At 39.0% G+C, this 238,574-nt stretch overlaps 1 protein-coding gene across 4 annotated transcripts; it reads left to right on the top strand.

The window, feature by feature from the left end:
• The first annotated feature begins 2,853 nt into the window (after positions 1-2,853).
• On the top strand, positions 2,854-212,573 carry VAV3 (vav guanine nucleotide exchange factor 3). 4 transcript variants are annotated; one of them, XM_075760092.1, is made up of 27 exons: positions 2,854-3,037; positions 70,054-70,170; positions 102,949-103,007; positions 103,873-103,938; positions 106,862-106,970; positions 111,088-111,180; positions 111,280-111,348; positions 116,283-116,386; positions 118,316-118,415; positions 118,972-119,067; positions 120,736-120,804; positions 123,318-123,404; positions 123,859-123,944; positions 124,323-124,455; positions 124,786-124,895; positions 141,771-141,872; positions 144,479-144,579; positions 152,892-152,914; positions 155,980-156,025; positions 178,284-178,420; positions 185,130-185,195; positions 189,917-189,951; positions 191,719-191,835; positions 192,541-192,628; positions 196,829-196,958; positions 208,075-208,226; positions 210,020-212,573. In XM_075760092.1, the coding sequence occupies exons 1-27, from the start codon at positions 2,951-2,953 to the stop codon at positions 210,059-210,061; spliced, it is 2,424 nt and encodes an 807-aa protein (XP_075616207.1). In that variant the 5' UTR covers positions 2,854-2,950; the 3' UTR covers positions 210,062-212,573. The 4 variants fall into 4 exon arrangements, with proteins under 4 accessions (XP_075616207.1, XP_075616205.1, XP_075616204.1 ...); XM_075760090.1 differs by lacking the exon at positions 2,854-3,037 and adding an exon at positions 37,612-37,890 and having other exon boundaries at positions 144,479-144,576; XM_075760089.1 differs by lacking the exon at positions 2,854-3,037 and adding an exon at positions 37,612-37,890.
• The last annotated feature ends 26,001 nt before the right edge of the window (positions 212,574-238,574 follow it).

Here is a 238,574-nt window from a genome sequence, read left to right as displayed (position 1 = left end):
ATTAAACCCGTAGCTCATGTTGAACCTCAGTTTGCAGTTGTGTATCGGTACCTAAATATAAAGTTTAGGGTCTTAAACTCCTAGTGGAAAAACTTAAAACCTGCAATGGAGACATGAAGCAGAGTTGTAAACATTTGGGGCATTTTGGGTTTATTTTCTATCTGGTTCTATAGGCAATTTCCTTTAACAGGTGCTCTTTTTAAGAGAGAGGAAATGAACATCTTCCAGCAGATATCAAAGCTGAGAGGCTGAAGCAGCCTTTCTCTTTTATACCTGCGTACGTACAGACATTTCAGTATTTGTCTTGAGACTGCTTATCTCCCGTTAATTTCTAACAGCTTATTTCCTAAGAACATGCCAGATGTTTTGCCTTTCTAGTGAAAAAGGCAACTTTGATTTACTGTGTTTTAAAACTTACTAGGGACCTTTGGAAAAGCTTTCAAGCACTAAAGCGGGACGTGTTCAGCACCTTGGTTGTCCTTCAGGAGGCACCGGCCTTAGAAACATCTTGACCTAAGCCAACTAAAACTCCTTTTGCGCAGTGCCTGGGGGTGTGCTCCCTCCGGGGACGAGTTCTTGGGCTGAAACGACTTTCTTTGCAGACTAGCTCTGCTCAGATTGAGTCACGTTGGGATAGTCTGGATGGCTTCTGCATGCAGATTGATTTGTGTATGGAAAATGCATGAATATTCCCTCAGGTGTTAATTAATGCCATTCTTAGTTATTGAGAACTTCAAGCAAAAAATCAGAAGGGTCTCAGTATTCAAATGTAGTCCTTACATCTAATTATTCAGTCACACTCCTCCTAAGTATCTGGCCGAAACCCCCTTTCTTCTTCCTTGCTGCGTGCCCATGACCACACGTAATAGGGGGGACTTCGTGCTTTTAGTTTTGCTCAGCTGAAATTAGGGATTTTTTTGCCCATTTCTGTTCACAATAATTGAGTTTCTTCTGGTTTCTGATTTGTAGGGTTTTACTAGCTGTAGTGGTGAGGTAAAGAAGAGGAGCTTGAACTCCCATTTGATCAGACTTTAAATACTTTCTCTGGTACTGCATTTAATCAGTAAACAGTGGGACTCTCTGACATTTACTGGGAAGCTTCTCAAATTATAAAAATGGAGAATGAAGAATCAGAACAAAGTGTTTCCCTCAGGACAGTACTAACGAGCCCACAGATTGGGTGGGATAGATACATGCAGTAGCTTTGTGTCTTCATGCTCTACATAGAATATGTGATGTTCTGGAATGAGCATCTGAGACAAACAAGTGTCAATGAACAGGAATTTAATGCACACGGGGGAAAAAGTAGATGACTTGCTTCTGGTTCTGATTTTCCGGCTGACCTCCACAAAAGGAAGGCCACTGTGTCATGAAAACAACTCTTCTCCTTCATTAGTAACAATCGCTCATATTACTGCACTGAAATAATTTCTGAAAGCTAATTCTCTCTTTTAGTCTCCACGTTTGTTCTTGGAGCTTTTGGGCATTCAGACAGCGGAGATAACAGGCTGATCCCCTTGACGGCTTGCATCGTTTGTCTGCACAGAGCTGACTCTTTTGACGTAGATGCTGCAGGAAAATGGTTAAATGTTGAACTAAACAGTTTTCTCTGAAGGAGGGACTAGCTTGAAAGCAGTACCGTTAGTACCAGTTTGGGTAAGGAAGAACTTAATTTTTACATAGTCCGTATTTTCAGTCAAACAGCACGACAGTTTGACTTGCCTTTCCTATCTTAGTACGAAAGGAAAATACAAAACTCTGTGCACATCTGCTGTCACTTAGGAAATAATAAATAAGAAAATAATGTTGTAACACAGTTACAACATCAGAGAAGCGGACCCGAGTAGCTTGTTCGTATTTGGAGGTGAGCACCGATGCTAAGGTCCTGCACGTGGGCTGGCTTTCTGTCGAAGTCAGCGCCATCCCTGGGAACGAGGAGCAAGGGTATGTGTAGCAACACAGCTGCTGCTGCGCTGAGCCCGACACCTGCTACACTGCACAGCGCTGGTTGAGATACGGACATTGGAAATTTTCAGTGATTGTTTGATGCGGACTGTTTATCTGATAGCAGTTGTCTGGAGAGGGATTTACAAGAAACGTGCATGAATGACGTTGCTATCTTTCTTCTTGAAAATTACCTTAACTGTGAAGGTAAAGTGGGAGTGAGATGGAGATGCGCTTCTTTTGGTTGTGTTTGCCACAGCCCTCCCTCGGGTGCTGTAAAATAGGTATATTTAAAGAGTTACCTCTCTGTGTCTTGACACTGTAGATGATATTCAGAGATAAAGGCACTACACAGCTGATGAAAATTTTGCTTGGTGAGGACAACTAAAATGCCACTAAATAACACCACCATGAAAATAATACTTTGAATTCTTACACTGCTTCCCATCTATCCCAATCCATTAAATTTTCCAACAGTATTTACGTTAAAGGTCAGCATTGACTAATGTTATTATGTTGTTATGTTGTACAGCAGATGGACATTTTGGTGGATGGAGAAGTTAGGTAACTCTGCCAAAGTCACAAGAGAAGGCGGTGACCACCAGGAATAGAAGCCACACATGCTGACAACCGCGGCTGCGTGAGCCACAAGACCATCCTTCCTCCTGCACAGGGAGAAGCATTGGCACAAAAGGGAAGTACTTTCTGTGGTTTTGGAGAGGCTGTTCTGGTGATGCTGACATTATCAGCAGAAGGACACGAGATACTCTGCTTCTACATGGAGGGCTGGCTGCACGCCTCTTGCTGTAATTATTTTCTAATTCCGGCTGCTCTCAAACCAGACTCCTTTTCTGAGGGTTGGCCAAATATTCCCCGTGCAGGAGGATGAAAGAAGGCCAAAGATGCATCAGGCATCTACCATTTTTGGGGAGAGGGTGATTGTTGAAGGGGCTGGTGAGGAAAAAACCCAAAAAACAAAACAAAAAAATCCATATGATGCCTATTTATGCTGAGATGCGAAGCCCTTTTGGGCTGTGTCTTACCAGGCACTCTTGAGCAGAGTACATGGGCAAAGAGTGAGCTTATAAGACTGGTAAGAAGAAACGTTCTTTAGTGCCAGCTTTTAAATCTAGCTCTAGCATAAATCATGGAAAGTATTGCTATTTTCAGCTATCGCTATCTGTTTTATTAGCAATTCTCAAATACATTCATTTTTTCCATGGTTAACACCACTTCCCAATTTTCAGTAGTCATCTGTCAAGCCGTCTTGTCTCCCCGCACTGTCCCTTCAGTCTGCACTGGTTGTAATTGGAGAAATAGCACTTCAGGCTCAGGAGCAGCAGTTTGCAGGAGGCAGCTGTCCGCTAGCCTGGCTAACTCCGGGCAGACGCAGCTGCACTATTTGGGATGGGGAGCGGCAGGGAACACAGCCCCCCTGCCCCACCGCGGGGAATGGGTGCTGCCCTGGGCGGTGCTGGTCGTGGAGAAACAGCTTTTCCTTCCTCTGGTAGTTTCTCCAGAATGGGAGGTTAGATTGTAGAGCATCAGGGTGACTTCCGCAGAGCCAGGTCACAGGCGTGTGCTAGGTTTTATCAATATTAAAAATCGCCTAGTCGATATTTCTGTAAGTAGTGGAAATACAATAGTAAAGCAGCTTTCCCTAGCAGTCATTGTTTATCCACAGAAATTCTTTGGGAGGTGAAGGAGGTTATTTGACATGGTATAGTATATCAGATAGAGTGCAATTCTGCGATTATTCTATATTGTCATCTTGGAGTAAGATGGGAGTGATAAAAAGAGGTGGCGTTTAGTCATCTGTCAGTTAACATGAACGCTCTTTTCTTGCATATGCAACAAAAGGCAAAACCATTATAAATTTAAAATGACTGTGTAACAATATTGCAGTAGTGACCAAAGGCCTTAGCCAGGTTGGAGGTCCCGTAGCTTTAGGTGTTGTGTAAACAGTAAATAGCTATTTCTGCCTTAAAAAGCTTGCAAACGCTGGCAGTCTTTTTTTAGACAAGACTTTCTGTGAGTGCAGAGAGAGTTCTTGCTCAACTGATTTAGAGTACTCATCTTGAAATTGTGAAGGAAGCACAAGGTAGAGTAAGTGTAAATGAAAGTTGAAGAAACTGAAAGAGAAAATGCATTTGTGGAACAAAAAGCCAATGAGTATGAAAAAGTGCTCAGCACAACTTGTTTCGGTGGAAATTTGGCTTCTGGCAGCAGCCGGTAAGAGCCAGAGACATTTGGGTTCCCAAATGTTCATCATGCTCCGGTTGGCGCTGTGACTTTGGATGTGGGAGTCCAGGAAGTCGTCTCCAAACCAACCTGAGCGCTTAGGTAGGGTGGCTCCTCCTGAGCTCCGCTGCGGCTTTATTGCAGTGAGAGACAAGAGACTCTCGTAAGCACGTAGGCCCTGATTTTTTGAGTGTTAGACCTCTGAGTCTTACTGAGGTGAATTCTTGGGCTGAAGTAATGTCTCAATTCTCTCATTTCTTCAGCCTTTTAATACTGAGTTTTCAGTGTCTTACTACATTAAAAAAAAAAAAAAATCTGTGCTTTCCTGCAGCATCAAATTGGATTCATATTCACGTACATTCCCTTCTGGAGGCTTTTCTTCTGTTAATGTTGCTCTGATTAGCTGTAAAAGATTGAGGAGATATTCTTGAAATAGGTTGTTCCTAAGGACCGCTCTGAAGTTTATCCTCTTATAGTATGGCACAGCTGGGAATGGCAATTTACTCTTGTAACAGGTTGACCAAGGATCAGCTGCAGTATTAAAAGATTAGTACCCAGTTAATTTCCAGTGAGCTGTTCTGTAATAAACTCAGCATGTTGATGTGGATTTTCAACATTTGAATATCTTTCTCATTTCCATAACATTTTGTTTGAAGTCTAGCTTAAAAAAAAAAATTCACTACATTCTATTAATTTATACTATTCCATTAAGAAACATTTTGACTTTAAACTTATAATTTATATAACGATATACATCTATTTGGACATCTGGACAATAGCTCTAACAAAGCAAACAAGCCACTCTTAACTAATAGGTGGCAGTGCTGCCAACCAGAACAAACGAGAGAGATGTGGACTCGGTAATAAAAAAATCAACCAGTTGATTTGTTTTCGAGGATTATTAACGTGATTCAATCTTACTTATTAATGACCTCTGTACCTACAAAATTGAATACAGCTGTTATGACAATGTTTATGTGTATCTAGTACAGCTGTTATGCTAATGTTTGTATTTGTCTAGTGACTCTGCTGTTATCGCTGTAGCATTGCAGATCCACTTCTATCTCATTTTCCAAGTGCTTAGCTGCTACATGATTAAACTGAGTTCTAACAAACCCGGGGCCGTGCTCTGTGCCAGTAGAGAGTTAGCAAAACTCAGAAAATGTTAAGGAAGCCGCACACAGTCTAAGTGCAATGTCTCAAGGAATCTGAGAGAAAATGAACTTGGGTGAGGATTTCCTGACTGAACTTTCAGTACTGTCTCTGTAGCAGTTTTTAATCCTGCATTCTTCACAATATCACATATACTCAATGCAGCGCAGTAACTAGGTTCAAGGTGGGCCACTGTTTATGGGACAGCAAGAGTAGCATTACAGTTCTCAGCCTTTTATTCGGTAGGTGTATCAGCACCCTCCTTCCTCGCCGCCCTCTCTAGTCTTCAGAGTTACGGAGACGAGGACTTGTGTGGGGCTTGTGCACCGTACAACAAACTTTCTGTAGGCAGGAGATTCGGGAGTCTGCGGTGGAAACTCTTTGTCTGGTGTCTCGAATTCTGCCGGGTCTTTTTCGGCTGCCCTGGATACAACAGCGCTTTGACGTTACTTTGGATTGTAGCCATGGTGGATGGCTACAACTGTTTTTCTCCTGAAAAAAGATGGTGTTTTCGCATCAGTGCTAGTCAGGTGTTTAATGTTAAGTTTTATATCTACAATCAACTATGCAAGAAAATTGAAAAGTGCCTTTGCCCTCAGAGTGCAACTATCTTTCTTTAGACTATGAGCAACACGAATAGGAATCGTGGTGTTTGTCTTTTGGCCTTGGGAGCTGTTATAATGTCAGCAAGAGTTATGAGATGCTTGCGTTGACTTTGTACTGTGTCCACAGCGTCTCTGTGCCCAGCACACTGTGGAGTGAACGATTACAGGCCTTCTATGGATGCCGCTGCAGCTTCTTTGGGACTGCAAAAAGTTGTGCCAGATCTGCTTAAAATAATTTAAAGTGTGCTGCATTTGCTCACTTGCGCTCATTTCTCCTGCAAAATCTAGAAGATGCGTTGGTAATTTTGCAGGTTTTGAAGCACTGGGTATTGCGCTCGCGAGAGCCTATGTATTTTTTAATCCTTTAAACAGCATCATCTCTGGTTCACGTATTGATAAGAAGCGATACTATTTGTAACCAAGTGCATTTGCTTTTCTATGGGTTGTTTAAAAAAACCCTGTTCCTGAAGGGTTGTTTTCCTTTTTTGCCTGGCTGGCTTGTGAGGGCTTTAGTCCCTCCGTTCAGGTTTGCTGATGCCCCACTTTGCATCGCAAATGTCTTGGCAAAGAGCATGAAGTGTTTTTCCTCTCCTTCCCCGGAGGCTCTGCAGAAGCTTCTGCACTGGCTAAGCCTGCCTGTCACCGTATGTTTAAAAAATAAGAAGCAATTACCCCTGTTGTCAGGCAGCCTGCGAGTGATGTGCCTCCTCGCCTCAGAGAAGGTGCCCAGCCCCCGCCATGCTCCGTGTGTATGGAAGCTGGGCTCATAATAGCGCAAAATAAAATCCAGGGTGACGCCATCAGCCTGTGATAGGCTTTAGAGGGTGAAAAAGCAGGGAGTTTAATGGACTAAGCTCTAAAGTCAATAAAAGACTGCGTTTTGCCCTTGCTAGTCTTGGCTTGAGATAAAAGTAACTGCGGATGATGTATTCGACTGGTAGGAATCACACGCAGGGGAAAGCACATTAGCATTTCAGATTTATAGTATTTCTAGTCCTACACTATGTGGCAAACGATAGCCACTAATTTCAGCAGCAAAAGTAAAACCCATGTGAAAAATGATTAAGCAACAATATGTCCAGGGGGCAAGAGATTTTGAGTAAGTAGTTGGCCTTTGTCCTTGCTTAAATGTTTTTAACCTTTCCAGTGTCGTAAGTGGATTGTAGATATATTTATAATGTGCACTGGTATTTGCAGTTGAACAGAAATCCTGAGCTAATGTGAGAGCCTATTAAATAGAATGCAGGAAGAGATATATCACAATGGATATATTTTTAATATGAAAAATAGATTTTGTTCATTGCATTTTGTCGATAAATCAGCACGTTGTCGATAAATAGATCAGTCTAAAGTCAGTGTTGAGTTAGATAAATCTTAACTTGAAATCATTACTGTTTAGTCACGTCATAGGTATCTGAAAACAGAGCTTGATAATCAGAAGACCGTTAAAATGTCAAGCGTCCTTAACGGTAGCCACTAGGCTGAGCCTTATGCTGAAGTGTGAAATTCAACCTCTCCTGTTTCCCGTGTTGAGATGCGGTTGTTGAAGGTATTTACTGTATTTAAATTTTACAACAGTAACTTCACGTACCTAATTGTTAATTACAGTTTGCCACCCTGCTGCAACAGCGTACAAGGCTTTGCAACGGAATGTCAGACGTAAGGAGCTTTCACTGGGCTCAGCAGGACCTCTTCTCCCAAACTATTTTAATTGCAGCAGCTGCCTCTCCTCTGACAAAAGGGTTGTTGAGGAGATGGCTTCACAAAGGAGTTTCTCTCACCCTTCCCAGGAGGAGAGTACCTGGGAGACTCTGGGTAGGGATCCCCAAAGGGTTTAGCACATTGTAATGCAGAGAACAATGAGATTTCTTGTGCTGGTGACACACCTGTCCCTCTGAGAATCACGGTGTGCTTCTGAGCTCTGTGATCTGGAAGCGAGAGTAGAGGGATCGCCTCCTTCCTCGCAAGTGGGTCCGGCGAGCGCTGCCGAGGTCGGGCGCGTTGCTTCCCTGATGGTCCACCTGCCTGAGAGCCTGCACCTTCGGTCCGCAGGAGCCTGCGGCACCTTAGGTCACCTCTGCCTCACAGCAAGCCCTGAGGCTGCCAACAGACATTCACAGCATCAGGGCTTAAGGTATTTATGGATCACTCAAAAGGAAAAAAAAGGGGTTTGCAGATTTTTGGAGATAACTGGAATCCTTCTCTCTCTCCTCCGCTTTTCCCACTGCTGTGTTTCTCTGTTCCATAAGGCTTATTTTAATCTGTATTTTGCACAATGATGCTGTGAAATGATAGAAAGAAGTTAAAAATTTTGGCCAGGACCAGAACGGTTGTATGAAGAGTTACTAAGACAGAGGCCTGTAGCGTGTTGTCTTCTTTCCCTCCTAAAATCATTGTGTGTTTACCACACTCTGCCACCACTAAAGTAACTAAAAAAAGAAAGAACCAAAACTAAGCTTGCAGACTCAGGCGTGAAGAAGTGAAAAAAGAGAGCTGAGAAAATGTTGCCTCGTGCACCTGGAGCTACAGCACTGAGAATTGCCCAGATTCTAAGATAGACATACATATTAGATAGACGAATTGCAAATTATTTGCAAGTATCGGCAAGAGACTTGATTGCAATTGAATTTGGGGAATTCCTGGTCTTTTTGTATGAGCAACAGGCGATTTAGGCCCACAGGTGTGAGTTGCTGACGGCTCTCAGGGGCTGCACCTGGCTTCCCCAGCAGAGCTATGTGGCCAGCTGCTCTGAGGAAGCATCTTCCCAAGTTATTTTAGTTGCTGGCTCAGCTTTCCAGGCTGTGTCTTTGCTATCTGTCTTTGCTAGAATGCTAACAGTAGCGTAAGGCAGAGGTGCGTGCTGCTCCCGTGCTGCTGGCCCTCCCAAACCTCAGGCCGGCCGCCTGCACGGAACCTTCCTTTGTGTCAGGAGAGCTGCCTGAACGCAAAGCCAGCCTTCTCCTAGAGATGCGCTGTAGCCGTCCGGATTTCTCGCAGAAGTTAAAGAACGCAAAGCAAGCACGCTGCGAAACTGCAGTACGCGACGCGTGTGTGCTGCGCTTGATTCCTGCTTGCCTTAGCCTGTGTGCCACCGTTCTCAGAGGTGCAGAGCAAGCTGTAGGAGTGGAAATTGCCACCAGCCCAAACCCACTTTGCACATTGGTGGAAATGACTAATCAAGGTGCAAAGCAACAGCTTTCGGCATGTGGTCTGGAGTTATTAATAGAGCTGTGGTTTTGCTAGGTCAGGAATGGCACTGCTGTTTCATTTTTTTTTTTTTTCTTGTGTTCCAGTGGACCAGTGGAAATTTACTTTATTCTTTTAATCTTTCTTATAACCTTGTAAATTTTTCACTAGCTAGCATGCATCTTGGGGCAGAATCCTGGGCTCTGCCTTGGTACATCTAATGAAAATCACCACTCCTGTCTGCATCATTAGCCTAATGTTAGTTAATAATACTTAGTAGTTTGCACAGTCACTTGTATCTTCAAAGCACTTAACAGTTATTAACTAATTAATCCTCACAACATGCCTGTGAGTTGGACGGTAAATAAATATTTACATTCCCCTTTTAGCAAAGGGGGAATGAATTAGGAAGATTAAGTGATTTGCATGGACTTAGCGGCAGAGCTGGCAAGAGAACTCCTGTGCTTTAGTGCTTGTGCTTATCCTTCCAGCCCCACGGGCTCAGTGTGAATTAAAGCCTTCGCAAGCACCCTGGGTAGCCTTCCCGATTGCTTTACTACCTCTTCAGACATAAAGCTTATGTCACATCGGCGGTCGTAACTATCATACAGAGGGATGGCTGCTGCCCAGTGGTGCAGACCCCCCCCGTCCCATCGCACGAGACGTGGGGGCGATACCAGGAGGGAGGCTGCAACTCCCTTGTGCTTCCCCCAGTAAATCCATGCCAGGCTTATATTTAGAATGGGAATGGTGAGAAGACGAATCCTGAGCCTTCTCACCGGGCCTGATTAAAATGTATGTAATAACCCACCGTTGCTTTTACAGAGCAATATTAATTATTGGTTCTGTTATTTCACTCAATGCTGAATCAAAGCTGGAGCACCTGAAAACGTTGAATTTGCTCTGGAGACAATTCTGCCACGTTCACGGTCCTCAAGGAACATTTGTGAAACTATGGGAATTCTATCTGATATGATTAAATAGATTGAATATTTTAAAATGCTGTAAATTATTTTAAGTAGCACAAATGATTTTTCCTTTGCCCAAGGCCTTATGCTTTTCTTGAAGCTTCTGTGTTCTGCAAGATCAAATCTTAAATGACTCCAGAAGGCTCTGGGTAAGTTTTTACATTGACAAATCCTACAAACAAAAATGTGGTCTAAATACTAAAAACTATTTATGTTAGTGAACATGAAGAATGCCATTTTCAATGGATATGTAGTTCAGAGCTCAGCTTCTGCCTTGCCAGCCTTGTTTGCTGGAAGAACCTTTTCCATCCTTTTCCCAGAAGGGGGGGTCATGGTGAGGATGAAATGGAGTCCCACCAGGGCCTTGGCAACAGCTTTGGCCGCACAGTGTCAGGCAGAGCACGAGGATGTGCTCTGGGAGCCACTCCAGCGGCTGCAAAGAGCTCGATGGCTCGGTGGGAGCCCTTCCTACCCCAGGACGTCCTTCTCTGTGTTCCTACACTGTACGCTGAGGAGGTGGTGACGGCTCAGTGGTGGCAGCTCTGTGCCACCCAGGGTCACTGTGCCGGGGTAAAGACAGAGTGCGATCCTCTCTGCTGGCAGCGGATGTAACACGGGTGCAACGAACCTGTCACTGTGACAGCATTTCATCTCTTTCTACTTACCTGAGTCTCGGCCAGATCTTTGGGGCTCCCTCACAGCTGAGAGAACTAATACCTTTTAAACCTGAAGGCAGAGATATTGGTGCCATTCATTTCCCCATGGCCTTGCTGTTCGTGCTGGTCTGTAGTGTACGTGCTGAAGTGTTAATAGCTGCCGTGATGTAGGAAGACACCAAGCCGTGGGACAAGGAGGTGCCAGGTGGAGGATTCTCACGTCCTCCTGTGTGGGCTTACCCTGGTGACCACAGCCTGCCTCTGTCCAAACTGCTCCTGCTTGTCCTTTTGATGTCTGTGAGAGGAATGGGCCAGAACTGAGCTCAACACTTTGTTGAGAGGTTGTTCCTATTTTGCACTTGTTAATTGCCCATTAGAGCCGGGGGATCTGCCAGGAAATAGGGCACAGAGACTGGAAGCAGAAGGGATTTTATCCTGGATGTAGCGAAAGCTTTCAGCCAGAGACACAAGGCAGAGGTAGGGCACTTGGAAAATGTTTTAGTGTTTTCTAAACAGAACGTTCAATTTTAAAACCACTGAAAATTCAGCCACCAACGAAATCTTATTTTTGTTTTGAATGTGACTGCTTTGTTGTAAAAAGCAACATACAAGGTGGTTTTTATGAAATCCAAAACTTAAAGCTTGTTGAACAACATGTTTTCTTTAACTCAAAATGGCACTTTGGATAATTTTTCCTGTTCTTCTGACAGTAAGAATGCTTTGCATCAAATGAGAATGCTTTGCATCTTTGCATTGATCCCAATGTATTGGTAGTTTGGCCACTAGCCCAAGGCCTATGGTTTGTACACCTCAGCTCTTAGTCCAGTTCAGAGTTCATTCATCGTATGTATCGAGGTGGGATTATTCCCATCTTTTTCCCCCTAATGGTTGCCTTGCCAATGAGCTTTTTTGCTCAGAGCAGTAAAATAGCCACCTATCGCTTGTGCCCAGTTGTTTCTACGTGGTGGCTGGCAAGTGAGCTTCAGGCTCCTTCCCCGCTTGTGTTGTAGGAGCTTGGAGATCCCTGCCAGGAGCCGGGTGAGCGGGAGAAGGGCGACGCGGTTCCCTCCCGCCGTCCACAGGAGCACTGGGACGTGCAGCATGGCTGTAGCACGATCTCCCCACCGTCTTCTCCATGGGGATTCACTCACGCTCAGAGCTGGCTATCGGCCGATGTTCCTCAGAGAAACACTCGGAAAGCTAACAAAGCCTGGAACGGTCACGTGGAAGTGGTACCTGTCTTCCTCTGCACAGCCCGGAGGAGTTTAAGAGGATATTCCCCTCTTGCTGTTTAGACCATAGCGTGCATTTTAAAATTGTGCTTCAGACCACCGTTCCCAGGACTGCCGCTGGCATCCTGATAGCAAGTGGAACGGTCTGCGCTGCCAGGGGCAGAAGGATGGGGTGTAGAGAAAACACCCTGGCTTTCTACAAAATGTTCTCCTGATTTCCTACCCACCTACATCCGAAAATGCTTTTCTGATTCAAATGCATACTTAATATTCTATACTTAAAAACTCTCCCTGCTCTGTGAAGCCAGTGTCAAATCTCAATGGAAGCCGGCTTTATGCTGCTTTTTGAGTCCACACAGCCACACTTATACATGACATCATTCTTCGTGAAAGTAGCTGCTGTCAGCAGGATCCTCAGAAACTGTGGGATGAACAGATCACTTTATTTTCAGCTTACTAAAACTCTTGCTGTACGTAACAAATTGTTTTTTGTGGATTTTCAGAGGAGCAAAGTGATCCCAGTTATCTTTCTTAGCAAGCTGTTCCTTCACCCAAGCGAAGCAGGACGAGTATTCAGCAGGGGCAGCTGCAGAGCTGCCGGGGGCTCCGGGTCGGAGCCCGAGCTCTTGAGCTCTGGCCTGTTGCAGCAGTGCCTGAGGCAAGATGAAAAATTTAATTAAAAGGAATTTTCAAACCTGGGCTTTTGTCCTGCAGAAACTTAGGTATGAGAAGGAGGGCGAGGGGGAAGTGAGCCTTATGATAATGGCATGGCTGTGGTGGGCAGGTACCCCCTTGTCTTTTTCTTCTGTGTTTTTCAATCCCACCTGAAGGTAAAGTCCTCCTTTGGCTGCCTTAGCACCAATCACGGGTAATACATAATAACAGCAAATTTAGCAAACGTGCAATCTGTAGTCAGCATGACACAGCAAGTCTTGCATCCTATTTGCCATAGGTGTTGCAAAACTATATTTAAAATGGCAATTGGAAAGTGCAGAGTTTCCAAAATGTTTTTCCACTTTTTCTGCTTTGATCCCTGACTAACTCTGGAAAGGGGAACGTGTAAAGATGCCCTCGACATGTTTTGTATTTGTTTCCCAGCTGCAGCACCTCAAAGTGTGAGCGTGGCGAGCGCTGCCTTATTGTTTTCCTCCCAGGAGCAGTGGCTGGGGCCACGGTAACCTTCCTTTCGCTCTGTCCAAAACCAACTGCAGCCCTTTTGCAGGCACATGCTATTCGGCCGATCACCCGCAGCCAGTCATCCAGCTTTCCCCGGTTACTGGTATGTTTTGAACAAACACAGATGAGGGGAAGTATGAGACACCACGTTAAAACGCTTCCTGCCCAGTCCCTCAAAGAAAGGTCCTTGTACGAATGCTTGACATACAGATCATATTCGACCTTGATCATCTGTCATTTTGTTGTAAGAAGGCATGCCATCATTTGCCACCGTTTAAAATAGACCCAAAGGAAGTCGGGGCTTAATCTTAACCTTAAACACATTGAGCCCTGTATTTCCTATCCAGCCATACACCGTGCTATCTGGTTTCCTACACCTCAGGCCGGCTAAGTTTAGTTCCTCCCAGCCAGCTGCTAAGAAGGAAGGGAAACCGTGTTCGCTGTGGATAAAGCATTCGCTGTCCGCAGCGCGCTCAGCCTTTATATGCTAAGTGGTAGACAGCAATATAGTCTTGAGGTTTCTCAGGTTTTTTTTAAAAATACATGTTTTGAAGTCTCTTCCCTCTTACTTTTCATTTGTCCTGTGGGTTCATCCATATAAATCTTTGATGCCCTGCTTTCCTGGCTTCTCTAGGATGTACGTTATTACTTGCATGCTTAGGCATAACCATTTAGCACTTATGAATATCATGTGGTTAGACCATTGCTAAATTCAACATTAAAGTATTATGCATTAATTAATATTATATCAAATCCAGTGCAGTCACCCAGGTCTTTCATCTTAGGCAGCAAATAAACGAGTAGGAATATGTAATGTACCATACTGGAATTGAGGTTGTCTCACCAGAAATCTTTATTTATCATAGAAAGTAGCTGCATAAAATAGCTGCGAAAAAGCTGACCTATTTTCCCTTTATATGAGCATGATTCCTTGGCCATTTACTTCAGGTAAACAGACTTTTGTCCCAGAAGAACTGGCTGATTTCTCTTTTGGAGGTAGTCTGGGGCCCTGCCATAAAAGCCACAGACCTCTTTCAGTAGCGTGTCTTCTGGGGACCTTAAATGTTTATTAACGCAATTGCTTCCCCCCGCTAATTTTTAGTAGAATTATGATGATTTTTACATAACTCTGCCTGGTGGGTGATCGGGCCACGTCTGGCGGCCACACGCCACAACGTGCAGGTGGTTCAGCACCCGGGAGCTGGAGCTGGCCCGTCAGGGAGGGTTTGGTGAGTCTGCATCCCTGCCAAACAGCGATCTGTTCTCCCAGTGATAGCAGGCAGAATTCTTCCTGGCAGAATTTCAGGTTTGGATGATTTACAAAGCAAAAATCTTAGCAACATTAATAATAACATAAAGGACTGGAAAAACTCACTCTTTGTCCCATCTGATTCTACTAAACATTGGTTAAATTCCTCCTTTCCGTTGTGTGCACACATCTCCAGCGTTTCAAATCATGGAAGGGAAAAATCCTTCTGATGGAAAGGGTTTACAACACCATTACAAGAGGCAGAAGAGCCCGAAATGCCATTAGAAGAGGCAGAAGGGGCTGAAGACCTTCTTTCGGTGTTCATATAGAGGTGCTGTTTTCCTTTCCTAGAGTCGCATACAGTTGTATCTGAGTTGTTCTGATGGTTCCGTAACATCAGAGCCTTCCACCCCCGCTTGGTCCTTGCTTTTGAATGGCAGCACTCGTAAATTCAGTTTTGAATTTGGTACCAAGATCCACTTCTCTTAGCAGCAAGGTGACTAGAAACATCCAGTCGAACCTTAAATACAACAGACCTCTGTAGAATATTTGATGTATGACAAGAAAAGAAAGGTTAACTTCATCAAACTTCAAACAGGGTAGGAAACACTATCCTGCATTTTTATTTTAATATATGGATGTATCTCATTCCTCCCCACCGTCCCCCCACGTAATTACCTAATTCTCCTCCCATGTTTACCCATTTTCAAATGGGATCATTCATAAGCTTCAACATTCCCATTTTCAGTTAGAGGCAAATTGAGCCTGGTGTCTGCATACATTTAAAAAATGTAAGTAATTAAATGTGTGAAGGGAAAAAGCAAAACACGAAGTTAGTACAGAGCATTGTCCCACAGATAAGGACAGAAAACGTGCGGGATGGGGATGTAAAGCAAATGCTGAAGAAAAAATTGTCTGGAGGGTGTAATTGAATTCATATAATCCCTTTGTGAAGCCAGAAGAGCCTGACGGTACTGCTGTGTTAGTCTGCTCAGAGGTGGCTGAAAATATAAGATGAAAATACCTGGGCACTAATGGCTCCAGAAAACTACTATAACACATCTTTGGTCAGTCAGAACTGGTGAACACAAAATTCAAAGCTGAAGGTCCTTCCGAGCCAAAGCAGACTGCTGCGATGAGGCAGCCCCTGACATGCTGAATAACCCTGGCAAGTAATCACCAAACTTACTGCGAGCCCAAACGAGAGCGGGGATATGTTTGTCTGATTATTCTTGCAAGCGTTGGGATTCACGATCTGCAATCTTTCCTTCAGCTGCTGCGTACGTAGCTCGTGGTTTTAATGCAAAGCACAGTAACGCTCAGCCTAGTTAAGAAGGGCTGAGTAGCCCAGATTAAGCAGCTTTAATAAACGTTTGCTCCAGGCCCAGCTGCGTTGGTAGCAGCATCTCAGGGAAGTTTCCCAATTACTGTACGCTCGGAGAACCATTTATTATCCATGTGTAATTCCAAAGGTAACGTGCTGTTGTTTCACAATAACAGCTTTGGTTTTTATTGGTCATCTTAACAGTTCATCTCTATTTTATTTAACAGATTCAAGAAGAGATGCCTCCGTTCTCTGGGAAAAGCAGCAGGAAAGCCCAAATCCATCCGTTTGTCACGTGTTGAGCAACTGGTGCTGACGTGAGGAAACGTGGAGCACTTGACGCGTGCATTTTGTAAGTGCGTGGATGCAGCTAGCAGGCATCGCGTGCAGTCAGCGCTTCGGAGTGCTGACAGCATCCTGACAGATAGTTGTACTGGACTGAAAAGAGGATAAACGACTATAAAAAGCATATAATTGCATTTTTATGTGCATAAATATGTACATTAGTGAAGACTTCAAAAAATTACCATCTGTCATAGACTAATGTATTATTTAAGCAACTTTTTGAGGTGTAAATAAATTTTAAACTATTTTAAGAACACAGTATTTTTTTGGATGATAGTTCAGACTTTGAAGATACCCGTGGCGGGGCAGAGGAGCTGTGCCGGCTGACTGGCAAGTTCCTGCTCCTGCAACTGCTACCCCCTTTGTAACAGGAGACCGGCACGGTGTCCTCTGCCCACAAACAGAGGGACAGTTTGTCAAACTGGAACAGAAGGGGACCCCTGGACGTGGCCAGGAGTTACGTGACTTCCTGGAGAGGTGGGGTGAAGGGGCTGGTTTACAGAGGAGGAGGAGACACACTGAGGAGACAGACTGATGGCAGACGAAGTCTCGGAGGGAGACGCGAGGAATAGCCACGTAACGTGGCGAGCTTAGCCTTATCCAGCTCAAGCGCGGGTGCGTAGTCAGGACGCGCAGGCCCTTTGCTGTCAGAGGCAGGCTGCGTTACACACGTGCCGCGCTGCTCGGGTTCTCCTGCAGCGAGAACAGAGGTGGAGGCAGTAGGTGCCCAGCAGAGCGGGCCCTGCAGCCCCCCGTGAGGCAGAGCAGCCTGGCCGGCCGGCGACCCAGGCGGTGGCAGGGCGCCCAGTCTGGCTCCGAGGGGAGGCGAGCACTCGGCACGCTGGTATAAATATGGTGCGCTCTGGCTAAGAAGATGGATTTCCAAAATAGAGTTTGAGAACAGTCTCTGTGTGTAAAATAGTTCCTTCAGGAGCTTTAGGAGAACACTGAACATTGGGTTTACAGAGACGTCAGCTCCTGCCTCTGCTCTTCTGCTAACGGCTCAACTCTTACTCTTCTTCCCAGGCCCTTCAGCTGTTCTTCACATTGCTCCACTATATGAGGAGAAGAAAATCCCATGCCAGGATGCCTTAACCATCATCCCACCATCTACACCCTCCTTGGAAATTTGCCCTGGTTGTCTAATGCAGCCGCAGGCAGGACAGAGTGAGCCGGGGCCTCTGCCTCGCTGAGCTCTCTTCCAGTTTTGCCTCTTCGTGTGACATTTGTGATTTGACCGGCGTTTGCACCCTGCCTGTGGGCGGGAGCGGGCTGGGGCAGCAGCCAGCTCACCGCCATGGGTGGCGTGGGGATTCACCTCCGGGACTCTGGTGCTCGAGGGGGTCCTCAGAGACATCGCAAAGAGTGACCCTCAGAGCTGAGACGAGCATGGTAAAAGGTTTTTGGGACCTCTGAAGGGAGCGATGAGGAACATTTGTATGTGTACAGCATCTAGCTATCCGTGAGGAAAAAAACGCAAATTAACTTTGATGGCAGGGCAATATTCCTGACATGACACTGATGGGTTACTGTGCACATTGTATGACGTCCGTGCAGAGCCTTGAGCAATGGATGACTAAGTATCATCTGATTCTCTGTTACTAAAAAGTAGGTGAATGTGTGTGTTTCACTAAGGAAGGAAATGATGAAATTGGGGCGACATACTTGGAAAGAACTCCATTTCAACCCCCCTTTTTCCTTTTCAAGGCAAAGGAGTCACTGCTAACAACTTCAGGCAGGGTTGGAAAAAGCTGAAATGATAAGAAAGCAGTCTTTTGGTTTTAAGTCTTTTGGAGTTATGGTAGTGAGATAGTGATAAAAATTTTATTGTGCATGTTTCCAGTGTAAAGCTATGGAGCGGGCAGAAGATATCCTGCTGCCTTTAATAAGAGTAAGGTAACTCTTTGAACTCAGACGTGTGGCCGGTTGTGCTCTGAATTTAGAAATCAAGCATTGCTCCCAGCAATGACTTTTTAAAAAATTGATTTTTCTTAATGTAAATCATCTTCTAAGGTGACCTCGTGTGAGGCAAATCAATACAGCACTGCTGAAAGCAGCATTCGCTCTCAACAGAAACGCTGACGCCAGAGTTGGGCAGCCCCAGCCACCCCCAGCCCCGTGGCAGCCCTGCCTGCACCCGATCCTGGCCCCGGGGAGCCGTCGGCACCCCCACATGCAAGTAGGTGACATGGAGGGTGATTTGAACCCATGGAGGTGCTTCAGTTGTACCAAATCAGCAGGGGCTCAGGGAGACGCTGCAGATCTCCAGCTCGCTGGGTTGTTTTCTGAGGTGGGCTCTCTGGGACCCCCTGAGCAGGAATAATGGTCTTCGATCAGTCTGTAGCAGTGCCGGGATCCAGGGCGTTGCGGGCTGAGCAGTCTGGCTCGGGTGGTGTGTCGAGCACGATGCACGGCCATCTCGCACTAAAGGAAGGTTATTGCTCTCTGTTATTTTAAATATGCGTAGGGAGAAGAGAAGCTTTTACTACTTTAATGCTATTGTGGTCGTATATGCAAGCTTACCTTCTTTATGACTTTAAATATTCCTGTGAAAAGCACAGGAAATAACAGAAATACACAATAAACTCAAGAAACTTGATAGCCCGTGCATCACTGTAATTTCCATTATTTCCTGGGTTTGACTAGCTCAGAAACACTGCAGGAAGTGCTTTTTCTTGTGGTATTTTTGCTTCCTCCCCCAGCAGAGTGGAAGCATTACACAAGGGCATGTGAAAATGAGAGAGGGACCCGTGCCATCGGTGGGCCAGCTCACGGGAGTGCTGGATTTCTGCTTTCCATGGCTGTTCCCGGCTTGGCAGCGGAGGGCCGAGGGCCAGTGTGGTGGCACCCGCCAGCTCCAGCAGCCGGGAATGCCTTGGTCTCCTTTTTGGGGGTGGCAGGGCAGTGGGAGGGTGGGCTGCGAGCAGGCAGGGGCTGGCAGGAGGGCGCTGGCATCACTTCTTCTCTCTCCTCGTTACTCGACGCCTGCCAAGAAGCTGATCAGTCTGGGGTGTTGCTTGGCAGCTTTAGGGCAATTTTTTCTGTATCTGAATGAATCTGCTCAACGCCCGCATACAGCTTAATAAACGCCCAGGAGGTTTAGCCAATTCCTTGTGTGTACTTTATCATTTTGAGACATTTCGGGATCTCGTTTAGAGATGTGAAATGCCTGCGACTTTCCTCCATCTAGGCTGCACGCTGACCAGTCAACATTCAGTCTGGTGAGCCAGAGCATATGCATTAAATCCTGCATTAAAGCTCTGCTGATAACATTATGCTTATTAAATAATACAAACATTTTTCCTGTTTGCCAAACAGTGGGGATCCCTAGTGCACACTGGGGAGGCATGAACTATAAAAGCCTCTATTCTTTTTTAATTAGGCCATATCTAATTAAAATGATTGCTTGCCATTACTAGCATTTATAAAGTATTTTCCAACTCAGCATGACTCATGGGGCTGTATGGAGACAGATTGGGCTGCAATCTATTTTGGATGTGTTCGCCTGTGCTGCGCAATTGTCCTTTATCGTCATAGGCAGGCAGTGTTTGAACTATTATTTAGCGTGCACTGCCAGCCAGCCAGGCCTCACGGTTCCTTTTAGAAATTAACTGACTAGCCTATTTTGCATACCTATGAAATCTGGGTTTGAGATCCAGGTTGGGGCTCTGAGCGGACAAATTAATTTGAAGGTAGAACCAGGACTGTCCCTAGAAGTTGCTGATGGGAAATCTAACAGCTCGAGATGCAAGGCTAGTTGGGTAGCCAGCTATTGCAGGCACCGTGGAAACACCTGCAGTCTTTCTGGGAATCTGGGTGGGAACCGGAGCCATTGCATGTGCTTCAGAGACAGGGAACTACTGGCCAGAGCCCAGCGGAGGGCGACAAAGATGATGAGGGGACTGGAGCATCTCTCAGGTGAGAGAGCTGGGGCTCTTTAGCCTGGAGAAGAGAAGGCTGAGAGGGGATCTCATCAACACTTATAAATATCTAAAGGGTGGATGTCTAGAGGGTGGGGCCAGACTCTTTTCAGTGGTGTCCAGCGACAGGACAAGAGGCAATGGGCACAAACTGGAACACGGGAAGGTCCATCTCAATATGAGGAAAAACTTCTTCACTGTGAGGGTGCAGAGCACTGGGACAGGCTGCCCAGAAAGGCTGTGAGTCTCCTTCTCTGGACATATTCAAAACCCGCCTGGACGTGATCCTGAGCAACCTGCTCTAGGTGATCCTGCTTTAGCAGGGGGGTTGGACTTAGATGATCTCCAGAGGTCCCTTCCTACCCCTACCATTCTGTGATTCTGTGATTCAAGCAGTCCACTCAATCTCAGCCCATGAGGTGTGATTGTTTTGGAGGGAAGCAAAGACCATGGCCACTAAATGCCATAGGATGCCATAGGCAACCCCATTAAAGCCCAGGTTAGCCAGTGAAACCTGCTGGAGAGGAGCCAGGTGTTCCCCCTGAGCAGCGAGCAACGACCAAAAGCCAGCCTGGAGTGATGGGAAGTGGTGATGGGCTGTGGCGGCAGAGGTTCTGCCTGCATTTGGCTGAAGAATAAAAGTGTGCCTGAAGAGAGAGTGGGGTGCGGCAGAGCGTGCCCTTGGGGGGACCGACCCCGAAGGAAACCATCCCGGAGGGGAACCGGCCCGGCTGGTTTGTGCGGGGCAGGGTTGGTTCGCAGGCAGCAGCTCTGTGCCAGCTCAGGGGGTGAGGGACGGGGGCTGTGCTGGAGCGGGGGGGGGGACGCCCTGGAGCGGGGGGGGGACGCCCAGCGCTCGGGCAAGGGAACGAAGCTGCCTGTGGAGCTGAGGGTGGTGGCCCCAAGCCGAGCAGTAGAGCCTGGAGAGATCGTGGTGGTTTGGCGGGATCTTGGCTCAAAAGATGCAAATTAACGCACAAGCGCGTGGAAATCCCAGATTTTCAGGCTGACAGCTGAGTTCCTAGGCATGGAGGACTGTGGTTTTATAGGTTATGCAGTTTAAAGCAGGAGTTCCAGGGGGTCAGACATCCTCCTCCAGTATGTCCACACTGGAAGGACGGTGTGGAGTGGAGCAGAGTAAGCCCCCATGAAAGCCTGCATGCTTGAGGGGAGGCAGGCAACCAAGCAATGCTTCTGCTGAGGGGTGTGCAGGGCTGCTCCCCGTCCCTCCCACGGAGCCCTGCTCCATTCCCTCCCACGTAACCCTCCGGCTTTGGGCTGCCTCGGTGGTGTTACCGCACATTGGCTTCGACAGGTGGTGGTGATGTACAGTTGGACTTGATGATCTTACGGTTGGACTCAATGATCTTTTCTGACCTAAATGATTCCGTGATTCTATGTGAGGGGTGAGAAGCAGCAGGATGCTGAGTGGGGAGATACAGCGGCAGCTGCTGATGGAGCAACTGAAAGGAAAAGGCTCAGCCCTGCAAATTACAGCTCGTACGGGTGAGCTGAAGCTGTTGCTGTGTCAGTGCGAGGTTTACAATCATGTTTCAGCTCTTTCAGCTCTTGCTCTCGTTCACTTTCACAGCTAGTGTTTTTGGTATGTTTTTCTTCCAAGAGTTACTATGGTATGTGAAACATAGGTATGATGCTATTATTGTCTTTCCTTTAAGTCAGTACATCCCAAGTAAGACATGACAAGACATGGAATTAGGTTAAAATTAGAATCTTACCATAGAACTTTAAGATTTTAGTATAGGTTTGCCCAGCTGAGATTATAGCATCTTTATTCTGAATGCTGTACCTAATACACAGTAAGATGTAATACCTGCTCTGTGAGCTGATATTCTAAAAGGCAGTGCCTTTAAAAAAAAAAAAAAAAGTAATATTTTCAGCTTTATTTTATAGGTGAGGAACTGGGACACAGAGAATCAAATTACTCCCATGTCATGCAGACTAGGAATTAACGTGTGTCTTGAATTTCCAGTTTCATCTTAACCACAAACACAAATTTTCTCTGTGTGTAGGGATGGTTTGTCCTGGATTTTTAAACATTTTTTAAATGGAATGCTAAAATAATTTAAAATTCTTGCTGTGTTATGGTTGCTTCCTAGATGCTCGGACAACTAGCTTTATGGCTGCAGCCTTTTCTTCTCCTGCTGTGGATCAAAATAGAAATTTTCTTACCTCGTGCAAGGCAGTTTTTGCTACGAGTACTTCTTTTCTTCATTGTACCTTGAAAAACAGTTGCATGCATCATCCAAATATGAGCTTTGCACTATTTCTGGTGGTAAAACAATAACAAACCCGCCCAGCTCTTTCTCCTGCAGACAAACACCATGGTAATGAATGTGAATGCAATTATTTGTCAACTGCCACTCCATTGGCTTTTATGGGTTATTCTTGTGCTCTTTTTATTTCTCTTTAATTACACGGGAGGGAAAGAAGAAGCTGAGGTTGTGCATGGGACAGGGCTGGCTGCCAGCTAGCAGGGATGAGCTTTGGAGTCATCTTTTCCTGTTGTAGAACACAAAATGAGTCGATGATCTAACACCCAGGTTAGGTCTTGCTGCCATGACTGGCAGCTTGATTTTTTTCCTCTGAGTTGCTGCTGGAGCTGAGGTTTTCTGCCGTGCTGAAGCTGCTGGTGAGCCGTCTGGATTGCCATGCTCACGTCCCACTGGAAGCCTGGTTTGCCTTCACATTTAGGAGTGCACAAATTGCACCTTGAGAGCTGAAGGCAGCATCTCGGGCAGATTTTGGTAGGGGCAGCTGTTTTTACCAGCTATTACAGCAGAAGGTGTCAAGTTATATTGCCTGGATCCCAGTGCCTTCTCAGGGATTTGTTTCTGTTTTCTTAATACAACAGTATTATTCTGGATACCTGAACTTCTCACAGGAAGAGCATTGGGAGGAGGGTGTTAAAATGAAATTAGGGGATAACAAGTTCATACTCGTTTCTTCTGTTCTTTCCCCCGTGTGGCTGTAAGAGACAGGAAATTAAGCGAGACAGACCCTGGGGCTCGGTTAAAAAGGTCACTCGCCTCTTTGCATCTCACAAAACCAAGTTCCCTCGCATCCGAAGCAGGGTAGCACCGCTTAGCCTCCATCGCTCGCCTGCGTGGTGGCTGGGTTTGCTTTCCTTCCTGAGCTGAACACGTGAGTTCGGTGAGAGCTCACACACCAAAGCACAACAGAGACTGGTAAAGCTGCCTGTTTGGTTTCATCTGGTTTCACCGGTTTGCGGCCAGGCTGAAGAAGAGCACCTGAAACAGCACCTTACAGCAGAGGAGTTACTTTTCAGCACCCTTGTACACAAAATGGTTGCAGCTTTTCTGGAGAAAGCAAGCCAGCTCACCTCTCCCCCAGCTCTGGTCCTCCCTGGCAGCACTGGAAATACGGACCTGACTTAGATCGCCTGGGCTTTGACCAAAATGATCTGCATCTGAAAGGGAAATACTGCCAGAGCAGTTAAATTTAGCCTTATTAATTATTCCTGGCAGCCCATGCAGCGTCAAGTAAACAAGGATTTATATTGCCCACAATTTTAGCATAATTTTCACTTTCAATCTGTTTTAAGTCCTAAATATGCAATCTGTCTATTGGAAGATGGTCGCTTCCCCAAATAATTTCAATTCATGTTATTTGATGAATGAAAAGAAAGTGTTTTTTTACTGTAAGAAATCATTAGTATATGTGCTTGTAGCTAGTCTTTTTTATCAGATTTCCACACGCTACCTTTTGTTTGATTGCTTTTGTTTACTTGCTGTCAGAATCCAGAGACCCTTTAACCATAGCTCTCTATTTGTTGGACTTAACGTAAGAAAAAGTGTACTTTTTGTGGGTTTTTTTTTTTTTCCCCACCACAAGGAGTACAGCTAGACCCCAGGCTGTATAACCACTCGTTAGAACTGCACCAGAGGCAGGAGAGCAATTCGAGTGAGCTAACAGGAGCTTCTGCGGAGGTGCGGTGCTGCCCTCGCTATTAACCCTGCTGGGAGGTGGGTGCTGCCTGCGTGGGAAATGGAGTAGCCATGCAAAACTGTTGGGCAGCAGAGCCGCGTTGGCATCTTGTCCTATGGTATTGAAAGCGAAATTGTTGCTATGTTACAGCACCGTGACATTATATCACTGCTGTGGAAAGCAATGTGATGGTCAATGACAATAATTCAGGTGGCTAATTCTCTCTCCTTCCATGCGCTGTCTTGTGTTGAACTGATATTAGTACTATCATCAAGCTCATCAGTGATAGCAGCAAATCTCTGTACGCCAGTTCAGCCATAAAAAGGGTCAACATCTGCATGCAGGAACCGAGCAGATGAGTAAAGGGAGCCCTCAGAGCTGAGCGGCTAATAGTAACGTTTAAGAGTTTTGCTAAAGTCGCTGTGCAGAGCAGGACTGCTGCTGCCCTTGGAGCTGAGCCCTCACTACGCTCTGTGTGTGCCAGCACGGTAGCACAGGGACAGCACCAACTCCTCGTGAAAAGCACCACATCCAATACAGCATTTTGTAAATAATCAGAAGTTGCAGACATAGAAGGACTAATATTTTTTTAATGACAGCAGAATTTCTGAGCAACACTTGTCTTGGCCTCGTGTCCAGCAAGTTTGTTTACCCTGGGATGCGGGGCCTGGCTGGCCGTGCCCGTCCAGGAACGGTGCAGAAGCCTCCAGGCGAGGTGCAGCAGACATCCTGCCAAGGAAAACCTTACACGTAGAAACGCTGTCTTTAAATAACGTGTCTTACTTCTGTAAACTTGTGGCAACATTACATCAGCTGCTTTTCTTTCTTAGAAAGTTGAAGGCAGTCAACTTATGAGAAGTACCCCAGTATTTCCCTGAGACTGTTACAACTGCGCATTTTATGCCAGCATTTTTCAGAATCACCTGTATCAGATGTCTTTTGTTTGCCTGGCTGTGCCTTGCAAGGGAATGCCGATTGTCAGCTTCAGGACTTCTCTGGAAAGAATTCACTGTGATTGTAGGGCATCAGGAAACCTCTTTTTTTTCTGTAGAAAGATGAAGGGATTTGGCGAACACTGAATAGTATGATCAAATCAGTTACAAGTGTGACTTTATTTCCTTTCCCTGAGCTATTTATGCAGCACATGTTTGAAGGCAAGCTGTGAGCGTTATGCAAAGAAATCTGCTGGCATGCAATCTCCAAGAGAAGATTGAAGATTTAATTTCAGGCAGGATCTGGCTCGCAGCAGCTAGTAAGAACTGTTACACTTCTCTGACAGCCATAATAAAAATTTAGTGTGTTTAATGCTTATATTTCCACGTTACATTTCTGCCGTGGTGAAAGGCATTTGCATGCATGGACTGAAAGGAATGCCCACTGATGTGAAATCATTTTTTGTCATTAGTTGCAGAAGCGAAGGTGAATGTAAGAGGGAACGCGGAAGCTTCATCTCACCCACCAGTGCCTAGTGCCTTAAACCAGCGATCTGTGCAGATCTGCTGGTGAGCTCCAGCCAAGCGGCTGCTCTCTCGTGGCTGCGGTGCCCCAGGACATTGGGGTCTCCCCACAGAGCTGAGAGGCAGCAGAGAGAGGAGAGAGAGGTCTGGTTTCCATCTGCCCACCCTGCATGAACACGACCGAATTTAACTTCTATTTCTCTGGTTACAAACCTTTAATGTAGCAAAGGCGTGAGCTTAATGTAGTACTCTGGGCTACACTGCTACGCTCATGCAATCCAGCAAAGTCACAAGAAGCGAACGATAATGGCTGTTGCCTTCTTTTCTGTTTTTGCATTGATCTGACCCTGTAAATGATGCGTTCTCTCCAGTTACCACAGCCATCCCTCACCGGTGATGAAAAGCAATAGTACCTTGTTTAAAAAAACCACAGTAACTTTGCATTCAAACCCCCTTACTTGTGACCTCAGCTGTGGTAAAGAAATGCAAGCAGTCCTCCCCACGCAGTCCTCACCCATCGTCAGTATTATCTTTTCCCCGAAAACAGCTAAATTTCCTGAGATCCCGAGGGCTGTAGCTGACAGGGATGCAAGCCCTGGCAGCGATGGAGGCCGAGCGGCACAGGCTAGAGGTGTTAGAGAGGCTCTGCCGAGCTGGCAGCTCCCCGCTCTGCCTGCAGAGTGTGGCTCTGTGGGTTTGCCTTAATGCCTGCGGAGACGGAGGCCGCTTTTGGGTGCTAAATCTCTGAGTACGCGGAGAATTTGACAACTGCTCCGAGTTTCTGTTAGCACTGGGGTTGGACAAAACGCAATACTTTGTGACAAATACCATAGCTAAATGCATTCGTTAAGAGAAAGCGTGGAGTAGGAGCTTTCCGTCAGAGGGAATGCAGCGATGCTGTCCAACTGCCCTCCGGTACGCGGTCCGTGCTCTGCTCGCCGCCCGCACTGCAGCCAGGCATCGACCTGCTGGTTTCAAATGTCCTTTCGTGACCTGGCCCATCACTTTCTCCACATCAGTGTCTTTCAGCTCGTGATAAGGTAGGGTGTAATCTCTTGTGCCTATCTCTGACCACCTCCTTTTCCATCCCATTTTTTGGAAAGCTCTTTTTTTATCTCACTTTCTTTTTTCCGGCTTCTTAGGCTCTCAGATCCTCCTTCTGTAATGAAATGCGTGCAAGAACATAATGGCAGTAGTTCATGGCAGTTAGTGTGATAAGAAAATCTAAATGTTAGAATAATATCCCTGAAATTAGAGCTGGCTGCATGATTTATTTTTTTAGTTCAGGTGTATTTGAACATTTGCAATTAATGTATTCCAATATCTAAAAATAAAATCCTTTCTGAGAAAACTCCCATTTGTCCTGGTGTAAGCCAGCAGAAGGATACAATCCAATTAAAAGGGAGAATTCAGGATATGTCACGTCTGCACGGCTGAAGTCAATGTCATGACTCCAACCGACTTCAGTGGGGTCTGGATTTCTCTAATAAAGGCTGCGCTGCTAAATCAAACTGCCTTGATTGCTTTCACCGCAGCTCTGCTTGATTAGGCACAACAGAATGTGTCCTGTGGAAAGGGATCAGGAGAGGGAGAGAGCACAACAGAAATCAGCCCTGGGAAAAAAATCTGATCGTAAGAGGTGACTTGAGCCTTATTAAATGGAGACAATTCAGTCACACAGCAACAATGGCTATAATGGGGAAGGAGTTTTTCATTAATTATTCAACAGCAGGGAGATCTGTATTTTGCCTCAGACTGACACTTTTTACCATCTGCTTAAAACCTTACCATCTCATAACAGCTATTATCAACGTGGGGTTTTTTTTTCCCCTTTTAGAGTAATCATTATGCTGAGCTTCCGGATTGTTTAAGGTATCTAAGGTCCAAGTATGAGCATGCTATTAGAAATCGCCAATAATTATAACTGCTGTTCATTTTCATATGTTTGATTGGCAGCTGGTTAGTACATTTGTTTTTCTCAGTTGTAATTGTGATCCAGCAGTGGCCTTGATCTTGCTAACTGTTACATCTGAGCTTAACTGCATTCCTGTAACTAATCCCAATAGGCTCATTTTAAAAGGACATAGCGACTCAAATTCATGCCTAGTATAACTCTGTTGAAATTAGCACTTTTCACCAGGGATGAATTTATCTCAGTATCTGGAAGTGCCCGTAATGCATACAAGAGGGATCGTTAGCAGTGGGCCCTGAACGTAATGCAATTACATGGCTGAGCAGCCAGCCACCTAACTGCCTGGCTTTGAAGGTGTCACTTAAATGAGTTTTTCTGGGTGTTTGCCCCAAAGGCTTCCCACCCCCGTCTCAGGAGAAAAACCAACCCAACAACAAAACAAACCCCTACAAAAACTACACCTGCTGGGTGAGGTTGTTGAGGGGGAGCTGAGATTTATCCTAAACTCCATGAGTATCTTATGCTGAAAATGGGAAGAAAATTCAGATAGTTGCTTTCATGGGCACTGAAATTCCAACAGAAATTTAAACAGACACCTCTTATATGCCATGAAATATTTTAAAAGTCTAGTTAATTTTAAATTAAACAGAAATTTGGGCCTCTTGTATGGTGACTGTTGCAGCAGAGGACTACCAGCCTCTCCAGTCCTGCATTTTTTGAGTGTCCGCTGTTGAGAAATGTGACATCCAAAAGGCCAGTATGGCTCAGCGGTCAGCTAATCCTTCATTACTCTGAATACCATCCCGCAGCGTGCAGACAATCATAGAATCATAGGATATCCTGAGTTGGAAGGGACCCATAAGGATCATTGAGTCCAACTCCTGGCTCCACACAGGACCAGCCGAATTGGAGCGTATGACTGAGAGCGTTCTCCAGATGCTTCTTGAACTCAGTCAAGCTCGGTGCTGTGACCACTTCCCTGGGGAGCCTGTTCCAGTGCCCGACCACCCTCTCGGTGAAGAACCTTTTCCTAATATCCAACCTAAACCTCCCCCGTCGCAGCTTCATTTCGTTCCCTTGGGTTCTATCACTGGTCACCAGAGGGAGGAGATCAGCGCCTGCCCCCTCGCTCCCCCTCGTGTGGAAGCTGTAGGCCGTGATGAGGTCTCACCTCAGTCTCCTTTTCTCGAGGCTGAACAAACCAAGGGACTTGAGCCTCTCCTCATACATCTTCCCCTCTAGACCCTTCACCATCTTTGTTGCCTTCCTTTGGACACTCTCCAATAGTTTTATGTCCTTTTTGTACTGTGGCACCCAAAACTGCATGCAGTACTCGAGGTGAGGCCGAACCAGCACAGTGTCGAGTGGGACAATCCCTTCCCTCGAGTGGCTGGCAATGCCGTGCTTGATGCACCCCAGGATACGGTTGGCCTTCCTGGCAGCCTGGGCACACTGTTGACTCATGTTCAACTTGCTGTCGACCAAGACCCCCAAGTCCCTTTCAGCATGGCTGGTCTCCAGCGTCTCATCGCCCAGTCTGTACACATAACCAGGGACAAGGACAAGACTGTCTTCAGAATATAATCCTGCACAACTGGAGGCTGACATTTGCTAAAGTCTCTCCCTGAAGGCTTGTGCAGGCTGCTGGTGACCCGGAGCTGGCAAAGGGCGGGCGGTGAGGACTGTGCCCCTGCGTGGCCACGGCTCCAGCCGGCTGCGGGCACACAGGCGGGCAGCTGTGGGCTGTGCCGCAGAGCTTCGACCCAGGAGTGGCAAAGGAGATATTTTAAAGAAGGGCCAAAAGGCCATGCCAAACATCTCCTATGTTGTTCCTATCCAGAAAGGGAGCTTGTTCACTCAGATCTATGCAACTCAATGTTTTCCACGCTCTAATTTTGAAGAAAATAGTGGTGGACTGGTCATACTATTGAGAATATTTATTTAATTTTTAATTGCAGAGGAAAATGACACTGTAAGCCTATCATTGTACATGTGCATTTTGTGTTCTTTCCTCTCAGATTAGTGAATTTCTAAGTTCTCCCTCTGACCCTTGCACACCTGGCTGGGTTTCTGAGCTACAGGTTGGGATCTCCTAATTGGAAATTGCCACCCAAGGCAGTGTTTAGCCAGCTTAGCAGCAACTGAACAGCACCTCATCAGCTGTGCTAAAACACAACATGTTTCACCAGCCCAGTGGCTGAAACATGCTTCTGTCTTTTCAGATTCATGGGAGACTCTTTGCATATCCACCACCTGCACACAACAGCTCCTGAGCCATTGCTCCCCTTATTTCTGCTGTCTTCTGCTGCAGGGAATGTCACAGCTGGTAAAGTTAAAGGCACCAATTATCAGTGTAGTACCCATCATTCTGAATACTACTGGATCTCTACAAATCCTTGTATAATTGCATTTATAACACAAAAAGTATTTGAAGAAAAAAGCAAAACCCCTTTATTTCCACATGAAGATGATGTTGACAAACTAGCAGGGCAGAAAAATTTGTAGAAGACTTGCCAATCACTTCGATTAATGCAACTAATAACTTTGTGTGACATCAGTGAAATCTCCCTCTCTATATATATACACATCTTGCTTTTGTTTACAGTATTTTAACATCTTATGCAACCCAAAATTCTCCAAAACCAGCCTTTAAACAAGTTTAACTTAACCTGCATTCACTGAGACACTCAACAGGGACATGCTAAGCCCATGTGAATCCTGTTTGAGGAGGTTTGGTTTAGCACAAGTGGCTCTTGGGGCTTCCTGAGCAGTTAAGCTCTGCCTGGGCCACCTGCCCACCATTAGTCTCCCAAGAGACTAAAGACTGGCTTTTGGGGCTGGCTGGTGGTTTGCTGTGCCTCACCTCAGGACACGTGCTGCATGCCCATGGGGCTAAATCATCATTTCACTCTAGTTTATCTCAAGAGTAATACTTCTCAACCAGGATCGGGGGAGTTTTGATATCAGCATAGCGTGTGGGACTTGATGCCTTGAGGTAGGAAGTGATTTCCTTCTGTTGTTGTCTTGCCTGTCAATGATCTCTGATATGACTGAAGACACTACTAGTTGTTATTTTAATGGGGTCTCTAATTTGGATACACAACTTTATAACCCCAGCTACTGGCAGCCACAGATACCACTGACTTCAACTGAAGTGGGGGTCCTAGGCAGTAAAATTGAAGGTTTGGGCTGAGATCTGGTTTCTTTTGGAATAAAAGAAATGTTGTTGGCACCCAGGGGGGTGGGACTAAGCCTAAAACTGAGCCTGCGGAAATGGAAGTGCACAACATTCAGAGAACGGATCTGAAAATTTGTGTCCTCTCCTTGTTGTGATGGCTTATTCTTCTGAACTGAAGACCAGGGTTCATGGCTGCTGTTACTTTCTGGCCCTAATCTAGCGTTGTGGTCCCTGATGCTGCACATTCAGTCCCACTGGACCGAACAAAGGGCCACCTAACTCTTCAGCCCCCGCTGATCCGCAGTCTGGCGTTGGCCCAGCCTTATTAGACGAGCCGTACCCAAGTACGCTAACCTACGAAAGGTTAAAAAAAAGTCGGTAGCAGAATGTTATGAAATATTTATAGCCTCTGTTCTTGAGGAGAGACAAGTATAGGTAACATTAGAGATGAAGCAGCACTGCCTGCTGAACTGTTTAGAAATATTTTTGTCTGCTGACCTCTCTAAAAATAAATTTGAATGTTTTGTTGTTAAAAATCATTAATATTTTTTACTTGTAAGCATAAAAGGAAACTTTTATTTACCAAAATTATATTAGTATGTAAATACAGAGCTAACATTGTAAGTGGAAAACTGGAACAGTGTCTCAGAGATTATATGTGACTGTCCTATTTATTATAACAGTTAACACAGCATGAGACTAGAGACTGATAGTAAATTTTGCCTTTAGGATATGAAAAATTCAATTGCCTAATACTATTAATTTTGAAATAAATATTCTATTAGTAATAGAGTTATAAACATTACTCCAGATATTCTTTAACTGTTCGAGTAGATATTTCATGCGTGGCACTTCTCAGTTTTTCCGAACTTCAGGTAGAGTGGAGATTTTTTTATTTTAATGTGAAGTTTTTTTGTCCTGAATTTCCAGGACCTCATCCAGCGCTGTGTTTTCTGCAACTGTCACACTTTGAGCAATTGATCCCTTCTTCCAATGATGCAGGAAAATCTTCCTGGCTTCTCAGTTCTGGGTCCCAAATAGACTATGAAAACATAAACCCAGCTTTTCTTTGCTTTAGGGCTTGCTTGTGCCAATTTCTAGCTTTTCCCATTCATATCTCACTTATATGCACTTGAACACTTTGACTTTTCATACAAATATTACTTTCTTGTTAGCTAGGACCATAAAATCTATTTTTTCAGCATCTCCTTCTGTCTTGAGTGAAGAGAGGTGCTTTAGCTGTCCTGTAACCCTGTCATCTGGTTTGGTTTTGCATTAAAAAAGCTAAGAAATGGAGATGAAGTGGGAGGAAGGGGTAAGACAGAGGTATGTTCCTTAGAGATGTCAAAGAAAATTGAACAGGACCTGCTAAGGCACAAGGAAAGTTATGATTTCATTTACCATTCCAAGTTGCTTGGATTCTTAAGAAACCAGCCTTTTTGATACTTTGGTTAAAATAGGTAAAATAGTATAAGACAATTGCCTTTTTTTCCTGACCTTAACTGTTTTCCTTATCATAAATGCCATGGCTGCCTGCTGCAGGAGGTGAGAGGCTGGCTGGCTGAGCCTTGCTTCCCTCTTTGTTCAGCACAAACAGGTGGCACATCATCAGCTTACTCCTTTTGTATGAATGATATTTGGAAAGCTGAAACTTGGGCTTTTTTGGAGCAAATATCCCATTTTAGGAATTCAGCATAAGATTCTGGACCCAGTAAAATAGGACAAGTTTCTATTGACTTCAATGAAAAGGAGATTTCTGGCATGGAAGGTAAGAGTGACAACATTGGCTTAAGACGGTTATTTGGTAGGTGGTTGTTAGAGCTAAGCAGTCCATTTGACTGCTTTAATGTCTTATTTTAACATTGACTGGTTTGGATGGATCTTCATCCAAAGATCTTGCAGCATCACTGAATAGGCTTCTCAAACATGCAAATGCATTTTATATGTTCAGGCAATTTTATACTAAAACCTGTATCATCTTTTTCTTTTGGTGTGGTAGCATTTAGAATTCCTCTCAGTTTATCATTATCTATACATTGATATATCATGTTGTCTGTCTGCATCTTTCAGGTGTCTGTTGAAAAGTAAATTTAATAGAAAGTCCTGTTCCACTCAGGTCCATGTATCCTCCCAGTGTATTATCTTACTTTTTATTGCTTTTCTTTGCAGTGCCTCATCTAGACTTCAGGTCAATTGCTTATGATTCTTTCCACAAAAACTTCAAATAGGTTTTTTTTTTTCTTTTAAAGTAAAATATAATGCTTTGCCGAAATTCAGATAGGACTGTTATTTTAGAATGTTTAACTTTTAAAAGTCTATTTGATTTGCAGTATAAGATTTTTCACAATAACACTACCAAATAATTAATTAACAATCGAGTAAAAGTAGCATGGTTTTTCACTTTCTGCTGCAAAGTTCCCAAAGTAATTCTGAAACTGGAGCCTATAGCTATAGGATATATGCAGATGCATCTGGGAGGTCTTGATCCACGTTGATACTCATTTTCAGTGGCAGACAGAAATTGCTGAAGAATTCTGGTCAACAATCTTACCCTCATTTACTGCAAGAACAGCAGGCTACTTACGAAACGCTGGCCTCTGGACACCTCCCTATGAGTCCCATCCAGCCGAAAAGAGGGCGGCTTGAGGGAGGCTTCTGGCCAGGAGCCACGGTAGCCCAACACATTTCCAAACGGGAGGAAGATACAAATAGCTGAGACACGAGACAGCATGTTCCTTCTTACTTGCAGACTGTGTGTAACTGCATTTTTTTACTGGGTAATTAAGTGGGTCTAATGGAGACACGCTGAGCATGAGCTGAGGGCTGGCTCAGCCAACACGCGGGCCTCTAGTACCCATGAACGAGGGCGGTTCTTCGCTTGGGCTTGTGCCTCTTTCTCCCTGTAGCGTTAAAAAATGCACTCAAGTGCAATTGTCAGAAGACAGGAAAACTTTAAGTGCCAGAACCGATGAACCCATCGGTGAATAAGGGAATAAGTAGGAAAAGGAATTGAGGAGCGATGCTTTTTGGGAAGAGATCTATTATTTTGGTATCCTTGTTCAGCAACTCGTACAGAGGGGGTCTGTGCCTAGGGCTCATGGGCACTATTACAGCTGTAACAGCAGCTGAAAAACAGGCAATGTGTGTACATTTGTGGTAGGGTTTTTATTTTTTTAGTTTATTTTTCCCCAACTTGAGCAATGTAAGTAATCGAAACACAGTAAGTGTGGTGACAGCGGGGAAACAATTATTTCAGAAAGCTTGTAAACGCACTGTATAAAACAAATTGAGTTTCTATTTTGAAATAAAGCAACAAGAAAGGAGTTGAAAAGTTGCCACCGTCATAGGATGCAGCACAGGGTAAGACTAAAGAAAACAAATTTATGATGATGTCTCCAGCAAGGAGACAGTTGTCTCCTGGAAGGAGAGAAAAAAAAAAAACATGCAAAAGCTATTTTTGGGTGCCTTTTGTGTACAATTGTCCTTCAGACTTGCTGCTTTTTTTAATAGAGATTTCTTTTTTCTCTTCCTTTTTTGTATTTATGTTGCTGCTTTGCAGTATGTTGAAAGTGGGGAATATACATCCAAAATTTTACTGGTTCCTTTATAAAAATCTGAAAATCAAACTGCTTTGGCAAATGGTTTAATGATGCATTAAGAAAAAAGTGTGTGACATACTTTGAACCTTTTGAGCGATCTAAACTGAGATCTAGCTGTCGGGTTCATGAATGTCAGTCTGTGCTAGTGAAACAGGAGGAGACGGATGGGCTGAGGTGACTTTTAAACTGGTGTCTCTTTGAATCCAGAGGATCCTCAAACCAGACAGATCTATAAGCAATTTTTGGAGTATGAGGAGGAGAATAGGATGGAAATAGCTCCAACTTCCAGTATGTCTTCAGCAGCTGGTTCATTTAAAGTACTTGATACTTGAGCTATAGGGTTTTGTGGTTTTTGTATCTATTAACAGCAAAAAAAATAAGTCAATGTAAAAGTAGCTCTTGAACATGAACTATTTTAGGATTAAGAGAAAAAATGAACCCGTTCCAACAAATGACTGTGGACAACACAGGAAGCTGAAGAAGGTTGTGAAGAGTACTGCAAGAGAGGAGGGAGGTGGATGTGCAGATAGTCCTGAACCTCCATAGCAGCGAGCGTCTGCTCTAGCAAGGCTGTGCTGGCCAGGAATTCTGGCTATGAATCCATTTGCCCCTTCCTTCCTCTCAACCGTGTAACTCTGTGTAGAGAGCTAATTTTCTGGAATTTTTGTGGATATATGAATTCTTCTCCATTTACGAAGAAGATATATGAATTCTTTTCCATTCCTCCATCAACTGAGGAACGTCACTCAGTTGATTACGTGAGACACAGTAGAGGAACGTTTGTTCCACCCGTATTTTGAATGAAATTTAGTTCTTATATTGCAGTATAACAGCCTATGACTTTTAAACAATTTAAAACTGCAGTGTGGGTTTTTAGGATATTTAGAATTCCAACCACCACCTTTAAAGCATACATACTCTTTGTATATTTTTGGATTAAGGAGTGTTGGATTGCTCCTGTTAAACCATGTAAAAAGATTAGATCCATTTGAGCAACTAACCCGAAGTACATTTTTTGCTGTTTATGAATCAGAACAGTGCTTGTTTTTCTACATCTCTGAGAAGGCATCCCAACAGTTTATGTTGCTTTCAGGGTGCTGTACCACTCATCCTGGCTGGAGGCAGCTGAGGTGGGGATGTGGATAATGTAGTGCCTGTTTCTTTTATCTATTTTTTTTCTGCCTTCTGCATTTTCTTTGGTGTTGCGGCTGTTGTCAGTCTGAGAGCAGATAGCTCGTGGGCGCAACTGAATTCTCACTTATCACTTCACATTTAACTTGTCACAGATAAAAAATATGTTACTACGAGACAGCGTTTTATTATATTCTTGATCAAACTGCTCTGATGTTCATTTTGATGGATGATGATATCCAAATGATTGTAGTGCAGGCTGTTAATTTCAGTCCCTTTTGATTTAAATTAGGAATTAAATTCTCTCTAATTCTGCCCTGTTGTAGGCAGTTGGATTCTTTGATAGGATGTTTATGTTGCAAACTTCCTTCTCCTCCAGCTGCTCAGGCATAAAACAATCGAAGCATTGCCCTGAGTAGGCAGAGGCACCTGTTACCAGTGACCGAGTGTTTGGGCTGAGGCGGTGAAATGGAGAATTCACATCTCCTGAGAAACGGGAGCCGCATGGGCCGCGCCTGGCGGGCAGGAGGGACCTGCTGAGAGCAGGGAAGGAAGCATTGCTGAGGCAACTCAACCTGAAGTCATGCTCTCCCATCTAAGAGTTATTTTGAAGAGTTTAAGTGCAGCTGCACTGCCACCAATCCTTGGAAATTAAGGTTTTTATTCATGCAAACCCACGTACTGCTAACTGGAGTTTGTATTCTGTTAAAATGCATTTCTGCTCTGACAGGCCGGGCCTGCACAGAGCAGCTTCGTGAGCTCCCTGTGCACTCCCTCAGAGCTGGAAGCCTCTTTAATTTGCGAGCCCAGCTAACACAAGCAGAGGTCTGAAAAGCAAGCTGGCTCCTTGTGACTTTGTGCATCTTCAGGAATGGAAACAAATGCTGTTCCCAGCTGTCCTTGAGCAACATTTGTGCCTCTAATTATGTACTGTCACACCTATCTCATCCCATCATCTCCTGGGTAACGGCACAGGTGTCATGGATGGTGGAGCTGGATCCTTCTTTTTCTGAGGGCCAAGTTTTAGTTTGGCTGATTGCAATGCAAAATGTTGAGCTGTCCTGTGGCGTGTTTCAATCTTTTACTGTGAGCGTGGTGAGGCACTGGCACAGGTTGCCCAGAGAAGCTGTGGAGGCCCCATCCCTGGAAGTGTTCAAGGCCAGGTTGGATGAGGCTTTGGGCAACGTGGTCTAGTGGAGGGTGTCCCTGCCCGTGGCAGGAGGGGGGTTGGAACTAGACAACCTTTGAGGTCCCTTCCAACCCAAACCATTCTATGATTCTATGTTCCGCAGCCCTGCACTCATGATCCAAAGTTAATACCACTGTCTGCTTGGGAAAATGCCTGGAATAGCAGACATATCACCTGTTTAGAAAAAAAAATGAAGCGGCATTTTAAGCTTACTGAAACATGCAAATCACTTGCATGTGTTTAAAATAAAATAAATTTCCTGAACTTCTGTATTAATTCTTCCAGAAATTATTAAAAGCATTTGTGGGATTATTCTGAGCTCAGAAAGTAGTGTCAGGCTTTTAACAGAGGAGATGTGAAAACCAGGGATAGTTGTGGGCCATCTTGAATAGTCGTATTATTTTTTTGCTCTTAGAAAGCTTTCTCACCCTGGGCTGTGGGTTTTTCCCCCATAAATTACCCATTAATAGTACTTTAAAAGTGGGGTTTTTTTTTAAATGAACACTTTAATAGAGGAGGAAAACAGTTTTTGTACCCTTTTCAGTGACTTCCTTTTTTTGAGAAAGTAAATTTCCAGCACTGCTTCAGAAATCCAACAGGGATAATAACTTTGGAGATGGAAGGGCGGGGGATATTGTGAACTGTTTGTACTGTCTAGTTTTGGAGTCGGTCACCTTTAGTAACTTAAAATCACTTGTATTTTTTTTTATTTGAAGTTGCCTGAATGCGTGTTGGAAGCTATTGAGTTTTTTTCAACATTATTTAAAGTGCAAATAAAATTCAAGTTAGTGCAAAATACTTCAGGGGAGAACAGAAGCCAAAACAAAGCTATGGCATGGCATGTTCTCTGTCATTTCTAGAAATAGCTGTGAGAGCATCTTTTACAACGCCTGACAGCTTCCTGCTTTGGCCTCGTCTGAACATTCTCAGTGAACGGATCAAGGACTGAGGACACACCAGAATGTAGCATTATGCCATTTCCTATGCCCGCCTGTTACAGCTGCGCCTCGTATACCACAGGTGCTGTGTTTATGACCGCTCAGGTGCGCTGCGAGCGAAAACCGAGAAGAGCACCTTCACGGAGCGGCCCTCCAGGCGGCCCCCGCCCCCGCTCGCCCCTCGGGGAGGCGGCAGGGGGCCGGGCCGACCCGCCTCCCGGGGCGGGCCCGGTGGCTGAGCCGGGCCGAGACGGCCGCGGCGGCGGCAGGGCGCAGCAGGGGCGGCCGCGTCCGCAGCATCGCGGCGCGGTGGCAGGGATGGAGCCCTGGAAGCAGTGCGGGCAGTGGCTGATCAGCTGCAAGGTGCTGCCGCCCAACCACCGGGTGACCTGGGACACGGCCCAGGTCTTCGACCTGGCGCAGACGCTGCGCGACGGCGTGCTGCTCTGCCAGCTCCTCAACAACCTGCGCAGCCACTCCATCAACCTCAAGGAGATCAACCTGCGGCCGCAGATGTCCCAGGTACCAAGCGGGGCCGCCGCGCGCCCCTCCGCGCGCTGCGCGTGTTCGCGCCCCTCCGCGCGCTGCGCGTGAGGGTCTCCGCGCGCTTTGTCTGCGGCCCCGCGGGCGCTGCCCGTCTCCAGCCCGGAGCCTCCGGCCCGGCGCCGGTCCCCGCTGCGGAGGGCGGGCCCCGCTCCTGCGGGCGGTGAGCCTGAGCTCGAGCCGCGCGGGTCCGAGCCGGGCCGGCCCCCGCCGGGCTCCTTCCCTGCGCGGCGCGTCCCGGGCGGCGGGAGGGCGAGAGAGCGCGACCGGAGAAGCTCCCGGCTGGCGGCTCCTAAAATCTCCGGGAGGGCTCGTTGCCTGGAGCGGGGGGCGGTTTGGGCGGAAGCCGCGGAGCCCCCCGCCGGGAGCCGCGCGGGCCCGTCCCATCGGGGCGGCTGTGCCGAGGAGAAGTTCCCCGCAGTAGTGCCGGAGCCAGCAATTTAACATTTCTACGTACGTTAATATTGCGTGTGAGGAGTTTACCGTACAGGTTGACCTCCTGTAACGTTTCTGGGTGTACCTAGGTACGTGAGGGGAGCGGGAGCTTGGGAAGCCAGGACGGAGGGAAGGAGCCGGGACGGCGCTTGTTGGAAGTGGAGGACGGGATGGCGGAGCCTGCCGTGCCGGCGGGGGCAGGGGCTGGAGGGGAACGGGCAGGCCTGCGGGGAAGCGGGCGAGAGAGGCGACGGCAGCGCTTGTCAGCCGGCCTTCCCATCTTTTTGCGACCCGTGAAGTTGAGTGTTAAAGAGTGATTAGCAATGAGAAATCGCGTTCTGGATAGCTGGTTGGCTGTGTTTTACTATCTTTTTTTCTTCAGAACTTTTTATATTTAGCTTTTTAAATTAATAGTTTGGTTAAATCATAATGAGGTGTAATTCCAAATTCATCCCCTTTTTAAATGCGTTATTTAGTTGGGACCGATGTTTTGTTACTGCCCCTCGTAAAGCCGGTTTCAGATACCGAGATAATAATTCAATGAGGAGCGGCTCTATATACACACGACTTCCTGTCACAGTGCCGCGTACACCTATGCCTCTGTGGAGAGGGTGGCAGCCGAGCAGATGTTGTCTGAAAGGAAACTACTTCTGAACATTTCGTATGTTTTAAAACATTGAGAAACCGGTACATTGTAACATTTCAGTGTTATGGTTCTGGTTTAGGTTTAAGGAAATAAAAATTGCTACTTGTGTTTAGGACACTGGCAAAAAGCAGTGGTAGTGAATTACACTTTGGGAGGAACATTCTTTTTCCATCTTTAAAAAAGAAAGAAAATAACTGGCTTTCTGAGTAATTTCCTCTTTTACCAGCTATGTTTTCTGTAAGCCTATAGTGCAAAAGGGGAAGTGTATGTTTCAGCTAGTCAGAATAAAAACTCCCAGAGCCTTGTACTAGATGTGAGTGGTATAAAGGCTATCACCGCGTACTTGAGAGCTCAAGTGCCTGCTTGAATTGTGTATGTGGAGGCAATATTTTATCTAAGCGATGGAGAGATGCAGAGAGTGGGCTTCTCCAAATGGAACAAATCCAGATAAGTTTTCTCCCTGCACCATTCAAACTCTATAAGAGTTTCAGGACTTGCTAAACTGTACCTGAGCCCTGGTTTATATTTTCACTATAGTTTGATTGCTTCCAAACTGACCCTTTTTCAGTTTAGCTTGCAGAACTATAAATACTTTGCATGTGAACTGTTGGAAATGGTTTCTTGCCCTGCTTATAATGGATGAAAAGTATGGAAACAGATTCTCTTTTTTTTTTTTTTTTTTTTTAAGGAACTGGAGATGTGTCCTCATGATACTACACAATATTTTTAGATCACTAACTCATTGAATCAACTTCAATTAGAGATTAGTGTTGCTTTTCTGGACCAATATTACTTAATTTTATTTTTGAGTAATTAAAACCATGGTGGTCGTCTTCTGTCTACTAAAAATAAGTATCAAAATGCTTTGTCTGCTTTCTTAGAGCAGGTTTGGGAATCAAGATTAATATTTTTTTCTCTAAGTGCATTTGAGCTATGGATTATAATTGTAGATCTTGGATTATTTACAATGCATATTTTGAACTTGAGCTTTATATATATGTGTAATGTAGCTACTGGAATTGTTTCACAGCTGTGACAATTGCCTCCTTGTCTGTGTGTCTGCTGTATGTATGCCTGAGGAACCTGCACTCCATGGTGCTGCAGACCGCTCTCTCCAGTGGCGTGTTTCTGCCCTATACTGATTTCACCCTTGAAACAGGTGGGAGCTGTTGCTGGATCAAAACCTGTATTGGATAACTCTATGCAGCCTTAAATTTACTGGGAATGTTACCGTGCTTTCTGTGAGACAAAGATTTGGCCATCTTAGTGGCGTTCTGTGGGGTTTAACGAAAAGCCTCTTGGAGGAGATACTTTCTGCTGGAAAGGATCATTCAGTGAAATTTCAGAAATTGTTACTAAAAATGTAGTAGGTCGAAATTGTGCAAGTTGCTTGTAGCCTTGACCGCTGACTGCTCAGTTGGCCTGAACGTGCTCCTGTGTACCGCTTAGCTGAACCATTTGAACCTCATGTGCCCTTCTCCGTCACTTTCTAGAATCGAGCTGCAACTCCTGTACTTCCTGATCTGATGTTGTTTTCTGCTGCAAAATCTTAGAATGGCTTGGGGGATTCTTACTGCACAGTTTTTGAGCAATAAGAACAGATGGTAAGAAGGATGGATGAAGGCTTCGCTAACGGGCCGTGTGGAAGGCAGACTGTGTGACTTGTCTCTTACTGCTGTTGGTGTTTGTCAGGCATTTCTGTACAAAGCAAGTTTTCATATCTTGGGGGCTAGTTATAAATGAAGCAGCACCAAGGAACAGGCAAGTGAGAGATGGTGCCTCAGGCAGACCTGGAAGTAGATGTCAGGCCTCTGCCATAAGACACTCAAGTCTCTTCCATTTCATTACATATTTATTTTTTCAGAATGAATGTGGCAGACCAGACATCAGTGATGCTCATCAGCTTTGCTCAGTAGACCTTGGTAACCCCTTAAAAGCTGCGTTAAAAGTGTGGAGGGATTGTGACTGATGCTGCTGCTTCAGTTACTGCTTTTTGTTGGAGACGTCAAACAGAAGCACTGTCGCTTTGCTCTGCGAGCACCTGACTGCTGCCAGCTCTTGGGGCAGGAGTAGAAACCGAGACTGGTGATGCTCAGCATTGCAACACAAACACGTGCTTGACCAAATGGTGGCGAGTATGTTCTCTTTTATGGGCTGGCTGGTGTGGGGGACCGCATGCCTTTGTCTCACCACCAGTCATGCACCTTGTGTCACAGCTGTTCTTGTGGGTGGACTGTTTTATGCATTTGAAATCCATTGATTCAACCCCCCTACCTCTTTGGAGATAACAACGCCTGTGTAATAGAAATGTCTTAGTGGTTTTAGATTGCAAAACATTGGGTTTAGAAGCTATTTGAATGCTGGCTGTTTTCATCTGTGTTTCTGTATGTTTATGAAAATATTTATATTTGCTTAGTGGAAGTTGTCCTTTGAAGAACAGAAGCTGATTCAGTCAGTTATGCTTTCCAGAAAGTAAGCCTCAGATGTGAAAGTATAAACCTCGCGTATATAAAGGACAAGCGATGGTGTTGCTTTGCCAATGAATCTTCCACCTCTGGGTTGCCAGCTGAATGCTACCTAGCTCCTGTCTGAGAAGCTGGCATGCCTGAGTGCTAGGTTCCCTGTGAAAAACTGCACGTGGGCTTTGTATGTGATTGGAAACTCTGGGGTTCAGGGACAGTCATGTCTGGGTTTTTTTTTTTTCACTGTGACCGAACAGGACAGGAGAGTGTTGGCTCTATTAAGAGCTCTTGTGTCAAGGCCCAAAACAGCTTTGCTGTTTGAACTCCCATGAGCTAGCAAGATAAGTTGTTATTTTCAACCAGTGCATGTGCCATCAGAAAAGGAAATTTGGAAGATGGATGAAATAATATCCTTTGGCCTTTAACTGTAGGGGAGTCTGCCTGATCCATACTTGAGAGTTGGTGTTGTGAAAGCGGTCTTACTGCAGGCACCATGTGAAGAAGTGCTAAGCCTTGCAGCTGCTGGGAATGGAGCTGGAAGAGAGAGTGTGCTATGTGAATTGCAGAGATGTGAGTGGCGGGCTAGTGCATTGCAGGGTGTCCCCCAAAGTGTAGCTTTGGTGCCTGGTGGCAGTGTGATGGACGATGGAGCACTGCAGCTCACCAGCTGCGTCTTCTGTGGGAGCTGTTCACCCTAGCAATTCACTTTCCTCAGACGCAGCCGCTTGGCTAATGTAGGCTGGTGAAAATAATAAAAACAGAAGTGATCCATAACAGAGAGTACTAATCCTAATGTTTAATCATAATCATACAAGAACTTAAATAATTTATCACCAGAAATATAAAACCTAAACCAACAGATTACGATGGATTTGCAGAAGATGTCATCTGTTTAATGCTTTTATCTTTAATAATTTGCAAACTAGTTTTGAAATGGCTTTTGCAAGGCATTTAGTTAACTTATGAGAGATTGCTAAACAGGAAAACTTAATGCAATACTGGCATGGGAGTTTACTAAAGGGGATGTTGACATACATTAAACATGAAAAAATAACTATTTCCTATTATTCTAATAAAAACAAACAAAATATCCCTTACTTTGTATTAAAAGTTCAAATATTTTCTAATTTTAGGGAGTTACTTTTTTTGGTGTCACTGTGTAGTCCAAAGGAAATTCGTTATCTTTGTCATCCACGTTATATTTTGGTGTGGCAACTGAACTTTTGAGCAGGAGTTTATTTTTCTTGGTTACAGTGGTATCAGGTAGCCTCAGGATGTGGGTGTGCCGAGAGACATACCTCTCCTGTTTCCTCTGATCCTGCCCTTGCCTTGGAGCTTCCCCATCCCCCCAAATGATAACCATGATCTCCTGCCCCTAACTTGCAAGCCTGCAAACTTCCTGCAGGTGGGCATGCTCCCCCGCGCTTTCCCCTGTGTGTCCCTTGCTGCAGCTGTGCCACTTGGCCTGGGAGAGAATGCCAGATGTCAGGGTGTCAAACTTCATGTGGCTCTGCAAAGGAGGAAACGGGAATCGTCTCCTGACTCTGCATGTTACCTAAAAGAGAAAGAGTGCGGTGCGAGTGGTTGTGCTGACCTTTGTGCGTGAGGATGTGATAAAATGTGAGAAAACAGAAGGGGTTTGGAGCGGTGTTTGTGGCCCTTCCCAGGAGTCATGGGATGTATTTTCCTTGGGCAGAGAGATCTTTGAGAGAACTGATGTGCAAAATAACTCTTATTCTCTGTTTGCTTGTTATGTTAGATACTAGGTTATTGAGTTAAGGAAATACAACAAAGATACGTTTAGTTTCATACAGGTTTTCTGAAACTGTAGAAAGAATGGATGTGCTAAAAAAACCCCAAACAACCAAACCCATCTTTTTGAATTATTTAAAAATGACTGTATGTTCAATGTAATTCTTTCAAAAATATTTTTTGAACTTCTCAGATTTTTTTTCAATGGTACTGCAGCCCAGTAACCTTCTTTACCACATTTATTTCCATGATTCATCTAAATGAAGACAGTATTGGCTGTAAGATATATCAATAAGATGTATTATCCATAAAAGATATATTTATCTGTATGTGTGTTATGTACACATATGCATATCTTATACATGTTGGACTTGGTGAAATATTTTGAAGAAATACTTGTTAAAGGCAAAGCCTTAATATGACCTCTATGCTTTGTGCTAAGAAAAGCAACTGACAAAAAAGTAGTGACCCGGTTTTTCTAGGTAATTCTTCTTACCTTAGAAGATGGAGAAAATAGTATTTGAAAACTGATGTAATGATTTTTTTTTTTAACTGATTCACACTGATTCTTTTTGGTTGGAGAGGAAGGGAAAACTGCAGTTGTACTGTATTGTAAAGCTTATTTTACATGCTGTATTTATCATACAGTTATTAAATGCAGCATACGCATCTTGCCAAGAATTGTCTCAAATGTCCCCTTCCGCACAAAACTTGTGTGCTGGAAGCTAATGCATGCACAGAAAAAAGTTGTACTGGTTTCTCATGGAGTCTATAGTGTGTACCAGCAGTGGATAATTTAAATTAAGGTATGTGTATGGCATGCTGCTGTGTCGTGTGGGAGAAGCCAAGTTATTTTTCTGAGCCTTGTCTGACAAAGGTGGGAGACCTGCGAAGGCGGCAATTTGAAGGACTGCTTATGAAAAGAAACTAATAAATCAAAAGGGCTCAAGGGGAGAGAGAAGGATATTTAAGGAGAGTATATAAGAAGTAGGATGGAAGAATCAAAAGAAACTAACATGAACTGTAGAGAATGGTCAGGACAAGTTGGGAAGCTGGATTGAAGGGGCTGTCACCAAGTAAGATGCTTAAAGATTTTGAGAGAGGACAGGAAAAATCATTTAATATTTATCCCAAGATAAGTACAGAAAACCAGGCTTGGATATGCTGTGTTATTCTTTAATGATAATGGCATTATTTAATCCTGGTGTGCTGGTCTCTGTTGCGCTGTACTGCCTTAGCGCTGTGAGGTCCAGGAGGCTATTTACTAGGCTGCGGCACTGCCCATCAGGATGGGTTAGTACCACGTGTTGGTACAATTTGTGTGCCGATGAGATGGGAGATCTTGGATTTCTTGCCTGCATCCCTTTTCCCGTCTCCTTTGAAGTTCAAAAGAGTTGATTAAATTGTAGGTGTCAAGAAGAAAATATAGAGCGTAAGCGGGGAAAGGGCTGCAAGGTGGCTGCTAGTGGGCAAGGGGTGGTGGTGGGGGAGGACCCTGCCGGGAGCGTGGTGGTGTGTCCACTGTGACCATGCCAGCGGGGACCTGGCAGCTCCTGGCCCTGGCATAGCTGAGCCTGGGAATGACTGGTGTGGGTGTTGCGGGGGCGGGTTAACTGGGAGCAGCAGCTAGCAGACTGGTGAGAGGCATGGGCAGGGAGGATGTTGAGAACAGTTTGATATTGGTGAAATAGAGACAGGTAGGGAAAGAGACTGTTTTCTGCTGACGGGACGTTGGCTCCCTGACCAGCAGCTGACCCAGATGGGAATAGACAAGTGCCTGCAGCTGCAAAGGAAACCTGCTGGAGCGTGGTCCCCTCCGTACGTACGTGTGCCAGGGCAGAGGGGAGCCGGTGTCCAGACCTGAGTGCGTCACTGCGTGTCACAGGCAGGGAAAGCCGGGCTCGTGCCCTGCATTGTGTGGGTGTATCTGAGTAGAGGAGTAGGTATTGTTTTATTAGGTCACTGACAGCTTTATCTTCTTAAATTTTACTTGATATAGAGGTGTCAGTTTGTGAACTCGTTCCCCCGATACTAAAACTGTATCTGTAGTTCTTTAAAAAACAAACAAAAACCCCCATCAAAACTTTTTGATTTTTATTCTCCTTTCTGTTGCTCCAGAACAGCTTTGCAGTACTTCTATATTATTCTATAGTACTCCATAGTAATGTTTTGTACTACCTTACACAGTGTTATTTTAGTATTTCAAAAATTCTGTTTCACGGAGAAGTACGAATTGATGTGTACTTTGTCAAATTGGCTATTAATTTTTTCCCTGCATTTCCAGTTTACTCAGCATCATCTGGAGCTACCTTTTCTTTCCTCTTATTTTGGTTTGACAAGGCAAGTTTAAGACTTAAGGGATTGTGAAATACCAGCTGTTTGCTAAGACTTGTGCTATATAAAATGCAATCTGAACTGACATCTTTATAGCAAGGTTTTGAATGTTAATATTTAGGAGGGACATGGTCCCTCAAAGCTCAGTGAATGCTATTGGCTCCAGTTCAATACCTTGTCAAGTGCGAACACATCTTTTGGAAAAATATCAATGACCCTTTTTTTCATCTTGTATTAAATGATAATAGCGAATGTCTTGGTAACATGAAACACTGAAGGATTATTAATAGGATATTTGATTCTTTGTATATTCAGAACATGAAGCCTGAGTTACACATTGTGTAATATAGTTACAAATTGCATATATAGTAATATAGTAGTATCTAGCAATTTGTATAAAAGCCACTCGCGTACTATTTAAAACTCTCTTGCAGACCTACACGTATGAACTAATGTAATTGGAAAAAATAAGTTCAGCTGTCTTGTATTACAATCCAAAATATTTTGGGCCTGTAAATTGCCTTTACTTTCAATCAGAATTTTATTTTATAATTGGTTAGTAGGGATTCAGTTAATCTGTCATTACCTATTTTTCACTAGTTTTATCCTTCTAAAAATCACTTGACAGTTATTTTGAATGGGACAGGCTCCGGGAAGTGGTCACAGCACCAAGTTTGACTGAGCTCAAGAAGTGTCTTGATAACGCTCTCAGTCATACGCTCTGATTTGGCTGGTCCTGTGTGGAGCCAGGAGTTGGACTTGATGATCCTTATGGGTCCCTTCCAACTCAGGATATCCTATGATCCTATACAGAGAATATGGATGGTATGATTGCCTTGCAGAAGCAAACAAAACATGTATTTGATGTTGTTGCAATAATCAAATGTTTTCTGAAAAAAAACCCCAAAACATAAAGTATTTTTAAAGCATATTTTTAACTGATAAAGCTTAGCAGGACAAGATGATTTGTATTTCCAAAATCCTTAGATATGCCCTTTAATCCTTGATACCATCAAATTTACCTATTTGTTTGAGTTACATAAGGGTATGTACTGTATAATCTGTACTTAGGATACCATTGCTTGCTCCTATGTTCATATCATTTCTACATGGAAAGGAACCTTTTAGTCAACTAAAGCAGAATGAGTAGAGATTGGCCCTTGAAAAGCTGCTTCGCTTCACTGTTGTGAAGGAAAGTGGATGCTAAAAAAAAACAAACACATTATTTTTGTCTGCCTACACTCTAAATTAGTTGTACAATAATGACAGCGTCATCATAGCCTGTGTAATTCTTTGTGTTTTGCTTCCATGTGGGCAGTCAAGATTTAAATTATACTTATATTCTCCAGTGATTGACTTCAAATTCCTACCAACTAGTACCCCATGTAGCAGTGATGCCTTATATCAGCTTATAAAAGGCCAGGAGGGCTATGTTATTTTTCCTCCTGAATTCATCAGGATCTATGAGTAAATACGTCTGATTCTAGTGCAGAGATGGAGGAAGATGGAGGACCACACTTTACCTCCATCCAGAGACAGGTACATTAGTGCAGTGATGGTGATGATTCAGTCCTACCACGTGAACTGTAAACTCAGGGTAAACACTCATTAATCCTACTTATCTCTGTAGGATTTAGATCAAGCTTTGAATTTCTTTTTCCTGAAGAATAAGTAGAAAATAGGAAACACCAAAGAGAATGTTCAAACTTGCTATTGTCTGTAGCTCCCTTTACTCTGGAAGTAGAAAGACTGAGAATCTCTGAAGTGCCCTTGCAAGCTGCTGCCTTTGGGCTCATGGTCAGTTGATGGTTGGTTGGTTGAAAAGGGATTTCTGCCAAGCTTTAAAAACCTAACGTGTATTTGGGCAGATGTTTTGAAAACCTCTTCATGCTACTTTGCAGCTCAAGTTTTGCATTTCAGAGCAGTATCAGTTTTGCTAAATTGCACCAAGTAGCCTGAGGAGACATTTTAAGTTTCACTTTCTCTTAATGGTTTACCCTCCATGTGTGTGCACAGAGTGATGCAGGATTTCAGGTTGTATCACATACTTATCTGAATTGGCAATTGCTTATTTTTAAATATTGTTGAAAATACCTGCTAAGTTTTGATTTCCCACCTTCCTTTTCTCTTCTTTGTGGGTCTTGCTTAGGTTTTGGGATGCTTGATATGAATTAATGGGTTTTGGGCCTTGGCCAGAGGGCTTGTTTGGGTTGTGAGTGTGTCCTCTTAGGGCTGATTTGTTCTAGGGAATTCTGAGAGCATTTTTGAAAGTGAAGAATGTGTTAAAACCTGAAGTGGTCTTTAACAGGTGTGTAAATGTACTGAGGTTTTATGGGACCCTTAAATAGGGTTCACCCTAGCCATTTTGTTTTGAGTTCTGCCTGTCTCTGTTATGTTCTGATCATCTTTTTACCCATCACAAAGAGGGCAGTGTGAATTTACCCACTCCTGTGCCTTGATGTGAATCACTACAAGTAGTCATGAGAAAGTTATTCAGGGTCTGTGTTCATTCAGTTTGCAGTTGTGGTTGGCAGCACTGAATATGGTGATGCATCTTCTCTGTGGATTGTGCTGAGGCCGCTGATTACACGGTGCAGTATGCTGAACAAATGGCAGTCTTTGTAAAGGCTGAGGTTTAACTCCACTTTCGTTGTTCTTGGTGATGCCTTTAAGTGATATTGTTGGTTAGAAGGGCTGTGCCTTAGAAAATACTTGTCTCTGTGCTGTTGCAGGTTTTATCAATCATTAAGGAGGTTACTCCAGTAATCCTGCTGGAATGCCTCTATGGTTGTATCAGAATTCTATAGATTTCCCTTCCTGTGGAAGACCCTGGTAAATTGATTAGCTGAGATGAAAGCGTTTGCTGACTGGGACCCGTGCGATTTGCATGCGAATGCAGACATGGTGATGTGAGAGGCTGCAGATGTAGGAATGGCTGAGCCATGCTGGGAACAGCGGGGCTGCTCTTCTGGAGAAGTTCCTGAGCAGCAGACTGGAGCATATTTCGAATTTGTGTGTCTTCCCAGGTCTAATAGCTCAGGCTCGTGGACTCCTGGGGAATCTGCTTAATTTAAACTATCTACATCCTCTTTTCTGAGAATTTAGGTTTTTGTAGCTTGTAAGCCCCATAGCACATAAAGTTACTTCAAGAGCACAAGGCTCTAGCAATAATAAATGTAATGTGAATTATTCTCTACTGTTACAAATACCTATTATGAAATAAAAATCTTGCAGTTCTGTGTGGGATTCCCCGTTACAATGACATAGTATTCCTTGAAGGTTTTTTTTAAGAACTTTAAGTTGTTTGCCATGGCCAATGGGAGAAACATAAGAAAAATGCTAATAAAAAAACTCCTGAAACAAGAGGGAGTGTATTTTGTAATGTCTCGCTAGGAATAGTGCTAAGTAGATCTCTCTTCTATCAGTAGTGTAATGGTGGCTGTGAATTCATGTGGCCTCTGATTAGCAGTGAACAAAGGATGAGATGTTCTCCTTTGGGGCAGAACTGGTGTTTTGGTAGGGTTTCTCTGTGTAGGTCTCCTGATGGTAGTTGTCATATTAATTAAGAACTTGGTCTTTCTGGCTCAGAACTCCGTTACCATTTCCATGCTATGGGAAGGCTGCCTGGGGGAATGGCTCTCTTAAGTCTTAAAAATGGTTTTCAAAATCTGTGGCTTGACATGCAGGACCACAAATATATTTTGCAAAACCATTTATGTTTGGAAATATGACTCTGGAGTGATGTATCCTTTTCATTCCAATGAGGAACAGTGATTTCATCTAATGTTGTTTGTGAAATTTGTGGTAGAGCAGTTCTGTAGGAAAATTAGTTCTCAACGTTTTGCAGAAATGCCATTTTTTGGATATGTTCTTTAAATTATTTGGAAAAGAAATGCAGTAGTATTTAGCTTTTTTCCTGTTTTGTGCTGAGTATCATTAGAGTTTGACCTCAAAATTCAGTGTTTCGATAAAGTCATGTTTAACAGCCTTAAGATGCCTTTCATCTTGATGAGAAAGAGCAGCAGATTTTCAAGTGTTAGGATTTCTGTAGGATATTTCATTTTCCTGTCAGCCCTGCTAGTGACAACCTCTTTTTAATTTTCCTTGTTTCTCACATTTTTCTACCTTGACTCAGGTGGCTTGATCTTATCCATTGTGCCCAGACACCCAGGCTGCTGTGTGAGTAATAAGAGGTATTGCTCTGACAGGTCTAGGCTTTCTTTTAAAAATTTCTCTTCTTTCTTTCCTTCCTTCTTGTCTCTACTTCTCCTTTATTTGACTCATCTCAGTTCTGCAGCTTGTTCTGTGCTTCTACTCTACTCCTCTCGGTCTGGACTATATTACTTTCACCTTCTCCATTTGCCTTCCCCCTCCCAGTGGTATTTTCTTCTCCCTCCAGTGCATCTGTTTCCTCTTTCACTTCTTTCTTCCTTTCAGCTGTTTTCCCTGCGCTGTTGTCCTCACTGTTCCTGTTGGCCTCATCCCTCCACAGATCCTCTGAAATGTGTTTCCTACATGGATGAGAGCGCGTCTCCTCCGGAAGCTGCTTCCCGTGTAGGTGAGAGTGGGCAGCAGGGCTCGAGTGGAAGATTCTTAGGACCAGAAAACACAGGGCTTTCAAGGGACCAGACAGTGCTTGAACAGCAATTGCATGTTGGGCTGTTTTAGGCTCCTTTTCAGTGACTACTTTTTATAAATAGTGATTGTTTGGCTTTTACCCATTACGTAAAAAAAAAAACAACAAAAAATCTGCCTCTTTCCTGTTGCAGTCAGAGGGTTCCAACATATGTGAGCGTGTTGCCAGAGGGTTCCAACATATGTGAGCGTGTTGCCAAAATTGTTTTGCTGCTTGCTGCAGGTGGTGGGGCAGACCACTCTGGGGGGGGCGATGAGGATGGAAGCTAGTGCTGGGAACCTGCACGGTGAATTGGGCATTGATGCTGGAAACGTTCTCTTCAAAGGCAGCATCACTTGATTGCTGCCCTTCCCACCAGTCTCTGGAGGTTTGTGCCAACGCGGCAGTGCTTGAGCAATCTGTTTCTGGGGTTGTGTCCTGAGGGAGCAGGTGGAGATGGGGATGGTAGTTATTTTTAACCACTTTTCAGATTATCTGTGGTGCTCACGAGGCAGAAATAGCCAGCCCTGCTAGCCAGCATGCTCATCCTGCGGCTCCCTCGTGTAGGGCGTCAATCTCCATGGTTTCTTTCTCTATTTTTGCAGTGAGATCTACTCACTCTTCAGGGGCTGATAGACATGATAATTTTGTTTCTGCTTCACAGGCTCAAGGTGAGAGGGTTATTTATACTCAAGGTGAAACAACCACTACAACTACGTAGCTGTATTTTGAGATAAAAGCATTTGCAATGTGATGGTGTTGCTGGGGGGATTACCTTGATAGCTAATGGCAACTATAAATCAGGTTAGATGGAAATTTAAGAATAACTGTATCAGAGATTACTTAGAAACTCTTTTATTCAGACTACAATTTGTTTCTTCAGGTTTCTTGAGTTGTGCTTGCTTCCTTTGTGTGGACTGATACGGCCTTTATAGGCCTGGTTTAATTCATAGGTGACGCAGGCAGAGGAGGCATTGCCCAGCTGGTTGTTGAAAGCTCAGTAGGGTCAAGGCATAAATGGTCAGTAACTGTCCTGTAAACAAGCGCCTCTTGTCTTGATTTCTTCACAGCACTTCTCCCCTTGTTGAGGGTGAAGCAGTTCAATACTACCATTTGAGTTACTTTATTTTTAAAAGTTCTTATGGGACTAAATTAAAATTTTGTCATGCAGTTCCTGGTTTAGTGGAGAACATGTATTGAAGAATAATTATGGTGACATTTATCCTACTATGCTGGCTGATTCTGTGGTTTCATATCATTTGAAGTAGTAGAACAGCTTTAAACTATTTGTTTCATGATGAGATACTGATGAGAACTTAATCCAGGTCAGTGTTTTGTTTTGTGTGTGGTTTTTTTTTTTTAACTTCAGTATTGGATCCTTCATAACTTCACAATCGTCTTCCTCACGTGCCCCTTCAGAAGTGAAATATGCTGCTGGGAAGGAGGTGTCTTTTGCTTAGTTTTTCTAGATGTATTGATGTTTTCCATCATTAAAACTTTCCATTGTAAAGTCTGGCCCGCTCTTTTATGCTTTCTTCAACTTCAGTAACTTTTCGTAGTTGTGAGAGTGATTTTTAACTAGGGAAATTCCTTTAAAAATTTGTTGTACTCTTTTTAATTTAGTCATGTTTTTTTTTTCCAACCATTATCATGTCTCTGTATTCACTTATCGATGTGCTTAGTCTTGTAAGTGTCTGTCTGTGCAGGACAGGAGTGACTGTGCTGTCTTCCTTCTCTTATGGGGATGCTGCCCATCCTGTATCACCTGCACCTTTGGCCTGTTTCACTGAATTCCTTACATTTGCTTCTGTGGAGTTTTCTCATTTGAAGTAGGATTCCCTTTTCCTGTAAACAAACATGTTGGATGTGGGCTATGACATTGTGAAGGTGTTTCTGCATTTTGGGAAGTAATGTTGTACCCTAGTCTGTGCCTGAGATGATTTTTTTTTTTTTTAAATATTATTGACTGGAAGTTTGTTAATGTTCCGAGGGGAAAGTAAGCTAGAGAGCTTGAGTGGCTACAGATTCACTGGAAGGACACATGTTGACCAAATAGTTTGTGGTTTTTTCTGTCAATGTTAGAAAAATTATTTCGGTTATGTCTACTGCCTTAGCATTATTGATAACACACTGTTGGTTGCCTTAGAGTGGTTAAAACCTTCTTTGGCGGTAGAAGTCTTCCAAGAATTAGAAGGAACAAATAAATGAATAGCAGATGTTTCCTTTTTTTTTTTTCTAGCTGGCTTTGAAATGGCTACAATTTTTTTAATCATCAAGCTTCATGTTTTCAAAACAGTAGCAGCTGACAAAAAGAAGTGATTTCCATGTTGGGTTAGGAGTCCTTGGATTTCCTATGCATGTTCTTCAATGTCCTCTATTGCATTCAAGAAATTACTACATTTAGCAGACAGACTGGGCAGTAACTTGACTTGCTTTGACAGAAGTGGAGATAGGACAACTTATTTTTTACTGGTTCTCTGCAGCTGTAAAAAAAAAAAAAAATTATCAGAAATACCCTCCAGTGGCAAGGCATATTGGTCTTAAAAAGGGAATTTCATTTGAACTGGAGGATCTAAGACTCATTTTTCTACTCTAAGTCTCCAATGGCATTAGAGGATTGACCTCAAATCTATTATTTTCAATGTACTTTTCAGTAGCAATCATGCTAATTGATGTTCCTCAAAAATGTGCCTTCAATATATCTCAAAGGTTTTAAAAGTTTAAAATCTGTTTGGTTTGAAACTATTTCCTGCTGGTTAGATCTAGTGATTTACAAAAGTAAAATCATCTATTGTTACATTCGTCATTTATTACTTACATAGACTGATTAAATATTACCCCTGATATCCAATTGACGTTTTTGCTTGTTTTGTACTTCATAAATTCTGTGTAGAGAAGATGCATCTCATAACTGTGATGTTGACGTCATAAGTGGATAGAGTGGGCATAGTAAAAAAATAATATAGAAAGTGGACAGTTGTAGTTCCCCTGCCATCCTTACAGAGTAACTTTGTGAATTACAGAGAACAGATTTCTATGAACTTTAGTTTGCATTGTTTATTGCTGGCAGTGTATGCATTTAACAGGCTTTAGCAGATGTTTGGATAACTTGTGTCTCTGCAAGCTGCCCCTTTCTGCCCTGAGGAGAGTTTTGAAGCAGGTGGGAAGGCTTCAGCAGGGCGTCTGTGGGAGGGTTTGCCAAGAATATGTACGGGGATGCTCGCCTCCCAGTGGGGCGGCCTCTGGCTGGTAGTGGATCTTGACACAGGTTTTGGTAGACCCATGAGTCATGTTCAGAGGATCAGTCAGTTTGGTCAGTTGTGTGTGGCACAGCTGTTCTCAGCCAGGGAACAATGAGTCACAAACTTGTGAGTTTCCAGTCCTTGGTATAGAAAATACCCACATAGCTGCTCTTCTGGTTTCATTTAGAAATAAATGAGCAGTGCAAAAGTTAAATAATTAGGCTGTATACGTGAGATCCCTACTGTATACTGACTACTTTTTTTTTTTTTTTTTTTAAAAAAAGCATATTGAGAAGTAGCATATTATTGTCACAAATGGAGAAATGCTAGTTTCTCAAAAAAGCAATCAGGATCTTAATACAAATATTTCCTGACTAATATAGCTCCACAACTGGTTGCAAGGGTCTATTCTGATTGTCTTACCTATTTATGCTCCTGCCCTTGTTTCATATAACCTCACTCTCATCATTCAAAAGGATGTTGCTGAATAATTTTTCTATCTAGTTGTTCAAACTATAGTGTCTTATTTCAACAAATAGAACAAGTTTGTATCTTGCTACAGAGACTCTGTGCTGCTATTTTGCTTATCTGACCTGAAGGCAAGAATTAGCTTTGCAGTATTGTCACGTCCACTTGTCTGAATATTGCTCTTATTACTTCTATGCTGAGAACCATCTCCATAGAGAGGCAGAGGAGGATCTGTCGTTGTTATAAATTCCTGGTAACAAATTGCATTTACATTGATTTTGTTATTCTTTCTAATCTTTACCTGCTTTATTGTCTCATCAAGATATTATGCCTTTCAGAAGATAGTAACTGGTCCAGGATCATATTGTATTTTATTTAGATTTCATTGTATTTAGCTGAATAGTCTGTAGAACAAAATAATACTAAACAAAATCAGATGTAAAACTAGGCTTCCTACACAAAATCTAGGCTTCCTAGGCATTCTTACAGCTTAGCTCCAATGTTTGCATTCAATGTGTTATCTTAAAAAAAACCACCAAAACCTAAGGAATCATTTGTGCTGAAGTGATGTTCTGTTAGGCAATTTAGTAAGCTGATGCCTGTTCAGAGATCTGAAAGTATGTTATAGCAGTTGTTTGTATTGCTTTTGTATGTGTTTTGTATAATAAGTTTAAAGAAATATTTGCCTGCAGCTTGCAGGCAGATGCTTTCACTGTCCCTACGTTATGTTGCTGTGTTTTCCTTTATGTATGCATCAGTGCCAACACCAGTAATAGGTTACTGCTCATGCAGAAAGCTTTTTAGCCATGGCAGAAGTGACTGTTGATTTTTAAGTAGATTTGTGCAATAGCCAGTATCTTGCTACAATTTCAACATGCCTTTTTAAACTTAATTTTGTTGATGATGTTAAATTTAAGATGATAGGGATGTATTTGTAAACCCAAGTTAAATTCTGTGTCCTGCTAGCATACACAGTTGCTCAAATAGTAAATATTTAATTAATTTGTTCTGTGTGTATGAGCAACATATGATTTTAATAGGCTTAATTCTATAAATAGAATAGGTAGCATCCAGCCTTCTTCACTAATTTTTGAAGACCAGCAGAGCACTGTGTGAGGACTTCCAATGTTAGTGGTTCTCAGGTCCCTTCTATGGTAGAACATTTCCAGTACTGATGTGTATATTATTTGGAAATTTAAGAGGTGAAAATATGAGCATGAAACTGATAGTAACCATTTACACAGCCCTTCTTTCAGGGATGGGGAATACCTTTTACAGGTGTTTGTAACAACGGTTCAGGAAATTTGCTTTTCACAAGGTCACCAATGTTTGTGCAGTGTTCTGAAGTCATTCAGCTGGAAGTCAGTAGCCTAAAGACTGGGATGAGTTCTTTAAACTACTTTAAAATGATCCTTAACATGGTTCGTCATCTATGGACATTTGGAATAATGTAGCAGAACTCAAAAGCATATTGTACTTTTATAATTGGAATTATTATTTTGGTAGAATACTCTGTAGTTCTTTTCCCACGGTGTTTGCATAGCAAGAGTGTGAAAATATCTGGTGGCAAGATAGTTGTATGTGACAAGGTATTGGTGGTAGAGACCCCTGGGTGGTTATTTAAGTGGAGCTCTCTTGTGTGTGACATCATGTTCTGCCCCTTGCTCTGAACAGCTGCTCCTGGGCTTCATCAGCACCCCTTGATTTTGTAATCTGTACTGCAGGAACTGCTAATATACAATAAGAATAAAGCTTTTTGACAGTATGCTGGTTGCCTTTTGCACTGCTGAAGGGTTTAATTATTATGCGATATGAGACGGCACACTAGAGGCTGTATGGAGGTGTTAAGCTTGCTCCACATCTTAGCCTCCATGCTGCTCTCTTTTTGAAAAGGCACCTTTCATGTGCGGTCTTGTATGATCTCCCATACTTACTTGCTGAAGACTGAGGACCAGATCTTTTGACGATTATGTTGGGTTCTTTTCTGAACCTGCCTTCATGTTGATTACAATGAGCTGTTTGAAACAGCCATCTGTATTATGGTAACTTAAGAATAATTTCCTTAATTGGAGAAAAATGTGATATTGGTATCTTAAGACTCAGCACATAGTATGGTTCAGTAATGTAGACTTCTCACTGGCGCCCACATATTCCATTTAAAACCCTGATTGTACTGTAGCAAATTGCTCAGCAGACTGAGAGTCCAGATAATTCTAAATTATACTCTGCTGCAGAGCTTTCATAGTATTTGGTTTATTCACCATTGGATTGTTTTAGGCTATCTATTAATACTGACTTGTGCTCTAGGATTTTAAAGTTTTTTTTCTTCTTTTCATAAATACCATTCTCATGAGACCATGCTCATGGTTATGTTTTACTTTGAGATGCCAAATTGACATCCTCTGTTATAATGTTTTAGACTGTTCATTGGTGTACTTCAAATGTTACTGTGAGGCAAGGCATCCATATGATTCAGCCATGACCTCAAATGGGCCACATATAGAGGTGACAGCTAAATTTCCATGAGCGTTCACTCATTTGCCTCTGCAGAGATGATCACAGCTGTTAATTCATAGCAGTGGAAGTAGGTGTTTATGTGATAGCGACACATCTCCCACACATATTTGGGCTGCTTTCAATGATGTGTTTCATTTTGGCAGACAGCTGGAATGAGTGAATGCAGCCTTTTAGACAGCAAGGACCTGTGATGATGTACAGCTGAAACATTTTACGTCAGGTTTACCTTTCATTGTTTGTCAGCCTTCTTAGGGAAGTAACCCTATTGCAGCTTCATAAGGAGTTGCCTGATTTGAAGTTCATGATGTAAATTAATATTGTTGGTGGTAGAATTTGTTCTACAACTTACTGATTCTTGCATTATATCAGTATTTCACTTTGAATTCCTTAATTAGGAAGGTTACATGTCATTGAAGAAATAAATAGAGTGTAGTTTGAACACTGGCTGGATTTCAGAGTGACTCTGTGTGGAAACAGTTGTGGGTATAAAGACATTAGTCTTTACACTTCTTAGAGTTGTATTTTAGCTGACTTTTCCCTCAGAGAATTTTTGGAAGCTGAGAACTATTAATGTTTTTGTGTCCTGTTTATCACAGGAATTGCAGTCGTGGATCAAACCACACTTTGATCTACTTCAGTATCTCATCATCATCTGGACCAGATTCTTCTGAACCGTAATCCATTGTGGTAGACATCTGTGGAGGATGTAGCACCCAAGGGTTTTTGCAAAGTGCATTTGCAGAGTCTTGTTTATGCCCAAAACATTCATTACGCTATTATCCATTATAGCTCATTATGCCATCACAGTCTACTGCATAAGCCACAGTGCTCCTGTATTATGTAGTTGTGGCCTCCTGTGTATAATAAAATGACAAAGGTGCAGACAAGGGCAGTAGAGGCTTTCAAAGGTATGAACCGGTAAGGAAGAGCTCAATATAAAAAGAAGGATTTTTCAGCTAGCAACCAAGGGGGAGAACATGAGAGGCCTGAGCAAAGAGAAAACTACTTGCTATCCTTTCCAGTGTGGAAACAGGAGTATCCAGTGGAGTGGTAGGTAGCATATTCAAAGCAAGCAAGAGGGGGATATTCTTCACCAAACTGACTTAGAAAGTGTGCTCTGCTAGATTTAAAAAAAATCTAAAACAAAACCCCAAACAAGCAAAACAAACAACAACGCTCCCCCCCCCCCCCCCAAATTGTGTGTGCTCTGTGTAGTAGCTTTTAACTATTTACAAAAAGCTGTCTCATTAATACTGGAAGTCTTTTTAACTGTAATTTGAGGTAATGTAGTAGTATAAATGATTGAACCAAATGAAAATGAGTCTTAGAAATCCGCATATATCTTTCCTCTGAAAGACTTGCTGTGATGTATAAGATAAAGCATCAGAATTTTAGCACATTGTAATTGTTTATGGACTAAATGGTATTAAACATTTTTCCTCACTGCAGGTTGAAATAAATATACCTATTTTACTTGAAATATCTATGTTTCTGTACTTAGCGTGGATCCTGTGGGTCCTGGGGTGACACCATCTGTTTGAGAACATGTTCTCAGAGGTGAGATGTGTGCTGGTTAAAAACATGGTCTATGCGGAGTTGTGTATTTAAATCTTGTTGACAAAACAAATTGTAGTGTAGTACTTGTCTGCTTTTAATACTGCTTTAACTGGTTTGTGTTATCTGGAAACATTAAATGTTTGTGGAGTTGTATCACCTTAGGCTTCCCATTCTCCTGGTGTGATCAACAAAGTCTCCTAAGGTGTAGGTGACCCTAGGAGCAAGGTCTCCTGAACTTGTGTGAGTGTCTGGGCTGAGGCCTCTCATGACGAGGGGGAGCAAACGGCCCTGTGGTTCCCCTCACTGAACCAGGCATTTTGGAAGATGATGGTTTGTGGATGTTTGGGATGGCTTGTCTCATCTTGGCCAACTGTACCAGCTGCTTAAAGTTGGTTCATAAACCTCTGAAGTATGAGATCTGCTGGGGCACTGGAGAATTTTGCATCCAGTATGGTCTTTATTCTAGCTAGTGTTCAGCCTTCTCTGTTGTATGGCTCCTGATGGGCTTGCCAGGAAATAGTCGGAGGGGTTTGGCAGGGTGGGTGGCTGCTGGGAAAGTTGGCAGAGCAACGCAGGCTGTGATGGTCAGTGTGCTGGTGGTAGTTTGCCTCTCAGCATGATAAGTAAAATGGAGCTCAGTGCAAGTGTATGATAAGTTTGAGCAGATAAGAGTTTGATTTCCTTCCTCAACTTTGAGATCCGAACTGTATGGCACTCTGCATGAAAGATGACATTTGGTGCCAGGTCAGTATGTTGAAGCTCCAGAGAATATCACAAAGTGTAAAAATGTAGTCAGTGCACTCTGTGACTACTGAGTTTTCACTTTTAATCCTGCAAATTTATTGTTGGAGTTTGTTTTTCATTCATGGCTATTCCCACTGGTTTGTGGTTTGGGCTTTTGGACTTAGCTGTTCTACTTGACTTGCAATCCTTGAGAAGTGTTCTCTGAATATAGGAGAAAACCCTGTCCTTGCCACAGAGAGCATGGTCTAATAAACTGCAAACCTGAAGTGACACACCAGCAAAAATAGAACAGTGGATTTTTAAAATGGGTAACTAGAGGACAGCCCTATTCTTATTTGGCAATTTGTAGAGTCCTGTACTTACATCCTTAAGGTCTTGCTAGAAATTTATTCCATGATCATAAGAGCTTGGAAAAGACTACTCACATGCAATTCAAGAAAACATTTGAAGTATTTAATGAATCCTGTATGTTAACACTAATGAATGTTAATAAGAATATTGTTCCTTCCTGTTGGAAATCATAGACCTAGTACATGATTTATTTGATCTGCTGGTAAGAAATAGAAGAGCAATTGTTTGGGTTAGGGACACCTTTAATAGATGCTGACTAACCCTGTGAAGTTCCCCCCCCCTCCCTGTTGTGTTAAATTCAGTGTTAACAGCTTTTGAGACTTTTAAAAAAGGTGCTTAGAGGAGAACAAGCCAGTACCTGCTAACTTAAAAAAAAAAATCTTAAAATAACCACACTGTAGGTCTTTGTAAAGGAATTACATAGTTGAGAGCCAGGGCTGGCCTTGTAGGGCCTGTGTCCAGGGCACTAGGGCCACAATTTATTCACAGAGGAGATCCAGTTCAGATGATGAATTCTATGGTGTTTATTTTTAGGAGTGGGGTAGAAATAGCCAAACGGCTTGTGTGTCTGTAATGGAACTGAAGTCAAGTGTGGATCCTTCAGATGGATGCTGTGACTTTAGCCTGTATGAAAGTCTTTTGCCACAGCTTTATAGGGCTCCTTACACCCCAAAATTAATTTCCCTTGCGCAGGTATAGGCAAAGGCAGGCGTCTTCTCATGTTGTTACACTAACATTAGAGACTTGTAAAAACCAAGCAGAGTCATGAATAAAAGATACTAAGATAGAATGGAAGCAGCATCTTAGTGTGCCAGGCTAACAATATGAAACAAATGCGTTGGGTATTCTCTTACCACTGGTGTGAAGATCTGTATTTCATACTGTGGTTTTAAGGTTTTTCATTGTGTGGCTGTGTGTGTTATTTTCCTCTGATCATGAAAACATTGCGTGCTAATTTGTTTGAGGTTTTCTATTCATTTTGCTGTTTAAATGTATCAGCTAGGCTGTAGGCTTTAGGGTTCCCCTCCCCCCCAATAAATTTAAATACATTAGGTAGGTATAAGATTTGAGGTGTCTGTGTCTATAAAAGTTTCATACAACTGCTAATATTTCATCAACTAAGTTGAAATGTGAGTGATTAGAAACCCTGTGTTAGGACAAGTGATAATACATCCAAGTACAAAATCAGTGTCCTTTACAGTTCTGCTTCTTACAGAAGCAATTTTCCATGTCACAATTGTAAATACAATTTACAGCACAGTGACTACTGTCTCACTTTTAAATGGCAGTTTCATAAATAGTTTTGCCGGAAGCATTTAAACACCAAATTTTAACATATAATTTTCTTGTGTTTGGCTTTTGTTTCATGTTTTCCCACAATTTAATCATTAGCATGAGTCAAGTCCGTTTTTACTTCAGTAGTCTTTCCCACTGGATCTTTTTAAACTTTTGTTTCACTGTGTGTCTGACCCGTTTCCTGTTCCTTTTCCTGTGGTCCTCTTTTCATTTCCTTGCCGCTGTCTTCCTCCTGTTTTGTTCTCCTGAGGACTGTTTTCTATGTTCCCTTTGTCTTCCTTCTTTTTGCATTTGTTTGTAAGACACTGAGATTGAAAGACATTTTAGGGATGGAACTTTGGGATGTAAGACAGATAGGGCTAGTTATTTGAAAAGGTAACTGTGCACAGGAACCCCCTAGCTAATCTCTCTGCGCTTTGCGTACTTAATACTGTGTTCCAATTGCTGGTCTTTTTGACAAGATACTGCAGAATAGACTTGTTAAGTCTTGCTAGAGGGGAGCAAAGGGCTACTCAAAAAATAGCCCTTTGCAACAAGATGCTGTCCTGAGCTCCCACCCGTGCCTCTTGCCAATTACACTTGGGGAATTCCTGTAGTTGGGGCTCTAGGGTCTAAAAATTCCCATCTGTTTAGTGACCACGTGCTTTCCCAAAGCTCTCTTTTATTCTTCATCTTGCAATAGGTAAAGGAGAAAAGTTTTCTTGCTTCTTCAGGCAGCCTAGTGACTCCAGTTCTGATGCACGTGGTAGGACATGGAAGATGTTTGTTGAATGTATTTGTGACCATTAACTAGAAGCTGCAAGTTTCATGGCTTGTAGGAGTACTTGACTTAAGGGACACAGAGAATTTAAATGCTGCTTTGCCCTCACTTGCTTAACCAATGCTGTAGTGCCAGCATAGCCAAGGAGAGAGTCAGGAATGCTTGACATGTCCTGAGCTTTTTTCCTCTCTGCCCTCTGTTCACTCTATATCAGTTCTAATAAAAGCTGAGCATCCATTGTGCTTCCTCAGCTTTTTTTTTAAAGTTGCAATTTCCATTTTCTTTCTTTGAAGCACAGAAGAGAGCAAACGTACATACACAAAACCTCATAAGCCAAAATGCAACAGACACAATTGAACAGTAGTCAGGAATTTTAAGAGCTTTTCTATGAATATTTAATTACTACATTAACCGAGCAAATAAAGAACATGCTATTGATATTCATACTGTGTTAGCAATGGTTCAAAGGAATTTAATATGTTTTTATAGTTCATACAACATTCTATGCATTGTGTAGGCCTTCAAAGAATGCCCCCATCTAGTAAGCTAATAACACTATAGATCTCTCTAGCTATTCCTTAATTGTCTGAATTAGGGAAAGCCTGTTGTTCTTTGTGTGGCACATTTCGTAGCAAAATTCTTCACAGGTATGTAATGGTAGCAATCTTGCATGTTTTGCTACCCAAAAATTACTCTAAGCGACTATACGAAGAGCTACGGCATAGGCTGTAAACTGCTGAGATACTGATAATGAGCCTGCCTCTTCAAGAACTCAGTGTGCTGTTGCCTCCATCTTAATTAGTGTATCTGCTTTGTAACCTTTTGGAGAGCACAGTTTAGGTGGTATTTAATATTTGGCTTGTTTGCTTCTGCTTAAGGCTTTAAAAATATTGATCCTCTGAATGATGGAGATGGTTTGCAGAACAAGAGGCTAAATGCAGAACCTAAAACTGAATTCCTTTGTGAGTGATGTGTTCTTCCTGTGTGTGTTAGTTTCTTCTTTAAATGTAATTTGCAAGTTAATATGTTTTATCTAAGAGTGAGAAAAAGCATAATGCTTACTTGTAGTGTTGTGACACTTAAACCCCCCAAAAATCTCTGGAGACAGCCTTGTAGCTTTCACTTACTGAAAATAGGAGCGCTCATCCTCTCACATTGACTTAGTCTTTAAATTCCTTATGGCCCTTTTGCATTGCCTACCCTCAGTAAGACTCTGGATTTAAAGATCTTTACAAGAAAAGTGGCATCTATAGGAACAATAGAAACACTAAAACTTCCGTTCTTGACTCTGATATTGCTCTTTTCTCTCTTGCTGGCTTAGGAAAAGACATGAATAGATGTTGAATTAAGACTTCATCAGTGGGTCCGTACTTCATTCACTTAGAAATCCTTACAGCTATTTTTTACTGCATATAGTGATAATTACTCCTGTTGGCAGAGCAGAACTAATCTAATCTGCTTTGGCTGCCGAAATCTGTGAAGGAGCCAGGAATGATTTCTCTCTTGAATTGTTAACCCTGAATGTACAATTCTGTCAGTACTACAGTGAGCCCCTGCTTTGACTGAGTACCTAGTAATCTGGTGTTAATGAACATACAGATATTAAAAACAAAATAATATAAAAAAAAATAATGTCATCTAATAGAGGTGTAACATGCTTCTATTTTGGTAACCCTGCTTTTGGGATTGGTCTGTCAAAGATGGCATGTGTCAGGGAACTGACTGGCCAGGCTTACAGAAAGGGTAGATGAGCAGCTGTATCTCTACTGAACTTTCTTCCTTTATTGGATGTGGCTGAAAGAATTTCAAGTTAGACATTTCCTATGTTCACACGTTATGTAGGAGCTGATGAAACCCTTGGGTCTGTATCTATAGTTATGATTGTTTTTTTATGTATATAGGTTCAAGGTACAATTTTGGTCTTGCTGCTGTGTAACTTTGCTGTGGTCACAGTATCTTCAGTTTGTGGCTAGAGGAGGCGATGGCGCTGTTTGGTTACAACAGGGAGTTCCTGGATCTCTCTTAGATTTGGACTTAGCAGGATTCAAACAGCGTTAGGAGTAACATAAATTCTATACTGTCAACACAGTTGTTGCAACAAATACTGAAACAAGTGAAAAGAGAAAAATCTGCAACCCTGAGGGCACTAACCAACTTCTTTGAAGGAAACTTTGAGGAGACAAGTTATTCTGTTGCAGTGCTTGCTTTCTCACTGAAACAACTTGCACATATCAATCTTGGCGATGGAATGTAGAAAAGCAATTCTTCCAGTTAAATCCATTATGGCAGTTTTCACATTGCTCCTTGTGCTCAAGAGGTATAACTGCATTATTTTCCTTTTTGCATATATTCTCAGGAACAGAGTGGAAATCAAAATGAGATATTACCAGCTAATCTGTTCTCATCAGCATCCCAGAAACGGACAGGAAAGGTCAGGAACCCATGTTTTACAGTAAATCCTGAGGTGTAGGAAGAGCATGTAAGTGTTACAGCAATGATCTGTTCATCTTCTATTCTCCCTTCTATTCTTGTGCAATTCTGCTTTTCTAAGATAATAAATGACTACTAGAAAAATCTCCCATCTTCACAAGCCTGTATGTGCCTTCTTGCATGTAACATCAGTATTTCACAAATTAAAAAAAGTGATTGTGCCTTCTGAGATGCATGAATTGAAGCCAAATTTGCTCATCTGATCACTTCCCTTTTATACACTTGTTTTGAACGTCTGGCCTTTCCTCAACTATTTTTGTCATAAAATGCTTGGTGTTACATAACCCCCCACCTGTTTATGCCTTTAAGGCTGTTTAAAGACTAGGCAAAGGCGAATAGCTGCAGTTGTGTAGTTTATAAACTGGTGCCATTTAGAGGAGGAATAGCAGGGGAAGATTTCTGGACTTTACCTGAATGACATGCCTTATTGCCTTCACTGCAGGCAAAGTGGATTTAGTGGACAATTGGCGAAGTCTTTCTTTTTCTACATTTTTACTCTTTCATCTTAACTTCTATGTGATGGTGGATAGGAGTGACTGACCTCAGTTCTCACGCAGTTGTCGGGAACCTCGTGCGCGGGGCTGTGAACGCAACGTGCAAAAAAGTGTGAAGTGTAGTGATGAAGGGATGGGTATACAATGTCAGCAGAAGTGCATCACACTGGAAAAAACACACCTTCTTTGACGTAGAGTAACAGTGATCCATTTTGGTTTTGATACCCCTTTATAGCCCAGCATTATTGAGACTGTCTCAGATGCTCAGGCTTCAGTATATTCTCTGGTTTGTCCTAAATGTAGTATGAATGTCTGTTGATCCAAATACAAATAGAAGGAAACTGCAGCTACCCAAGCTTTCTTCCTTGCTTGTGACTAGATCACCATAATAAAAAGGAGGTGGATGCTGAAATAAATACAAACAGCTGTTTTCTCCACTATTGGTAATTTAAAAAAAAAAAAGGTGAAAGTGGATTAGAACTCTGTCTTTCTTAAATACCTGTCACTTCTTGGCCTTTCAGTTTTCACTTGTCTGACTGATGTTGCTACGTTGGAATTTCATTTCAAATGTCTTGCAGCAGAATTTGTGTTGGTCTCTGAACGCCCTTAGGAGTGCTTTTAGTACAAAAGATACATCTAGATACTGAATATTATGGTCTGTACCAAAAGGACCTTTATTCTATTGAAATACTTCAGTGCTAGAATATATTTTCTGAGAAATATGCCTAAGATAATATGAATAGAGGACATATGAAATGGTGGATTTTTTTTTTTTTTAAATTTTGCATTTCATCTTTCACTTCGTTAGAGGCCTGGTTAAAGAAATCCCTCTTCCCTGTGGGCAGCTATAGTCCTGCCTGTGCTTTTTGTGTCTAATTGGTCATTTCTATTCAGTACTCTTTGTAAAATATTTCTGTACATTTCTGTCAGCACATGTAACCATGTACTGTGTTGAAAAAGCCTCAAACAAATGCTTCTTTTGTGTGAAGTGGCAAATGATATGGTAGAAAACAGCATGCATTTTCTGTGGAACTTAGTATAATTTGGTTTGCCCACTCTCTTCTGCTAAGTTCAGACAAATGCAGTCCCAATTATATACACCATACCTGCTTTTTTAGGTGATACTTTTTTTTTGTGAATGTGCTTTTCTTTTCAATAAATTCTGTGTTAATGCCTCTTACAAAAATAAATTCAGTGCAGAATGGACCAGAGGCCACTGAAACTCTAATCTGTTCCATAAAAACACAGTGGTTTATCACAAGAGTTGTACCATTTCAGCAGCCCTGACAATGACAACAGTATTGTTTCGTAGTAGTGTAACTACTTATGCTGTGAAACAGTAGGGTGCTTCAGAAATGTCTTGAAAATCTACAGATTTTAATATTGAAAATTGTTCTCAGGGTTCTGAACCCCAACAGGTTGTGATTTTTGTTGATATGTCTCTGGGTGTGCTCTCCTCTCTTGGTATACCTGGAGATGAGCCAGATACAAGCTGTATTTTTCACTAGTGCAAACTCATTTGGACTCATGGCTTATACTACCCTACTGCAATAGTTTTACTGATCCATGTAATAAGAATTCTGGACTGCTGTCTCCTAGTATAGCCATATAATTAAGAAAAAAAAAGGCAACATTAACTTTTTCAAGAGAATGTTTTTATGTTCTGTCTTAACAAAGAGAAACCAGTTCTTGTACTGAAAGACAACATTTCCTGTGGAGGAGACTTTTGGATATGAAACCAAGTGAGAGATATTTAGCTCTCCTTGCATCTCTGAGAGAACTGGGTACCCAACTGCTCTTTGTCTTTAACAATCTCCCTTGTGGTGTGCCAAAGTATAATGTTTTTCTTTGAAAAAGAAACACAATAATGTAGTAGGTTTCCAAATATCCTGAGGACTGTACTTACTAATGAGAGACTGCAGACTGGTGGTGCCTTTTTCTTATTGCCAGCGAGGAGGGTTGTCTTTTATAGAACTTCTAGATTTTAGGTGTATGCTCTTTTATAACTTGGAGGTTTCTTTTGCTAATTATTACTTCTTCATACAGTAACCATAGTGATAAAAATCTTTGTTTTCATTAAGGAAAATTGTTTCTTTAAATGACTGCAATGTAAAGTTTTAGAAATCTTTCTGGGTAATATAATCAAATAACTTTTATAAAACATGAGTAGCATATAATGAGCTCTTTCTAAAGCTTTTTCTCTCATGTATTTTATTGCAAAATGAGTGCATGTAAATATGAACACACTTTTTAGTAGTCTCACAGTTTTATCCTTGTAGCTACTGTGGTTAGCTCAATCATTTAGTAATAAGCCTTTCATTTTCATTTTACAAGAGAATCGATGGATACAGAATCATTAGATGCCCAACTAAACCCACCAAGTAGTCTTTGAACTAGCAGGGGGGTTAGACTGTTTTGTCAGGAGGCCTATTCTGCTAAAGGCACCGTTTGGCGTACATTCATTGATGATGTGGTCCCATCTCAAGTGCAGGTAGATTTGACAAATGCTTAGTCTGTGGTTTCTAGAGCCTACAAGAAATGTAATATAGCTGCTGTGTTGTCATATGGTTATTGAATATTAGATTATAATTATGTTGTGTCTGTTTAACATATGATATATGTTAAGTGCACTTTAGCACTTAATGAATTAGTATTTAAAAAAAGGGAGGGGGGGAATTAGATTCTTCTTTGGTCTCTATTAGAATATTCTAAAGAACTTAATTTATTACTTACAGTGTAGGTACTTTAACATTTCCTTTAAAGCAGTGGGCTAAGAGAAACTTAATTTCTTGTAATATGCTCTCACACCTATTTGCGTGTAATTCATAGTAATGATAATTTAAACACAAAAGGCTGATGTCCCTAAATTCCCTCCAAATTCAAAGTAACTGATAAATCTTGTTGAAAAAAATGTCATCTTTATCTTTGATTGTAGGAGACCTTTGTTAAGAAGAATTGGAGAAATTTCACAGAATAGGAAGGGCAGTTTGTGTGTGCGTAACTGCTGATACATTAAATGGTTCTTTTAGCTACATGAAAAAGCTAAATGCAACTCACTAAAATGCTCTCTAACAAATCTAGGCTGGATTTTAGGCCCATGACTGCTCCTGTCTTTCCCTTAACTTCTTGCTCTCTTCAGAGGTAAACAACTTAATGCAGCTGTAAGCTTTCTGTGCACTGGCAGACTTCAGCACTAGCTAATCTAAACTCAAAACTTAGGTTTTAAAAAGGCAGCGGAATTTTCCAGTGAGGAAAAAATTCATCAGTGGTTGTGAGAATTTCAATGTAAGAAATAAATCGGTATTCAAGTTCCATCAGTATTCTGCATTGGACAAACCCAGTGGCTGTTGATGGCTTTTAAGAAAAAATAATAAAAAACTTGTGGAAAAAATATATCAGAAAACAATTATCACTTTGTACGTGCCATCTTGTTTTCAAAGCAGTGGAGTCCCAAACCAGCTCATGTTCTTGTTTTTTCTGCAAGTGTCATGGTGGAAGAAGCATGTATGTTTTGCATCTCTAACCTTGTAATTTTGGCTTGAAAATGATGATCTTTGCAAAACAGAGAAGCTTGTGATATTGACTAAGCAAGCTAGACTCATTTTTCAAACTTCACTAGGCATAAAAGCAGTCCAGCATAAATTCACTGTTGTCCTTGAGCAGCCCAGTACATAGACCAGCACTGGCTGCCCCATGTGAGCTGGGAGCATGTACTGACAGAACTGTTTGGACTGGAGGCTACAGCTCCACCTGGGACATCTGTGGCCTCTTACACTTCAAGTGGCGGTTGTCAGTCACAGATGCCTTCCTGGGTGCTTTTGCTTTGTCAGAGATTGCTTTTGTGATGGCTTTTGTGATGCTTTATGGTTAGTTTGTCTGCTGTTGTCTTGATGTCAACAACCATCTACTAGAGTTGTCTACTCTTGAAACTCCTCTTGTTGAATCGATGCTTTCACATGTGTAACCTGGCTGTACATCTGATCTGTCAGGTGCTCTGTTTTTTCATATAAGACATGAAGTAGGGCTCCCTATTGAATTGGTATTTTGTTGTCTCATGCTGAAGGCAAAGTGGGGACATATTTTGTCCGAGTGAGCGGTTTGGGTATTTATTACTCTGCATTCAGGAAAGCTATGACTGTGACACTCTGTATCAGTATAAAACTACTCTTTTATAATCATAGAATCATAGAATGGTTTGGGTTGGAAGGGACCTCAAAGATCATGTAGTTCCAACACCCTGCCATGGGCGGGGACACCCTCCACTAGACCACGTTGCCCAAAGCCTCATCTGACCTGGTCTTAAACACTTCCAGGGATGGGGCATCCACAGCTTCTCTGGACAACCTGTTCCAGTACCTCACCACTCTAACAGTAAAGAATTTCTTTCTAACATCTAATCTAAATCGACCCTCCTTCAGCTTAAACCCATTCCCCCTTGTCCTGTCACTACACTCCCTGATAAACAGTCCCTCTCCATCTTTCCTGTAGGCCCCCTTCAGAAACTGGTAAGCCACAATTAGATCTCCCCGGAGCCTTCTTTTCTCCAGGCTGAACAGTCCCAACTCTTTCAGCCTGTCCTCATAGGAGAGGTGCTCCAGCCCTTTGATCAGCTTCGTGGCCCTCCTCTGGACTCTCTCCAACAGCTCCATGTCTCTCCTGTACTGAGGTCCCCAGAGCTGGATGCAGTACTCCAGGTGGGGTCTCACAAGAGTGGAGTAGAGGGGCAGGATCACCTCCCTCGACCTGCTGGTCACACCTCTTTTGATGCAGCCCAGGACACGGTTGGCTTTCTGGGCTGCAAGTGCACACTGCCGGCTCACGTTGAGCTTCTCATCAGTCAGTACCCCCAAGTCCTTCTCGGGGCTGCAGAACAACAGTAAGTTGGAACATATAGCAATTCTATTAATCCGTCTTAATGTAAACAGTCCTCATTATTATGATTCCACTATAACATGGAGAATTCTAGAAGCTAATTTTTAATCAATTATTGTGTCAGTACGTTTAAAAAGCATATTCGAAGCACAGTGCTGGGTCATTTGAAATGGTGTTGCTTATAAATATTATATTTGCTTTTGAACTGTACAGCATAGTGGATTATAAGTCTCTACAACAACATCTTTATGGAGCTAATGTCCTCATAAGGTACTAGTACCTTATGGTGCTAATCATTATCAATAACGGATATTGTGCGTTTTAGCTATCCCTCTTTAGTTACTGCAGTGCTATCTATAGTTATCGTCTTTTGTATTAGTAAGGTCTTTCAAAAAATAGTCTACAGGAAAATGCATTATAAGCCTTATAAGGAGAACATTGTGTCAGAAGCTTTGTTCTTTTCCAGACACAGATGATCATTGATGCATGTGGATAACTTCAAGGGAAATAGCCTTTGGTTCAGTACAGAAAGCAAGGTGGTTTGAGGATCTTAAATCCACACTAGATACTTTGTGAATGACTTCTCAATTGCAAATTTCATCCATTCCTGTGTTCCATATGGAGAGAATGTATTCATAATGTCTTTAATGTGTTAAAACAGTGCACCTGTGTTCATTAACCATTCAAATTAGACTTTTATCTTAATAGCTGAAGATACTTAATGTATACATGAAGAATGACTTTCTCATTAATATAATTTTATTAAGGTAATTTCATTTGTTTTGTTCTATGTTGTGTGTAGAGAATTGACAAGTCTGTATCTAGACTAATTTGTATCTTTGTAGCATATTGTCGTTTCTCTTTGTTTACGTAGAAAGAAAATAGTTTCTGTTCACAAAGCATCTACTCAGAATTTGGTTAATGCTTTTGAGTCTAAATGGAACTCTTATGGCTGAATTAGAGCCAATGGAAGATCACAGCATAGTGGAAGTGCTGGCTTACAAAGAATTGTATCAGTGAGTTTGTAATGTATTTGTGACCAAAGTGAGTACGCAAGTTGCTAATTGGCATATTTGATGCTTAGTGTTCTCGTTTTCTTTCTCCTAGTTTCTTTGCTTGAAGAATATAAGGACTTTTCTTTCGGCATGTTGTGAAATATTTGGGATGAAGAAAAGTGAACTTTTTGAAGCATTCGATTTGTTTGACGTCAGAGATTTTGGAAAGGTAAGGGTTCTTTTAATTAAATCCTGCTGCTTGAGTGTAGAAGACTTTCATGGTAGATGTGGTAGAGAAATTATGACTAATGGATGAGCATTCATTAGTAAAAAGACAGTGAGGAAGAATTGAGAAAGCAGATGAAATAGATTTACATTTGAGGGGTTAATAAAGGGCAGAGAAAAATCCCTGGTAGGAAAGTTCTGAAGGTGTGAAAAGCATAGATAAATAAAAAAAAAAAAACAAAAAAACCCAAACACACCAAACAAAAACAACAAACAGATTGAAAGACCATAGAATCGTTTAGATTGGAAAAGACCTTTAAGATCACCAAGTCCAACTGTTAACCTAGCACTGCCAAGTCCACCGCTAAACCATGCCCATAAGTGCCACATCTACACGTCTTTTAAATACCTCCAGGGATGGTGACTCCACCACTTCCCTGGGCAGTCTGTTCCAATGATTGACAACCCTTTTGGTGAAGAAACTTTTCTTGATATTCTACCTGGCACAACTTGAGGCTGTTTCCTCTTGTCCTATCACTTGTTAATTGGGAGAAGAGCCTGACCCCTACCTCGCTATAACCTTCTTTCAGATAGTTGTAGAAAGCTGTAAGGTCTCCTCTGAGCCTTCTTTTCCCCAGGCTAAACAACTCCAGGTCCCTCAGCTGCTCCTCATAAGACTTGTTCTCCAGACCCTTCACCAGTGTTGTTACCCTTCTTTGGACACAGTCCAGCACCTCAATGCCCCTCTTGTAGTGAGGGGCCTAAAATTGTATGTAGTATTTGAGGTGCAGCCTTACCAGTGCTGAGTACAGGGGGATGATCACTTCCCTTGTCCTGCTGGTCACACCATTTTTGGTACAAGCCAGGATGCTGTTGGCCTTTGTGGGCACACTGCTGGTTCATATTCGGCTGTCTGTCGACCAATACCCTGGGTCCTTGTCCACCGAGTAGCTTTCCAGCCACTGTTCCCCCAAAACCTGTAGTGTTGCATGGGGTTGTTGTGACCCAAGTGCAGGACCCAGCACTTGGCCTTTTTGGACATCATACAGTTGGCCTCGGCCCATGAATCCAGCCTGTCCAAATTCCTCTGTGGAGCCTTCCTGCCTTCAAGCAGATGAACACTCCTGCCCATCTTTGTTGTTGGCAAACTGGCTGAGGGTGTGCTTGATTTGCTAACCTCCAGTCAATTGGGACCTTCTGGGTTAGCCTGGACCGCTGATAAATGATGGAAAGTGGCTTGGTGAGCACTTCCACCAGCTCCTTCAGTACCCTTGGGTGGATCCCATCCAGCCCCATGGACTTGTGTATATTTAGGTAGTATAGCAGGTCGCTAACTCTTTCCCCTTGGATTATGGGGGCTTCATTCTGCTCCCTGTCTTCCAGCTCAAGGGGCTGGGTACCTGGAGAACCACTGGTCCAAAGACTGAGGCAAAGAAGGTATAAGCGTATCAGTCTTTCTCATCCTTTGTGACTATGTTCCTCCCCCTGCATCCAATAAAGGATGGAGATTCTCCTTGGCCCTTCTTTCGTTGCTAATGTATTTATAGAAACATTTTTATTGTCTTCTACGGCAGTAGCCAAATGAAGTTCTAGCTGGGCTTTGGCCCTTCTAATTTTCTCCCTGCATAACCTCATGACATCTTTGTAGTCCTCCTGAGCTTCATGCCCCTTCTTCCAAAGGTTGTAAACTCTGCCTCTTTTTTTTTTTTTTTTTTTTTTTTGAGTTCCAATCAAAGCTCTCTATTCATCTAGGCTGGTGGTCTTCCCTGCTGGCTCGTCTTTTGGCACACAGGGATGGCCTCCTTCTGCACCTTTTAAGATTTCTTTCTTGAAGAATGTCTAACCTTCCAGGACTCCTCTGCCCTCAGGACTGCCTCCCAAGGGACTGTCAGCCAGTCTCCTAAACAGATCAAAGTCTGCCCTTGAAGTCCAAGGTAGCAGTTCTGCTGACCCTCCTCTTTACTTCTCCAAGAATTGAAAACTCTGTCATTTCATGATCATTATGCCCAAGACGATCTCCTGTCATCACATTGCCCACAAGTCCTTCTCTGTTCATGAACAACAGGTCCAGCGGGGCACCTTCCCTAGTTGGCTCACTTACCAGCTATGTCAGGAAGTTCTCTTGCACACATTCCAGGAACCTCCTGGACTGTTTCCTCTTTGCTGTATTGTATTTCCAGCACGTGTCTGGTAAGTTGAAGTCCTCCTCGAGAAGAAGGGCTAGCAATTGTAAGACTTCTTCCAGCTGCTTATAGAATATTTTATCTGCATCTCCATCTTGGTTGAGTGGTCTATAACAGACTCCCACCACGATATCTGCCTTGTTGCCCTTCCCCCTGATTCTTACCCGTTAACACTCAACCCTATCATCACCATCGTCAAGGTCTAGGCAATCGAAACACTGCTGAGTTAAAGGTAAATGAAATGTGTGAAGATGGGTGTGTGAGTGCTGTCTGTTGAAATCACTTTTGACATAAATAGTGTGGAATCAGAAACCCTAGGCCTATACATGGTAAAACCACATGGCATGTTTCTTTAGTCTCAAGTGCTCAAAATTCACCCATGTAGCTGCCCTTGTAAGTTTCTTCTTGGCAATTAGTTTTTAAATCTGTTGTTTTTTCTAACCTGCTGTAAAGCTCAGATACAGCTGTGGTAGGTTAATGTGACTATTCTAATTTACACAGCCTGAAGTATATTCTGTAAGCCTATGATTAGTTATTCTATATGTAAAAGCTTTTTCCAGTCTATTGTTCACAACCTCCTACGTATCTGTTTGATCTGTCATTGCCAGCATATGTTCAGTTCAACTTCAGTTTCTGCTTTTGAGTCATAGGTTGCATTACCCTAATTTCACAGGGAAGGTTCTAAAAATTATCTGAAGTAGCACTAAAAATAGTTATTTATTCAAATGTAGTATATTTCAAGCATTATTCCTTTTTTAAGAGATCATACTTTTACTAATTTTTATGCGCTGCTTTTTTTATAAGTAGACATAGAGTTAAAGGTGGTGTAGGAGTGCAAGTGTGAATCAGGGCTGCAATATGACTGTTTGAAATGGTTCAGTGATTACTGTTAACCAAAATATCTTATTATTTTTCTGAATCTTTTGTCTGGTTTTAAGTCCTTTGAGTATAAAACTAGATAAATCTGGTAATTCTGCTTGTTCTTTAGTTATACTGAACATCTTTTGTCCTCGTAAATTGTATTTAAGACAAAGCTTTTGTGGTTTTTTTTACAAATGTAATGTATTGCTTATTAAAAATGAGATTTGTTTTTATTTTGTGTAAGTAGCTGAGGAATTAATATGGTTGGTTTTGATTTTTTTGTGCACTAGCAATGCTTTATTTAAGATAATTAATAAGTCAAATATCTTAATGCTTCAAATCTTTGATAATTATGCCTAATACACAGCAATTTTTTTACTATTGTATGTTCTAATTAATTGCTGAGAGTTTCACATTTCATGCCACAAACATAACTAGGCTTTTTTTTTTAAATACAGTATAGTTTTGAAAATGTATTTTGTAGTGTAAATTATTATTACTGCATCATTGAATGAATTGTCAACAAGTTCTGAATTAAGGTTGAATTTAACACAACAGATATTTCTGGCACTCTTTAATTGTCCTTTTGACAGAATTTATCTTAGATTACGATTTTATATTAGTAGAATAATTGGTTTAAAAAATTATTGTCTTTCATGCACGGTATTTAGTATTTTATGTCTCTTCCGAAAGTAAAATTGGATGTAGAGATGTAGATTTCTTTTTTTACTGTTTGTTGCCATAGTATAGCACAAATAGACTAATTATTCCTGGTACTGGTGTTTCAGTTTTAGCAATGGCAACAGTGTTTACAAGCAATGGTTTCTCTAGTCTTGGCCTCTTTAGCAGTTTTTGTCACTTTCTTGGAAAGTTACCAGATAAAAATGCAGTGACAAATTTGAAAGATACTGCTGTGTGGGACTCTTTAATGAGGCTACCAATGTGCACGGCAATAGCTGCTTGTACAGAGGTGGAGATGCTAAATTGAACAAGCCTGTGCAATTCTTGCAATAGCTGTAGTGGGCACGCTTTTAGGTGCATAATGGTTCTGCTGTTCAGCTGTTTCCATTGCGTGCTTGTGTGGAAGCTTGCCACGCACAAGTGGAGCCTGCAGTATACTGTATTTAGATAGGCTGATCTGTATATTTTACTAGCCTCTGTAAATGAGCATATAGTCAGCTTCCTAAAGCAGTTGGTGAACTTGAGGCCATTAAAAAAGCGGAGGGGAAGATTTACAACTGAATTAAAATGTATAGCCAGCCTTATGCTGAGTTATTTCTGTGATTTTAAGTGTGTTTGTACAGTTAGCTGAGAATATCTGTAAAATGGCATGGGGTTTCAATTGCATATCAGATAATGTACCTATTACTTTAAAAATTCTGATTGCTAGTAGCAGTGGTGAGAATAAGAAAGCTTATCTTTTTGAAGTTGTTTTTTTGCTTCTCAACTTTCCACTTCATTATTTTGTCCTATGAATAACAACTCCCATATAGTCCTAAATCTGCAGCTTTCTTGAACTTGTATATATGCAAAAGGCCAAAAAGGCTGCTGCAGATTTTCCTGCTACTGTAATCAACTCATTTTGCCATTTCTAAAAGAATTCATTGAGCTACTCTCCCTAAATGTATACAAAATATGAATGATCTTAAAATGATTGAGCACAAACAAAAAAGGATAATATGGTTTAGAAACACTCTGTTTTCCAGACTGTTGACCAGACAAGTGATGCAATGAGTGTGTGCAGTACCTACAGCCTCTAACACATTTAAATCCACTAGACTCTGTCTTGAGATGTCAGAAGTTGGCAAGTACTAATTAGTGGTGAGGTGTAAATGAACTGTAGCTGACCTGACTCCATATCTGGTATTTTAAATGCTTCAATTGATAAAAAAATGATTATTGAATTTGTCATCTTACGATGGAATCTTCTGCTTAATGTGACAGATTTCAATGACTATTTAAGCATGCTAGTGGAGGGAACAGAAGAAATGTGTCAACTGTAAATGAACAATGTGCCTTCAAGGAAATAAGATTGGAGGGAAAAATCAGATGAGAGACCTGATGATGGAAACAGCCTTTTTAAAAAAAAAAAAAAAAAAAAAAAATTCCCCCTCACCATCCCCCTCTCTTCCTGGGCTCAACATTCCCTGTTTCTCTACCTCCTCCCGTCTAGCTGCACAGGGGGACGGGGAATGGGTGTTGTGGTCAGTTCATCACATGTTGTCTCTGCTGCTTCCTCCTCCTCAGGGGGAGGACTCCTCACACTCTTCCCCGGTTCCGTTATGGGGTCCTTCCCATGGGAGACAGTCCTCCACCAACTTCTCCAATGTGAGTCCTTCCTACGGGCTGCAGTTCTTCATGAACTACTCCAGCATGGGTCCCTTCCACAGCGTGCAGTCCTTCAGGAACAGACTGCTCCAGTGTGGGTCCCCCAGGGGGTCACAAGTCCTGCCAGCAAACCTGCTCTGGCGTGGGCTCCTCTCTCCATGGGGCCACAGGTCCTGCTGGGAGCCTGCTCCAGTGCAGGCTTCCCATGGGGTCACAGCCTCCTTCAGGTGTCTCCACCTGCTCTGATGTGGGGCCCTTCATGGGCTGCAGGTGGATATCCGCTCCACTGTGGACCTCCATGGGCTACAGGAGGACACCCTGCCTCACCATGGTCTTCTCCACAGGCTGCAGGGGAATCTCTGCTCTGGTGCCTGGAGCTCCTGCTGCTGCTGCTTCACTGACCTTGGTGTCTGCAGAGTTGTTTCTCTCACATATTCTCACCCCTCTCTCTGGCTGTAATTGCTCTTGATGCTGTTTTCCCCTCCTTAACTATGTTATCCTAGAGATGCTACCGTCATCACTGATGGGCTTGGCCTTGGCCAGTGGTGAATCTGTCTTGGAGCTGACTGACATGGGCTGTATCAGACATGGGGGAAGCTTCTGGCAGCTTCTCACAGAAGCCGCCCCTGTAGCCCCTCTGCTACCAAAACCTTGCCACGCAAACCCAATACAGACTTTTAACAGCCTTGTGAAATACCAGTTACAAAATGTTTGATGTAATGGTAAAACTTGCATTTAATAGCTAGGGCTAAATGAACTATTGTCAGATGCTTTGACATAACATATGAAAATTTGACTTGACCTTTGTGCTGCACATTGCGGAGAGTCTTTGATCTCTCAGTGATTAGAGAAAAAGAAGGGTGTATGCAGTGTGGATGGAAATGAGAGGTGAAGCTGAAGTAGCAGCATGTAGATAGTTAGAGGATAGGTAAAGAAACAGGGAAGCAGGTAACCCCATGAGTATGTTTTTAATGCATACATTCTGTATGAATATTGATATCTGCTGTTAGAAGATGAGGGTTTTCTTCTGTTTCAAGTAAATGGCACAGATTTTCTTATTTTTAGACTGTGCTTGAAAAAAGAGGGGCTACATTACATAGAAGTAAGAAGGTTCTTAAATCATACTTTCTAAAACTACATAAAACTTGGTTTTCTTAAAGTTCTACAGTATTCATCCATTCCCATTCACCTTTCTATCAGTAAATTTCATTGTTGCTGCATTAAGTTCCTGATGGAGCATGAAATGCCCTCCCACGCATATGGGGTGCCAGACAGTGTTTTCATTATGAATTCCAAGCTGGAGAGTCATTTTTCACTAGCACAGGGTTGTCAGGTTTTTCCTTTCTACCTGTGTGCCAGAATCAACAAATAATGTTGATACTTGTTCTTTCAGTTCTGTGAGCCCTACACACTCCTCGAACAGCAGTCTGTGATTTGGTACGCCGCAACAAATTGTTGCTATCCCTATTCTCTGAAGGAAGTTTGCAACTAATGTGTTACAGAAATGGGAATCTGAGGATTAGTTCCAGCGCCTGTTGATGTCAATAGATGCTCCCTGGCCTCAGAGAGCTGTGCTTGAGGTCCTGTGGGAGAAAATGGTGTCCAGATATTGTCAGAAAAAGAACTTTATGTATTCTTTTAAATATTGTAAGCAATGTGTAATTGAGCACAGTGGTTTTTATGACAGAACAAATATGAACAGATAGGTCCCTCTAGTAGGCGTCCTGCAATAAATGTCTAGAAACAACACGCAATATTCAATCATGATTTAAAAAAAAAAAGAGATCAAATATCAACTGCTACCAATCAAACAATTACCTAATTTAAAAGCATATAACATAATGTCTACTGTAGCTAACTCCCCGGTGACACTTAAAAGGCTAGTTTACATAAAAGCAAGCAACTGCTGTGAAAATATTGAGTGCATATACTAAGGTCATGTAGTTTGTGATCATTTTAGTCACTCTCAGTGCAAAGGAAATCTGGGCTACGATGCAGCAGAAAGTCATGCTGAAGTTGAGGATCCTGGTGTGTTAGTATTCCCTCAGGTTTAACAGATTCCAGGAAGATCAGGCAGATGTGCGTGAGAAGTACACACCAAAATCAACACAACAAAAAGCAACAGTTGTAAAAAGTTATATACCTTTCCAGGAAGAGAGAAGAAGAAAAATGTTTAGGAAATCTTCAATAAAACTGAAGCAGTTGAGATTAACCTCAGTTGTTTTATTTGGTGAATTTAATGAGTGAGGTAATAGAGCAAAATATGAGCACTTTCACTAATAAAGTCATATTAAAACTGCAGAACTTCGGGGGACATGCCAAGACATTATGGCATATTTTTGTAAAGGTATTAAAATGGAGAAAGAGAAATGAACTGGTAAAAACGAGACTGTCATTAAAAACAGAGCTCTCTGTATCTTCATTTTCTCTTTAGTGATTCATTCTCTTTTAGTGATAGAATTAAAAAAAACCCAAAAACTTAGTGGTTTGCTCAAGAATCTAGCTGTACAATTGCTTTTAGGAGTAGCATGTTAATGTTTTCAAGTGTTTCAGTGAGATGGACTGATTTGAGATTAATGAGACTTGAACTCCTTCAAGGTGTACTTGTTGAATGTGGGAGAATGAAGAAACAGAAGATAATGGAGAGGTTTCAGCTTCCTTCTCCGTGGAAATGCTTTGGACAAAATGAGCAAGAAAACACTAGCCTGTTGCAAAACTGCTGAAATGCTTGGCATGTATGGAAGACCTTATTTGGTAGATATTATTTCTGTTTGTATAGAGTTACATAAAGGTCAAGCACTCAGTAGCCTCCCTAAAAGCCTCCCTTAAGTTGTAACAAAAAATGACCTTCAGCCCTAAGGAACATAAATTACAGTTTTGGGCTAGGTGATGAGGTGAGTGAGCAAGTGGGATGAATAATGGTATAGCTCATCAACCACCTCTTTGAAAAGTCCTTGAAAATTTACAAAAATAGATTGCCATGGTTTGTGAGTGGAAACCATTCAAACACTAGATAAATTTAGTGTACTTATATATAATAATTTGTTGCAGTGATCATCACCAAAGAGTCCGTACAAATTGCTAGGCATATAACTTCAATAATTCTAAAACAATTAGCATGAACTTATAGCTTCTACATTTAGGCCTGAATATTTAAGGATTATAGTCTTCAATGTTCTGATGACAGAATACCAGTTGACTATCACCTCACTGGTCTTTCCAAATTAATCTTCATGGATTTCTTAAAGGTTTGTCATAATTTTTTCAAGTTATAATGTTTGCTTCCAATTGACGAAAATGGTAATGATAATCTTTGGTTTTTACCACATCACAAAGTGTTGAGCATACCACATGTATTTGTTTAATGAAAAATTCTCACCCAGGGAGTGCTTGGGATATTTTGGAAGTATCAGAAGACTTTGAGTCCTTATATAATGTAAGGTTCTCTTCAGTTTTTCAGCAAATGTGGCCAGGTTTGGAAAGTCAAGGTTAATGAGACTAATATGAGAGAATAAAACTGAGTTTCTAAGCACGTTTCTCTGTTGTTAAGGTGGTCTTGTCCAAAGGTTAGGTGTATCTGATTCGCGTATCCTGCAGACGCTGAACTTATAGCATTGAATTCTGGTAGCGTGGGTGGAAGAAGTTTTGGAGGAAGAGGACAGTTGGAGCTTGAGTACATTTAATAGGGCTTAAGACTTGTGTCTTCTCACACGTTTGTTTATAAAACTGTTTTTAAACAGGGAATTAATTCCCTGCAGTACTTGAAATACAAGCATGTCAGTAACCAAAAGTTGATGGTGAAACTGGCAACTAAACCCAAAACTTCCTGAATTTATGAATATTGGTCAAAGTAACACAAATATAAGCTATAAATAAAACCAGAAGACAATAAACAAATGGCTTGCAGATGAAGTCCATATGAACTTTGACGAGTTTTGTGGGTATCTTTTTTTTCTGTGATAGTGAAATTCTTCACTCTCTTAAGAAGGGTAACGAAAGTGGATTTTTTGGTGTGGTTTTTTTTTTTTTTCCACTCTTTTGCAAAGCCTTGAGGCTTCCAAAGGGGAAAACTATGACAGTTTTCTGTTAGTGCAGTGGATAGATGGAAGGGGGGGGCGGGGGAAGAGGAGAAGCTGAAGTACAGTTTGTATAAGCTGTTCCATGCTCTGTCATGCTTGCAGTATAATTTCTAAAATAATTCCTCTCCCACTTTGACCTAGATTCTCTTGCTTGCTACCTGGGTTCTCTGCTTGTTCTTCTCTCTGCTCTGGGATTTTGAGATTTAAATGACATAGGTATAAAATGATAATGTGTCTAGAAACAAATAATGTATGGCTATTCCAGTTACCTGGGCCTGTTGGCCGTTCTGATATTTCCAGTTACCACATGAAATGGGCTTGACATCAGCCTAAAAAGCCTGTTGCAAATTATGTTTGAATTTCTCATCTCGTTAAGATGCAAGACTTTTTTTTTTTCTTCTTCCCTCCCTGAACTTACAAAGACTTGGTCCTTGATTCTTGAACCAATGCACTGCAATTTTTGTCATCAGTGGTGCAAATTTAAGTCAGAGACTGAAGTAGGGCACTGTTGTAGAGATAAAGGATTTGCATTTTTTACTCACTTAATGATCCTCTGCCTCTTTTGAGCTGGGGGACATTTGCTTTCTGTTGATATTCCTCATGTCTGCTTGTAGGTATTAGATTCTGAGTAAAAAATACCACCGCTGTGTAATGAAAGAGATTTCCTGTTTTTTGGGGGGCTTTTTGGGGGTGGTTTTTTTTTTGTTTGTTTCTTTTCCTTCTTTTCCATTTTATATTTTGGGAGTGATGAAGGAAAGAAAGAGAACTTGGTATCACTGCATGGTCTCAGCTCTGGTGAAAACCATCCATTGCACATCAGCCTTTTATTTCCCTAGCCAGGAATTGGGTAAACCCAGTGTAGTCACTTGTTCTAGTTTCCTAATTTCCCACAGCCCAGGTAGGGAAGACCTGGTGTGATCCATAGAGCTACAAGCTTTAAGGCTTATAGCAAAGTTACATTAACATCTGTGGCAACAATTAATGTTTTACCATTAACACTTATTGCTACCCAGCCTACCTGGATGTTTTCTTATTTTAGTTAATTTTACCTCATGGCAGTCTCAGACTGGACTCTACATTGAGTTCAGGGCTTGTTTTCTGAGAGCGTATGTTTTTAAAGTGCTCTCCGCTTCAGATCTAACTCTGTATTCTTCATTTATATACTATTTTTCTGTAATGGTACTTTCTGACATGGTTGACTGCACATCCTTTTTTAGACCATGAGAAAAGATTGACTTGTGCAAATTGTGTTCAGGCTTTTCTTTATCTCCTTTGTTTAGAATTTATATTAATATAAGGGGAGAATTTAATGAGTGGTTTGGACTACACTTTCTGTCTGCTTGTAACAGTCATATTCAAATCTAGTGTTTCGTTAAGCTGTGTGGACTCCAGTATAGTGGTTTTACAGGGTTGGGTGTGTTGTTTTGAACACTTGTCTGCTCTTGTATCTGAAGAAGTAAGCTACTGTTACTATTAACTGATGGTAACAAAGTGACAGAGCAGCTTTGGTTATTGTATTGAACTATAAGCAGGTCAAGGACAGCCTATGTGCTCGTCTGCTCTATTGAAATAGTACAATATCTCCGGATTTTTAGGTAATAGGGGGCAGCAGGCTGTACAAGGTGCTGTACAAAGTGCATTATGCTTAATGCACTTTAGCATGCTTAATTAGCATGCAAAAACTGGTCTACTATTATTGGTGAAAAATGCATATGCCACCATATTCCTTTGGATTTAATGAATGTATCTTCAGGATTTGTTGTTTGCTGTGTTTAATGTAAAAGTCCTCATTCAGCTCTTAATATGTGGCTTATCACTTCTTATGTTTGTTGGGTCTTTATGCTCCTCCGTAGTTTTACTCATCTCTACCTATTCTGCTATGTATTTTCTAGGTTTGGATCTATCTGAATCAACCCATTTGACATAGTTCTACTTGTCTACTTGAGATTTTATTTAAGGCTGTAGAAGAGAATCTGAGAAGGTCTTTAACTTTTTTAAAAAAGTCTGTATTGAAATAAGCCGTATGAGGTTAAGTTCAAGACACAGTAGGATGCTTATTCAAAAATAATACTAAACTGGGCACCCCGTGTAAAATGGGAAATGATTTTTGTGTAGGATCTACATAAGAAAGCATTCAGTTTCTTACTAGTCTATCCTGGAAGAGTTTTGATTACAACAAACCTAGCTTAATTACTATGATACTGGTAAACTGTGTTCTTCCTAATGTGCGGTGCCGTTCCTCTGTATCTGGCCTTTTGTTTGAGCAAGAGGCTGACCCAAGCAACACTCTGAATTACCTAGAACACATTTTTGCACTGTCATCTGCTTTTCTTGTTGTTTCCTGCAATAAAAACCAAAGATCAGGAGGCAAAGAAGCAGAAACAAACAAACAAAAAGGATATTAAGAAGTGAGCAACCTGAAATAGTTATCAGTCCCTATGTTGCTTGCCAAATGTCTTTTTTCTGTATGCATTAATGTTGACAATAACAACTCAATTAACTTGATACATTATCTATGTGTAGTTTTAAAACAATAACTTTGGTGACTTTCTTTGCTTCATTCCAATATAAAAAAGATAGAGAAAGTGTAATTACTAAGTTTGGGGTAGGTATTAAAAAAATACCTCCTATTTTTTTCCTTTGAATGATTTGAAATAGCTAAACTTCTCTTTTACTGAAAGATGTTTGCTAGCCTCTCTCTCTATATGTCATGAGTTTAAAATGTTATTGAAGGGTGGGCTAAAGTTCCACCAGAGAGATTTGTGCCACTCTTGAACTCTACCCAAGAGGCACAAATTGCAAGCTAGGGAGATGCTGCCTTAAACCATCTCTTACGTGGTGTTGGGATTTCCTGTGAAGAGTTACTCAAGCAAGTGTAAGCGTTCTCCGAGACTGGCTGCTAATAACACTGTGGGGCCAAACTTGGGAGATGTTAGTATGCTGATGGAAAGCCAGACTGATTTTTCTGCTCAGTCTGTAGAGTCCCTGCCTTCATGTAGGCAAGGGGGAGACCACTTGCCAGCTGTTTACGGTTGGTAGTTTCTCCAATATAAAGCAGAAGTGTACTTGAGTGAAAAGTCCCAAATAAGAACGTATTTTCAAAGACGGTAGTTACTGTTTGTTTCTTTGTAAGTATTAAAAATTCAGGGTTTGTTTAGCCTGAAGAATGCTGTCATAGTTAGACTAGTTGTAATTTCATTCACTGCTTTTTCTGTCCAATTTCAATAGAAAGTGAAACCAGCAGTGAATGGTTTGCAGCAGGAAATGACATTTGAGTATTTAATAATAAGGAAATATGTATGAGTTAATGATAAATGTTTACAAAATGTTACTTTTTGGTGACAGGGCTGGAGAGGTGTTTGCTGATAAAGAATTGTGTTCTACTGTTTTTCATTCTGACACTAGTTGTTATGAATAAATGTCAGCTGCTTAGCTACAGCATGCCTTTGAAAAGGATGGCTACTTGAAATAGTTTTGTAATGGAAAAATAAGTCAGAAGAATGTATTCCAATGTAATTATCTATACATTTGAAAAGCTTATATTGTTCGTAGGCTATTCATAAAGAATATCTTTCTGGGAAAATTAATGCATCTTTTTGTGCAAACGCTAAGTGTATTTAGGGACATGGCTTTTTTTTGGTCAAAACATTACAGCAGAATGCTGGTTCTTAGGTTTTGGATCTTAAATGTTTTTAACGGTCAAGCATGAGATGAGATTTATTTGGAAAAGTTCTGTTAAACAGGTCATTTGCCATTTCATGGCTTTCTTCATGAGATTGTGAAGGTGAAACAGTGGTCGTTGAAAACTGAAGATTTAATTTCCAAAATAACTGTTCAATAATTAAATCATTCAGCGTAAAATTTTATGATGAACGTATTAGCTGATAAACTTGGGAACCTGTTTAAAAACAGTTGTAAATAATATCAGTTGCTAAGTAGAAGGTAATATAACAGAAGAAAATAAAAAGATGAACAAAAGTGAAATTAAATGACACACTTCAGCTACTGCTAACCTCCACAAGTAAATCTGTTCTTAGATTTCACCGAACTACAGTTTAAAACTGTGATATGCCAGCATAAGTCTCAAGACTTGCCTGTGTAAAGAGCCTTTGATATGAAGTAGCAACGTAAGTACACCGCACAATGCAGTGTGATCCTGAAGATGATGACAAAAGTATATTATTTGAATTTTTGGAAGGTGCTATTCCGAGCATAATTTATATGAAACTTTCAACCTTAATAAAATAAAATTCCCAAATTAGAGTTGTGTTATAGGTCTGAAAATATCTTCAACTGAAAGCTATTTTGTTCTGTGACATGTAAGGGACACTTGACAGAATTACTTAAGAAAATCAATTGATGGCTAGTTCTTATAAATGTATTTCATTCCCAAAAAATCAACTTTAAGATGCTGAAAGGTTTAAAGTGTTTCTAAAGTAGAACTGATTTGAACAAAAATACATCAGTGACATTGTACAAGCACATGATGTCTGTTGCCTGTGGTGGCTAATACTACCAGCGGAGTAATTCAGTGCACTACATCATCCAGTTTCTACCTAAATATGTAAATGACTTGAGGCCTTACTGCCTGTGCCCTGGCAGAACAGGAGAGCAAAAAAACTGAATGTAGGTTACTGGTGGGGTGGGGAGTTTTCCAGTTTCCCATTCAGCCTTCGCTGGGATAGGCTGTTGTCTAAAACTCACAGTGCAATTTAAAGTGTCAAGCAGAGATGCTGTTGATTTCACAGTGACTCAGTAGTACATGGTGTAGCTTTTTCCTCTCCCAGTGCTAGGCAAAAAAATAATCATCTTCCTGAGTGGTATGAGGCATAGCAGTAGCTGTATGCCTTCTGACTCATGTACCTGAATATACCTTGGGAGTTGCTTCTGGGCTTGGGGAGATGACTAGGAGGTGACATCACCCAGCACCTCACAGAAGATTTGCGAAGTAAAACATGGCGTTAGGAAAGGAAACAATGCCAAGCTTGTGGCAGCCACTGACCAAACAGTTGGCTCTCCTTGTTGTCTAAATATTATCGCTATCAAAGTCCTGATAAGAGGTTGTAGTTTGCATGTGATGTAATGATCCCATACAGTGTATTCTTGCTGTCAAAAGCTGACTATTCAAAAGCAGTGGAACAAGGAGTGAGACCAAATTTATTTATTGATTTATTAATTTTTTTTTTACCCTGCAAGTTTTTTTATTGTAAATGCTTTCCTTGCCTGGATAGGTAATGAATAGGAAATGTCATAGCTGTTTGAAACGAATGGCCAGCTAGGAATCGCTATGCACGTTTCTCTTGGGATCACTTTCTTTTGCATTTAAGGTATTTACTTGGCTGTTGTGACTTCTTATGATTTTATCTTATCACTTGGTCACCACAAGTACAATAAAGTACAGTATATATATTTTGAGTTTTAAGCACTTGTGTATATGGCAAAACTTCGGTATACTAAATATTGTTGAATGACGAAGTTCTGGGTTTATTTTCAGACCGAATTTTAATGTATTTTGATTTGGGGAGGGGAGGACCTCCTTTAGAGTTTTTCAGCTAGCTAAAAAGAAAGGTTAGGCAACCCACCTACCCTATGTAGTGGAAGGACATAAACAGTCTGTGTGATTTGTGGGAAACGATCTGGGTGTTGGAAGGAAGCATTGTTAAGCATCTTGAAGTATTAGCTTGGTGAAGTTAATGAAAGTTCTTAAACCACCTGATTAGAAATGTCGTCACACCATTTTCAAAGTGGTGAGGTCTGTATTTTTGTGTATGCTAATGGCTGTAGACTGGATATAAGAAGTTTTTTGAGTTGCATATTTTGTGGCAAAAAAAAAAAAAGTTCGTTTAAAGCCTGATTGTACCTTAATTAGAAAACAAACAGGTTTTTCCTGGCCAAAGTAGTACAAGGTTGTTTTGAATTAGGATAAATATTTTTTTTATATATATTAATATTAACACACTTTAGCATGTGGTTTGTGATTGAAAAAGTAGGTTCTAGACCAGGCATCTGATTTTAGATAAGAATCCCAATATTGTTTGACTTTCTACAGACATTTTCCTTATAAAATTAAACAAAATGGAATATGAATTCATTTTTTAATTCATTTTTTAAAGAATATAGGAAAGACAAAGTAATCTTCCTATATCTAGCAAGCATTAGATAATGTTATGTAAAACTTAGTGAAAGAGCTCAAATACTAGGAGCTTAAGTGTAACGTGCACTTTGATTTTGAACTTTCAGAGAGTAATTCATATTTACATTTTGTTTTTTTGATGGAGATTTGCCACCCACAGGTGGGTGGCATAAATTTAGATTCTGTAGGAGCCACAACCCGACTGACTTTAAATCTTGCCTTTGTATGTATTATTAATTAGATTAACCATTGGTTCAGCTGCACTAAGCATGCTGATGCTGGATGCAGAGTTACACGGGAGTGCATGAGAACATTTCTATTCAAATCGTAGAGCTTTTAGATATTTCTCTTTCCCTTGCGGAAATGCGTAGTCCACCTATGTTGAACAGTCTCCTAAACACTAGGAAAAGGTGCTACAAACTTCACATTAACAAAGTAATAATCGTACCAAGTAGCAGTGCGTGTCTCCCCCATGGTACAAGTTCAGAAGTGTGGGACATGTACAGGATAAAATGTTTTCATGCTTTCCTATTAATAGCTTTGCTGGGTTTTCTTAAAATTAGTTGGATTTGAAATAATATGGACAATATTCTGTTGGGCCATATTAAAGTGAAAAGGAAGAGAGATGAGGGATGAGATACAGGGAGGTGGTGCGATGGGAGAGCAGAGACAGCAGACAGCTCTGACCAACCACTTGTCACTGGCTCTGGACCGCAGAGCTGACAGCTTCCTTCTCCCACACTTGGCTTTTGGTACTGTGCTCTCCCTTGCTGTAGCCTTACACCTAAGGAATGTAATCTGTATGACCACTTCTTCTTCATTATCATCTTCATATCACATAATGCTTAAACACATTTTTCCTGGTTAGTTACTGTTTGTTCTTCATTGCCGCCATGTTTCCTTCGTTTCTTTCATCACTTTGCTTTGCAGTCCGGTGTACGCTGCCCTTCCTGTGGTGCGTCTTGGGCCTTTTTCATTTCTGCATTTCAGGTTTATTTCTGCACTTTCATTTTGTCTCTTGTTTTTTTGCCAGGAGACCGGTCCTGTTATTCCTGTCCCTATTTAAATATATCTTCAAATTTTTCTGCCTACCAGATAAGTACTCACTGCTTGGAAAAGAACTATAGCTCTATTCGAAATCCTGCAATTCAGCTTCTTTTCCTCTTATACATTTGTTAGAACTTGAATATGAGGGTGTTTTCCTTTGTTTTGGCCATGTAAAGAAATTTTCAAACGTGGTTTTGTTTGCTTCCTCTTGCATCTGATTCAGAGCATATTTTTGTATGTTGAATAGCACAGTGAGACCAGTCTTTGGTGGGTCTTACACAAGCAAAGGTCTGGAAAGGAAAAAGAATGCTTAGCACTGATGTTCTGATAAAATTTTATTTCCTCTGTCTAAACTGAAAAAAAACCCGAAACACGTGAAGCTGCAAAGAAGGAACTTAAAATTTTGACACAAGCAAATTGTTCAATAAAATTATTTTCAAATTTTAAATTTTTTCAATCCATAAAATCTGTTTTCATTTATTTGGAATTACTAAAAAGGATGTTTTAATTTTGAGCTGCAGATTTTTCTTAGAACTGTGTTTTCTTCTCTTAATTTTTAAAAAAGTTGACATTAAAAAATAGTTTGGTATGCAGTAGAGGGGTGTTTAGGAGAGACCATTCCTGTACTGGTGTCTATAACAAATATTAATCAATGCATGCATATATGAGCTGCTGTGATGTCTCAAGAGGTTAGAAATTTGGACTTATATCAGGTTTACTTTTCCTGAGTTTCTCAGAGTTCAGTTATCAAATTCCAAGATACAGTAACTGATTTCTCATTTAAAACTGAATTAGAGAACATTGAATCTAAGAGGAGGGTTTAGCTTTCTATTTTTAATCAAATCAGTACTCAGAAATGAACTACTCGAACTACTACTGGTGTTCGAATAGAGAAAACAAGGTTTGTGTCATAGAAAATAAGGCAATAAAAAGTACCTGACTGATGGCACTTCTTATAGGCCTGGATTATGAACTCCAGAAGCCGATCAAGATCTTTCCAGAGAAAACGCTATGTATAAATAGCAAGACAGTCTTCTGCCAATGCACAGCTCTGGGCTGAACGGAGGGCGCAGTGCAAAGCAGGGAAGTGTAGCACGCTCTATGGTATGTTCGTGCTTTTATGGTGCATTTCTGCTTGCGTGCGTGTTTGCAGAAGCAGAAACTCCGTGTACTGCTGGCAGTCTGAATTATCTGAGGCATATAAAAGAAAAAAAGGCATAAAGGGAGGAGGGGTGGGAAAACCTAACACATTGATTATAACGTACCAACTTTTGTGAGTATAAAACTTTGGTGTAAAGTCAGGCTGCAAGGCCGTTGCAGTGACTCAAGTTACTTACGTTTTCCCTTTGCATGGAGAAGGCCACAGCTTGGCTGTTCAGACCCTCAAGTTACGATGGAAAGGACACCCTGGCTTTTTTCACTCGTGCTGCTGATGCAAGTGTGTTCTGCTGTGGCGGTTCCTGCCAGCAAGGGTTGCCGTTCTCTGTGCTGCTCTTACTGCTGTTTTGTTTGCTAGCAAGTGTCTGGGCAGCGGTGGGAGGCAGGAAGGTGTGCAGGAAGGTCTCATCAAGTTTGTGTATGTTTCTGATCGGGGCTAGTATGGTTTCAAATCTCTACCTAGTTCAGGGGGATTAAATAGAGTGCTTAAGATGATGATATTTGCTCGTTTGTGTAGAAGCTAATTTGGATGCTGATGCATTGGTTTGTTTAATTTGGGCACCTGTGCCTAATAACATAGACACAGTTTGATGATAAAGGCTTCAGCTCCTACCATTGAAGTAGACGGAGTATGTGGAAGTAAGCCAACTGGGAGTGTTGTCTGGATGTTCCTGGTTATGGCTAAGAGAAAAGATGTGTCTTAAGAGAGTAAGTTAGCATAAGCTCTTTTCTCCTTAGATATATTTTTCTGGGAGGCATGAAAGATGCTTTATCGCATTACTCTGAGAAAGAAGATCCAAACCATTATTTTCCAAGTATTTTCCCAGCAATGGGAAGTGAAGATTAATCCAGGTGCTGGTTTAGATGCAGCTGTTTTCACAAGCATTTGGGAGAAAGTATTGCTTTTGCCAAGTAAAAATAATGTAAGCTTACATAGAAGTTGAGCTGCTTTCTATGCTAAGTCATGAGATTATTTTAAAAACTTTTTCAGTCCCCTAATATCATGAAAAATATGGTCATTAATAGATAGTAGCTAATAGATGAAGCTACTCAACTAAACTTAATATGAGATCTTGTTCTGCTGTTTGCATGTTGGAAACAATTTGCTCAGACACAGTGAGATTGGTCGCTCATGTAGGTATGGTGGCAAAGTAACTTGTGTTTCCTTGTGTGTTTGCAAGTGCAGAGCTCTGGGTATGCAGGAGAATTCAGCTATAGATTGTTTCATAATGTAAGGTAAAACATTGAAAGCAAGATCAGCATTCTCTTGTGACTTGGTAGACTTGGCTCAGCTGGTAGGAAAGAGTCCATCTGACAGTGCTTCAGACCTCATGATGGCTTTAAATTGATCCATGTTAGTTCACTTGGCAGACTAAATTCTTAAGGGAAAAAAGCCCTTGCTGTGAAGCTTCTCATAGCCAGAGGAGCCTTGAGCTAGCAAGGCAGTGAATCCTGTCAGAAGCCCTTTTTTCTTGCCTGCTCTGTTGGATGTTAAGTTGTAGCAGGCTTCTGAAGATGGAGGCCCCGTGGTGCATGTTCTGAGTGTCAGACAGTGGGAAATGTAAGCACATCAGTAATCAAAAATCCACTGAAAAATTAAACTTGTACTACAGTAACCTGGCCTGTTTGTTACATATGTAAGACTAAATTCTGACTGAGAACTAGACCTTCATCTTAATAGAAATAGTTATCATTTATTGTAATACAGGTCTTAAAAGCTTTTCTGCATGGTCTACAGTACAAGTGATACCAAAAAAAGTGTTGTATAGGATTGGTTTTAATGGTTGTGTTATTCTTGAACAGCAGTAATTAAATATAACTTTTGAAAAGTCTTACCTTCAGAACAAATACTGTGTCTTGTACTGAGCTGATCCACATACCTCACAAAATCTGTTGTGTGTGCTGTGCATGCTGTAGGTACCTCAGCTACAGCAACAAATGAATGACGTTAATATAGCTAACAAAGAAGATTCATACACTGATATTTTTGTTCCTTTTTGTGGAAAACATGCAGCATCTTTTTTGGAAACAAATTACCATTGAGGGAACTGTGACTTTCTTTGTTCTCATTTTATATTTCATTTGCTTTTCAGGTTTGGTTTCGGTTTTCTTATCTTGTTTCCTAGTTTTTGCGATGATGTTTTTGTCATCTCAAACCCCTTCAGAAGCTGACAACGTGACTTTCCTAGAATGAGATTTCTCCTCTTCCTCCATTGCCTCACCCTCACTCCTTCAACTTCCTTTCTCACATCTTTCTCCTGTTGACACCTCTCATCTTTCCCAAAACTTCTCTCTCTAAACCCTCTGACTTCACTGCTGTCTGAAGATATTTCACACATCTGCCTCATTGCTTTATTTCATTGCTTTATTTCACATTTATTTTGATGTTGTCTTATCCCTGAAGCTACTATTTTTGGTATGAGTGCAGCAAAGGAATTTCTGTGCTGTTGGAAATATCTGAGAGAAGTAAAATTAGTGCTTGCCAAGTAAAAAGGGAGATATATTGAGGCATACAATTTAAGAAACATTACAGTTCGTGTAGGATAAAACTAAGCACTAAGGCTTAACAGCTTCTTTGAAATTTTGGCATTGAGGCTGTTTCAGTCACTTTGTTTAGTATTCATCAACGTGTGTACATTTTAACTAATCTCTGTTTTAGATTTGAAGTCTAATATTAAAAAAAAAATAATGGAGAAGGTAGAGGCATAACTCAAGTTAGATTGCTGCTGGACATGGACTATAACTTCAAAACATTTGCTCCCAACCTGTGCTCATAGTGAAGCTTGGGAATTTTGTTGCTCACCTGAAGAAAGATTTAGATATTTGAATTTCTATTTTTAACCCAGGGCAGTTGACCCGTGAAAATTTAACTCTCTTTACCACAAACATTGCCTTTCAATGGGACCATAATACCTATGACAAACTACTAGGAGAATATTGGTATCATGTAAGGTTTATCTTTCATATTGCATGTTAAATAAAATCAGAGTGCTTATACAAGGTTGGTTGATTGCAATATTTTTTTTTTTCACGGTTTTATCTCCCCAAAATGACTTTGTGCATTGACTGCAAAAGATGTGGGAGCCTGTTGTTCATAAAGCATGGCCTCTTCTGGTAGCTTATTCTTGTCTAGGACAGAGAATAGTTTTCAACATTACACATGGTGTGTTATTTAGGTGCATCTGCTCACCTGCAGCTGATCTTGTGCTTGATCTTAGGCCTCTGACAGTAGTGGGACTAAATAAGTCTGGGTATTGTGTTTGTTTGGGCACACCGTATTGGACTGAAATGCCCAACTTGATTCATGTGAAGAGTTTCATTTAACTCTTATGTGCTACTGATGGTTTTTGCCATGAATAAGACTGAAGTCGGCTTTAGATGAAGTTTTATAACCTGTTACCAATGTAGGATGCGTTCAGTCCTATGCCCTTGCACAAATGCTTTTAAGCACAATTCTGCAGAAAATGTTTGGAAATGCCTATAAACCCGATAGGGTAAGTGAGGTACTGTAAGAGCCAATATTGATGTCAGAAGTTACTGCCTCTTCTTTGCTCCCTTTGTAATGCCAGCGTACCTGTTGGTGTGGCTGAGCTGGGAAATAAGCACAGGAACTCATCTGCCCTTTAGAATAACATTTTAAGAAATCAGTCACTCCCTCTCTCTCTGCCTATCAATTCTCTGACGTAATTTACAACATGACCATGCTAACAGTTGGTTAGCGCAGCTGAGACAGTAGCAACTGAGCTGCAGGGCAGAAACAAGTGGATGAAGAGCACAAGGCAGAATGACAGACAATTTCTGAAGTCAATAGTGCTGGTGAAATCCCAAGAGACATCTTAATATTACATGTAACAAAATTGCTAGTGATAGGTATCTGTGGTTTTGCTCTTATTTATCACAGTATCTACATCTAAAATACATAATATGATCCTGATCACGTACCTGAAGAACTCAAAATCTTACTTTTAAAATCTCCAGAACAAGTGAAAACTGAAGATTAAGTCCCTATCTGAAGGATGTCTCATATGAGAGTCACTTAACATTGTTAGATATATTATAGAGAGATTTGGGTCTTCTCTGCAGTTTCGGTCTGGTGCTGCAGTTTTTAGATTAGTATCAGACATGTTGGCTGCCGTGCATCTTCAGGTATGGATTGTGCTGGTTTTGACTGGGATATGGTTAATTTTCTTCATAGTAGCGCACTGGGGAAGTTAGCTGGGAAGTGGGAGCACTGCTTGGAAAACAGGACTGGGCATCAGTGTTTGGTTTTTTTTTTTCCCCTGCAAGTGGTACACAATTGCATTTGTGCATCACTTGTTTCATTTTTTATATATATATTTATTATTACTATTATTGTTAGTCTCTTCCTTTGTTATCCTATTAAACTGTCTTTATCTTAACCCACAAGGTGGTTCGCTGAGGGGGGAGTGAGTCAGCAGCTGTGTGGTGTTTAGTTGCTGGCTGGTGTTAAACCATGACGTTGATACAACAGAAGAATAAAGCATTCTCTTCAAAATAATTTTTAAAGCTTTTTTTCCTGTAAGAGAAATAGAGTGCCTGAAATCCCACAGTTGTATTGGAGCATCCATGACTATCGCCTCCCACAAATGCCTGGAAGAGTTAAAGCAAATATTGTTTTCCTTAACTAGAGGTGGAATCATGCCATAGAGAGTAGAGTGCTTAAGTACAACCTCTATGTTATATTTGGCGGCTGGGCGGGGAAAGACTTGTGACAGAATGGACCAGGAATGTAGAGTTGTTATGAGATATGATTCTGACCCTTCTTTTTTAATAATATGGGCATAACACCTAATATGATGCACAGGTGAGGAGTTTTTGATCACCTGCAATTATTCTCATGTTCAAATACTTTTGTTTTACTTGTATTCAAATACTGTTGTACATTGTTTTACAATGATGATAGGTGGCTGGCTTGGGAAGAAATGCTGGCCTAAATAGATGTGCATTTTAGATAAAAACGAATATTCAAAAAAAGTAATTTTAGATAAACTACCCTTAAGTGTCTTGTTTGTCTGTCTTTTCTGTCTTTGTCTGATTTTTTAGATGGTAAGCTCTCTTGAGGTCTGGCTAGCTTAATTTTGTCATAGGCTGTGTAATGACAGTATCAGTGTCAGTGCTAAGGAGGATATAATGTCACTCAGACACTGCTAGCACAGAAGTTGTATTTTGTAGGTTATCACTGTTAAGTACAAATATATTACAAACATTAAAAAAAAATTAGTAGAGAAATCCCACTTTCCCTTGATTGTGCACTTCTGCAGTGGCACTTTGGAAATGCAGTACTCTTTCTGAGGGAAAGATATGTACATAGATAATACAAGTTGCAAGCTGCTGCATGTTCAAGGGAACAAAGCAAGAAAAAAATTAAGCGGCAGCAAATAAAATTAGCAAGTTAGTTTCTCTCATTAATTTTGTAATTTTCCGTGTAAGGATCCAGCTTAAGGAGAATGAGGTACAAACATAATGAGAATGTAAATCTCACTTTGTATTTTCTTCCACCACAGTAAATGTAGTTATATATATGTATTTTTAATCTAAATGAACAGACGATGAGGGAGAAAACCAAACCACTACTCTTATCAGGTTTCTATAATAGCAGTTGATAGTATTGCCACTCCCATTGCAGGATGTCTTCTCAAGTGTATTTTTTTTAATCCTACATCAAAGCTGATGATTTCAAAATAAGAGTGGAAGACAGTGAAAGTGAGTTATGCCATCCAGTGTATCTTTCTGTAGTGTTGAAGGTAAGTACAATGCTTTTTCCAATGGACTGATCCAGTATGTCTTGTCTCTGCTGGTACAGAAGAGAGATCTCTAGAGTGTAAGGCTTGAAAGATAGCCTTGGGCTTTTGTAAGCCACTGTGAGCGAGTTGGAGGGTAATTGGATCAAAGAGAACAGCTCACTTCCCTTTGCGCTGTCTGCTGTAGCAGGGGAAATTTTTTTTTCTCACAGAGAATAATGGGACATACAGGGTGCATTTATCCCTAATAGATAGACTTATCTTGAGTGATTGTGTACTGGAGTAAATTCAGTTCATGGTTCAAGTGTGACTTGATACCATTCAGCAAAGCCACGCTTTAGCTGATTTTATAGTCAGTGGTTAAAGTAAATTCAGAAAAGGGAGAAGTGTGGCAGTGACTAGTTCACTCAAGACAGGAAGAGAAAGATCTTCCTCTGCTTTTAGCAGAAGAGAGGAAGAAAAGGTACGTTGCTCTGAATATCCTTCTTGCTAATATCAAAATTGATAAGCAATCAGTTTAAAGTTGAATAATGCACTGGGAGTGAAGAAACCACACGTCACTTAAACTCTAGGATGCATACCTAGAACAATATTTGAGGTGCAATCAATAATGAATACAGAAGCACTTGTTTCCTTCTAAAACACTTATGCTAATTTTAAACATCCAAAACATATACATAGTATACAGATTGGTGGTTGCAGTTTGGAGAATTTGCTTGTTCTTTTCAAACATGTAACATAGTCTTTTGAAGTCAGCTGGGACAGCTGACCCCAACTGACCAAAGGGATATTTCATACCATATGATGTCATGCTCAGCATGTAAAGCTGGGGCAAGAAGTAGGGGGACACGTTCGGAGTGATGGCATTTGTCTTTCCAAGTAACTGTTACGCGTGATGCAGCCCTGCTTTCCTGGGGATGTCTGAACACCTGTGGGCTGATGGGAAGTGGGGAATGAATTCCTTGTTTAGCTTTGCTTGCATGTGCAGCTTTTGCTTTACCCATTAAACTGTCTTTATCTCAACCCTCGAGTTGTCTCACTCTTCCAATTCTCTCTTCCATCCCACTGGTGCAGAGTGAGCAAGTGGCTGTGTGGGGCTTGGTTGCTGGCTGGGGTTAAACCACAACAAACTTTAAAAGATACACAATGTTGATATATGTCCATTCCTATTTAAAAAAAAAAAAAAAAATCTAGTCAAAGTCTGAATACCTTTGATAATCTTACTGCTAAGTCATTAAGGCTTTAAAATGGATGCTTACATTTAGGAAAAAAATTAAGATTATAGTAAAATGTGCTGTTTAAAATGCAGGAAAAAGCTGTTTTTCCCATGATTGCTTAGTGTTATGACCCATATAAAAATGGTTAAAAAAAAATATTTGTGGTATCATCAATAAGAATGTTTATAAAGCATTAGAAGCGAGCACTTGATCAAAGCTGAATACAGTTTGCAGATGCTGTTTATAAGTATAGGTTATCCTTATAAAGTTTATTATGAAGGGAAGCAGAATGATTGATTTAATAATAGGTAGGTTTTGCAGTACTGTCCGAAGCATATCCTTTTATAATCCTTTGCCCTCCATGCAAAAGCTGAAATGTAATAAATGCACCAGAAAGGACAAAATTCTATTTAATTCTCCATTTTTTTATGAGGATAGTATGCTTGAAGGCAATCTGCACTCATGCTGTTAGCTGCAGTGTTCAAGTGCTCTGTTTATATCACAGCGGTGCTTGAAGTAAGGTTGTCATTGTTTAAGCAATATCTTAAAAAAACAAACAAAACCCAAAAAAACCCAAACAAAACCCCTGCAAAAAAGCAAAAACAAAAACACAACCCCAACACATGAAAAGACCAACCAAAAAGAAAAAAAAACCAACCAACAAAAAACAACTAGAAAACCAAAACCCAAACCTAAACCCTGCGAAGGCATGGTGAGGGCTGGCAGGTATTCACAGAACCAAAACCGCGAGCTGCGGGCAGGGGGCGGCTGCCAAAGCTCCTTCCCCATGTGCTTGAAGGGGTGTCTCGGCCTTTTGGACAAAATGAACCAAGAGGTTAACAGGGCTGTGCTATTTGTGCAGTTTGGACTTTCTCAGTTACTTATAAGAGCAGAACTGTCTAGGGAAGCTTTTGTACTTTTGGACTAGCAACTGTAGCCTCATCACTGACCTAAAGTTTGGAAAAAATGAGATTTTATGCACAACTGTTGTTTAATGTGTATACATCTGTGTGTGCAATTTGGGTACTGATCAGTAAAGACTTCCTTATTAGAGTCCTAATACCATGGTATTGAGTTTTACAAATTCCTGGAGAGCATTCAGTTTTGCTTCTCCTTTTTTTTTTTTTTCTTTTTTTTTTTCTTCTGAGTAACGTTTGGGAGTTGTGTGTGCACTCCTGTGTTGTTACATCTGCCAGTCCCACTACTCCAGTTCAGGAGTTTGCATGATCAGAGGTGTCGCTCCCTATAAAAGGGTTAAAATGTTAAAAATTTTCAGTGTGCAAAAGGAGCGGAGGAGGTGCTTGGTCAGTGAGGGCTCCAACCTACCCTTTGCTATTGCTGGAAACTACATTGATGCTTTTATTTTAACTATTGTCCTGGAGAAAAACGTTATAGATATTTTATGTCCGTAATGTAAACATACGACATCAAGTGTTGCTTAGTATAATTTAGAGATGTGAAAAGAAAACAACAACAGAAATCTTTAATGTCAGATGTTTTATTTTTATTAAAAGAGGAAAATAGTCCCAGCCTTCACCTGTTCTTTTGGACATCAGGTCATTTGTCCTTTTATATCTTCCAGAGCGGTTTTTTAAAATTACGATGTTCTACCTCTCTGGTGCTGCTTGCCTTCCTGGTGCCAAACTGCCCTCCTCCCTGCCTCACCTCTCCTTACAAGGCTTTGGAGAAAATGTTACATCTTTTAGAGTTGTTGATTCCCCAAGGCTTTTGAAGTCCCGGCAGTTTGCGTCTCTGTAGTTAACTTACCTACAAACAGAAGGAGGCAGCACCCAGGAGGTTTTTTGTCTTTGCTATTTGGTTGTGTGTTAGTTTTGTGTTTTTTTTTTTTCGTCTGGAGACAGACTTTCCTGCCACTTTATCAGTGAAGACACTGTGGAGGCACCGGAGAAAATGGATACAAGATGAGACTTCCCCAGGGCGATGCGTGTGTGGTAACCCCTGCCCAGGAGGGACAGAGTGGAGGTTTGCGTGCCCGCAGCACCGCTGAGGTCTGCTCTCAGCTCCGAGCTGGGGCTCTGCGTTCAGAGGAAACACGCAACTGCCAAAAGCGGCTCTTACAGCAGTCATGTTACCCTTGCTCCTTCTGCATAAGAGCATTTGGCACCTGGTTTCAAACTGTTTGTCAGAGTCTCTGGCAGGCTCCTGTCAGTCACAAAAAACTTGGCTCGGGGTTGTGAATATCTGTCATAGTTTCCTGGGACGTTTGGGCTATTTTCCTTACTGCTCCTACACCAGCACTAAGCCCTAAGGATGGAGTAGTCCTCAGGTGTATTTTCTGAGGATGTAGTTCAGTGGAAATGGAAGAATGGGCATGGACAAGGAGAGATGCCAGAATTGGGGTGGCTGAAGGTGATATCAGTGAGGAAACAGGGAGCATCCCTGTGTGATTACCCTTGTGGAAAGTAAACCTACGACTTCCCTTTGGGTTGCAGCTGTCAGTGCTCTACACCTAAAGCTTGGATTTCATTATTTGAATGAGATGAAAATCAGCTGTATGTGAAGCTTTGTGTAATCAAAACCAGGTGACTGCATTTCTACCTGCTGGAGGTCTGCAGGCTGTTGTGTTCCTAAGGAAATGTTGGTGTGGGTGCCCAGGCTGTAAATTGTCTTTCACATGTTTGTGTCTGTATGACTTCCACACCTCAGTGTATGCCACAGCAGTATTTAGCAGAGGCATATTTGCATAGCTGGTATTTGAAATTTGCTGTTTGTTTTTAAGGGCCTGTTAGAGGTGCCATTATGTGAAACAAAGGGTTTGCTTTTAGGCCATCCTGGCCATCCCTTTTTTTTCCCCCTCTCCCCTTCTTATCTTTTTAATGAGTTTTCATTCATTCTGCCTCTTTTGAAAAACCCTTATCCTTTCTCCCTCCCTTGAGGCTTGTAGTTTGATTAAAACTAACCTGAACCAACACCATGTACTAAGCTTATGATACCAGAACAAGGCAGATGGAGAGAAAATGTTCAATTTAAGTTAAACACACTTTACTTGGAATAATATACTCATTAGATCAGCAGCTGTGTAATCATCCTGGAGTTTTCTGGCTACATGTCCTTTTTCACATCTGTCAGCCAAGTTAGATGTAAATGTAACAGTTCCTAGAGGTCTTTTGAACCAAAAGCTAATGCTGGATTATGGTAAAATATTAAGGTATGTTCCCCCTCCCGCCCCGCCCCTTTGTGCCAAATGTAAAGTATTGATCCAGGGTTGTCCAGAGCCTGGTAAACTGCAGAGTAGCAAATGATAAACCTTTCTTAATATAAGTCATTTGAGAATATATTTATATACAGCAATTTCATCTTATCTGAGTGACACAGATACAAAATTATGATTTCTCTTTTTATTTTTCCCCCCCTCTCTATCCAACCTGATGTGTGAGTGAAACCAGCTTAATGAAGAGTCACTCAGCATGTGGGCATGAGTAGCAGTTCTGGCTTTGAAGTATCCTGGATATGAGACACTTGGAATTGGCCTCATAAGAGACTTAAGCTTTAGTGATGCAGAGTGTATATGTCTGTTTTCTCTAGGAACATTGGATTTCTGCTTGCTTTAGCTCTTTGTGATTTCATAACCTGCCCAGAGCTCTGGGCAGTGTATGTATATATCCAGATAATTAATATGTGCATGTGTGTAGCTCAAGACTCCCTACCTTTCAATACTCATGTGCATGTATCAAAAAGTAGGTTGGTACTGGAAATATTTTTCATTGGCAAATAACTATTTTATGTTATGCTAATCTGTTTCTATGTGTCTGCTAAATAAATTCACTTCAAGGGAGGGAGTAAAGCTAAGTTTTCAACAAAATGTAATGCTGAAATACTAAGCTAGATGCCCAGATTTTGAAAAAAAAGATTTGATGCATAATATAGTTGTGAGTTCTTGGTGATTTTTACTGTGTATTAGGAAAACATATCCTAATTTAAGTGTGTACATGGAAACAACTGCTTTGAAGATCTAACGGACAAGTGAGTCTTTCTAGGTTTTGTTGGCATAAATGATGAAGCTGTTGCCATCAATGTTTGTTGATCACTTCATGTTTTCAGTTCACATAAACCTCAGAAATATAAGCATGGGCCTAGTCCTGACAGCAGCTGTCAATAGCTTAATGATTTACTCTTCTAAAAGTGGAAAAATACCTTTAAAATGTGCTTTGTTCTTGAACTACATGATTTGTGAAGTTGTTCTTTAAGAAACAAGATTAAAAAGTGCCCCCTACCAAAATAGGAAGGCACATTTTAAACTCAGACACACCACTGCTGTGGAAAATAGTCCTTCTAGTATACTGCTGCTGTAAGCATGCATAGGAACATCTGACGTGATTTACTGAAGAGTATGGCTGCAGGAAATTACAAAATAAAGTTTCAGCAAGGAATATGAAAGTGCTTACATAAACCGGAGACCCTGACCTACAACAGTAAGTCAAGTGAAACAACAATAAATACTAAAGCTAAAAAAAAAAAATCTGCTGTTTGAGTAATTCCTGAAGTAAAAAGTTAATGTGTAGTGCCTGAAATATGAATGAAGAGCAGAGCCACTCGCTGGGGCGCAAGCTGCGTCCTGCTTCCTCTTGCAGGGCCGTAGATTTGAATTTCATGTCGTATTTTGCATAAACTGGCTATATACTGAAAAACAAACTTGGATGTTCACATCTTTTTGAAGCGAGCGTGGCTTTGATGTGACTTCTAAAGAGTTGCTTAACCCCTGTCTGATGGCATTAGTCAGTGCAAAGGAGCTATAGTGAGGCGGGTGCAGGTGGGGCTTCCTTTTATGCCTGAAAGTCTCTTGCTAATATCTCCCAGTTTCAGTTCGGCTGCAGGAGTGTCAGAGAGTTATTGAGCTTTCCAACGTGAAGGGATGTAGTCATTGCAGGATGTTTGGGAATAGCAGAACATAAATACGAATCTTTTCTCGGTTTCTAGTTTTCACTGCCTGTTACTGGTAATAGCGTGTGTGCAAAGGCCCTGCAGCCTTTGTGCAGTTGCTTGCTGTAGAGCAGTGCCAGCTATGGAAGCTCTGTTCTGGACTTTGCATAAGCAAGGAGTCCTACTTTTGCACTTAAGCGAAGATCCAGTTTAGGCTCATTTCAGAGGTACACAAGCATCTGCCTCAGTCCTTGCTGTGGAAGAGAACTGGGCAATCGTTTAGGGTAAAACAGATTAAAGCTCTGCTGAAAGGAAGAGAGCAAGACAAAAAAAGCACATGAAAACCATTAAATTGAATGTTATGGACTTTCATGTGTATGATACACTGTAATTTCGAAGTTCAAAATTGCACTATGTTATAGTGTCCCTGTATAGGGCTGCAAACCAGAACTGTTCTGAAAAACTCTTGAGTCTGTCAGTTTGTTGAAAATCAGACATTTTGCTGGATTTAGTTTGTTTTGATGAATGTCTGTTGAAACTCTGATTGTTGTTCTGACAACTCAGCCTATCGTAGCTGCAACCTTCCCCATGGACCATCCCCATGGAATTGGAGAATTCTTAAGAGTTCCTGCAGTGACTCAGAACCAAAGAACTGAAATTTCATGTGGAAGGACAATCTTTCTTTGCCCCAGTTCTTGTTGGAGTAAATACATTTACATATATGTAATGTTGAAATAATGTGTTGACCAGAAGTGGTAGTTTCATGTACGATTACTTGTGTAAGTATTCTGACTTGTGTAAATATTCCTGACTTTTTCGTAGAATTCTTTAAGGAAGCCACAGTAGCAGGAACAAGACCCCCTCAGTACAAACTGTTCTGTTCCTTGACAGAGCGCTGTTTTAAGCTGTGCTTTAGTAGGCGCAATAGGGCAGGCATTGCCTTTTATTTTGTGGAAGTTATGTCTGCTTTCAGTTATGTATTCTTAAATACATACTGGGGTGGTTAATGGTCTTCAGTTCTAAATTGTTTTGTTCTGAAAGAGAAGAATAGTGATCTCTGCCCGTTACCTTTCCCCTTTTCTATGCCAGTGTGGCTATGCCTTATCCCATACTTCTGGCGAAGGCAGCGTGTGTCTCGTGAGATACTGATAGCTGTTGTGATGATTACCGCCCTCCCCAGGTTTCCCATCAGTTCCTGAAAAAAATTTTCTATTTCCCTTAATTTAGAAGTCTGTCTCTTGTGTCTGTTTTACAGCTGTAAAATGTAATTTGGCAGTACGTTTTGGGAATAACTTTTCTTGGTTATGTTACTAAAATTCATAATTATTTTTTGTACAGATCTCTTTCGTGCTATCTTGAAGCAACCATAGTTAGCTGTTAAGACTAAGACATACTTCTGCTGGGTTTGATTATGCTAGATAAGTGGGATTCCCTCTAAGGAAAGGGTTTGCATGGGTGGAGTAGTTTGCAAAAGATTTTCTGTGTGCTGGAAAATAATGCATTGAAACAGGAAAGGGATATTAAATTCACCAGACTTGCACTCTGTTTCGATAATCATTAAACCTCTTTTCCTGTGGTTTTGCAATCAATGTTAACCCATCTGTCCAGGACAGATCATTTTGCCAGCTATTGAATTTTTGGTTAACTTCCTACAATGTCTTGTCTCATGCGGCTCAGCAGTCCTTGCAGACCTGCACTGGGAATTCTCTCAGGTGTGGAGAGTCAGATTCTGGTCTGGTACCGAAACCAGAACTCCCCTGCAACAGCAAGACTGTGTAAAGGAGGTTTTTTGGTTGGTTTTTTTTTTTTTCCTTTTGACTAATGTGAAATAGTTTTTAATTAACTTTATGGTTTATTCAATCAAATTTTAGTCACAATTTCTGAAACCTATTCTAGGCTGCATTGCAGTTGCTTCTGTTTGTATGGGAATTATATGCCTGCACCTTTCTTTATTTTTCTTAGCATATTTATTTGTTTTTATCATTCTTTGACATTTCTGTAAGACATTAATTTTCACAGCAGCTTAAATGAACCCAAAACGTTCCTTTCACAGGAGTGGTATAACTTAGTTTATTCTGAATTTTACTGATCTGCATATGGGACTTGATTCACATTTGGAGGCTTTGTAACTTCAGTTTAAGCTCTGTAGTTGGTGATTATTCACTGTGGTTTTTACTTTGTCATTCTCTTGTGTAAACATGTCATTGTCCTTCTTTTGAGAGATGTACTTTTTTATGGTCAAGTTAGTCTTGTAGTTAGAACTTCAAAAATAAGTAATTTTGATTGCAGAGGTTATTCTCAAATGCCCATGGAACATAGAATTGCTATACTGCTATTTTGATACTACCAATAAAAACCTTCTTTGGAAATTTCACGTCAGCTTAATACAGATTGCAAATTGTAAAGACCCACCCTGAAACTTCTGGGAAGTTCAGGGGAACTTTGTCATTGGAATTCATACAGGGTGTCATCTTGCCTATTTTGCTCTCCCTAGCAAATAAGACTTGCCAATCTGGTAGCGCTCAAAATAAGAGAAAATACTTGTGACAGAGAGGACATGTTAGGCAGAGTACAAGTTGGTCTTGTGTTGTTACAGCCGATAGCAAAGTGACTCTGTGTATGTGACCGTGTACATGTATTGTACCCTCTCCAGTGTTCTCCCTCTCTTATTGTATAACCTTGAGGCTTACAGGAGGTATTTTCTTAGAATGAGATCTTCCAAATTGCTGCCATCTTCTAAAAAAAACAACAGCTTATGCAGCTTCTTTAAACTGTTTGGTTAATAAGAGATTACCTTTCCTTTGCAAGCCAGTCCTGAACACTGATGAAAGATGCCTTTCTGCTGGTTTGGCATTTGGCTCCCTCTTCTGGCCAGTGTTTGGAAAAGCTCAAATTAACGAGGATTTTCCTTCTGGAGCTACAATAAAAAAATAATTCAGTGCAGTCTGTAAGATAAAATTTGATTACACTTGATGCAATTGCAAATTGAATGTATAATTTGTGACATATGACCTGTGTCTGTTTACATTATTCAATATGAAATGGTGTTGCTGATAATTAAACAGTAGAGAACAAAATGTTTTATTGCTTCTGTTCTGTACCTAATCATGGTTTCTGTTTCCTTCTTCTCCAGGTGATAGAAACACTTTCAAAGCTTTCTCGCACTCCTATTGCAATAGGCACAGGAATAAGGTATGTTATTGCCTTAGTGAAAAAGCCTCTTGCGTGATGCTCCTTGGAAAAGTTGTTAGAGGCAGTATAGGCAGTGTCCCCCAGTAAGAACTTCTGTGGTTGTAAACCAAATTGCCCAGTGGACAGCTAACCAAGGTTCTGGACCTCTGAGGATCTCCAAAGGGTATCTTCTACCTCTTACTGAAGTGCCTGAACTGCGTTTACTTCTTGTGTAGAAGCACAGGGTGGACAAATGAGCAGTTAGTATTACAGAACTTGTGTGATAATTGCGACACATGGATTCTAAGTCAGGCTGATGCAGTGCTGATTGTATGTAAAGACAAATGGGTTTTCTCTTCTTTTTCCCTTCTAAAAATCAGCAAAACTGCCAAGTTTGTGAGATTCTCATTTTCAAAAAGAAACCAAAAAACCCCAACCAAAACTAACCTCATGAACTATAATTGTGGGCTGTGAGAGAAGGTGAAAGACTTCATGCTTTGTTGTTCTCCATCTTTTTGAATGGTTTGATTCAGCAGCCTTATCATATATGAATGGATGATGTTTTAAAAACATAGATGATGTTTTAAAAACATAGTCCTATAATCCATGTCCCGTGCTAAAAGTAGTAGTTAATATTCCTAGCTGAAAAACTGATAATGATGTATATTAGTGGTGATTTATAAACAACCCCATCAGTAGGGTTGTTGTAAATCCAGTATCATGTATAGAAGTCTAAATACGTGTATACTCTTCATCAGAGGAAGAGGGGAATGTACCAACACATTAACATATAGTAAGCTGTGTGAAAATTCTAGAAAAGAAACAAAACCCCACTATATGACTAGACTAGTGCTGTCTATACTTCATGCTATTTTTCTTTCTATAGGCCCTTCCCTACAGAAGAAAGCGTTGATGATGAAGATATCTACAAAAGTCTTCCTGATTTAATAGAGTATGTTGTAAATCTTTAGTTAAAGATTTTGGCTTTCAGTTGCATGCTATTAGTTATATGATGTTATAGAACACATAGATTTAATGAGAATGGGATGTTTATTTGATTTTAAAAGATTTTGTTAGCTGTTATGCTGTCCAGGAAGAATTAATTACGAAAGCTTATCTGAATGATTGTAATACATTTATATATGTAAGGAAGCATATTTCATGGAGAGCGCTTGTAGCAAAGTAAATCATGAATGCATTTTTAAATTATCTGTCTGTACTATGAGAATGCTTTCATAGAATTACAATATCAGTTGTAAGGGAATCAAGGAAATTGTCTTGAACTTGCAAAAAAAAGCCAACATGTTTGGATCATAATTCAAGCGGGTCATTTCTCTAAAGTCAGTGAAAAACTTTCATATGAGTTGCATTTACCTCTCTGGGCAAGTGTTTGCAGGATTATTAATTATTCCCAATTTTCACATTGGCTTTGAGGTACAAGTGAGAGAGACGTGAACATACTGTATAGTATCGAATGGTAGACTGCAGCTTTATTTTGCAGACTGGTGAGGTAAATACACCTGGGCATAAAAAATTGTCAGGAAGAGCTACTCTTTGTATCCTATGGCTAGAATATCTCAAGATCCATTAGGAATCGTGTTGGACAAGAGCTAGGATCAGGCTCGCTGTCCCAAAGCTCAAAGTTCACCATCGCTAGTGCCCATCTGGCTCTATCTTGGCGCTGGCCACATTCGATGTCCCTTGCTGTGATCTGGTGAAGTAGCTGCTGTGCACGCTGTTGATTTGTCTCTTTACTGCCTGTAAAGAAGAAGGGAAACAAAGCCTGCTGTGGTTGTCATTGCTCAACTTATCACCTCCCCTGGAAAACTCCTCCTTGTGTCCCTTGCAGGTTGTGTGGCTGTCTCATGAGAAAGCTGCTTTTCACTCTGTCTAGCTGAATGTGCAGAAGGTAGGAGTTGCAGTCTCCTCTGACACCTGGGTGGGCTAAAGGTGATGTCCTCCTCTCTTGGATGTGGTGGCATTACCACTGTTTTGAAAATAATATTTCTATCAGTTCTTAAATAGGTATACAAATTCAATACTGGGAGACAGTCCATTAAAAGAAAAAAACAACATAATCATACCAAAGAAATTGAGATCCATAGCTGCTCTTTTGCATCAAATTACAAATATTACTCACTGAAATTTCATAGTTACATGCTGTCTCAATTGTGGAGGAAACAATTCAAGAAGTACTCTCTTCATAAGAAACAAAAGTGCCAGTGAATGATGCAAATGGACCACATTTTTTAGTTTATCTTAATTAGTAAGTGTATTTGGCTAAAATTAATCTAATTGTCCTTGAGTTTAAATGGTGTCTAAGGAATGTAGAATGAATTTAAGGCTTTCTGAAAGTTGAAAGAGCTGTAGTATTTAAACATTTCTCTCCTTACTCTGCCTTTTTGCCAGCTTTTGTTCCCTGGAGCATAGACAGTAAAATGGAGTGTGTGCTGCATCTGACACAGCTGCTAGTGTTTAATGTGAAATGCTAGCACACCACCATCACTGGTGCACGCTGAAATGTTAGACTAACCTGGAGCACCTGGGCTTTCTGGTATCTGTTGGAAAAGGGAGGGATGTGAGCAATATCTGCATTCTGTTGAATCCCCCAAATATTTTTTTTTAATCACTCCATCTACTGAAACTTCTAACGGTTGTTTGCTTTATCCTTCTGATGTCCTCGATTTAAACAACAACAAAGATGATGCATATTTAATGAGAAATAAAAAATCGACTTGGTTTCTGTATATAGTCCTGACTACAGATGTAGTGATTTTGTATGGCATTTCCAAATAGTCCGTGTGGCAGCTGTATTGGTAGCAATTCTCATTCATTTTGATTTCTTTGAAATCATTAGTCCCTGCTGGTAGAGCTTCTGATGTCCTGTTCCTGAGTACTGATGATCCACTTGCAGAAATGGTTGTCCTTCCTAGTTCTAGTGGAGCAATCCTGAATTTATTTTTTTACTCTGAAGGATTTCAGTGTTGTCTTCCAACAACAAAAATCTCATTGTTATCAGCACATCTGATCAAGTTTCTGTATTATTATGACCAGACTACTTTCAATGTATTTTAGAGTTCTTTTGTAGACATACCCTAAGAAATGTGAGTGAAAGAGATATTATGGGCTTAATATGGTTCTAGTGCTAAATAGACAAAACTTCAGATGGACTGACTAATGAAGCTGAATTAGCTGATGGTAGACCTGAGCACTGATTTTATGCTGAGATACTTCTGTAGTCGGGTTAGTAGGAGGACACTTCTTGTGCATACTCTATTTTATTGTACTGTCTGATTTGCAGTTTGAAAGATTGCTTTTTTTCATTTTTGGGTAGCTGAAGGTTGCCGTGAAGTGATTGAGATACTGGCTTATGATGTGGAGGTACAGACTCTCAGCTGCTGGCTTTGCAGTCTTTAGTGTATTTTATCCCAGATAATCCTTTCTTTTGGTGAGAACCATACCTGTACCGGTGTCTCACATCCCAGTGCAGTGCGATGCCAGGCAGTAAGGAGAGGCAGCTCCACTTCACTTGATGTGATGGGAAAAGGGACAAAGAGAAGAGAGCAGCTGCACAGTACCTCGTAATAAAACTGTCCTGACAAGCTGCTTTTGGTGTCTGGTTTAGTTCCTGTGTGATTCCAATTCACAGAGTCTTCAGTGTTGTGTTGATTTTTGTACAATCATATTTTAAATGCACTGAGGAAAGGGAAAATAAGACCATTCATTTTCTTAATGGGTTCTTTTCATTAGATAGTTCTATTAATTAATCTGTTTGTTTACTGTAGAAATGTTTTCCTGTGAGGAGTGGTCACTTGCAGAGCTGATAGTAATTTGCCTGTGCTGCTCAGCTTTTTTTATTGTCTTTTTATTTTCAGTGAAACTGGTGTTGATGAAGATGAAGAGTTGTATGATTGTGTCTATGGAGAAGATGAAGGTGGGGAGGTTTATGAAGACCTAATGAAAGATGAAGCAGCACAGCAACCTGTATGTTTTCCAATTCCTAGCTATTTTCAAACTATAGCAGTTATATTTTTGAAAGTTAATATTAGTGATATTATCTCTTTATAGCTAGTTTCACTGAAACTTCACTTGCGCTCAGTAGCATCCGGAGCTGTCACGTGCAGTGCATTATCTCCTCTGTAAGACTTTGCAGACTGGTTTGGCAAAGGGTCAAATGTTAACTATAGTAATTTTTTGAAAGAAACGTAATTTTAAAATGAAATCCAACAATTACTTCATTTGTTAGGGTTGCCGGTTATGAATGGTAAGATTTACTAGCTATTTTAAGAGCAATTAAATCAACTGCTTGCTTCAAAGCATCCCACTTCAAAATTTCAGTTATAGTATTGTGAAACACTGTTCTTTCAGCCATAATTTGGACAACTAATCTAACAAGGACAACTGATAATTGTTTCATACCAATGGAATTCCTGCTTATTAAACCATGTAGTGTTTTGTTGATCATTAGATTGGTCTTACTGAGAAGGGGGATAAGTAGCTTAATCACTTTATCATGTAAGGTACCATGGTCAGTTTTCAAAACTGCCTTGGAAAAAATCTGAACTTAGGCAATAAAATTTACTTGCCAATTGGGAGAAAACCTAACGTACTTGTCTGCCCTTCTGAGATGTGCTTTCTGATCTGGAAAGTGTTAGTCTGTGGCCATGGTAGGATATGTTTTTTAGGACAGTTGTTTTCTTCCTCTGTATTGCCATGAAGCATATTATGCTTCCTGTTGTCTTAAGTTGAAAACTTGCTTCTACTTTTCCATATTGTGTTTTAGTAATATAGTTAGATGAAGAAGTCTAAAGATATTTTTTTGTTTGTTTTTTAACACCTTGTCTATCTTCTCAATACAAGTAGAGGAGATACCAAATGTGATTTGTGTTCTCTGCTTTTATGGTGATTCCCCAAAGTTACCATTATCTTGTCTTTGGGAAGACTACTGCCTTGTTTTAGTCTTTATTGTTTTGAGTTAACAATATTGTTTTCTAGCCTGTTTTTCTGTTAATACAAAATCTTGCAGGTAATGCATATAAATTAAGGATGAGATAAGCAGAAAGTTATGTTAGTTTTTCACATGTGGCTTAATTTTTTTTACCTCCCAAAGTTTAGGAGATTCAATGAAAACCAAATAAAAAATTGAGTTGAAAAAACACTGGTTTACATCTAATGAAGTCGCGTTCACTTGCAGGCAGGATATTTTAGAAAAGTGTTTGAATAATAGGAAATCTTTACTGTGATCTTGTTTTGAGTTTTTATTCTATACTGAAACTCAAAATGCATTAAGTTTTGGGTTTCATGTAATGAGTGTGGGTGGCTTTTTTTTTTTCTTCAACTGTAACAGTTGGCAATCTCTAGCAGTGGGTAGTATGTAAACTTTCTCTGATTCTTTTTTCTTTCCTGTTGCAAATGTCACTCTCGCATATCTGTGTTTCTAGCAAATGATTAATATAGCAATCGGAACTTTCACGTTCTAATTTTAGTTGCATCTTAGCCTAGATACTTCAGATTGAACAGACTTGCATTTGTGTCTTATAGAAAGTAAATGTTAATTGAAAACATGGTTCAGCAAAATATTTTTTCCAGAACATGAAATGGATGGAGACACTACAGTTGTTTTGCTGTGGCAGCTTTCTTGAATGTGGTGATTATTTCTGTTTTGTGATAACTTCCTGTCAGGTTTACAAATACGCCGCATGCTAACATGGTGATTTTATGGAGTTCTTTAATTTGAATCCTACATGAGAATTCCTTGTATATTAAACAGTAGCACAGGACAATCTTCAAGTAGATTTCTTAGGAGAACCCAATATTTTTCAGAGTCTCCAGTAGCAGCCAAAATGCTTTGCATCTCCCTCATCCTTGATTTATTGTCATTATCTGACCAAGTAAACTAATGTTCCACTAAATTATTTTCTAGCAGTAGGTGACCTTCAAAGGCAATTTTTTCTCACTTGTACTGGTATTTGCATGTTATTTTGTATTTCTTCTCTCCTTTTATTTATTGCACTCAAATTCTAGAAGTTTCTGATACCGATAAAAAAGTGGTATGTTAATTTCTGCCAAAAGTGCGTACGTGAATGATCTGTTTGGGTTAGGTGAGTACAAAACTGAAGTGAATTGTTTTACGTGGAATCCCAGGATTTAGTCTGCATTGCTCATATGAGAGTTGGTGAACAGCAAACCCTCATATTTTGCAAATGTATATAAACTCCTGTTGCGTACAACAACGTCTGAATTGGTGCAAATACTACAAGCAATTTGAACAGTATTGAGCTCACAAAGGTAAAGGTGAGAAATAACTAAAAGCCTGATTAATGTTAAGTTTTAATACTTTATTGAGATTAATTATGGTTAATTGTGACAGTGCCGCTTTCCCCTGCCAAAGAATTTTGGAATAAATGATAGATTTTGAGATGTGTCTGATCATCAGATGATGCTGACAAAGTACATTTCTACTGATAATGACAGACTGTATTTTTGCGAAATGGTTACTTCTGTCTGCAGCTGATAAGGATGGTGCTTTAATGTTTGTTGTGGGGAAAATTAATAACTGCACTGGCTGGGTTTTGAAGAGTAATTTTTGAGATAGCACAGCACCTGGTAGATGAGTGAGAAGCCATGTTCCAGTTACAGGAGCTGTGTGTAGAGTCACATGGAGACAAACAGAGGGAAGAGTAAAGGAGATGCGTCAAAACAGCAAACAGAAGTGCGAACAGTGACGAAGCTTTATGTGCCTATATGATTCACAACTAGTTTAGGCAGCAGGAATACATTTCCCACTCTTCATAGGTGGCCAAGCAATATCATAGGAGCTGTATGTGGCTCATGGACAGTTTAAGTGAGGCTTGCTTTTTGTTGTGGTGTGCTTAGCAGAGTGATAGCAGAGAGAGGGAGCAGAAGGAGTATAGCTCTTGGACATACTAAGAGCTAATTCTTCAAATTTCAGTCCAGAAGCTTTGCTATTCCTGGAGGAGAAAAGTCTTTTGTTTGAAAGCTGAAAGTCTTTTTCAAATGGAAAGAACTGTAGTGCTAAGTATCTAGTCCTGAATCCCCCTGTATTTGAGTAATGTCTAGTCATCAGGTCTATTACATGCAGTATGTGGATTCCCTATGCTGGGTGAAAAAAGGTAAGATGCAGTCAGGGCTATGCTGAAGGATGTTACAGATAGGTAAATAAGATTCAGAAAGGATGTGACAGTACTATTGCTTTTTAAGCCACTGCTTATTGTTGTTTTTGGAGAAAACATTTTGGATCAATTACTGCTTTTATTTGTAAGAGCCTATCCAGTTAGCATCAGGTCTCCAAACTGACCTATATGTCTCTAGATGTTTTAAGTCTTGATTGACATGAATGCTTTTGTACCTTCTTCCAGGTATTTACTCTTTTACTTGAAATCAGATTTGCAAGTTATTGAAGCTGTAATGCTGTAAATTTGATCTTCATTAAGAGTGCTTGTAAACTATTTTATAGAGTCCTGTGCTGATAATTACTTCAATTTCCTATGAGTCTGGTAGTTTACATGGAAAAATCCCAGGGTCTTGTTGAAGACACACACATACATAAGCAAGAGCTGAACTTAGAGGTCACTGCACTTCTTGATTTGAGGACATACATTGTGTCTGACGAGAAAGCTCCCCTCGAGAACTAAAATGGAAGAACTGTAAATAAGTGCAGGGATTAGACTGAATCCAATATTTATGGCAATGCAAAGTTACTTACATGATTTAGTTCCATTAAGTTTAATGGAATTATGAACTGCTGAGTATTTTAAAGAAGATTTCTCAGTCTGGATGTAAATTAAATGTGACCTTGTATTTCAGTTTCCAAAGTACAAGCAGAGAGTTCAGTATTTTATGTCTAAACATTAACTTTTCATAATATTTCTTTGATGCTGAATTCTAGTAAAACTCTTAAAGTCATCAGCTAATTGAACATTAAAATATTCTTGGTTATTGCTGTCATCTTTGGAGGCTGCAGTACTCAGAAAATTTCAGGAAGCAGTTATCCTAATTGCTTAATTCTAAACAAATAAATACATTTTTTATCCATTAGGTGCCTGTTAATGACTTAAACTTGACTCCATTGTAATTGCAGAAATATACTGAAAATGACATAAGAAGCTGTTGTCTTGCTGAAATAAAGCAAACTGAAGAGAAATACACTGAAACTCTGGAATCGATAGAGAAAGTAAGATACTACTTACAGAATTTTTACTTATGTATTTTTATAAGAGTCTAGAAAATATAATAATATATGATGTATATATACATTTTTATTTTGTTGTAGTTTTTCATGGTGCCATTGAAAAGGTTTCTGTCAGCATCAGAGTTCGATACAGTTTTCATCAACATTCCTGTAAGTAATTGCATATTTAGTGAACAGATACAAGGTTCATAGCTGGTTATGAAATATTTGTGTTGTATGTTACTGCACAAAATGATTATTTGAAGTATGGTGCACAATGCATTTGTGTAGATGTTAGGGTAGTTGATAAAAAAGGATGTGCACACTATTTCATTTTTTTCTGCTTGAGAGAATAGGATAAGAGAAGTAGTATTGTGTCAGGTAGTGAGTGGTTATAAACTGGAGTATCTTTGACCCCTAGAAGCTAATAATTTATAGAAGATGGGTTATCTTCTAATATATGCTGGCATTTTAGTGATGGTACAAAGTTGTGCCTGTTAAGTTGCCTACCACTGTATGCTGAGCAGTGCTTTTATTAGGATTTCTATAGCTACTCTGTGTATCCTTGTATCTACCCTGTCTCTGTCATCTTTGAAGACATTTTAAAGTTAAGATAATTTGCAGTTTTGGATTCAGAATCTGGCACTGGAAAGGATAAGGAAATCCTCTGTGAAGTATGTAGGGCACCTCTTTATTAGAAGGAAATCTTAAAGGTTTCTGTGATTATTACTTTGTTCCATTTATTTTTGGCCCAATCTTAATAGTATGACAATTCACATTTATTTTTAGTTGATGTAAGTATTCAGCAGATATCTTTAGAAATCTGACTTTAAAGGAAGACATTAGGCATGGTCTTAAGCCTCTTTCAACACAGACAAATTAAAGGAATGTTCTTTTATGAGGCACACTGTGAAGAAAGGGTCCCTAGAGTGTGGCCCACGGGCCACATCAAACCTTTATTACCTATAAAAGGTCACCTCTGTTTTGGCCGTCTCTGGCATATCCCACAGGCTCTCAGGGCTGCAGGAGGATGTGTTGGGTTTTTTTTTTTTTTCATTCTGTAGGAACCTGGTCTATAAGAACGTTCTAGTTGCTGTTCCAGCAGCATCCTGACAGAAGGTAAATTACAACAGTTATTACGCTGATGAATTACAGGGTGATACCTGACACCTGTGGTGGGTTGACCCTGGCTGAGGGCCAGGTGCCCACCAGAGCTGCTCTATCACTCCCCTCTTTCATTAAACAGGGGAGAAAAAGTACAATGAAAAAAAACTTACGGGTCGAGATAAGGACAGGGAGAGATCATTCTCTAATTATCATCACGAGCAAACCAGACCGAACTTAGAGAGGGAATTCATCTTATTTATTACTAAGCAAAACAGAGTAGAGGAATGAGAAATAAAACCAAATCTTAAAAACACCTCCCCCCACCCCTCCCATCTTCCCGGGCTCAACTTCACTCCCGGCTTCAACCTCCGCCCCCCCCCCAGCGGCACAGGGGGACGGGGAGTGGGGGTTACGGTCAGTTCCTCACGCGGTGTTTCTGCCGCTTCTTCATCCTCAGGGGGAGGACTCCTCTCATCATTCCCCTGCTCCAGCATGGAGTCCCTCTCACGGGAGACAGTCCTTCACGGCCTTCTCCAACGTGAGTCTCCTCCACGGGGTGCAGACCTTCAGGAGCAAACTGCTCCAGCGTGGGTCCCCCACGGGGTCACAAGTCCTGTCAGCAAACCTGCTCTGGCGTGGGCTCCTCTCTCCACGGATCCACAGGTCCTGCCAGGAGCTTGCTCCAGCGCGGGCTTCCCACGGGGCCACAGCCTCCTTCAGGTGCCTCCACCTGCTCCGGCGTGGGGTCCTCCACGGGCTGCAGGTGGAATCTCTACACCCCCTCATCCTTCCTCCATGGGCTGCAGGGGAACAGCCTGCTTCACCATGGTCTTCACCACGGGCTGCAGGGGGATCTTGCTCCGGCGCCTGGAGCACCTCCTCCCCCTCCTTCTTCACTGACCTTGGTGTCTGCAGATGTTCTTACATCTTCTCACTCCTCTCTCTGGCTGCAAAAGCACTCTCTAACTGTTTTTCTCTTTCTTAAATATGTTATCACAGAGGCGCTGATTGGCTTGGCCTTGGCCAGCGGCGGGTCCGTCTTGGAGCCGGCTGGCATTGGCTCTGTCAGACACAGGGGAAGCTTCTAGCAGCTTCTCACAGAAGCCACCCCTGTAGCCCCCCCGCTGCCAAAACCTTGCCACACAAAACCAACACACACCTTGCCATATTTATTCTGCTATTACAGTTTTCACCTTGAATCTCAATTGCTGTGATTTCCTTCTCTTTGAATGTTAGTCCAAAATACTGCCACAGATGCCAGTAACCTGCTTGTTGTCTTGAAGTATGTCACCTGCCTGTAGACATCCCTTTGCTTTTGAGAACAATTTCATATTCTGTCCTACACTAATGCTTCTTATTCATTGCAAATAAGGCCCTGGGATGCCCTATCTAAGTTGCTGTAGAACCCTTTCCTAAGGCTCTGTGTGCCCAGACACGTTGACTTACATGCGTTGAAAGACCTAAAGCCAGCCAATGTGAAACAGCACAGGGGTATAAAAAGGGCTTACACGCTGCAAGCACAAACTTGAGAGGTCAGCCTACTCACTACTTGTTAACAAAATGTAAGGGGATCAGATAAGAGGAGTAAAAAGAACAAAACCTGTTTATTTGAAACTAGGAAGACACATAGTAAACTGTTACATTTAGGTTGTTTTACTTTGCTTTTCATTATCAGCATTCAGTATTCTGCTCTTACAAGATGGTGTTTATTTCTGACTCCAGTAACATTTCACAGGCATCGAAAAACTTTAAAAGAAGTATAGGGCTTGCCTAAGCCAAAAATATGTGCTAACACTTTGTCTGCTCAGACCTTGTTTCTGCGGCAGTTCCCAGCAGGAAGGCTGGAGGGCAGTGGAAGCTTGTTTTAAACTGAAAATAGCTGTTACACAGAGCTCTACAGCAAACTGCGATGTGGAGAGCAAGTGCAATGTTCTTGGAACAGGACAGATTTGCCTTTGTTAAAGGGTTGTGGTGAAGGATCAGTGCTTTAGGGTGATGCTGTATTACTTATATGGACTTCGAAAGATGCTTGCTGGACAAAATAATTTGCTGATGTCAAAACATATTTTATTTTTAAGAAAATATCCTAACCACCCCAAACCACTCACCAGTTTAAAGAGAGGGCCTTTCATTAAGGCTCAGATTTCAAAGTTCTGTCCTATAAAATGTATGTATGGGTCTATATTTGTGTGTGTATCTGTGTATATATCTGTGCATCTATATGCATTTGTATGTACATCTGTCTAGGTATATATGTGTGCACACATATAGATACATTTGTATGTACAACTGTGCAGGCAACTAAACACCACATAGCTGTTCACCCACTTGCCCCCCAGTGGGATGGGGGAGAGAATTGTGGGGAAAAAAAAAAGGTAACTTTTGCGGTTGAGACAAAACCAGTTTAATAGGACAGAAAAGGAAGGGAAAATAATAATAATAACAATGATAAAAGAATATACAAACCACGTGATACACAGCACAATTGCTCACCACCCCCCAGTCCCTGAGCAGTGACCCTGATCAACTCCCCCATTTTTTTTTTTTTTTTTTTTTTGTTCATCATGATGTCATATGGTATGGAATATCCCTTTGGCCACTTGAGGTCAGCTGTCCCTGCTGTGTCCCCTCCCAGCTGCTTGTGCACCCCCAGCCTTCTCCCTGGCAGGGCCGTAGGAGAAGCTAGAAAGTCCTTGACTTAATTGTAAACACTGCTCAGCAACAGCTAAAACATCAGCGTGTTATCAACATGATTCTCATCCTAGATCCAAAACACAGCACTATACCAGCTACTAGGAAGAAAACTAACTCTATCCCAGCCAAAACCAGGCTGGGCATGCAGAGGGAGAGAGAGATGGAAGTATGTGTAACAGATAGTGAGTTGTTGGCACTTTCATTAATTTCTAATGATGTTAACATCAGTTTAATTTAAAACATGACTTTGAATTGGGGATAGATGCTCAAGAAGACATTTTTTCCCCCTAACAGTAAGCTGTTTTTCAGGGGTGTTGCTTAGTTGAGTCTCTGTGCACTCCTGAGAAAATGTGCTCCTGTAATGTATTAATTGGGAAGCATTTCTATAATAACGTCTTTGCTGCAATTTAAGATTCTGAGGATATGGTCATACAATTGCTAGCAACTGAATTTGATCTGATTTTAAGTTTTTGCTTCCTCACCTGTGATGTTATGATTGACCTTGTGTATACTCTTAGTTTTTATCAATATGAAGTGAAATGTTTTAATTTAGTTCACAACTCAATATTGCATGTTATTTTTCTAGTGTATCATTTACTGCATTAAACCATCTTCAGTGGCTTTTTTTAGTCGTCTATTTTTCATTGCAGTGGTCTGTACGCTGCTTACAGTCAGTTATCTTAATTTCAAAACTTTTTAACCTGTTTTGATTTAATTTCTTGTGAATTCTCTGACAGTATCCACACAGTATTAAGGCTGATGTAATCTATAGTTGCTTACAGATTTTTGTGTAATAGTGAATAAGTAAGGTGAGTTGCTACTATACTCAGGGAGCAAATCCTTCTGCAGTATTCTTGCCTTTCTCTCAGCCATTAGTAGCCTGCTGTATTGGGAAGCTCATTATGATTGCAGTTAACTTAGCACTAGAACATCACTAATTGACCAATGTAATGTACAAAACTAATTTTTCACAGCTCAGGGACATGAATCATTACTTTATCTTGTCACTAAAGCATTTACTTGACTTGCTTAATTTTAAAATTATCATTATAAAATGAAGATGAATTAACAGTGCATGTTCCAAGCGAGAATAAATTAGTCTCTAATAGGTAGTTCTTGGAGTTTAGTTTTTCTTGTTGCACTATACAGAAGATGTGGCAAACCTTGAAATTAGGTTCTCCTCTCAAATGATCTGTTTTCCAATTTATTGAAATTAATGGATCTAACATGCAATAATTGATTTTCATATTCAAAGCTTTAAGTCATTCTTTTTTAAAAACCTTTCCCTCATTGCTATTTTTAAGGATTTGGTGAAAATCCACAGGAATCTAACGCAGGACATCAATGATTCCATTGTTAACAAAAATGATCAGAACCTATATCAAATTTTTATTAACTACAAGGAAAGGTAAGATTTATGCACTCTTACTAATTGTAATAACCTATGCTCAATTTGCTGAAGTATTTTACCATATTTTTTTTGAGTATTTCTGAATTTCGTGTCAGTATATTTATTAAGTTATTGGTGTTTTGAGCCTGGAAGTCAAAATGTACCCTATTGCTATATGAGCCCTCCATCCTCTTACCCCCAGTTTCAGCAATATTGTTCCATAGGCAGGTAACATCTATATTTTGAATGAAACTTAAGTAGCTTATTTTGCACTGCATTTCTTTCATGCAAATAATCCCAGGTATTTTATAGCATGTGCCTGTACTGTTGAAACAGATAAAATGTTATAAAAGGGCAAGAAAGGGCAAAATAAGGCAAGAATATTTATTAAGGCTATTTCAAGTTAAAGAAAAGAGAAGAGGTCATAACTTGAAAGAAGCGAAAGCAGGTGCAAAAGAGAGGAGAGAAGAGACTAGGGTCTTACCCTACCCTGCAGTGAAAGGTGTGACAGTAAAGCAAACACACTCTACCTTCAAGCTGTGAAAAACAGCCAGGCTGATAACAGGGTAGCTGTGGCAGCACGCCATGCCCTATAGGCTAATTGCCAGGTTTTTTTACCCGTCTTTTCAGATTGGGTTTGTTTTTTTTTCTGCCAGCACTGAGCAGCTGTTGGATTGTATAGATGTATTTGTATGCCTGTGGTGCTTAGCTGAAAAACAACTGTACTGTGGGCTATAGTGCTGACCTACCTTGAAGTAACCCTTGGGTTGCAGTTAAAAATGACTTCCTTCTGGGACTGGAGCAGGAAAGACCTGTGGGAGCTAATTGGATTTGCTTGAGGGTGATGGGGAAGGAGGATTGTTGCAGTAATAACAGGCTTGTGAGAAACTGGGTAGCAGCATCCAGAAAATGTTAAGACAGGAGAGTTGTTTTCTGAGGGAGGAGGGTGTCCTAGGCTGCCCGTAAACAGTCTTGCCTTCAGAGACCCTCTGTCTCAGCTTTATGTTGGAGCAGGACATAGTTATTTCCCAGGCTGTTAGAATTTCTGCTGCTGTAAAAGGGAATTAAGGGACAAGAAGTTGTTCTGGAAAATGCTTGTCTTCAAAAAGTAGTTCTGGGATCTGTGCTAAAAGGGGAACAAAAGACATGAGAAGAAACCTCAGGTTTATACTATACAAAAAGGAAATTGATGGAGGTAGACTCAGTGTCTTAACAATGTAGTGATTAAAAGTAATCGAAGTTGTAAGTGTTAAATCAGTATCATCAATTGTGGGAAAAAAAAAACAAAACTTAAAAAAATGGTAAAGATTAGGCAAGAGAAAAAGAAATTTAGGAGACCCCAATGCAAAGCTCATGAGAACCCCCAAAAAAGGGATTCGAGGTATACAGAAGGAATCACCTCAAGAAATATATGAGAAGGTGAATGGAAACAGCACTTTTTGCAGTGGGACTAGCAGACAGAAGCACTCCAAACAGGGGCAAGAAATTCCTGTCATAAAACTAGGCTCCTTCAAGAAGCATTGCTGCTATTGAAAGTTTCTTCAGTTTTCATACACTGTTACTTTGATCTGACAACTCACAGGATAAAACATGGTAGAAACTGTTGGAGATGGATCCGTATAGGTAACCCACAAGTTAAAGGATAGCTGTAACTAATCCTGTTAAGCCTGCATTACAGAATTTATTCATTACAACCTTGGAAATCTACAGTGTTGTAAATACTTCAGGCTGTTCTGTTAAACAGCAGTTACGCTGCTTTTTACTGAGTCCTGTATTTATCAGAACGGATACATATGAATATTAAAGGAAACTGCAATGATTTTACAGCATTTTGAAGGTAGCTCAAAATTGTATTCTCCGGAATATTCTTCCTTGTGAGAAATGATCAAGGATTGTTATTAAATAACCAAATGTTCCTTTTATTCTTTATTTCTTGCTTTGATTTAGATTGCTTATTTATGGACAGTACTGCAGTCAAGTGGAGATAGCGATATCATGCTTAGACAACATCTCTAAGACAAAAGAAGATGTTAAAATGAAGTTAGAGGTATCAGTATTTTTCAATGTGTATAGATACATATGTGGATATATATAAAACAATGTGTTCCTGTGAATATGCTCTGCTAGCACTGATTTACGGTAAATCCATGGTGGGTACTCCCAGTCACCTTCTTCATGTGCCTAGAAATTGCTTCCAAGAGGACTTGCTCCATAATTTTTGCAGGGGCTGAAGTGAGACTGACTAGCCTGTAGTTTCCAAGATCATCTTTTCCTTTTTTTTTGAAGATAGCTGTAATATTTACTGCCTTTGTGCTTATAGGCAGTGTCTTTTTTTTTTTTTTAGTTGAATGGAATGCCTAATTTCTGTTGTCTTTGATGTTTATTCTACTCTTTCTTATGCTGATGGAATATCTCAAGTGTCTAGACCCAGTCTTACTTTGCTTAGCTATTATTGCCATATCAACTGTTTTCCATCATTTTGTTGATATTCTTTATCTCAAGCTTAAGTTGTTTGACCCATATAGCATTGAATTTTCATATATATTACTTGAATATTTTTATTTGATAATTCTTGTCTTATTCCTTCTTCTGCTTTGAACTAGGAATGTTCCAAGAGGACCAATAACGGAAAATTTACATTGCGGGATCTTTTAGTGGTTCCAATGCAGAGAGTGCTAAAATACCACCTACTGCTCCAGGTATTTTATTTTTGAAATTTAAGGGGCTGAGAGCAAAACTGTGATTGTTTATCATCAGTGGATTGTAAGAATGAAAGCTAAAGGTCTTTATCAAAGGGAGGTGATTGACATTTCCATAGATTTGAGGCTGATTTATTATGAAATAAAATCCAGTCAAATGCGGGTTTTCTTACAGAGATCGTTCCTCAGAGCTGAAACATGTCTGGGGGAAAAAAAGAATAAACCACAATTGTTTCTTCAGTATCCAAACCTTCGTTCTTGGTATGTTTAAAATGGTCAGTAGTACCAAATTATAATCACGGTACTTTGAAATGTAAACCATTACACCCCAAAAGAGGAAGCTGGACCATACTTACAGCCTACTTTTAAGATGCTTCTTTGATGTCATGAATTACAATATAGCCATATTTATTTTGAAATGCTTCTTGTGATAACCTACAAAGCGTTAGCTTTTGCAGTTAGTCCTGTAATAAGGGTGGAGAGTCTTATAAATTTAATTTGATAGCTGTGCCAGGAGACTCATTAGTTCAGCTGCAAAGAAATATATTACTGTATTAGACTGTCAACCCTGCTGATGCTTGTAAAATGTCATTTTAAAAAGATCTACTACTTGTATGTGAAGCATAATTTTGACTCTGCAGTGCAACATACATTCTCTAATATTAATTTTTTTGAAATTTTTATAAATGAATCATCAATATTTTGATCAATGGAAAAATTGGAAAAACAAAGAAGAATGGTACAACTGTTTTTTAAAAAAACTTATGAGATCTGAGTCATGATTTTATAATCAACCTGTATATTATGAAAAGATGATATACAATATGTCACTATGCTCTAATGTGTGATGCTATAGTATGCATTGTACAAGAAAGAAATATTTATAGACTTTGAAAGAAAAAAAATCCAGTAAATTATTAGAATTGTAATAGGAAGTATAAATAGTTATTCCTTCATTTCCTGGGATTTCAGCAAATTATTATGTTAGCTGAAATGTGTAATTCTCTTCTCAAATTATAAAAAAGAAATAACATTTTTCCCCAAGAGGTTACTTTTTCACTTCATAAAAACCAAAATAGCCCTTTTATTTTCCGTATGGAAAGTGGCTAAAAAAATTCTTTAAACACTTACATTTTATTTAAATGTGTCTTCTGAGTCAGCTTTATCTTAGGTGTAATGAGACAGTGACTTCTTTTAAGCAGTTGCACTTTTTAGCTGAGATTTTATTGCCAGCGTACATCCCTCTCTGCAGACAAGTACATGCTTTGGAATGGGATGATACACTGCGTAGTAATGTGCAAATGAACTCAAGTGTTTACCTGTGCTTTCAGCATGCACATACAGTAATGATCTGATTGGCAAGTTTTAAGTGCTAGACAGACCAAATTAGTTTCTAATGATGGTTCATTATAAGCTAAAGTCAGTGTTGAGGATATACAGCAATCATTCTTAAGCACTTGCCAATTATCTGTTTGCAGTAGTCCCCACTCAGTTATAGGCTGGTCGCTATGGGGATGAAAATGTGAATTCTTGGCTTGTGTTTTCTGGTTTTGGCAGCTTTTTTTTTTTTTTTTTGGGTGGTAGAGAGTGGTTGGGGATGAGCAATGACAACTTCAATTTATAAACTGACAGATAGCAGGTGAAAGGTTTTAACCACTCTGTCCACAGGAGCTGGTAAAGCACACTACTGATCCCATGGAGAAGGCAAATCTAAAACTGGCACTTGATGCGATGAAGGTAAGTATTCATGGCAATGAAGTATTTCTGTCTTTGGCGGTTAAAATGGTAGCTCAGAACTATATTTCCTGGAGGAGATAATGTTCTTCACAGCAGGTCAAACATGTTTTCGCAGCTCACTGTGAGCTTTGTGAGTATGTCAGGGCAGGTATACAGTTGAAGGCTTTGCTCAAGTCTGGGAAACAAGTTCACTTTTCTGAAGTGGAGGGTTTATGAAATGGAACTTCCTTATTTCAGTTTACATCTACATCATTTTTACTGTCGTACAATGAGATGAAAAAGGTGTTCCAATAATGTTGGTCTGGCTTCCAAAATTTAGGAATATTTCTACCACTGTAAGTCAATTCTAATCAAGATCAGTAGTTTCCCAATGAGATGAAGACAGTTATCTTTCTTTACAAGACTTTTTCTGTCATCTTAATATGATCTCTGTGGCTTTACATTTGAAAGCAGTAGTGTCTTTCTGGAGGTAGAGTATCTGTCACTGAACATTCACCTGCAAGTACTACAAACAAATGTTTTACAGAATAGCTGTACTGCCTTATGTATCAGGTAATACATTATGTGTTCCTCTGCGCAGCTTCAGAAATGAAGTATAGTTCTGCTTCAGTTGACTTCACAGCATGAAATGTGACATTCATGTGCTGGAATTGTGAAATTTTTTTTTCTATTCTTTGTGGGGAAAGGGGGAAAGAAACAAACATGGCATAGGTCATATCTCCCATTGTAATCTTATAGTCCACAGAAGATGCTGAAGTCAGACTAACTTAGTTTTGGGTCACACAGCTGTCTCATATTATGTGACTGTCTGCCTTGAATGCCTGAAATACAGTTCACGAATGAGATTTTTGGCTCCCCTTTTTTGTCCTCTGGTTTTGTACAGTGAATGCAGAGAGCACCACCGTGGTAATCTCACACGGAGAGATGCCTGCAATGGGATGGCACGGTGTTACTTTGATCTAGAGACAAGCCATGCATCCTGGCTGCTGCTAACTGGCTAGGAAAATAACCCTGGTTTATATTCCCCACGGCCTCCCTTTTTCTTTCCTGTTTGCTATCTTGCTTCATTCTTTGTGGTGGCTTTTGGACTCAAAATAAAAGGCCAATTAAGAAATCTCTTGCCAGAGTGACTGTGGCAGGTATGTACTGGCTGGTAAGACATAACCAGCCAATTAAACCCCCCCCGCAAACCACCACACCCTCTACCCCTCAAAAAAAACCCAACCCCAACAACCCAATCCAGGTATAAGCATCTCTCCTCAAGGTCGCAGCGTTGTTTCCCTCCTGATTTACTGTGTCTTCTGACGATAGTCACTGGTAGTGTGGTAGAGGTGACTGTGCAGCATCACAGGCTGCTTCTAAAAACCCTGGTGTGTCTGCTCGAAAATCAGATGCCTTTGGAAAAACTGCCAGCAAAGTGGTACTGCCCCCCAAGAAAGAAAATTCTAGGAAGGATTATGCTGTCAGATTTCTTTTAGCAGCAAGAAAAGAGGTTATTTAATTTCTACACTAACTCTCTTAAGTCTGATGTGAATGTATCCTGCACAGATTCATTTGGGAAGCTAGCATAATGATTGCAGCTATTCTTAGATTCTGATTAAAAATGTCTTAGGAAGAAGATTTATCTTTCTCCCACCCTCCAAATTTGTGACCATATTGAAGGGATACTGTAAAAGCAAGTTGTGAAGATCAGAATGCCTTTTCCAACTGCTGCTCTCAGCATCCCTGACCTTACCAATTACCACTCCTGCTCACTCATCTCTAGCCATAAACAGAGAAGCTCCAGCAAATTGTCACTATTACTCAAGCGTGTTCAGAGCATTTTAGAAGCTCTAGTGAAACGTGTGCAGTATGTGTTCGGGTAAAGGGGACAATAATGATCTCAACCTGTGACTTCAGGTAGTGTATCCCATTAAAGGACCCCTTTAAAATCTGCTGCATAATGGCTTCTCTCTGCTGTGCAACAGAAAGAGCAAGATCTTACTACTGGGGTAGTAGCTTCTCTCCTAATAAGCACCCAGCCTTATGATACGTTTACACCTCACATGCTCCTTTTGAGCTGCCTTACGTATGTTTTCTACTATATGCTCTATTTACCTTCTGACCTGTTCTCAGATATTGGATGTTGTTGACTGCTTTTCTGGACCATAAGTGTGCTGCATAAATTACATTTCTGTCTTTAATCTTGAAAATAAGACATTCATGAAATTCAGAAAAAATGAGCCCTTTTTAACAATTTATTATGTGCTTCCCTCTTTCTTGCTACTAAATCTGTGTTTCAATAGATACGATGATGAAAGTTGTGCATATGATTGAAGATATGCAGAGGCTTTTTCCCTTCTTTATTTAGGCATACAGATTGTTAATTCTTCAAACATTAAAGATAATTTTTTAAATAACTAAATATACAGATAAGTCAAAGACAAAATTACAAATAAATTTGCCAAAATAATGTGTTAAAGTAATTTGTTATGGAAAAGTTGTTTTTCTCCCTTTTTCTGTTGATGCTCTAGGACTTGGCTCAATATGTAAATGAAGTGAAGAGAGATAATGAAACACTCCGTGAAATTAGTCAGTTTCAACTATCAATAGAGAATTTGGTATGTGATCTTTTCATCTATATGGTTTTTAAATCACTTTTGATCAAATACATTGATCTATTTTTCCCCATTTCATATGAGATTATAGTACTCTTGGTGATCTTTAAGTGTAAGTATGCTTTGCATGGTCTAGAATGACATAAATATTTAAGCACGGAAAACTCTGCTCTTTTGGGGGTCTGTATAGTTAAATATATTTGTAAAGTTAAAGGTTTGCATTTGTACAGTGACTCAGGTGTTTTTTTCAATGGGAAGAACTTTCCCATTTGAAGACAAAAATGGAATGGACTGATTCTTTATTGTATTTAGTTTAGATGATAGGGAGGACAATATGGTATTTTCAGGCCTGAAAAATCCTTTTTGGGGGTAAAAAGAGTGAGTAGTCTAACATTTGAATGTGTTCTCATCTTGACACTTTTGCTATATTGAATCATACATGTTACTTCTGTTTCAGAACCATTCCCTCTTACAGTATGGAAGACCTCAAGGTGACGGAGAAATAAGGATAACTACGTTAGACAAACGTGCGAGGCAGGACAGGTGATGGCATGACTTCTGGTGTTTGCTATCAAAACAGTTACTGTAAAGTAACTCTCTTCTTAGATTTGAGGTCAGCTCAATGATTCTTGAGAGTACTTTCCATTTCACTGTGCATTCACCAGAGCCTATCCACCATTTACCAAGTGACTCTGCAAAGTGATTAATGGGAAGTTAGCTATTAACATTATCATCTAAGATCACCCTTGCAAGTAGTAAGTCTCTAGCAAAAGTACTTTCAGTGGCTTTTATTTTGTTATTTAGTAGTTTAGTTGTTCACCTTCAAAATTCGAAGTGCCACAGGCAAAGGTGTGTAAAATAAGACTTTGGGTGTTGGCTTTATGGAGTGTTTTTAACTATATTTATATTGTATTTTCATAGGCATATCTTCTTGTTTGATCTAGCTGTAATTGTTTGCAAACGGAGAGGTGATAATTATGAAATGAAGGAAATAATAGATCTTCAGAAATACAAAATTACAAATAACCCCACTACTGATAAAGAAAATAAGAAGGTAAATATTTGTTGCTAATTCACATAAAATATATATTTCTAGCAGCAATTTCAAACATTATGCAGGAGTTCAGAATGTATACACAACTTATATCTAAAACATAAAACTTTGCAATTAAGCTGAAGTGAATATTTAGGGATTTCAACTTCGGTTATTTTGATGTAATTAAAATGTTTAAGGAAGTCATTCCTAAGTGAACACAATAATATGGTCTTGCTGTTCCCAAAGTCAGGGAATTAAGAAACACACAAACCGTTCTTTCTTTTTTCTTTTTTTTCTTTTCCTTTCTCTGTAACTGATGACCTTTGTATTGCCAATCTTTTTATACAGTGGTCTTATGGCTTCTACCTCATTCATATCCAAGGTCAAAACGGTATAGAAGTTTATTGCAAAACTAAAGACTTGAAGAAAAAATGGCTGGAACAATTTCAGATGGCTCTGTAAGTATATTTTTATTGAGGTAGAATCATATCCTTATACTGGTGATGAATGTAACTTAAATTATGCTGAACTGCTTTCATGTTTACATTTTTTTAATATTTATGTAAATAGTTATCTACAGCCTAATTATCTATTTTATTTGACTTTCTGAGAAACAACTGACTGACATCTTTGTGAACAGAATATTTCCCTGAAACTCTTCTTGGAAAAGAAAGAGGGCACTCTAGACTATGTATTACTTTCCAGCTTTGCTGCTAAGGCTGTTTTAGTAATACTATCTTAAGCAACCAGGGGAAATATTAATTATTTTAGCAATAAATATCTAACAAAATAGTGACATTTTTTCCCCTCCCATTTTAATTTTGATTAATTGAAATAGATTTTTTTGAAAGGTGATGCTGATGATTTGAGAGGGATGCTGGCATCTTTCCTAGTGGCTTTTAACTAATTTATTGTTTGGTATTTGGATCAAGTTTGCTTGGCTTCTTAAATTTAGTTTCAAAAGGCTGATTTCCTTTATATATTTTCAACTAAAAGAGGAGGTTGCTTTAAACTTCTTGAAAAGTTGTTCAGATGCAGCACCGCAGATTACATTATTGTTATGCAGCATGAGCTCTATTTCCATTTCTGATTCTTGTCAGCAAGACGAGGATGATTATTGACACCTCAGGTATTCTGATTAAATTTAAAACATGTGAACAAGGGAATCACATGACAGTGTGATGCTTGCTTTACGGTAAAAAAAAAAGTGGGGGGGGAGTGAGATACTCCCAGTGAAAACAGAGCGACAGCATTAATAAAGATTGTTTAGGATGTGGTTGTAAAGGTGTGTGGATTCAGAAAAAAGGCTATTACGAACTGGGATGAGTGAAACTTGCTCATATATGTATTTTAAAAACCTTATTATGATGAGTGCTAGTGACTTAAATAAAAACATAAGGGAGGAGAACCTGGGCTGGACAGATATTGTGAGGCCGTGTTGACTAGGGTTCCCATCTTGCTGATTTTTGTTGAAGACAAAAATGGCATGTGTTTTGGCAAAAATTTCTGGGTAGCATAGTGAGGGATGGGAAGAGGTGTTTATTTGTGTGTGCGCAGAAAGCTGAGTGCTTTCCCTCTTTCTGTCCCTGTGCTCTCCCTGGTGCACTTGCTGTAACGTCATTACTGATATTTACTTGAATGTAGATAAAATGCATATGAAAGGCACGAGGAACTCAGATTTATCAGCTTTAACATTTCAACAATTGATCACTCTTCAGTGCACAAAAAACCCCCAACCAAACAAAAATCAGCCAAGGAGCTAAGGAGAGCAGTGAGAGCTATGTTTTTTCCCAGGAGCGTATCCTCAGTTCTTCCCAAACATTGTTATGGTTCTGTGCAGGATCTCCCCGCCCGGCCCTGTGTGTGGTGAGTAAGTGCAGCTGCATATCCTTACACAGTGCTAGGCACCAGCCGGCGCTCACGGAGCTGTTCCTGAGCATGCCTCTGCAAATGGGTTTACTGCTGTCGGTTGCCCTGTGTGAGCAGAACAAATGGGACCTGAAGGGTTGACAAATTAACACGTTACTCTTTCCTCTTGGGCAAATGGAGTCGGTCACTGAAAATGGGAGTGGTGGTGTCAGCCTTGTCTTGCATGGATGTTTGTCCTTCTTGTAAACCCGTACCTCTAGTTTAACCTCCTCCCGTGTCATGAGAAGTCGTAATGCAGAGGCACGGGAACTTGGAGCGGCAGCATTGCTGCAGGTCAGGGCTGAGGTGCAACATGATATAATGGTATTATTTGCATCGGGCAATGCTTTTGCTCCCTTGTATTTGTAACCACTAGGACTGAAAACAATGGGGAGCTTTTTCACTTTTTGAAGTTTTTGTAACTTTCCCCCAACTTGGTTACATGGGTTTGACTTCATAGCGTATTTCCCTCAGCAGCTCTCCCAAAATGTACCTTGGTGTATGTCATGATAATTATATTCTTATGCATGTTGAGGCACGAGAGTTTCTATTTGGGAATAAACTTAGCCAAGTGTTTTGAACAATGGGTTGGTTGGTTTGTTTTGTTGTTTTCAGGGGTCTCATTGCTTATTGTGTAGGTTATCTGTTCTAGTGTGATTCTACCCTGAAAAGTAGCCATGTTGAAATTGCGCTATTATTCATCATACTCAATTATAATTGCTGATTCTATGGGTGAAATACTTCTTATTATTTAAAAATGTTACTGAGACTGCAAAACCAGAACAGTTGAAGGGGTAAATTACATTGTTTTTTGATTATCAGAAATGATGCTGTTTACTGAGTTCCAGACAGAAATTTCAGTGCAGTTTTGTTGCCTTCAGGATAGCGTACCAAATGATGTCGGATTTGTGCCAGTGCTAATCTAAGAACATAACAAGAGAACAAATTAGGATCTCTCTTATTATTTTTAAATTAAGAATTAACCTTGTTGCGACTAGAAAAGTTTTATTGGCATAACTATGTTAGCTATGCTGTAATTTTTTATTTTAATTTTTTAAGAGCTTAGATGTTTATACCACTGTATGAACAACAGCAATTATAGTTCTATTGCTGAAAAGGCACCTGCTGTTGAGATGCTGGTGTCAGTGAGATGAGAATTTGTCTCCAGATATGGGAAGCGTATGTTACTGATGAAGTATGAAATAGAGGAGGAGGCTGCCTTGCTGGCTGGACTTGGTTTAGGTTTGGAGGGCCGGAATACATTAGGCACAGTTGATATGGAAATCCCAGTGCAATTTCCAGAGTGTTACTTTTGAGAATAGTAAGTTTCTCTTAGAAAACTAGTTTCACAAACCTGTGAAAATAGTCTACCTCTTGGCCAGTTCTGTTGTTACTGTGGTATGTGGCAAGTTGTTTTGTCTTGAGGGAGGTTGGAAACAATGGGTTACTGGTCGTAAGAAACTGAGTAAATTGTCTGTATTCATAAGGCAGTTCTGTTGCTACAGTATGTATTTGCTGTTTTCCCTGAGACTGTTGCTTTACTTAGAAAACATATAATACCAAAACCACCTCAATTTTTATTTTTCCTGTGAATTTCATGAGAGTTATTGGTGAAGCCTGTTCATTCATTACATCATCATCATCAGTGATACTGTGGCATGGCTGCGCTGAATTTGATGCTATTGACCTATTCACAGTAATCTCCGCAGTTGAGACTGGGTCACCTCCTCTGTCTCCCTACCCCACCTCCCCTCCTTTTTTTTTTTTTTTTAATTTATTGTGTACAACCTTCAAAATTGCTGGTTATTTGGGAGCACTGGATTTTCTAGATGACAATGCAATGAAGCAGGACACTGGGGCAGCGTAGTTAACATTGCAGTCTGGCTCTTGAAGCTGAAACTTTGGTTGGACTCTAAATCTGATGAAATTGAGAGGTGTTTGTAAAGCTAGCAGGCAGAGACCAGTGGAGGATGTTTTAAAAGGAGCCACTGTTATCACAAATGGCTGGATTCTGTCTTGGTGTGCCTGTTCCCTCGCTGACGTGAATGGAAGTTCTGCATGCACGAGGGAGTGTAACCGCTTACTGCCTCAGAAGAGATACGCTGCTTAACAGCGATAGTGGTTAATTTGAGCAGTTGCTATTTTGTTCTTGGAACTTTGTTCATAGTAATGGATGACCCCATAGCTATATAGGTAAATAAGCACTTTTTAAAAGATAGTATTACACAGTCTTTACTGTACCAGACGTGGAATGTTTATCTAGCATGTCAAATAGCATTGGTTTAAATGCAAAGTCATTCCATATCCAAGATAGTATTAATAGAATTGTACAGCCAAATTACTGCACCAAATTACTCAGCCAAATTAGAGACATCATGTATTAAGTGAAAGTTTGTCAGCAATGTGATAAAGTGCATGGTTTATTTGCTATAACTAAGCCTTTAAAAACCTCAAAAACTGATTGTCAGTGTGGCGCACAATTTCATTAGGTTTTCTAGTAGCATATCCTGTCTAATCTCTCTTCTCCTGTATTAAAAATAATCAGGAGAATCAGAACATTAATATAATGTTTCATAATATACCTACAAATTACATAAAATATTTGCCACTTTTATGTTATTCAGCTTATGCTAAAAGGTGAGAGCATTTATTGGTATTTTTTCCCATAGAAAGCTCTCCTACAAATGCTTTTCTTATTTCAAAAAAACTGGTATTTTAAAAATAGTTGACTAATATATGTGTCAATGAATTTATGCTAACCATTCTTTATTAAAAGAAAAAACTTGAAAGTTGAAGTTGTCTACCTCTATTGCATGTGTGTATATACCTCAGTTATATTACTTTGAAACTACTTGTCTGACTAATTATCAGGCTTAATTTCTTATTATGTGGCAACTGCTTTTCTCATCATTGCTGTGATGAGTTTAATTCTCTTTTATTTCATCATGAGATGATAGAATAAATACTGAAAGAAAATATGTTCATTATTGCTACAGCTGTCTCATGTCAACACTGAACATTTCCTGCCATCCACTGAATATTTCTTTGTGTGTAGTTTGTTTCTTGATCACAGTAGAGCATGGAGCAGGTGTGTGTCATCTTCCTCACAATGGCAGAGACCTTTTCCATGAAAGGCCACATATTATATTTTCCCACTGGCTTAATGTCTGAATCCATTAGTCTAATACGGCATGCAATATCTTATGCTGGTTTGTGCTGAATTTATTTTGCCATCATGATGTCCAGTTTGCTAATGTAATTAAATCTTTTTCTGGTTTCTCAATTGTGCTTTATAATCCACTCTAAAAACGGCCATCAGCAAACTTGGCTTCAGCATATATTCTTAGTTAGGAACATATTGCACAGAAACACAATTTAAATTGTAATCACAGAAGAATTTAGATTGGAAGGGGTGTGTGGAGATTGTCTACTTCAGTCTCCTGCAGGGCTTTGGTTGCTCTGGGCCCTGTCAGCTTGAGTTTAGTACTACTGAATTTCAACATGCACAGAACCATTATTGCAAAGTCTCATGCAACAGCCTTTTAATTAGGCTTTACTCAACATTTCTCTTTCACAAACTGAGAAGTGCATGAAAACATCTTGCAGGCAGAGCAACAGGCCTTTTTTTAATGTACTTAGTTAAAATTTCCCCTTCAGAAGTACTATGATTGTAGTTTCTGCTTTGACTTTGTTACTGAAACTGCAATATTAATGCCATGTCTAATTAGTAATGCCTGAAAAGCATGTGGGATACATGTGATCATTATTGTGATTAGGGTATGCATTAATTGCATGGAGTTAATGAATCTGATTTTTTTTTTTTAATATCCAAATAAAAGAGATTTCAGACCTGAAAGCTGTACAGTCCTCAAAAAATTAGTGGTTATAGTTTTAATTACATTGTATTTAAGTTTTAGGTCACTACAGATGTTGTGCAGCAGCTCAGGTACAGTCTAATATATTTTTGAAAAATTACCGTTTCAGTTAGCCAGAAATTCACACCCTGAGACTCAAGGGATGCAGAACACATCATCTGAATGTATGGAAATAATCCCAAGATTCATCAATTCTCAAACGTGATAAGTTTGTGCACGCAACACTTTAGGCAAGCTACGTAAATTGTAGATAGAGTTTATTGGTTTTGTAGATTTTAAAGAAAACTAGTGCAAGAAACAAGGTAGGTGAAAAGTGTTCTCTTATCTATTACTACACCTATTTCAAATTTGGTTTGCACTCTGTGACTAATGACATTGGTCAGATTCAGCTCGAATAGATCTGTTCCCTGAGTGCATTAATAATACATATGCTTTAAGACTTCTTCTGAGAGAATATTTGAGCTCTGACATAGTGAACACTGACATATCAAATTAGAGCTTTTCTTATCAGAGCACTTTAAAAGCCTTAGATATCTGCTGCATTTTTCAAATAGTCTGCAAAGGTGTTTCACTTACACCAACCTCACATAGGTTACCAAAGCAATAAACAAACATGTCTACCTGGGCTTCTCCATCAGCATAAATATTTCCGTACTCCAAAAATGAATGCCAAGTTCATGTCTGCTGAAGAATGGTTGCCTGTTCTTTGCTATGATTCCAGTTGTTTTTGATCAAATGTTTTTCAGAATTGTAAGCAATCATTCACATATTTATAGTTATGCAATTTCTGTAGATTACTCCAGACGCGGCAAGAACTGTATGAAGATTCTGTATGTGATTAAGAGCACAGTGTAGAATGTGAAAGTAAAACAGAATTTATGAAAACAGTGTGTAAACACTGGGAGATGATAAATATATTTTGATATTATGTCTTCTGGTTCACAAATTCAAAGATTTCCCAGTCCTTATGTTTTTACAACTTACCTTACAACATATGAGGTATATTACTATGAAAATTAAGTGTTTCTTAAAATTCAGTGTTAGCATGAAATAAACTTGTAATGATACTGCATCATCACAGTAAAGTACCACTATCTAAATACTGTTTTTTTTGCGCAAGGTGTTTGGGTTTTTTTCCAGTCTTTAAACATGGAATGCTGCATCACATGTTTGTACTGATACTTTGGCTATATGAACAGATATCCTAGTTTTTTCCTGCAAACCAATGCTACCTTTTTTCTTAGTAGGTTTAGGAATTTGTCTAGTATTTTACAAGTTTATGGCTGAATACAACCTATATTTTTAAATTTTTTTACTCTAAAACATAGATATTTGTCTTCAGTTCAGTTTCAATATATGGTAAAATGTTTAAAGCTTAGCAAGACAAGCAACTTTGTGAATTTGGATTTGTAAGACTTAGAATTTTCACAAGTCAGACTCAGCCAGTGAATATTAAAGTCTATAAAGTATTGATGCTTTTGACTTACAAATAGGGATGTATGACAGAGCTGTGTTCCTATCAGGTGACGTTTAAAAAATGTTATACAGGAATAGATTAGCTGAAAGCAGTCCATCTCCCTTGCTTTTCAGGGAAGCAGACTGATAAGGAAAAAGGAAAGCTATTATCTTGTTTGAAACAATGCAGTACGTTTCCAAAAAGTTAACAAGATAATTTCCTTGATCTCAAAAAAGCCACTCATCATATGATCAAATAAGCAAATTTCCTAGCAAAGTCTTAGAAGTTGTGCGTTCTTGATCAAAAGCACAATTTACTTGTGATATGGTTAATTCAATTATATAACATGTCTTCTTGATGGAGACTTTGATGTGACAAACCAGAATGTTTGAGCATTAGCATATGGAGAATTGATTGATTGATTAATTCAGTAAATAGCATCTTCAAAGTTGATTCTGAAATATAACAGCCTAGCTGGAACAGGGAAAATGAATTAACTGTAAGTAATCAGTGTTGCTCCTCAGAAGAGAAGGTAGAAAAGAAGCTCAAAATCATCCTTTGTGAAATGGGCATTGCCCACCTCTAGTGAGAATACCCCTTAAGAATGCCATTTTCTCTCTTCACCTTTTTACAGTAAGTAATAAAATCCTTATGAAGATTGAAAAAGCAGTATTTATTTGTATTTTTGTCTCTGCACTCTTTTTTAATTTATTAATTATATTACACAAATGCCTTTCTGTTAGATGATAGCAGTTTGCACGAAGTGATCAGTTGAAATGGTGATAGTTGCACACAGCCACAATGTTTTGTGTAGAGAGAAAGGGTAGTGCATGTGTAAGGTTGGTTCCACTGTTTGCGGGGAACAGGATTCTAAGGGAAGTCTGCAGCATATCAGAGCAGAGAGTGAGGTTGAACAGCTCTTTGTACCAACTTCACATGAAATTCTTCATAGGGGGTTTGTCTTGTTTGACAGTAACATGTATGGTTTTCTGTTTCTTAGCTGTCTGTGTTATTACCTAAAACATTTAAATATGTGACAAATGTTAGCTATATTTTATTACCTAGTTAAATTTTCCTAAATTTTCTGGGATGCTTAGTACCAGTTGTCATGGCTAACTTCTAAGGTGCTCAAAATTTTGAAAGAAAGTCACTTTGGTACAAAACAGGAATCTTAACTTAGGATGTCATCACAAATAATTTCTGCTAGCAATTAATAACTTAAAAATACTCATGGCAGATCTAAGTTTATTGATGCATTTTTTGCAGTGATGTCAAATATTAGTACAATAAGTAAAACTGAAATGAAAAATTCTAGTGTCCTTGGGTATTAACATGTGGCACTTTCTTTATAGGCTATACTGCATGAATACAGCATCAGATTTCATGTCACATAAACTTTAAAATGTTCTTCAGCAGTTTGTGCTCGTGTTCATAATTCTGAACAGTTCTGTATGGAGTATTTTAAATTATTATAAGCATAACATGGAGTGCAGAATAGTAACAGTTCTAAAATGCAAAGGTCTAACTCAGGGTTGAGAGTTGAGGAGAGTTCAAGGTATTGAGTTTTGTCTGAGCTCCCTGCAGTATTTCTTCTTTTAATACTTAAAACAGTTGCAATTCACTGCAGACTCCTTATCTGAGACTTCATGCATCTGCTTATTTGTTATGCCTCTGGGCTCGCAGGTGGGCATACATACATTAACTCTTCTCTAAAGCCAAGTTTTAATCAAGTGAAATGGCTACTCAGTTTTGAATATAAAGCATTTTTAAATGATGGGATATTTTGCAAACATCTACACACAATCGAACCGTGTGTCATTTCTTGTGACATGGTTGCGTTTCTTAAAGAGACTGATACGGGAAACAGATCTTCAAAACCTGACCTGAATAGCATTTCTGCAAAAATGAGTCAAAGTCAAAGATAAGAAGTATCATTAGAAGTTCCTAGCATATTTTTCTGGTTTTGGGGGAAACTGTCAACTCCAAGACAGGGTATCTGGTCTCACTGTACTGCTATGCAAACCTGTGCCTCTGCTGGACAGCCTGTTCCCAACCCAAGAGCATCCATATCTGGGGCACTTGCTGCTGTTCCAGGTTACTCAGAAAAACATGCTCATGGGATTGCTGTGGGGGGAAGAGAAGGTTCCTCTTCTGTCCAAGGGGAGAGTCCCATGGAGTCATGAGAATCTGGAGCAACATCTCTGGGCTGAAATGATACCTGTGAGGTTTATCATGAGTCCCCAGAGAAGAATGGCTTAATTCAGTCAGTGTTTACAATGCCTTTGCTTTCTCTGTATTTACTCAACAGTGTCTAGGTAGCACCTGCTCTTGTTGATAACCCTGTCTTGTTTTGCAGCTCATTCGCTTTTGAAAGGAGCTTTCTTGATCCATTTGCAAAGGGTTATGTTTGCATTTCTCTTCATGTGATGTATTTGTTCTTTTCCTACATGTGCTGCAGTTTGTGCAATTAAGCGTGTATGTGCTATTTGTGGTGGAAAAATGATGTGCATATATCTGAAGAATATCTAAAGTTTTTCAGGTATTTTTTTTTTCCTGAAATACATTTTTCCTTTCAGTTTAAGAAAAAATAAATTTAGTTTAAAAATACTTGAAGTCTGGGAAGGAGAAGTTGAGTTGTTAATTAAGTACTCCAGAGAAGCAATTTTTCAATGTTAATTGAAATATTTGTAATGGATGTAAGCCACACCTTCTAAGTGGCCTTGACCCAGGGAGGAGGGGAATCTACAGGTCTTAATTGCTGAAGTCAAGCTGGTGTTGAAAAGCTGCCAAGGAAGCAATTAAAAGAAATGGCCCACAAAATACAGCAAGACAGACAGAAGAACTGGTCACTAGTGGAGGAGAGCAGTGGACCTTGCAGGCAGGTGGTTTAGACTACAGTTTCGAACTGGTAGTATTAAAGGTAATAGTAAATATATTTAAAATAAAGAGGAGAATTTTTCTTTGTGCTGTGTTCTGAAATCTCCTTCCTTGAACTTCTTGCAGAATATGAAGCCACCAGATGGTAGACTTCCAGTGCACTCTGCTGCTGAGTACCTTCTTGTTGCTAGTACTGTGCTATGAGATTGATGCCCATAGCCAGCAGCCAAGGACTGCAGATTCTAGTTGTTTCTACTCTTTACATTTTTATAATACTACCTCTTCTTTTGTGTGCTCTTTTTCAGTAGAGGCAGTGTTACTTGCATTTCATTAATTTCCTATTTAAAATTTAAACTTGCTAGAAGAATTTAATTAATCTAATCAACATAATACTTTATCCTTTAGTATATTTTTGTTAGATTTGTTGGCAGCCAGTAGGCTTTCAGTAATATGTCCCTGCAAAACAGACTTGAGACAATAGTTCTTAAAGTCTGTGAGGCTAAGACTGAAGCATCTGAAGGGCAAAACATCCCAGGGAAGATGTACATGGTATGTTAAAATTTGTGAATAAGGATTTTTTTCATTGTTTATATCTTTAGAAATATGACCTTTCTGGAAAGAAAAGACTGGGATTTTAACATGCTTATTCTCCACATGGGAAAATAGGAGGAAGGAGCTATAGTATCTCTTAGCCTTTTATTTATCTCTTGGGACACTTTATCTGTAGTAATTACATATTTAGTAGGGAGATAAGATAGAATTTTGGGGCTGAAAGTTTAGTAGTTTTCCTGGTGCATTTTATTTTGTAAGCTTTAACTGTGTAGAGGAATTTAACCTGACAGTGAAAGAAAGCATATTTGTGCCTCGCCCACTGAAGAAATTACAGTTCACTTTAGTCCAACCTTTTGTGAAAGGTACTTGCTGTAGTAGTTTTCTGGTTGGAAACAAACATAGATGTAAGAATGCTGATAAAAATATTAAACTGTTGCTATGTTGTCACCAAATGTTATTGCTGTTCAGACACGTTCTGATCTTAATGTCTTCTCATCAGAATATGGTTTTGATTAAGTAAGGAAATGACATTAACACATCCCATCTAAGTTGTTTGATACTGATGATGTGTGCTTTTCAATGCAGTATGTGTCCTGGAAACACTTTAGACCCAAGGTGATCAAAGTTCAGTTCTGTAAAATGAGGTATAGAACTTGTGTTGTTGGGTATGTCAAGATTGCCAAGGTTCATTGCTTTATTTTGAATTAATACCTAAGTTTTTGAATTGTTAACCCAACTACTATAGGAGAGTGTTAGAAAACTGTAGCTTAAGCTGTTTAATTTCATTCATGTGCACAATTGCTTTAATATTTTGAGGTAGGATAGTAGAGAGAATTTATTCTTTATCCTATAGGCATAGGAATAGCGCCTAGATGTCTTGTCTGACAAGATAATTTTGGGCTATCTATAGCATTACTATGTGGTCAACTGTGCCATTAATCTAGGTGAAGATTACTCAAAGAATGAATTCTGACTGCAGCTTGTGGGGGACTGTTGATAGTGGCACACTTTCTGACACCGTTTATAAAGGTATTGCATTATGTGAGCAACTGAAAACGCAGTTGGCCTATGATCAATTCACTCTTCTGAGAAGTAAGAGTCAATAGAAAGAAGTGGCACTGCAAAGGCAGAGAAGTATTTTTAAAAAAGGAGTATTTCATGTACAAAAAGTCAGTAAAAATGGAGTGCTCCAAAGTCTGATGATATCGAGGGTGATGGAATTAGATACTGGATAACTCTTTTCTGCACTGATCTCTGCAGACTTTACAGACAGAAGATATGTTCAGAGATGCAGGATTGACTGAAGAAGATGGTCATCCTGCTCCTTGAACAGTGGCTCTGATGGCTGATGCAAAGACAAAAATTGTGTGTCCAAATGACGAAGGAGACTAGCAAGAAGAGCATCTGCAAGTCTCTGGGTTGGTGGTGTAGCAGTGAATTGGTCCCAGTGGGAGTAATATTCTGCAAGTAACCTGAAAAGAGAAAGCTTTACTCAAAAGGCTCAGGGGCAGCCAAGGATGTTGCTGTAGTGACTAGAGTAAATCTGGTTATGGGGATCCAGCACCATCCAGGAGAGGGCACTTGTGGTTGTCCCTTACAAAAACTCTGCTGCTGAATTGAGAGAATTAGAGTGAATCTGTAATTAGGAAAAATTTTCTGCTTCTGCATCCTGACATTTTGTCTCTGCTTGAGTGTAGGAGTTAAAACAGCCTAGGGAAAAAGTAGAAGAGAGGAAGGGAAAGAAACTACTTTTGACTCCCCACATTGCTTGTAAAAATAAGAGAGTTTTACCATAAAATGAGGAACGGTTCTCTGTCATTATTTACCTCAGATTAAGCAGTCCTGGTACATGGGTGACTTCTGCACTGACCACTCATCAAGGTTGTTTGACAGCAGAGATGGATAAAACATGTCATTTGCAGTGACCCTCGGGTACCCCATAGTAGAAGCTGTTGTGGAAGGAGGACTGAGGAACCTGTGAGAGGGCTTGACTGGTGACTGTTCCACTGTGCCTGATGGGAAGGGAACCCAGTTTAAGTCCTAAATTAGATTTTCCTAATGGTAGCCACAGAAATTGCTTCAATATATTCAAATTTTTATAACAATTGTGTGTGGTTTCCTTTTTTTTTCTGGCAAGAAATCCTCCTTCTAATGAAGAAAATATTCTTAGTAAGCTTAAAATTAATATTGACCTAATATTCAGTTTTTTCTGTGTCTTGCAACATGCCCACAGGTTGGGAAGCAGAGCGGAAAAGAAGGTTTGAAAAGGATGAGATGTTTTTTACTGTGTTGTGGCAGCTCTGGTCTGTGATCTCAGGGTATTGATGGAAGGCTGGAAGGCTGTAACCGAAAGAGCTTCTTGATGGTTGGATGTGACAATGAAAAGTTGTATGCTATGCTGTGACCGCTTGAAGTTTGCCCTTGAAGTTATCAGCTTTATTTACTGTATTTAAAAACTAAAAAAATAGTATATGCTATTCAGTGTGAAAGGTTTTGTGGAAAAAAATTTCCTATGGTCCTTGTGGTATCTGGGCATTGCCAGTCACAGATGAGTTGTGCTTAATGTCTAGTTGGAAATTTTCATGTGGTATTGAGTTGGGTTGGTTTTGCATTATTTTTGATTTGTTGAAAAGCAATATATTGAAAACTAAAATATCAAACCCCTAGATTCTTTAAGTTTCAGACTTTACATTAAAAGACTTGCTACTTGATATCTACTACTACAGTGCATTATCTCAGATTATCTCAGACTTGTCTGATGTGATGTGTAATTTGACTACAGAACTGGATTTGCCATTATGCAGCATGACTGATCAGGTACTACAATGTGTAAGAGTTTTCCTGTCTGCAGTTAGGACTGCAATATGTATTTTTCCACAAAGCTTTCCTTATTCTACCTCTACGTTTATAGTAGATAATACGCATTATCTTTTTATTTTTGCTGTAGTTTTTTCCTGGGTTTTGTTGTAACATTATCTTTGTATATGATGATTCATTTTACAGTACTCTGTCTTCAAAGTAAGCATATTATTTCTGATTTTGGACTATTGTTTTCTACTGTCTTTATCAGAATATCGATGACTAGAAACTTTGCTTTTGCTTAAATGTAAATGCTTTTTTTTGAGCAGTGATGAAATAGATGCCTTTTGTCTAATATGAATCAACTGATATAAATGTATCTAAATATTAATATTTTCAATAGGCCATTTCTATTGGATCATGAGATAATGGATAAAATCCTGATCTTTTGGAAATGTGGCAGACTCTCAAATTTGAGAATGTATTTTGCTGATGTGTAAACTGATATAAAACACGTTATTTTCCCATTCCTGATTGACCTCAAATCTGAGACAGTTAGGTTGAATGATTAGAAACAGAAAGGAAGAGACAAAAGAAAATGAGAATGTTGCTCTTCTCAGTGAGTGCAATGGCATTGTTCCTTTTGAGACAACTACTTGGAAGTATCTTCTAAATCTGCGCAAAAAGACTGAGCAGCAGGTTAGATTTCTGCTCTGTTGATTCATGCTCTTTCTGCACAGGATCTGCTGTAATATGCTGAGGCTCTAGTCTCTTCCAGATTCATTTGACTCGTGGGTGATGTACTTCAGTGGCATCTCCTTTCATTCACTAAACTTTTGTTGTTAGGGATTTTTAGGCTTTTCCTTTTGGGTGATGTGGCTTGGCGGGGGAAAAAGAGGAAAAAAAATGGTACCTTTTGAGTGGTGGAAGGAAAGCAAAAGGCTAGCAAAATTTAAAAGGCCCTTTTGGTTTATGAATAGTTGCTGTGTGCCCCTAGAAGAGCTACTCAGGCTCATGTCTTTTAAAAAAGCTATTTGAGAAGATCTTTGTACTAGTTTGGCCTTAGCAAACAAGGACATGCAATAAGTTAGATGGCAGTGAATTGTCAGGGAGCATGAAATGTGTAGGTGGTGAAGAAAGAACAGGTTTTTAGATAGAGAATTTATTGAAGTAATCGGTTAGAATCTTACAATCACTGAACTAAAACCTGGTGGGGTTTAAAGAAACTGAGGGATTTGCTTGTTATGATATATTTGTATGATCCTTAAGAATTGACTAGTACTTGGAACCAATCTAGGTCCTCCTGTAGCTAATAGTGGACAACATAAACCAAAATTTGCATTATATTCCAAAAGTTTGTATTGTATTACATGTTTTCAGTTTTGTATTCCTCTATTTACGCAAGCAGCACAAACGTATCCAAATTTTAGCATACAGTAGAGAGCTGAAGGTGTAAGTCTGTTCATCTGGATAAATCTTCTGTCTTGTTTAGGACACTATAATCTGATCATTTAGGCCATAGCTACAACAAAACAACTTAGATTGAAAGAAGGTGGAGGGCCTTGTTGACAGCTCTTCTGTGAGGCAACATGTTCATTCTTTGCCATTTTAGGACTATGGGGTTTTTTTCCCCTCTCAAAAATAACTTTTTCTATTAAGGACTGCAAAATGAAACTGAATGGCTTTATAAAATACTCAAATATTACTTTTAGTATAAAGAAGAATGAACACAGTGTATCATCTTTGTTCTGTTAATAGGAGGTATGTTTTCAGTAGTTCATGTATTTCAGTCTCTGTGGAAGATAGCCTGAGAAGAACAGAAGATATTATTCCATACAAAAGGAAGTTATCTAGTAATCTGCTTGTGTCAAACAACTATCTGTGTGAAGTTGTCAGTTTTTTCTTTTCATCCACTATGCTTATTATTTTTGAAGATTGCTCCTGTTCTAATAAAATGAATAGATTTTTTTCCTTTGGATTGTTCTTGAAAAATGGTCAGGTGGTTAGGATTAATTTGATACACTTTCAAATCTGATGAGTCTCTGCACATTAGACTGATACTTTTGACACGTTTTTGGAAGCTATCCTGGTCTCAACCAAATGGTCAACAAAAAGCAGCTTTTATTGGGAGTGTAAGTACTGTAACTTGCTCTAGAGAGTTTTCAGGATTGTCAATAGTTAATTGTGTAGCTTAAGAGGTTTTAGCAGCCCCTTGGCAAACATGTTGTGAAATACTGGCCTTGATCTGCAGAGTTACCAGCCCCAAAATAATATGTATTGTTCTCCTGGTCGGAAAAGTGCTTTACTTGTTGAGATTAATTTTATCCCGATACCTCTGCCTTCCTGCTGTGAACAGGTAGTATTCTTGCCTGCTGTAGTGAATAGGAGTTGTGGTATTGACATCTTGCATATCATAGCAGAAAGAGAGACACTAGTGAGCTAGTTAAAACAGTACTGAGTGTAAGGTTATTCTCAAGCATAAAAGCAAAATCCCATTTGCTTTTTGAGTACAGTTTCATTTTCAGCAGGTGGATTAGAAGACTGACCTTTCTGACACTAGGTACTTAAACAGATTCTTTGAATGTTTTTTTCATAAGCCTTTTCATTCAGTCCTAGAGAGATGGATGCTTGCATGGTTACCTATATTTATGGTAATAGCAATTTGTGGCTGGTCTGTGTTTCGGTCTAGAAGTTATTTATAATAAATAAAATTTAAACTTATTAGATAAGTATCTCCAACTTTAATGCATGAATTTGTAATTTTGTGTGTCAGAAAAGCTTCTGGTCTTTCCTTTGAGTGTTGTAGATTCTTGCATTCTTAACCTCAGGGTTTTTTTCCTATTTTAATTCATATATATCATGCATTCACACATTTTTACTAGAAAAATACCAGAAATCTATGGTATCCTATGCATTCCAATATAAATAATATTTAAAAATACATTAATCCTTACTATATATATTTTTCCTGTCTGATACAGTCTAGCTTAATATTAAATTATGCACCTAGCACTGTTTTTGACAGTGTTAAGTTAGTTTGGAGATGTTACTGAAAAAAAAAAATAAATTGAAAATTCCTGTTCTTCCCTCCAGTCTTTGAGATGGGGAAGATGAGTGGGTAATCTTTAAACTATACTTCTGCTTTTAAAAGAGATCAGTAGGGAGAATAAACAAAACACATGTACAGTAAGGGATCAGTGCTTTGTACATAAATCTGGTCTTTGGAAATAAGTCAGCTAGTAGCGTGTTGGTATTTTAGTAATGTGAATAGTGATCTTCTATTTTATTTTTTAAATTATATTAAGTGTGTGTAGCAACAGCTGTAGGCATTGGGCAACTCATTTAAGAAAGACTAGCCAAACCCCAGTATATACTTTCTAATTCCTTTTGAAATCGCTCATTATCCAGTGTTTTGCTGCATAATAGTGACCTAACCATCCCAAATTTGCTGCTCATGTTTCCTAATGTGGTGTTTCTCAGTGTGAGCTGCTCTTCCTTGTACATCCATGTAAAAAAATACTTGAGAATGAAAAAGTGAGCGTTCTTTAGATTCATAAAGTGATCCTAGTTATTTAAACTGGAATAAAACCCAGATTGTGTCTGTTTTGATGTATGGCTTTCGAGTTGTTGTGACAGCTGAGGTAGTTACAGGGTGTATTTTAAGGACCCTGGTCTGCAAAATATCAGAATTCAGATTTCACTTCAAGGTGTGTTGTAAAGTCCATGTTTCTGGTTCACCTCAGTGGAAAACATTAAAGTGTAAATAAAACCAGTTGTTTGTGGATTCAGATTTCCTGCTGTGAATGCTGCATTATGTTGTAGATTTTATCAGTTTAAAGCAGACTTTCAAATTTTTTTTTTTTTAGGTCAAACATTCGGCCAGACTATGCGGATACAAGCTTTCATGAGTTCAAAATGCATACCTTCAGTCGTGTGACATCTTGCAAAGTCTGTCAGATGCTTCTGAGGTAAGATTTTTTTAAGGAATTTTTTTTTTCCCTCAGGTGAAATATCTAAGTCAGAGGACTATGTGGAAATACATGGCTAGCTGGTTACCTAAGACAGACTAGCCGTGAAATAATATGTAGTATTTGTGATTGTATTAGCAAGTTTTTATAATTAAATTTCCAAATATTAGGAGTGCTGTTAAAAGCTCAAAACTTCCAGATGCTCCCCATTTATCAGAAGGCTGCTTTATCATGATTCTTTTGTAAGAATTGCTTGATTTAATACAGCAGTTCCTATGTAAGAGTAAATGACAACCATTTTGTACAGTTTTCACTACTACGGCTGTTCAGTGGGTCCTGTTGCTGTAGACTAGCAGTCACAAGAACAGATGGAATGTTTTTTTCAGAAAATTAAGTGATACTGCTGCTCATAAATGTTTGATATGGGGAGATTGCTTTGTGAGACAGAAAATAACTGTGAGGCATTAATAGGCCTTTCTGAACCAGAGATATGTAGGCAAATTGTAGATAGATGTTGTAAAGCTAGATAAGAAATGTTAGCGGACAACTAATGCTTTCATTCGTAAGGCTAACTTAAGCTAAGAAATTCTGTTTTCTGCCTCTTTCCTCTGAAACACACACATGCTTGCACAGTTGTAGTTTCTCATTCGTTATTCGAGCTATTTTTTAGGAGCTATCTTGGTTTTTTGTAAATATGGAATGTCTGATGGTATAGAAGTATGTATTGTACCTAAATTTCATAGTCTAAGTTGTACAGGCAAAAGCTTTGTAAACTTTGGCTGGTTCAGGTGCTCATGTTGCATGTTGTTGGTGTTCAGAAAAATGTAGTCACAGCACTTTAGAAAGGGCATTTGAAGTATGGGTAGTGCTTTTGTTAAGCACAGGCACAGAATAAAATAACCTGAGGTATGTTCCTCCCTGTCATGTTTTTGTTTTTTTTGTTTTGGTTTTTTTTTTCCCTTAGCAACCTTTTTCCTGAACAGTTAGACTGACCTGGAATTTCAGAGATTTTTTCTTTTTTAGAGGATTCTTTTTTCTCAATACAATAAGGTTTAAGTGACTAGAAGAAGTGTGGTGCAGATGTGCTGAACTTAAAGATGGCACAGCTAATTTCTGAATTTGAAGCAGTATGGTTGAGTCATTGTGTCTCTGTTGCTGCACTAACTGCTGTTGCTGAGAAATGACTGTCTTGCTTTCAGGATGCAGCCTCCATGATGCTGCATTGTTTGGCATAGGCATGCCAATTTGCTCAAAGATAGCTTGGGTATCAAGTACTACCTTGTGGTATATAGATGTGCCACTGGATATCTAAGTTGTAATGAAAGCTTAACTGGACTTAGGCTCATAAAGTGCCGAAATAACTTTAAAAAATTGATTGTAATTTTAGGCTTCCACCATAAAGTAATGTGTAAATACTTGAAAAAAATCTGAACATTAGTGACTAATTTTTAAGTGGGGATAAAGTCCTAGTCTTAAAAGCATCTGTAGTGAAGGATAATGTTATGTCCTGTACTTTTATCTGGAGAATCTTGCATTCTTGTGTAGCAATAAGGAAAAAAAAAATTAAAATGGAAGCCTGCATAAAAATATTTTTATACTTTCTACTTATTGGTCTTTAAGTTTTTGTATTCCGATACTTAAAAATACTAAGCTTCTGAACTTAATTAAAAATATGTTTCATCACTAACAGTCTAGAAATTGCTGTAGTAAATAGCAGTTGCTGTACATTCGTTCAAGTTCAACTTACTCAGTCCTGTGTTCTGTATGAGACACCTGATTTTCCTTTGAAGCTGAAGGTGTCATGTTAGACTAGGATGCATAATCACTTCAAACAGGTCACGGTAATCTTGGAGACAGACAAGTCTAGTGTGGAAGGGAACAAGATACATCAGTAGGTGGAACTCATACAGTTGCTCAGAGGTACATGTAAAAAACTGTTTCCCTGTTAGCCATTCAGTGAATCGTACCTACGAGAAAAGCTGTGCACAGATCTGAAAATAAATCAGTTTCCTCAGACTCGAATTCAGATTCCAATTCAGTAAGGGGAATTGGAGAACATTTAGAGTAAGGAAAGTGACTCCTTATTTAGCAGCTCTGAATATTAACTAAAGTGTACCCAGATATCTATCTTATTTTTTTCTTTAAAATGAACAAATTTAAATTCAAGAATATTTACAATATAGCCTATAAACTCTTTAATGCTTAAAGACATATTCACACTTAAAACTCTATTGAAATGGATCTTATTCTTCATGGTGTCTAGGCAAATTCTTGTTGAGATGAAACAAAGTGTAGATGGTGTAGGACAGATACATAATAGTACCATTTCAAGTGTACTGTGCCAAAGTTGTTTTGGGCTAAATTGAAATGGAGATTGTTATTCTACTAGTAGTCCAGAAGAACTATCTGGTTGTGATTTTTTAAATGGCTAGTAGTAATGAAAAGTAGATGAGCTGCTTGTCAGTTGTCACTTTTTCTTGAGTCTTTAAAGACTATCATTATGCAGAACAGCAAATGACTTCTAATACCTTCTGCCATGTCTCTTACTTCCTTTATGCATGGAATTTATCACCTCTAATGTATCACTATCTAATTTTATTTTACAGGGGAACATTTTATCAAGGCTATTTATGTTCTAAGTGTGGAGCTGGAGCACACAAAGAATGTTTAGGAAGATTAGACAATTGTGGCAGAGCTAATTCAGGTGGTAAGTCATTTTTATTGTTGGAATACAATTTTTAATTAGGACATAAAACTTGCTAGATATAATTAAGGTTTAATTTACCTCTAATTTGTGTTTATTGTAACATACATACTTGTGAAGCTACCATTTATAAGCACAATTAGAATTGCATTTAGAATTCATAGGGATTTTTATTGCTACTAAATTGAAATGTTTGAAAGCAGGAAAGAACTGTTATAGGTCAAAACCAATTTCTTCGTCAATGTCGTGTATAACAGGGAATTGCTGTCGTTTTAATCGTAGACTGCTCATATGTAACACCTACTGTATGGCGTATCATCTATCATCCTTGTGGTTCTCCCTTTATGTCTATGCCAATTTTCAAATTTTCCTTTCAGCTCCTAAAGCTGTTTGTGTTGCCTCAGCTTCCTCTTTGATCTCTCTGGTTTTCATGGTTTCTGTCCACTCACAATAATCAGAAAAAGGTGATTGATTGGCGCTCTACTTCTGACATCTACAGACCATTTTTTTTGCTCCTCTTCTAATCGATTGCTGCACTCTGAGTTTCTTCCCTGTCCATTGTCATTTTGCACTTCCCCTATTCTTCTGCTCCTTGGGACCTTACGGACTCTTTTGATTTCAGCTACCATGTGGTCTCCCTCAGATGACTTCAAATTTGGCCTCTTCCCTTTCTGCTTAGTATTGTATCTGTAATTCTGTCTCTGACATCTTCTGGATCTCCCGCTGCTAGTGCCAAATGTTAGATCTTGTCATTTGCTCCCCTTCCCTTCCCTGTACCTATTCAATTGGTGGTAGTGAGTTTGTTACACTCCAGGCAGCTGGTTAGATAACTGTAGTGCCATTTTTGACTCTTCCTTCTGCCCAGGTTCTTAACTATTCTTTTGTCTTTCTAGAGATAATTTGGTGCTGATGGGGGGAACAACTGACACACCCACCCCCTGAATTTTCCTCCCCATTAATATGTTTGAATTCCTGTTGTTTGAATGTGTTTGAAAGAGAAAAGCCACTGGAACACATGATGACTTCTGGGAAGTGTAGCTGTGTATGTTGGGGAAGTTTCTAATTAATTGTCCTTCTCACTTCTGTAAAACCTTCCCAGAATTATTCCACAATAGTGTGTGAAGTTTCTCAAGTCTCACGTGTCTCACATAACCTACTGCAATCTCCTCCACTGGGTTATTTTCTTTTTGACTTTACTATCTACAAAATGCTCTTGCTGAGATAATCTCTCTCCTACTGATTGAATTACATGATGGCTTCATCCACTGCTCTTCACTAAGCTGCTGCTTCGAGATTTAGGTTCTAGCTTTCAAATTTTGTATAAGCTTGTTTCTGTCTGTCTTTGTCCCTGTTTGTATTACTTCCTGACTTCCACTTGGCATTTGGGTCACTGTGTTATTTGCCTGCTACATTCTTTCCTGAAATCATCAGGATGACAGGTACTGACTTCTGCTGCAGCCAGTGAACTTTATTTTCTCAGTTGTTTTCCTATATTGGCGATCTTCCATACTATCCTCCAAGTCTGGGCTTTTTAAAAATAACCTTTTGTAGATCTGAAAACCATACAAGCAATCACAGTAGTTCTCATTGAAATCCCTTTTGGAACACTTTTTTTTTTTTTCTTCTTCCATAGAACCTCCTACAGATATTCTAAAGAAAATAAATATTTAAAATTATGTTAAAAATTGAATATTGAAAAGCAATTACATTTGAATTTAATAGAGTAGAAAAACACATACTGTTCTTGACTAGAGCGCTATCTTCTGTGGTATAAAACCACCCCTACTTCTACTTTTTCTTTATTTTGCACCTTCTGTTTTAATTACTTTCATAGTTTTTATTTTAATTGGATAGCTGGCACCCCAGGAGGCAGGAGCTTGTCTTTGTATTCCTCTGTAAAGATCTGTGGACGCATATGGTACAATGTGTATCAGTAAGAATGACCATGAATGCCTAGATAAAACAAGGTCTGATTTCTTGCCATTTTCCTGCATATATACTTAAGTAATGCTGTGCACTTGCTAGAGGGAACAAAATAAAGAAAAAAAAAAATCACATTTCTGCTTCTTTGTAAGTGGAATAAATTATCATTTTATGACTTCAAAGGAACAGAATGTTAGTTTGGATTTTACTTTCAATCATCACCCTGATTTTTGTAAAATGATGCTTACTGTACTGAGTCTTCAGTGAAATTGTAAGCAATTGAATTTTTTGATACTGTTGTGTTACATGTTTAGCTTACATCCAGGTGTTCTGTCCTCTCTTCAAACTTCTCTTTCTCTTTTCAGTCTTATTTTTCTTCTATGCAAAGGCTCACAGGTTTCTGTAGCTCAAGTACAAGCTAGAAGGGTTGTGTTATCTTCCACCCTCTCATAAGGCAGAATGACAGGAGGTGCTAGGCTGTAGCTTCCCTCCAGCTGGCTCTGAAACTAGGTCATAGCTGCAAAAAACAAACTCTAAGTTACCATTCTTGCCATGCTCCCTCTTGCTCTATGAATGAATAATTATGGAAAAGACAAATGGTTTTTCCCATTTTGCTGAGAATGTGTCCTTTCTCCAGCTGATGAAGGCCTTTGGCCAATGAATGGGAAGGGAAATCTTAAGAATTTTCTCTACTGTTTTCCTTTTTAACTCTTTATTTGTTTTTTTCAATGGAAGGAAGTGTTGATTGAGCAGTGCTGCCCATTCATAATGTACACAGAGTAAGGAAAAGTTTAAGGAGGAGCTTTACCAGTTCCTGCTTCCCCATATGGTCCTGAAAGGGATGAGACAATTCAGACTCTTTTAAATACTGCTTTGTGCAACTTGAGCATGAATGATTTTCTGGGGCTATGTTTTCACTTTTCCGGAGCTATGCTGAGAAGTGAGGTCTCCCGTAAGTTATCTGCCATGCCTGCTAAGTTACGAGGTGTTATTAAAGGAATGCAGACACAAAGATATGTAAAATTCAATATTTTCACTGCGTTTTGTGGAAAATGTATGCTCTACATGCACAAAATTCTAACACAGTTTTAATTTTGAAGTGTTTCCTTTTGAAATCTTTAGAGTAATGAATTTATGATAAATTTAATTTTTCTAGTGGTGTCATTTGCTGCTCCTGTGGGAAACCAGCAAAGGTGGCCTGAGAGTGCTATTAGATAAGAAATTGTGTAGCATAGCTGGAATGCTTCAATAGTAGCAAAATGCCTGGAACATTTATTCTATTGCTGTGTATTTCTTTTGTTTCTAGGGGACTACTACAGCCTTTTTCACAGGATATAATGGACATGAAACACAATCATCCTTTTAGGAAACTGGACATTATTATTCCCCAGTCATGTGGTATTAGTTATGGCCACAGACATGGAATATATATATATGTGTGTGTGTATATATATATATAAAACGCTTGACTGACTGCTTCTAGATGATAAATTATTTTATAACTTCTCATAACCTCTTATTAGTATACTCTTTGAATAGTCTTAAAGTTTTTTAATTATCACTTCATAAGGGGAACTTTTTCTATGCCTGCAGTAATTTTCATGACCATTCGGTAGACCCTTTCTGTTTCTAGAAGTCTATTTGAAAAGAGGTGATCAGAATTCAAAGCACTGCAATAAGAATATACCATTAGTTTCTTAAAGACATTTGAATTTTCCTCAGTGTTTTCTGGTTTTGTACAGTTTAAGACGTTGTTTTCTTTTTAGACCACTCAGCAGATGTTTTTGCTAGCCTTTCTGAAATGATTCTTAGAACGTCCTTGAGTGGATTATATCCTTTTATATTTCCTTCCAAGTCACAGTTTGTGAAAATTCAAAAGACAGACATCCAAAGACAGAGGAAACCTTTAGAATGACAAATTTAATAAGTGTCAGATTTAGATGATGCACTTATGAGAGAAACATTGACAAAATCTGAAGATAAATTGCTGTGTTGTCAAGCTATGCCTTCTATGCGAACATATGCCAGCTCTTCAGATGTTTTGCTTCAAAGAAGGCCAGTTCAACAGACTGTAGAAGTTGCAGCGATAAAAGATGCAGAGTTAATCACTTGAATTAATAAATAGAACAAAATGTCTGCGTTTAGCCCTTGGGGTTTTTTTTTTATTGTTCCTGCCCTTGTTGCTGTAAATCGGCATTGCTGGTTGAAGTCTTCTGTGCTCTTTTTTGTCATTATTGATTTAAATTTTTTCCCCTCAAATCCTGCCCTGTACATGCTTGAGTAGTCCTCTGCATTTTCATGTAGTTCACTTTTGTGCCCTATCACTTAATTTTTCTGTGACTTGAAATGCTCCCTCTTTTTTGATAAGTCTGATGAACTCCTTCAAGTCTGATTGTACAGCCTTAAACACAAGGCCCTATGAAATCCTTAAACACAAGGATTACAAAATAGATGCACATATTTCTCTGACAGGCCCATTTATAAGGACAAATGTGGTGTTCTTTGGTGGCTGATGTGGAGGTCTGCTCTTCCCTTTTTACCTCTTCCAGCTTCTCAGCTGCACTTCTATGCCTTGTTTCAAGGCACATGACAGTTCTTCTTATCTGGTGATGCTCTCCCACTACTTGGAAGGGATTTGATTTGGGAATGGTTAAGAGTGGGACCTTTGGTAAGTGAGCATGAATAAAGACACACCTTTAGTAGACAAAGGGAGAAGCTGTCTCCCTGATTATTCCCACATTCATTGTCCAGGTTCTTCTGTGGCCCTTGCAATTTCTGAAGAGGTTCTCAGGACTGATAAAACAGTATCACTCTGCCCAGAACTTTCTGCAGAACTCCAGTCTGTTTCCTAGTCTAAAGCAGCAGAACTAACAATCCATTTCTATTGCCAGACTGGAATTTTTCCAAGTCCATCCAATTACATCAAATTAAGTATTCTCAGAGAAATGTTTGCTGGTTCCACAGACTACAGAATATTTCAATTAGATGAACCTCCAATAATGGTTCTAGAATCTGAAAATGTTTTGAATATTTTAAATACAGTGCCAAATCCACAGAACTTTCTTCTTTATATCTCTGTTCCCAGGGAATGCTAGAAGCATCTCTCATCAGGACATAAATGGATTAGAAAAACATTAAGTGGGCATTTTAATAGTAATTTTTAGTTAACTTATGCATGATTCCTTTCTCCTTCAGATAATTCCATCTGAAAAAGTACTACGTTTCCTTAGGTGGAAAAGAAGTTTCTTCAACTGTGTGATGAACTTGAAAGAAAATGCCACCATATGAATGGGTTAAGTTTAGAGTTGCTTTCATATGGTAACATGCATGCCCAATAATATAGTCCATGCTGTTTAGGTAGTAATTGCTTGCAACAGCACATAGGAGATTATTCATAAAAAGCATGTGGTTTTGACATCTAAAAAGAAACCAGCAGCTTTCACTGTACACCTTTTTGCTGGCTTGATCAATAATTGCAAAACTGCTGGCTCTCCTCCAAACCTATCGTGTCAATAGCATTGACAAGTTAATGCTCAAATCCTGGAACTTTCATTGGAGTTATGCCACTTTTTATGTAACTGCAACAAAGGTAGAGCTGTATTGTTTAACTTACCATCCTTGCTCAACCTGAACAAAAGTCACTTGGGGACTCGATACTTTGTGCGGAATCGTACACGATGGTATTTCTAGGTCACAATTTGCTTTTCTTCTGATTTATGCAATGACTGGCTAAATGAGCAGAAAGGAGCAGATAGTCCCACAACTTCTTCAAAGTGGCTTACTTTATACTTCCTGCATTTTAAATATTTTGAATTTTCTTTTAAAATAGGAAGGTGAGTAGTTTACTACATATCCTTTTTATTTACTCTCCATTTAGTTAGCATGTAAATCCAGCTGCTCTGTTGCATCCCTAAGGAGCAGTTTATTCCCATTTTACGATCTGTGCTCCCTCACTTATCAAGGCCAACTGCTGCTCCTGTTGCTTTTGTAGGAAAATATAATTATCAAAGTGTGGCACAATGGTATTATGGCCTCAGTGAATAAACAAAAAGCCTAAAAATTGTGCTGAACTATGGTAGTAAAAGTAGCTTGCTGTCGGAACCGTGAACTCACTCATTTGATAATTTCATTGGCACATTGGTGATAAGCAGGAACTTGAATTAAAATTGTCATGTGTAAAATATCTGCTGGTGGATACCTCAGACATTCATTTTTTTCTAAAAATAGAAATCAATACAAATGAGGCTTTTTACTCTTGTACCTGTGTAACATTTGGAAAAAAGATCTCTCATGAACAAGTCACATAATTCAATATGGATTATTCTGAAATACTGGAATATTTAAATTATACTGAAATATAAGACAAACTTAAGTCTTATTTTTTGAATTGGCTTTTATACGGCAATACAGATATTGGATATTTTTCTATTCCTGAAGTGTTAATAGTGAAGTCACAAATGGCATTTTGGTCTATCAGTGTTGGCAATGTTTTGGCCTTTTTAAAATTTTTTTTTAATAAACACCCCTCCCTTTAATGAAATTATGCAAATTATCAGGAGCATTTATTACCTTCCTGTGTAGTGACTTCTTAAATTCAATTACTGAAAGTTAATCACTGAGTTTCTTAATTATTATGAAAAGTATTGGGATGCTTGCAATCACCAAATGGAACTCATTCATCTGGTTTTGTTTGGGGTAGTTCTTAGAGGTAAAAGTAATATTCAACAGCAACCATTAAAAATCAGATTCATTCATTCCTAGTGGAGGATAGAATAATATTTCCATTTCAGTTTTTTGATAAGAGATCTGTTGAACTAAATTTAGGCCATTTAAAAAAGAAACAGAAAAAACCCAAGTCTAGACTTGAAGTTTTGGCCCCCTCTGCAAGTACTTACCTAAATGACTGACTTCCCTTCATTTGAAGCCATTTGTAATGCTGAGGTGAAATATTCACAAGGTGAAATGCTGAGGTGAAATATTCAAAAAAAGATGATTTTATTCAGATTTTGGCAAAATTCTGAAAGGCATATCAAATTGCGAAAGTAAATACCCAAATTCTATTGAATTTCAGCCATGTTTAAGCAACAAATTCCCTCAGGCTCCTCAGTAGTCTACCCGCCTCTCCTCCTTTGGGGCGGGCTTATTTTTCTTCTCTTTGCTCACTGTACTTTTGGAAATACTTTTGGAAAGTTTATAATCATAAAAATGTTTTCTGTGGATGACAGATGATGCGCCTTTGGCGCGCTGTATGAGAGAGGAAGCGGTGCCTGAAAGCATACGTGAAGAGAGCACTCTGTGGTAAACAGGCTGTGCCTCCCTGGCCCGGCCCAGAGTCCTCAGCTGGCGTGCTCAGTCTTGGCATGCCTTATCATCTTTGCATAAAATGCTAGAAAGCCAAAGATTATTTTTTCCCACGCTTTACTGTTTAATGTAATTTTTTTTTAGCAGGGTAGATCTACTTGTAATTAAGGCTTTTTAGTTGATTTACTGTGAATATGGCTTACTGTTCACAAGCTATTTCAGTAAAAGGTTTCACAAGTACAGACCAGGCGTGTGCAGTAAGCGCTTTGCCTCCACAGCGTGTGCAGTCCTAGAGCACGCGTGCAGGTAAATACAGCTGTGTGCGCTTTGATAAGGCACCGAACCAAAATCTAGAGAACACCCAAATATCTGTTATCTGATTAGACATTCAAGGAGAAACGTAAAAAACCCCCTCCTTTTTGTGTCATGTACTGTGGTGTGATGTGTGTGTGCAAAAGTATTACTGTCTCGATGCAGTCCTGATCTCCCACAGGACTATATATTTTTTTTTCCCTTCAGTTTTAAATAGTACAAGGAAATTCATAGCAAAAGAGGCAAATTAAACACCAATGACTTCAGAATCTGTGATACACTAATGCAATGCTGAATTGAACTTAAAGATGCGAAATACAGAAAATTTTGAAGCTAAAAACGTACATCTTATCTTGACGTACGTAAGCATGCTGTGAAACGACAGAGACAAGAAAAGGTGTAAACTTGACTTGCAATGAAGACCTGTAGCTTTTGAATTCCCAAAGAGTCAATATTTGTAAAATATTTTGAAACGTTCTAAAAGTTGATAAAGCTTAGCAGACCAGCTTGCCGCGGCACTGCTGGAAGGTGCAGTGTCACTCGGGGCCAGGAGCCCGTCCCAGCGGCCGGGCGCTGCCGGGCAGGGCCGACGAGCGGGGAGGGGAGTGCAGCCGGGTTTGCACAACAGGACCTGGCACAGCCCCAGCAGCTGCAGGTATCAGGTAGTAAAAGGAGGCAGCAGTGTTTTCTGTAATGCAACGCAGCTCAGACTGACATTGCTATAGAAAAAGTGTACAATTTACAATCGCCAATAATGCCAATTTTTACTTACGTTTCAGAACATGGGAACCTGAAACATGAGGTAAGGATTCATTTTCCTTTGCATGTGATGTTTGTTTTGTTGGTGACATAAGAGCTCCTTATTTACTTTGTGCATGTGCTGCTGGAGCAGGTATGTTTTTCTTCTGTGTTTAACAACACATTTCTTTAGAGTGATGGAAAATAGAAGTTGTCTAAGAAATAAGGTATTCATAATTAAATATAAATATACTCTGTTCAAAGTGTGAGTTAATTTTCAGTTGATATGGCTTAATGGTGAGAGCACTGGAAAGGGGTGGATATGTGTTTAAGTTACAGGAAAAAACAGACATTGCTTTATAACTGATCCTTACTGTTCCTAGACCAAATCTGGCAGTAGAGTTAAAAGTAATTTTTTTAAATTTTTTTTTTTTAATGCTAGCAAGTCCTGCTGGAGTAACACGCTAGTGTACCAAGCTCTGCCGTGCCAGACTGGGTGATGAAGGATTGGCAGGGCAGTATTTGCCTCTTCATGTAAAAAGTCTAGTTGCAGAGCTATCCAGTGGTTATGGAGTTTATAGAATCTGGGGAGAATGGTAAAATGGCTTCTGTACAGAGGAGCTACTGTGGTGCATGTCGTGTACCTTGCCGTCAGCCCAAGAAGGTTGCAAGCTGCCCTGGGTTATTTTCTTGCCATCTCCTGGTGCCTTTCCTCTGAGGTACAGAAGGGCACGGCACTGAGGTTTTGTGTGCCAGCTCTGACAGGAGAGAGGCAGCGCTTTAAACGTGGACTATAATAGTTTTTAGCATATATTTTAGATCAGAAGTTTATGGTAATTTAACTGTTTAAATGACACATTGACTATGAGCAATGTACGAGCGTGTACGTTACTTCTGTGTTTGGTACTATCGCTAAAAAAAAAAAGGGTAACGGAATCAGCAGGATGTTACTGCTGACGTGACGGGTGTAGGGGTGTCGTGTGCGGGACTGACCGCTCCTGTGCTCTCTGATGTTTGAGCTGTTTCGGTGTCGCTGTGACCCGAGATGGCGGCGGGGGCTAAGCGAGGGGAGCCCTGGCACCCTTGGCGAGCTCTTTGGCTGTGGGCCTCAGGCGGGTGCGAGCCGCAGCAGGGGAAGGGCGAGGTGGCCCAGTAGCAGCTCCAGGTGAGGAGGGGGCTGCACTACCACAGACCGCGCTGGACCCAAGACGCTGCTGCCTGCCTGCTCTGCTCTCCTCGCTGCTCTCTCGGCCGTGCCGCCTGCCACATGCTGCCTGGCTTTTTCTGTCCCTGCCTAGAAATGTCTGCAGAGTAAGGGCACTCTAAAATCGGGAAGTTGCAGCGTGGCCTAACAGTCTCCCAGAACCGCAGCTGACTGGCAGCACGGGGGAGTCATAAACATATCACTTACTGGGCCTTGTGGACAAGGTTGCCGGACTCAGTAAAGCTAACTGTGGTCAACATACTGTGGTTGGATGGAGAAAATGGGTTTACTGGTTGTATCTGATCCCTCCTGCTCCTCAGCTTCTCGCTCCCTAGCTTGATTTCGTGAGGAAAAAATGACTTACTTTCTGGACCTATTGATTTGCTATTGACTATTGAGTTGATCCAAAACGTTGGGATTGCTTTCATTTTACCAAAATGCTTTTTTACGTGCCTGCTTTAATTCTCTCTGTGCAGAAGGAAACTTGAGCATAGATGAGGATCTATCATTTTGGAAAACAGGGATTTAGATTTCATACCAGTAATATAATAAAATCTACTGGTACCGCAATATATTTTAAGAGTTTCGAGCATGTTTTCATACAGCTCAAGAATTATTTCCTTTAAAATTGTTTTCCGTCCAGTCCTTTGGTGTATATGACTTATGTTGTCACAGAATTATTTTTTTTTTCTGTTAAACATTTCTGTATCTTCCCTTGTGCTTGCTTTTCCCACTCCTGCCCCTTTCCCTCTCTTGTGCCGTTCTGCAGTTACTTACCACTCTGCATCAATCCTTATCAGCAATACAGCCTCCATTTAAAAAAAAATAACTAGGATATAATTGGGCCTTTTGTTCTTATTCAGTAGTGTTACCTTCATTGTAGCAGTAGTTTTAAATTTTTCTTCTTTCTACTGCAGATGAAATGAAAAGTGCATCCTTTCTTTAGAGTTGTAGGGTACAGAGAGAGTATGTCCAAAGACTGAAAAGTTTGAAAGCTATTTTTAAAACAAACTTTTCATTTTGCCAGCTTGCTACAGGGCTTAGTGATTTGGTTGTGCCTCAGGTTACTGCTTTCTGGCTTGCCTCAGTGTGTGTCCTGCATCAGCTTATATCAACTGCAAGTAAATTGGAGCAACTTAATTGTTCCCTTTGTCATGCAACATGCTTTTCTCTGCTTGGTTTGATTAAAAAATAAATAAATACATGAACCTTCATGCAAGCTACCAGTTAAAACAAGTTTGCAAAAGCAGATCAGTACTTCACAGATTAGCGTTATTTCATGTTGAAATTTTCAGGGATCCGTATTAAGTGCCTTGGAGTATAAAATACGTAAATTTTTTTTTTTTTTTTTTTTTTTTAAGAAAAGCCTCAGTCTTGTCAGAGAGTTTCTGATTTCACACAGCTTTGGTTCATCCAAATTTAAAAGAAAGAGAGAGGCAAGTTACTAAATATATTTATGTACTTGCCCAGAGAATAAGGAAATTAAGAATTGTATAGGAAATTCTAGTTACCTTAAGTACAAAGTAGGAATAGTGAAAGTTTCTACCTTATTAAAGCAATGCAAGCAGCTTTGATACTTTTGTGTTTGTGGACACTATCTGGGGCAGATAATGCCAAACTGCATATTTTTCTACTATCCTATTCATAAGTGATTAAAAATAAATTTGTTCTTGGTATCAAAAGATGTTGATATATGAATAAACCTATGTACTAAGAATATTTTGAGCCTAGTGTCAGAAAAAATGGGATATATGAAAAACCTGTCTATATTACTAAGAACATTTTTCAAAGTATGTGGTGGTGGTTGGGGAAAATAATTTAAGAAAACCACCTTTGCCTAGTAGATTGTGGGAATGAAGGGAGTGTAATGTGCCTACAGGAAAACATGTTTATTCCTATCCTTGATTTGTATTTTTGCTGTGCAGAAACGAACGAATGGGATTAGAAGAAACTCTAGACACGTGGACCCAGGTTTGTCATGACTTTTAATAATTAAACATTAAATAAAAAGAGTGAGAAAGCTGTAACTCACTTTATCAAGTTGCATTGTGAATGCTAGTGTAATGCACTCAGTGTTGAGAACTTTCTTTATTGCTAAAGCTGTGAAGGTCTAAAGTGATTGCTTTGTTTGTGGTTTCAAAGATAAGGTCAGCTGATTAAACTCTAGGTTTTTTCCTTGTTTTTTAAGCAGTGCTTCAGTTCTACCTGAAGGACAAAATGCCTTTGGGCTTTTGATTAACATGACCCACCCTACTGTACTCTGCAGTTTTAAAAGAATTAACAAAGTGATGAAAAGCAGGCAGTTGCTTATAAAGCTTAGGTTCTGATCTGCAAAGTTGTGGGTGTTCTCAGCTCTCTTAACTGTAGTGGTGCTTAGTGCTTAGCTGTATTGAATATGCTTGCTCCTCTAAAAGGCATAAACCAATTGCAGTTTTATGTAGAATTTCAAAGTGATTTTATTCTTCCTGTTAGTTTATAGTAGATACTTTTGTGGAATCATGGCAGCAGCTGCCCTTAAGAAAATTAAATGCTTACTTATAGACTGTATACTCAAGTGGGCAAACATTTCCTCTGGAGACCCATTATATGTCTGTATAAAATACTCAATGGTTTTCAGTGTAACTGTGATATTTTTAGTGTCATTTTTTACAGTAATTACATTTCTGTCCTTTATGTTTCTTGTATAGTTTAATTACTGGAGATTTGTTATGGAGATATTATTTGGAATAAAACGAAGCTGTGGTTTATTAAAAATTCCTAGATACGGACACCTGAGAATAGTTGGAGTTAAACATTAAACAGGATGGCAACTCTATACACCACATTATAGCCTGGCAGAGCTAAGCACTTCTCAAAAAGTAGGAATGCTGGTTGTGCCACTAGAATTGCAACTGCCTTGGCTCTGAAAGTCTAAATGTTGTAACTAGCTGAAGCACACCACACCTTTCTTACCTAACTTTGGAGCACGTATTGTCACTTTGTTCCCTCTAGCAAAAAAAAATAATTGCTTCATGATACTCCTAAATTGTTCTGTGTGGTGTTGGCTGAAGTCATTAAAGAAAAACCAAAACCGAGCACCCTGTAACTCTGAAAACTAATACAGTCAGAGGGGAAACATGAAGAATATCAATTAAGTAATGGAGAAGAGGATAAAAATACTTCTTCCAAGTGGGACTGTTTGAGTTCTTCCCATTTGGTTGTATATGTTGCAGTGAAATGCAGTGTGTGCTTGCAGAATAGTCCTTATAGGTCCAGATCTTTAAACAGCTGTCTACTGTACACTCCTAAAAGGGGTTAAGTAATGTAGCTTTGAGAACCTTTTGAGTATACTGGTGTTTTTACTTGCTGTTGAAGTCTGATAGAAGTATTGACATATACATAGTGTCCTTTATATACAAGGACACTTTAAAATTAATTTTTATTGAAGACTAAGTACCATTCAAATCACCAGAGTCATTGAATTAAAAGAATGTTTAAAAGCTGTATGAAACCAATGCCTAAAATATTGTTCTGTTCCCTCCCCCTCCATTTACCTACACAAAACAGTTGAGTTGCTGGGATAGCCTTATTGAGTAAAGTTCTCATGTTTAGGTCCCTTTATTAGAGATACTGTTGCAGAAGACTGTCTTACATAATTGCTTCTGACATTATAAATTTTAAAAATAATAATAATAAAAAAGTTATTACATACTAACATGCTCGGTACATATACTTTGTCAGTTTTCAAGTGACGTGAGCTTTTTTTATTTGCATTTTGTCAGCATATGCATTCTGAGTCCTGCTATAGCTTGGTGGAGATAACTTTTAAAGACATGATTGTCTTTGGTAAACTCTTGGTGTCTCTTTTGCTTATTCTAAGTGATATTGCTTGTCAGATTTCACACTGCTGTGAGAGACAGAAGGTGCTATCCAGAGAGCAGCACTTGTAAGAGATCAGTTATTTCAGGCATACATTACTGCATTGATCCTAAGAGCTTTTCAAGAACACTGGCATATAAATCTCTGGGAATCCTAGCACCATGGGGCTGCTCTTGCTGAGAGAGGGGGAACAAAATCAGAGATAACATTTAAATCTCCATGTGCTATATTTAAAAAACAAACAAAAAAAGTTTGTTGCCCTGACTGGTTTGTCCTTAGGAGGTTTGATATGCTGCCACTACCTGAGTTGCATGTTACGGTGCTGACGCATGAGTACTAGTTTAGAAAAGCAGGCATTTGCTGTGAATCAATAACAGGCACCTGCAGTGTCTAAATATTGATGGAATTTGATATCAGCAGTAAATACAACTATTTTGGGCTGCCAGTATTTTAGTATAAACTTTTCCACATCATGTTCTGTCTTGTCTGTGTCTGTCTTTGGCTATTTTAGTAAAGAATAATGAATGCAGGAGGCATAGCTTAGTCAGTTGTGCATTTGACTGTAGAACAACATGATTCTGCTTAAATGTATTTAATGCATTGTGCTTCTCTTTTTATGCGTGTTAGAGCCAAATTCAACTTTTACTGACACAGCTTAGCCCTGAATGAAAAATCATTTAAGCTTGATGAGAAGTACTGGAAGTGGAAGGATGGTCTAAACAAAACAACGTCAGGATACTGGATTAAAATATCTCTTGTCTTCTGTTGGTAAAGCTCATTGGTGGAGGAACTTATCTAGCTAAAGTACCCTAAAAACAATACATTGTTCAGACGTGTTTCTTTTGTTTTTCTTGGAAGCTTGGTTAAAAGTTTTGACAGTGACAGTTTCTTTCTCAAGATTTGCTTTGTGCGGAATAAGAAGGAAGGATAGAAGGAAGAGTGATTAATGGACAATGAGGCAGAGAAATTCCTGGGAAACGGAACAGTCATGAGAAAAGAAGTATGTGCCAAAACTGTACAAGTTCTTGTAGTTTAACTTAACAGGCAGCTACAACAACCACACAGCCATTCGCTCACCGGTGCCTGTCCCCTCCCAGTGGGATGGGGGAGAGAATCAGGAGGGAGAAAAAAAAAAAAAGGTTGTGGATTGAGATAGACAGTTTAATAGGACAGAAAAGGAAGACAATAGTTATAAAAGAATATACAAAACATGTGATGCACAGCACAATGGCTCACCACCTGCTGACTTCCCACACAGTCCTCAACCTGCGGTCATACCCCTGGCCAGTTTCCCCCAAGTTTATATGCTGAGCATGATGTCATAAGGTATGAAATAGCCCTTTTGCCAGTTTCGGTCAGCTGTCCTGGCTGTATCCCCTCCCAGCTTCTTGTGCACCCCCAGCCTACTCGCTGGCAGGGCAGTAGGAGAAGCTAGAAAGTCCTTGACTTAATTGTAAACACTGCTCAGCAACAGCTAAAACATCAGCGTGTTATCAACATGATTCTCATCCTAGATCCAAAACACAGCACTATACCAGCTACTAGGAAGAAACCTAACTCCAGGCCAAAACCAGGATACAAGAACAAACTGGAAAAACAAAAGAAAATATGACTTTATATTTTCTTTATGCTGTGCACTGTGACTTCAGCCTGTGGTCCAGTTGCAGATACCCTCCTGAATTGGTCTATCTACTAAGTTTTATGGGAGACAGGGTTTAGATAACCTTTCTTTGGATGAATTAGCAGATAATAAAAGCTATTGGGGGGATGAACCTGTAAATGCATCTGCACATATAAAGCCAGGAAAAATTTGGTCTAGAGTTTGCATTTTACTGTAGAACAACATGATTCTGCTGAAAAGTATTTGAGAAGTGATTAGATTGGTGTCAGTTTTTGCCTAGGATGGGCATATGGAGTGATAATTATTTAACATTTTTAAACTTGTCTAAGGAATGTCATGAAAACTTTTATGTGTGTGTTTAATTTTAAGCGTGTGATTTGCACTGTTGACTTAAATGACAAATGGACCATGCATATGTATATTCATAAGTATAAATTAAGGCTTTGTATGTTTTCTTGAGAAGGGTGAGGCAATCCAACCAACGTTTTTAATAGAAATAATTTTGTTTGTATTTTAATAAGAGTAAAAATTATTTTCTTTCTTGTTATAAGCTATTAGAATAATACAGTGTATGTTTGCTAACTTTTTTTTTTAAATCAGTATAAAGAGTCTAAATGTGATAGATTCACAGTTTTTTAAAACTAGTTTTACCCTAAACACTTCTCCTAATATAAACAATGGAACTTTAATCTCTAAAGTGTGAAAATATATTTCATATCAGAAGGATAAACTTGGTAAAAATAGAACACTAGAAGCCTTATATTCAAGATTCATTGCAGATTAAACTCAAAATCTGATCTGTGAAAGAATGTCCCTGAGCATGTTCTGACTTCTTAAATAGCTGATTTCTTTACAAGCATGGATTAAAGCTCAGAAAACATTAGTTCTGAACTGAGGGACAGAACCAACAGGTCTTCTCCCTTCAAAGAAAGTAAAATATTGACTGGGTCTTTTTGGGGGACACACAACATTAACAAGTAACGTATGCAGTGCAATAGCTTGGGCAAAGCTAGTTTTCAGCCTGGGAGTTCAAAGTTCAAATACTAATTTTAAAAAGAGGTATTTGTATTTCTGGTTGGTGTCTGGTCCATACTTGCTTTTTGAAGCAATCCTGTAATACTGATTTTACAAAGATTATAAAGAAAATGATCTGAAAAGAATAGCTGGGTTTATGGCCTTGAAGTATATATATTTAAAAACTGTGCAGGGAGAAGTACAGCATTGGAGATATGTTTATCTAATTAGACATAGTGGGAAATGAGCTTCATATTTTGTTCAAATTGGATTATGGAATCTTTTAACTAGGTTGTGACATTATTATATGTGATTACTAAGCAGTGAAACAATATTCAGATGCTTGTGTATTGTGCTAATGATTGCATCTTGTCTTCATAGTAAAAATTAGGGGATAGTGTAATATTGGCAGTTTAAACTTCCTTTTCAGTTAAGAATGAGGTATATTAGACTGTGAGATGTTTCAACAAAGTCTGACACAATGTGCTCTGTGATATGCAAGTCTGTCTCTGATTTCCATTTCAGTGCCACTCCAACCATATGCCCCAAAAGCAAAATCTGGCCCAAATTCAAATGCTGGGATATCCCAACCTGCAGACAATTCTTTGCCAAGCACGTAGTTGTTAGAGATAAAACTACTCTCTCTAACTGAAAATTTGAAGCATGACTCTTACTTTCTTGTCTTATGAACTATCCAGGCAAGTCTTGGTAGTCCCGATTGACTGTCGTCTTTCTCATTCAGCCCAGTATAGACAATACCCAATTTCATGGATAAGAAAAGATAACCCAGTGAAGCCCAGGGCTGAAAAACTGCCATTTGGGAATTTTTCCCCATTTCAGCAATGGGGGCAGCTACCTGTGATTCTGGCTGGATCTCTGGTGGCCCATTCCTAACTGGCTGTCAATGTCACTGTTGAGCACAAGAATTTATCTTCAGTTTAAGCCACAGAAAAATAAAAAGCCAGTATTAAACAAGCCCCCAGTATTTAGCTTTCTCATAAGAAGTGAGAAACTGACTGATATCACTAATAGTATCTCCTTATGACTGTCTTCATCAAGATGCATTAGACGAAGGTAGCGTTTTTTCCTTTAGAAAAGAAGCATCTGAGTATAGAGTCGGGCAATACATTGATAGGTGTTTTTCTGAGACATTTGGTAGTATTACTTAATTATTTTTCCTGTCAATAAAATGTCAGAGTGAATAGTAATCTCCTTTCAATTGTTCTTGTCTTTCCTTTCAGACTGAGTAGAGCAAACCATTACAGGCCGTTTGTTTCTGCATCTTCCTTCAGGACCTTGCTCGGAGTCCCTCAGGCTTATTTCTTTCTCTTTTAAATATCTATGGAAAGCTTCTGAGGGAGTTGACATGACAGCATGGGCTGAAGTACCAGAGTATACCTAAGACATTCTTTTCAGCTTTAGATTTTATATTGTTTACATAGAACATAACCATGAGGTTAAATGGCTGGTCAAAATGAATGTGTACATGAAGGAGCAGCTGACTGTAACTGAAGTCAGGGAAAGCCTGAAGGAATACTGGAGGAAAGAAATGTTTCACAAAACCTTCTCTAGTGAAGAGTTTGTTGTTAGGCAAGTTTGAGGTCTTTCCCACTGCTTACTGGTATGGGAAAACCCCATCAGGTTCATAGTAGTAAAACACCTATTGTGTCCTGTAACTGACCAGGAGACTTGGACACTTGCTGCATGTGGACTAACCAGAATGAACTGCTTGTTTATGGCCTTTTGATTTAGTTTTTGCAATTTCCTATTATAGATAAAAATGCAGCCCATGGCTTAGAAATGCAGTCTATATGGCTTTAAAAAAAAAAGTTACCATTTTAGAGACTTGAGGGAACTCAAATGCCTACTTCTCTTGGAAGTAAAGTGTGTCTAACAATTAACAATCATAACAAAGTATATATAGTTTTGTGTGTTTTCGCTAGAGATAATTTTGTAATATTTGTGAAGCATTAGATTTGCTAAGTAGCTAAAGACTTCTCTACATGGTAATGTATTAAGTTATAGAACAGAAAATGGGCTTGGAATATACGTGACGTGTTTAACTTTTTTTGGGAGTTTATTGGGTTTTGGATGGTTTTCCCTTCCCTACACAGCTGTTCAAGGTGCATATAGAGTATACAGTGCATGTCTCTAGGAATCTGTGTGAACCAGGTGAATTGCAGGTAAGAACTGGTTTAACAGGGCAGCTAGGATCGCGCTTGCTTCGAATGGAAGAGTCCTAAGCAGGACAGAGGCAATGCTGTTTGACGTGCTGTATCATTCTGAATGTTCTGGAGTCCCCCAAGTACTTGGATTGCAGCTGTAACCTGACCAGCTCTTAGTATTGATAGACATGTTTTGACAAGTTTTACATCATGTGACTGGGACAGTGTGTTGGGATTTGAGACCAGAATCAGTGAGTTTCTTTGTGTTCACCACACTCTTAGGAGCAGTTAATAGGACAGCTTCTTCCAGGTGGACCTCAGCAACAGTGATTTGAGAGATACGCTGCATTGTGTGACCTAATTTATGCAATCAAATTAATTTCTCACTTATTTATTAAAAATACATATTACATTCAGGATCTTTGCTTTTTTACTACAGTGTTAATGCCCTGTTCTGAGCTATTGTTGCTTCCCAAAATAATGAATTCATCTTTGTTGTGATACAAGAACGAACATGTCTAATGTTTTGCACCAAGAAATTTTCCGCTAATGCATTTCTGGAAGGCACAGTAGAGTTTTGTCTTCCAATGAAGCATTTCAAATGCAGTTTAATGATTTTTTATTTGGGTTGTTATATTTTAAATTAAAATTATTTTTACATTCCTGTTGGGGAGAGGTATTTTGAAGGGTGCCTGTCCCTTTGGCATCTCAGCAGTGAGCTAACGTTCAGAGAAGAACATAGCCTTTAGCCTTTTCTTTTAATTAAACATCAGAAGACCCAGATGCCAAAGGGTGAAATATATTTATTTTGTCAAACTCTTTCATCCTTGTCTTGTTGGATTGCAAGATTAGTTTGTAGTTGAGTAATTTAGGCTCTTTTGTCTTATTGGATGTAATTTTGGGATTCTCTGTATATCTTGAGCCACTAACATTTTCTTTTTCTCTTAGAGAAATAATGGTGTTTAATACATGCCCAGTATATAATAGCATAACTTTTAAGGTTAAAAGTCCTTACAGTATCTTTCTCTGTTTTCAGCATAAAAAAACCTCTCAACTTGGACTGTTCTAAACAAAATGTCATTGTTTACAGATAACTACAAGGGATTTGGCAGGCAGAAAAAAGGAAAAGATTAAGATAAAAGTGGACAAAACAGGCATACGAGTGTGATCAGTAAAACAAAAAATATACTGTTTTGCATTTTACAAACGGACCAAAAAAAAAGTACAGCACTATTTAAAAAAAACCAAAACAACCAAAAACATGTGCAGAAATCATATAGCCCAAAGTGGCCTTTAGTTACCATGGCAAGTAGAAAGGAATTGCATAGTATTTTGCTAAAGTTTATTGGGACTTATAAATCTCTTACTCATCTTCAAGAGGAGTATTGCATTTACCCATGTATTTTTATATCTGATTTTAATCTTCAGGGTACTGTCATTCTCAGAAGGCAAAACAAAGATAATAAGGCAATGAATGATTAAAAATAGTCAAAAGTTACTGAATTTTAACAGTACTCTAAAGCATATGGTTTCTTTTTTTGTGGCTCACTCAGTTAACTAAATCAGTATTTGATCACTACATCAAAGTAATTCTCACACAAAGAATTTGGGAAACGTTGTAAAGCTGAAAGCAGCCATCCCATGGGAGAAAAAAGACTGCTGAAAATTCACAGAAGAGAAGCTCCCAGAACTGCCTCTGCCCGAGGAAGGTTTTAGAAGCTTGGTAGAAGGGGCCAGAGGCAAGAGCCTGAGAAACTGATGCTGCTTTTCAGGAGGGTTTTCATCTGCTCACCTCTCTGAGCTTCCCAGAGAAGAGAACAATGAGGCTGAGTTAGGCTGCAGGCCAAGCTAGCCGAGGCTCCGTTCTTTAACAGTAGCCAATTAAATGGATGCTGAAGGATAGAATATGGGGTAAGATGTTGTGGTACTTCCCCCAGTACTCTGTGTTTTTGTTTCTTAGTTCTCAATTTTTCTTCCACGTATTTTCATTACCACTTTTTGAACCAATCTAAAATCTTGGCATTCACAACATCCTTTAACTGTTACTTTCATAATTAGTTATGTGAATCAAGTACTACTTTTGTTTTAAACCTGCTGCCTGTTACTTTGAATCAAGAAAGTGAGTAATAAATGCAGAAATACTGAATACTTTTTCTCTGGTCACTGTCCCTATGCCACTCATGAGTTGTCTCTGTCATAGTCCCTCCAGTCTTCTCTCCTCTATCCTGAAGAGCCATTCTGCTTAATTCTTCTGATATGGAAGCTTTTCTGTCTCTTTGACCATCCTCTTTGCTTGTCTGCATACTTCTATGTCCAAGAGTGGTTGGTCTTTCTAGTTCTGTGGTCTGCTCTGAGAAATTTCTTAGCGTTGGTACACAGCAGAGTTAGATTATGATCTTAAAGAACTGATTTTAAAGAATGCTGAGCAATTATTCCAGAATCTGTTGTCATATGATGATAGCTGTTTGAGAGTCTATCATTGTGTATGAATATTCAACTTGTATGTTACTGTGTATTTGTTTGGTTACATCTTACATGAAGTTGTGACCAAATGACCTCCAACGGTTCCTCCAGCCAAAGCCATTCTGTGATTTGTAATCCTATTGTACAGGCACTTCAGTTCATGAAAACTTCCTTCAATTCTTTGCAAGCAGCGTTCTTTTTAAAGAAATAATTTTGCACCTTCTGCAAGACCTAATCCACTTTTACTCCCATTTCAATACTACTTATTAATTATTTGAACAATGCAATTCCGAGCACAGATTTCTTTGGGTGACCTTTTGGAAACCACCTTCTATTTAAAAAAAAAAAAAAAAAACAAAACTGCTGTTTCAACATTTTACTTCCTGTCCTTTTGCTGCTTGTTTATCTGGGGGGAACTTTGGCTCTCATATTGTGAAAAATGGAAGAGAGCCTCATAGTGACTCCTGTTAAAATTATTTTGTTAATCCATATCTATATGTACTCTTGATCCTCATGTTCATTGTCTGCTTCAAAGAACTCTGAACAATGTCCCCAATTTTACTTTAAAAAGTAATTTTAGTCTTTATATTTATCTATGTATTTGCAAATGCAGTTTTTGTAGTAGGCTTTACTGATCTGCCTCGTACAAACATCAGATATCAGTGTTGGGACATCTACTGATTACAACTGAGTTGTTTTGAAACAGTCTCAGTACCATAGAAATAGGAGGTTAAGTGTGAAAGCAATGTTTTAAGAAATAGATTGCAGATCACAATTAAACAACTCTGTAATCTCATATTCGAGTTTATTTAGTACTTAGTCTTTTCAAGTAGTGACAGTATAAAAATTGATTTTTATTTTTTTTAATTGATTCATTCCACCATTGTTTTAACCCTTTGATGTGGTTTATCCAGGAAAAAAGGTAAAGTACCTTTATAAGGGATTCAGAGAGAGCACTTGAGTTTGGCCCTCATTGCTGCTTTTGCTGACCTGCAAATAAATAGAAGACATGTGCAGTCTTGCACTTTTCATAACTCACATTTCTTAAGCTTTAGTGTGTAGCAGGGAATTAAATAGTAACTTCATTATCTGATACCTTGAATATGTGCCTCAGTTCCACTAACCTTAGAAGTTATTCTTTAACCAGCCCATTTGGAATAGGAGATGTGGGGAGAGGAGAGAGCATGAGGCACTATGTCTTTTAGTTCAGATGATAGAGCAGCATGTTTACTGTTCTTGGATTTTTTTTCCCTTAATTGGGTTTGACAATGACAAATCATGTGAAATATGATGCAACAACAAAAGCTGCGTGTATGGAGCACAGCTTTCTGTCCAGAATAACATTTCACCCCTGGCAGTAGCAGCCTTGCAACTAGCAGTGATCATTTTAGTACAGTGGAATTCACTTAATGCCACTACATCTTCTACAATTTAAATGTTTGGGGGGTGTGTGTTTGTTTTCTTTTTCTGTTTTTTCTGTCAGACCCTAAAGGTTGCCCTATGATTTCCCTCTTCCCCCTTTGTTGCTTGATTGTGGGAAGAAGAGAGGGTAAATAAGGAGAAAGCCTCAAAAGGAAAAGATTATGAGACTTAATAATGGAGACTTACATATCTGACTGCTCTTGTGCATTGTGTGCTGGTTTTGTTATTTCTCCGTTTCTGGTGGTATTGATTTAAATCTTGTAATTGTCCATGGCTCTGCACATGGCTCAGGCATCTGAGAAACATCGAATGATCAACAAAAGCTCAAAGAGCTCAAAGAACATCTCTTTATTGCTTTCAGGTATGGTTTGTGTCCTAACAAATTACTCACTGTTTGCTGAGATATATAATCCACATTCAGAGCGGAAACAGAAAATAGAGGAGAACTTTCACTATTGGGAAGATGAATGTATCAGGGTTTTCTTTAGGGAGAGGGAAAGAAACAAAAAGGTTTTAAGATGCAGCCTGATAATTATGAGAGGACTGACACCTTGACAGGTGACTGGACTTGATTCCTCTATTGCCTATGACAATTTGTCAATAACCTCTTGATTTTGCAACAAAGATTGACTGATCAAGGATGATTTTATTGTTTGTTTTCATTTTTATATTTAAAACAACACCCTTTTACTCCTTATTATTTATTCATCGTGTGATCCATCTTCAAGTTAAGGACTTATATGTAAACATAGAAAATTAAGCTATTCAATGTTTTAAACAATTTTCAAAATTTGTACAAAAATTTGAAAATATTTTTCTTTTATAAAAAGGGAGGGAGTTTGCAGGAACTTTAGTGCATCAGAGTAGTACATGATTTTTGATATGCCAATCCTGCTAGAAAAGAAAGGGTAACTTCTAAATGAAGACATATATGTAAGATACATACGTATGTCTGTGTATAGGTATGTCAACTGAATGAGGCTAGGGATACTACAAATTCATGGAAAAGCTGGAGGTATTGCAAAATACTGTGCCTTTTGGATTTCCTAGAAGCTATTTTCATAGATTGCCAATGCTTATTGTGTGCAGAGCATGTAGCATAAAAACAAAATCATAAGGGTATATATTATTTAGGGATAAACAATTTTAACTATGTTGCGGTAACAGTGAAATATGTACTCACCCTTTTTTACTTCTGTAATACAAATATTTTGTAATGCAAGTAAGTTTTGTTCTCTTTTCCCAAGGAATTTACTCGCTGTAACCTATACAAACTAGAAATCAGTAGGCATAATTTTGAAAGCAGATTTGTTTCAGCAAAAGCAACAGACTGGTCTTTTCATTGCTTAATATAATGCCATAATTCTTGGCAACATTCATCTGTAGATGCTTCTATGCAAAGATGATCTATATTGTCCTGAAATTTTTTTTGCATGTAGGTTAAGAAGTGTCAGTTAAGGAGTAAGAGGTATCTGCCATAATCAGGGTAGAGGCCACAGAAAAGAAAAATTGCTCAAAGAGGAAGATCACAAGAGTGTTTAACTTAAAAAGCTGAAGGATTATGTAGCATTGCAAAGAGGGTGCGTGCAGGCAAGATTATTCTGTCATTTGCTGGAACCTGCCCGTTTTGCCAGGCATCAGCCACTTCCCCTTCACGTTACGTAATAATCTAAAAATCCTCTCTTGCCAAAGAATTTTCTTGTAAGTAGCAGAAATGGAGAGTAAGGTCTTTTATCTTAGAGGCAGATGCTACTAGTCAATACTGAGCACAAAATAAATTACATGAAAGATAATTTAATTTTCATTTTTGCAATGCTTGATGAACGAAATCTCATCACATTTCCAGCAATGCATGTTTTTAAATTTTGTTTGAGACCTGTGAAAGATTCTGGGTGGCATAGGTGTGCATTTTCATGGATTATGTTGTGCATGGTTACCATATTGCTGTTCCGTGATTCTTATTTTAGTGTATGTTATCTGTACACTGAAGTATACAGTGTAGTCAGCAGGATGACTAATTCCATTTGTGCTGAATAGACTTGTTGAAAGGTAGGGGTGCCTTCTGTCATGCCATGCTTCCAGGCACACTGCAGGTGAGATTTGACTGTTATATTCTTACTGCAGTATATTTATTTTTTAGAAAGGACAAAGTTTATGTCTGTTTATACTTAATTTATTTTCAAAATTATTCAGTCTGTAAATGCTCAGCAACAGAAAAATGCTAGGTCCTGTGCAAGATTCATGACACTTCATAGTATTAAATTTAGTTTCCAATGTGGGGCTCTTGTTCTTAAGCCTTTTTCCTCTTAATGCTTCCTGCAGAATCATCCCTGGGCACGCATAAGGTAGTATTAAAAGTATAGCTCAAAGTAATTACTTCTGTGGAATAATGGAGTTTTATCTTCCAAGATTTGTCCCTGTTTTTCAGAGCCTTTTGCTGCACATAATCTACTGCTGTCTGGACACACCTTCATAGCTCATCTATAGTATCTTGCCCAATGTAAGTTGTTAGCTCCTCAGGGCAGGTACTTGTTTGAACAGATACACATTTTAGAATGCCATGTTGGTCTATAGCACCACATTAAAAGATGTGATAATTAACACTGGTTAATTTTCGTACCCTGTGCTTTTATAAAAAGCAGCACCTCGTTTACCACACTTTTTAATTCATATACCAAAACTCTAGTTTGCTCAGTTTTAAAGAAAATAGTGAGGCATTTTAGTTTTGAGACAAGATTATTTTTAAAATCTGTATCCCCAATTCATTTACTAGACTACACTGAAATGGTGAGATTTCATTACTTGGCCATTTCTAACTTTTGTTCAAAGTGCTGAGATTCTTCTCAATCTACACAATTCCCAAATCCCTTGCTCTCACAAAGACAGTTGCCTTATGTCAGTGCAAGGAGGGACTAGTTGCCTGAATAAGCATTTGAAGTTGAAATTGTACAAAACACAAGAGCTTGTCCTTAACACTTGTTTGGAGGAAGATGTGCTATGAAAGGGAAACCAAGGTCTGTCAGCGAAACAAAAAATAGTTTTCACTTTAGTTTATCACAAAATCTATGTGGCTATGACCATTATAAAGTCAGTGACCTTCATAGCTCTCTTTAACTTTCAGTGCAGTCCTGGAGATAGCCCTCTTTTTTGAGAGAGGACAAACTGCAGACATCAAAGTTTTAAATGCCAAGATCCTGGTTTTGAGTATAAATAATAAGGCATGATGTTGGAATTTCACATGAAATGTCTATTATTTTAAACATCCTTTCTTGCATTTGCAATCCACAGTTATCCATCTAGGGCATATCCAGGTTTTCGAAATTAATGTGCTAAGCTGTGTCAAGCTTAAAAAAAAAAGTGCAACTGGAGCTAGTGGTACTTGATCTTTCCAGTACTTGGTACTTTCTGAAAATGAGATCCTTTATTGCTGCAGTTACATATGGATGTACAAAACCAAATATATGTCTTTTAAGAGAAGACTGTTTGAATGATTTTGTCCCCGAAATTCCCCAAATCTTCACAGTTTCTTTTCCTTCTGTTCTGTTTTGAGAAACAAAAAAGAAATTTAAATCTGAGGAATGAATCTGTGATAGTTGTGAGCAGAACCACCATTAAGGCCATGAGACACAAATGGTCATTGCTTATCTAAATAATGATAGGTTCATTCCTTTCCCAAAAGGCAGCCCTTATGTCTTTCCCTTCTTAATTTTAAAAACATGGTTGTTCAGAAGCATTTCTGCAGTGCCTGTTTTCTCTTGCACAGAGGCAAGCTTCCAGATTCCTTAAAGTGAATGTCATGATGTGCCAAATGTCCCTGCTTAGGAGTTAAGTAAGAAAATGCCTTCTGTTGGAGTTATTTTTCTGAATAAAAACCCCTCGACTTCAGTTTGGATTCTGAATTTTCTTCGTTAAATTGCTTATTTCTGATCAAAATAAATGCTGGCTGTATTTATAGAAGCACTAAGCTGAGCATAAGTTTGGCCTTGACTTGGAAGACCTGAAAACTTAAAGCTGAGAGGGGACTGTCCACCTCAGTGAGTGTCCATGTTCCCATGTTGCTAATTTTTCTCATGTTGCTTATATTGGCACTAAGTGTAAAGAGAGAGTTATCCTCAAATATCTTTACTGAAAAAACATTTGAGCTAAGTCAAATACTGATGTTCAGAGCAGGGGAAGATGTCTGTGTGTCTATGCATCATTCTTAATCAAAATAAACTACAGTAATTTTAAAAAAAATTCTGTGTAGAAATATTTCAGAAGTCACACAGTTTCAAAAATGCAACCATGTAGACTGAATAACATAGCTAGACTTGTTTATTTTCCTTGTAATGAACTCTTGCTATGATCTGCAATGTAGTTCAAAGTTTGGCTTGGATCTTATCTGGAAAATAGAGATACAGCTACTTATCATGGGGCTTTTTGCTAATGATCATCTCTACAAAACCCAAAGAAGCAAAAGGACTTCCTGAGTTGTGTTTTTCTGTTTCTGATAACAAGTTGTTGATCAGACTGTTGGCAGACAGATTTTTTTCCTCCCACACATCTTCATTTTAGTTGATGGTTGACCATTTTTGCAGAGGTCTCTGCCAAGAATACAGCTTGTGTATGTAGCATTGAAGAGAAATGGTGGAAAGATTGAGTCTTTGAATAATTATAGAAAATTTGTCAGGTAGTAATGGACTGGAGGGAACCCTGAATGCTGTTTCATGAAGGATTTTAGGGAGGTACCGTGGTAGGAACTGTTGAGGGCGGGTGGTCACAGAAAGCAGGGTTAGGACTGTAAAAAACCCCACTGAAATGAAAAACCGACCTCTTCAGTAGTTTTATTTGACCTGTAGGATGACACTCTTTAAATCTTTTGAAAATTAAATTTTTTGACTTAAAACTAGTCAAGCAGCAAACTCGGGGGTTGTGATTAGTCATATGAAAAATATTGAGACTTTATTGAACAGTACTCAAAGACAAAACAGGTAAAGAGAAGACAAACAAGTGAAACATTCAAAGCTGATTCTTAGGCACTGTCAGCACTTCAGTCATCTTGCCTGAATTTAAGGCTTGTAAAGCAATATCTAAAATTAAAACTTTTAATTATGATGACTTACAAAAATAATGACTTAAGACTGGGACAATTAAAAGTTCAATTAAAATATCTTCTTTGAGGTATGTCTATGTACTTCTTAATTGTCCAATAGTAATTATTTAAATCATTGCCACTCTGAAGAGTGCACTTAAGACTGTGCTGACATGTCCCACATATGTGAGTTCTGTAATTTGTCAGAAATACTTGGCCTAAAAGTAAAAAAAAAACCAGAACAAAACAACCCACACCTATTTTCTTTTACATCATTAATAGACAGCCCTAGAAACTGAATGTAACTGTTTTTTGGTAAGTGATCAGGTAGTGTTGCTTTTCTTGTGTCTCCTCACCAGCTCAGAAGTCCTTCTAGACAAATTTTGCCTTTGGCAGAAACTGTACAAAGCTATTGACTTCCACTGGTTGTGGAGATAGATGACACTGATTAGGAATTATGAAGCAGCTCTCTTGATAAATGCAAGAGGATAATCCAGTTTACTGTTAATTCTGCAACAAAATTATTAGGAACAGGAATTTTAAACACTAAAACTAGTAGAACTGATTTGAAGAGTGTACAAGGAATGCCAAATGACTTTGTTTTCATATAGTCCATGCTCAGAATAGAGCTTCCCCTTAACTAGCTGTTAATAATATTAGCATTGGATGAAGATGTTGCCAGAAAAGGTGGCAAAGGTGCTGGTTTTTGTGTCATGGATGCTCAGATTGTGGGTGTAACTGTCCACCTGCTCTTCACTCTACTGTCCTTATCAACCCATCTGTTTTCCTCTTCCTTTTTTTGTTATAACTCCTTGTTACTTTATTATCTGCAGTTATGCTCCTTGATCTGAAACCTTCACAATCTAACTTTACTTACTGTGGTGTAAATATGAACGCTGGATTCCTTTTATTTAAATGCAAGGTCTGCTTTGCCTCTGTCTCTTTAGTTTGTTCTGTTAAAATGATTCATGACACTATGGGTCACTGTTCAGACACTTAATCCAATGAGACAATGAGATACTGCTGTGGGTTGCTTTGCCCTCATTTCCTGGTTGGATGGTGAAGATGGCTGGAGGTGCACCTACTCTGAGATTTGAGATGGAGTATTTCTTCAGGTCTTTGCTATGGAAGGCTTATCAATTGCTAAACGTCAGTCTGTTCCTCAGCAAAGCTGCATTCCCTATTTTTGTAGCTACAAAAATATAAACCAAAAAGGTTTAAAGCAAGTTCAGAGTGTGCAAAACAAACACCCAAACCACTCTTTTGGTCAAAGAAAGGACAGAATTAGTGATACTTCATGTCATTTCCTATAGGAAAGGCAAATATCCTTGTGTTGAGATTCTGGAAACATTAAGATGTGGCCTTGTCAGTCTAAAATTCTGTTTCAGATTCAAAGCCTCATGAAGGCAGGAGGCTTTCTTCCATTACACTAGTGTTTTTTGGATTGGGTTATGAATATTTGGTGACTAGGCTATATTTTCCCCAGAGAAAAAGAAAGTCTTCCTTCAAGACTCACATTAACTAGGAATGGATTTTTAGTGCACCCAAAGCTGGTTTGGGTCTTTGTATATAGTATATCTATAGTATATAGTGTATCCACAAATTCGCCTTTGAACTCTGTTCTCCTATACTCTTGTCATTATTCTGTATGTTAAAATGATCCCTGCCCAGAGCATAAACCGTGTTCTGCATTGTTTGGAAATAACAGATGCTGGAATCAATTTAGAACAGATAGAGGTCATCATAGGGCATGCATTATGCATGTTGTTAGCAAAAAATACCATTTTTGAATCTCTGTGTGAAACCCTGAGGGTCGTTCAGTGCCATTCATAAATGCAGAGCTGCTGTAAGGAATACAAGTAGCTTATATGTTCTCATCATTTCAAATATAATGGGTATTCTAACTTATGTGCTATGTTAATTCTAAAATGTAACCTTCTTCCTTGACTCATAACTATGAGATTAAGCACTCAAATATGTGATATGGTTTATGAAAGTTTTTATTTTTCTATAATGTAGCCAAATAGGTACTTTGTAAACCCTGACTCTACAGTGCTTTCTGCTTTTCTTGTGAGCTATGATTTAGATCATCAAGTTGTGTTAGGTCTGTGACCCAGAGCTTGGCTGTGAAGACTTTTCTAGGACTCTAGTTTTTCTCCTGGTATTCAAGTGAAGTAGATTTCAGCTATTTATTGGTGGAGTAACTGGGTCAGTTTGCTTTTTGATTTCAGGATTGGAAACTGCCAGGCTGGTTTTGTATCTTTAGATTAGGAAGTTTCCTGACAGAAGCTTTCAGTCATATGGAAATCTGACCTCATGGAAGCCAATGGGATTTTTTGCCATTTATTATAATAATGCATGACTGAAATACCGACCTCATCCTTTGTGTTGGAATTTTATCTGCTTTTAAACACATTCATGAATAACATTTTTGTGGCAGATATGTTTCCAGAAGTTTTCTGCAGTTGTCAGATACTCTCAGTGCTGCAGCTATGTCCATTGCAATGGCAGTGTTTCTAATGCTTAGTGTATTTCACATTTTAGTCATTAACATATAATGTTTCTATACTGTTTCTATCACAAATAATCCATAATTACACTTAAAACACTTCAGGTTTCTGTAACACACACTTTCTTGTCTGCGTTATTATATTACAGCAAGTCCTCAGGATTCTTAATGAGTGTATTAGTGATGAATCCATGTGCCAGTTAAGAATGAAATTTCAAGATAGACAAGGAAAATGTTCTAGATTTTGTCTGTAAAGCAATTGCTATACTGCCTCAGAGGAATTGATCCATTATGAGAAGAGGCTAAAAGAACTTGGCTTGTTCAGTCTAGCAAAATGAAGGTTAAAAAGGGGTATGATTGCTCTCTCTAACTACATTATGAAAATAAATGCAGACAAGGAAGAGAACTATTCAGATTGCTGTCTCTAGGTGGATCTAAGTTGGCCATGAACAAATTTACCCTGGAAAGTAGATTCTAAATGCTCAGAGAATAAAGTTCTAAAATGAAGGGTAGGAACAAGTTAATTAGTTTTAGGATAAGCTTGCTAAACAGCTGAAAGATTGTATAAGCTGTTTCCTGTGATGATAATGGCTGGGCCTTGATCCATCCCACCTGTGTATTTTGTGTGGGTTAAGAGGTGAAGGGCTGACTAGATTCTGTCCAACTACCTGTACACCATCTCAATGTTAATCTGCTAAACTGTTTCTGAGCTACTGTTATCAAATCTGTAATTATATGATGAAAACAAAGTTGAGTATTCTATTTGGAGCTCTTTTGATTCTACCTCAATTTATTAACTTTTCTGTACCCCATTTATTTCCTCCGTGCTTAATGGTGATATAAGGGACGTTCTGTGAAAAAAACATTTGTCTATGGACAAATAGCCATTCCAGGATAGGATGTGCTAGTTTCTGATGGATTGAAAGATTTCATTTAGTCTTTTGTTCCTGGAAAAATGATTAAAAAAAAAAAATTTAAAATCATGTAACAGGGACAGGTCCTTTTGATACTTTCATACAATGGATAAAACACATTAGTTGCACATTCACTGCTTTCATATCTATGATCAGTACAGGCTGTCTATGCATGTCTTGTATTACTGATACTGAAACGAATATATTCTCTGTGACTCAGACACTCCTGTTGTTGGAGAGTGAATTTACCTTCAGTTGTTATACTGTGAGGTACAAAGTACTTTTCAGAATCTGAGTCAAATCTAAGGTATGCTAAAATAATTTAGCATTGTTTCCCTTGTTTATACATGCATCTTTGATCAGTGGCCTTGAAGCTAGCCCACAGTATCATTACTAAAGTGGGTGAATGAAAGTAATACAATAATCAATGAAATCACAATGCTCTTCTGTATTATTGCAATGCATGGGAATCCTAGCCACATATCCCTTTTATTCCAGATGCTGGTTTATGTAGGTCTGGTGGTAGTGTGTATACATTGTGCTAGGCAGTGTGTATACATTGTGCTAGGCAGTGTGTATTCATAGCAAAGAAAATGTTGAGCACAAAGAACTCCTAAGTAGACCAGAGACAACAACTGGATGAAATTAGGTAGTAAAATAACAGTAGAAGTTTTGTTGGTCACCATTGTAGAGAGCAGCTGTAGCATGTCAACACTGTAGTTGTCACAGTTTCTGTAGGCATTATGGCAAAGAAGTTTTAAGGGATCTGAAGCAAAGTAATGAAGTTTAAGACCCTAATTTGAAAGCCTATTTAAATTAATAGGTTTATTTCTCGTGATGTCGAGAGGTGTTAGATCAAATCTTCCAACGTTGTATCTGCCAAGGGAATTTTATAATCAAAATTGCTGTAGGATTTTACAGAATTAAGCATATTGAATTATACACAAGTATTCTAAGTGTGATATGTTTTAACATGATTAATTCTGTGTTACCTTTTGAATAATTCTGCTCATTGACACAGCATGATTTTTTTTTCCCCATGTTCTCTTGGCTTGGTTTTCAGAGATGCTAATAATCATAATTACCAGTGAAATAGAAGTAAGTCATTTTACATGTGTTTATGATTAGAAGTGTAGTGCCTTTAAAAAAAACCAACAGAATTTGCACTGAAAAGTACATGAGAATATTCCTTGATTGTCTTCTGATGAGATGAATACAAAGGTGGTGTTACAAGTATATTGTATCTGCACACTGAAAGTGTGATGACCTAAGTCACCTGATAGAAGGTTTCATAATGTGAATGATTTTTTGTGCATTTGTTTCAACTTCCAAGTATGTCTCCAGGATGAGTGGAGTGCATGCTTACAGTTTGTTTATCACAGTGCTATCATTTATAATTTACATTGTGATGGCCTTGCATTAGGACAAAATTGTCAGCTTTTGAGTAGAAACTTGTATGCAGCATTGCTTCTATTTGCCATCCAATAAATGCAGCATTTGTTGATGCTGAATCACTATTTGAAAGAATGACAGCCTTCAATTGAGAAATAAAGCAAAGTCTAGTATTTATCTAAGTAGAATAATGGCTTACTAATAATTAGGTGCTCATTTTAAGTATGCCAGATAACTTCAAGAAATAGTAAAAATTATGGTGTCATTTGGGTTGAGTAACATAAGAGCGGCTATTACTTTGCTTAATGTTTCATCAGCACTTTGGATTAGTATTTATTCTTAAATACAGAGTGTAGTAATTATTGAAGGTGAGCTCTTTCATGTTTCATACAATTTAGAGGAGATCATGAATATTTGTATTTCTAGCCAACTAAATTACAGTAGTGATCTTGCAACAGAAATAGGTCTTTTATAGGCCTGCTGATCCTTTGTTATTAGAATTAAGTTAATCATGACTCTCCAGCAAGAAACTGGTTAAATATGGCAGCCAAGCAACCTTGACCTTGCATGCTTTCACTCTTATTTGTATTTATTAATATATGTTGTTACAAAATCTTACTTAACCAAAAACTTTCTGGTTAAGATTATAAATGGATATGCCCACTTAATTGTAGCAATTTTTAACATTCCATGTGCAATTAAAAATGGGAAATTATTATATAAAATTTTATTTAAAGATGGAGGGAGAGTACTTAAAAATAGATCTGTTAAAATGATACTTTCCTTGGCAGTATAAAGAGTGGGAAAAAATGCTTTTCTAAAAGCTTTTAAGTCTTTACTATGTTTGTTATGGAGTGGGTGGTACTTCACTTGATTTCGAGTATTCTTATAATATCACAGCATGCTCTTTTAGTGCAATACACTGGCTGTTCATAATGCTCTAAGTATTCTGCTTTTTTTTAAATTCCATTATAGTTATAAGAACATGGAGTTACAATACCCACAGTTTTCTCTTCCAGCTGAAATCCTGTCCCCCACCCCTCATTTGATACGTGCTTGTGGAGGGTTCTTGAACTGTAGTTATACAGTGATTTACTTCTTTATACAGGCAGAGACTAATCTTTGGGAAAATATTTTGTCTCAAGAAGTGGATTGTTCCCTTTAAAAAAAAAAAAAAAAAAAATCACAGATCAGCTGTCTGGAAGCAGCCAGTGTTGATGTGGAAGGACTAGTGTGCAGCTAGAGTTCCTGTCTTGAAAATGAAACCTTAAATTGCTCCAGGCTGTGCTACATGTATCCAAAAATATTGTCAAAACCTGAAAATCTAAACAAAACAAAGAAGAAAAAAGTCTTATGAGAACCCTAGAAGGATTGTCATCCTTAGTCTCTTGGACATGTTCACATCAGCAGTAGGCTTTTTGGTAATACTGGTCTAAAGCTGATGAGATTATCCACACCGGTGTCTTTAATACTAGTTCATCACAATTTTTGCCTTGAACTACAAAGATGGCCTTAATATTTGAACCTTATACAGAGCCAGGGGTGCACATGTAGAGGAAAGAGCCTCCACAGACGTGAAATCAAGAAAGGAGGACAAAGATATTTTTTCGAAGTAGTTCTTTTCTATTAGGTTATACATGGTATAGTACTAAGGCATTGCTTTAGTGCCTTAGGTACCTATTAAAGACATAGTGTCTCTTTGATTCCTTTTGTAGTCTTCAGATTTTAGAAATTGTTGTTAACTAAAAATATATACTGATTTATGTTTTGTTTGTTTCTTTTTTGGTTTTGTTTGCTCAGGTTTACCAAAAATGCAAGTCATTCGAAACTACAATGGGATACCACAGCCAGCGACACAAGATGGTCCACCATTGCATATCCAGATTGGGGACACTATTGAGCTAATTAGAGGAGATGCACATAGCTTATTTTGGCAGGTATTGTATCATTTAGCAAATGACTGTATTCCATTAGTCCCAGATATTAGTCCTAGATTCTTATTCATGTATTGCTCTTGTAATTTTTTTCCTTTTTGAACCACAAAAGAATGGTTTGATGATCTTTGTGTTTTACTAAAAATAAATGTCTAATACAACTATTTTTACTTTTAAAGTGCCAGTACTTCCTATACTGCGTAGAGCTTCATTCTTGCAATATTAGATTAAAAGTCCCGGTAAATAAATCTGTGAGAACATGGCATTGGTAGCAATTCTTCTAGTGAAATTATAGGAGTTAGAGAGTGTTTGGCACATAAACAGCAAAGTCCTGGAATTTTCAATCGCTGCTTCTCTTAACATAGCAGAACCAAAAAGATATACTGGCAAAACCCAGTTACGAATATTAGATTTATAGAGGAGAGAAATAGTTCTGTAAAACAGAGCCACACCTAAACTTCCTGATGACCTCCCAAGTCAGTTAAGGACTTGCGTACATGGGGACTGGTGTACGTGGGAAAAGTATGTTCTATTGATGGCAAAATTCAGTATCACTACTACTGTTACTGAAATTTTTTTAATTGAGAACTGTAAGCAGATTCCAAATGCTGTCTTGCATTCACTTTAAAGATAAATGTATTAAAGCATGTCTCACTTTTCTTGATTGTTCATACTAGAATCCTATGTGCTACTGATAAAATTGGGTAAATGGAAATAGAACTAAATAGAAGAACTTTTGGGATATTAATAGAACAATAGCTGGGAAACACCTATCCTTGTCTTGAATTGTCATTCCTGTGTTTGTCTTCATGATTTTCTTTTTTCTTTGATGCTATTAGAAATTAATGTATATAATTATAAAAACTACTTGGTCAGTTACATGAGTTAGGTCATACTTTTTTTTTTTTTTTCCCCCTGGCTTCAGTTAGGGTTGAATCTTCTCCAAACTCTCCAGGACTGATTCAGTGAACTCTGTTCCTTTGCCACTGCATCAACCTGAACAACATTTAACCAGGGGAAGTCATAAACAATAGAATTGCTTTATCTATTTAAAAATATGTAAATAACTGTAACACTCCCCCAAACAAACATCCTCCCCCAAGAATCCCAAACTTGTTTTTTAGCAGACTATAGATTTTTCACAGCACTAAAAATATTTTTTTTTTTTTCTCAAATGTTGTTCGGCAGATTTTGGCTTATATAGTTTTATATGTAGGATTTGGTTCTGCAAGGTTTTGAGTTCTGATCCAGAGAAGCATTTAAGCACGCTCTTGATCTGGGACTGGCTAGAAGGTAATCATCTGGCTAATACGCTTAGTACAAGTGAGAATTATTGGCACCTTGTGGGACTGATTCTGTTGCCATTTTCATATACATCCATCAACTCAATCTACTGGGATTTGTCTTAGATGTTATTTGTACCTCTCATGCTAAAGAATTTATGTAGAATCTCACTGTGTTTAACTAGCAGAAATTGGAAAGCGTGTGAGGCTTTTTCCCCAGAAGCCTTAGTAATAGATTTGAATCTTAATGGCAATTGTCATCCCCATTAGCATCATTCAGGAATCTTTTTTTTTTTTTCACACAAGCTGTCTTGTCACAGACTGCTTAATACAGATTTTCATAAGTCTTGTAATGACATCTGCATTTTAAAATGGATATTAAGGAAAAAAACCTGCAAAACACAATTTGTATTAAAATGTGTAAGGTTTATTCAAGAGACATTTTAGAGTAATTTACAGCTGACCTGCAAGACTAATGCTAGAATGGATTTTTAAGTCAACCATTGCTTAGTTTAGAAATTCAAGTGCTTGTAATAGATAAGTATGTGTGGTTTAAATATCCCTTTTTATTCTTTACAGTCCATCAAGTAAACACCACAAGTTACTAAGTAGTGCTTAAGCTATTGCTTAAATGCGATCAAATGTGTTTTGATAGACATTAAAATTCTAAGTTAATGTTTGAATGATCACATAATTATTGTGATAAGTTCTGTAGTAATTCAAGACCATATACAAACATAAATCTACCTGTTCTGCAGTCTGGAAAACAGGAGAAGTATGGGGTTTTTTCTTTATGAAACAGCAAATGCTATTCTGAGAGGCAAATCGAGCAATCAGAGACAATATGATCACTAAAATAAACATTTCTGAATTCCATGAATTTGCTTTCTACCTCTTCACTAGTATCGTCCCAAACATAAGCTTTTTTCAAAGACAATATGTAATATAGGGGAGTTGATACTGTCAGAAGTTATTTTACTCTCCTCGGTAAACACCTGGCTGTGTATAGAGAGAAGGATGGTCTTATGCTGATAGCCATGCATCCCCTTGCGCATGACGGCTTTTGTTTGCTCACTCAAGGTGCAAGACTGGATGAGCCATGCTGGTGCTCGGCTAAGGTCACTTGCAGAATGAAATAAGAAAACGAAGAGGGACTGGGGGAGAGAGGAGAAGACTTGGTGTTTTAAATGGAAATTTCAGACCCCTTAACTGCACTACTAGTTGTTTCAGCTGTAGTAGTGCAGCTTTGAAATAGTCAGATTTTTATTATAGATGTGGCTGTTTCTCTCCTCTTCTGAGTTGGGTTTGAGTAAATTGGTACCTGCTTAACCTGAGGGTAGGCTTTCAGGGGTGCCGCACTGTCTACCGTAAGATATAATTTAATTCTAGTTTTACAGGTTTGCATTGCAATTACCTGCCATCCTCAGGCAATCATGTTTCTCAAGTATGCCAAAAGAATACATATTTCCTGGACTGATTCTTTCCTTTTTCAAAACCAGCTTTTCTTTGATGCAGATTAAACCCATATCAAGAAATAGTGGTTACAGATGTACTTTCTAATGCTTCAGTAGTTAGTGGTCCTGCTGTAAACAGCCAAAAGACGTTAAATATATTGTAAATATACTTATGATGTAAAATTGAAACATTGGGGAGGCAGCACTGTAAAAGTGCCTTTTGAAAGTGTCTTTTTTTTTCCTTTTGGTTTGTAATTTTTTTGTCTGTCTCCTTCCTGTCTTCACCACGCTTTGCAGTAAACAAAAATGGGTGAAGGACATGATTTATAAATTTTCGCTATCCTGGAGTTCTAGTTCTTTTCATGTCCAATGAAGTTGATGGGCATTGCATAGTTAAGTAGGAGGCAGCAGTCTGGAAATTCACACCAGAGGCGTCAACTTCAGAAAGTCTCCCTCATTAAAGTAGGTACAAGAGTCATGAATCAGCCTCTAGTCTTGCTGAGACTGTCATTGAAAGAAATGAACTGAAGGACTTCATTGGCCCTTTTATATATGAATATGTATGCACACCTGCATGTAAAATATATTTTAATAGATCATATAATAATTTAGAAATACAATGCAATCATATATACAAAATACAAATTTTAAAGCTACTTCTGTCTTTGCTTCTGCTTTTATAATGACCATAAGCCATTGTAGGGCATTGTTCAAGGGAAGTGCTTACTCATCAAACAATAAGCAATTAGCAAGCAGGAAACATAAAGTAGAAAGAAATGATTAATAGAAGTGATAATAATGATGTCACAATAGTTTTGCTGTTGTTAATTAGTTGATGGATAGAGCTTAAATTTTGAAATAATCATCTGACGAGGTCATGGTTTTGTGTATGAATGACATGAAGCCTTGATGAATTTAGCTAGGATTTCTAAAGGTAAGCAAAATAACCTACTCTCCTAAGGACATTATCAAATTATTCATATGAGCTCATTATTGGCAGGGCATTTTAAAGTGAGCTGTTTCCTTCAGTAATGTGTAATAAATCAAACTGTTCTGTTTAAGATTTGCTTTTATTTAACAAACAAAACCATCTGCAGTTCTCTCATGTGAAGAAAAGCCTTTCCTGGGTTGTTTCGGTGATCGTTACATTCATGGTATTGCTGAAAATGCAAAAGCAAAGTTCTGTACTGGTTCACAGGACTTGTGGATATTTTGTGTGACAAATCGATGCATCTCGTGTCCCACAGCTGCACAGAAACAGCATCTTCCAGCAAGTGGTGATACCTAAGGAAATTGTATGATCGTTGCTTGGGCAGAGAATATTTCTTAATGCTGTAATTCTCATATAAGTCTGTCCACTGATGATGTAGTTTCTCACCGGTTCATTTCAATGAATGTTTGGTGTCCTCCAGATGCTTTGTTTTTTTGCTGCTAGTGCCATTGACTTGTTAGCTACAGAATACTTAAAGTGCACATACATGTTACAATACAGCCTATGGATTGCAGTTCAGTTCCTTATTCTGAATATGTATACATTTTAATGTCTGCATGATGACAGTGATTTAACCAGCACGGACCACAGCCAATCTCATGATCTTTGCTGCTCTGCTGAGTTTTTGAGCTGCAATTCCTATCACTGTGTCCTCCTAGCAGTATCTAAACCAGGTAATGTCATGCTGGCTCTACGTTGTACTGTCCCATGGTCTAGTCTTTCTGCACATGCTACAGTTTCTTCACTGGCTGTAATGTGACTTTATTTTTTATTTTTTTATTTTTACTTGAGGTCATAGAACAGTTTATTGTGGTGTAATTCAGTGCAGATTGAAGCATTTAAATGTCTGCATATCAAAGCTAGCTTTCATTCTAGATTTCTGGGGTGTGCAAACACATTACTGGAAAAACAGTAGGAGATAATCCTGTAAGTATCCAGATTGTATTTCTGACTTGCAGGAGGAAGTACTATAAGCATTATGAAACACTACTGAACATTTGAAATTATGTCCCTTTTTGCACTTTCAGAAGGTGACACAGGGGGTTGCCCCATATTTCTCGTGAATAGCAATGGTGTGTGGGCACATATAAAACTAATGTTCAGTTGTGCTCCTTCAAATGCCTTTTCTCGTTAATACATTTTATTCAGCGGCCGGTCTTATTGGCTGTGATATCACTTGCTATTCAGATAAGATCAGTATTGTAAATAAGTATTGCTTAGGTGGGAGACTGTCAGAGCTCTGCTTATAAATTTAGTCTGAACTTCAGTGGGATTCATGTTTCGTGAGTAAATAGAATACATAGATGCAAACGGTAACCTGTATTCAAGCAGGTAGTGGGAAAAGAGGGCAAGGAAGCTTTGCTGAACACAGCTTCAGATCTGTAAGATTGTCACTTGTTTGCACATAATTATTTGCATATCATTGCTATTCAGCATATGACAGCTTAAATACTGCTTGACTGCTTTTCTCTCTCCTCTGCCTCCTCTGCACTTCTCTGTATATTTGGTAAAGATGGCAGTTACTGGGGTCACTGTCTGTGTGTGATAAATTGCATAATGATCTCCCTAGAAAAACAATGCACTCATTTATTGTGCTTAGGGTATCGCAATAAAAGCATGTTTTCATTTTTTCATAAATCCTTGTTAATTCTTGCTTTTACATTCAGCTCTACCCTGTTTGAAATTGCTGAATTCTGCTTTGTGTAGTGGTATTAGGGTACAATTACACATTTCGTGTTACAGAAACAAAGTGTGCTAAAATCCCAAAGGAATTCCATGTCTGTTTCTGAATAATTTTTCCCCCTTTTTTTTTGTTACAGGTATGTTATCAAAAATAAAAAGTAAATGTAATTTTCAAGATTACAATGCTTGTAAAGTACTCATTCTTACTCTCATTGCCAAATGCTGATTGTATATTATATTTACAGTCAATATATTAAATTTAATGGCTATTAGTCATTGATGTGCTTTTAAAAAATCTGTTAAATGAAAACACTTGTTTGCCAAAATACACATTTTGATACCTTCATTTTATGTATCTGTGTTTGGAAATTTTAGCTATGTGCTCTGTGCTACTCTGAAAAATGTGGTCAGCGTGGTCACAGCCAAATGTTTACTAGGACTAGAAACATGTTTATATTTTGCTGTTCTGTCTGGTTGAGGAGATGTTCTTCAGGAGAGCTTGGTGGTGAATTGTGAGCTGCCGAGGCATGGCTTTGTGGTGATCTAGTCACTTTTGGCCCATAGAAGCCCAGAGAAAATTGGTGGCCCTGCCACTCTGGGGCAGCGGTTGTGTTGCATAAAAGGCTAATTTTAGGCCATGCTGGGTGCATTTCTGCAGCTAGTCTCCTAGTTTTCTGGGCACATCTGCAATGTGTTATGACAATATCGTAGAGAGTTAATATTTAGTTTTGCTAGTATTCTCATGCCCACCTGATTTCCAATGACTTGCATCACTTGTGGAAACCCTTAACTAGAGAACTTTGTATCTGAATTGGCTGATGGATTATTAGTTGTAAGTTTCCATGGGAGTGAGCGTGATTTCTCAGGTGCTGCAACTGCCACTGCATAGCGGTGTGGTCATTTTGGGGATCTGTAATGTTAGTTCGTTAGTTTTGGGGATCTGTAGCGTGGCAGATCTCACTAGAGTGATGCCAGCTAAGGAGGAAGTAACTTGAAACGAGACAATGAATGTTAATGAAGATATCAGACCCTGGCAGACAATGACAGAACTAGGAATTGCAATGTAGGCTCTGAGCCCCCTTCTTACATCTTATCTCTTGGAACTCTGGGGTGTATCAGCTATAATGATTACTGAATTATATAAATACTGCCCCCCCCAACAACCACACAACTATTGAATAACACTTTAAAGACTCTTTGATGTGCTCTTATTGTCCTAAATCCCTGCGCATATATTATTATTTACTATTAATCACCATTATGTCTCAAAAATGGAAAATTATGTGGTTTTTTTCTTTTAGGGCAGAAATCTAACAACAGGAGAGCTTGGATTCTTCCCAAGTGATGCAGTAAAGCCTAGCCCATGTGTAAGTACAATTGTTTAATTCTATTTGTCACCTTACAGAAAAACTGCCTAGTTCATACTATTGCTTTATTAATCTTACCTTACAAAAATCCTATTGTTGTTTTTCTAGTTCCTTTGTGTTTTCGTGGTTTGTTCAATATTGCTTAAAATACAGCATTCTAATACTTTTGGTTATCAGATGTAAATAGGACACGTCAAGAAAACATGTTTGAGAAGCAGATTTGACTTTTGGGAATATTAATGAATTGAACTGTTTTAAGAGTTTCCAGAGCATAGACAAACACATTTTATGTGAAAGCGCACTTTCTTTCTTCCCCAGCAGTAAGGTGAGAATGCTGTGGTTCTAATCTATTCCCCAGTCACTTTGGGTTAGAGAGAGGGATTACAGCGTAAGTAGTGAGTTTAAAAATGCATAAGAGTAAAACTAATATAAAACTTTGAATTCAGACTGCTCGATAAATTTTGTCCTCTCTTTAGGTTCTTACCTGCCTTCATTTCACACAAGGATGCTCTCAATCTAGAAAAGTTCAAGACAACAATAAGAAAAAGTATTTTATAATATGTACTCAAGAGTTTTGTATACAGATGTGATGATGCATTAATATACTATATGCTTGCTCCTTCATTCTCTGCCCTCTATAACACTGCATCAGATTACTATATGTCTCTTTGTTGAGATAAATTGTTATAAACACCTAAATCCAGTGATGAATCGTGTTCCTTAGTTTGCTTTGACAGCTTTAACGTCTTTTAACTTGATTCACAACAGTTTGACTTCTTAATAGAATTGCTTTCATTACAGCAATCAAGATATGCCACTTAAATGGTTTATAAGTATGTGGATTAAGCTGTTAGTGGCTGTATCTTGATATGCCTTTAAGGCTTATATTGAGCCTTAGTTTCTAAAACAAATATACATGTGATATATACATGTGATCCTAAAGAATAGAAATACATTAGTGTATCTCGAGAGATCTTTAGTACCCTGTATTTTCTGAATTTTGTTTGAAGAGAGATGCACAGAATATTTGTAGGTGCAAGGTATGTTAGACTGGGTGAGAGAACAGGTCTGGAATAAAGATGAAAATGTTACGTGAACTTAGCTTTCTTTCCTCCACTCCTTGCTTATTGTAAAAGGTGTGGATTTCCCATGCCATGGTGTCACTGTCGTGAACACGGGCAGTACCTGCTGTGTATTGGTTACTGGTTTTAGGTTCTTGGAGCCATGTAGTCAGTCATTGTATAGTATCATTGACAGCAACTGTAGCAATGTTTTAGGAACCACCGCTATACTTTGAAGCAGAGGAAGCAGATATGTAAAGTTAGGAAAATCGCTACTGGGGTGTTAAGAAGATTGCTTTCTAGTGATAAAGCTTTCTGCTAAATTTAGCAGAAATATACTATTTAGAGGAGTATTGAAAATAATAGAGTTTTACAGAATGAATAAATATTATTCATGACATGTTACCAACTGGCGTCATCATCAGAACAAAAAGATAAATTGATGCTTCACCACTGTTAACTTGGAAGGATGAAATACAAACATCTTATTATGATAAATGATGCAGTTAAAGATACTGAAACATCAATCAGGTTTTAAACATGCTATAACTTTTACTGTTATTATTAAGTCTAACAGTCTTTACAACCAGCTGATATAAAAATGCCCAGAAACAGCATAAAATACATACATCAAAAGACTTTAGAAATGAGTATTGAATGAAAAACTGCTGAGCTCTAGAATATCTATATTCCAGACTTTTCACAGATGTACCTATAAACAATTTTTTCCTCTTTGCAATAAGTAGTGTATGTCAGCAGACATTTTCTGCACCATATGAGTAATATCTGGTTCTTCCTAGCTTTCTTCCAGTTTTCTCATTTCTATAGAGGCATTAAGTGCATAGTACAGTATGAGCCAAGAGCTTCTGGAATAACATTTGATTTTGCTGTACTTCGTGACAATGAACAACATTTGTTATATATGTATATCGGTCCATTCAAAATTAATGAAACTAAATACTCATCTGAGTGGTTTAACTGCTCTGAAGGATGGACTTAAACTGTCTTTGAATTTTTATATTCTTTCCAACATAGTAGGACTACTTGACAAATTAAGAATGTTGACTTAAACTATTCTTTCTTCTGCTGCTGATAGAACGCAGAATGCATGTTATTTAATTAGCCCTATGGGGGATAATACAAATCATTAAAGGTGCAATTTTTCTGTAGGTGAAATGTATTATTGAAATATCTTGCAGCATGTAAAGACTCTGTAAGTGCCTAGTTGCCCTTGACATGTCTCATTTGGTCACTTCGCTAAAACGTTTCTCGTAGGAATTCTGTGTCAGTATATTTATAACCTTGACTATTTTCCAAGTCTCAGCATTAGAAGCAGAGGTGCCTGCGTTACACCATCAGGAGCTATAGGGATACGAAGTGTCACTGCTGCTGCCGGTGGCAGTACCTGGCTGCGTTTGGATCCCTATGCTTCAGAGGGGTTTGCATACCACCAGCACTACAAATGCTACTGTTTGAGAGCCCTTTGTCTATACTATTTGAGAGTAATGCATATTTTCTTTTTCTCTCTTGAGAACTAGACTGACTTAATGACAGTTTTAACACATGGATAGATCTACAGTTGTGCAAGCTGAACGTGTGACTGTGGTTTTATCACAGAGAACTTTAATGTATTCCATATTAGTGTCTGCTGTGTTATTTACAAAAAAAAATGTAAGTTTTTGGCTGTCCTGTAAAATTCAGATTTTTATCATAAAAATCTTGGGTTGAGAGGCATTCGAGTAAGCGGTTATGTGTTTAGTTTGAGTGACCATTATGTCAAAGGCAGTAAGCAGAGCTTTGTGAACTCTGCAAATTTTAGATCATGGAAATGAATCTTCCCAGTGCAGGGATAGAAGTTACATCTTGAGTAAATTTAAAGTTAGCCAAAACTATATCCTATGACAAAAATCTGAGCAGTTTTGTTTACTTATGTAGAAAAAGAGAAGTTAGGAGAGATACTAATTTAATTCCTAATCTAAGCTTTTTGAAATCTTTCTCAATACAAAAAAAATGTTCTGAAGTTATCTAAGAAAATACTTAGCCCGTGTTTTAAGTGAAGTGTTTGGAGTAAATGCTTTTATAACTCTAGTGTTGAGGCTTCTTAGCATGAAGATGAGAGCCTGAAAATGGTGGAAGTCTAACAATTCTTACTTGTTTCAGTAATTTTGCATTCCTGTAACTGCTTTTTTGAGGAGGTTGCAAGATAATATGTTAATAACATAAGTGCCTCTAAATATCATATTCCTCTGTATATTCCCTCAACTCAGACCGTTTGCTGTCATCTAGTTTACAATATCCTGGTTCAATACTCTCTTCATAGCTTCCTATTCTGCTTTTTTCCATTTGAAAGCTGCATGTTACTGCCTCAGCAATACTGCTAGAGTATACAATAGCATTTTGGACAGGTCAACACAAATTTTGCATTTCTTGACTCTTGCAACTTCAGCTGCAGAATACTGTAATTATATATGCAGGGAGATGGGGTTTTTACGTTGGGGTGTTTTGGGTTTTGTTTGTTTTGTTTTTTTGGGGGGGGGCTTTTTTGTCCTATCACTGGAGTTTATTTCAAGGTCGGGTCTAGAGACTTGGTAGAGACCTCAGTTGATACCTGATGTCAAGTTAGTGGGAATTGTAATTGATTTCAATTTCAATTAATTTAAGTTTGTAGGCTTGTATAACAATATATTCCTCAGCTGATCTGTGTATGGAACTCTCTGTTGAAGACATTCCATATATCATAAATAAAAAAAAAATGTAAGGAGAATGTTACTGTAATTTTTTCCCTATTAGATTCCAGAAAATAATAAAACATTCTTTGGTTTTACTGGAAAAAAAAATCATTTGCTTATCTAAGAATATATGACATTAGGTTATAAGTCTGCAAGATGTATGTTTAGCTTCCACTAAAATCAATTTTTCAGCACTTTGCAAGTTTCACATGTTGTTTTAGAAGAGTAGGGTAATACTGAAGTATCATGCACCAGTGGGAGATGGTCAAGATGAAATGCTGATTTTCATGGGGATTGCTATAGTGTGCATCTTGTGCATGTGTAAACATTATCTATGCATATGTTTATGTATACGTATAGCATCCATTTTGCAAAGTGATTGTAGTTTGCTTACTTTGAAAACTGAATTTGAGAATCAAATTCCATGCTTATTAAAATCCAGTACAAGAGCTAACCAAGTCAAATAGAAAGGTATGCGTGATGTCATACAATACGGTCTATCAGAAGATCATATACTCTATTTTCTAGTAGACAGTCTTTCTAAGGCCATCCATGAAGTGAACTTTATATGTTACTGTAAATTTGTTGCACATTTTAATGATACTTTTCAACAATATGTAGCATTGGACTATTTTATGTATGAAAGTTGAATGTAGGCACTGTCAGAAAAACTTCTAACAGTTCTATTAAGTAAAAAAATTTGTCACAGCAGCAAAGAGTTAAAATATTCTGAGTACTTCCAGAATGGTATGGAATATTTGTCCTTCATTATAACTTCTGTCAAAAGAAAATAGACTTGCAGACTAATTAGATCATCTGTTTCTTTTAACTTGTTTCATCTGGATATTGACAATTAGATCAATGCTATCTAATTTGTGTTGATTAGAAAAAAATCTTGATCCTTATTCTCTTCTATCTTTTCATGTCCTAGGTTCCTAAACCTGTAGACTACTCTTCACAACTGTGGTGAGTCCCTGTCTAGTCTTACAAGAATCTCTTAGAAAGAAGCAGTTGTAAAGACAAGTGTGTTTATTACAGTTTAATTTATATTGGTTTAACCTTTCTAGGCTTCTGAAGAAGGCATTATGTAATGGTTTGGGAAAGCAACACCATGTGTTCCCTAAAAGCATTCCTGATGTAATAAAGTGCTTAATGATTTTGACATTTTGTTTACAGGCCTGTAGCTGTGCAGCCTTAGTCCCAGAGGTCTGAAATAGAATAATAAGAAATGAGTATAATACGAAGTTCACAAGTAGATCTTACATGTTAAGTGAATAAAGAGAAGGAATAATGTTAAATATATCTTGTCCCATGTATAATTCTGCTTTTTTTTTTTTTAAAAGACTGTAGAGATATAAAAGGACAGTGCATTAAAACCACAACCACTGCTGGTGTGGGGCTTATGTAGTGTGTGAACTCTTTACTGGAGTTCAGCTTGCTTCCCGAAAAGACATGGTGATTCTGAGAGAACAGAATAAGTATCACTTGGGTTCTTTCACTGGTTTTATGCTTTGTCATTTAGATGCGAGTTCTGATTTCCTCTAGTTTGCCAAAAGTGCAATCAGAATCAGATCTAAACAAATACTGATTTTTCATAACAAGCCAAATAGAATGTTTAATATTAAAAATTGGTATTTTAAATTAAATTCTAAAATTTGCTCTATTTATAATTTTGTTAAAAGAAAGCGTATCATTGGGATCAGTCTTTATCTTCTAAGGATTTGTAATACTTAACTGAAAAACTGACTTTAGGCTGAAACTTGCTATAAAAAGTCATGTATTTTTGTGATGAGCTTCAAAATGCATGTTCCCTGGTGTGTTTCATAAAAACCCATTTTTTATTTAAAGCTCCTTCTAATTGGTAGTGATGTATTAGTTTGAAACTTTACACAGTAGTGGTTCGTGGTGTTTACTGCCTTTAGACTCTTTCTAAAATGGGAAAATAAGCATAATTTCCCTGGAAGCTAGGTCACTTTCCCCAATTAACAGTTTAACCTCTAATTTTGCAAATAAATGCCTGCTGACAGCCTCTCATGAAGTCCAACCCAAACCAGCAAGGCAGAGCAAGGGCGTAAATCTGCTTATGCAGTCAGGCTGCAGAATCCGTGACTTGTCTTAGCTTTCAACTCTTGGCATCAGCTCTTTTACATTTGGACATATTAAACTGATTTTTTTTTTCTTCTGCTTGTGGACGTTTAGTTTACCTTTTACACTTTAGCCTTTAGAGGTTATGAATAATTATGAAACCAAATAAAAAGTGTGTTTGTATATATACCAAATTTTTGTATAGGTCTTGTTTTGAGCTAATATACTACTCGTAGCTGATTCTCCACTCTGTTAAGATAAATCCCACTAAAGCTCGGAGAGGTTGAAAGGTTCTGGACCACAGTTTTATTGTTTCACTTCTAACAGAAAAACATTTGGTTATATGAGCTATTCAAGCCTGTAGTCATTCAACTAATGCTCAGGCTCGGGTACTTTCCTTAACAGGCATTGTATTCAACATGTGCACAAGTACTTTTCTAACTAAGAATTTCTGCCCTCCCCCCTTCCCAGAGCAGAATTTTTTCATGCTTTATTCTTCATTCAAAGATCTGGAAGTGGTATTCAATTGCAACTGATGTGATTGGATCTCATATGCAGAATATCAGGACTCAGCATTACATATTTGATAGACCTTTCTTTGTAGCTTTGAAAAAATCATAGGCAACTCTTTTCTATTCTCTGTTACAGGTTTGCAGGAGCAATGGAAAGATTGCAAGCTGAGAGTGAACTTATTAACAGAGTAAATAGCACTTACCTGGTGCGGCACAGGACCAAAGAATCAGGAGAATATGCCATTAGTATTAAGTAAGTGGAATAAGATCTCCTACAGAAAGTTTTCCTGTTCTCATTTATGTCTAGATAATATTTGAAATAAATAAGGGAAATAAGAATATTCAGTTTCAATCTATATAATCATACACAGCCTTTAAGAGAGTTAATATAGGAAAACTGCAGTTGCTGACAAAAATACCCAGGATTTGTAGTAGGAGGATAGCAATGGTTTTATAATGCAGGTGTAGCAAACAGGTCTACAAAAATGGTGGTCTAGTATGTTGGGTAAGAGTAAGCAAGTGTTTGGAGTGTAATATGGTCTGCTTCTCTGAAGTGAATAAGAATGTTTCATTGACTTCAGTGAGAACTTGTCAAAGCTCTTTGCATCTCAGACATTTCAGTAAAATGTGGGTTCATAAGTTCTGTGGGTGTAAATTATTGAGGGCCTTGTTTGCTTTCATGTTGTTTATCACCATAAATATACAAGTAAGAAATATATGGGAATTCCCAATTAGAATAAGCAGTTAGTTGTGACTTTTTTCTGAATACAGACTGCCTCTTCAGCTGTACCATAATAAATACACTTAGTTAATTAGATGTCAACTTTGTTTTGGCATGGATGTACATTGTGTCTTAAGAATTTATTTGCGCGGTGTTATTGGGGCATGTCCTCAGGTAATTATTGATTGCATCTGATTAAAACTACTTTTATATTCATAAGATATTCGTGGCCCACAGGTACAATAACGAAGTGAAACACATCAAGATTTTAACAAGAGATGGCCTTTTTCACATTGCAGAAAACAGAAAATTTAAAAATTTAATGGTAAGCATTGATTAGGTTTTTAACAATGTGCGATTTTCTTTTTAGCTGTTGCTCTTAGGGAGAGCTACTTTGATTTGTGAAATTACAGAAGGCTGTGAGAGATTTGAATTGTGTCCAGACTTGGTAATAGGATGATTTTTTATATATACAGTTTATGCTCTAAGTTGTGGAGCTATGTGCTTAAAAGCGCATATTTATATTTAAGATTGCGCTGTTTCCCTTGCAGTGATATGGAAGAGAAGGAGGAATTTGAATCCCATGCATCAGCCCACTATGGAGTTAGGCTGAATCTTGAAAGGAGAATGATGTCTTTGGAAATCTTTCTCTATATAGTTATGATCCCTAAAAGTAGCAGGTGAAGGTTCCTTCCCAGCACACGCACATGTGTGCTGCTGACCATAATGATGCCTATTGATGTGTAAGTTCAGAGGGAGAAGGATAGTAAGGTGGAGCTGTGTCAGTCCAGAAAAACTCAGGAGAGGCTGGTCTTCCTGATGCACCAGGCAAAGAAGTGCAGCTAGAGAATGGGGCTCTCTAAACTGCTAATAGCTCAGAAATCCTTGTTGGAATAATAGTAATCTGGAGTCAATATTGAGTAGTCTAAATTAAAGCAGCTGTGTGGCTACTTCAAACTTTGGCAGCAAACCACTGACTAGTAAGCTATAGTAATAACACACAAAACATAGGCGCTGTTATTAACTTTCACTCTGTAGGCATATAGTTCATTTCCAGAAATAAGAGTTTGATGTTATAACTGCCCAGATCAGTGAGTTTTCAATGTTACATCTGAGTCATCTTGTACTGGGAAGAAATTCCTTTTTTTGAACTTTAATGTGAAAGAATTTCTTGATAGCTCATTTTGCTCAGACAAGACTTGTAAATACAAGGTGTCTAAATAAATTACCTTAGTACATTTGTAACATTTTACTGCTTAAGCATTTTGTGATGCATTGTTAAAGGAAGCTCGTTCAATATGTTATACTTGGTGCAATCAATTGGATTAAAACTTACATTGTGGCCTTCCTGCATGCATATCCAAGTACTCTAAAACAATAAATAAAAATGAAGGACAATGCAAAACCAGGGTAGGGAGAGAAGCTTTAAAACCAGGAAGCCATAGAAATTATTTTAATTTAACCACTGATACTCTGTAAAGCAAGAGCATCCTACAAATGTTAAAAAGTCAAGCAGAAATCTATGCCTGGCCTGACCCTATTTGAAATAAGTGCCCATTAGAATGGAAAGAACATACATTTCCTGATGAAGAGTGCACCAAGCTGTTTCCGCACTTTAATGCCTTCATTTGACACTTAAAAAACAGTCAAGTGTTTAGCGTTAGGGCTGAGGACCCTGAGATCTTATCTTTGGTAGCAACAGAAATCATGGCTTCCTCAAATACATGAAGCAGGTGGCTACGTAGTCTGCAAATGCTACAAAGGATTCACTGGAAACTGATGAGAACATAGGAGTACTCACAGGATCTTGACAAAGCATGTGAGCTGGAGTCGCATGCGGCCAGATATCTTCGTACGGCAATGATGCAGTTTAATGCACTGATGCAGGTTTCAAAATAGAGCTGAATGATCAGAGATACAAGTACAGGATGCAAATTGGATAAAAAAGAAACAAAAAGAATATGCATTGTGTCAAAGAATTGAGAGGACAAAAGAAATTTCTAGTGTAAAGGCCTCATGGCTACCAATTTAGCCTTGCTAGTATTCAATTTAGGAAAAAGTCATTTCATAACTCAGTTTTAGGGTATTACGAAATCTACCCTTGAGAGTTAAATAGACAAGTGATAGTGCAAGTACTCTTTGCATGTGCTGTGCAACACCTCCTTTGTTCTGAGTAGATGTAAAAGGAAAAAAAAGTAACTGTGTCTGGAAGCAGAGAGGAACAAAAGTAGTCCGAGTAGAACTGGGAGCAAAAGAGAGACAAAGCCAGCAGCCATGGAAACCTAAAGTAGCGATCTCTGTGACACAGTGTTCTGTGCTACTTTGGCGGTAACAAAAGTAGAACAGCTCTTGTACATAGTTTTCATAATACATTTGAAAAACTTTCAGAAGACTAATGAAAATGTGCTGAGTGTGTAAAGCAGGCCAAGGTGCAGTGAAAGGTCAGCTCTGCTGCTGCTGAGAATCACGGCCATGTGACAGACTCCCGAGGAGCCCCATCCGGGCTGGCAGGGGCTACTTACCTTACTTACCTGTTTGTAAGCTTGCTACTGTGGTTTGTGCAATGAATGTTTTAGAGGCCAGTTGTTTGTTGACTGTTTTCATGGAAGAATGGTATTAAAAACTAAGCTTTTAAAAGCAACTGAATCTGTGACCCAAAGTAAATTTTTTTTCTCAGTTTGGAACCATTTTTACTTATTTTGCCAACAAATACAATCTGTCCAGTTGAAATTCTTACTCTCTTTACTAAACAGAGTAATTCTTACAGATTTATGTGGTGCAAAAAGTTAACATAACTTTCATACTAATTGTTTTTCAATTTATCCAGAAATCCTACTTTGAATGCTGCTTACTTACAAATCACCCTCTCTGTTGCCTTGGTAATTTGAATGTCTGGGCATTTGGTGATGATATGTGATGGAAAATTTGGTTGCTGATGTGGTAGCTTGCGTGCTGTGCTGGTATCAGACAACAAAGCCCAAACAGTTCTTGTCTCCTGGCCTGTCTGCTTGCTTGGAGTGCCTGGCAGGTCTGTGATTATGAACTGTTAAAAGCAGGTGTAGATTTTGCTTAGCTTTGGACTCTGCTTTCAAAGCAGTTTCAGAGACATGCAACATTTCATGGTGTGGGGAGTGAAGTGCTCCAAAGTTCAGTTCAGAAGATAATCTTCATACTATTATGAAGAACTTAGGGTTTATGCACTAGATCTTGGACTAAATAATTTGAGAGTCATTCTGTTTGGCTGGAATTAATATATCACTGAACTGATATAGGCTGTTGAGGCTAATAATTTTGTTAAAGTTTTTTTTTTTTTTAACTAGAAGGAAGTGATTGAACACAGTACTACTTCCTTATTTTGACCCAAGCTTGCCTTGGTCAACTTTGATTTTGGAAATCTAAATGTAAGTAAGTTGAGTTACTGGTAGGAGTGAAGGGTTTACAGTAAATACATTGCTTTGTGCTTGCATTTCTGAAGAGTGAAATCCCACAGTTGAAGTATCATTAATCAAATGAAATAGGTTTGCTTTGAATTGTTTGGTCACTTTTAATCTTATTCTAGGCTCTATGTGCGAACTGTGCAGTATGGACATTATCAGGGCTGATTCAAACGTAAGAGACAATGGCAGGGGTTGCAGTTAGCAAAGGAGTAACGTGAGCTGTCAGTATTTAGATGGGTGTTGCCTTCTTTAGAATAGAAACTGAAGTGACTTATCTCCTTGGTTACATGAACTATTTGAGCCAGTTTTTTATATTTTCATATCTGTGTGTGTGCGTATATATAAAATTCATCTCTGTGTGTATATGTGTCCGGGTATGTGTGTGTTTAGATATATACACACATAGAGACAAATTTTTTGATTGGGTCCAAGGAAAATGTGAACTGTTGGATTTTTCAGGCAATGTGCAGTGACATATTCTGCACCCCGCACCCCACCCCCCCAAAAAAAAATTGCCACAAATTTTAATGGCAAGCCCTGACGTTTTACATGGTCCGTGTATCTGCTGTTGACTTATACACAAGCCTTATGCTTTATTTTGTATCTGTGTAATTACAAATGCACATGTGGATAAACACCACATTATTGCAAAAGAAATTTGAGAAAACAAAGACATTATATACATAACAAAGACGTTAGATACTTAACAAGCAGCTGATCTTGCCTTCTGCCTGACTTCAGAAAAAGCAAATACATGCCAGCCTGGCTCAAAGGAGCAGTAAGTGTTGACTCTGACAATAAGGTTTTACTTAAAAAAAAACCCCACAACAACAAAAAACAAAAACAAACAAACCCAGAAACCAACAAAACCAAAAATCCCCCAAAACCCGTTAAGTGGCAGTGTAAAACCAGTCAGTATTTAGGTACTTGATTTTTTGAAAATGAACATATACTGTGGGATGTTGTATTATAAAATAAGGTTATAATAAGGTTATTTGTATGATAAAACTGTCATTGCCTGTACACCAAAATGTTGAAAAGGATGTGATTTCAATTTCCAATGACATAATATTTTTCCTTTTTGAAAGGAACTTGTAGAATACTATAAGCACCACTCTCTCAAAGAAGGCTTCCGAAGTTTGGATACTACTCTTCAATTTCCATACAAAGAATCTGAAAACTCAGTGGGACAAAGGGGTAACAGAGCAGGTGGCAACTGTGAGTATTGTAAATTTTTGTATATTATTTTGTCATATAAATATTAAAAGGACAAGTACTTTGAACATCTTCATTTTCCATTTTTGACATATAACCAATTAATATGGTAATGCTTTTAGCTAGGATTTTTTTGAAGCTAAGCAGATTCAGATCTGCCAGGAAGTTTATAAACATGTCTAGCAAGTTTGTCTTGCTGCCAAACTTAAAATCTCCCTGATATCAAAAATCTATTAGGCATGCTGGTGAGAGATTAAACTGCATCCTGCCTAGTTTTTTCGAACATTTGCATACACGCAGCTACAAGTGTTAATAATATCTGTGACAATTTCTAATCCTTAAAAAGGGATTTAAATAAATCAGTCTTGCAGTGCAACCATATGAAGTAGCATCTCAGTAATACCATATACATTTCTCAAAAAAACCATTAGATTTACTGTATCATAATTATTTTTATGCCTGCCTTTTAACCTTAAAGGTTTGTTACAGGCCTCTAAGCTTCTGAAAGTTAATGAACTACTGGTCAATGTAAATAGCAGTTAAGTTTTGAAGTTTAGAAATGAACTGAGAAGATTTACAATCATGTGGTATCCTTTACTTAACCTATTAAAACTTAAGTGGAAGTTAGTGTGGTTTTTAGGACATGTACAAGTTCAATGTTAATGATAAAAACTACCACATGGCTGGACTCTGGAAAGTATATAATGTTTCTGTCAAAGAGCAAATATTAGATTTGCGGTTCTGCAGACAATGGCTGTATCTTTGTACTGTAACAGATAATAAGAGGAAAATAAAAATTAATGGGGATTTTAACAATATGAAAACTGCTGTGAAAGAACATAGAGTCCAGCGTAGTCTTTGTGGTGATGAAGCTGGCTGTGTTACTTTGATTTGCTGTGTTTGTGAGCTTTTATTTACTTGCTTGCCTCCGTTCCGTAGCATTTCTATAACTTTGGAGACTTTCTTTTGCTCCTAATTAAAGTGAAGATAATTTAGGACAGATGATTGTAAGAAACCAGTGTGTGTCTGTGCATTTCATTTACTCTGTCCTATCTCCCAGTTCCTGTTTATTCCTTTCATTTCTGTTTCCTTTCACTGCTTCCCAGGACTTCTGTCCATTGTCTCCCTGCTATGCTGTGAATTTCTGTCCCCCCCTTTCTTCTCCCTTTAACTTGCGATCTCCCTTTGCTTCTCTTGTCCTCTTGCCATCTCTTGTGCTTTCCTTATCCCTTGACTCCTCTCAGCATTGAGGCTTTAATTGTTGAGAGGATATGCCCTGCTTTGCTTTACTTTGCATTTGTTTTGGTTATTACTGACTGTGAGCAGAGCCAGTTTGATTTCTTTCCTTTCTTAGGTCAGCTAGAATGTATCTATACTGTCTACCAACTTACTAGTCTACAAGAGCTCAATCGTTTCAGGCTTTACAGGATACAAGACTTATGGTACATCCTCATTACCTTCAGTCCACATAGAAAATAAAACATCTCCTTTAAGAAGATCTTTTAGGCAGTATATGAAAGAGCAAGAGAAATGAGTGTGGGATGCTCTCATTTTAGTCAAGGGGATGAGAAAGTGCATCTCTGCTACAGTAAATATCGGCCATTTAATGTTACAAACTATGCTGGTGAGAACTGGCAAGATTTGTATTAGGCTGAACTGATCAAAAAAGCTCTCAATACTCAGATTCCTCTAATAGATTTCCACAATTCTGCTAGCCTGCCTAGATTGACTCTGGATGACACTTTCATTTAATGGATTTGGCAATTTGCTTTTAAAGTGTTAGCATGTCCCCATGAGTGTGGGGTGGGTTTTTTTTTAAAAGCAAAATTTCCATGATTAACCACCCATCTGTGAGTCATGCTGCTCAGTCTTAAAGCTATCCTGTTAGGTTTTACCAAGTTGATGTTAGAATAACTCTATAGCTAGGCTGTGTGAACCCTGCTGGCTGAATTTGGGAATAAGTTGGTAAACTTTAGGCTGCAGTTTTGTTTAGTAGAGGAAACAAAGAAGTCATGGGGCAGCAGCTGGACCTTGAGTTCACTTCACAACCCTCAGTGAGAGCTGCCACACAGCTGGTTTTTTGATCTCTTCCCACTTAATCTGAGTGCAAGAAAAACAGTTGTTGAAAGCAAGCCAGACAAGTCAGCTGAAGAGAGGGAGGGGCACTTTTCCATTTTTTTTTTCAGTTGTGCAACTACTCAGTGTCCCATTTGCTGTATTTTAACAAGCACGGGGCTGAAGCTAGTGAACGCAATGGACTTTGGCAGTTTATAGCTGATTTTAAGGAGCTTTTGGGTTTCAACTCAGTATTTTGCACTATACTATACACATGATTGTATCTGGATTTTTTTTTTAATGAGGCCATCATTTGAAAAGGCATCACCTTCTTATTCAAAACAGCTGGTCTTTAGCATATATAATTGACAGAATAAGTGGGAAAAATATTTCTAAAAAACATGAATTGAACCACTGTAAACTTTAACAGAGTTGTATCATTTTCTGCTGCCAAAGTCTTTGAGCTGCTGTGAAATTGAATGACAATACAAAATTAACTTTACTTTCTAGAACAATGTGAGAAAGGATTATATTAATTTTCTGTAATTGTCCTATTTTCATTTACCCATTGAAGGAAAGAAAATCAAGTGGCATTTCAGTTTACTTGTAATTTCTGATGTGAATAATAACAAATCATATCTCTTATGATTTATAACTTTTAACTTTTTAAATTTTCAGGGAATTTGATTCTCACTTCAGCATGTACTAGATTTTCAGAACGAAATTTTTCGCTTTATGGAGATAGTTAATTTGGCTTCCCACTTTAATTAGAACTTTGCTTTTTAGTCTCCTGGTCTTGCGGAAGTCACCTACTCTGTTCTGATATTTAGTGCACACTTTTAATGTGGTTGTAAAAGCTGTCAGACGTTTACTTTTCTCAATATTGAAATTTAAGTTAATTAGGAAGATTTTTGCGGAAATGGTACATTCTTTCTTTCTTAATTTTTCAATCCTAGGCTTTTCTAGACATAGTATGATCAAATTTTGTTTTGCTACACAGAAAAATACTAATTCTTCCATTAGATTAGAGGGGTGATCGACCATTTAATGAAATAAAGGCAAAAATGGAACAAAAGTTGACGTTCTTCTGCAGAATAGTTTTTGGCACTTTATTGCAATCTGCTGATGCAGAGCACAATTATATAGAGAAATCATGAGTCTTCATGAAATTTTGATTTTAATGTAACCAACCTAAATCATGAAGCCAAATACTATTTGAGTGACTGTTTTTCATCACTTGTAGACTAGGAGTAGGTACACTAACTAGTTATATCACCTTATTCTACTACTTAAACCATTAACTGTGTAAAAGTATCTGTTAATAAAGTAAAATAAAATAGTATCACTCCAACCCTTAAGGAAACAAAAGAACCCAGCCTTCTCCTTAAAAGCCAATATCAAAACCCTTATCAGTGATGTTTAAAAATAGAGTTATCTGCAGACATCTAGTATTAGTTCCTTGCCCACATAGGTTTAGTTGTACAGAATTTCACACAAAACCAAACCTCCAGTGATATTGGGACGGAAAAATTCTTGAAAAATTAAGGTAATGCATGGACAGGAAAGGACCAGCCACCCCCTATATAGCACCTAACCTGTCTCTTATTCCTGCACATTCTCATTGTACTTTTGTAGAAATAAAGGCAGTTATTTGTCTCTAAGAATGGGTATGCTACTTTAGTCAAGTTGCCCTTTCGGTTTGTGCAACATATTTCCCCACAGAGCTATCACCCGGTGGTACTAGCTCCAGTATAAAGGAGTTCCTCAGGTAACCTCGTGCATTCTCAGATAATTCATCTAGTATCAGAGGCAGAGAAAGGATCCTCACTGTGAAGGATGAGAAGGGAGTTTCTAGTGTGCAAGAGGTCCTGGGGTATGTTTCTTTTGTATTGCGTTGAGATAGTAACCTAAACTGCTGTAGGTTTATGTTGTGGGGTTAATAACCTATAATTTATGAACATTAAAATACAGTATTGGTTCTGTTTATTTTATTTATGCTGGTAGTTTCATTATCACAAACTTACGTATTCTCATCCAGGTAAGATGCACAAAACTGTATCATTACCTCTACCATGGATTCTTTGCTAATTCCTTGCATAAAATAGTTCTAGTTCGCATTCCTGCAAATAACCATTTTTGAAGCGAAATGATTTTGTTTCATGTGTAGTTACAAGAATAAATTTGGGGAAGCAGCTGTGTGTGATGAATATAACCCTACTATGTTTTTAAGGAACACCCTTGGTCAGTAATTATAGATGTTATTAGGCACAATTTACAGGCTACATTATCATTTATCCAGTTGAGGATGGACTTCCCTTTCCAAATCACAGCTGGAAGCAAAGATCCCAGCCTTATTAGATTTTGTACACTGTATATCTTCATTGTCTCTTCAGAAGAGAGACAAAATGTGAGAACATGTCAACAAACTGTAGTTCCATTTCAAGTGATTTTAGTTCTTTTCATCTAAGTTTGTATTTAAAAGTATGTTGACCCTAGGTTTGTTGGCAATAGAGCAATTGCACCTCTAACCTTTCACCTGAGGAAGCTGTTAAAGGGACTAGGATGATGTGCTGGTTCTGCTTAGGCCAAACATAGGCTTTTTTACTTGTTCAAGGGTTTTCACTGAAGTCAGGGAAAACTGCAAAGGTGAGCAACTCTTTGGGCCTTAGAAGATGTAGTTTAGCTGTGGAATTCCTATTGATGTTAATGATTATCAGGGCAAAATACATATTTTTTCTCATGCATATGATGAGACCCTAGCTCAACTGGTACTTAGACTATATTCCTAATTAAGGGCATGTGACTAGTCTTCCTGGGCTCAAGAGGAATTCTTACGTATGCATGAGTTCCTGCTTTTTGTACTGTTAAGAAGTGGGGCACATGAAATTAAAGAAGAAAAAAAATTCTGTTAAATCCGAAAATATTTGCAAGAGTCCGCAGTTTTAATTTGCTTCTCTAAACCCTGAATGGGTGTCATCTTTCTACTTTACTCTTTGAAAAATGCAATTGTTAAAAATTAAATCATAGATCCAAATTTTCCAGTTATTATAGTCAATTTCCTTCCAGACATCCTTAGTAGGGAACTTTAGTTTCCTTATTATCAATGAATTATATGGTTAAATAACTATTATTTAAATCTTGTGCCAATATTTCAATGTTCTTTTGCTTTTCTCTTTTTCTCTTTCTTTCTCTAAGCCCCTTCTTTGTTCTGTGGGTTTTCTTTTGTAACTCCTCCAGACTACAGCTTTGTTCCCCCTTCCTCCACTCCTTTCTGGTCAGGTACTGCTTTACTGCTTTTATATTTCTTCTAAATTTGCTTCTGTTGTTTCTGTATGCAGCAAGCAAGGGAAGGGACGAATCTAATGCTTCATTTCTTCTCTAACTCCAAAACCTGAGTTACTACATTATTCTTGGAGTGTAACAAAAATCAAACAAACTTTTGAAAAAGCATCTATTACGATAAGCAGTTTGAGTAGGCATTGTAAAGCTCTATAGTTGTGGCAGATTGAATCAATGATCAATTGACCATTAATTTGCTATGCAGTTGACATCTATGAGCTATATCTATTTTAATGTATTTGTTCAAATACACATACCTGAAAATTTCACTGCTTGTAGATAAAGAATATGTTCGTCCCATCCCTGCAGCAAGCCATACTGCAGCAGCATCTTAGAATACAGTACGTTTTTTGTAGAAAATGCTTTCTTTAAATTCTGCATTAACATTGTTAATTAATTTCTCATCTGTTTTCTAAATATTGTTTTTGTTATTCTCATTTAACCACCTCTGGCTTGAATAAATGTAAACATTTTAAACTAAGAAACTGCATAAAAATGCTTTAAGTAGTAGCAGTGGTAGTCTCACTTAGTGCATCAGTATGGCTGTAACTTGCTCTGGTCTCTAAGACCTAGTCTTCAGAGGTGAACTGCACTGCTGGACAATTTTGCTAGTAGGAAGGTAAATGCCTTTGAGGAGCATATGGAAGGAGCTACTACTGTTGAGAACGCAATGTTCACTCACATTAGGCGGACACACACCTATGTACGGAGGTGGAGGACTTGGCCGAGGCTGTGCGAATCAGGATTGAGGCTGGCTTGCACTAGGGAAAGGGAAGTGTCTAGCATGCACAGACACAGAGGTAGTCATAATCAAGATCTGAGTCGACAGTATGTTTTACACCAGCCCCACAGAGGTCATCCAAATTGCTTACTGCTCTGAGATGGATTCTTAAGGCTTTCCATAGTTTCTAGAGGAGGAAAGGATGTAGGTGGTAGCTTGGTAGTAGAATGGCTAGTGTGCTTACTTGTGGTGAGAGTGTCTCTGATGAGTTCTCCCTCAGTTCGTGCCAGGGATTTCAATCTCAGTGTCCCATTCTGCTCTTGAATGTTTTGCCCCTTTGTTCACTGTTTTGGAGTCTGTTTCTTCTATTTTTATCTCCTTACATACAGATATTTTTTTTGGACAGATACTTTTACTTCCTTTCAGAAGTCACAACATCAACTGAGAATCCAAGCTTTAAGGCACTCTTCCAGTTGATGTTTACTCATATGAAGGGACACATCTGTAGAAAAGATGTGTAGAAAGCCATTACCCTGTGGTCAGGACATTCGTCTGAACTGTCTGAAGCACTCACCTCATGTGAATTGGAGAACACAAAGGAGTTAAGTTTTGGCCCTTTATTGTAGGTAAATACTGCGAGCTTATATCCTTTTGGGTGAGGACAGAAGATGACCTCTTTCATTCAACTGCACAGTACTTGATCATGAAGTCCATTCTTGGTGAAACTAGTATCTGTTCCACGAAAACAAAGTTGTAAAGTGGCCTACAGTGATAGAACAGCAATCAAGACTCAGGGTTACTTTAAGCCTATCACACATTCCCATATATTCCCATATATGGTTTCAACAAATTATAATTATATTCCTTTTTTCCTATGAAAAAACTGCTGTGTCAGAAAATTTTAAGTAACTGTAACAATAAGTAAGGATTCAATGTTTTGCATATCGCAATATGCTGTCTAAAGTATTTCTTTATACAAGTACAAAATATTAAAGGAAAATATTCGTTAGTGATTCTTAATTTAATCTTATTTATCTGTTTGAATGGGATTTCATGTTCAGATAGACAGGCTACGTTACTTCATATGTTTTTGGGAAAAACTTTTTTTTCAAAATAGCCAAAGAATTTGCTTACAGTAAATGAACATATACTTGTTCATAATATTACGAGTGGTTTTTTCAAAGGGATCTTCAGAGCTGGCTTAGTTCTGCTGATACAGAAGTTGGTAACACAGGAGAAGGGTTAAGCCAAGTACTCAGCACTGCTGGAGGTGCTGCCTATGCTTGTATAATAGAACTGAGGCTTGGTTAAACAGTGCATGTAAATGTATGTTGCTTCAAGGAGCATGGAAACTAATACATGGGAGCAACCCTTAGGGGATAAGGCTGCAGAATTGTGAGGAACGCCATACCACGAGGAGAGAGAAACAATTACTCACAGCTTTCATAATGATACATTGACCCTTGTGGAATTTAAGCACAGGCAGAAACGTGAGCTAGACCAGCCTGCTGTGAGCACATGGAGCCTCTTCTATTTACACTTCAGTTCCTTCATCAGTGGCCCACACTGGTATTAAAATTCATTTGCAGCACATCTATTTCACTGCCAGTGAGAAACTTTTCCAACATACTCTAGTGTAAATCAAAGTAGACTATGTTTCCCTGTCTTTTCTTCTCCTCCTGTTTGCAGAAGGAATGGCTAAGTTAAGGAAGTGTTATTTTACTCATTATTGTGGTTTAACCCAGCAGGCAGCTAAGACAATCACACAGCCGTTTACTCCCCCCTCAGTGGGATGGGAGGGAGAATTGACAAAAAGTAAAACTCGTGGGTTGAGATAAAGACAGTTTAATAGAACAGAAAAGGAAGAGAATAATAAAGATAAAAGAATGTACAAAACAAGTGATGCACAATTGTTCACCACCTGGAACTGATATTCAGCTAGTTCTTCAGCTGTGCTGTCTCCCAGTCAGCCTCCGGTTGTATACTGAACATGACATCATATGGTATGGAATAGTTCTTTGGCCAGTTTGGCTCAGCTGTCCTGGCTGTGTCCCCTCCCAGCTTTTTGTGCATCCCCACCTCCTCATTGGCAGGCCAGTATGAGAAGCCACAAAGTCCTTGACTTCTTGGCAACAACTAAAATATTAGTGTGTTATCAACATGATTCTCATCCTAATTCCAAAACACAGCACTAACCAGCTACTAGGATGAAAATTAACTCTATCCCAGCCAAAACTAGGACACTCATTCACACATGTACCTTTTATTCACCTCCCTCAGATTTCTCACTCTATTATTAATCCTCTTTTTCTCCTTCACCCAGTGTTTCTTCTCTCTCCCATCTGTACAGATGCCCTTTCCACATGCTGACTGTTTTCCCTCCAGTTTCATTTATCCTCGGACAGCTCTGATTGGAAAGTCAGGGCTGATAGTCACAAAACCAACCTGACTAGAGACTATGTAACCAGAGAGATATGATTAATATTTTTTCCAAACTTAGCACCATCATTTTCCTGTATTCCAGCACTCATCTGGCTTCCTTTTTATATATGTCCCATCATGAGCATCATTTTTATTTGAAAACATGGATGTTGGATTCTAAATTAATCTAAATTCTGCTACTTTCTGCCTCTAGACTTTTGGAATTACATAGTTTTGGTTTCTATTGCTTCTTTCTCCTTTTCCTCTCTGACTTTACAACTTGAAAAAGAGTTGGAAGTCCTCCTTTCCCCTAGATCTGCCCGTCTCTCTATCCTAATTTACCTCAGTATTTTCTCTCTCTATTATTCTTCCATGCATGCCTTCCCTCCTTAATTCTTTTCTTCCATGTTTTCCTGAATTTGTTCATCTTTGCTTTGTATAACCTTCTTCCTTGCCCCTTTATGTCCTTCGAGAATCTGAAATGATACCCTGCTCCCCAGAATCACTCCTTCCATCCTGCGGTGCCTCCCCAAGTCTGCCAGTGGTATTGCTGCACACCTATAAATGGTTACTGACCTTATAATCAGTAATTGCTCTTTTGGTGGGTTTTTTTCTTTCTCTAAAATTTGCTGCCCATGATGTGCTCTTTCCCTGTAAAATTGATTGCTGAAATCCTGATAAGTTATAGGACATAACATTCATGTCAAGGTCTAAACAAGTCTACATCTGACTTGCTTAGAGGGGAAAAAGTGTGTTTGAACTTTAATGTACTTAATATATCACCTAGATTTTTACAACATCATATTGGAAATACAAGGAATAAATTGCGATGGTGATTCTTTTTTAGATGGCATCGTGTAAATCTTATATCAAGTATCTGATAAACATATTCTACAGAAGCAGTCTGAAATGGTGGACTAAACTTCAAGGCATGACATAAAAAAGAAGGCATAATCTCTTGCCAGAATATTTTTTAGGCATTCTGGTTTTGTGATATATCTAGTAATAACCTAAACATAGTATTTGTTGTTATTTTAAAATAAATTGTTTGTATTGTCTCTGTAAGCTAAAAATAGTTGAATTTATAATGATTTTCATATATTTAATACTATTACACAAAAGCCTCTGTTTCTATGAAATGTCCCCAGTGGGGCCAGAAGAAATCTTCAATAAAAGCAGAGCTGAAACTGTCAAGATTTTCTAGCTTATTTGCCATGTTTTTTGTTCCTGATTTAAATTAACGGCAACTAGCTATGAACTTTTAGTATTACACTATATTACACTAGACTCTTTATAGTATTTCCTAAAGATAATTGGGAATTTCTAAGAAATTGGAGAGGGTTCTGAGAAAAAAAAAGATTATATGTACATTGCATCGTCATCCATGATGATCATATGATGAATTTTTCTGAAATCTTTTCAGTAGGAAGCTTGCGTGTGCTCGTAAATTCCTATCTACAGTGACTTACGTAGGAAAAAAACTGCAAAAGAAAATGACATTAGTGGAAAAAAATAAGAATGCTTTGGCCAGATAATCCAACAACAAAATGCAGTAGAGTAGTAGATTTTTTTAAAAAACTGCTCAAATCAAAGGCCTTTATCTTTCAGGTGCCATGCCCACTTTTCTCTCATTGGAAGAGTCGAGAGTTTCTTTCGCAAGTTGGGATATTCTGTATAAGGGTTAAAAACATAATCACCTATAAAATTATTTGGGAAAGGAGGTTGGTTTTTGAAATGAGGCTTTTTTCAAATTTGCTTTTTAAAAATACTTCACAACTTTTTATTGCTTAAAATGTCTGAGATTTACATTGACAAAATGCTTATATACTGATGTAGCTTAAAATTTTTAAGTATTAATTTCACTGAAACTTAGGAAAAAAAATTTGTAAAGATTTTTTCTTCATAAAAAGTTTTGTAGAACAAATTCATTGGTGATTTACAAAATAAATTCCTGCAAAGAGTAGATTTACATCAGCCAATGTTCCTGCACATTGTAACAAATGATCCATACACATTTCCTGCCGAAACTCTTTACTTTTTTGCTCATGCTGGTGTTAGCTTCCAATTTTAAGTGCATTAATATTTAACTTTGGAGTTGTTTTGGAAAGAACAGCACCTTATTCTGTTTGTTTTGTTTCATTAGAGGTTTAAAGTTAAATCAACTGTAAATGCTAATAATTCTTTTGGAAAGAAGCTAGTGACCTGTGAAATATGTTGATGCATGTAACTGGCAGCAAGTTTTATTATGCAGCACAAAAATAAAAATACAATAATTGCAAATGTATTTAGCAATTTCAGGGTGGAGGATATTTTATTTACGGTTCATCTAGTTTGACTTTTTTTCTAAAAATAAAAATTACTATTAAAAAAAATCAGATAAAAGCCCTTCAATTTTTACACCATTACCTATGTTTAAACCTTCTTGATCTGTGTAGTGCAAATACTTTCACATTGGCATAAAATTAATGCCAGTGTATGTTGTTGTGAAACCATTGTTTTATATTTTACAGTACTGCTATTTGCATTACTTTAGTAGCCTTCAATTAACAAACCCTAATAATATCAACGTCTGTTTCATTTCAGTGCTAAGCCCGAAGGTGATAGGCATTGCTATAGCCAGGTATGACTTCTGTGCAAGAGACATGAGAGAACTGTCCTTATTGAAAGGCGATGTTGTAAAAATTTATACAAAGATGAGTGCGAATGGCTGGTGGAGAGGTGAAGTAAATGGAAAGGTAAGGTTGGGTTTTTTTCTTTGTCTCACTTCTGCCTTCCCTGACAGTGATTTTGTAAAAAATTAAGGTGTGTTCCTACATCATAAACTTTCTTTGTATGTTTAAATTCACAAGATAGAACATGTTCTCATGTCTGTTTCATAGGAGCCAGGCAGAACTCTTGCCAGGCAGCTTTCCCAGCATCTAAATTAATTGGTATTTAACGTGACCTACCAGGCTGAATATTTGGGCAAGATTATATGGTTGGAAAATAACCAGGATTAATAGTACAGCTACAGCTGAACTTTCTTGAACTGTGCAGCACATACGTATTTGGGGTCAAAAGCTCAGGATCCTGGTGCCATGGAAGTCTGTTTAGCAGTTTAACACAGAATGATTTCCATAGCTTTCTGCCACACTCCAATGCAATGGAATCAGTCACCTTTTTTATAGGAGGCTGCTGCTTTAATCTCTAAAAATGTGGCTCTTATGAAGAGTGGCATATTTAGGAGAGATTTTTACAAAGTCACTTTACACTGCACTCTAAGACTTGCATGGAAGTAAATTTTCAGTTTTGACCTATAAAGGCTATATTGTTTCAGTCTTAATAAACCACTCTTTAATGCAGATTAGTCAGAAGTATTTGAGGCTGTTGTTTCCATGTCTAAAGGGCTGAGATGCAGGGTCAAGGAATACGACGTGGAAGTAAGTAGATTGGCTGGAAGCTGGAAATGAAAGTTGCAAGTCTGGTTGACATAGATGTCCAGATTTACTGCTTTTATACGATTTGGAGAATTTTTTTTACGTACATGAGCCTGGTTATGATCTTAAAGTGAAATGGTCAATTGGACAAGAAGAAATAGGGAAGTGGAAGAAATAGAGGTTATTCCATATACATTTTACATGCGAAGAAAGCTGAGCATCTCATTCTAATGCAGCTACCCACATCCTAAAGGACGCCCTGTTGTATACTAGCATTCTTTCTGATAGCTTTCACAGCCTGGACTTGAGATCACAAGCTCACCTCTGGAGATATTTTGGCAGGGTAGTATAAAAGTTTATGCAATTACTCCTTCCAGTCATGATCTAGGTTTGTTTTTGAGGTCATTCATGAGTGTTAAATTGACTTAGGTATAAAGAAGTCTGAGTAAAAAACCTAAAGCGAATAGGTAAGACAATAAGAAACATATGGCATTGCTTCCCTGTGTGTCTTATATAATCCTTATTTGACACATTATTAATTTTGGAATGGAGATAGCAGTATAATTTATGAAGTGTAAAACACTGGACTCTGCTTTCCACTTCTGTCTTATTTAAAACTCCCGTTGGTGGCAATAGAATTTAACTCCATGTAACGCAATCAAATCAGTCACTATTTCACTTTGTAAGAGGATTCCCTGGTCTGGACTGAAGCCTGTTAAATATTTAACTCCTCATTCACAAAACAGTAGCATCCTCCCTGTAGTAAAACTACTTCTACTCTTTGCATTTCTAGACTCTGTTCTGAATGCTTAGACTTCCAATTTGGGCAAAGGGTGTTGTGTTTTTTTGTTTTGAGGGGGTTTTTTGTGTTTTTGTTTGTTTGGGTTGTTTTGGTTTTTTTGAGGGCGGGGTGTGGATTTAGTCTCCAAGTCATCATATCTGCAAGTTATTCTTTTATTTAGGGTACTTATCCTAACTGTGGCAGGTCAGTCAAGTTTATCTTTGTAATCTTACTCTTACTGAACAGACCCATCCTTGTTTTGCCTAGTTCAGCCATTTAAAAAAACCTGTGCATCTCATGTATGATTTTGTTCTACTTTTCCCCTTTTTAGGTGGGCTGGTTTCCATCAACTTATGTTGAAGAGGACGAATGAATTCAAAACTTTTCTCTGCTGACCAGCAGTTTCAGGGATTGTAAGATTTAGTATCTTCAAAGTGTTATTGGTCTTGTTAAGTATTTAAACAGCAGCATTTTTGTCTGTCTGAACCTTCCAATCTTAATGTTGGGATTTATACAGAAGTTTGTGCTGACAGATTATTACCCTGCCCAGAGCTGTGCAAGAAAAAAACCTGCCGGTTTGCCATCACTGGGGATCAGTACAAAGTCCAACCTTCACCTTCCTGGAAGATCTCTGGAAAACAAATTTCTTTATGCTCCTTTTCATTTCACCCTGTACTACACCATGAATACTAGCTATGGCTGAATATTTAATAAGTCTCTTTTCTTCTAGCTAACATCTGTGATGGTACAAGGAGATGAAGGCTTATTATTCCTTATCACTGCATGCAGAAAACGAGTTCAGTCATTTCAGTGGGCATAAAGTACAGTCAGTAGACTTGTCTTGAAATATCAAACTACTTACCACCTTACAGTTTTACACTCACAAAAAAATTCTGAAGGAAATGTGAACATAGTAAGCATAAGTAGCATTCATGCATATATAATTAGTTAACTGACTACTTTGAGGTCCTGCCTAAATCTTCTAACAATTTGTTCAAAGAGAACATTTTTAAAAGGTGTAGTAATGTGGTATTGCTTGAATAAGTGTCCACAAAGTGGAATTGCGAGTTCCTTTTTTTGTCATCCCAAGTCTTTTTGTGTGGGTATTTTTCATTTAAGCAGCTGACCATAAAAGTGCAACTGAGGTTAGTCGTGACAAGATGTTTTAAATTTTTCAGCATTAACATTAAATAAATATTGTAGACCTATTCTATAGGAGAATATACTAATGCAAGATGATGGCACTTCTCAAGAACAAAACTGTTTATCTTAACCATTTGATTGATTCAGGTGAACTTTGATGGTTCCAAGTCTAAGCTGTCTTTTCCTAGTAAGGCAGGTGTTTCTATCATCTCTTGTTCTCTTATGAGGTAACGCAATGGGAACTTGCAGATTTCTTTGTGCCCTTTCCTCTCTTGTTCCCTGGATGTTAACAGCAGTGGAGTGGTCTTGCTGCAGTTTTATGAACATCCCCAAGGAAAAATGTGTGTAGGTTAGCTAGCTTGAAACATCAGACCTTGTAAAGTCATGTCCACCCCTTGGTGAAGCAGTGTTTTAATGTATTTGTGGAGGGTCAGAACTGCTGTAGTTACAAGCTAAAATAAATGTGGGTGATGTCTTCAGATGTGCAGTTTTAAATATTTAGATAATGTCTAACCTGGCTTGAAAACTTCTAAGAAAATAAAGCTCCTAAATGCATTTTCTTTCTAGGACAGTGCTGAGCAATCAAGAAAGTTAATCCATTCTGTCCCACATCCTCTCTTTTGCCTTTCCCTGTCCCCTGTTCACATAGGCATCTTGAAATTAGCGTGCATAGACACTGCACAATTTAACACTGCAGTTTTTTCCCGCTCTATAAGCAACATAATATCCACTGTTCATCCACAGAGCAGAATCTGCTAGTACGTATTTCAGGTTCTTTTTGGCTGTCCCTGGTGTTCTTTGCTTCTTTCTGGCCTCCTCCTGGCCATTAGGAAGAACCAAGTACAGCACAGAGGATTCACAGTAATCCCCTTTCTCTGCAACAGTTTTACCCATCTGCTGCACCTAGCATACACTGCTGTGTGACCAGGTGAAAGAGAGGGTCTTCTAATTAGAAATCCTCCACTTGTGAGATTCAGCCTTGCAGATGAAACACTGCTGATGCTCTAACTTTTCAAGGCTTTACCTCAAAATTATGTAAACTGTGATGGTGTCGAGTACATTATTTGGTGGAACAATTGAGAGCATTTGTAAATATGTAGATGATGCGTAAACTGTATTTTGTAAATGACGTGTACAGCAGTGTAGACTAGGGTATACTGTCTTTGATCATGTTTTGCCATGCAGTTTTATTGTCTATTGTGAGCCTGATCCTATAGTCCTTAAGTAGACAAAGATGATTCTTTCACAGTTTTGCCTGCTCAAGGAGTAGAGGAATAGGCTGTAGGCCTGTGAAGTGTTTAGTGCTTTGCTGTCATATAGTTCTGAGAGGAGGCAGTTTAATTCACTATGAGTTGAGAATGAGTCATGTTCAACAGCTTGGTTTTAGAATCATTTTGAGTAGTCTCTCCATTCTAAAGTTACTGTAAAGCTTTTAATCAGTTCCTGAGTCCAGTAATCAGCCTTTGAGAAGAATGAAAGCCATAGCTAAACTTACTTTTGTGGCATAAATCTACATGTCATTGTCTATGTTTAATGCCCTGTATTGATTGAGTTAATGCTGCATCTTAAACTATATATTTTGAGTACCAAAGACTTCTTAAATATTCTGGAGTGTCTCTTTCATGTGCTGCTTTTGCCTGTATAGAGGTTTTGTTGTCACGCAATAATGGAGTTCCAGTACTTTAATTTGTAATATTTTGTAAATATGTTAAATATAATAAACTGGTTAATTTTTTGTTTAATGGTATGTGTCAAAAAGTGTAGTTGGCTCGTATGAAGGTTGTGCTTCATTTGTCTAACCATCTTCTCATTGTGAGTAGAAGTTGATAATGTTGGTTTGGTTTCCCAGATTTGTATAATCCTTGTTCAGCTGTAAAATTGAGCTGTCAGTGTAAATGGGATAGTATAGCTTTCCTTGAGAGCTTTTTATTCTTGCGGTACTTTGCCTTCTGCCACATCCAGGAAGGTGGTGGTGGGTTTTGTTTTGTTTTTTAGCTGTAGAGAACATTGTGTAATCAGTCATATACTATTGATTTTTGTCTGTCAAATATGATACTTCTGGTTTTTTGACTGAAAAAAAAGTTATTCTTAAACAGTTACCTTTTATGTCATGTTTCATGGCAACGCCCTTTCTCTTCCACCTTCTGCTTTCTTCCTCTGTCATATGTGAATTAACGTACAAATTGAGGCTGAATTGAGCTCAAATCTGAAAATATAGTCTGTGGCTAATTTCATGGCCTACTTGGTAACCTTTTCATGGTGTAACGCATTCATGCATTTTTTACAGTATAACATTCATTATTAATAATGTTTATAAAAATATTTCTGGACAGGTACATTAATTCAGCAAGGTCAGTGATGATCCAATTGCAATGTTGTTTCATTGTGTCCCTTCTGTTTTTCAGTGGCAGAGATTTTCTTGTGGAACTGCCCTTCTAACCGATAATTATTAAACTTAATGAGGCGTTTACGCATCTCTACAGATGTAAGGCATAATTTTCCTGTCACCCATGAACATATCACATAACGGAGTCACACCTAATGCGAGATGCAAAAACGTTTCTCAATTAAATTCTCTTGTTAACGATATCACACTCAGTCACAGATGTTCTCCTTCCCCTTATATGCGAAAAGAGATGCATGTCCTCTGATGGGTGAGAAATTGAGAAAGCACTGTGTAATTAGGGCATAAGAACCACTTGTGACTGTGTTCTGAATATTCTTTTCAGTTGTAAGGCTTGGAAGCTTATTTGAAAATCTCAGCTTGGAAAAAACCTAATTCGAACAATGAAGATTATGCCAACCAGGATACCTTTCTCCTTTGCCTCACAGGCAAACTCCAGATGCTCTATGAGGGAAAAGGTTGATTCTCAAGGTATTAGCAGTTCATAAAGGTGAGAGAGAGGTGCTGTCTAAAAAAAAAATGGGGCTTGTTTGTACAAAATACCCAGACCCAGCTTTTGTTCTGTTGACATTGATGTTCAGTGCAAAAATGTTTGTTTCTGTTTCACGATAAATATTGCCAACACTTTGGAAAAAGCCAGATACATACAACTTGTGCACTAGCACTGTCATACAGTTTCCCCAACTGTATTGACACTACAGTACATTAACTCTTGTATCTGCTACAAACTGGTCTGCTGAGAGCCTTACATTGCTATTTTATCTGAAATTCAAGTTGTTCTGTTCAGAGAGCACTGCTTATTCCGTTTGAGTGACAGAGGAGAAGCGCTCCCTCCTCCATTTCATTGCTGAGCATGACGTTATATAACATGGAGTATCTCCTGGGTTAGTTTGGGTCATCCACCTGGCTGTGTCCTGTCCCAACTTCTGTTCACTGTGGGGAGGGCACAGAGTAAGAAACAGAGAAGGCCTTGATGCTATGCAACACTGTTCAGCAACAGCTAAAACGTAAGGGTTGGTCAGCTCTGTTTTTGTCACGGGGCCAAAACACAGCACTATAAGACCTGGTATGAAGAAATTTAATGCCATTTCAGCCAGACCTAGCACAGCAGGCAATGACAGGCAGAAGGTAAAATGACAGGCATAGATGCTGTGTGTAATGCACGGTGCTTTAGCAAGCCACAGTAGTATCTGTTGTCATCAAATTCAGGTAGGGTCATCACTGGCATACAACTTTGGAATGTATTCATTTAAGAGAAAGAAGTTAATGCATTCCCTAGCCTTTCTTGAAATGTGCCATGGAATTTTAGCTCTTACCTAGATGTCCACTATATAGAGGAATGGTAATTTGAGTAATTTTAACTTCATAAAGCTGTGAGATGAGACGTTAATGATGCCCATTTTTCCACAAAATGCTGAAATGTATGGTGCATGAATAATTAGCTAATAGAAATATAGAGAGGATTAAGCATCAGAAATTGACTGCAGAAGGGTGATTCATTGTATTATCTTAGCAACTTCCTTTTCAAGAACACAGAGTCGTTTGTTTTTATAGCAAATGAGATTTGGGTTTCTAATTTAGTTTTATAATTCCTGATCTGCTGTAGTGTATTCTGCCCATTCATTATAGGGATCTCTGCTGCTTACATGACTGTAAAGTTAGATTTTATTTAATAAGCCTCCTGAAATGTTTGAGTTATTGGTGACTTTTTCTGGGTTACAGTTTTTTTTAACCTGGTAATGTGCTTTTCAGAAAATATGTGAGTTCATTTTAAAATGTTGCAATCTGACCTTAAGTAAATTCATAGTTACAACGAATGGCAGGTTCAGAGGTGGCTGTTTGCCAAGGGGCATGCGGCTGTTTTGTTTCTTTCAGAACTGTTTTTTTATATTAATAGTGTAATACGTGGCTTTAGGAAGAACAGAAATAGAAAAGATCAGAGAACAAGAAGGAGAAAGTTGATACTATACCATATGTGTTTAGAAACAGCGTGGTGTGTGATAACTTTTCTAAATGATTGCCCAAAATATTAAATGTCTGTTGATAGTGTTGGATGGCAACGGAAATTCTCTAATGCTTCTGTATGGGAAAAGTTTGCTAATGCAGTAGAGGGATCAAGGACCCTTGGACTTGGTCCCAGTCCTACCAGATAAAGTCTATAAATCTGTCCTGTATTAGTTGTATTTTTTCCCAAAGCAATTAAAAGGTTTTCTCGAGGAGATGCAATATTGTTCCTAGGATTATAATTCTTCCTCATGCATAAGGCTAATGGAAATATGTATAACTGAAGGAACCTTTTTTCTCTGGAAATTTTACAATCGGTGTCTCTGTAGCTTGTAAGCTATAAATAATGTGGAATGTGCCAGGAGGCCCCCCCACTACTAAGTTACTGGGTGATGTGCAAACACCTTTCCTACCTCTTCTCCCAGGTATTTTAGGTTTTGAATCCTGAGTTTGTTTTCCCTTCCCCTTCCTGTCAAATGCTATTTAAAGTTGGTATCTCAGAAGGGCCAGTTAGGTAAATACAGTGTGATCGCAGTGGCTTGGGAGCTTTTTCTCCTTTGCTTTCCTACTGCTTAAGATAGACTCAGAATGGCTGTAAGGATGGTATAGGAAACTTCTTGGCTTAATGTGAGAGAGAGAGAACACTTACCTCAGAGGAACTCGTAGGTCAGTTTTATTCTCTCAATTTGACATATCTCTGAATATAGCTTCATTAAACTTGGACTGCCTTGTGTTTGTGACGGATGAAAGATTAAATTCCCTGGAACGCTGTGTTCTGTAATGTTCTGGGTGTGACTTTTTGGTGTCATCTAATTTGAGTGTTTTGGCTGAAAGAGCACTTGAATGTTCTACACGCTGAAAGGGAGGCTTGTTTTCATTCATTCTCTCTTCCCCCCCCTATCCAGATCACAAAGACTGTTACAAAAGTCAACTGAGGTGTGGTACAAGTCAACATGCCCAGTCCCATAAGTATATAAGTCATCATGAATATTGATGTGGAGAGAAGAAAAATACAAATCATAAAGGCAATTATGCCTGATTTTTATTTTGGTAATACTAATTTTTATTGTTGAGGGAAGGGTGGGAGGGGACTTTCATTACCTATTATATCAACTGCTCTGTTCCAAAGAACAATTCTGAGTGAAGGATGCAAGACCTGCAATTGTGTAGGAATGTAAGATTCTCCAGTTGGATCAGGTAAAGACAGGAATTAGAAGATTAGAAAGCAGATCGGTCTCCAAATCACTACGTCACTGTGACTTTTTCCATATAGTAAGTTGTGGAAAATCAAACCCCAGCAATCTGAACAAAATCTAGACACAGCTTTTCAGTCTTTGCAACTCTGATTCGCACTTTGAGGAACATACCTTTTTTCCTACGTTCTCCTGAACATGAGAATGCAGGCTTAGTCTTCCTGTCCACAGAGTCTGATCACAACTCCTCAGATTTACACAATAAAACCAGATGCACAAATGCCTTTTTATTTTCCATCTTCTGGGATGTGCTAGTAACCATTCATGTAAGTATACAAAAGACTTAGATGGAAAATATTTCTGATCGCATTATTTCTTTTGCCTACTACACCAAAGAACCACATAGCTTTAGAAAAAACAAGCTTCCAAAAGCAATGATTCCCTGCTTGCACATTCTTCACTTGCAAACCTCTGATGGTCTCAGCCTGTCTATAGGGAGTAAAGTTTTATACTGTGCTCAGGGATGTCCATTTCAAATGTGACCTTTCCCCAGCAAACAAATTCTTGACAAATGCTACTTTTTCTTGTCTAGAAAATATATCTAAAATATTTTCAGGTGGTGTCATGCAAGCATGGGCTGTGAGTGGGCTGGAGGATAGAATTTTAATTTAGATACTGTTTAGAAAAGAGGATGCAATTAAATATCTATGAAGTTATATTTGCAGGTGGATAGAATTGTCTACACCAGTTAAGACTGGGGAACTTCTGGCTGAGCAGCAGTATTGTGTTAAAGGACTGAGGGAGAAGAGTAAAAGGGAATCATGGACAGAACATAAGTTAATAGGATTTTACTGTGAAGAAGGTAAATACTGTCTTGGTGTACAGTAATGGGAATATGGTCTATAAGATGTGGAGTAATCATTTAGTTAATTTCTGTTAAGACTTCATCTGCAGTACTTTGTCCAGCTTTGGACGCTAAATTTAGTATAAGATAGAGTTTCATTGAAAATATTCCTGAAGAGACAAACAAGGAAGCGTGAAGACACTGGAGCTGTTTGAACCAAATTACAGAACAGGCTAAGAGGGCTGGTGGTAATAGCATCCAATTAAGTGAAAGGTTTTATGTAACTTAAAAGAGACTGAACTGTTCTCCATAGTCAGTGTAAATGGTACCAGAAAAAACAAGCTTGAACTGGAGCAAGGAGATTTAGTCTTTAGGGAACTTTTCCGAATATCAAGCTTCCTAGATGCAAAATTGTGTGGCATCTCCAACGCTGGAGGTTTTTAAGGTATGGTTCTCTAAACATATGTCAGAGATAGTTTATATATAGTTAAAAATGCCCAAGATACATACCACGTGCTCTTTTGGAGCTCCTGCTGTAGTACCTTTCTGTAATTGCCTTTCAGCTGTGCAGTGCTTCAGTCAACTGCTGATGTTTGCCAAAATCCCATAGAAATGTTATACCAATGTAGAGAAGAAAAGATACCTGAAAGGTAATAAGATGAACATCCAATGTACAGCTAGCAGGTTGCTAAATATGCAAAGAGTTTGAATGTTTATAAATTAGAACCGTTTCTTTGGGAGATGCACTTGGCTCATATTTAGCTTGCAGTGGTGTAAAACTGGTGTAAAACCATAGTCTTAAGAGCTGGGTCACAGTGGGAAGCATGAGCTAAACAGCATTTTTACAGTTTATAAGTTTATTTTTGATAGAACTGTTGCTGCAACAGATGCAGTGTTGTCAACATCAAAACTTCACTTAAATATGCATTGATTTCAGGGAAGGTAAACAAGGAAGGCAGCTCAGGTACCATGTCTTTCTACTCGCTTCCAAGCAGATGGAAAATGAAAAATCTGAGGAATAGATGACTTTGCTTCAAGCATGCTTCCGTCAAATCATCAGAAACTACATTTTTATAAAACCAAGCCAGTTTGTTTAGTTCTCATGCAGAATTTGTGAAAGTGTTATAATACTAAAATTTGTCCATAAAAGAAAGAGTGGCAAACAAACTATCAGCATGACTGATTGAATACTAGTGCTAAGGTAAGTTCTACCTGGTGTTTAAAAGCATCTCTTTCTTGTTTGACTTCTTCTAGATTAATAACAAATAACAGTGTTAGCTTTTGACATGGCATGCTTTCTCTGTTCTAAATAGCTGTACAAAGATGCAATGGTTTGTCTTACAACTGAATTTAGTCTCAATTTTTGCATCGTCACGAGTATTTTGTAGTTATTGGTGAAATAAATGAACAAACACAGAAAACAGCTGCAGTCCAAATAAAATGCATCTAGTCAGTAAGACTAATAAAGCTAGGTATTTTCTTTTTCTGGCTCTTCATCAGGAATGCACTGTGAAGAGACAAGTTTTATTTGAATGTAACTGCATGAGCAGTTCTAATTACTAATAGAATTCATCAAACTATTTAGTAGTGTAGTGACATTAAGTAATAATTAATAGACTGTGTGATGTGTGGCTGCGTGAAGTGACAATGATTAACCTGTGACATAACAATGTGCTTGGAGAACAACTGGCATATGATGTGACACTGTTCTTTCCTGTGTCACTGGAGCTTGGCCTGTCTCCATTCATAAAATGAAACCGGGTTCAAATCCAGAACCTGTTAACGTGACTGGTGTTTGGAGCATATACATGGTTCACTACGCGTTAGCCTGAGCTTTGATGTGGTGGTTGAACCTCATGGCATCGTGGCTGCTTATTTTGGAGCTGATATTAGTGGGTCCTTGTGTGGCTCCACCCTGCCTTCAAATAGTTGGCAAAATGTCAGGATTTGCTGTACTGTTGTATTAATTTTTAATAAATTCTAAAAACTATATTATGTAGACACTGAAGGTACAGCTGTATCTGTATAAGATTGTGTTACTTAGTATGCATTCAGATGCATATACAGAATATTCGTTGTGGTCAAGTGTGGTTAGCCAGTATTTAGAATCTTGCTACTTTTAGGAGAAGAAATTAAGAGGGGGAAATAATGTATTTAATTGGTGCAGTCAGTGTACTTACAAAGAGTATACAGATTTTTCCATTTTGCAGACTGACAATCAGTTTTATTTCCAGAGATTGAGGTTTCTGGTGAATACTTGGTTCAAAAAACCACCCTTTTAGTCTCATTTGTGGCTATTTTCTATGCCTGTATATTGCTCCCTGGTTTCTACTGCTTTTTTGTTTCCTTTCTTCCTCTCCCTCTCCTCTAAGGACACAAGCAAAAGAATGCTTCAGTCAACCCCTCATCCCTGTTTTAGGAAGCGATTCCCAGAGAGGCCTTTTGCCAGCCTGTGTTAAATTTTCACAAGGAGTACCTTGCCTTGGGCAGTGGTTTCTTATTATACTTACCAGTGCAGGAAGCATTTAACTTTTTTTTTCCTTCATATAGTCAGTGTGAAAAATGCTTAGTAGAGCATTAACTTCAACTTGTTGAAGTATGCATATTAAAGCACCTCAGAATGCTTTCCAGCACAGTAACACAGCGTGGTGCGTATATATAAACTATAAGAAACCCTGTGGAATACAGGTAGTAGCAAATTCAGTAGCAAAACAGGCTTAATCAAGTGCTATCAACATTTCCTCTTTTTTTTTTTTTTAATGAGCATTTCTTGTAGATACTGTATTTTTCATTTATTTCTTTGGAAAAATATTAATGTTCGATATTGAACATTTTGGTAACAACAGAACCCAAAATAGAATCACCATATCACCTACTCAGTGGTGGTATTTTCTTATGTAAGAGTTTATAGGACACTCTTGAGTTTGGCTTCTTGCGGGGCTGGGAGGAAGTTTGTTGTAAGAGGGAACTGAACACTCATTTTAGCAACATTCTGTCATGTAATGGAACTTTCCAGAGACTTTATGTTATTTCAAAATGTTTTGTACAGCTCATCTACTTAAGTGATCTGTTGTGATCATGCAACAAAATAGCTTGTTATAAGTAGGGAGAAAACTCTAAACAGAAATAGCCTTTGAATGTATCAAGTTACTTTCAAGATCAGAATTCACTATTACGCTTTCTAGCATAACACTAGAATCATATATTTTCTGTAAGTTTCCAAGATGGAAAAAAATGTCTGAAGCACAGACCATGGGGGATGTAGAATATAGCCAACAACCTGAAAAGTACCTCAAGCTTGACCAGAACTGATAAGTTTGGTTGTAACTGTAGGCCTTTCATTGTCAAAAGGACACAGCTTGGTGCAAACTGAAGCCATATGGATCAGTCAAGATGTGTGCACTTGAGAATTATTCAGCTGCATGAGTTTTAGCAGTGATGGTGCCTGAGGACGTGTCTGAGAGTAAGTCATAGTTCTCTGGCAATCACATAAAATAACTGTCCAGAAAATTATACTCCAGCTGCATCTCAAGCAAACTGATCTTCAGTGCATAGGGACGAACACGTCAGCATCCTTGTATCGCATGCATGAAAGCTGAGGTTGAAGACATAACCCCAAAGTTGCACAGAGGCCTCAACTTCAATTACTGCACTGGGAACTAAGCGTTCCTAAGCCTGAGCCTAAAAGCTACTGTAATCCTAGAGTGTCAGAAATAAAGTAGACCAAAAATCAAGATCCATTGCTTTTACTCAGCTCTGTTGTCCATTAAAGGAAACGCTTTGAGAACAGCTTTTTGGAATTTGGATGCCTGATATTTTTGACAAAACTCTCTAGGATGAAGAATCTGCTGAAAAAAGTTTGAGGAGCATTAATTGTGACTGCTTCCTCTCTGTTTAGTATTACCTGCTTTGGGTTTATCATTCAAACAGTAAATGCAGAAGAAACCCAAGTATTTCTGCATTTATTGGATTCAGTTACAATTTACCCAAAGGGCAACAAAGCCCCATTAGCTGAAAAGAGCCTGCTCTGTCTCTCTATTCTTGAATTCTTGAGACTGAGAAACTGTCATCCTTATTAAACATGTTAGTGTTATGAATTAAAAAAAAAAAGTAACCCTCCATCTCCTTCCATAATAATAAAAGATGATCAACAACTGTCCTACATTATAACAAAGTCAGGAGGTTCAAATTAAGCTTACATACTGAAATGAAAACCGTGCAGTTACCAGTACTGAAGAGCCTTGGGTCTATTCGTAGAAATGTTATGCAGTAACCAGGTGAACAGAGGTATGCAACTGGACAATTGAAATCTACAGGGGCTCAGGCATTTTGCTGACTTGAATGGAACCAGGATTTCTTTCTGATACTGCAGTTCCTGTAGTCTCGGGCAAGACGATGTTCACTTTTAAAGATGTAATAAATATTGCTGGGAATTTGTAATCTATGGGTATTGCAGAAATGGCCAACAAGGATTCTAAGACATCCTGTTTAAAAGCCATGGAGACAAAGTTGTAAACTCCCCAGGGTAATGGCTGTGACAAAGATTCCACTTGCATTGACTATTTCCTTCCTCTAGCATGGGTGGAAGTGGTTAAGGGCAGACTATTACTCTTTCAGTGGCAAAAAACTTTTGGCCAGTGAGTGCTACTTCCTGGAGTGCCTTGGACCAGTGAGTGCTCACTGGTTAGTAGTTAGTCACTGCTAGCTAGATAAGCGTTCCCATATTTTTAGAATGCCACATGTACCTTAGAATCCCTAGTAGGTATACAGAAGAACAATATAGTGGAAAGCTGCCTGAATGGTAAGTGATCATGTTTACCAAATTCCTTTTATTTTCCTCTTCTCTTATTTCTCCTTCCCTAGTCTTCCTTTTAGGAGCTGTTGAAAAGCTTGTGTTCTTTTATGTTATTTATATTGTCAGGCTTGGAAAGTTTCTCACCTGACAAAGAAAGTGGCTTAGTGGTTCCTCTGTGCTATATGAACTGTTGATTTGTTTAGCTTGCTGCCTTTGAGGCATGCTGATATGTCACACTGGAGTTGAGTGACTGTTTACAGACACTGTTCACAGTACCTATGAATCCCTTGTAAACAGCCAGTACTTTTGCCTGGTTTTACATACAAATCAATAGTCTTTTTGCAGCTGAGCAGATCATGTAATTTCTAATATAACTAAGCAAGCAGCAGCATGAAGATGATATCGCCTAAAAGCAGGTGCTAGAACTAAACAAATGGTTTTATTGATTCTCTTAGATTTAATTAAAATTTCAGAAAAACCCTACCCCGTCTCTTTCTTTGGCCTTGTGAATTATCAATACCATGTAGGCATGGTTTCCTTATTAGTTTCTGGTACTTTAAGAACAAGGAACATCATACTTAAGGATATATTCTGCAACGTTTATACATGGGGAAAAACAGATACTTGTAGTGATGAGATTACAATCCTAAAGGCTTTTTCTTTTTTTAAGGTCTCCTTCTTCATAATAATGTTGGAAATGGAAATTGATTTAGAGAATTTGAGAATTGTATTGCTGAAGAAAAGCATAATATTTGAGGGGTGGGGTGAGGGCTGTGTGTGCGCAAGAAAAATCACCTATGTGAGTAACGATGACAAAGCAATGGGCCTGAATGGCTGAGTATTTTGAAGGCTGAGTAGAATTGTAAATTCACTTTTAGGAAATTCTGGATTGCCCAGTACTACGGATACGTGGGCAAAGTCCACTCACAGTTTGTATCCATTATTCCTCAGAGAGAGACAAGGACTACAACCAGCGCATTTGAATGTAGGAAATCAGACGCTGCTATGTTACAAATGCATGCTGAAAGATGTTTAAGTGTGTTAACTTGTTATGCTTAGTGCAGTTCTATAGAGACAGGATTCAGGGAAAGCTTTTGATCAATATTCTAATCATTGCTGTGGTGGGAAAAACTGCTAGCTGGAGAGGCAGAGATCTCTGCTAGGAGTGGGAAGAGAAGAGATTATTAGTTCAGGGGCACCCTACCAAGGTACAGCCTAAACTTGTACTGGAAGGAAAGAGACATTTTAAAAGAACGACACATAATTCTAGCACGCAGTGTCCCCGTAGGAAATACAAGTCAAGTGCACCAATAAATGAAAGAGGAAAATGCCATGGAAGGTAGTAAATCAAAAAGTAATTGATTGGAATATTTAGAGAGCTTAATTTCAATTGCTGAAAGTGAGACAATAGCATACTGCAAAAGTCTGAGGTATGGAAGAAGAGACTTTGCAGTACTTAACTGTTCAGCCCTCTTCATTACTTCCCAGAAAGTGTGTGCCGGAGGAGCACAGCAGCTGACCCTGGAGGACATGGCCTTATTCCTCATTTTGGTACGCTGTATAGCTTCAGTGTTTTCAATGGCTTGACCGTTTAAAATTAGTTTAAAATAAAAGAATTAGGCCATTAAGCCCTAGAGTTGGTGGGAATGGAAACTCCCTAGGAACACTGCTGTTCTCTGGTTAACGTTGAAGCTCCTTGGGCACTCAGGGCGCCCAGTCCCAAAGCGCTGTAACTACCTTTCCGTTTTCTTTCATGGCTTGTATGCATTGAATGCTTATTAGAACTAAGTTAAGGTCAGTCAAGATACTGATAATTCCAGCGAAGTTGGACACTTTTGTCATCTCTCCTACATTTTTCACTAATAATTTCATGTTTGATTTCAGTTATATTTTAACATTTTCAATTGAAATGGCAATTATTCTTTGTCAGAACCCAGCCATTACTCTTGTCAAAAAGATGTATGATGCATTAGCTTAAGGGCAATTGCTAATAACTACGTAGGTGACATTCAGTTACATAGGATGGACAAGTCTACATATATCTTTGTCAAGTGGTCAAGGTTTTCATACCCTGTAGTTTACACTATTTGGGAGCACTGCCGAACTAATCATGCAAAACCAAATAAAAGAAATTTCAGTTTGGCTTCGATACCATTTTGCTATAATTAACATCTGCTCTCTCCTGGGTTCATTGAAGTCTTTTTATGTTCGTGTTTTATAACTGCCACTGAAATGAGCTTGCTGTGAAGGGGGTGTGAGGGGGAGCATTTGGTTGCCATGTAGTCTCTCTAAGCATTTGTGATGACAAAGCTTTCTGATTACTAGGAGGAAGGGACCAAATGATATTTTCTTGTACTGTTTCAGCTTGTGCAAGATACCCTTTGCTTTGCTAGACCCCACTATCCTGCTTATGTAATGTTTGCTTTAACTTGTTAGCTCTCAAGAATGATTTGGAACATGATAAAATATCCCATGTATTGTTTCATTGCCGGTGGACCTGGGGGCCAGATTTTAGACTATTTAGGTGCATTTGGGAATCCTGTGTCATACCTGCGTCTTTGGACCTTTAAAAATGAGGTTCTACTAACACAGCTGAAAGAGGCCTGGGTGTTTGCTCTAACAAGAAGAATGAGAGTTTGCATCAGCTGTGTGTGAGGGAGGGGAATAAGCTACTGTGCTGTTACAATGCAAATACATTTTATTTCCCTATGAAGAGAAAAATTTTCATGACAAAGATTTATTTATTTATTTTAAGACTGAGGTATGCAGTGTTCCTCACATCTTAAACCACTGGCAGGCCTCCATTTTCTTGTTTGACTTAATACATTTTCTGGATAAAATTTTGGCTACATTGAAGTCAGTGGCAGAGCTCAGCAAAGTTCAGGCAATGAGATTTCACACTCTAAATACAGATGCCTGTGTTTGTTAATTCTACTTTCAATGATTAGTATACAGGCATTGTTAGCCATGTAATTTGCCTTTAATTCTGTGCTGCTTTACCCTTCTTCACCTCATTCAACAAGGAGAAGGAAAATGCAGGCAGTACTGTCTCTTTACAGGGACTTCAGGGGTAGGTATGGACCAGTCCTTCTCAAATCACATACTTCTTACTGACCAGCTCCTACAATCCCTTGCCTTCTAAAAGCAGGGTTCCTTATTTATGCTTTTAGTTATCTAAGGTAATCTAGCTAACCTGGCACCTAAACATTTAAAAATCTCCCTTTTGGAGAGTAGCGGCTTTCAGCTGATAACCAGAGCCCCTTCAGTCATCTTTAACGCTATTTTCCACGTGATCATCCACTGGTCCTCAGATGCAGAAGCTTGAAAATCTAGTGGCACCCCCCCCGCCCCCCGCCAGCGCTGTGGGTGTACAGGATGATTTCTTCCCAGCTGTTACTGCAATGCTTCCACCAGCATGTTTCTACCTCAGATCACCTTTAATTTGCATCAAGAAAGCATGAATCCTTCATGAAAGAATCTCACATGTGTGTCATCTGCAAGAAGACACGGAAGTTGTGAAGATAAACTGACTGCAAAACTTGCACAGATAGTGAGTTCCTAGAAATGCAAATGTACATAACCTTTATAATTCTTTCTTAATAAGATATGAAGGGGTAGTAAATTTTTCCTTTCTGCATCTTACAGTAAACTTCTCACTTGCAACCAGAACAATTGGAACAAACACCAAAGCTCCAATGCTATGGCAGCATTTCTGTCAATACTAAGAACTTTTTTTTTTTTTTTAAAGCTCATTTGGGAATTTAGAATTTCTTGTAGTGTGGCCATTTGAAACCTGGGGCCAGCCCTTGCCCTGGGGGAGTTTGCCTGAACTCATGACTGTTGTTTTCATCTGGGAATATTTGCGTCCATCTTTGAGGTTTATTCAGTCACTGGTATATTAATGAGACACAACTTTGTAGCTGCCATTTCTTGAAATCTATGGTCATTAAAACTTATTTAAGAAAGAAGCAACCGTTCTTATCTGTTGTGATTCTTTTTAAAATTGTTTGCCATTGGAATCTACTTCATAAAGAACGAAAACCCAGAGCTAGTCAGTGAACCGGGTACAGTGCATTATGGTACCGGCCAGAAAATGAAATGGAAATCACAGGCCGGAAGAGGTGAAAGTGCAGGTATGTAAGAGAATAGTAAAAATTTTCCCAGCAACCTTTACTGTCTCTCTCTGAAGACAATGAGCTTGATGATGCCTTCACTTCAATGGGAACAGGAGCAGGCCCCCAGAGAAGAGTGGTGAGATCCATAGTGTCAACTCCCCTGCTAATCGCTCTGTTAAATAGCTTTGGTGTTGACTACAGAAGTACCAGCTGCGCACACTCTTGGCTGGAGAAAGAGAGTCGGGGAGATGTGAATATATGTGGGAACATCTGGTGTAGAAACTAATCAAACTGCACAAATAATTTTCTCTGTGTTATTGTGTGATTGTTCTTCTCTATGCCAGAAAGGAGAACAGGAGGCGAGTGTCAAACCTTTTCAGACAGTGCAGCAAATCCTCCTAAAAGGAAGAATCTTTTTCTTCACCTGAGGTTCAAATTATTTTTCTTGAAAATGAATCAATAGACCAACTGTTTTAGGAAAAGAAAAAGCAGCTACTTCTCATAGGATGGGTGTTTCCCCTTTCCACCCTGCCACACATATGCCCGTGCTATGCCTGTGTATATAGGCAAAAACACTCTTTTGTTAATCATTTATCTTCCTGCCTTGAAAAGACATTTTTTTCCCCCCGTATAGTCTGCTGCACTAATGTTCTGCTCTTGCAGCAGGAGTAGTTTGGTTCCTGTGACAAAAATCAAAGTAATAGTTAACATGGCAATATCAGAAGAACAACTGCAGATATCCTAGTGGTACTTGTTTCAGATTAGATAGGTATATAGTTTTGAGCAAAATATCATCTGCTGCAGTCCAGTTAACCACAGCTCTGCATTATTTGTAACTGTGGTTGCCTTTACAATTCTATGCCAGCTTGTCTTACCAGAACACGTCACATCTAATTGAGTGAAATAATTGTCTTGCATTGCTCAAGAGCTGTTTTGTATTTGCCTAAATTATACCGGCATTAGTATGCTTCCGTGCATCCGGATGGTATTCAGATGTTTGGCTAAGCGGAGTGTTACGTTCCGTCTAGCCACAAGATGTCGGGCTAATCCGAGTAAGGAGCAGCACTCGGGGTTAGAGTACCGTGCCTGCCTAGGTGTGCGTATACATTTATATATACGCGTGTGTGTGTGTGTAAGTAAAAATGATGATGAAGATAATGATTAAATCTTGGATTTTTAAAGGCATCTAAAGAAACCAGGCAATCAGTTCTTTCTAAAGCCCCAAGACTTTGATACTCACTTTCCTTAGAAGGATTTAAAACTCAGCCCTTACTGTTTTGTGCTAAGACGCAATTAGGTAGAAGGCCTGCATAGTGCCGAGTTCTATGTTAAGATTTTGAGTGTGGCCTGCTGTCTTTTGAGTCAGTGGCCCCAGTGGCTTCAGTTGTGAGTGGAGTTATGTGAATGATGAGTCTGAAAATGCAACCAATCCCTGGTTCTAAGAAGGTTTTATAAACATCACCTCCTCCCTTCACCCCCTGCTTGCTCAGTGTTGTAAGAAGCTTAGAAAGTTCTAAGGTGTATTAGAAACAAGATCTGTTTTTCAAGATTGCAAGGAAGGAGGCAATTCTCTTGGGTTTTTTTGAGTTTTTGTAAGACCTGCTCCTCTAATTTAGCAGAAAACATTAAGCAGGCAGGACATATTAATCAGCAACCTGACCTGGTCTCAGGAGTAGTGGTGTGCAGCAAAAAATTTTAATCAGGGGCTAAACGAAAATTTTTCTACGTTAGTCAATGATGCTTGTGATGTTTTTGAAAAGTATAGCTCTTTCACCCCTTGACCTACCAATAACCATTATTTCTGCTGTCTACATTACTGACCCTTTCACCTGCCCTCGGTCTGTGTCGTTGCTCCCCCTGCCCCATGCTACTGGCGGTGATCCCTGCGGTCCCTGGCTGAGAGGTGATGCGCTGGCTCCTCTGTACTACGCAGGCTCAGCCTCTGAGGAGTGCAGCTTTGGTTGCACAGATCAGCACACCTTTCTTTCTAGGTTTTTACTAATGTGGGTAACTATAGGCAAAGCACAGGCTTAGAGTGACAGAGACATCAGTTCGTACTGTCACAGACCATGGATATGTGTTCAGGTTTTGCACAGAGTTTCATGTTATACTTGCTGCCATCATGTCTTTATATGCTGTGGCTATCATTTTGCGTAGAAAAGAGTTGGGTGACTCCTGTATATAATATTTCTGGGGTGCATAGATTTTTTTCTGCAAAGGACCATATCAATGAAACATAGACTCTGTTGATGAGGGACTAAAGAACTTCTCTAAATTTTCTATACTAAGCAGCAGATAACGGGCAGAAAAATGTCCTTTAGCTGAGAAAAAGTACAGAGGATAGCGTTGATTTAACTTAAAAAGAAATTTGCAAATGAGCAGGTGGGTAGCTACTCAAACACAGTTATTACCTGTGTATGTTCACATAATACGTGAATACTTTCCTATGTAACATAACTGAAATATTTGGAAAGCCCTGTAAAAGCTTTGGTTAGCAAATACTATAAGCACATGAGCACGTATGTATATCCACCTACATAATTCCAATGCATGTAAGTATGTATTACTTAAATAATACACCTACAGTTGAGTCCATCTTTAAAGGTTGCCTTTGTCCTGCTGTTGAAAGTCAAGCATTCCATTTCTTCCAGGTTTTGTCTTTTTGCTCCTTTGACTCGAGCCTTTTGCAGAGCCTATCCTTTCTGTATCTGAAAAATTGTGAGCCCAGCGTGAGAAGATTCAAGACTCTGTCAGTTAATAATTGAAGATATGTGCTATGTCTTGAGCTGTGTCACACAGTGTGAAGACATATATGTGCTAAAGCAACTTGCACTTTGAGACAAAGGTCATACAGAAAGAATAGTGGGAAATCTGCAGGTAGACACCCTAGATCTTTATATGTTGATAAAGTACAGACCCTGGATGGAACAGGATCTTCAAAGATGTGGGAGACTGCCGGTCCCAATCTGGTGCAGAGTAGTGAGTTAATTTGATGATTCATGACAACTTTCAGTGTCATTCATGCAACAGATGTGGGTCTTTGAGTCCTTTTGTAAATGGATTTGTGTTTCTGTCACCAGGAATCCAACGTGTAGTACTAACTGGTGTAGTGGCAGGGAATTTGAGGGTATTTGCTTCTCAAGCACTCTGATAATTTTGATATTTACTATTTCTGCCTTCATAATTCAGCCTCAGTCATGAGGCAGCCTGGGGGGCACCATGACCTCCAACACAGATTATTTGGTGTTAGCTCACTGTGTGTATGTTTGGGTACTGGCTTCCTGATTATAAAGTACCTAGTTCCTACCTTGGTAAAGACACTGAGAACATGAATGAAAGCAGCTCTTGATTTGAGTCACTTTGTGTTGGGTCCATTTAGTTCATTTGGTCATGGAGTCATGACAAATTGGGCCAGAAAGGAGAAAGTTTCATATATCAGCATAACAACCTGAAATGTCATTATTTTCCTCCTGTTCTCCTGAACCCTTGCTGATTTTGTACTGCTGCATGTGTCTGTCCCCGTTCCTTGTTCTCAGTGGATACCAAAGACATGCTAGGAAGCCTTTTACCAAGTTTTAGATGTTTCTATAAGAAAAATGATGCAGGTTTAACAGCATGTGCAGGTATTTGTAGAAAAGCAAATGTGTTTCCCTCTTGGCTGTTTAGTTGTCTGTAACAATAATGTCATAAATAAATAATGTTTCCGTGAGGGAAAAGAGGAGATGTTTATCAGCTAGAATACATGCCAGTTAGGATAACTCTGAACAAAATGTTAACATGGATTAAACAGGAAAACATGCTGCTGGCAAACAAATTGTTGGTGAAAACAGCTTCAGCTAGGGAGTTCCTTTCTCTGTTGGATAGAAACGGTGCCTGCCATGCAGACCAGGTTTTAAAATTAAGACATTTGTCACCAGAACTGCTGGGTCTGTGGAAACATTCAAATGAGAATAATTTAAGTGCTGCAATAGAATAATGCACAACAAATAGTACATGGAACTGTACAAATACTGCAGATTATAGTAGGATCAGAGAGATAATGCCTAAGGGATTACTTTTTCCTTTCCTGAATTATTTTTCAATAGAATTTAATACCTGATTCTGTTTTGTTGAAATCAAGGTGAGGCTTTCCTTTGCATTTAGTGGATTCTGGAGCAAGTCATTAATGAATGCAAACTGGTCAGTCCTTGGAGAATGAATCCTAATTGTCCACAGAACAGATGCACCATGTACGCTGAAGTTCTGTGTTTTCTAATACTGTCTTGTCAATCTATTTCCTCCTTCTCTGAGGCCTGGTTTTGAGAGATGCAAGGCTAGCTCATCTTCATTCCACTTCCACTTGGCTTCCTTTGCTAAGATTGACAGCTAGGGAGAAACCACTGATAGCTTTTGTTAATCAGTGTGCGCAGCTCCATTAGCAGCTGTACTAAGACTGCCAACTAATTGCCACACAAGAATTACCACTTGGGAACTTAAGTCAGCAGAAATAATGACAAAGTCTTGCCCGGTGTGGTGGTATTTTGCTTGTTTTTTGTTTTTGTATTGTTTTGGTTTTTTAAAGTTGTAGAGGGCTGGATGACTAATCACGTGCAACTCACAAGTGATACTGCCTCAGAACAATCCTACCTCTTCTCAGCCATTGCAAGCCATTTGAGGAAAATAAAGGAGGCATTATAGATGAGGAAGGAAAAAATACATTAAAGGAGGCTTTGGTGTTATGAAAGTACGTGCTTCAAATTCAACACCTGCTTATGCTATTTTTTTTAATGTGGTTAGCATCCTGATCTGGCTTCTAAATTAGTCTTTGACACATTACAGGAATTTTACATTTGTAGTTTTCCTCTCCCCTCTTTTAGAGACATGTTTATGCTTGAGAGTTGGCACATTTTTAATATTAGTAAATGGCCTTCATAAATAATGTGAAAATGGAAAGCATGTAAAAATTTCTCCTACAGAGTCAAACTGATTAATCTATGATTATCTGGTTATTGTTTATTTATGTACTTTGTCAGCCCACTGCACTTGAAATACAGGAAAAATCTCGTGTTAAAAAGAAAGTATGCTTATTGGTTAAACTGGTGTATATATCTGAAGAATGGGAAGAGAGAAAAAAAGTGGCAAAACACTGAAGGCAGCAGAAGAAAATGCAGAGACATTAGAGATAGATGAATTATGAAGAGGATAAGTACATTCAATCAGTTACTCTCTATTGGCTTGAGGGTAATCTCTGCCATATTACAATGTAATGATTTATGGATTAATTAGTTGAACAAAACAAAAATATTTATAGAAAATATTTCTCTCAAGCAGCCACCAAACCAACCAAACAATAGGAAAATGGATTTTGTGTATTAAAAAATTAAATTCAATATATATTTATGAGCCCATTCAAAATGTAGAGTCTTTTTGCTACCAGATTTCCAGTAAGCAGAAATATCTATGTATCGAAACCTAATTGTGTCAGTATGTAGACATTTATGGAAGAAATTAAATGCCTAAGTTATAGATATTTCAAGCTATAAAAGATATTATATATTAATTTATAAAGTCATAATATTATTATTATATAAGCTGTAATGCATCCAATAAAGAAAAAGTAAAACAAAGCAGAGAAGAAAACCCACCATAGCCAACTTTGTCTTTTGGAAGAGGATTTTAGTGTTTTACTGTTTTTTCTGTATGCATGTCTTTTGATTTCTCAGACTGTTAAGATGCTTCCAATTACTTTGACTCATATGTATCATCCCTTCAAAAAACAGTAGTTGCAGTTTCCTTCTAGCCTTAGACTGAAGTGGAAAAGAGAAAAACCCAAACCAGCAAAATCAAATGTGTGAGTTACTTATCACAACATTGAAACTCCAAGCATGGTAGGCAAAGACAATGTTTTGGGAGGTGTAATGTAAAATAGAGTTGGATAAGATAATTTGAAGTAAGTGGGTGGCAAATACATGCAGATGGAAGACTATTTAACTTCACATTTGTGTAATTTGGATGGAGTAGGGAACTGTAGGTCTTAGTACTTCATGCAGTGGACGAGATGTCAGAATTAATCTCTCTTTCTGTAATTGACTTTGTAAGTCTCTCAACATCTTCAAGCTTCAGTCCCCATGAATAAGATGGAAATAGCATGCCTCCCTGCTTTGCAGTAATGTCATGAGACAGTAAAGTCTGGGAGATACTCAGATGCTAGATATTGTCAGTAAACGAGAAACCTGTCAAAAGATTGTTCACCGCTAAATCTACATAGTTTAGTCATCGTTCCTTACATCCTACTCAATGAGAGAATTGTAAAAGAGGTTGTGACTCTCTACCAGATCCAGGGAGGCAAAAGAGCACTGCCAAGACTAATTCATAAGTACCAATCCACCTACTTTTTGCCCTTGGGAGATCTCTAGAGCAAAGTAATAAATATATTTTATGAGGGCATAGAAAAAGCTCTGACATGAGGGAAGAAAGCAAGCTGTAGGATGGCAAAAGAAAGCAGTACAATAAATGTAATTACTGGAGTGCTCTACATGCTGGTTCTCCCATCCTACCAAGCAACAGTAATTAGAGGTAAGAGATGTTAACGAGCAATGCATTGAATGAGTCAGTGTAGCCATTCAGAGCCCAGTTCAGTCCCGTGTTGAACATGGTGACAGTGGATGCCAATAGAAGGCCTGGAGGGAAAATGTTCTGAACACATTTCATTTTCTATCTCCTTATAAGAATTACATTTAATGATTTATGAGGTGCGTGGTGGAGAGCAGGTGTAACTGCTGGCCTTATACAGATCTTGGCGATGGGGTTCTTCCTGCACTGAGCTTGCTCTGCTTTGGTCTGAGGGTGGCCTGTGATGTGGTTTCTCAAAAGGTGTTGAAAAGCAGCTGCTTCATGAACATCTGGTCTAGGTGGCCAGACTAGTGCTGCTAAATTCACAACTGAAGCCAGAGACAAAGCAGAGGTGATGCTGATGGGCCTCAGCTCTTCCTGCAGATCTGTGAGCAGTGTTTCACCTAGACAGGAGGTGAAATCCTCAAGTGGAGAGCATCCTGTCTGTGCGAGGCTCAAGTCTGCACTTTCCAGATCAGAGAGTACAATGCCAAATGCTGTGTCTATGAATTTATGAATCTAGATTGGCTTTTTCCCTGAGATCCTAGTATATTTTTAGTCTGGGGGCAACTTAGATTCTCTTTCCTTTTCAATCTCCCAGTGTTGGGTTTCCCACAAATATTGTAGCTCTTGAGTGAATTTTTTGCTTTTTGCTTTGTTTCCCTTTGGATTCCAGTGGCTTTCACATACGCTTCTGTTTGGGACTGAGGCAAAATCTGTGTCTGGCTGGTAGCAAGAACAGAATTGTTAACTCTACTTAGTCTTGTTCTTGCTGGTCTACATTTTCTTTTCAGTAACCTCTGCTCCTACAGTGTGGGCTCCAGCCTTCATTTCTGTATTTAACCTTGTAAGTTTCTACACTGTGAAGCTGAAGAATTTGTTTTAAAAACTGACTATTTGAATCCCATTTCCTGTGAATTCTTTTTAGCTCTATTAGGTGAGCAAATCTCAACTTATAAATGTGATTGGTATTATATTTTAGCTTACTGGTTTTTGGTATATGTGCCAGCTTTGAGCTGGGCATGTATTTAGCAGGCTTGTTTTCCAGGAAGAATTTAATAGATTTATTATCCATAAAGTCAGTAAAACAAGCAAAAAGTAAATAATAAACTAAGTTATTTTAGTGCTTGAGGTCCAAATTTATTAATGTGTTTTTGTAAATACGTTAAATTCTCCTGTCATTAAAATAACTTCTGTTAAGCTTTAGAAAATAATTTATGGGATACCATGATCGTTAAAACCATTATTTCTATCTTTATTTATCATCCACCATATGTTATTAATTCTCATTAAACACCCCCCCCCCCAAAAAAAAAAACCAAACCAGAGTATAGAAAAAGTAACTTCTTTATGACCTTGGTGTTCATAACCCTTAACGAAGTGTCACAGTCACCTGTTCAGGCAATTTCACACCATCTGGGGGGCATCTGTTTGTCCTGCATGTCACTTGTGAGAACACATATTGGTTTGATTGCCATTCTAAAATGAGGAGGTGTGAAGTAATATTTTGTAAATAGTTATCTACATTATGCATATCAATATTACACGTTATACATATTAATGCTATATATAGTGGTAACTGTAACCAAAGCTACTGAGAAGTTTTCAATACTCTTGTAGTGTAGCACTTTGTTCACGTTCAATGTGATGTGGAGCTTTAGTGTGTTGAACTGGTTCCCTGCCTTTGCCAGTTGCTTTCTGGGTTGTTTCAGACCATTCCATTTACCTCTCTGGGTCACAGTTTCCTCATCTCTATTAAAAGATAAATGATACAGAATTTCTGTTCGAAGTATCTGAGCATTTATAGGTTGTAGAGAATAACAATCTAGCCTATCATCTCTTCCTTGAGGGTTTTTGAAGTATCTCAATTGTGATAAATGGAAGTGCTTTGACATTTTGAGTATCACAAGAATCTTGTAAGAATGATTTTTGCCTTGTGTTTTATTTACTTACAGTAAGAAAATACATCTTTTCATTCAATACGTTTACAGAATCTAGTCCAAGAGAGCACAAGCCTTTGAACAAGATGTCTTGGTGCTGTCAATTATAAACAACAATTATAGACAGCAGCCGCTAATTTTGCATCCACAATTATTTGCAGGTGCAAAGTGAACCATGTTCCCAGTAGATGTACAAGGATTGAAATGTTTTCATTTACGTGTTCAGGTAACACTGAAAACAGTCACTGAGAGGTGTGAAAGCATCAGTTAGATTGAGGCCTCTTAAAATCAAGGAACTTAAAATATGGCTTGCACAAACTGGCAGAGTAAGGGCCTGAATGAGCGTACATCTCATAATGTGGTTTTGCTAGTTTTGTGGAGGAGTGGTGTTGCACTTCTGAATGTAGAGAATGCATTCATCTTAAAACGACTGATACCCCAATCAGAAAATTTTCTTTAAAAAAAAAAAAAAAATCCATTAATGCTGTAGAGCTGATCAGAAATTGGAGAACTTGCAGAATTACTCCTTTTTTTTTTTTCCCTTGAGATTTGTGCTGAGCCTTACATTACAGGCAATATTGTCCTCCAGATGTATCCTGCTGCACTACATTAATTAACTTTGGATCTAGCATAGTAGCTGTGAACCACTTTTATGAACTACGTATGAACATTGTTGTTCTGTTCGGATCATGCAGGAATCTTTGTCTTTCATGGGTTGTCAATTGACTGTATGCGAAGTGGTTTGTGATATCACAAGTGGGTAAATAAACCCCTTTTAAATTTGTTAAACAGAAAATATTTGTTAAGATATTTTGCAGAGTGGTATGCAGCAAAATGGTTTGAAGGGATTTTATACTAATTTTCGTCAACTTTGTTTTGAAGGGATTAATGTAAAGATTTTTTTTTTAATTTTGTGTTTGCTTATGTTACCTTCAACAACATAGCTAAGATGATTTTGTTTTGGGCAATACATTGAAGAACTGGAAAATACTAAAATTTCTGTAGAATAAATGTGGGAACTAGGTTTTGATACAACTGAAAATGGGGGGGGGATGAAAGAAAGAAAATATCACTTGTGTTATGATTTGAGTTGTGATTTACCTCTGCGTTAAGGAAGAACAAAAATATGGAAGATGTGTAGACACAGCACTTAGGGACATGGTTTAAGTTGGACTTGATGATCTTAATGGTCTTTTCCAACCTAGATGATTCTATGATGCAATGTACAGGACAATGTTAACATTTCCCCTCCATTTTCTAATTAATATTGCACTCTAAAAGATAGAACTGCTATGGCATTGTCATAAGTGTCTGATTATAGATTGAGTAAAATTGGTGACTCCATTTTAAGGTCACCAAATGATTTTTGGAGTCACCAGTGGTCCCATAAATGGTATTTTGGAACACACATGACTAGAGAACTAAAGGCAACTAGACAGAACTTAAAAAACCCCCCACTGTGATCATTAGAGACTCAAACTTTGTTGGCCAATAATCTGAATTCTCAAAGCTTGTTGAATTTATAGATACAAACTTAACAGTTAAGCGTGCCTGTTAGATTCATAGTGATCATAGTATTTCCAGATCTAGGCGCCAGTGATGGTACTGGACTTTAGTTCTGCTCTATTAGATGTGACTTGTGAGCCTGCAATATTTCTTCTTGAGAATAAATTTAAGCTTAAACTCCTTTCTGAGTTCTGTCTTCAGGCTGCAGCTATAAGTTCCATCACTTGGATTAGGTTGGTAATTAATAAAACCTCATTTTTAATTATATTTAGAGTTTTCCAAAAGAATAGAATGTTACTTTTTTTCCTTAATAAATTAGTGTTTGAAGAATATTACACTTGAGATTTCTACCATATACCTTGCATAACTCTTGTAAATATTAAAGATTGCACTGATTTCATAGATTATCACGTAAGTTGCTTTGCGAATTACAGTATGATGTAGAAAGACTTTCATTTCCTCTTCCACTAAAATGGAGAAGAGTCTACTTCACTGTACTTTTGTTGTAACAAGTCAGGGACAACATCTGGGAGTTGTGAGCATGGAGTACTTGTGAAAATCAGGCAATTTCTATTTGGAATGCTAAGGCACCCAAGTTAGGGAGATTTTGGCTTCAGTTTTGGGGTGTGTGGGTATATATTTTTTTAACTTTTTAGACTCATACGTAGGACTTCTCAAGTCCCTTTCACCCCCATCGCTGTCTCTAATCTTCTTTACAATCTTCTCTTTGAAGAAGAGTACTCTGTCTTGAGCCTGTCTTGCAATCTTGAACTGTAAAGGCTGCCAGTGTATAGGATTGAACTGATGTCATTATTCTTGAGAGGTCTTGTTCGGATGCATAAATGCCAGAATTAACTTCGTAGTAATTTGTTTCTCGGATGTCGTAACGACCTGCACAGAATACTTCAGTGAAAATGATGCTATGTGAGAAACAGAAAATGCTCTTCCAAACCCAATCTCATTTTCTCAAAACAAGCAATAGCCCCAAACCCCACTCCTCACCCTCCTTTCCCAGAATACACTTATTACTTCCAGTTCTCAGTGGTTCATGTCTAGTACAAAAATTGTCTTTCCAGTGACAACAGTAAACTTGAACATGTGTACCGCACCTCCATTGAGCAGCATTGTGTAAGTAGCAGGTGTCTTAGCGACCGTCACTGGAACGTGCACACCAGTGTTTTGATGGGAGAATGCTGCCTGGGTACGTCCCAGGGTGAGATGCAGTTGTCGCTGCTGACAGATGCAGGACTAACCCAGCGCTGTTGTGCTTTCTGTAACTAGGCTGTCACGAAACTCGGGTTCAGTGCACTTCCATGGTGTGATCTTTCTCCCGGTCCTTCTCAGAAATGAGTATTTGCTGGCAATGCATGCAGGAATTCAACCCCGAAGCCTTTACAATCTGTTTAGTTCTACAGATTGCATAACATTAGTCTTCTCTGTGCTCTTTGAGGCTGTAAGGTTTCTTGAGCAGTCTTTCATCGTGTGTATGTTTGGGTCTGTATAGATAATGATGGCCAGAAAAACAATGAAGGGGAACATACACTTTTTACTGCAATTTTATCTGTTGCATATTGTGGCAAAAATGGTGTCTTGGTGAACATACTGTACTGCTGATGAACTTTCATTTCACTAAATGAAATGCACCATATGGTGCAAAATGCTGCTGTTCTGCTTGCTTGTTTTGCATGCACTTCTTACATCCTCCCCTTTCTGATACTGTATGATGATGGGAAAGGTATTAAATTGGTTAATGTAAAATTTCTGATTTATAATGCTAGATCTGCGTTGTGGTGGATAAATGTTTGCATCCATAAATAATTAAAGTTACAGTTTTTCTTAGGAATGAATGATTGACTACATCTTAATATTTACATCTGTAACTTTGCATTTGCAAGGACAAACATGAAGGCTGGGCTGGAGGTTGGCTGAAAATCTGGTCTTGAGTATTCTATGAAAAATATTACTCAAATTTCTCACAGGTGAATAAACTGCATGCATGGATGAATCTAGTTAATTCAATGGTTTAATGAACCTAGAATCCCAATGAGGCTATAACAAATCCCTCTGGCATCTTGGAGTTATGAGAAAGATGTATGAAATGATACGCAAGCAGAAGAGCTCTTTCAAAATTTGAGGAGTCTTTTGCACATTATTTTTTTGTTCTGTTCCCCACGTGAAATAACTTCTTACCTGTGGCTCAGTCATGATAAAGTATTAGATCAATTTTCATTTGAGGGCAATATCGGGGTCAATTTGCGTCTGACTAGATTTTTTTTCCATTGGATAGTTTGTTTTTGAAACAGTTATGCAGCACTAAGATGCCTTTCCCTTACTGTCCCTTTGAGAAAGAT

This window comes from Balearica regulorum, chromosome 8 (assembly GCF_011004875.1).
Source record: "Balearica regulorum gibbericeps isolate bBalReg1 chromosome 8, bBalReg1.pri, whole genome shotgun sequence".
NCBI lineage: Eukaryota > Metazoa > Chordata > Aves > Gruiformes > Gruidae > Balearica > Balearica regulorum.
This window is presented reverse-complemented; position numbering and strand designations above follow the sequence as displayed.

Bases quoted from the DNA above. Each gene is read 5' to 3' on its own strand.
- VAV3 (XM_075760089.1), top strand. From the start codon at position 37,687: ATGGAGCCCTGGAAGCAGTGCGGGCAGTGGCTGATCAGCTGCAAGGTG. The intron at 191,836-192,540 runs GTAAGTGGAATA...CGTGGCCCACAG, and splicing joins GAATATGCCATTAGTATTAA to GTACAATAACGAAGTGAAAC. The intron at 196,959-208,074 runs GTGAGTATTGTA...GTTTCATTTCAG, and splicing joins TAACAGAGCAGGTGGCAACT to TGCTAAGCCCGAAGGTGATA.